This window comes from Mirounga angustirostris, unplaced genomic scaffold (genome assembly GCF_029215605.1).
Source record: "Mirounga angustirostris isolate CCGP_5_RB_7025 unplaced genomic scaffold, mMirAng1.0.hap1 SCAF_14, whole genome shotgun sequence".
Taxonomy (NCBI): Eukaryota; Metazoa; Chordata; class Mammalia; order Carnivora; family Phocidae; genus Mirounga; species Mirounga angustirostris.
The window spans coordinates 89,218,893-89,507,250 of NW_026991722.1; the positions used below are offsets into that span (position 1 = coordinate 89,218,893).

The window sequence follows — 288,358 nt, forward strand, 5'->3', positions numbered from 1 at the left end:
GCGCATCGAAGGGACGAACCTGATGGGAGCCTTACTTTATCAGACAATAGGAAAAACAGGTGGGAAAGCTGTGTTTTTGTTTGTTTGTCATTCATCTATGTACCTACTATTTCCTCTCTCAGTAAAGGATATAATCATATAGCGGAAAGGGGAAATCAGGACAGTAAAATATAAATAAAAGTGCAAAGTTGAGGTGGGAGAGAAAACCACAGTTAATATGCGGACTGGAAGGGCCAACAGTAGGCTACCTACCACTGAACTTCAGATTTAGCCTTGGGCTTTTGGGAAGCCAAGGTGAAAAGATACACAATTAGCTGCATAATACTAATTAATTATCAGAAAGGAAGCATACCTGATTCTGTGGGAGTACAGCAAAGCATTTCCTAACTTTGAACTCTAATGTGATTTTTTACTTGGGATTCTGTTTCAGGCGACAATTCATGAAGTGGGCAATACAGTCCAGTGGCTGGTAGCATAATTTCTGTTGTCAGTTGGGGTTGGGTTTGAATTTTGTTTTAGTGCATCTTATTCTGGGCTGCAGTTTCTTGATATGTAAAATGGAGGTAATAGTATCTGCCTATTAAAGCTGTGAAGATTCAATTAGATGAATTGTATGACTAAATATTGCTGTTAAGAAATTTGAGGGCGCCCAGGTGGCTCAGTCGGTTAAGCGTCTTGCCTTTGGCTCAGGTCATGATCTCAGGGTCCTGGCATCCAGCCCCGCATGGGCTCCCTGTTCAGAGGGGAGTCTGCTTCTCCCTCCCCCCCCCCCCCAAGCATGCGCTCTCTTGCGCACTCGTGCTCTCTAATAAAGAAAATCGTAAAAAAAAAAAAAAAATTTGTCCACTACTTGCCATGTAGTGGCAAGTGTTGGGGATAAAGTGATGAACAAAACAAGAATTTTATCTTAAAGTAGCTTTTACATTGGAATGGGATAGAAACACAATAAACATGAAAGATGGATAAATAATTGCAGAGTGCTGTGGGAAAAAAATAGAACAAATGCAAACACAGATTTCATTCGATTGGTTCTCTTAGCTATTTTCCAGAAAAGTCAAGGGTATATTGTTGAAATGCAACTCTGAAGAGGTTAATCTGTTAAGGGCCTAAAATAATTCCATTCTGGCTTGTAGAATTCTTATGCAGGCTATTGTGGATAGGGTACAATTTTTGTTTGTTTGAAAACTCATTTCTTCCAGCCGAAGCAGTTTGAAATTGTATTCTGAGAGCCTTGAGCACGCAGTACTTATATGCGTTATATTAAATTAGTTTTAGCCTCACTGTAACTGTATACAGGTGAAAGATACTACTACTATTCTATTTTACTGGTTAAGTAGAGTGAGGCTTTGTCTTGCTCAGGGCTATAGGGCAGGGAAAAGATGCCTCCCCCAAATCTTAGGACCACCATTAGTTTTCGTCCTTGTCTGTTGCCCACCTGTTTCTAATTCCTTCTCCACTCCACTCGAGCTTCTCTGCCAGCCTTTCCCGCAGAGGGCATTCTGCTGGTGTGGAGCCCCGCCCACCACAGGGGCGTGGCCATAGACCCGGGCCCCGCCTCTGCCCAACCCGCGAGGGCCTGCCTTCTTTTCCCCGACCGCGGACTGAGGGCCCTAGCGTGCGCGCGCGCCCCCGCTCGCGGCCCGGCTCGGCGTCGGGAGCGCGCTCTGTGTGGCCGCTGCCGCCATGTTGTTGTGGTTGTGAGAAGGCGGCGGCGGCGGCAGCGGAGGAGCAGCCGGACGAGACGCTCCAACGGCTCAGGCGCTGCCCCCCGCCGGCCCTGGCTGGGAGCCTAGTGGGGTGGCGGAGGAGGCCGTGCCGTGGCGGGCCTCGCCATGCCCTGCCGCCCGGTAAGAACGCCCCCCCCCTTCCTCCGGGGGTGAGGAGGGGCTGGAGGAGGGGCCGGTCTCGGCCCCGGCGCAGTGGCTGTCACCCTCTGAGGAGGCGGCGGCCCGCGGGGGGCAGGGGACAGCGTGCGTGGCCCGGGGAGGGGTGTCCTGGGTGGCGGCCGCGGCCGCCAGGGGGAGGCGTGGGGAGTGGGAGCGCAGCGGCCGGGCTCGGCCCGGACCCTCAGCGCGGGGGAGGCGGGGTCCCGGGCCCAGGCAGCTCTCCCGGACCTGGCAGGGACGGGCCCATGGGGCTGGGGTTGTGAAGTGCTGCCCCCGGAGCGTCCGGACACGTGCCCGCGGACCCCGGGAGGTGAGTGTGCCTCCCTCGCTCCCGACCGGGTCTGTGGGAGTCCACGGTGGCGAGAGGCCGGAGGTCGGGGGCCAGCAGCGCCCCCGGGGCGAGCGGTGAGGGCCCGGGACTTGTGGGAAGGAGGAGTGGCCGACTGTGCAGCCGGGCATCCTCCTGACCTGGTAGTACTTGGGTGGGAAGGATGGTTCGGAGGCGGTTGAGAGTTCAGGGAACACTGGTGAAACAGCTCCACTTCTCAGGTGGAAATTGTGCTGCTTAGGACCCTTGGCGATAATATTACTTGCTGTGCTTTGGGCTGGAAAACTTACCTCAAAATAATGGGGTCAGTTTTATGGCACTTTAATCAACTTCTCTGGGGTCTGATAATCTCGTTTGAGTTTTGCACTTGATCTTCGGTTGGCTATTGATGTGCAGGTGTCTTCTCCAGTTAGAGGCCTTAATTCTTGACTGGTTGAATATCTTGACATCCACTTTGTTTATCTGACAATCTAATTTTTCAAAAGGAAAAAAAATGCATACTCTTCTAGTTGAGGTTCAGCTATTCTCACAATGTGGACGGTGATGCTCTCGAAGGCTTGGGTTGAATTACATGAGATGATTTTTTTATGCAAAACGTTTGTGATTTGTACATGAAGAGGTGACAGGGACTTTTTCCTTTTTAAAGGCTGTTTCTGTAGGGCCAGAGACATGATCTGTGTTATTTTTGCTGGGAGACCCAAGTAAGGTGGGTTGGTGGCATGCAAAAAGTCTTCCCTTCTAGGGCCTATGACTTGAGTGGGTAGAAGAGCTTACAGAATGACAGTTTTTGTTTGTTTGTTTTAAAGATTTTATTTGACAGAGAGAGACACAGTGAGAGAGGGAACACAAGCAGGGGGAGTGGGAGAGAGAGAAGCAGGCTTCCCGCGGAACAGGGAACCCGAAGCAGGGCTCCATCCCAGGACCCTGGAATCATGACCTGAGCTGAAGGCAGACGCTTAATGACGGAGCCACTCAGGTGCCCCCAGAATGACACAGTTTTGAGTAAGCCCAGTACAATGTGTGATATTAAACTAAATTTGGAGGGTTCTAGACTTTTAGATTGACTGCCTATGAAGACCTCTTTCAGCTCTAATTACCTCCCTCATTTTCAGGTGACCCAGAGCAGTTCAAGTGACCAACACAGTGGTGCAGCCCCACTTGTAGTTAATAGCAAGCCACAGGAGAACGCATGTTTCTCAGCTTGTAGGCCAGGTTCTTTAGTTCAGTAGTTACCTAAATATGGTCATCAGAAATAGTATGGACTGCCTTAAATGCTGGTTCCTGAACTCCATGCAGGAGGACCTGGTGAATTAAAATCTCTGAGGGTGGGGCCTGGGAATCCATCCTTACGAAGCTCCCTGAGTGGTTCTGGTCAGCCAGGTTTGTGAACCTGTGAAAGTCAGCTTTAGGTCACCTTTGGTATTCCATAAGGTTCCCATTAATTATGACTTCTGAGAGTGCTTTTAGTTCTTTATAGAGCTTTAAGAATTTGAGAGGTAGGGAAGAAGGGGAAGCCTGAGAAATTTAAAACTGAAAATTGAGCATCTCTTAAAATATAATGGATTTAGGTAGGGGAATTAGGTTTGTTGCTAAAAGTTATTCGTGTAAGTCTTTGGGAACACACTTGATAAAATTAGATGCTGCTTGACTGGAGGTATATCTAGAGATATATAAAAGGATCTAGAGGAATGAAAAGGAGAGGGAGAGGCAGTAAGTCTACTTCTGGATCACAAAGGGGTCCATGGAAGGTGTTTCCCAACATCTCAACATGCTTGCTCCTAAACCATCTGACTCAGGTTTCTAGTAAAGTGAGGGTAGGGTGGGTGGGTTAGCAGTCATCTGAGATGAGGGTTGTGCACCAGGAAGGTTTATTGTGGATTATGAAAAGTTCTTGAAATTTGCCCCAGGCCATGAGGAGTGGTAAAGTCAGTTTTTAAATCTGTTGTAGTTCTGGTTAACACCTTCTGTGATAAAGTGGAATGGTGAATTACCCAAGAAGTATTCATGTTGCAGAGGGGGTGTGGTGAGGTTTGTTACAAGTTTGGAAGAATAGGCGGAAAATGTTAAAGTTATGTAGAGTAGTGAAGGAGTTTGGTAAATATCCTGTCAAATCATGGAGTAATAGTTTAGAGACGTGTATCCAGTTGTCCAATTTGAGAGCCAGAGGCTGTTTTGTTTTCTTGGTGTCTCCAGTGTCTAGCATAGTTCCCACAGCATATACTGTGCTCCCAGATACCTGTTGAGCAAATGAATAGTATTGAGAGGGGGGGAAAAAGTTGTGGTTGATAACGTTAGTTATTTTTTTAAAAAGATTTTATTTATTTATTTGAGAGAGAGAATGAGAGACAGAGAGCATGAGAGGGAGGAGGGTCAGAGGGAGAAGCAGACTCCCTGCCGAGCAGGGAGCCCGATGCGGGACTCGATCCTGGGACTCCAGGATCATGACCTGAGCCGAAGGCAGTTGCTTAACCAACTGAGCCACCCAGGCGCCCCGATAACGTTAGTTATTAAAAGCTACTTGAGGGGTGCCTGGGTGGCTCAGTTGGTTAAACGTCTGACTTCAGCTCAGGTCATGATCTCAGAGTCCTGGGGTCCAGCCCCACATAGGGCTCCCCACTCAGCGGGGACTCTGCTTGTCCCTCTGCCCCTCCCCCTGCGTGTACACTTTCTCGCTCTCAAATAAGTAAAATCTTAAAAAAAAAAAAAAAAAGCCACTTGATACCTTGTATTGGATCAAAGAGCCAGTTTTTAGCTTATGTGGTTTAGAACTTTGGGATTCCTTTAAGAGGTTCTATATTCTAGGGGCTTCTGGCTGGTTCAGTTGGTAGAGCATGTAATTCTTGATCTCAGGGTTGTTTGAGCCCCCATGTTGGGTGTAGATTACTTAAAAATAACATCTTTGGAAAACAAGCTTTTTTTTTTTTCTCCTAGGACTGTCATTGTAAACTATCCTGTCCCCCAGTTTTTGGGTCTTGAATGTGTCTTAATTTTTTTTAGGTGTCGTGGCCCTTTTTAGTGACTTTATTAGATGCAGAGACATTTAAAATAATGGGAGGCTGTGGATTGGCAGAGATTCTGTGTCATTAATTTACTATGTGACTGCTATTAGGAAAGTCACTTCTCTGGACCTCTGTTTTCTCATCTATACAATTAAAGGTCTATACTTGTTGGTCTCAGGTAGTTTCTTCAGCCTGATTCTGCAAATCTTTTTTTTTTTTTAAAGAAATATTTTATTTTTTTAAGTAAGCTCTATACCCAAAATGGGGCCTGAATTCCCAACCCCAAGATCAACAGTCATGTGCTCTACTGACAGAGCCAGCTAGGCGCCCCTCTGCAAATGTTCAATAATTTGTAATTCTGTTATTTGGTATTCATTTTATGTAGGTAGATGAACCTTAAAAAAAAAAAACCAACCTTGAACATTTTTGGGTTCTAAGCTTACAGATTTTAGATGTTGTCCAAAAGTGCTCTGGAAATTGAGTGAATGTTGCAAGTATTATGCAGAAACAGCACACTTATGCTGTTGTAATTCACTTAGTGTTGAAATCAAAATGGATTTCACATAAGGAACTTCATAATTTAGTGTGAAGCCGCAAGATTAAGAATGGTTTAGGGAAGTTTGTGTAATTTATGTGCCTGGTTGTTTCTTACAGACCACCCAATTCTGTAATTTTCTATGGTAAATTTATATGTAATTTTATAATCAGTGAAACGTTCACTTAAGACACAGTATGAGATCAAATCCATATTGGATTGATCTAGAATTCCTAATAATTTTAGAGGCTACCAAAATTAACATCCATTGCTGTTTTTAATCTTTATTTTGGTACCATATTGATATGCTTTCATTTTCACTTTTGTATCTAGAAATTAAAAAAATATATTTTTTATTAAATGAACTCTATACCCAGTGTGCGGCTCTGACTCACAATCCTGGGATCTAGAGTGGCATGCTATACCGACTGAGCCAGCCAAGTGCCCCTCATATCTAGAAACTTAACATACTTTTTAGGTTCATGTTTGTATCAGATATTCACAATGAAAATTGTAGCCTGAGAATGGGTAGACAGGTAAGTCCTGGGTTCAAGCTTGAGTTGTGTTCCTTGTTAGCTGTGTTGTTTCTGGCAAGCCACATAAGCACTCTGAGCTTCAATTCCCTTGTTAATAAAAGGAAGAATAACACTTTATTTTTATTTGTCTCAGTTTGTCAGGGAGGATCAAATGGAATGGTGTATATGAAAAGCAATTAAAAAATGTAAGGGTATGATACTATATTAGAATCCTATTTTATTTTCTTGGAAGAGTTGGCTTTTGGAGCAGTGGTAAACCTATTACATGTTGTCAAGTGTAGAATTTACTAATGTTGCTAATATGGCAACAGAAAGATTTCTACTGTACTCAGCCTAGAGAAACCTTTCAGCACTTGCATCCTGTATGCTAATAGGAATAGTCACTGGGGCACCTGACTGGCTCAGGTGGAAGAGCATGAAACTCTTGATCGTGGGGTCGTGAGTTTGGGCCCCACGCTGGGTGCAGAGTACTTAAATATTTAAAAAAAAAAACCCCCCAAAACAAAAAAAAAAACCCAAAAGCAAAAACCAAAGAATCATCACAGTGTGGTAGGAACTTCAGAGAGGGATCTGGGAAGTCTCACAATTTGCACTTGGAATAGATTTGCTAGATTTCACCCATTTTATTGTGTTGGAGTGGTGGTAGAAAGAGTTTAGTACATTCTGTGTGAAGTTTAGGGCTATGTTTTCTAAATGGCAGGTGGCAACATCATAGGGTAAAGATAACAGTGTGGTGATTTATTTTTTAAAAGATTTTGTTTATTTGAGAGAGCGCGAGAGAGGGGGAGAGAGCACAGAGGAAGAGGGAGAAGCAGACTACCCGCTGAGCAGAGAGCCCAATGCAGGACTCCCATCTCAGGGTCCCGGGATCAGGACCTGAGCTGATGGCAAGACGCCCATCTGACTGAGCCACCCAGGCGCCCCTGAAATTACTTCAGATTGTGAAAGCTACAAATACATATTCAGTGCCGGGGGTGGGAGTGGGGCGGGGAATCATACAAAAAACAAGAATTGAGATAACTCAGGAGAATAAAGTAGAGATAACCCATGATCCCATTTAGAGTAATGTTTGCTAATTTTCCTTTTTTCTTATGCATTATCTACTGAATACTTCAAAAAGAACAACTTTCCATGTCAAATTGATGTTCTGTTAATGGTTATTTACTGTTCTGTGATGTGGATGCATTATAATTTACAACAATTCCCTGTTAATGGACATTTCCAATTTTTCTCTTAAAACAGTTCTGTCATGAATTCCTTTGGACTTTTTTTTATACAATTGTGCTATTATTTCCATAGGCTAAATTCCTAAAAGTGGGCTTATATGGTCAAAGGGTTTGTGCATTTTAAATTTGAATATAGGTGTCCTATAGATAGGATGTCTGTTTTAAAGTCTCACAAACGGGCGCCTGGGTAGCACAGTCGGTTGAGCTTGGGACTCTTGGTTTGGGCTCAGGTCATGATCCAGGGTGATGAGATCTAGCCCTGAGTCTGGCTCTGTGCTGGGCTCTGGGTCTGCTTGAGATTCTCTCTCCCTGCCCTTTTCTTCTTGACTCTCTCTCGCTCATTCTCTCTCTCTCTCTAAGATGGATAAATAAATCTTAAAAAAAAGTCCCAGGGCACCTGGGTGGCTCAGTGGTTAAACATCTTGCCTTTGGCTCAGGTCGTGACCTTGGGGTCCTGGGATCAAGCCCCGTATAGGGCTCCCTGCTCAATGGGCAGTCTGCTTCCCCCTCTCCTTCTGCCCCCCCCCCCCCCGCCCCACTTGTGCTCTCTCTGGTGTGCGCATGCTCTCTCTCTCTCAAAGAAATAAAATCTTTTAAAAAAGTCCCACCAACAGTATGTTAGTGTCCAGTTCTGCATATTCTTGCTAGTGATTTATTATCTTTTAACCTGTTGGTGGGAGTTTAAAATAGTTTGGGAATAGTTTTCCTTTTGTTCTTTTTTCAGCATCAAGTCTTAGCCTCTACAGTTTAACTCTGTGGAAGGGGCAGGTAAAAATGAAAGTGCAGTGACAGAATACATCAGGCCAGTGGTCTCCAAAATTTTTGATCGTCTCTATGGTAAAAAAATTTTGAGCATTAATCCTCACCCTTAAGTATTTATTTAATTTACAAACAGTATGTATAGTAACTGGTTATTACGTACTATATAAAATATAATCAAAATTAACAAGGATGAGAAAAATAAAGTGGGGCACCTGGGTGGCTAAGTCGGTTAAGTGTCTGCCTTAGGCTCAGGTTATGATCCCAGGACCCTGGGATCAAGCCCTGAGTCAGGCTCCCTGTTCAGCAGGGTGTCTGCTTCTCCCTCTGCCACCCACCCCCACTCATGCTTGCTCTCTCTCTCTGAAATAAATGAAATCTAAAAAAAAAAAAAAGTTAAAAATAAAGTTCAAATATTTTTCTTCTTTACCCCAGTGGAGCATTTTTTTTTTTTTTTGAATATCATTGCTTTAGACTTGTAAGATTTAGTGTTGGGCCTTTATGATTGTTTTTGGGCATTTCCTCTTGTTCTGCAGGTGGTCCAGTCTGATTGGATTATGATAGTCTAAAGCGTGCCATGCTTTTGAGAGTCATATCTGCAATAGGGCGAACATATAAACCTTACTCAAAGTATCAGTTTGATACCGATTGTCATTGTTGAGGTGGCTGAATTTGAAAAGGGAAAATCATGGGATAGGAAACAATCTTAAGTAGTCTACTTCTTTTAGATATGAAGAACTGATACTGTGTAGAGTATATTTTTAAAAGTCTGTGATTTATGGAAAGTGGTTTGGTTATAACATATCCCTATTTTCTAAGAGCCTAGAAACTGAGGGAAGGGATGAATAATTGCTGCTTGCTTTCCTTTGCTTGCAAAGTACCACAATTAGTCTGTCACTCTAAATCCATTTGGAAGAGCCTGAACCTATAACTTTTTAAAAATGCTTTATTGGGCTGAAACTTTCCATGATGAATCTTAGATTAAAAAGTAACTTTTATTGGGGCACCTGGGTGGCTCAGTTGGTTAAGCGACTGCCTTCAGCTCAGGTCATGACCCTGGAGTCCCAGGATCGAGTCCTGCATCGGGCTCCCTGCTCGGCAGGGAGTCTGCTTCTCCCTCTGCCCGTCCCCCCTCTCATGTGCTCTCTCTCATTCTCTCTCTCTGAAATAAATAAATAAAATCTTTAAAAAAAAAAAGTAACTTTTATTAAGTTTGAATAACTTGCGCCTCCCCCCGCCCCCTACCATATGTAATGAAATCAGGAAATGGTGCTTTTTGTACTAGAAAAATGAATCTCCCTTTCTCGTCTCATCCTGGGGAACTTAATTTCAGTTATTTCATATGGTTCATTGTCAGAGAAAGATAATATTGAGGTCTTAGAGATTGTGAAAAGAGCAACTCGTGATTATTTTTTTGTCAGTTAAATGAGATAACTTATATTGAAGGTGGTTGCTCTATACAGTGCTTTCTTTTTACTTTACCTTACGTAGCATGATTTTTAAGGTGCTTTCACATATATCTTCTTAGACCCTCAAGTACTTAAGAGCATAATTTAATGAGTGTTGTGATTTCTCTTCCTTCGAGGCCACATGCCTAGTGTTTGGCATCATATTTAAAGAGGTAGACTGTGAGCCCTGCAGAAGTAGGTACTGATGGCTGTTCTCCCTCACTTCCCGCACTTAGGTACTACTTGGTACAGAGTTAAGGTATCAGTACTTATGGGCTATTTAAACTCTTACGTATTTATTTACACATGTAAATAAGTTATAGTATTGTAAAACAAATAGTTACAACTTTCTGTAGTTACATTGTTCTTTCATCTGATGTGCACAGAAAATATTTTTGTGGGAGAGATCATTAATTTTACATCAGCCTTTCAGATACTTAATTTTTAAAATTTTTTCAGCCTTTCAGATATTTTGCTTTCTCCTCAGGATAGTTTCAAGGAGATGAAAAAAAAATCAGTCTTGATTTAATTCCTTTTACTACGTGTGTTCCTCCTACTGCCAACACTGTGTGTGTGTGTGTGTGTGTGTGTGTGTGTGAGAGAGAGAGAGCGAGATTTATATAGTAGGCTGCTACTTAAGAAGGAAACATTAGTTTTTGGCTATATAATGGTTCTTGAAACATGGACTCAGTGGTTTCCATGGGGCGAATGAAAAGGAGCACATACGATTTCTCTGATTTGTCTCATTCTCTCCGATTCCATGTATACATACTTGGTTTTGGCTTAGAAAACACTGAAGATTAGTCTTCAAAACTAGTATGTTATTTCCCTTTTCTGCTGTACTTAAAATCGTGTTTAGTAAGTGAACTAATACACTTTTATAAAAGAGAGCCTGGAAAGACAGGAATAGAAATATTAATCATGATTAATTTCTGGCTGGTGGGATAGTGTAACTGTTTTCTGCTTCATATTCTTCTGTAATTTCCCAATCTTCTATGAGCATGTATTACTCTTATTAGGAAAAATGGCTATTTTAAAGTACATTTTGATGTTTTTAGTTTTCATTGGGTGTCTTTTTTTTTTTTTTTTAAGATTTATTTATTTATTTGAAAGAGAGAATGAGAGACAGAGAGCACATGAGAGGGGGGAGGGTCAGAGGGAGAAGCAGACTCCCCGCCGAGCAGGGAGCCCGATGTGGGACTCGATCCCGGGACTCCAGGATCATGACCTGAGCCGAAGGCAGTCGCCTAACCAACTGAGCCACCCAGGCGCCCTTCATTGGGTGTCTTAAGAGGGTTTAAGTTATAGTCACCAATGAGAAAGTGGGTGGTTAACTGGCTCCACTTCCTAAGCAGAGTGGCAGTTGTAGGAAGTGGTAGGGGAGGAATGGTGCAAGCAAGCATTTGAACTTTCATTGTAAACTCCACTGTGACTGAGACTGAGCTTTGATCACATTTAAACACAAGAAGACCTCCATCTAATTTTCTTCTTCCTGATGAGCTGATTGAGACTTAAGAATGTTGCCTTGAAAAGAAAAATTGGATTCTGTGAACCCTAAACACAGGACTCAATCTGAATTCCCAGTTCTCCTGCTGACTTGCCATGTGGAACTGCAAGTTCTATAGCTGTGTGTGTGTGTGTATTTTAAATATTAAGTGGGATTATAGCAACTAAGAGGTGATAGGATTTTATACATGTAATTTGAACTGGAGGATATTTAGAATAATTACTTTTATTATGACAATGTAGTCTCATTGGGATTTTGGTGTTAATATACAGCTTAGAGTTGAGTCACTTTAAGTTTATATACTAGTGATATTTTAGGAAGATCTATGTAATATATCCTTTAGAGTTTAAGTGATTAGATAGAGCCTGTCAGCTTGTGTTTTTTTTCTGCACATTAAATGTTAGATTTTTGGGGTAAGGCATTTATAATTATCTACCCTTTATTTTTTTTAAAGAATAAGATTAAAGTTGAAGAGCAATCAAGGTAATAAATGTAGGTACTACTATAAGTTTATGGGGTTTTTCAGTTAGAAGTTTTATAGTAAAGAATAACAAGCTTGTGAAAAGAAAATACCCTGTAGAAGTCTACAAAGCCCATTCTCCTCTGTTCTTAAATTCCATACCCTGCCTTTCCTTTTTTTAAAAGTAAAATTTAAATATTTCAAAAATTCAGAAAAATACAGAGAATGTCATGTACTTAAAAGATGCTGATTTAGATTTAATAGATATTGACATCTTGTTAGATTTGCCTGAAAGGTTTATGTTTGTTTTTAAAATTTAAATATCATACAATTGGAGTCCCTTTTGCTCTCCTCCTAGATCCTGTTTCTGTTACCCAGAGGTTATCTATCTTTCTTAACCCATGCTCTTATATTCTTCCTATAGATGTATGTATTTAACTTGTAGTATTGTGTGTTTCAGATATGTATGGTACCTAAGTATATATATTCTGCGATTTGAAAAGCTTGAAATTTATCTGTGTCAATATATATGTATTTACTTAATTTATTTAGTTGTGTGAATAGGGAAGTTTTAGTTCCCTGTTGATAGTTGTTTTCAATTAATATATAGATTTAAAGATTACCCTCTAATAGGATCAAACTATCATGCTGATCTACAATTTGCTTTTTTTCTCACAATAATAGTGTATTACATCTTACCCTATCATAAAATGTAGGTATACCCATTTTTAAGGACTGTATTTTTTTTTTTTAATTTTAAGTTTATTTAAGTAATTTCTATACCCAATGTAGGGCTCAAACTCATGACCCTGAGGTCGAGTTGCATTCTTCACCAACTGAGCCAGCCAGGCACCCCCTATGTAGTTTTTTGTTTTTTGTTTTTTTAAACTTGATAGACACTATTATTTATCCTGGTCCCTTACTGATTGACATCTAGGGATTTTTAAAAAAAAAAAAATTTTTTTTTTTTTTTAAGATTTTATTTATTTGAGAGAGAGAATGAGGTAAAGCGAGCATGAGAGGGGGGAGGGTCAGAGGGAGAAGCAGACTCCCTGCTGAGCAGGGAGCCCGATGCGGGACTCGATCCCAGGACTCCAGGATCATGACCTGAGCCGAAGGCCGTCGCTTAACCAACTGAGCCACCCAGGTGCCCTAGGGATTTTTTTTTTTAACCTCAAAAGTGCTGTCTGTAATGGATAGTGTACTTTATACTTTTGAACAACGGTCGGATTATTTTTACAGAAATAGTTCTGCAAAATAAATTCTTGGGGAATAGAATTGCATGTAATAAATATAGATGCTTTTATATTAAAGCTAAACCAATATGTATATTTGTAACTTTCTTATTCCTGGTCTGTTCATTTAGGTTTGTTCAAAATGGGTGCTACTTATGAGATGCTGAGAAGATGGTTTCCTAATATATAAACTAATATATTGGTAGAGGGGAGCCTGGCCAGCTCAGTGGGTAGAGTATGGGATTCTTGATCTCAGGGTCATGAGTTCAAATTCCATGTGGGGCATAGAGCCTCCTTAAAGAAAAAATTGTAGAGAGGAGGAAGAGTCCCAGCTTTATATAGGTAAGGGACATAAATCAATGTTTGGGGAATGGTTTTGATTTTTCTAGCTAAGACAGAAGATGGAGGATTCAAAGACAAGTTTGCAAAGTATGTTGGCTACAGATTGTTGAAATAAATAAGGTGTTTGAATATTCTTTTACTCTCTATACTGAGTCCTTTTGGACTTTTGAGATAAAAGGCAATTTTGGGGAAGATGTGTCTGATAGCAGTTGCATGATTAGGAGCAGGCGAAGATTGGAAAACAGTGAAGAATCTGTACTGTACACATAATTAGGTAATAAGGACCTGAATTAAGGTGGTGGCAAGGTGGTAATTGAGGTGGCTAGATTAAGATAGAAGATTGCTAGTTGACACCCTAAAGGAAATAGACAAACATTTGTGAACTAGTTGAATTGGAGGTAAGTAGCAATGATTCAGAGTTAATGGGTTTTGGGCCTTGGTGAATAGTGATAGTATAGAAATGTGGAATTGGGAGGAGGAGCTAGTTTTGGAAAAGGACTAAAATGAAATCCTTCCCACATTTAACATTGAGGCCAGGGGATAAGTAAAAATGTCCTGCAGGAGCTTGGATATAGAGAATTTGAGGTAGGAAGAAAGGTAGGTTGGCCTCATCTAGATGAGATCTTGAACCTAGAAGAGCCAAAGATTGAGTATCACATTTAGGGGGGTGGGAGAAGAAGATAAAATTAAAACTGTTAAAATTAGGTTAATGAGGCATAGTGGAAGCAGAGAAGAGAGGATTTCTAAATTAAGTGATAATCAGTTAAGTTTGAGTGAAATGAGGGAAGCTGAGGGCTAAGGAAATAATTGCATTTGGTGATCCATGCTAGTCATTGATCATCATTTTCTTAGATTAAGTTTTAGTATAGTAAAGGGCTAAAGGTGAGTGGGAGATGAGATCGCATTTATAGAACAGGTGCTGGTTCACTAGAACTTCTGATGATCCTTCCTGGTGTTCGATATCCGCACTGTTCAGTACATATTGAGCATTTGAAATTTGGCTAGTTTGACCAAGAAACTAAATTAAAAATTTTTTTTAAGTTCAGTTAAAAAAAGGACATTTAAATTAAGTATAGTTGACAGTTTAACTTAATTAGCCACATATGGTTAGTGGCTATCATGTTGGATAGCAGAGTATGGACTGAAACAGATGTAGATTAAACCATAGGAAGAGATCTCAGGATAAAATAGAGGCATTTAGTTATCTAAAACTTTTATTGCAGTGCTATCAAAACGGTGTTGGAATTAGACATTCTAGTGCAAAACAGATTTTTACATTTTTACTCTTTGTGTTCAATGTTGGCAGTAATGGATAACTCTTTTCAAGGTATGAGAGCAACATTAAAGAATGTAATTTTGAGGGGCGCCTGGGTGGCTCAGTCATTAAGCGTCTGCCTTCAGCAGCTCAGGTCAAGATCCCAGGGTCCTGGGATAGAGCCCGGCATCAGACTCCCTGCTCAGCGGGAAGCCTGGTTCTCCCTCTCGCACTCCCCCTGCTTTGTGTTCCCTCTCTTGCTGTCTCTCACTCTGTCAAATAAATAAATAAAATCTTTTAAAAATGTAATTTTAAGATAATTATGGTCTGAAATCTCTTCATGATTATTTTCCTGTCTCTTAAAAATGGTTACAATTCAAATTTTACTGATGAAAGAATAATATTTGAGACATTTTGGGTCTCTATTTTCTCCAACCAAAAGTAACTGAAAATAGCTTAGAAATTTCATTGGGACTTTAACTGTAGAGAGCAAATTGATGGTTACCAGAGGGGTGGTGGGTGGGGGCATGGGTGAAATAGGTGATGGGTTTTAAGGATTGTGCTTGAAATAAAAACTTAAAGAAAAATTCAATTTTCAAGCAAAAAAAAAAAAAACAACAAAACTCATTGGGTAGAGAAGAAATACCAGCTATACTTGACTTTAAATAAATCAATATTTAGATTGAGAAGTGGTTTGCTTTGAGAATGATTTATGGTTTAAATTTGAACATTTGATAGTGTTGAGAGAATGTTTCTTACTATCTGGCTAACCTAAATGCTTTTTGTTTGCAAGAAGAAAAATTAAAAGTATATGTGAAAGAACCCATTCATAGGACAACATACTGTGTGATTCCATTTTTATAAAGTTTAAAAAACAGACAAAACTAAGAGATGGTAATTGAACTCAGAATAATGGTTATTTATCTTGGTGATGCGTGCAAGGTAGACTTTAGGGGTGCTGGTAATGTTCTGTGTCTTGATCTGGGTGATGATTTCATGGTTGTCTTCAGACAACTGTTTATGAGAATCATTGAGTTTTATACTTAAGTGCACTTTTTTGTAGGTATATTATACCTCAGTTTTTAAAACTTTTACCCTCACAAAATTTTAGTAAACATAATCAGTTGAATTTGTCTCCCTTTAGCTTTTTTTTAACTTTTCTACTACTTCCTTTCATAAAGGAATACACTTAATGATGAAACATTTTACCTGTTTTTTAAGATTTTGTTTGACGGAGAGATAGCGAGAGCAGGAACACGAGCAGGGAGGAGTGGGAGAGGGAGAAGCAGGCTTCCCGCTGAGCAGGGAGCCCCATGCGGGGCTCGATTCCAGGACCCTGGGATCATGGCCTGAGCTGAAGGCAGACGCTTAACGACTGAGCCACCCAGGCACCCCTGTTTGTTTTTTAAAGTAAGCTCCATGCCCAGTGTGGAACCCAACATGGGGCCTAAATCCACAATCCCGAGATCAAGACCTGATCAAGACTTGATCTTGGCTAAAACCAAGAGTTGGACCCTTAACTGACTGAGGCACCCAGGCACCCCTTACCTTTTTCAATTATGATATAAAACAAACATACAGAGGAGTGCACAAAAAAGTGTATAGCTTAATGGATTTTTAAAATGCATAAATTGGTGGGTTTTTTTTTTTTTTTTTTGGTATGTCATACCTTATCAGAAGGGAAGGAGTTGATGGAGGGCTAAAATATTTGGAGAGAACAAAGTTTGAGAAATCTCAGAACAGCAGATCCTTGTCTTGGCTTCGCCTTCATCTTACTGTCCTTTTGGGCAAGTCATTTAACTTATTTAGGCCTCAGATTTTTTTTTTTTTGAAGATTTTTTTTTTTTTTTTAAATTTGACAGCGAGCGTGTGCGAGCAAGCACAAACATGGGGAGCAGCAAGCAGAGGGAGAGGAAGAAGCCAGCTCCCCACTGAGCAGGGAGCCCAATGTGGGGCTTGATCCCAGGACTCTGGGATCATGACCTGAACCAAAGGCAGACGCTTGATGGACTGAGCCATCCAGGTGCCCCTGGGCTTCAGATTTTTCTGTATAACAGGGGTATTACTTAACATTCTTTGCAAGGTGACTTGGTGCAGTTCAGGTAAAATTATAGGAACGTAGAATGGTATCACTACATAGGTGTTTGGGGCATTGAATTTAGGTCTCTTACCTTACAGGGAAGAATTGTGATATACAGAGGTAAAATGATTTGTCCAAGGACACTCAGCTGGTGATTATTAATATTCATTTATATTCACTTGAAACTTGCTGAGGCTTAAGTATATCAGGCACTGTTCTAAATGATTATATGTATATCAGTTCATTTAATTGTCTAGAATTATTCCCAGACATAGGTATAATTATTCTCTTACTGATGAGAAAATTGAGACAAATGAGGTTGAATAACTTGCCCAGGTAGTTGAGTTGTTGAGCCTGAGCTCTTAACCATTTTGCTGCACTGCCTAGTTAAGTGAAAGCCACTTAAAGATTTTAGGCAAGTGTTAAGAACTTACAGTAATCTCTTGCAGGTTTTTTGAAGTGAAATTTTGTTTTTTTGAACCAAATTTAGGAGAGGAAACTCACTTATGACATCATGAATCTAGAAAAGATTGATGTTTTTATATATATATATATAAATATATGTATATATATTTTTGATGTTAATATTTATTGCTTGGGTTTTATTCCCTCCTTGACAAAGCTTATTTTCTTCTAACACTACTAGTAATAACACTACTGTAAATAGTAGGTAGTTTTCTTAAAAAACTTAAAAAATTTTTCTTAAAAACCCCCAACGTGGGGCTGGAATTTACCACCCCAAGTTCAAGAGCCACATTCTCAGGGCACCTGGGTGGCTCGGTTGGGGCTTGAATTCACCACCCCAAGATCAAGAGTCATATTCTCGGGGTGCCTGGATAGCTCAGTTGATCGAGTGTCTGTCTTCAGCTCACATCATGATCCCAGGGTCCTGGGATAGAGCCCTGTGTCCGGCTCCCTGCTCAGCCAGGAGTTTGCTTCCTTCTCTCCCTCTGATCCCCCCACCCCCCGGCTCGTGCACATGCACTCTCATTCTCTCAGATGGATAAATAAAAAATTAAAAAAAAAAAAGTCACATTCTCTTCCGACTAAGCCAGCCAGGTGCCCTTAAATGTATATTTTTATGTATATTTCTATATTTATTATATATTATATATATTTATATTATATTTATATAATATATATTTATATAATATATATTTATATATATTATGTATATAAACCCAGTCAATCTCTCTATATATTTACTTTTTTAATCCTAAGGGAATTTATAACTACAAATATTATTTCAATTTCTAGGCAAAAATATTAATGGGAGTTTTCAAACTGGAGGCAGATCTAACAAAGTTTAGTGTACCTGCTTTGGTTGTTTAAGCAGCATCTGCTGTTTTCAGAGCAGCAATTAAGATTCTACCACCTCCATGTTTTAGAAAAATTTTACAACTAAGGTATAATTTACATACAGTAAAACTCACCCTTTTTGAGTACAGTTCTGTGAATTTTGGAAACACATGTGATCACAGTGATGGAGATAGAGTATAGTTCCATCATCTCAAGAGATTTTTCTCCTGGTCCTTTCTCGTCCACCCGTTTCCCCACTTCCCATCTCTGGCAAGTACTGATATGTTTTGTCATTATAGTTTGTCTTTTCAAGAATTCCATATAAATGGAATCGTGCAGTATGTAGCTTTTTGAGACTGGCTTCTTTAACACAATGCACTTTGACATATCCATATTTTGTGTAATAGTAATTTTTATTGCTGAGCAGCATTTCATTGTATTGGCGTACCATAGTTTATTCATTCTCCAAGCTCATTTGGGTTGTTTCCAGTTTTTGGTGACTACAAAAAACTGCTGTAAAAGTGTTTGTACACACATACATGCCCTTTTTTTTTTGTTTTTAAGATTTTATTTTTAAGTACTCTTTACACCCAGTGTGGGGCTCAAATTTACAACCCCAAGATCAAGAGTCCTAGGTTCCACCAACTCAGCCAGCAAGGTGCCCCATGCCCATGTGTTTTTTTAGGGGGGAGGGGCAGAGGGAGAGGGCAGAGGGAGTGAGAGAATGTTAAGCAGGCTCCACGCTCACTGTGAAGCATGAAGCAGGTCTCAATCTCACAACCCTGAGATCATGACCTGAGCCGAAATTGAGTTGGACTGAGTCACCCAGGCGCCCCATTCCATGTATTTTTTTTAATGTTTTTTAAAAAATATGGTGCCCAGAACTTTTGTAACTTTACCATGGAACCTGAAGAAGCTTATAATTTTCATAGAACATTGTAAATTGCTTATTAAACTTCGTCCCCAAGAAAGCCCACTCTGGAATGAGAATAGTTTGTTATATAAATAATCTTGTAAACTGTAAATCATTAGACTTTAAGGAAGTTGGCAGACATACGTAGTCAATGGATAAATTTACTTATTTACTTAAAAATTACAAAACTCCTTAGTGCATTATTTCATATTTTATGTCTTTAGTAGCTCTTGAATTGTGAATCCTTGACTTTGTTTTGTTCTGCTAAGTAGCAGAATGGTTATGTAATTGGTTACGAAAAGTTTATAAGTAAAACATATTTAGCTACAGAGTTCCTGCTTCATCTCCTCCCCTCTTCTAAGATGACTGGAGGTATTAATACTGGTAGTCATAGTTTCATGTGAACAAGACATAAAATTTATATTTTATGGCTTATGGTTGATTAGCTACTTAAATTATCCTCTTTGTTACTAGTTAATGAACTTTTTCTTGCAATATGAGCTCAAGAGCGAGAAATGGGACCTTTTTACATTAGAAAAGAGATTGCAGGCAATTTTTGCAAGTTAACGTTTTGAGCTTCAAATTCTGACCCTGTAAAGGAGTACAGAAACCACGGGTGGTTTCATACTTTCAAGAATAGTATGTGTGTGTGTTTCTTTTGTTTAGTCTAGAATCTTAGCTTTAGACTTAAATCCTATGATTGAAGTACTTGGTGTACAGAGCTATAGATCTTCTTTCAGCAGTGTATATTTCTTCTAAGTTAAAATATTCAGAAAACTGAATATTGTGTTTAGAACTAAGAGATAGTACATTTCAAATACCAATTTGTAAGTGGTGATTTGATATTTCATTTGTGAGTTATCATGTTTCTAGCCTTTTCACATGGAAATACCTACCTGGAGATGTCCAGTCTTGACAGTAATGGAGATTGCAAATTAAAAGTTGGTTTTCTGTATGTGGTTTTGCTTGATAGGGACAAGACTTAGTTATTAGGCTTTTACTTTTTCTGGTACTACAATGTTGGTGATCCAAATCTAGAATTCCAGCATAAGGTTGCCAATATTAAAAACCTTGGAATATGGAAGTAACAACTATGGGTCCAGTATTACAAATAAGATTTTAATTAGCTGTATTAGTTGCACACTTAATTTTCATTGCTATCTGTGAAGTAGGCAGGGCAGGCCGTATTGTAACTCATACTTTACAAGTGAATAAATTGTGTTTCACAGCTGTCAGGACTTGTCTGAAGTTGCACTGCTAGTGAATAGCTGAACTAGGACCCAGATCTTCTGACATCACGTTGGATGCTCTTGGCACTATTGCAGTTTAGTATGGTGAAGGGTGAATAAGAGCTCAGGCTTGGGTTTGAATTGTGGTGCCACCACTAGTATCTCCCTCTGATCTTAGGCAAATTCCTTAACATTTTTGTGCCTCAGATTTCTCAGTTTTAAAATGGGGATAATGATACTTGATGCTTTTGTGAGGATTAAGCAAGTGCTTGTAACAGTAGCTAGCCAATAGTAAGCATTCCATATATGCTAGTTGCAGTTGCTGCTACTGTTATACTACAGTGATAACAAGAACACTGCCTCTTTTACAGGGATCAGTGTTAGAGTTGAAAAAAGGTAAATGCAAGAATATTCAAAGATGATAGATTTAGATAGAGCCCAGGAAAATAAGTAGCAAGGGCAATCAATTTTGGTAGAAAGATGGGAGGTGTTGGGGTGTGTGTGTGTGTCTTTTAAGCATAGAAACAATTGGATATCTAAATACTAATAGATGAGGCAGTTAGAGCTTTAGGACAGGGCTGAGGAGGACTATCAGTGCTGAGGAGGTAAATTTTTTAATCATCACAGATGATAGATGGGAAATTTCCAAGATTTAAATAACACCCAAGTTGTTGTCCTTTATTACATATGGTTCTTAGGGCTTTGTTACATAAGCAGTAAGAAGCTTACTATATACATTTTCCATTTTCAGTGGTTACACAGAATAATACAGATACTCAACATGTATCCTAGTATAAATAACAGGGAAATACATCTCCTTAAAATAAATTAGTGAATATTTCTTGAGGTCTTTTACCATGTGCATAAAACTCTTAAGCGCTAGGGAATTCTGAAGTATACATTAGAGGATTATGCCTTTTGGTGCTTGGGTCCTTCTATGTGGGTAGGGTACTTCCTTGGTATAAGATAATGTTCTTTCAAGCATTCTAAAATGAATGCAGGTTGTTTGAATTTACTATGTTGGGAGGGGATCTCTTGCCTTTACTGTAATAATGCTATATAAATTATGTATTTTATATATTCTTAGTGTTTTTGAATTTGCAATTATTTTTTAAATTTTTTAAAAAGATTTTATTTATTCATTTGACAGAGAGCACAAGCAAGGGGAGCGGCAGACAGAGGGAGAGAGAAACAGGCTCCCTGCTGAGCAGGGAGCCCCGTGTGGGGCTTGATCCCAGGACCCTGGGATCGTGACCTGAGCTGAAAGATGCCCAACCGACTGAGCCACCCAGGCACCCCAATTATTACTGAATTTTATAAAGACTTATTTATTTTTAGAGAGAGAGAGAATGCGTGCAAGTGGGGGGAAGGGGCAGAGGGGGAGGGGAGAGAGAGAATCCCAAACAGACTCCATGCTGGGTGGAGCCTGATGCTGGGCTTGATCCCAGGGCTCTGAGATCACAATCTGAGCCGAAACCAAGAGACAGACGCTCAACTGACTACGCCACCCAGGTGCTCCTGAATTTGCAATTATTATTGTATACTTAGATCTTTTCTCCTGTGGGTATTAAAACAACTTTTATGGGTTTTATGGGTGCATGTTTTAAATTTATACACTAAAATTCTGCATAAGCACATTTTAAATTATGGTAAGTCTTGTAAACCTGTAAATCTGTATATATTAGCTTTTTTTCCAGAGTCGTCATGTATTCTTTTATTGACAAACTTGAAATGAGCTCTGAGCATCTTATGAGTAGATTCATCCTGAACATTTGCTCTCATGTCAGTTTTTAAAGTTCATGGGAAAAACTTTGGTGTTTTCTAAAGAAAACCATACATGAATATTTATCTTACTTTGTATATCCTGAAAGTGGGTGTTATTATTGTCCGGTATTTTCTTCAGAGCTAGGAGTTTTCCCATTCTTGCTCTGTGGAACTAGTTAGTTGTACTGCATATACTATTCCTCTGTTGCCAACAGTGTTTTCCCTTCTCAAAACTAAGAATTACACTTTTTTTTTTAAATTAATGGGTTCCTCTAAAAAGAATGGAATAGATTTTTTTCCCTTCAGAGATATTTGATGAGAATTTCAGAGAATTCTTGGGTATCTCAAGTTTTTATTAACTTCAAAATTCTTCAGCTCATTTACCTGATACATAAAAGATAAGATGACTTTTCCTTCCTCAAGGACATGAGAACTTTTATATGTACCCATCTGCCTAAAATCTACTTAAAAATATCAGGAGATTTTACATCTTTGGACTCTTGCATGTAAGATACTTTTTTTTTTTTAAACTATGATTCTATGAAAACTCCTTTGTATTACTCATCCCTTTTCTTACTAAAACATGTGAGTGGCTTGCTTGGATATGTATCTGTGTCCTTTCTTTGATAAACACTTTGAGGGATTCTTTTGAAATTGTGTTGTGGCCACCATATCAACTCTACAGAAATATGGTTTCATGATTAACTCAACAAAAAGCACATTGGCAGCAGTCCAGAAGCTGACTCATCAAGGAGTAATGATAGACACTTTGAAGGGAATGGCCTATCCCAGGGTCCTATTTCAGAGCTTCATGCTATGATTACATCGGTGAAAGACAGCCAAGAAATCAAGATGAGATATTACCTCCTGGGGATAATGGTAGGAAGGACTTAAGTAGTAGGATGCAAGTAAGATTTTTTCCTAACAATCTTGTAAAACGTGGGGACAGAAACCAGGTGAGGATTCAGAATGCTGGTGACCTTTGTGGTGCTGCAGTGGCATTTCCTTTTTGGGCCTGGATGAAAATAGTCTTGTAGTGACTAAGGGTTAACTCAAGGAGCTCAATGCCATATCAGTTTTCTAGAGCCCAGGGAATATACTTAGCTCACTAGTAAGCACAAGTATCATGTTCATGTCAGACACTGTAGCTACTGTTTTCTATTTGAACAGACCAGAGAAACCAAAGCAAGACCAGAATCAGTTCAGTTTTGAGGAACAGACCCCTTTTGCTTACTAGTACTGCACATTTCAGAAGTAAAAATACTATGAAAGTAGACTTGCTTCAGAACTGTGAAATACCAATTCTGATTGTTTTTGTGGATTAGAATGATTGCAGCTCCATTTCTAAATCCAGTTTCATAGCCTTAAGTTTTTCTGGGTGACAAATTAATCCTCTGTAATCACTACCAAAGATCACTTAATTGTTACTGTGGAAATAGCATTATGTCCTTTTCATGTTCTTGAAGGTTGTCTCTCAGATAAGAAAACACCTTAATAATCTGAAAATATTTTTGAGATATAGCTAAGTGAATATGCCATGATGATAGACTGACCCATTTTTGATTATTGTAGTACTTTCTATTTCTCAGTAAACATTGTTGCACATGGTGGTTCTTTCCTATGGAATATTATGAAAGATTGTGTTGAGGAATTTGCTACATTCTTTCAAGCATAGTATTTAGGAATGAAAAATTAGTATTCAAAGTGCTGTCATTTTGTATGATTTTTCTCCAGAATGTGCCTCTCAAAAGTTAAAAGTGCTTTTCTTTTCTTTCTTTTTTTAAGTTTATTTATTTTTTTAGTAATCTCTATACCCAGCGTGGAGCTGGAACTCATGACTCCGGAGATCAAGTTGCATGCTTTTCCAGCTGAGCCAGCCTGGTGCCTCTGAAAGTGTTTTTCTTTAAGAAATATGTTACTTTGTGATATTTTTGTATAGTTTGAGAATATAGATATTTTACCCCCCAGTGATCTGGGCCTGGTTTCATGGCACTGAGAGAAAAAACAAAACAACTTAGTTTCTCTTAGTCTATGCTACTGTTCTGCCTTTTTGGAATGGAATACTTTGATATTGGCCATTTTGTTTTTGAATTGGCCTTACATGTGCTAGTCCTGCTTAATTTCTTACATGGTTTAAACTTGCATGTGTAAATTATTTATTAGCCAGCTTTAGGACTTGGACAAGTTACAAGTTACCTTATCTCTTTGTGCCTTAGTTTCCCCCTTTGTAAAATGGGATGATACTTTGTAGGGTTGTTTTAAGTGGTCTGTGTTGTGTTGGCTATTACCATTATTATAAATAAGAGCATTGACTTCTCCCATACACTATTTGCAGCTCTCTTTTTTGTAAAATTTTCAGAGACAATATGACTCAGAATCTAATAGAACTTTTTTCCAAGGAATAATAAACATTTGTATTTAATTCTTTATCATAAATAGCTATAGGGGTGCCTGGGTGGCTCGGTTGTTGGGCATCTGCCTTCGGCTTGGGTCAGGATCCCAGGGTCCTGGGATTGAGCCCCGCATCGGGCTCCCTGCTCCGTGGGAAGCCTGCTTCTTCCTCTCACGCTCCCCCTGCTTGTGTTGCCTCTCTCATTGTGTCTCTTTCTGTCAAATAAATAAATCTTAAAAAAAAAATAACTATAAATTTGCTACTTGTTGAAAAATAGTGTTATTTTATTCCCTCAGGTTGAGCTTTGAAAGATAAAAAATTAGTAGAAAGTGAGCCCTCTCTGTGTCTTAGAGGTGCCTGGATACTACTAAATGTAGGTCATTGTTTGAATTGAATTCTGAGTGTACATGCAGTTATGTAGAACAAAATCAGCTTGCATGGGACTGGAAGTACTGGAAAGATAAAACTAGTTGGTAGCAAACTGTCAGTTAAACTGAGTGATGGATCAGCAAAGAATTTGGGACTGCTGGGTTTTAGTTATAACACCCAATTGTTTTGAAATGATTAACTTTGAAACAAAGTAATTTAAAACTTGATATGCCAGAAAATTTGAGATTCCTTTCACTTAAAAAATGTCTTTTAAAGAAGGAGGCATTTCTGCAGAGAGATTTAGCTTCCCAAGTGTTGTAGGAATCTCAGCCATTGCTGTGGTAATTATGATTGCCCCGAATGTGGGTTTCATGTTATCCTTTAGTTTCAATTTGTGCCATCACTGAATGAATTTTTAAAATAAGATTGCTCTGTTTCTTGATAAACTATCATATGTAAGCCCATTAAATTGAACTTTTCCTTTTTTTTCCCCATCATAGGACTTACTGTAATTTTAGGTCAGTAGTTCAGTTCCGAGTGTTAGATTTCCTTATTTTTTCCTTATTATTTTTTTTTTTGGGGGGGGTTATATTTGGAGGCTTATTACTGATTCTTAGGTTGTATCCTTAAATCAGTTTTTTGGACATTAGGGACTCCCCCAACACTTTATTATATATACTAGCAAAAGGAATAGGGTATTCATTGTGTTTTTGAAATCTTGTATTTAATTCATGGAATCAGAATAATTTATAGATAGTAGCTAGTCATTGCTTTTAATTTATTCAGCAAGATATCTCAGTCCTCATTTTCTGGTGTCTTAAGGTTGAACATGTGTAGCAGGTCTGGCCAATTTTTTGTCTGTCCCTCTTGAGTACTGATTGGCATTTGATCCAAAGGGCCAATAGGCATACTTGACTGGTATTGATAACAGATGACAGGAGCAAGCTGTCAGTGTTCTTCTGGGCTTGTGAAGTTAGGAAGCTAGCAGGAGGCAGGAGGTCTGTCTACAGTGGGAGAGAATGAGGCCAAATGAGTAAAGAGGAGTGTGAGATAGATGGATCTGGTGGCGCTGAGCCTTTGAGGCCCTACTGCCTGAAGTTCATTCTTTGTTTCAGTATCCTGTGAGCCAGTCAGTTCTGATTTTGTTAGCTTGGTTTTCTTTTACTTAATAATGGAGAGTTCTGACTAATAATATCTAGTATTAGTCTAATACTGTTTCTACAGTAACTTTCTAAGCATTTAAAGATAGTTTGGACTTCAGTCTCAGGGTAAATGTTTAAGATACATGGATAAACTCAGCCCATAGTGGGGTGAAAATAAGTATCTTTCCATTTGCAGTGGGGTCTTTACTTAGAGTGAAACGTGTTTAAAATGGATATGGAATGGATCAGTATTCTTTTCCAACCACTAATACCTATACAGTGTAGAAGTTTCCTTTATTTAAAGAGATTATCACCATAATAAATAGAAGAGCAAAGATACTGGGGCACCGGGGTGGCTCAGTCTTTAAGCGTCTGCCTTCGGCTTGGGTCGTGGTCCCAGGGTCCTGGGATCGAGCCCCGCATCGGGCTCCCTGCTCAGTGGGAAGCCTGCTTCTCCCTCTCCCACTCCCCCTGCTTGTGTTCCCTCTCTCGCTGTGTCTTTCTCTGTCAAATAAATAAATAAAATCTTTAAAAAAAAAAAAAGAGCAAAGATATGAAGTCAGATTATAATAATCATTGCACTGATTAGGCATAAATATCCTCTTTAGTGTTTTCTCACAAAGAAGGTATAGTAAGGTAGATGTGATTAATGAGGTATCAAGAGCAGCTTTCTCGTCTTCCTTTTTAATAAGCTGTTGGCATTATGTAGTGTTACAAAATTTGGTTCTTTTGTAATGTGACTGTAATTGCTTGCGTGTAACACAGGTGAAAATGAAAGGTGAGTACTCAGAACTTTCTTTCAGAATTGTTCTTTTGGAAGCCTTTGATTAATGGGATTAATGGGTAAGAGCTGCAGTGAACATGAAGAACTTTAAAATATTCCAGTCCCAAAATAAACTTGACCATTGGCAAGAGCTTGGTAAGCCAAGTGTTTGAGATGTCTGTGCTGCACTTTTAGTTTAATTTGTTTTAGCTGGCTTGCTCTGTGTAACTTGAAACTTCCTTTAAGGCTTCACTGTGGGTTAAATGCAGTACATGGAGCTCCATCAGAAGGGACTTAGTTGTACAAATCTCTTGGTCATCCCTAAAGCATACATTCTGAGTTTAGATTTCAGTGAAATGGTCTGTACCCCCAAACATGGTTCCACTAGTTACTAAGGGTACTTAACTCTAAGATTTAGAAAAATACTTGCTTTATTCAGAGCACATGTGTATATTTCTGATTTTTTTTTTTTTGCTGCCATGGGGAAAAGATTAGCTTTATTGAGGCATAATTTGCATAAAATAAAATTTACCCATCTTTAATTATGTAATTTGAGTTTTTATAAATGTAAAAAGTCATATAGCCACTCATATTTGTCACCTCAAAAAGGGCACCCCTTGCACCCTTAAAGGTCACTCCCCTTCTTCTATCCCTATCTCTGGCAGTTACTGATCACTTTCTGTAACTATAGTTTTGCCTTTTCCCCTAAAATGTCATATAAATAGAATCACACAGTATGTACTATTTTGTGAATGCCCTCTTTCACTTAGCATAAAGCTTTTGAGATTCATCCCTGTTATTAAAAGAAGTAGTAGGTTCTATTTATTTATTTATTAAGATTTTATTTATTAATTTGACAGAGACACACAGGGAGAGAGGGAACACAAGCAGGGGGAGTGGGAGAGGGAGAAGCAGGCTCCCCACCAAGCAGGGAGCCCGATGTGGGGCTTGATCCCAGGACCCCGGGATCATGACCCAAGCCGAAGTCAGACGCTTAACAACTGAGCCACCCAGGTGCCCCTCTAATTGCTAAGTAGTATTCCATTGGATATTCCACAATTTCTTTATTCTCTAGTTGATGGATATTTAGGTTTCTAGTTTTTGGCTGTTATGGTAAAGCTCTTAAGAATATGTGCATAGATGTCTTTGTATGGGCATGTGTTTTCATTTCTCTAGGTTAAATACCTAGGGAGCGGAAATTGCGGGATTGTATAGTAAATGTATGCTTATAACTTTATAAAAAACTGCCAAACTATTTTCCCAAGTGACTATACTGCTTCACATTCCCATCACCAGTGTATGAGAATTCCAGGAGCTCAGCATCCTTTTTTTTTTTTTTTTAATTTTTTTATTAACATGTGATGTATTATTTGTTTCAGGGGTACAGGTCTGTGATTCATCAGTCTTACACAATTCACTGTGCTCACCATAGTACATACCCTCTCCAATGTCCATCACCCAGCTACCGCATCCCTCCCACCTCCCTCCACTCCAGCAACCCTGTTTGTTACCTGAGATTAAGAGTCTCTTATGGTTTGTCTCCCTCTCTGGTTTTGTCTTGTTTCATTTTTCCCTCCCTTCCACTATGATCCTCTGTCTTGTTTCTCAAATTCCTCATATCAGTGAGATCATAGGATACTTACCTTTCTATGATTGACTTATTTCGCTTAGCGTAATACCCTCTAGTTCCATACACGTCATTGCAAATGGCAAGATTTCATTTTTTTGATGGCTGCATAATATTCCATTGTATTATATACCACATCTTTTTTTTTTTTTTTTTTTATTCATGAGAGACAGAGCGAGAGAGAAAGGCAGAGGGAGAAGCAGGCTCCCAAGGAGCAGGGAGCCCGATGTGGGACTTGATCCCAGGACCTTGAGATCATGATCTGAGCCAAAGGCAGACGCTTAACCATCTGAGCCACCCAGGTGCCCCTATACCACATCTTCTTTATCCATTCATCTGTTGATGGACATCTAGGCTCTTTCCATAGTTTGGCTATTGTGGACATTGCGGTGCATGTGCCCCTTTGGATCACTATTTGTATCTTTGGGATAAATACCCAGTAGTGCAGTTGCTGGGTTGGAGGGTACCTCTGTTTTCAACTTCTGAGGAACCTCCATACTGTTTTCCGGAGTGGCTGCACCAGCTTAAATCCCCACCACGAGTGTAAGAGGGTTCCCCTTTCTCCACATCCTCGCCAACATCTGTTGTTTCCTGACTTGTTAATTTTAGCCATTCTGACTGGTGTGAGGTATCTCATTGAGATTTTGATTTGTATTTCCCTGATGCCGAGTGATGTTGAGTCCTTTTTCATGTGTCTGTTGGCCATTTGGATGTCTTCTTTGCAGAAATGTCTGTTCGTGTCTTCTCCCCATTTCTTGATTGGATTATTTGTTCTCTGGGTGTTGAGTTTGGTAAGTTCTTTTTTTTTTTTTAAAGATTTTATTTATTTATTTGAGAGAGAATGAGAGAGAGAGCACATGAGGGGGGGCGGGGCAGAGGGAGAAGCAGACTCCCTGCCGAGCAGGGAGCCCGATGCGGGACTCGATCCTGGGACTCCAGGGTCATGACCCGAGCCGAAGGCAGTTGCTTAACCAACTGAACCACCCAGGTGCCCTGAGTTTGGTAAGTTCTTTATAGATTTTGGATACTAGCCCTTTATCTGATATGTCATTTGTAAATACCTTCTGCCATTCTGTCGGTTGTCTTTTGGTTTTGTTGGTCTTTTGGTTTTGTTGACTGTTTCCTTTGCTGTGCAAAAGCTTTTTATTTTGATGAAGTCCCAGTAGTTCATTTTTGTCCTTGCTTCCCTTGCCTTTGGCAATGTTTCTAGGAAGAAGTTGCTGCAGCTGAGGTCCAAGAGGTTGCTGCCTGTGTTCTCAAGGATTTTGATGGATTCCTGTCTCTCATTTAGGTCTTTCATCCATTTTGAGTCTATTTTTGTGGGTGGTGTAAGGAAATGGTCCAGTTTCATTCTTCTGCATGTGGCTGTCCAATTTTCCCAACACCATTTGTTGAAGAGACTGTCTTTTTTCCATTGGACATTCTTTCCTGCTTTGTCAAAGATTAGTTGACCATAGAGTTGAGGGTCCATTTCTGGGCTCTCTATTCTATTCCATTGATCTATGTGTCTGTTTTTGTGCCAGTACCATGCTGTCTTGAGGATGACAGCTTTGTAATAGAGCTTGAAGTCTGGAATTGTGATGCCACCAGCTTTGCTTTTCTTTTTCAACATTCCTCTGGCTATTCGGGGTCTTTTCTGGTTCTGTACAAATTTTAGGATTTGTTCCATTTCTTTGAAAAAAGTTGATGGTATTTTGATAGGGATTGTATTAAATGTGTAGATTGCTGTAGGTAGCGTAGACATTTTCACAATATTTGTTCTTCCAATCCATGAGCATGGAACGTATTTCCATTTCTTTGTGTCTTCCTCAATTTCTTTCATGAGTATTCTATAGTTTTCTGAGTACAGATTCTTTGCCTCTTTGGTTAGATTATTTCTAGATTTTTCTTATGGTTTTTGGTGCAATTGTAAATGGGATTGACTCCTTAATTTCTCTTTCTTCTGTCTTGTTGGTGTGTAGAAATGTAACTTATTTCTATGCATTGATTTTATATCCTGCCACTTTACTGAATTCCTCTATGAGTTCTAGCAGTTTTGGGGTAGAGTCTTTTGGATTTCCCACATAAAGTATCCTATCATCTGCAAAGAGTGAGAGTTGACTTCTTTGCAGATTCGGATGCCTTTTATTTCTTTTTGTTGTCTGACTGCTGAGGCTAGGATTTCTAGTACTATGTTGAATAGCAGTGGTGATAGTGGACATCCCTGCCGTGTTCCTGACCATTGAGGATGATATTTGCTGTGGGTTTTTCATAGATGGCTTTTATGATATTGAGGTATGTACCCTCTATCCCTACACTGTGAAGACTTTTAATCAAGAAAGGATGCTGTACTTTGTCAAATGCTTTTTCTGCAACTATGGAGAGGATCATATGGTTCTTGTTCTTTTATTAACGTATTGTATCACATTGATTTGCAGATGTTGAACCAACCTTGCAGCCCAGGGATAAATCCCACTTGGTCGTGGTGAATAATCCTTTTAATGTACTGTTGGATCCTATTGGCTAGTATTTTGGTGAGAACTTTTGCATCCATGTTCATCAGGGATATTGGTCTGTAGTTTTCCTTTTTGATGGGGTCTTTGGTTTTGGGATCAAGGTAATGCTGGCCTCATAAAATGAGTTTGGAAGTTTTCCTTCCATTTCTGTTTTTTGGAACAGTGTCAGAAGAATAGGTATTAATTCTTTTTTAAATTTTTGGTAGAATTCCCCTGGGGAGCCCTCTGGCCCTGGGCTCTTGTTTGTTGGGAGATTTTTGATTACTGCTTCAATTTCCTTACTGGTTATGGGTCTGTTCAGGTTTTCTATTTCTTCCTGGTTCAGTTTTGGTAGTTTATACGTCTCTAGGAATGCATCCATTTCTTCCAGATTATCTAATTTGCTGGCATAGAGTTGCTCATAATATGTTCTTATAATTGTTTGTATTTCTTTGGTGTTGGTTGTGACCACTCCTCTTTCATTCATGATTTATTTGGGTCCTTTCTCTTTTCTTTTTGATAAGTCTGGCCAGGGGTTTATCAGTCTTACTAATTCTTTCAAAGAACCAGGAGCTCAGCATCCTTAACACTTAGTATTGTCAGTCTTTTTATTAGTTTTAGCCATTCTTGGTGGGTCTGTAGTGATACCTTATTGTGGTTTTATTTTGCAATTTCCATATGATCGTCTTTTTATGTGCTTGTCATTCATTTATTTTCTTCATTGAAGTATCCCTTTCAAATCTTTTGCCCGTTAAAAAAAATTAGGTTGTTTTTTGTTTACTGTTGCAAGAATTCTTCATATACTGTGGATATGAGTCCTTGATCACAGGGTTTTGCAAATCACATGTTTTATAAATATGTTCTTGCAGTTTGTGGTTTGCCTTTTCATTTCCTTAACAGTATCTTTCAAAGATTGAGAAACTTTTATGAAGTCTAAGTTACGGTTTACTTTTTCCTTTATTATTAATGCCCTTTATAGCTATTTAAGGAGTCTTCTCTAAACCTAAGCTCACTAATATTTACTTAAATTTTCTTCAGGAATTTTTATAGTTTTATGTTCTGCATTTAGGTCTGTGAAGCACTTCAAGGTAAAATCTGTTTAATGAATGAGGTAAGGGTTGAGGTTCATCTTTTTGTATATGGTTATCTAAATTTTTCTCAAATGCCTTAGCTGCATCCCACAAATTGACATATTGTGTACTTCCATTTAGTCTGAAATATTTTCCAATTTCTTTCTGGCTATGGGTTATTTAGATATGTATTGTTCAATTAACAAGTATTTGGGGTTGTTTGAGATATTGTTACGGATTTCTAATTTAATATTTGAATAGAGAACAGACTATAAGATTTCAGTCTTTTGAATTTTGAGATTTTTTTGTGGGAAGGCATATCATAGTGAATATTCTATGTGTCCTAGGAAAGAAGGTTTATCTTGCAGGTAGATATCAATTATTGGTTGGTAGTATCATTAGAGTCTTTTTTTTTTTTTAAGATTGATTTATTTGAGAGCGATAGAGAGCAAGAGCGCTCGAGAGCCAGTGGTGGGGGCAGAGGGAGAGAGAATCTCAAGCAGATTCCCCACTGAGTGCAGAGCCTGATGCAGGGTTTGATCCCAGATCATGACCTGGGCTGAAATCGAGAGTTGGATGCTTAACTGACTGAGCCACCCAGGCACCCCTTATTAGAGTCTTTTTTTTTTTAAGATTTATTTATTTATTTGACAGAGATAGCGAGAGCAGGAGCACAAGCAGGGGGGGAGTGGGAGAGGCAGAAGCAGGCTTCCCGCGGAGCAGGCGCCCCTAGAATCTTTTATATATGTATATATTTTTTGTCGATTTGTTCTATTACTGAAAGAGGAGTGCTGAAATCTCAAGCTGCAATTGGGGATTCAGTTCTGTCAGTTTTTTTTTTTTTTTTTTGAGAGAGAGAGAATGACAGAGAGAGAGAAGGAGAAGGGTGAGGGTCAGAGGGGGAAGCAGACTCCCTGCCGAGCAGGGAGCCCGATGGCGGGACTCGATCCCGGGACTCCAGGATCATGACCTGAGCCGAAGGCAGTCGCTTAACCAACTGAGCCACCCAGGCGCCCTCAGTTCTGTCAGTTTTTACCTCATATATTGTGAAGGTCTGTTTATTTGTTTTAAGATTTTATTTATGGGGTACCTGGGCAGCTGAGTCGGTTAAGCATCTGCCTTTGGCTCAGGTCATGATCCCAGGGTCCTGGGATCGAGTCCCACGTCGGGGAGCCTGCTTCTCCCTCTCACTCTGCCATTCCCCCTGCTTTTTAAAAATCTTAAAAATGATTTTATTTACTTGAGATAAAGCAAGAGAGAGTGAGCATGATGAGCTGGTGGGGAAGGGTCAGAGGTAGAGGGAGAAGCAGACTCTCCCACTGAGTATGGAGCCTGATGCGGGGCTTGATCCCAGGACCCTGGGATCATGACCTGAGCTGAAGGCAGACACTTAACTGGCTGAGCCTCCCAGGTGCCCCTTGAAGGTCTGTTTTTAGTTGCATACATATTTTAGGATTGTTAGGTCTTCTCAGTAAATTTACCCTTTAATCATAAACGACTTGTCCCATTTTATCTTGGTAATATTTGCTATCTCCAGGACCTCTTTGTCTGATATGAATATAGTTCTTGTAGCTTTTCTATGACTAGTATTTGCATGGTGTGTCTTTTTCATTCCTTTTATATTCAGCTTATGTCTTTATATTTACAGTGTATTTCTTATAGTTAGCATATAATTAGGTCTTTTTTTTTTAAGATTTTATTTTTAAGTAATCTCTATACCCAACGTGGGACTCAAACTCATAACCACAAGATCAAGAGTTCCATGCTCCCCATCAACCGAGCCAGCCAGGTACCCTATAGGCCTTGATTTTTAAATTTGGTTTGACAATCTCTGCCTTTTAATTAGTGTCTTTACAAAGATCCATTAACATTTAATGTAAATATTGATATGGTTAGGTTTAAGTCTGCCATCTGGCATTTGTTTTGAATTGCGGGTATCCACTTGGACCTACAAGATTATTGAGGTATAGTTGATACATAGTATTACATTAATTTCAGATGGAATCTAAGATTATTTTAAACTGACAGTATTTGATATACAATAGATGTAGAAGCCCTTTTGGAGCTTCTGTTATCTGTCTAAAAGCAGAAACTTGGGAGTGAGTCTTCCGTGAATCCCCTTCCGAAGGAATTTTCATGGCCATAAAGAAAAAAAAAATGAATAAGACCACTCACCCCTGCATAAACAGACATTATCACAAATTTGCTTATCTTCTGTTTATTCCTCTAGAAACCCATTTGTTCTTCCTAAAGGAGCCTTTCAACTCCTCCCTCTCCTAATAAATTAAGTATATAAGGCCCCATCTTCAGCTGTTTAGAAAGTCACAACTTTTGTGTGTTCATATATATATGAGTAAACTTTGCCCTCCTCCCATCATTTTCAGTTTAATTTGCAGGCCTCCAGTATTGAACTAAAGAGCAGAGGAAAAGTTGTTCCTCCCTGACGCTATTCATCTATTCTTCTTTTTTTAATTACAAAAAATATTTTTTTAAAGTAATCTCTACACCCAGCATGGGCCTCAAACTCATGATCCTGAGATCAAGAGTCGCATGCTCCACTGACAGAGCCAGCCAGGCACCCCCCCCCAATCTCATCTATTCTTAATTTTTTCTTTTCTTGCCATTTTTTGGATTGTTTTGTGATATTTACTTTATCTCCTACATTAGTATATTAACTGTACTTATTTATTTCCATAGCTGCTGTAGGGTGTATAGTAAGCCCTTTTAACTTACCATGGTCTACTTTTAAATAATAATATACTACTTGATGTATAACGTAAGAGTCCTATGGTAGTATATCTCCATTTTCCCTCTTAGTCTTTGTGCTGTTTGTCATTTTACTATGAGATATGTTATAAAACCCATAATTCAGTGTTATATTTGCTTTAATTTTTTTTTTTTTAAGATCTTTATTTATTTGTCAGAGAAGACAAGCAGGGGGACCGGCAGGCAGAGGGAGAAGCAGGCTCCCCACTGAGCAAGGAGCCTGATGTGGGACTTGATCCCAGGACCCTAGGATCATGACCTGAGCCGAAAGCAAATGCTTAACTAACTGAGCCTCCCAGGCGTCCCTATATTTGCTTTAAAAAGCTATCTTTTAAAGAGGAAAAGTTATTTTATATTCAAATTCTTTGACTTGTTTTTATTTTTTTTTAGAAAAGTCTCTTTTAAGTTTTTAAATGAAAATTTCACCCTGGTGAGATGATTGATCTGGGAAGTAAATCCAAGGCAAGCTCTCCACTCTGTCCGGTGGGACACACAGTGGGAGAGGCAGGGTGGCCGAGGAGGATCAGGACCCCTGCTAGGCAGAGCCTGAGTCTCTGGCCCATGCCAGCTCTTTAGTTCTGCACAAGCCCCGCACATCTGGCTGGCAGCGGGTGACACCAGAAGAGACCTGGAGCTGCAGGGCCCCTGAGGAGCCAGCCACGGAAGTCCGGTTAGGGAGAGCTCGGATGGCAAGGGGCTTTCATACCTTCGGCCGACAGGCGCTTCAGGGAGCCCCTGCTGTGGAACTCCTTGAGTGGATCCACGGTGGTCCTCGATTCCCGAAGGCGTGACCTCCGAGAGGCAGCTAGCAGACCCCTCATGACTGCAGGATCACCCCATCTGGCTTCCAAGCACCTGTCCTGGGATGAGGGGTGGAGGGAAGGGGTGCTGGTCCAAGGGGACGCTCTGGTCCTTCTCTGCTGACCCCAAGACCTCGGTCAGCCAGCCCCATTCTCACATACATTAGTTATATTTATATTTTCATATATATTATAGTTAGAAAGAGAAAAAAACTTGTCTGATGAGAGACTCCTGAAGGACCAAGAGGCTCAGGAAGTTTACTGCCCCCCCCCCCAACCCACAAAAATTATTTTATAAAATCTTCCAGTGCCATCTTCAGGAAACTCCCACCTGCCCCGGCTCCCCCCTGTGTCCCACGACCCTGGACTGCCCCCCCCCCCCCCCCCCCCCCCCCCCCCCCCCCCCCCCCCCGCTCCAGCCCAGCGCCCGGCAGCATCCAGTCTCATCTCTGGCCATCCATGGCAGCCATGGCTTTGTGCTGGGCACCACCCTGCTGTGCTCCGGGGGGCCACGTGGGCTGTGGGTGGTGGAGGTGGTGGAAGCTGTGGGCCGTGGGGGAGGAGGGTGGGATCCAGGCGGCCTGGTGGCTGGGTGGGGACGAGGCCCAGAAGGGGCTGAAGCTTGCATGGGGGGAGCAGGCCACGGCCGTCATGGGACTATTGCTGCCCTGCAAGCCCTCGGAGGCACGAAGCTTGGAGAACATAGCCAGTGCGTCAGGGAAGTTGGGCGGTGTGGCAGGTGTGTTGCTTGGGGTGCACATCATCTGGTGGTGGTGGTGGCTGTTGGGAATGTTGGTTTCTTGGAAAAACGTGCTCAGGGCGGTCTCGAACTGCCAGTGGCCGCCTGCAGCAGCTGCTTCGCCTGGTCGGCCGCGCAGCTCGCGGCCAGCACGAACTGGTTGATCATGACCTGGTGCCGCAGCTCGTCCATGTTCACCGACATGGCTCCGGGCGCCGCGCGATCCCGGTTCGTCGGCCGCTGCAGGCCGGCCGCCCTCGGCTCGCGCTCGCCGCCGCCTGCCCGCGGCCTCCGGACCCTCGCCGCCCGCCGCCCGCTGCCCGCCGCCCTCCCGGCGAGTGTCCCGGTCCGGCTCCCGCGGCCGCCGACACCACCAAGACTTGTTTTTATTTAAAGCTTTGTTGAGGTAGGCCAAGAGAGGAGTGTCCTAGGGCTAGTTTAGCTCTGCTGATGCCTTCTCATCTGAATGCTCTTGAGTGTTCAGCAAGGTCTCTCTCTACTCCGGTTGGTCAGAATCAGAGGTCTGTAAACTCCAGTGGTAGTTATGTTTATAGTACCCCAGTAGTTGCTCATTACCCAATGGTTCTTCCTTTTTTTTTTAAAGATTTTATTTATTTATTTGACAGAAAGAGAGAGCGTACAAGTAGAGGAAGTGGCAGAAGAGAGGGAGAAGCAGGCTCTCCACTGAGCAGCGAGCCTGATGCGGGGCTTGATCCCATGACCCTGGGATCATGACCTGAGCCAAAGGCAGACGCTTAACCGCCTAAGCCACCCAGGCGTCTGCCTCCCAATGGTTCTTCTTTACCCACCTTCCTGGACTCTCACCCTATGCATGTACAGCTTAGTTTAGTAAAGACACAAGAATGCCCCATAGGGTACAGCTGCCTCAGCCTTCTGAAACTTGTATTTGAGTTTCTGTTGGATTTCTGCTCTGCTTGGATTCCCCCTTTTTGGCCAGGGTGTGGAAAGTACTTCGGGACGAAAAGTTTAGGTAGTTACAGGTTTCAGGTAGTTTGTCTCCCTTCTGTCTGGGATGGTAGTTCTGAGCTGTCTATTGTCCAACATCCAGGAATTGTTTCATATATTATGTCCAGTGTTCTAATTGGTTATGGTGAGAGGGCTAGTCCCAAACCAGTTACTCTATTGTAGCTAGACTAATCTTTTAGAAATGAAAGATTCTGCATGATAAAAGCTATTATAATGGGCACCCGGCTGGCTCAGTCAGTAGAGCAGGTGACTCTTGATCTTGGGGTCGGGAGTTCAAGTCCCAAGTTATAGATTACTTAAAAAAAAAAAACAAAAACAACCCAAAAGCTATTATAGCGTTTGACTACTTAATATATTGCCTTTTGCAGGCAACCTTTTGTAACAGTTGTCCTGGCTTAGCTAATATCCATGTCCTAATTTTTATTACAGGATTTTATGTAAATTAAGAAATGTTTATGGGCGCCTGGGTGGCTCAGTTGGTTAAGCGACTGCCTTCGGCTCAGGTCATGATCCTGGAGTCCCGGGATCGAGTCCTGCATCGGGCTCCCTGCTCGGCGGGGAGTCTGCTTCTCCCTCTGACCCTCCCCCTCTCATGCTCTCTCTCTCTCTCTCTCTCTCATTCTCTCTCTCAAATAAATAAATAAAATCTTTAAAAAAAAAAAAAAGAAATGTTTAACCTTTATAATAGGATTGTAAATAGTACCCTGGATCTACTATTTTACCAGTTGCTTCATAATGCCTACAATTGATAGCTGGCACTGTCTCACTGGCCACTGTAACCACAGTAGTTTGAGCTTAAAGATACAATGTCAGTAATTAATTATGGATTCTGTTCTTGTTCTGTGATATCCTAACACTTTCAGTAAAAGATTTTGTATTGGCTTTTACAAGCTGGTATTCATTAGAATATGGGAATAATTAAGAGGATTAGCCTCTTAAGAACCCACTTTAACATTAGAAGAGGAAAGGTGAGGGACACCTGGGTGGCTCAGATGGTTAAGCATCTGCCTTCGGCTCAGGTCATGATCCCAGGGTCCTGGGATCGAGTCCTGCATCGGGCTCCCGGCTCAGCGGGGAGCCTGCTTCTCCCTCTGACCCTCTCCCCTCTGATGCTGTTTCTCTCTCGCTCGCTCTCTAAAAAATAAATAAAATCTTTAAAAAAAAAAAAAAAGAGGAAAGGTGATTTTAAGTGACTATTTTTTCAGATGAAGGAGGCATTAAATTTTCCTATGTATTGCTTAAAGGAAAAATTGTGTGGCTATAGTCGGGTCATTGTTAGGACTACAAACTTCAGTTTCGTTTTCTTTTTAATATTTTCTTTTCCATTCCTCATCACCCAAAGAAAAAGAACCTTTATATAAGATTTAAAAATTTGTACTGTACTGGGATTTGTTTTTTGTTTTTGTTTTTAAGAGTGAGAAAGCATACAAACAGGAGAGGGAGAGAGAGAATCTTAAGCAGGTTCCATGCTCAGCTCAGAGTAGGGGCAGGGCTCTATCTCACAACCCTGAGATCATGACCTGAGCTGAAGTTAAGTGTCACTCGCTCAATTGACCCACCCACCCAGGCACCCCTGTACTGGGATTTGTATTAAAAGTTGCAACACATACGTGGTGGACTTCATAAAGTGTAATTTCCATCTAATTTTCACTGAAATTGGGGCGCCTGGCTGGCTCAGTTGGAAGAGCATGTGACTCTTGATCTCAGGGTCATGAGCTCAAGCCCCACGTTGGATATAGAGATTACTTAAAAAAATAACTTTCCCGAAATTGGGCCATCTTTGTTCACCAGAACCTTTATCTCACTGGAACAAATCTTTGTGCCACATTTGGCACCACTTAATAGTGTTAGCATTTAAATGTTGACAAAAGATGTTCAGTAATTTCCCCTCATTTTTTATTTATTCATTTATTTTTTTTTATTAATTTTTTCCAAAGATTTTATTCATTTATTTGAGAGAGAGAGAGACTGCGAGAGAGAGCACGTGGGGAGGAGAGGGAGAAGCAGGCTCCCCACTGAGCAGGGAGCCCGATGTGGGACTTGATCCCAGGACCCTGGGGTCATGACCAGAGCCGAAGGCAGTCACTTAACTGACTGAGCCACCCTGGCGCCCTCCTCTCATTTTTTTTAAAAAAGGCTTATTTATTTTAGAGAAAGCACAAACATGATCCTGCGTGCAGTGGGGGCGGGGCACAGGGAGAGAGAATCTCAAGCGGACTTTGTGCTGAGTGTGGAGCCTGACGTGGGGCTCAGTCTCACAACCATGACATCATGACCTGAACCGGAACGAAGTGTTGGAAGCTCAACAAACTACACCACCCAAGTGCCCTCCCTCATTTTATTCTCATTACTACTAGGTAAACAGAAGGTTATAAAAATATTGTGCGTTTATTTAATACCTGTTGTTTACTTTCCTTTTATGGCTTTTTTCCTTTTATAGCTTTTATGTCTTGGTAAAAAGTTAACTTATGAGTAAATTGACATACTGTGTCCATGATGTATATGGGTAAGTAAGATCTTCGTGTAGCTTGAAGATCTTATGAGTACACAGTATTTGCTAATGATTAAATGTGATTTGAATAACTCGTAAGGGATCATTTGACACATGTAAGTTGCTTATTTATCCTGGAATTGTAAAATACTTTTTCCCCATCTAAAATCATCAAATGTCTTAGGTTGCTAATGCAGAGAGTTTAAGTGTTTAATTTAGAAAAGATGAGTAATTGCTGGTGTTATCTGGTGTGAGATGAACCTGGAAGGGAAGTGTTGGGAGTATGATCTGTACTTGTGCTGTTTAGAACTTTTAGAGATGTATATAGTTCTTTTTTTTTTTTTTTTTTAAGATTTTATTTATTTATTTGAGAGAGAGAGTGAGAGAGAGAAAGAGCACAAGAGGGGGGAGCGGGAGAGGGAGGAGCAGACGCCCTGCTGAGCAGGGAGCCCGATGCGGGACTCGATCCCGGGACTCCAGGATCATGACCTGAGCCGAAGGCAGTCGCTTAACCAACTGAGCCACCCAGGCGTCCTATAGTTCTTTCTTGTACTTGTCTACCAGTGTATGCCAGAATAAGGTTTTACTTCTAGATACATTGAAAAATAAGTCCACCATGTTAAGCATCTGTAAATAGGTTGTATACTTTAACTTCCATGTATTAATTTTGAGCTTAAAAATTTTCATTTTGATACAAAAGAGCTCTCTGAGGCATTTCCTCTGCCTTGAAACCTCTTCCTCTTTCAGTTTTACCTGTTTCCTTTATAGGATTTGGCTTAGGTTTATAAATAAAATATTTACCAAATACCACCTATTTACTAGACACTCTTACTCCCTAGGCCTTGTGGATGCAGTAATGAGCAAGATTACGTGGTCTCTGACTTCAGTTTGTGGCCTGTAAAGGAAAAGGAGTAGGGAATTATTCATGTATAAGTTGCTTTCTTGAGTCAAGTGGGTAAAATATGCTGAATGGGGGTGCCTGGGTGGCTCAGTTGGTTAAGCGACTGCCTTTGGCTCAGGTCATGATCCTGGAGTCCCTGGATGGAGTCCTGCATCAGGCTCCCTGCTCAGCAGGAAGTCTGCTTCTCCCTCTGACCGTCCCCTGTTTCACGTGCGCTCTCTCTCAAATAAATAAATAAAATTTTTAAAAAAAGAAAATATGCTGAATCGTTATGATAGTCTTCTGCTTTCTTTTGGTACATTGGGGTATTACCAGAATCTGTCTGGAAATTGTCAATCAACTGTTAATTTAAAGGGATCAGATCATGTCATGTGTTAAGAGTAAAGGGAATTTAACAACGAAAAAAATGCTACTGGTTGTGGATTCTAAAAGGTAGAGATACACAATATTATTTGCTTTTAAGAATACACAGAAAAGGGGCGCGTCTGCCTTTGGTTCTGGGATCGAGCCTCACATCGGGCTACCTGCTCAGCGGGAAGCCTGCTTCTCCCTCTCCCGCTCCCCCTGCTTGTGTTCAACCCTCTCTCACTGTGTCTCTCTCTGTCAAATAAATAAAATCTTAAAAAAAAGAAAAAAAAGGAAAAGATTGTCTTTATGTTCAGTTGAATTATGTCTTTCCTCCCCACAAGAGAGATTTTATTATCAGGCTAAAATCTAAAATTATAGCTCTCAATGTCCTGTCATATGACTACATAGTTTTGCTGGTAGTCACTGGGTCATTAATTAAGTTTCCTCATTTTGTGCTTCTTGCTTTTTTTTTTTTTTCTTTTTTCCTGGGAGGAAAAAATTTTCTCTAACCCCTACCTCTTCCTAATTCTTTAGCATGTCACATTTTTATTCTTTAAACCAGAAGTGTACATATTTAAAAGTAAATGCCATTCTGGGGTGCCTGGCTGGCTTAGTTGGTAGAGCATGAGACTCTCGATCAGGGTCATGAGTTTAAGCCCCATGTTGGGTGTGGAGTCTACAAAAAAAATAAAAATAAAGTAAATGGCATTTTTTTTTCCTTCCTTTTTTTGGACTGTTAATTCCTTTTTTAAAAATTAACATAATGTATTTGTATTAATGTATTTACATGAATACATTAATGTATTAAGATATTATTTCAGCGGTACAGGTCTGTGATTCATCAGTCTTACACAATTCACAGTGCTCACCACAACACATACCCTCCCCAGTGTCCATCACCCAGCCACCCCATACCCCCACCCCTCTCCCCTCCAGCAAACCCTCGGTTTGTTTCCTAAGATTAAGAGTCTCTTATGGTTTGTCTCCCTCTCTGGTTTCATCTTGTTTCATTTTTTCCTCTCTTCCTCTATGATCCTCTGCCTTGTTTCTTAAATTCTGCATATCAGTGAGATCATATGATAATTGTTCTTCTCTGATTGACTTATTTCACTTAGCATAATACCCTCTAGTTCCATCCACGTCATTGCAAATGGCAAGATTTCATTTTTTGATGGCTGTATAATATAACATTGTATATATACACCTCATTTTCTTTATCCATTCATCTGTTGATGGATATCTAGGCTCTTTCCATAATTTAGCTATTGTGGACATTGCTGCTATAAACATTGGGGTGCATGTGCCCCTTCGGATCACTACATTTGTATTTTTTTTTTTTTTTAAAGATTTTTATTTATTAGAGAGAGACAGCGAGAGAGGGAACACAAGCAGGGGGAATGGGAGAGGGAGAAGCAGGCTTCCCGCCGAGCAGGGAGCCCGATGCGGGGCTCAATGCCTGGACCCTGGGATCCTGACCTGAGCCGAAGGCAGACGTTTAACGACTGAGCCACCCAGGTGCCCCTACATTTGTACCTTTGGGGTAAATACCCAGCAGTGCAATTGCTGGGTCGTTAAAAAAAAGAAAAAGTAAATGGCATTCTGTCTTGGCATGGATTTCTCACTGATACATTTGGCAAAATGGTTTAAACTGTCCAATTTTATATACATTGAAAGCAAAAGTTAGTTATGAAGGGAGAAAGGGAAATTTTCTCATAAAGAAGTTAATAAAATGTTGTAAAATAGTGATATATGCTCCTTTGGACATTTGCCTCTTGAAATTTAATAAGTATTTCTGGTCTATTAATTTATATTCACCTTTGGGCATGTTTATAGTCCTGGTTTTAATCTGTAGGAAGTATTTTTCTAGATTAAATTCAACCCAGTATAACTATGTTTGAATGTATTTCATGTATCTAACTTTATTAGGATTTCAGATGATGACTGTATGTGTATTTTATTTTTCCTGTGCTTTTATTGTTTTTAAGATTAAGGTAATTTGTTCAGATGACTCAGGAACTCAGTTATTCCTTATTAGCTAAAAAAAAATTAATAGATCACTCCATATTATGCTAATTTAGTGACTCATTTCTGCTAATTTAACCATCTATAATTGGCTAGAGAAAATAACATTTTGTTGGAGTCTACTTTGTAAAACTAAGCCCATCAAGAAATCCATGCAAGATTAAGACTAGGAATAGAAGACACTTAAGTTGAAGTCTGGATATGGGACTTCAGTAAGAAGTACTTTGTTAAATTTGTTTATTGTTTTGGTACCTCTTGGTATTTAGAATATTTGAATGTTATATTCATTTGGATACCTATATTTTGCATCTTTATAACAAAAAGGAAATGGTTGATATTTAAACTTTTTGAATGGTAGGAAAAGAATCTTAGAGGTGAAGGAAATCATGTCAAGAGCAGTATTGTACATCTATTATGAATAAAGCTTCTTTTTGTTTTCAACCTTATATGCAAATCTCTAGTGGGGCGCCTGGCTGGCTCAGTCTGTTGAACATGCGACTCTTGCTCTCAGGGTCGTGAATTCAAGCCCCACTTTGGGCGTGCAGCCTACTTAAAAAAATCTCTAGAACTCTATTGTTCAAACTTTAATATAAAGCATAGATATAAATTGCATTTGGTTTAAAGATTGAGGTGACCAAATGCAAAAGCTAGAACTTGTCAGTTTTGCTTCTAATTTTTTTTTGCCTTTTGTTATTCTTCTTTGAAGATATATGAGAGACTAACTTCTTCAGGTTTTACTAAATTGTATTTTAAAGATTTAAAACATAGAAACAGACCTGTGAATACAGAAAACAAACGGACGATTGCCAGAGGGGAGGAGGATGGGGGGATATGCAAAAATGGGTGAAGGGGTGTGACAGGTATACAGGCTTCCAGTTACGGAATGAATAAATCACAGGGTAGGTAGGGGTGGGGTAGGGGGTTTGGGGGTGAAAGTTACATCATAGGGAATATAGTCAAAGGTATTGGAATAGTGCTGTATGTTGACAGGTGGTAGCTACATTTGGTGGTGAGCATGGCATAAGGTATAGAGTTGTTGAACCACTATGTTGTACACCTGAAACATTGTGTGTCAACTGTACGTCAATGGAAAAAATAAAGTTTACAAACTTTAATGTGAGAGTTGTAACAAAAACTCCCGGATGGTGGTTTTTGTTTTGTTTTGTTTTTTGTCCTCTTGTACATCCTGTTAATGAACATCCTGCTTGGGGAATTTCTTTTGGGGGAGCTTAGGATTTTTGGTTTTTTTCCAAAATTCTTATTTCACTTTACTACTTTTACTTTATGCATGTATGTATGTGTATATATATATATATAGAGAGAGAGAGAGAGAGAGCATTGTGGTAAAATATAACATGAAATTTACCATTTTAACCATTAAAAAAAATATTTAGAGAGAGTACATATATGTACAAGCAAGGGATGGGGGGAGAGAATCTCCAGCAGACTCTGCGCTGAGTGTGGAGCCTGATGTGGGGCTCGATCCCACAACCCCGAGATCATGACCTGAGCTGAAATCAAGACTCCGATCCTTAACCAGCTGAGCCCCCCACTTTAACCATAACCATTTTTAAGTGTACAGTTTGTGGCATTAAGTACATTCACATTGTTGTGCATCCATCCCCACCATCCATCTCCAGAACCTTTTCATCTTCCTTAACTGAAGCTCTGTACCCATTCATCCCTCTCCCAAGCCCCTAGCAATGATCATTCTGCTTTCTTTTTCTCTGAATTTGACTACTCTAAGTACCTCATGTAAATGTAATCATACAATATTTGTTCTTTTGTGACTGGCTTATTTCATTCAGCATAATGTTGTTGGTTCATCCATGTTGTGGCATGTGTGAGGATTTCCTTCCTTTTTAAGGCTGAATAATATTCCACTGTACATATATGTCATGTTTTGTTTATCCCTTCATCCACTGATGGACACTTGTGTTGCATCCACCTTTTGGCTGCTGTAAACAGTGCTGTGAACATGGATATATAAATACCAGTTCAGGTCCCTACTTTTCAGTTCTTGTGGGTATGTATATCCAGAAGTGGATATACACGCTGGATCATACGGTAATTTTATGTTTTAATTTTGTGAGGAACCATCCTGTTTTCCACAGTGGCTGCACCATTTTACATTCCCACCAGCAGTGCACAAGAATTCCAGTTTTTCCACATGGAAGCCAACACTTTATTATTATTTTTTAATTTTAAGTAATCTCGGGTGCCTGGGTGGCTCAGTTGTTAAACGTCTGCCTTCGGCTCAGGTCATGATCTCAGGGTCCTGGGATTGAGCCCCACGTCGGATCCCCTGCTCCACGGGGAGCCTGCTTCTCCCTCTCCCTTTGCCTCTCCCCCTGCTTGTGCTCTCTCACTATCTCTGTCACTATCTGTCTCGCTCTATCAAATAAATAAATAAAATCTTTTTTTTAAAAGATTTTATTTACTTATTTGAGACAGAGAGAATGAGAGAGAGAGCGAGCACATGAGAGGGGGGAGGGTCAGAGGCAGAAGCAGGCTCCCTGCCGAGCAGGGAGCCCGATGCGGGACTCGATCCAGGGACTCCAGGATCATGACCTGAGCCGAAGGCAGTCGCTTAACCAACTGAGCCACCCAGGCACCCTAAATAAAATCTTAAAAAAATTTTTTTAAGTAATCTCTACACCCAACATGGGGCTCAAACCCACAACCCCGAGATTGAGAAGCATGCTCCACTGACTGAGCCAGCCAGGTGTCCCTAAACTTTATTATTTTCTGTTTGTTTAAAATAGGAGCCATCGTTTTTTTTTTTTTTAAAGATTTTATTTATTCATTTGAGAGAGAGAAAGAGAGATAGACAACAGGCAGAGAGAGAGGGAGAAGCAGACTCCCCACTGAACAGGGAGCCCCACTCGGGGTTTGAACACAGGACCCTGGGATCAAGACCTGAGCTGAAGGCAGACACTTAACCAACTGAACCACCCAGGCGCCCCTCTCTGCATCTTTAATATAACACTTGTTATTTACTTCTTTGATTTCTAGCCATCCTTAGTGGATTTGAAGTGTATATCATTGTGGTTTTGATTTACATTTCCATAATGACTAATGATATTGAGCATCTTTTCATGTGCTTATTGACCATTTGTACAACTTCTTTGGAGAAATGTCTGTTCAGATCCTTTGTCCATTTTTATTTTAAAAATTCTTGTTGAGTTGTAGTGTTCTTTATATATTGTATATACAAGTCTCTTATAGATATATAATTTGCAAAGATTTTCTCCCATTTCATGGATTGCCTCTTTTCTTCCTTTCTTTACTTCACTTTTATTTTGTGCTGAATTTACTCTCCTGGGCCATAAGTTTTCTTCAGTTTCTTCTGAGATATCTTTTTCTGTGCAGCCTCCTCTTCTGGCTTAGGAACAGTCTGCTCTTTTTCAGTAAGGATCATCTCAGTGTGGCAGGGAGAGCTCGTGTAGGGGTTAGTCCCAACATGAGCTCTCTAAGTTCTGGGTCGTATCTTGGGGCTTTTTTCACTTGGTTGTGTTCAATGACTAGAGAATCTAAACTCTTAATGTTCAGCATTACTCCCTGCAGTTTTACACCTATTCAGTAAAAAGTCACTCTTTTTGGACCACCGGCCCTGTGTCCAACCCCACTGTTTGGCTTGGGCACACCTACCAACTCCACCATTATAGTGACAGAATGGCACACATTTCTGTAAAGTGACATCCTTCAGATACTTGGTGGCTTTTTGGAAATGCATACTCTTGATGGCCTGGGCAGTTTCATGAGTGTTCTTAAGGTGAACACAAAGATTTGAACCTCTTGGTTGGCATAATTTTTGGGGGTTTTTTTTGGATCAAGTGAATAGCAAACCATTTCCGAGATCACCTCAGGCTGCTTACAGGAAAAGCTGTCTTTCCCCTTTCTTGATGGTGTCCTTTGAAGCACAGATATACTTAATATTGATAAAATCCCATTTATCTATTTTATCTTTGAATACTTAAGAGTTTTTTTTTTTTTTTAAGATTTTATTTATTTATTTGAGAGAATGAGAGAGCACGAGAGGGAAGAGGGCAGAGGGAGAAGCAGACCCCCTGCTGAGCAGGGAGCCCGATGGGGGACTCGATCCCGGGACTCCAGGATCATGACCTGAGCCGAAGGCAGTCGCTTAACCAGCTGAGCCACCCAGGCGCCCCTTGGTTTTTTTTTTAATCCAAGAAACCATTACATAATTCGAAGTCATGAAGTTTTACTCCTAAGTTTTCTTATAAAAGTTCATAGTATTGCCATCTTAATAAATTAAATCTTTTGAGCCATGAAAGCAGGGTGTCTTTCCATTTGTTTAGGTTGTCTTTAATTTTTTAACAATGTTTTGTAGTTTTGAAGTTTTTTGTTTTATTTTTAAATTAAAAATTTTTTAAAGATTTGTTTTAGAGGGGGGAAGGGGCAGAGAGAGGGAAAGAGAAAATCTTAAGCAGGCTCCACACCCAGTGCGGAGCCCCATGAGGGACTGATCTTGCGACCCTGAGATCATGACCTGAGCCAAAATCAAGAATTGGATGCTTAACCAGCTGAGCCACCCAGGTTCCCCTGAAGTTTTTTGTTTTAAATTCTTGATTTTTGTTTTTCATTGTCTCTTACAGGGTTTGAGGTGTATTAGAGAGTAATGTTATTTTTCCTTAGTGGTGGTAGTTTATTAGAAGAGAAAATTTGAGTATTGATGGGCTTTCCAAAGTAGCGTGCAATATGGTGCATGATGGAGACACAGCAACTTGTGTAAAATAATAGTAATATTTCTCAGTTTGAACTATTTAAGGGAGGAAAACTTAATACATCCGTTTCTTGTTTGCATCAGTGCTTTCCAAAATAAAATTTCAGTATGTGAGTTAGGTGAATACTTTCTCCATGTAAAATATTAAAACATTAAAGATAAGGCTAAAATTCCTTTAACCGTAATTTTTAGTCCTAGTCTTTTTTTATTCTCTCTGGAAATAATCACTATAATTCATTCAGTACATCCCCCAACCCCCCCACCCCCGCCCACAGGCTTTTTCCATCATGCCTCTGTGTGTGTGTGTGTGTGTGTGTGTATGTATGTATACACACACCCCTAAATAATATATGACATTCTTTCCCTTTTTTCTTTTCACTATACTGTACATCTCTCTCTACATTTTATGATTTTTCTCTGCAATATATCTTAGAGACATTTGCTTAAATACTATATAACATTCCATAATATGAACATAATTTTTTGTTCATGTAGTTATTCCTCTGTTGGCCGATATTTAGGTTGTCTTTAGTCTTTTGTTCTTACTAGCTGTTGCAGTGACGGATTTTTTTTTTTTTTTTTAAACATCTCTCTCAATGGGTGACTACTCTGAAGTATCTGAGAAATAGATTTGCTGGGTCAGAGCCCCAGGCTGGCTGAATCGGTAGAGCATGTGACTCTTGAACTCAGGGTTGTGAGTTTAAGCCTCACTTTGGGGGTAGAGATTACTTAAAAAAAAAAAAAAAGAAAAAAGAAAAAGGCAAAACAGATTTGCTGGGTCATATGGTATACGTAGCTATAGTTTTTTTGCTTTGTTTTGTTTTTCCAAACGTAAGCTCTGCACCGAACATGGATTTTGTGACTCTTGATCTTGGGATTGAGAGTTCATGCTCTACCGACTCAGCCAGTCAGGCGTCCCTACATAGCTATAGTTTTAATAATACTGCCAAAATGCTCTTCAAAGTAGCTATAATAGGGACGCCTGGCTGGCTCAGTGGGTGGAGCATTTGACTCTTGATCTCAGGGTTGTAAGTTCGAGTCCCATCGTTGAGTGTAGGGATTATTTAAAAATAAAATCTGTAAAACAAAACAAAAACAAAAAAGTTGCTATTTTACTTCTACCCAAAGTGAATGCAAGTAGTCATTTTCCATGTTCATTCCAGTATTAAGTAAATGGTATCTTAATTTTGCCAGTCTAATGGATGGAAGATAGGAAAATAGTTATCCTCACTGTTTTTATTTGTATTTTTCTGATTATGAGGTTTAGATTATTGTAAGATAGCTTTAGGAAAGTGGGCATTTATTATTTTGTTGTCCATTTACTCAGACTTGGTTCCCTCCCCTGAGACTTACTATTCTTAAAGGTATCAATAATGCTTAAAGGGTCTGTATTTTGACTGAAATGCTTATAGCATTGAGCAAGTGGTTGAGGAGTGGGAGTGGTATGTGGAGAGTAGAGCTGGTGTGAGGGTCAAGTAACTTTGGGAGTCACCTTTTTTTTCTTTTTTAAAAATATTTTATTTATTTGACAGAGCACAAGCAGAGGGAGCAGCAGGCAGAGGGAGAAGCAGGCTCCCCGCTGAGCAGAGAGCCCGATGCGGGACTAGGTCACAGTACCCTGGGATCATGACCTGAGCCGAAGGCAGCCGCTTAACCGACTGAGCCACCCAGGCGTCCCTGAGAGTCACCTTGATTGGCTTCTATACAAATACCTTTCTTTCAGTTAAATCAATTTCAGTGAGTTTTTTTTCCCTTAGCATTTGATTTCCCAATCATTTTCCAAATTCTAAATTGTGTGTATTTACTTTTTAAGTCTGCTTTATTAAGATACAATTTATATGCAACAGAATTCATCTAGTGTACTTTGACAGACGTATAGGCTTATAAAGTCACCACCCTATTCTAGACAGAGAATATTTCCATCACTACAGAAAAGGTTCCTAATGCCCTTCAGCAGTCAGTTCTCTCATCAGCCTCAGCGAACTGCTAATCTGATCTGTCACTGTAGATTAGTGTTGCTTATTATAGAAATTTGATATAAATGGTCATTTCCAGACCTTTTATGTAGACTTCGGGGTTTATGATTATATTCAGTTCATTAAGAAAGCAAACTTGAAAAAATGATTAATTTCTAGGTGTTTTTGGCTAAAAAAATTCTTGAATTTCTTTAGAGTTGAGAGTGATTTCTGAATGGTGACTTAGCAACTTTACTTCTGTTGAATTAGGAAAAAATTTTGTTTCCGTTCTGCTGTGGAAATACTGACACAGTAAGGATAACAGTACTTGAATCTCTGAAATGGGATATAGCCCAGTGGAAGGAAGGTAGCAGTAGCTGATTTACCCCTATCTATTTCCATACTTGCCTCTTAAATGTTAGTTTCATGGTACTGTTTACCATTATGTACATTGATTTGGTTTATATTGTCCTGAATGTGCAGACATTGTTTTGAATAAAGGACAACATCCACAGTGGTAGAGTGTTTAGTTTTTTGCCAAAGCTATATTTTAAAAAATAGTTTTCTATTCCCATAATTTCCTCAAAGGGCGTTTTATCTTTTTTTTTTTTTTTTTGAGATAGGGCGAGGTAGGGACTGAGGGGAGAAGGAGAGAGACCATCTTAAGCAGGCTCCACGCCCAGCGTGAGCCTGATGCAGGGCTGGATCTCACCACCCTGAGATCATGACCTGAGCTGAAATCAAGAGTTGGACGTTTAACCAACTGAGCCACCAAGGTGGCTTATCTTTTCAAGCAGACTAAAACATAAAACAGTAGAGGGGAGTGTGTCTAACCTTATTTCTAGCTCTTTTGTAAGATCATAATGTTACAGATTCAGCAAGATTTCATGCTATTTGTTGGGAACTCTTTTTTTTTTTAAAGATTTTTATTTATTTATTTGACAGAGAGCACAAGCAGGCAGAGCGGCAGGCAGAGGGAGAGGGAGAAGCAGGCTCCCTACTGAGCAGGGAGCCGGACGTGGGGCTTGATCCCAGGACCCCAGGATCATGACCTGAGGCAAAGGCAGCTGCTTAACCGACTGAGCCACCCAGGCGCCCCTGTTGGGAACTCTTGACCTTCCTTCTTCTTGCATGTGTCTTAATATCTTTGAACACCTTCTATTTAAAGTTTTGCAATGGTCATTCTATTTTTTTTTTTAAAGATTTTATTTATTTGACAAAGACAGCGAGAGAGGGAGCACAAGCAGGGGGAGTGGGAGAGGGAGAAGCAGGCTTCCTGTTGAGCAGAGAGCCCGATGTGGGGCTCGATCCCAGCACCCTGGGATCATGACCTGAGCCGAAGGCAGCCGCTTAACGACTGAGCCACCCAGGTGCCTCCTGCAATGGTTATTCTTAAAACAAAAACAAAAACAAAAACAAAAAAACAACCCACCTCAGAGGTATACTCATGTTAACCAAGATTATAGGGACTGGTTATAAATCTGAGTGCCAGTGGGACACCTGGCTGGCTCAGTTGGTTAAGCGTCTGTCTTCGGCTCAGGTCATGATCCCAGGGTCCTGGGATTGAATCCCACATTGGGCTCCCTGCTCAGCGGGGAACCTGCTTCTCCCTCTCCCTCTGCCTGCCTTTCTCTCTCTCTGACAAATAAATAAAATCTTAAAAAAAAAAAAAAAGCACTAAATCTGAGTGCCAATGTAATCTGTGTCATTCTATTGCATTGTGGGTTTTGGATTTGAACTGAGAATGTCTGTTCTTTGAAAGCACTGCTTGTTTGTTTTAATTTATTATAAAATTGAGAAATAATTGTACACGTAATAAAGTGTAGTAACCTTAAGCATGGTAATTTTTTACATATGTATAGACCTATGTAACCACACCCAGATTAAGATAGAACATTTACAGCTCTCCTCCCCTAAGACTCTCTCCTAATCTTTCCCAGTCAGTACATACCCCAAAGAGATAATCACTATTTTGACTTCTATCACTATAGTGTCTTTGTTTTTGTTTTTAGTTTCATAGTAAAAGTTCTTTTTATTTTTATTTTTTTAAAGATTTTATTTATTTGAGAGAGAGAGAACGAGAGAGAGCACATGAGAGGGGGGAGGGTCAGAGGGAGAAGCAGACTCCCCGCCGAGCAGGGAGCCCGATGCGGGACTCGATCCTGGGACTCCAGGATCATGACCTGAGCCGAAAGCAGTCGCTTAACCAACTGAGCCACCCAGGCGCCCGTAAAAGTTCTTTTTAAAACGTTTTGTTTTTTGGCTGTAAGTTTAATAGAGCACCAGGATAGCATACCTAACCTATTAGTAAAGTTATAATCAGAGATTGCTTGAAAGGCATGGAAGTGAGCAAGGCTTAATTGTATGATACAGATGATTAATAACAAAATTTTAGTGTAGTCTTATGCAGCCTTCCTCATGGCCAGAATATACTTTACCTGGGACTAGAGTACAGCCTTCTTTTTCATTTGGATTTTTTTTTAATCATAAGGAGAATCTAGAATAATAAAGTAGTATAATGAATATTCATGTACCTGCAGACTAATTGAATAGTATTAATCTGTCATATTTGTGTCAGATTTTTAAAATGTTTTGCTTTGATACAATTTCAAATTTAGTAGAAGTTATAGAGATGAGGAATTTACCAATTTTGCCCTTCACCAATTGTTTACATTTTGTGTCATATGCTTTATAATTCTTTCCCCATTTTTTTTTTTTTCTGAACCCTTTGAGAGTAAGTGGGAGGAACTGTGCCCCTCCAGTATTCCTTTGATTACTTTAGAGTTTATTTCCTAAGAATAAGGTAGGGACATTCTCTTACATAACCACGGAGTAATCCTTTATGGATTTTTAGAGTTTAATTTTGAGGATAATCTTATATCTGAGTTCTTGGATACACCTCACAATTGGCAAGATATTTCACGTACTGCCTCAGCTTCCTCTATCAACAGAAGTTTTAGTATGTTTTTAAGCTTAAGTAAATGCAAATGTAGTTTATTTTACTTTTGGTCAAGACGTTTTGAAATTTGAAAATTAAAATGCGTCTTGCTAACTTTGGCTTATATTTCATTAGGTTTGTTGTCACCAAATTTACTATATTATAGTATCTTCACATAATTTTTGAACTGAGAGTTACTAATTATAATTAGGCCTTTGTCAGTGTTCTTTGCACACTAACACTATGAAGTGTCAAGATAATACATAAACTCAACAGAGCATTTTTAGTTGTCCCTTATCACTGCCTCCCACAGAGATGATATGCTTGTCCAAGCCACATTTATTTTCCTTCCTGTTTTCCTGATAATAGTACATGTTTTTAGGGCAGTCGATGTATGGATAAAGGCATTTATATTGTGCTTTCTATGGAAGTGAGTAAATTTGCTTGTGAAAATTAAACTCAGTACACTAAAGGTCTTAGTACACATCTCACCAAATGAGCAACTGTCCATGTTGGAGTCTCTAAAGAAGGGTGGTTTTCCTTGTGCCCTGTTTAGATATTCTGGAGCCCAATTTTTCTCTTGTACATCTAACTTCAGAAGTTTTCTCTGGTTATATTTGCATTTTAGTGTAAAATTTATAATATCTCTTTTCCTTAGTATCTGAGTTTTAGTACTTTATTTGTAGAATTTGAAAAGATCTTACCATTGTTTTAGGGGAAAACTGCATTCACGTGATCATGTCACATCATGCTAAGGTGTCCATTCTAGAAATATACTAGCTCTTTGACCTTGGGCAAATTACTTAATCCTTGGGCAGATTACTTAATCCTTGGGAGATTTGCAGTCCTCACTGAAGTGGGGATAAATAGTACCTACCTCAACAGCAACCCTATGAAGATTAAATGAGATAATGTATGAAAAGTACATAGCTCAGTGATAGGCACATAGTTCAGTAAATACTAGCTTTTAAGTAGGAAGATGATACTTATTTAGACTTTGGTTTTGTTTAACAAAATAATACTTAAATAGTCCTTTAGACTAGTTTTACTAAACCTGTAATGTTCTATAGTATTCAAACAGAGCCTGTATGCAGTGTTTAACTGTAATTTTTTTTGTGAGCAGAGTAATGGATAGATCTATAATGAAGACTTTTTAGTAGCTTTTTTTTTTAAGATTTTGTTTTTTTGACAGAGAGAGCGAGAGAGGGAACACAAGCAAGGGGGAGTGGGAGAGGGAGAAGCAGGCTTCCTGCCGAGCAGGGAGCCCAGTGCAGGGCTCAATCCCAGGACCCCGGGATCATGACCTGAGCCGAAGGCAGACGCTTAACGACTGAGCCACCCAGGCGCCCCTTTTAGTAGCTTTTTTATGTGTATTGGTTTATTTTCCAGGAATCCCATGAGATTGTTTGGGCAAGACAGATAATTATATTTCTTTTGAGAGCTCAGGAAACATAACTAGAGAGTGTGTGGTGTAACTAAGTTATTGATACATAACGGTATTAGTGGGAATAGCTAACATGTATGTGATTACTAAGTGATAGGTACAGTTCTAGTTGCTTCTGTGTATTAGATCACTTACAATAACACTGTGAGATATTTTTGCTATCAGAAACATGTTAATGAAAAGAGACCTGCTCAGATGATAGAACTAATAAAAGCCTGAATTAGGTTTTGAGGCAAGGTCAGCCTGACTCTAAAGCTGTGCATGAATGCCTAAAAGCTAACACTCTTTGAATGCTAGTGTATGTTTTTAATTCTTAAACACCAGTATTCCCTTGAAGCCTTTGTTTAAAGGAGCAGAAAGTGAAGTGACAGTGCATAGTAAAAGGGGAAATCCTGTTCCTCCACTCTGCCACAAGCTGTGGGGAGTAGAATAAAGGCATAAAAGCAGGAGATGTGGTCTTAAATACGGACGTTTGCAAAAGAATTTGCCTTTCTAATTAGGTTTACTGACTGGTTGAATAATCTTTTATCTTCCCATACCCTTTTGTGGGGAAACGTTTAGAGGCTGGAGACAAAATCAGCTCTCTGTTCTGATATCCCTTAGATGGGTTTGCATACTTCCTGTTCTATAGTCTATAATTGTAATTTGGAAGGATTAGATTTAAGGAGAATAAAAGATTCCTTAACTGCTATAGTTTTATTAAAGTATTGACCCTAACCCCATAATTTTATATATACATATACGCATACATACACATATATATATTATATATAATTTAACTCTGTATTTGGTTATGCTTGGGAACTTTTAGGTAGTTATAGTTTCATTAATATACTGAACACATAGACCAATTGTCTTATCCGGTCAACTTTTTGCTTCCTTGCCCTTATATTTGTTTTATTGTGCTGGTGCCCATAACAACACAAACTTACAGCCCAGTAATGCAGGGCAAATAGACTTAGTTCCTTCCTTCCCTGGAGGCTTTTCCTGTACTAGATGCCAGTTGGGAGATTGGTGAGCCTGGGAGTTTAATGGAAAACCTGATTTCCTGACTTCCTCTCCTTTAGATTAGATTGTCTTAGTGCTGAAATAGGCTTTAAGAAGTAAGTAGAAAGCAGGGCCCAGCTTGAGGTTATTTAAAAGATACTCAGCTTTAGAGTGAATGGATTTCTTCCTTTGTTAACATCTCAGAATGTTGATGGGTTTAATGTTACTATTTAATAATAATCTGTAGTAGAACATTATTTAGTGACACCCAAGTTTTCCATTTAATAGTCATTTATTTGCCTTGGCAAATTTTTAGTTTTATTTTCTAACTTAAGATCTGGTTAAGGAGTGTCACAGTACAAATTGTTCTTGTTATAGGTTAAACACAAAACTATGGATCTTAAAGATGGGAAAGGGACTGTTTTGGATGTGATTGTTTTGTTTTATTCAGAGATTGAGGTCTTGTAGAGATAAACTTTTTTTTTAATAGCCAAAGAATTATTTTCTTTAAATTCCAGTATAGCTAACATACAGTGTTAAATTAGTTTCAGGTGTACAATATAGTGATTCAACAGTTCTATACATTACTCTGCTCATCAAGATAAGTGTACTCTTAATCCTCTTCACCTGTTTCGCCCATCCCCCCCTTCTGGTAACAGTTTGTTCTCTATAGTTAAGAGTCTTGTTTTTGATTTTCTTTTTCTTCATTTGTTTCGTTTCTTAAATTCCACATATAAGTGAAATCATGTGGTATTTGTCTTTAGTTAAGGAATTCTTTTTTTTTAAGATTTTAAACTTTTGAAATTGATCCTGAGTTGTGACTTTAAGTCACGTGCTTACCTCACTCTTGAGATAACTTTATAAACCTTTTCAGGCATGCTAATTAAGGTTAGCTGAAACTACTTTTAGCAAAAGCCTTGTGCTTGTTTTCCCAGTGAGCTAAATCAAGCATTAATTTCTGAAGATAAATTTTTTTTTTGACAGGAAGTAGGATTTATTGGGTGGGCATGAGTAGGGAGGGGCAGTGCCAAGGTTCTCATGAGCGCAGAGCCCTCCATTCGTACAAGGGGCCATGATTAGGGATGTATTTGACCCCACAATCATCTGGGATGAGCTGCTTTTCAGCCACCATGTCTTCAAATTCGTCTGCATTAAACTTAGTAAAGCCCCACTTCTTGGAGATGTGGATCGTCTGGTGGTCAGGGAACTTGAACTTGGCCCTGCCTAGGGCCTCAGTCACATGCTCCTTGTTCTGCAGCTTGTTACAGATGGACATGATGACTTGGCCGTTGTGGACCCTGGCTACTGTGCCCTGGGGCTTTCCAAAGGCACCCCGCATGCCTCTCTGCAGCCTAGCTTGGAGATAGCATGTCAGACCTCAATGTCCACTGGAAAGGGCTGTCTCCAAGGTCTCTTAGGGCAACCCATGCAGTCAGCAGGCTGCATACACCACCAAGGAGGCTACTCTTTGCAGCCATGGCACACTGGTCCCCCATGGAGAAAGAGCACAGTTGGCTTGAAGATAAAATTTTTTAATGAAAGTTTTAAAGTTTTTCAAGTTTTCCGGGTAGACATCATTCTGGGATGACTTCCTGTGTATGGAGGTATTACTTGTGTATTTTATACAAAATAACAATTGATGTAGACTATCAGCAGCTGCAACTATTAGTGAGAATATTACGGTACTTTTAACAGGTAAGAAGTTTTATGGGAGCTGAAACTAGAACTCCCCCCCCACTTTTTTTTTTTCCAAGTAGGAAATTAGAATGTTATCAAAGGTCCAACTTTTTTTTTTTTTTTTCCTCTTCCTCCTCCTCACCATCAGGTTAACCGGTGGTTAAACAACCATTTCCCTGACAGAAGGTGCTGGGTGATTGACAAAAGCTGTCCTATAGCACATTCCCTTGATCATGTCATGAAGTTGATCTCCTTAGAGGCTGACTAACTTCATGGAAATTTCTGTACCTTAGAAGAACTTTAGACTTTACCTAGAACACTGATCACCTGTAAATGCTTGTCCTTTGGTTATATGGAAGACCACAAGTTCATATGCATTCCCTCGGAAAGAGAGATTTGAAACAGTTGGTGACCTTTGTAGGGTGGTACATATGATCTGGTTGTACAACTTTTTCTAGATACTATACCTACTACTTTTGGATGAGGGTTAGAGCCCCTGCTTTAGGATATGATGTTAGGATTTTCTAAAAATTGAAATAGAATTTATATAGTGAAATGCACATAGAAGTATGCAGTTTGAATTTCAGTAAATGTTTACAGCTGTGTAGCCACTGCCTCAATCCTGATACATAACTTTATAGTAGAACGTTCTCTCATGGCCCCCTTGTGGTTATTTCCCCTTCTCTTCCCACCCAAACTACGGTTCCAACCTAAAAGTATGTTTCTGTCACTATAGATTAGTTTTATGTTTTTTCATTTAGATGGAATCATATAGTATTTACTCTTTTGTAAGTTTTTTGCTTTGAGTCAGTCTAATGCTTTTGAGATTCATCCATGTTCATTTTTATTGCTGAGTAATATTCCATTGAAGAAATGCACCCACAATTTGTTTATCTGATCACTTGATACTGGAAATTTTGAGTTCTTTCCAGGCTATTATGAATAAAGTTGCTCTGAACATTTGTTTCCAAGCCTTCTTGGGATCACATGTTTTCACTTCTCTTGGGTTAGTATCAAGGAATGGAATTGCTGGGTCATAGAATACATGGATGTTTAACTTCATAAGCAACTGCCAGACTGTCCCTCCAGAGTGGTAATGCCAGGTTTATACTTTCATGAGCCACGTATGAGTTCCAGTTACTCAACATCCTCACATTTGTTCTTGTAAGTCTCTTTAATTCAGTTATCCCATTGGGTGTGAAAGAGTATCTCATTGTAGTGTTTTCACTTGGATTTCCCTAATGACTGATGATGATCCACATCTTTTAATGCGCTTATTGGCCATTGATAATATCTTTGGTAAGGTTTCGGGGCACCTGGGTGGCTCAGTCAGTTAAGCATCTGCCTTTGGCTCAGGTCATGATTCCAGTGTCCTGGGATCAAGTCCCGCATCGGGCTTCCTGCTCAGCGGGGAGCCTGCTTCTCCCTCTCTCTGCTGTTCCCCCTGCTTGTTGTGTGTGCGTGTGCTCTCTCTCTCAAATAAATAAAATCTTAAAAAAAAAAAAAATCTTTGGTAAGGTTTCCATTAAAATATTTTGTGTATAAAAATTTTCTTCCTCGGGGTGCCTGGGTGGCTCAGTGAGTTGGGCGGCTGCCTTCGGCTCAGGTCATGATCCCCGGGTCCTGGGATCGAGCCCCGTGTTGGGCTTCCTGCTCAGCAGGGAGCCTGCTTCTCCCTCTCCCTCTGCCTGCCTCTTTGCCTACTTGGGCTATCTCTCTGTCAAATAAATAAATAACATCCTTTTTTTTAAAGATTTCATTTATTTATTTGACAGAGCGAGACAGCGAGAGAGGGAACACAAGCAGGGGGAGTGGGAGAGGGAGAAGCAGGCTTCCCGCCGAGCAGGGAGCCTGATGCGGGGCTTGATCCCAGGACCCTGGGATACTGACCTGAGCTGAAGGCAGCCGCTTAACAACTGAGCCACCCAGGTGCCCCAATAAATAACATCTTAAAAAAAAATTATAAAACAAAATTTTCTTCCTCTTATTGATTTGTTTGCTCTTTATATATTTTGGACATGAGTCCTTTATCAGATAAATGCATTTGCAAATATTTTCCCCCACTCTGTGAATTTCATTTTCTTAATGGTCTCTTTAATCAGAGATTTTAACAATTTTTAAAAATCTTTTTTATTGTGGGGAAAATATACATAACAAAATTTACCATTTTAACCATTTTATTTTTTTTCAAAGATTTATTAGAGCATGAGTGAGGAAGAGGGGCAGTGGGAGAGGGAGAGGCAGACTCCTTGCTGAGCAGGGAGCCCAGCGTGGGGCTCGATCCCAGGACCCTGAGATCAGGACCTGAGCCAAAGTTCCCCCCATTTTAACCATTTTAAAGTGTACAGCTCAGTTGCATCAAGTATATTCACAGTGTTCTGTAACTGTCACTATGTATTTCCAGAACTTTGTCATCATTCCAAACAGAATCTCTGTACCCATTAAATAGCCAGAGATTTTTTAAAAAAAGATTTATTTATTCATTTTAGGGGGGAGGGGCAGAGGTAGAGGGAGAGCCAGCCAGGTGCCCCCAAATAAGAGATTTTTTTGTATAATTTTTTTTTTTTTCTTAGAGGGATGGGGAGGGGTAGAGGGGAACAGAGAGAATCTTAAGCAGGCTCCATGCCCAGCACAGAACCCTATGCAGGGCTTGATCTCACAACCCTGAGCTGAAATCAAGAGTAGGACGCTTAACCGACGGAGCCACCCAGGCACCCCTTAGTATGATATTTGTAGCGTAAAAGTTTTTGTGTAAAAGCAATCAACAGTTTGCCTTTTGAATGCCTTTAGGTTTTTAGTTTATTGGCCCTTTCATGACAACTTGAACTACGTGATGTATCTAGTTTTCTTGTCTACCTTTGCCACTCTTACCAGTAGAGGGGATAATACATTAAGATACTATCTGTCATTGTCCATTGTTTTAGGTAAGAACTTAACGTTTACTTCTTTTTGACTTGCCTGTTTTGTGATATTTTATTCTAAACCAGGTATCCTCACTTGAAGTCATGTTTTTGATCATGATGGGGAAAAAGTCAGGCTTTGAGTTTACTGGCCTTTCTTCCTACTCAAGAGGACAGGAAGTGGATAAGGAAATACCGAGCTGAGTTAGATGAGAATGGTATTAGTGGTCTTCCAAACAGATCCTGTTATTCTCAGGACATCTGTAGCTTCTGGCATACAGAGGCAACATGACTTTTGGAAAGTAGGCACCAATCTTCATTTCTGTGATGGTCTTAAAAAAGTTTTGCAAGCTACTCTGCTCTTTTGTCTTGAGTGTTGATTTGCTTATTTCCCCACTCCCAACCAAAAAAATCTTTTTTCTAGAATTGAAGACCCTTGAATATCCTTCCCTTGTTCCAAAAATCACACCATCACTAATTTGTTATTCTCATGCATTTCTTTCTCCCAAATTCTTTTTTTTAAGATTTTATTTATTTATTTATTTGAGAGAGAGAGTGAGAAACAGCATGAGAGGGGATAGGGTCAGAGGGAGAAGCAGGCTCCCCGCCGAGCCGGGAGCCCGATGCGGGACTCGATCCCGGGACCCCGGGACCATGACCTGAGCCGAAGGCAGTTGCTTAACCAACTGAGCCACCCAGGCGCCCCCAAATTCTTTTTTTGAGTACTTCTTATAGTGAAACGTGACACACAGTTAAACTGCATGAGACGCAAATGTACAGTGTAATAAATGGTAATATAAAGTGAACGCTCATGTCACTACCACCCAGGTCAATAAATAGAACATCCCCAGCACCCTCAGAAGGCTGCCCTGGTCTCTGTTCCTTCCTACACAGCTCCCTCTCCCTTCCTCTTAGAAATAACTAACCACTGTCCTAGTCTTCATGGTTATCACTATTTGACTTTTATTGATATTATTACCTATGTGTGTATCCATAAACAATAGTTTAGTTTTGTCTGTTTTTGTTTTTTTATTTTTATTTTTTTAAAGATTTTATTTATTTGACAGAGTGAGACACAGAGAGGGAACACAAGGAGGGGGAGTGGGAGAGGGAAGAGAAGTAGGCTTCCCGTGGAGCAGGGAGCCAGATGCGGGGCTGGATCCCAGGACACTGGGATCATGACCTGAGCCGAAGGCAGATGCTTAATGGACTGAGCCACCCAGGTGCCCCCCTAATAATCTTTTTTTTTTTTTTTTTTAAAGATTTTATTTATTTATTTGACAGAGATAGCGAGAGCAGGAACACAAGCAGGGGGAATGGGAGAGGGAGAAGCAGGCTTCCCGCCAAGCAGGGAGCCCGATGTGGGACTCGATCCCAGGACCCTGGGGTCATGACCTGAGCCGAAGGCAGACGCTTAACGACTGAGCCACCCAAGCGTCCCATGTTTTTTTTTTTTTTTTTTTTAATTATTTATTTTTATTTAACAGAGCACAAGTAGGCAGAGCGGCAGGCAGAGGGAGAGGGAGGAGCAGGCTCCCCGCTGAGCAGGGAGCCTGATGCAGGGCTTGATCCGAGGACCTGGGATCATTACCTGAGCCAAAGGCAGCCGCTTAACCGACTGAGCCACCCAGGCGCCCCTAGTTGTGTCTGTTTTTGAATGGAACTATACTGTGTGTGTTTTCTATCTTTTGCACATTCCTGTGTGTTGTGTTGATCTAATTCATTTTTACTGCTGTTATATGGTACATTTTTGATTATGCTAGGGGAAAATATACTACAAATTATCCTGCTGTTGCTGGATATCTGGGATGTTTCCGGGTTTGGGCTACTATGCACAATGCTGCTATGAATATTCTTACACATTTCTTCAGGTGCAGTGTCACATTCTAGGGTGTATACCCAGGAGCACAAGTGCCAGGACACAGCATATGTAACTTCAACTTAAGTGCCATGTTGTTTTCCAAAGTGATTTATCAGTTCACATTCCCATTAGCAGTGAAGGAGAGTTTCCATTGGTCTACATCCTGATCAACACTTAATAGTGGAAGTGTTTTCAATTTTTGATGAATTTGAGGAGGTAAGTAGTAGTATCTTGTGGTTCTAATTTGGATTTCCCTGATTATTGGGTTTGAGCATCTTTGCCTATTTTATGGGCCGTTTGAATTTCTTCTGCAGCTGCCTATTCTTTTCTCTATTTTTCTATTTTTCTATTGAATTATTTATCTTTTTTAAAAAATACTAATTTATGGTTCTTTATATATTCTGGACTCTTTGTCAGTTACGTTTGGGCATATATTTTTGTCCATTCTATTTGGCTTTGTTTTCACTGTCTTTGTGGTCTTTTCATTAGTAGAAATTCTTAACTTTAATGTAGTCAGACTTTTTTTTTTTTTCCTTTATGGTTACTTTTTTGTCTTACTTGAGAAATCTTTTCTTCTCTACTCGGAGGTCATGAAAATATTTTCTTCTCAAACATTTTTTAAAGATTTCTATTTTTGGGGGGTGTCAGGCTGGCTTAGTTGGAAGAGCATATGACTCTTGATCTTGGGGTTGTGGATTCGAGCCCCACACTGGGTGTAGGGATTATTTTAAAAAATCTTTTAAAAAAAGATTTATACTTTGCCTTTCATGGTTATGTCAGTAGCCCAGTTGATGTTGTTTATAATGTATGAAATAGGGGCCAATTTCATTTTTTTCCCCATGTGAATATCAGTTGACCCAGAAACACTTTATTGAAAGGCCAGTCCTTTCCCTACTGTTCTGTATTACCTCTTTTTTCATAAATCAGGTGTTTATGTGTGGATATGTTTCTTGGCTCCCTGTTCTATTCCACTGGTCTTTCCCTGTGCCAGTATCACACCATCTTTAGCTAATGTAGTTTAATCTTGATACGTGTTTTACTAAATCTTCTCACCTTGGTTCTGCCCCCTTTTTCAAGAGCATTTTGCCTGTTCTTGGACCTTTTTTGTTTTTAGAATCCTTTCATCATGTCCTCCAAAACAAAACACACCATGCTGATATTTTGATTTGGATTGTATTGCTTTTCACTTTTTTTTTTAAGTAATATCTTTGCCCACCGTGGGGCTCAGATTCACAACCCAGAGATTAAGAGTTGCATGCCCTACTGACTGAGCCAGGTGTACCTCTCCTCTTTATTTCTAATAATGCTTTAAAGTCTGCTTTATCTTGTGTTAGTATACCCAAACCATTTTTCTGTTTGTTAGTATTTGCATGATATTTCTTCATTGTCCGTTTTTCAAATTTTCTGTTTCCTCAAATTTCAGTTGTATGTTTGTTTGTTTTTTTTAAAGATTTTATTTATTTATTTGATGGAGAGAGACACAGCGAGAGCAGGAACACAAGCGGGGGGAGTGGGAGAGGGAGAAGCAGGCTTCCCGCTGAGCAGGGAGCCCGATGCGGGGCTCGATCCCAGGACCCTGGGATCATGACCTGAGCTGAAGGCAGACGCTTAACGACTGAGCCTCCCAGGCGCCCCCAGTTGTATGTTTCTAACAGTATGTGGTTGGACTGTTTAAAAATTTGGAGGCTGGGCGCCTGGGTGGCTCAGTCAGTTAAACATCCTACTCTTGATTTTGACTCGGGTCATGATCTCAGGGTTGTGAGATGGAGCCCCGCGTCCTGCCTTTATTTTATTTTTAAAATTTATTTTGGGGGCGCCTGGGTGGCTCAGTCATTAAGCGTCTGCCTTCGGCTCAGGTCGTGATCTCAGGGTCCTGGGATCGAGCCCCACATCGGGCTCCCTGCTCAGCAGGAAGCCTGCTTCTCCCTCTCCCTCACTTGTATTCTCTCTCTCTCTCTGTGTCTCTCTCTGTCAAATAAATAAATAAAATCTTTAAAAAAAAAAATTTTATTTTATTAGTTTGTGGTGCCAAAACCCAGGAATGAAGCACTTTTAAGATAATTTTAAATATTTTATCCAGCTTTTTGAGTTGTCTTTAGCCCGTTGGTAATTTGAATTACTCATTGTTGCTGGAAGTGTTTCTATTTGGGTTTCTGTTTAGGATTCTGTACTAAGATTTTGTGTGTTTGGATTCCTTCTTAAAATTTGGACTTTGATTGCATAAATAGACTTGGAGGGAATTACTTGGGTTATACAATAGACTGGGGTCAGGGTTGCAACGTGAATTGATGTGTTAAAGGTTTAAGATATGACCTTAAGATGATACTGTGAAATTTGTTAGTTAAGTGCTTTTTTGTGACTTGACTTCATCCTGGGATGAAAGTTGCTTTAACTTATCTAATATTACCCCCATTTGTTTTGTAGTGGACTGACGGGAGGCTTGATCCTTCTGTTGCTAGGTTGAGAAGCATTGGATAAAGAAGCAGGGGAAACATGCAACAGTGCTGGAATGGAGACAGGGAATGAAGGATCCTGGACAAACTTTGAATCCACTTGAAACTGCCATTTCACCCCAGTGATAATCTGAAATATTGTCTAATATATTTTAAAAATCTTAGCTCTTTTCAGAGTTGGATGTAGGTGCAAGATGGAATTAGAATTCTAAAGAAACTTGGAGGGGCTCATGGATCTGCCCATTGGGTGGTGAAAGGAATAATCTCAAAAATAGGTTGTCAGAACATGAGGGTAAAAAATTTAGAAAGTAGTTCTGTAGTAAGTGTTTTGAATGCATGGGAAAGGGACGCCTGGGTGCCTCAGTCGGTTAAGCGGCTGCCTTCGGCTCAGGTCATGATCCCAGGGTCCTGGGATTAAGCCCTGCGTCGGCCTCTCTGCTCAGCAGGGAGCCTGCTTCTCCCTCTCCCTCTGCCTGCTGCTCTGCCTACTTGTGCTCTCTCTGTCTCTCTGTCAAATAAATAAATAAAATCTTAAAAAAAAAAATGCATGGGAAAGATTAAAACCAGAGATTTACTAGATAAGCTAGGAGCTAACATATTTTGCATTGGGAGGGAGACATGATTAACCCAAATTTGTGCGTATGCACCATGATATAAAGATCACTTCATTCTTCATTTAATACACATTATCCCTGGGAGCTCTCTTTTCTCCTCTTCATCTCCTGCTTTCATTCCTCTCTTTTCTTATTTGACTGATACAGACACCAACGAACTGTTGAAAACCTCAATTGCTTTACATTAATATATATCCAGATTATTGAGTTCTATCTCTACCTTTCTATTTTTGTTTATTTTTTTAGTAATTTCTACACCCACTGTGGGGCTTGACCTCTCAGCCCTGAGATCAAGAGTTGCATGCTCTTCTTGACTGAGGCAGCCAGGTGCTCCTCTTTTTTTTTTTTAAGTAAACATTTAATCTCTGTATTTCTTTCCTCTTCATCTTTAGGCCTCCAGGAATTTATATAACTCAGTAGACTGCATAGTCCAGATTCTCTTTTGGGGAGGTTTAATTGAACATGTGAATTACAGTCTTCACAGATTTACATTTAACCTTTTAAAAAACTTTAGACTCTTATGTTTTACCCTAGAAATTTTAGGCAGTCTCTATCAGATCAGAGTTGCATTGGGGTAAGAGGCACTTTAAATATTAAACATTTAAATAATACTGAATAGATAATTATTAATAAACAGCACTACATGAAAATAGACATTTGGGGAAAATATACTCAGGGTCAAAAGGGAAGTACTTTGGGAAAAATTTGCATTTTCTTTTACAGACTGGGGCTAAATATGTGTGTATGCACATACGTATATATTATATAAGATTAATAAATTCAGGGGCACCTGGCTGGCTCATTCAGTGGGGCATGTGACTCTTGATCTTGGGGTCGTGAGTTTGAGCCCCACGTTGGGCGTAGAGATTACTTAAATACTAAAAAAAAAAAAAATCCAGGGACGCCTGGGTGGCTTAGTCTGTTAAGCATCTGCCTTCAGCTCAGGTCATGATCCCAGGGTCCTGGGATCGAGTCCTGTATCGGGCTCCTTGCTCTGCCTGCTTCTCCCTCTGCCTGCCACTTCCCCTGCTTGTGTGTGCGCGTACTCTCTCTTTCTGGCAAATAAATAAATACAATCTTTAAAAAAAAAAAAAAATCAACCTTTTTTTTTTTTTTTTAAGTAATTTCCATACTCAACGTGGGCTTTGAACTCATGTCCCTGAGATCAGGAGTTGCATGCTCTACCGACTGAGCCAGCCAGGCACCTCCAAATCCTCCTTCTTTTTTTTTTTAAAGATTTTATTTATTTTTATTTGCGAGAGAGAGAGAGCGTGTGCGAGAGAGAGCACGAGAGTTACAAGCAGGGGGAGCGGCAGGCAGAGGGAGAAGCAGGCTCCCCGCTGAGCAAGGAGCCCAATGCAGGACTTGATCCCAGGACCCTGGGGTCATGACCTGAGCTGAAGGCAGACGCTTAATTACTGAGCCACCCAGGGGCCCCTGTGCCATGAAAGTTTAATGGGTATTTTTGTCAAGAAGGAATCTATAGGGGTGCCTGTGTAATCTCAGTCAGTTAAGTAGCTGCCTTTGGCTCATGATCCCAGGATCCTGGGGCTGATTGAGCCCCACTTGGGCTCCCTGTTCAGTGGGGAGTCTGCTTCTCCCTCTCCCTCTGCCCCTCCCCTCCGCTCATGCTCTCTCTCAAATAAATAAAGTAAAATGAATCTATAAAACTTTAAAAACTAAATTTTGTCTAAGTATGCAGTATCTGGGGCGCCTGGGTGGCTCAGTTGGTTAAGCGACTGCCTTTGGCTCAGGTCATGATCCTGGAGTCCCGGGATCGAGTCCCGCATCGGGCTCCCTGCTCGGCGGGGAGCCTGCTTCTCCCTCTGACCCTCCCCCCTCTCATGTACTCGCTCTCTCTCATTCTCTCTCTCAAATAAATAAATAAAATCTTAAAAAAAAAAAGTATGCAGTATCTAATAGGAGTTATCTTGTATTCAGTTAATATAGGACATAGTAAATGGGATGATTTGTATTTGAGTTACAGTAATGCCCTAATTCTGCCTCTTTGTTTAAAAAAAAAAACCTGGTATACATTATTTAATTATGATTTTTATTAAGGAAATCAGGCTGAATGTGTGAATCATCTGATTTTGTTATTCAGGACTCTTGGTTGCTGGTGACAAACTGAACTAGAGCTTAAATAAAAGAAGGTGTGGCTTTACTGGCAGGATCCTGGAGCAGTTCATAGAGTTGAAAACCTGTGACAGCCACATAGAAGACTTGGAATTGGGGTTACAGTGTCTTAATTATTCTAGTTTTGCATTTCTTTGGGCTTTGGTGTGATTTCTTTCAGGCTTCTCCTGGCTCATAGCTGTACAGTCCAGAGTCTCTTCTTCCTCTTGGTGGCTCAGTAATATTTTCCACTGTGCCCCTTCACCAAAAGAAATAGTAATATTTCCATTTATTAAGGTTTTTTAAGTGTTTATTTCCTAACAATTTAGCTACTTGAAAAGTTGATATGTATAATTTGAAAGAAAACATTTTAATTTTAGTAGGTGTGACTGTTGGGTACTGTACAAATTCTCAGACCTTGGAATCAGATATTCCAGCCTTTTTTCCTTTTTGACACTGATTTTTATATGATACTTGCTTTTTATCATAGCAACTTGCTTAAGACCCTTGTTCCTTAAATTTTTTTTTTTTTAATTTTTTAAAAAGATTTTATTTGACAGAGACACAGCAAGAGAGGGAACACAAGCAGGGGGAGTGGGAGAGGGAGAACAGGTTTCTTGCTGTTCCTTAAATATTGAAAGGAAGGTTTCTGAGCTAGTTTTGAAATTATGAATGACCTCAGATAGTTGTTTGTGTGGTCCACATATGTCAATTATTGCTGTTTCCCTCAAAAAACTTCAGAGTCCCTAGAGTGCCCCTGTGATTTTACTGTGGTACCCTCAAGGTACCTCAGCACACAGCTTGGAAACCATAATTTTAGAAGAAGAGAGGTTTTTTTTTTGTTTTTTGTTTTGTTTTTTAAAGTAATCTCTATGCCTAATGTGGGGATTGGACTCAGGACCCTGAGATTAAGAGCTGCATGTCTACCAACTGAGCCAGTCAAGCACAAAAGGAGGATTCCGTTTGTTTTTCTCCTTGGATCATGTGGTTGAGGGGGAATAGTCTATAATTTGGTCAACCTGGGATTTTCACCCACTCCTGTGCTTAGAAGGGCACAGTATTCCATTGTATCGCTATATCAATTTACCTATTTACAAATGTTTTAAAATTACAGGGCATAAATTAACATCTCGTGTATCTATGACTGTTTCCATAGCACAGATTTATTAAGTCTCACCTAATACTTAAACTATAAAAAAATTGATGGATTTGAAAGATCTTTGTGATTTCATAATTATCTGGGTAATCGAGAATCAAAGACCTAAACTTAAGAGCTAAAACTATAAAACTCTTGGAAGAAAACATACGGGAAAAGTTTCATGGCATTGCATTTGGCAATGATTTTTTGGATCTAACATCAAAAGCCCAGACAGCAAAAGAAAAAAATAGATAAATTGAACTATATTAAAAACTTAATATGCATCAGAGTATACTATCAGGAATGAAAAGGCACCCAGAGAATGGGAGAAAATGTTTGCAAACCATATATCTGATGAAGGATTCCTATCTAGAATATATAAAGAAACACAGCTCATCACCAAAAAACAACCCAACTAAAAAATGGGCAAAGACTTGAATGGACATTTCTTCAAAGAGGTTATAGAAATAGCTGGTGAGCACATGAAAAGATGCTCACCATCACTCACTAGTCATTAGGGAAATGCAAATCAAAACCATGAGATATTCACACCCATTAGGATGGCTCTTATCAAAAAGGTGGAAGTGAGTTGACGAGGATATGGAGAAATTAGAACCCTCGTGCATTGCTGGTGGGAATGTAAAATGGTGCAGCTGCTGAGGGAAAACGGTGCGGTGGTTCCTCAGAAAATTAAACATGGAATTACCATATGATCCAGCAATTACGCTCTTAAATATCTATCCAAAAGAAGTGAAATCAGGGACTAACATATTTATACACCAGTGTATATACAGCACTATTCACAGTAGCCAAAAGGTAGAAACAATTTAAATGTCCATCAGTGGATGAATGTATAAACAAAATGTGATATATACATACAGTGGAGTATTATTCAGCATTAAAAAGGAAGTTTGGGATAATGAAAAAGTCCTGGAAATGGATAGTGGTGGTGATTGCACAACAATGTGAATGTACTTAAGGTTATTCAGTTGTACACTTAAGATGGTTAAAATTGTAGATATTATGTATATTTTACCACAGGAAAAAAAAAAGCACTTTAAATGTGCAGTTTGTTTTACTTCGGTTATACCTTAATGAAGTTAAAAATCTTGGGGTATTTGACCCAAAAAATACTCTGTGATTTTATTTAAAGATGATGAAATAACAAACTGCATAGCTTTGAAAGTCAGTCCTACAGAGTAATATCTTATGATGGGGACAGGTCTGTGGAACATCCACAAGCAGTGGATATATTTTAACTTTACAAAAGCTGCTAATTATCTCTGGTGGCATCTTCATCTGTAGGGGATGAAAATGTCTTATTGCTAAATGGTGCAAAGTGGATTAGAGGTTTATATTCATTGTTACTGGTGGGTTGCTATCAGATAAGAGACAACAGATGATTTTATAAAGAGGCTAGGATTGTGTTCTCTACTATATAATGTTCTTAAGAGTGATACAGATGATGAAATGAGATGACTTGTCAGTCCCTTGGAGGATGGAATTAAGAGTTCAGAATTATCTGGACAAGGGAGAAGAGGTTGTAAGAATAAAGATACTTAGGAACAAGTGTCCAGTAGCATTCTCGAGATGGTGGATCATAAAACATTGATGAAAATCTTTAGTTTTGTGGGAGAATGAAACCTAAAGCAATGCTGTTCTTTGAAAAATATAGTAGCACATGTCATATATAAGAAACATTCTCAATATATAAGGGCTCTCCTTAGATTTGCTTTATGAGAAGTATAGTTAGCATCAAATTTTACTGTATTAACAAACTTATTTTACTGAATGGAGAAGGCAGTATGGCATGGATGTTTATAATGTAAACTGTGGAGCCAGAATGTAAACTGTGGAGCCAGAATGCTTGGGTTTGAATTCTGGCTTTTTAACTGTATAATCTTGGGAAAATTACTTGTCTGTAGTGTGTGTGTGTGTGTGTGTGTGTGTGTGTGTGTGTGCGCGCGCGCGCGCTCAGAGGTACTAGGAGAGAGAGAATCTTAAGCAGGCTCTGTGCCTAGCATGAGCCCTAAGTGGGGCTTGATCTCATGATGCTGAGATCATGACCTGAGCCCAAATCAAGAGTCGGATGCTTAACTGACTGAGCTACCCAGGCGCCCCTCAACTGTTTTTCAGACTATCATGGTCACTACCTTATAGAATTATTGTGGGGTTAATTGAGTTAATACATATAATACTTTTAAACCAGTGGCTGGCATATAGAGAAGTGCTCAATAAAATTAGCTGCTTAAAACATCCTTTTTTTTTTTTTTAAAGATTTTATTTACTTATTTATTTGAGGCGGGGCAGACTCCCTGCTGAGCAGGAATCCTGTTGTGGGGCTTGATTCCAGAACCCAGAAATCATGACTTGAGCCAAAGGCAGATGCTTAACCAACCGAACCACCCAGGCGCCCCTGTTTAAAACATCCTTAACAATTGGTCTCAGTTGGCCCATTAATAATGAGGTCATACTTGTATTGATAGTGTTTTCTCTCCCTGTTCTGTCACTGTAAAAAAACAAAAACAAAACCCAACATTATTTAAAAAAAAAAAAAATTGGCCTTGTTTTTTCTAAGTACCATGCCTGATATTATTACCGTTGCTTTCTGGTGCTATAGAATTAGCTATTCCTGTGAATGCAGTACCCTTCAGGTTCTTTGCAGTTATCAGAAATTGTTAAACATATACAACTGAAAAATTATCTTGGCTTCAAGTTGGAAGAAACTATGTAGTCTCACCAATTTGTGAACCTGTCTGCTCTTCCTTTGTTAATTCAGAAAAAGTTGAGAAAAGGACAGAGAAGCAATCCAGTTTTCAGGGGAGAAACAAAATTACTACACAAAGAATGGAATGTAAAAAGGATTTTCTAGGAATGGCTTGATCATAAGAACTGCTTTTATATGATGGCCTCAAAGAAGTCAAAGAGGATTAAAACCACTTCCCTCTTGGGGCACCCAGGGGGTGGCTCAGTCGTTAAGGCATCTGCCTTCGGCTCAGGTCATGATCCCAGAGTCCTGGGATCGAGCCCCGCATCAGGCTCCCTGCTCAGCGGGGAGTCTGCTTCTCTCTCTCCCACTCCCTCTGCTTGTGTTCCCTTTCTCACTGTCTCTCTCTGTGTCAAATAAGTAAAATCTTTAAAAAATAAATAAAATCACTCTTAAAAAAAAAAAAACACTTCCCTCTTGCTGTCACTTTTATATTCCATATCCTTGTCTTGAAGCAGTGTTTTTTTATCTTTGCAAAAACCACCATCATTTTATACAAATGCGGCATTTTTTTTTTTAAAGTGGCATTTTTATTAATACCAGCTCAGGACTGATATTGCAGCCATTGTCAAGTTCCTAGTCACTTCAAGAAGTCTTTATGTGTTAGTCAAATGACATTATATCATTAATTATGATCACGTATTACCTATTTTTAGCTTAATGTTGGAACATGAAAGGAGAAAGCATTTCAGTTTTCCCATAATTGTAATGAGAATTATCACCTATAGCTATTTTTAATTGCTTATGATAAAATTTTTTTATGATTTATCCCAAAACCCTTAAGGAGAAAGAAATACTATTTCATTAACTAATCAAAACATTTTGAGTAGCTCTTGAGAGAACTTGCAGACTATGTGTGTTTGAGAGAGAGAGGAGGGAGGGAGGGAGAGGGATTTGGAGGAGGGGGAGAAGTGGAATTTGATAAAAGAGAATAAATGCTAAATCATGTCTATTTGCAAAAATGAGGGCAGTAAAAGTTTAGTGGCCTAAAATACTAGAAGAGCTCTGATGATCTGGTTGGTAGAAAAAAAAGCCAGTCTGTGTATAGGAAACAACATAAACAATGGCAAGGAATTTGGAATGAACATAGAATGTCCTAGAGGGGAAGAGTAAGATCCTCATTTGAGGCAGACCTGGTTGTTTGAGAGGGAAGGGCCTCATTTTGGGGAGACGTTGTTGAGATGGATGCACTAGATCTTGAAAACACAGTAATGGGACCCTGAGAGTTCATTGATAATGTGTAGAGGATAGTGGTTAAGGTTGCTTGGCTCACTCAGTTCAGTGATTTCTTCTTAAGTCTCAAGTGGCTACTAGAATTTTTGCTTCAGCAAAATCACATACTACTTTTTTATTTTGGACTTTGAAGGTTTATAATGCCAGTTTATAATTGGAAACTTATATGTCCGTTGTAGGGCTTATTCTGTATGAAGACAGGCAGGTAGAACTGCTGCATTTATGGTAAGAACTAGAATATAGAGGTTTTAAATGGACACGGGTGTGCTTCAAACATTTATTTAATGGGTGGTAAATAGAAGGCATGGTTAATTTCTTGTATTTACCTAAATTTTGTTTTTTAATTCAAAAAGTAGTTATTGGGCATGTTTCTTGTCCTTGTCAGATTAGTGTTCATTTGATTTGAAGATACTACTAGCGCAGTAACTCTTCTAATGTTATCTCCGTTTTACAGATGAGGAAACTTCGTGAACTCCCCAAACTGATACAAGTAAGTTTAGAGTCAAAATTCATATCCAAAACAGTCTGATTCCAGAACCTGTGATCTTACCTAATAAGCTATATCGTAGTGTCTCTCATTGATGCATAGTGTAAGGCCCTTGGCTTCCATTGTTGAGTAGGAAAATGACCTTACGTAAGAAATCATAATCTGTCTAGTAGAACAGATGGAAGTGTAAATAATCATAATGACATTTAGTATTATAAAATAGAGCTATGTTGAAAGTGCACGTGAACTCTGCAGGGGAGCTTTCACAGTGAAAGCTTTGTTTTCAAGAAAGAATTGAAGGATACATAGTATCAATAGATAAAGCAGTGTGAGTAAATCAGGCAGAGGTAACAGCAGTGGCAAAAGCTCATACATGGAAAATTTAAAAGCAGCTTCAAGTTGTTCATTGTGGGTATAAATGTCATAGGGCATATTTTTTGAGCAGGGATGTTTTAGTGAAACTTCTGTTGATCGGATTGAATATGTCAGGTGGTGTTAAAAGAGGAACTGACCAGAACCAGTTCTTTTGTAACTTCTGTTGTAACTACAGGTTATTTTGTTTCTTAGGTAACTAAGGTCTACATAAATTTAATTCAACAAATGTTTGAGAATCAGCTAGACCAAAGGGTGGTGATAACTGGTGTCATGGAATGGAAAGATGGAAATTGAGCATTTCAGGAAAAGCAGTAGGAGTTGGCATCAGATTTTGTTACTGGAAATAGTCAAATGGTTGCCAGCCTTGAAGTCGTAGGCCTACCAAGATTTCCAGTGGAGTATTAAGAAAGAAGGAATTGGGGGGGGGGGGAGAGGAGATGGAGGCTGATGATGGATTTTATTAAGTATGTAGAGTTAGGATATGTGCTACAGTGACAGTCCAGGAGACCCTGTACCCTGTGGTATTGTGCTAGTAATAGCAGCTGGGGTTGGAGAAGGTGCCAGAACTCCAGTGGTAGCAGAAACCTTAGAGAGGTTTGTCTTTTGTGTGGGGAAGGACTAGATACTGTTGCATGTGGCCCTGGTCAGGTCTGCTTATGAATGGTTTCAGACTTTTAATGGATTGAAAAGATAAGTCTTATGAAGAAAAATGAGAGAATAAAGCAGCTCGAAGAAAGATAGTTACGTGTTAATTTCTATATATGAAGGATTTATAATAGCATATAGTGCAGTATCACCTAGACCTCTCATTAATATATTACCTACATGATTTTTTTCAGTATCTGTATACTACATGGGGATGCATCTTAAAATCAGTGGCATGTTATAGTTGAATTGGAGTTTTTTTTTCTTTCTTAGTGGTGCGTAAATTTAATAGTGTGCTTTGAATTTGATGGCATCTGAGTCAATGAAATGCAGAATGTTTTTTTCCAGTGCTCATTAGCATAAATAGTTTTTTTTTTTTTTAAGGTATGCGTGTTCCATTTAAGTTATCTCAAATATCGCTAATGGTCTGTAATGTGCCATGGAAACACTGGTAATTGAAAATTAACTATACGCTGTAGAATGTAGGGTTTGGGTTAAATATTGAGGATGTAAATCCATAGAAAAGAAAAACAGTAAGCCCTTTCTAAGGTCTTCTGTTTCTTTGCATTTTAGCATTTGTAAGTGTCCTCATTGAGGGGCGCCTGGGTCCCTCAGTCTTGAAGCATCTGCCTTCGGCTCAGGTCATGATCCCAGGGTCCTGGGGTCGAGCCCTGCATCGGGCTCCTTCTCGGCGGGAAGCCTGTTTCTCCCTCTCCCATTCCCCCTGCTTGTGTTCCCTCTCTTGCTGTGTCTCTCTCTGTCAAATAAATAAATAAAATCTAAAAAAAAAAGGTGTCCTGTTTGAAAACAGTAGTACACAATGTGTTGTTCAGTCATAGACCTGCTGTTGTTAACCAGGGAGCTGTATAAACGCATTATTCTTTCTGCCTCTTTGAGAGATTAGTTCCTCTTACTATTTTCAGGTTGAAAAATGCAAGAAACTTATGAGTGGTGCTGATTGACCTTGGAGGTGTGATGTTATTCTTCATAGTTATGTCCACGTACTTACTGGAAACTTGAGAATTTGAATTGTTTGTGTGGATTGTTTTTTCCATGTTGAATTGAATAGTACTTAAGTTTGTGATGTATAAACAATATACTTGGAATACTTCATAATTTGTGCAGAATAGGTTTAGATTAGGTTGTATGTTTGAGAAGTTTTTCATCTTGTTTTAGAGACTATTTTACCAATATTTTACTATGTTTAGTTTGAATAGAAGTAATTTAAGCCAGTATGCTTTTTTATTACCCCTGCTCCCCATTAATGGGTTAAGCAAAATGATAGCTTAAGAATTTTTTTCAGTTCAAAATTTGGTTTTTGTCTTCAGTATGAACCCATGACTTGAGTTTTTGGAGTGGTTATTTTAAGTGTAGTTACTTAAAAACAAAAAGGGAGAAATCTCTTTTGCTTCAGAGCTTATTTCTTATTAGCCCTGATTTAACGTAGTACTTCTGCCCTCCTTTTCTTTAAAGCATGTTGCTGAGTTCTACTTCTTGACTTTAACTGAAAGTTTTTTTTCTTTCTGTATATATTTGGATGGCAGTCACATGTTGCTCTGTTTACATGAGATAAATGTTACTAGTTTAAAAAGGTGGGCCCTTTTCTGGGGTTCTGTTGAATTGTCTTAAAAGGATGGTCTTAAGATGGTGTTCTCGTCAAGACAATTTCTGGTCTTTTGGCTATTTAGTAATTAAGAACTGCTTTGGAAGAGTAGGTATTTGAGCTACCTACTCTTAAAACAGAGCCTGCGTTGTAGTGTGTGGTTACTGGAGGTTATTTGGGTTTTTATTGGCTTGCTTTCAAAAATATGAGTAGCCCCCTACCTAATTGCCAGAATATTAATTTTAACTAGGCCAGTAGAAGAGTGGATTCTTTTCATTGCACATAGCCTTTATAACTTGAATTTTGTCCCTCTTCTCTTGGGTGTACCTATTGGCTAGCTGGAGTTGGACAGTTTTTAATTGTGAATACAGCAGTTAAAGTTTAAATGTTTCTTCATTAAGTTGTATGCCTAAAAGATGGATTTGCATTTTCATTCAGCTTTCTGTTCCTTGTCCATTTTTTTTTTTTTTAAAGATTTTCTTTATTAGAGAGCGAGCAAGCATGTAAAGCATGTAAGATAGCGAGTGCATGAGCAGGGGGGAAGGGCAGAGGGAGAGAGAGAAGCAGACTCCCCACCGAGCAGGGAGCCCGACAGCAGGGGGCGCGGTCCCAGGACCCTGAGATCATCATAACCTGAGCCCAAGGCAGTCGTTTAACTGAGCCATCCAGGCGCCCCTTGCTCCTTGTCCATTTTGATGCCCGTTACTCTGCATAAAACTGAGTGAAGGGAACCAGAACTTTGGACAGTCTGTTTACAGACTGGGAGAAGAATATTAACATTTCTAAATATAATATTAATATACTAGTAAGCAATACGCAGATTAGCTGGGTTTGAAATACTGATAGGTATTTTTTTTGAAGAGTGTAGTTACATTTTTCCTAGAATTGGCATTAAAACATCTCAAGTACTTACACAAAACAGGAAAATTATACTCATTTATACATGGGCACACTGTTGAGTTCCCATGGTAAACTGACCTTCAAATTAAGTTGTTTGTCTTTCTAGAAAAGAAACCTCTTAGGCAGCTGTGAGTGGGGAGGCTTGGTATAAAAAGGGTGGGGTTTGGCGATTGTATTTTTGTTCCTTTAGGGCAGGGTCCTGAAGGAAAGCATATTAGAATAAGCCATGTAAATCTGCAGGTTTCAAAATGACATTGGTGTGTTGAATTTTGCCTAGTTTTTTAGTTGCCCTTTTTTTTTTTATTGCATTTTTGGTTTTTGCTACCTATCTCATTTGATTAGTTTTCTTTTTCTGTTGAGTATATAAGAAATAGGAATTCATAATTTAAGTTTTTAGAAACTTTTTGAGACCCTGTTGTAAAACTGCTTGTCTTCATAGGGATTGGTCATTTAGATGTTTTGTCCCAAAAAATGCGGTTAAAATTTTATTCTTAGGACAGTGGGAAGCAGGGACAGAGTTTGCAATCTCCTGTTACTATATATCAGAAATCAGGAATGTTTTTCTTTCTTTCTTTTAAATAGAACATTGACCTATGCAATGCCAGTGAGAGCTCTGGGGGTATGGGAGAAGAAAGGAGAGGTGCAGGGGGAAACAAAGTTAACTTCCTTCCTCTTTATCAGAGGTTAACTGGGAGCAAGTAGCAGGACATTAATATGAGTGTGCAGGAATTTGCCTTATGTTAAATTCTCAAAGGTAGACCTCAGAGCTAGTCAAAGAAACAAAAGTCAGGAAACATTTTTCCGACATGGCAGCTAGTCTTTCAGATCTTTCCATGTGATTATAAATATTGAACTACCTCTGGCACTTAGATAAAATGATCTGCCTGGCTTTAACAATACAGTTCATTTCAAAAAAATAAAAAAATAAAAATACAGTTAATTTCTAGTGATTTGAATACATGGATTTTCTATTCTCTTAACATCCAAGACTTAAGTATTTCTTCTGTTTTCTGTTAAATTATAAGGGTTTTTTCTTTCTTAGGAGATAGGGAATGTTTCATTTAAGATGATGAACTTAAATGCTGCCTAATTTTAAAATTAAATTCTTAATTTCAGTAATAAAATAATGCCTACCATGTGATTTCTCATGGAGCACATGGAGTCAGAAAATTACATTACAGGGGCACCTGGGTGGCTCAGTTGGTTAAGTAAGTGGCTGCCTTCAGCTCAGGTCATGATCCCAGGGTCCTGGGATTGAGCCCCTCATTGGGCTCCCTGCTTGGAGGGAAGCCTTTTTCTCCCTCTCCCACTCCCCCTGCTTGTGTTCTTTCTCTAGCTGTCTCTCTCTCTCTCTCTCTGCCAGTTAAATAAATAAATGAAATCTTAAAAAAAAAAAAAATTACATTACAAATTACACATAGAAATTCCTTACAATCTTATTAATAAGGTATCTGAGTAGTATGAAGTGAACGTGTTGTTATAGAAGTGATTATAGGGGTGCCTGGGTGGCTCAGTCGTTAAGCGCCTGCCTTCGGCTCAGGTCATGATCCCAGCGTCCTGGGATCGAGCCCCGCATCGGGCTCCCTGCTCGGCGGGAAGCCTGCTTCTCCCTCTTTCACTCCCCCTGCTTGTGTTCCTCTCTCGCTGTGTCTCTCTCTGTCAAATAAATAAATAAAATCTTAAAAAAAAAAAATGATTATAAAGAGCAAGTCAGAACACTAAAAAATCTTTGCGTTCTTAAAATTATTTTTTACCCTTTTTAGAAGATGGTATGTGATCAGTGTTGTTGTTTTTTTTTAAGATTATTTATTTTAGAGATAGAGTGCCATGCACGAGAGTTGGGGACAGGGCAGAGGGGGCAACCTTCAAGCCGACTCCCACTGAGCAGTGAGCCAAAGTGGGGCTCGATCTCCAACCCATGAAATCATGACCTGAGCTGAAACCTAGATTCGGTCACTCAGCTGACTGAGCCACCCAGGCGCCGCTGTGATTGTGGTTTTAATCTTTTCTGGTCACCATCAGAAAATATCTTCACCAAGACATCATGTAGGGTTTATGCTCCCCCCTTCCTTTCCTACCCTGTTGTATAAGGATTAAGTTTAAAAGGAAAATACTTGTACATTAAATGATTTTCAAAGGTACAAATCAGGGGCTACCAGGTGGCTCAGTCGGTTGGGCATCTGCCTTTGGCTCAGGTCATGATCCCAGGGTCTTGGGATCGAGCCCTGCATGGGGCTTCCTGCTCAGCGGGGAGTCTGCTTCTCCCTCTCCCTGTTCTCCACCCCGCTCGTGCTCTCCCTCTCCCTCCCCCCGCAAATAAATAAAATGTTCTTTAAAAAAAGGTACAAATCAGATTTGTTAAAATTGGTTTGATCACAGTTAATCTTTTCTGAGAACATGATTGGGGCTTCCTTTTACCTACTTGAGATGGGAAAAGCAATAACATTCATCTGAAATGCAACTGAATTTTGATGTCTAAAAATGCTAGAGCATAATTACTTTGCTTTTAATTTTTGACATTTGGGGTCCACTTTTAGAAAAGCAGTTTCAGTGTTTCAGCCACTTAAATGACAGCAAGTGATTTTCAGTATTGATCACTAAACCCAACTGTTGGAAATTCTGTGTATTGCAGAGCCTCCTTTGTGGAATATATTCAGAACTTACCCCATATTTAACCCACCCCATCCCCATGTATATACATACATACACATACATATGTATATAGAATATAGAATGAACCACACTCTGTACCACTAGTGTAGTCACAGATGATACAAGCTTGATCTTTGGTGGTTATCTATTGAAGCAGAATTTTTTTTGTTATTTTGAACATTATCTTAAGTGTTGCTGGTTCATGAGACTTATTACCAGTTAAAGGCTCTTTGATACGGAAATGTGATTATAACATGGAGTTTAAGTGACAGTTTCTGGCAACTTACTGGGTTTTTGTTTTTCAAGGAGAAGATGGTTGTTTTTTGGTTAGGAAATTATAATATGTTAGCTGCTTATCTGTGCTCTACAGCTGGCAGAGGAATGTACACGGATCATGAATTTGCATTTGGATCCCTCAAAACTCACAGACATTACTTAGTGTTAGTGTTTCCAAAAGAGGTAGAAAAGACATGTAGAGTCAGTCCCTCTCTCTTTCTCTCTCATCATCTTGTTTAGAGATTTCACTGAACAAGGTCACTGACTCAATTTTATATTTACCTTTCCTTTTATCTTTTTCAAAGCATGGACCTAATAGGGGAGAAAAGTCATACTGAGGGCATTCAGCCATGTGAGAATATTACAGTTGACATAAGAATTACAGCTCCCTTAAGGATAGGAACTTTGTTTTGTTCATTGCTGCATCATCCCCAGTGCCTGGAATTGTGCCTCCCACTCCCAAATATTTGTCAAATAAATGAACCTCTACAGTGAACTTGTCATGGTAGGTGAGTGAAGTCATGCTTTTTGAACTCTTTGTTTCTGTTTTTATTTATAGTTGACTTCAGCAGCAAAGGTTTTAGAAAACCTGAGGTTTGGGCTTCTGTTCAAGGAATGAGACCAAGCCATAGTAGTTTTACTCAGCTGATAAGTGCTGGTGATTAAATCATCTCCCCACCATGGAATAATCCCACCCAGCATGCCACAGAGTCCTAGTGTGGGAAGGTCATATCATCCATCAGATACCTGGAAAAGTTATTAGGCATAAATAAGGAAACATGAAGAAACTATAAAAACTTGCCTAAAGTAGTGGCAGTTGGAAAGCCACTTAAAATTTAACATCTCTGAATTATTTTATATTGCTTCCACACTCAAATTTTCCTCTGTATCTGTTTCTTTCTTTTTTTAAAGATTTTATTTATTTATTTGACAGAGAGAGACACAGTGAGAAAGGGAACGCAAGCAGGGGGAGTGGAGAGGGAGAAGCAGGCCTCCCGCGGAGCAGGAAGCCCGATGTGGGGCTCGACCCCGGGACCATGACCTGAGCCAAAGGCAGACGCTTAACGACTGAGCCACCCAGGCACCCCTGTATCTGTTTCTTAATACGCAGTGCATGTGTAAGAAAAAGCATTTCTTGGGGCGCCTGGGTGGCTCAGTCGGTTAAGCATCTGCCTTCAGCTCAGGTCATTATCCCAGGGTCCTGGGATCAAGCCCCGCATCGGGCTCCCTGCTCAGCGGGAAGCCTGCTTCTCCCTCTCCCACCCCTCCTGCTTGTGTTCCCTCTTTCGCTGTGTCTCTCTGTCAAATAAATAAATAAAAATCTTTAAAAAAACCCAGAAAACATTTCTTTTACATACAGTGAAAATAAAGGATTCCTTTAAAATTATTCAGTGTTGCATTCTTAAAGTTTTCAATTCTTAATTATCCTGCATTTGAAAGTGAAACAGGACTATATAAAACAGACCATTGTTTTTTTAAAGTTAAAATGTACACTAGCCAAAAAAGTGCTGCTTTAGCTCCCTGTGCTTACCCTCCCCCATCCAACATTTTAAGATGCCTGGCCTGAGTCTCTTAGTTTTCCTCATTAAATGATTCAATCTGATTAGTTTTTGTAGTTTGAATTCTTTTATTATATAAATGACCCGAATTGGTATGCCTCTTTGCCCTTTTGAAGCTGATAGGGTCGGTCCTTCCTTCCTTTCTGTTTTAAAAAAAAAAAAAAAAAAAAATTATTTGAGAGAGAGGGAGCAGGGGAGGGACAGAGGGAGAGAGAGAGAGAGAGAGAGAGAGGGAGGGAGGGATAAGCAGACTCCCACCTGAGCAGGGAGCCTGATGCGGGGCTTGATCCCTGGACCCTGCGATCATGACCTGAGCCAAAGGCAGACGCTTAACCAACTGAGCCACCCAGGTGCCCTGATGTGGTACTTCTTTAAATATATTCAGTATATATTCAGAGTCACCCAAACCTAACTGCTGTTACTCTGTGAGATATGTGTATACATGACTGTATCATGGAATACCTGCTGCTATCATTGGCAGGTAGCTTATGGCACCAGAGAGCTGCTTTCAGACCCACCTCTGCGTGGCCTTTACTGGCAAATAGTCCTAAGAGGCATGGGCAATTTTTTGTTGTTGTTGGTGGTGGTGTTTCACAAAATGACATCCTTGTTTCCAACCAAGTAGTTGTTTGATTGTGGTTATTGGGAAGAAGAGTCATGGCCAGCATTGAAGCAGACCTGCCTGAACCTTTTTGTTGAAACTGCCTGTTGTTTGGTGTGTCTGTTGGAACTTTACACCCTGTGGAAACTTTACACAAACATTTCTGTATTGACGGACTTCTCATATGTTTGACAGAGTAAATTATCAAGTAATTTAAAACATGTCAAATGATTTTTATAGTAGATACAGTGATTTCCTTGAATTAAATTTAGCACCTTGAATTAAATAAATTCGTTATTACCCCTAGACTTGAACTGTCTCTTGAATTTAATCCTTCCATCCTCCACCTGCTGGATATACATCTACTTAACATTGCTTCCTTGGAACTACCTTTCATTTCTTTTGCTTTTCTTTTTTTTTTTTAAGCTTATTTATTTTTAAGTAATCTCTATACCCATTGTGGGGCTCAAACTCATGACCCTGAGATCAAGAGTTGCATGCTTTTCTGACTGAGCCAGCTAGGCATCCCACCTTTCATTTCTTAATGATACTGTCCTTTTTCCACTCACTGCAGGCCTTAACATTTTGGAGTTATCTTTGACAACTTGCTCTGCCTCTTTTTTTCCTCCATTTCTAATCAATTACTAAGCTCAGGAAATTAATGCTTTTATTCACTTTGATGTCTTCCTCTGCATTTTCTTTTTTTTTCTTTTCTTTTTATTTATTTATTTTTTTAAAGATTTTATTTATTTATTTTGACAGAGAGATAGACAGAAGAGCACAAGCAGAGGGAGTGGCAGAGAGGGAGAGGGAGAAGCAGGCTCTGCACTGAGCAGGGAACCCGATGCGGGACTCGATCCCAGGACCCTGAGATCATGACCTGAGCCGAAGGCAGACGCTTAACCATCTGAGCCACCCAGGCGCCCTTCCTCTGCATTTTCACTACAGTTGAGATATTAGGCTGTTAGCAGTTCATATCTGAACTACTAGTCGAGGAACATCCTAAGTCAGTTTTCCCCTCCAGACCAATATACTTGCTGCTTGTTGCTGTTTAACACCACCACTTTTGTGTTATTATTTTCCTGCGTATAAAGCTCTTGATTTCATGCCATTGAATTAAATCTGACTCCTTAGCCTGGCATTGAAGGCCCACAGTTGTGTCCTGCCTTTCTAGTCTTCTCTGCTTGAACTCTCTCTTGATATTCTGACTTCTACTTCTCAAAAATGTCATGCTTTCTTCCTACTGTGGTATTAATAGCCATTCTCTCTTGAATTATCCCTGTCCTTTTTTTTTCTTTATTTAGATCCCACCCATTCTATAAAACCCAGTTGAAATTCTTCATCTGTTGTGAAGCTTCCCTGCACTGTCCCTCATCTGAACTCTGAGCACATGCAGGTCATTGAACATTGTAGTACTCTGACACTTGAACTATGTTTCATCATTTCTTGTTTGTAATACTTTTTAAGTGAAATGTGTCTTCACATACATTATTTCATCTGTTTTTGGTTTTTTGTTTTTTTTTAAATCAAAGAGACTGAGCATCTCTTCTTTTTAACAAATGATTCTTTATTATCCTAAAGTAAAAATCATAGGTAGTGGGTACCTGGGTGGCTCAGTCGGTTGAGCGTCTGCCTTTGGCTCAGGTCATGATCCCAGAGTCCTGGGATCGAGGTCTGCATCGGGCTCCCTGCTCAGTGGGGAACCTGCTTCTCCATCTCCCTCTGCCTCTTCCCTCTGCTCATGCTCGCTCTCAAATAAATAAATAAAATCTTAAAAAAAAACGTAGATAGTGGGGTGCCTGGGTGGCTCAGTCGTTAAGCGTCTGCCTTAGGCTCAGGTCATGATCCCGGGATCCTGGGATCGAGCCCCGCATCGGGCTCCCTGCTCAGCGGGAAGCCTGCTTCTCCCTCCTCCACTCCCCCTGCTTGTGTTCCCTCTCTCGCTGTGTCTCTCTCTGTCAAATAAATAAATAAAATCTTAAAAAAAAAAAAAATCGTAGATAGTATAATGTATCTACTGACATAACTAAAAAGGAAAAAATTGTAATATGTATTTCAGTATTCAAGTGCTTAGCCAAAATTACACTCTAGCAAGAAAAGGTCCTGCAGATTTATAGACCTCCCAACTTTTCTTCTGTATTGTGTTGTACCTTTTAAAACAATAAGACTAAACTCGATACTTAATATGGTTTGTATCTCAAGTTGTAAATTATGAATAGCTTTATTTCCCATATAGTATGTGGTTAATATGGCCTCTAAGTTACAAAATTTAAATTAAAAGTTATGGGAGACAAAAATCCTACTTATAAAATGGTTTAAAACACTTTATCGGGGCTGCCTGGGTAGCTCAGTCATTAAGCATCTGCCTTCGGCTCAGGTCATGATCCCAGGGTCCTGGGATCAAGCCCCACATCGGTCTCCATGCTAAGCGGGAAGCCTGCTTCTCCCTCTCCCACTCCCCCTGCTTGTGTTCCACCTGTCACTGTGTCTCTCTCTCTATCAAATAAATAAAATCTTAAAACAAAACAAAACAACACTACATCATTGCATATTTAGCCTCCTTTTTATGGTTCTTAGTTAAAATTTTTTTTTTCTGGAAGTTATGGATGTAATGTGCTATGTTGACTGATTCCTTAATTTTAGGATTTTAATGTTTTATTGTTTTGGGGTTTTTTTTGGATTTTTTTTGGATTTTAATGTTTTATACAGTTTTGTTTATTTATGTGATTTCATGTCATGTAACAGACCAAAAGAATGAGTTGTCTGCAAATACTGAGAGAAATCATTACAAAGGAATCAGGTTATGGGGCACCTGGGTGGCTTAGTTGGTGCTCAGTGGGGAGTTTGCTTGAGATTCTCCCTTTCTGTCTCCCTCTGTGCCCCCCCTGCCACTTGCTCACACATGCGTGTGTGCACGCTCTCTCAAATCTTAAAAAAAAAAAAAAAAAAAGTCGAGTATGTATTTTATCTCTCTAAAGGTCAGATTGTTGCTGAGTTGTGACAAGAATTATTTGTGTTTAGACCATACTCCTTCCGCCCTTATCTTTTTCTTACACCTAAAAGATCGCTTGGTAGGGATGCCTGGGTGGCTCAGTCGGTTAAGCATCTGTCTTCGGCTCAGGTCCTGATCCCAGGGTCCTGGAATCGAGTCCTGCATCGGGCTCCTTACTCAGCAGGGAGGCTGCTTCTCCCTCTGCCTGCTGCTCCCCCTGCTTGTGCTCTCTCTCCTTTCTGTGTCTCTCTGACAAATAAGTGAATAAAATCTTTTTAAAAAAAGCCCCAAGAGTAAGTCTAGATCTCTGATCTTCGTTTTTTAAACTACTGGTGCCTGTAGTGGCAAAGGTTTAGCTTAGAAACCATCAGAAATGATGATTGATTGAAGAAAAACCCTTAGATAGAGTATGTGTAGCTTCTTGGAAAGTTCCGTCTGTATAGTTCTGTAGTTTCTAAAAGCATGATGACGCCTGATTGGGCTCATTTTGGGCAATTAAACATTCTAAAATCCGTTGACTAGTCAACATTATAACAATTTAAAAATAATATATTGTCACGGCATTCTAACTTACAGAAGTGTTGTGGGGAGATTTAAGTGGTTTAACTTTATTCTTAGGATATTTGTAAAACTGCTGGTTTTTCTTTTGCAGATTGACTTGTGAAACCTTCTAATAGAGAAACTTCTTGGGACAAACTTCACTTGGTAAGTTTGTCATACCCCTCCCCCCACTTTGTGCTGTTTTGAGCAGCAGAAACTAATTTACAGATTAATTGTGGGGGGTCTGTTTGTCCATGTACACAATTATTTAGATGAGCTTTTGTATGTTCATTTTAATGTCAGATCTCTAAATATTTTTTTTTTTCACTAGGGTCAAGGCAGATTATTTTTTCCATATATAATTTGCTATACTTGGAAACTTGTATTTAAGTTGAAATTAAATGAGTTGTAGCCCTAATATTTTGTTTAGAATAGACAGTTCTTAACAACATGGAATTCTTTTAAATTGAAACTTGATTCTTTTTTTTTAAATTTTATTTTATTATGTAATGTTAATCACCTTCTTTTGAGTTTTCTTAACTTGTTACATTATCTATATAAAAAGGCCTCATTACTAGACTTAGTGGTACTAATGTGACATTTAAGTAGAAAAAAAGAACTAAAAAATTTAACCCTGTCCCCAATGTGGTTATTAATCCCAGTTCTTCTTTTAACAGACTTATGTGTATCCATGACTATTTCAGTCGTCATTACTGCCTCTTGTCTGCCATTGGTTTAATTTAGGAAACTATAATTTTATTGAAAAGAGAAGTTGTTGCTTTAGTTTTAACTTTTTAGATCCACATCAATACCTTGTTCTGCAACCTTAGCTTGACATTGCCTCCAGAATAAGGATCAAGCTCATTACCATGGCATTTTAGGCTCTTTACAAGTGGGCTTTAAACATTTCCCCCATACACCTAGGGCACCTTTTGCTGTAGTCACATTGACCTATTTTCCTATTTCTCAACTGTTAAACTCAGTTGTTCCAAAAAGCCTTCCCTGAGTGCCCAGACCAGAATCCATTTCTGTCTTTTGCATCCTCATAGAGTTCTGTTTCTGCATCTCTTTTCACATTCTGCCTTATTAGTTACCTGTTTGTTGACCCCACAAGATTATGAACACCTTGAAGGCAAAAACTATGTTCATATTTGAATTTTCAATTCACAGAGACATTTCCAGAATCCTGGGATATAGGACTTCTCACTATAATTTGATTTTAAGTAGGATTTTTGTTTTTGGTGGGTGTGGGTGTTTGGTAAGAATAAGGAAGAATAGATTTTGTGCCATCTGTTTAATTTAGAAAATTATCATCTAACTTTTAATCGAATTTAGTATGGATTAGTTATAATCTTGATTCAGGGTACTGTTTTTTTCCTTCTTTCTGTATAATGAAGGAATTATATATACTATGACCTTATAGTCTGAGTTGCTCAGTATCTTACTTGGTTGAGTTATTGTTTGTGAGTGTAAGTTTTAGTTATTGAGAAAGAAATTGGGTAATTTCTGCTTTATAGGTGCCTGAAAGATGAGGTAGATATTTTACTTTTGTAAAGATTTCTCAGAAGTTGCATCTATGGGGTGGTACTGATGATGGAGCCCAGAGAAGCTTGCAGATCCTAGCTGTCAAATTCTCATGCATATATTAAGAAAAGAGCAGTCATTTGTCTTTGATGCTTAGAATAAGAATCTTATCCTTTATTTGGCCCAGTGGGTCCACATTAGACCTTTAAAGAAGGAAATGTAATCCTAATGTATTACTTGGCTCTGCAGGTTTAATTTTTACATTGGCATAATAATGTAAGTGTTCACTGATTTTTAATTTTAGAATCATTATTGACTTGAGATGAGTCATCTAAGACCTATATTTGCAAAACAATGAATTAAAGTGTTACTTTTTTTTTTTTAAGATTTTTAAAATTTATTTATTTAGGGGTGCCTGGGTGGCTCAGTTGTTGGGCGTCTGCCTTCGGCTCGGGTCATGGTCCTGGGGTCCTGGGATCAAGCCCCACATCGGGCTCTCTGCTCAGCAGGAGGCCTGCTTCTCCCACTCCCCCTCCCCCCTGCTTGTGTTCCCTCTCTCGCTGTCTCTCTCTCTGTCAAATAAATAAAATCTTAAAAAAATAAAATAAAATTTGTTTATTCATGAGCAACACAGAGAGAGGCAGAGGAAGGAGCAGGTTTTCTGTGATTATTTAAGAGATTATTTTGTTCTTAGGAAGTATATACTAAAGTAATAAGGTGTACAGAGAGGCATGGTTATTTATTTCTTAAAAGGATTTCATTTCTTAAAAAGATTTATTTATTTTAGAGCAAGAGAGAGAGAGAGAGAGAGAGAGAGAGAGAGAAGGGTGAGAGGGGCAGAGGGAGAGGGAAAGAGTCTTAAGTAGACTCCATGCTGAGCGTGGAGCCCAAGGCAGAGCTCAGTCTCACTACTCTGAGATCACGACCTGAGCTGAAACCAAGAGTCACATGCTTAACTGACTGTGCCACCAAGCACCACCACAACTCTCTATTAAATGGTTTTGAAATAGGGGTCCCTGGGTGGCTCAGTTGGTTAAACATCTGTCTTCAGCTCAGGTCATGACCTCAGGGTCCTGGGATCAAGCCCCTCGTCGGGCTCCCTGCTCAGCGGGGAGTCTCCTTCTCCCTCTCCCTCTCTCCACTTATGCTTTCTGTCTTTCTCTCTCTCTCAAATAAATATATAAAAGTTTCAGAAATAAGTAACTGTGTATGGACACACGTACTTTGTGTGTGTGTGTGTGTGTGTGTGTTAAAAAATAGGACCTTGGTGGGAGCTATCCTATCCAAGTTCTATGTATGTAATGGACTATCTTAGTTAATGATTTAAAAGGTGCTTATTTCTCTATGTCAGTAACTATATTAAGCACACCATATGCATTATCCTTTAGCCCTCACAAGTTTTTCATGTAGTTGTTAATTTTTATTTATAGATGAAGAAACAGGCTTGGAGAGGTTAGTATGACTTCCTCTCAAGGTCATAGAGTTAGTAATATGGCAGACTCAGAACTCGCGTCTCATCTCCCTTTAGAGCCATTGCTCTATACCTCTTGTTTTTTTTTTTTTTTTTTTTATTAATTTACTTTAGAGAGAGAGAGTGTGGGAGTGGGGCGAGGAGCAGAGGGAGAGGGAGAGAATCCTCAAGCAGTCTTCCTGTTCAGTGCAGAGCCCAGCGCAGGGCTTGATCCCAGGACCCTGAGGTCAACTTGAGGAGAAATCAAGAGTCCAACCCTAACCGACTGAGCCACCCAGGTGCCCCTTCATTTCTTTTCTTTTTTTTTTTTTTTAAGATTTTATTTATTTATTTGACAGAGACACAGCGAGAGAGGGAATACAAGTGGGGGAGAGGGAGAAGCAGGCTTCCCTCTGAGCAGGGAGCCCAATGTGGGGCTCGATCCCAGTTCCTCGGAATCATGACCTGAGCCAAAGGCAGACGCTTAACGACTGAGCCACCCAGGTGCCCCTTACTAAGTTTTTTTTTTTTTTTCCCCTTACTGTTTTTTTGATTGAGGTCAATATCTTCACACTGTGCCTTAGATTAAGTGAAAACCTTTTATGTAGTATTATTCTGAGTTTCTTCTTTAAAACACTTCTTTGTAAAAGTTTATTTTCCTAATTACAAATGTAAAGTAATTCTAAAAGTATAAAATCTAAATGTCCCCAGGGCGCCTGGGTGGCTCAGTTGGTTAAGCGTCTGCCTTCGGCTCAGGTCATGATCCCAGGGTCCTGAAATTGAGCCCTGCATCGGGCTCCCTGCTCAGCGGGAAGCCTGCTTCTCCCTCTCCCACTCCCCCTGCTTGTGTTCCCTCTCTCCTGTCCCTCTCTCTGTCAAATAAATAAATAAAATTCTTAAAAACAAACAAACACTAAAAGTCCCCACTTCCACTTCTCTTTCTTAGAGGGGTAACTATTGATAAAAATTCCTGTATCATTTTTCTGTGTGTGTACAAACATGCTTCAGAATTAATACAAGTAATGCGTATGTGTATTTTTAATTTAACCTTTTAAATTACAGGACATTGACACTTCTACCAAGTTGCAGTGGGAATTAGTCTTTAGAAACCATACTATAGATGCTTAGAATGCAATTTATTGCTGCTGGATTAGTCCCATAACTTTCTTGCTGTAAGATTATTTTTAGTGTTTTATGAAGAGTTTGATTATGTGCGCACTCTTTACATTTTTAAAAATTCTTTTTATTTTTTTTAAAGATTTTGTTTTTAAGTAATCTTTACACCCAGCGTGGGGCTCAAACCCACAACCCTGAGATAGAGTTGCACGCTCCATTGACTGAGCCAGCCAGACACCCCAGCTGCATTTTTTTAAATTGAGCTATAATTCACATCATATGAAACTTATAGTTTATAAGTTTATAGCTCAGGGATTTTTACAATGTATATAATGTTGTGCTAAACACCACTATTATCTAATCCTGGAACATTTTTATCACCCCGCAAAGATACCCTGTATCCATGAGCAGTTACTTCCTATTCCTTCTTCAACCTAATCCCTGGCAACCACTAATCTGCTTTCTGTCTTTATGGGTTTACCTGTTCTGGACATTTCATATAAATGGTATCATGTAATAATGGGGTTTTTTTGCCTGACTTTTTCACTTAGTATAATGTTCTCATAGTTCGTTCAGTATTTCAGTCCTTTTTATTATGTGACTTTTCAGATGAGCATAGAATATTGGGGCAATAAGGCAGTTTTTCCAAATTTTGCTTACTAAGCCAGTTTGGTTCTCACAGATAGGGAGATCCATTTTGAATATATAGATCAGCACAGAAACATCCTATAATATTATAAGAATATTGTTTTTGCATTTGCAGATTGGTTTTAATCTTTATTATTTCATCCATAGTTTATAACATTTTTCATATTACTGTCAGCCTTAGAAACATGAGTCTTTGCTATGTTTTTGCTCAAATAGGACCATGAGGATTTTCACAAAGGCATTATGGAGTTTGGATTTAACTAGTGGGAATTGGCTGGGTGATATTTAACTTGTTCTTGGGTGACTCTGGTCAGGTCTGCAGGTCCAAGTATGTGTAGTTCTTTAATTAGAATATGGCCAAGTAGGGAGAAAATTGCCAATTTTGTCCTTTTTTTTTTTTTTTTTTTCTTTTTAAAGATCCAGGTGTAAAGGAAAGAAAAGCCTTGCCAGACACTGAAGAAGGGAAGGGGATTTCTCCTCCTAATCTGGGTCTCCTGTCATGGTAAGTAAAAAGAAATAACAAGAAAATTGGAATTGAACTCTATCCTGAAATTAAGTGAACACTAATAGGTCCATACATTTTTGTTTTTGTAAATCATTTTACTTTTCTTTTCCTGAACTCTCTTCTTGTTACCTTTCTTTTTTTTTTTTTTTTTTTTTTTAAAGATTTTATTTATTTATTTGACAGAGAGACACAGCGAGAGAGGGAACACAAGCAAGGGGAGTGGGAGAGGGAGAAGCAGGCTCCCAAGGAGCAGGGAGCCCGATGTGGGACTTGATCCCAGGACCCTGAGATCATGACCCGAGCCGAAGGCAGTCGCTTAACCAACTGAGCCACCCAGGCGCCCGTTACCTTTCTTTTATTGTTTATTTAGTAATAATGGAGCATTTTAGTGTTTTAAATGGTTTATTTAATCCTATGAATTAGATATTGTCTGTTACTTTTCAGTCAGGTAATAAATGGACTCAAGGCTAAAATTCGTGGTTCTTGGATTCTAGGTTTCTTAATCCTTTTCTAGGAAGCAAGATGTAGTGAAAACCGTGTGTGTGTGTGTGTGTTTAGAAGAATTATGATATGGTCATATACATATTCTTTATGAATTCACCTTTCTGGATAGAAGTAAATCCCTACCTTCCCCTTTCTGTGTATTTAAGACAGTATTTTTATCCCAAAGAAGGTGAAGCAGCTTTGCACACCTCCTGCCTACATCTTTGACTGGAAAGAGCATATAATGGATATTTCAGTGACTTGTAGGCCATTTAGGGCTCAGTCCAAGCAGAGAAGATGAGCAATGAGCCAACCACATTTCTGTCAGTCCTGAGCATATGTAAACAGTGCTTCAAGGCTTTTAAGAAATGGTGCTCTGTAATATTGTTCTGCTTCTGCCTTGTTATGTTTCCTAGATCCAAACTCTGTTTCATGCTGGCGCACAAAGAAGGAATTGAAAAGGCCATGTTAATTTCAAGCTTCATTAGGGACATGGGTTGAAAATGCTTTTTAAAATTAAAACCAACTAAAACACAACAGAAAAACTAGTTGTGCAGAAATGTCATACTAAAAGGAGGAGAAAGGTAACTACTTTCATTTTGAAGCTGGGTCAGTTTTTTCTTAGTTTGTGGGTATAACAACTTTTTGATAGATTGTATATCCAAACACTGATGAACTTTTAATATTATTTCTCTAGACTACAGTTTATTTTACTGGTTTTCCCATAGAGTTTTTAATGAATTGAAAAAGTGTTTGCCTAATATTTATATGGTATGTTTGCCAATGCTAATGAATAACAAATGACAGCCTTATAAAAGCAGCTCTGTTCTGTACTGAGGGGTTGTCCTTTATTGTAGACCATGTAGCTAGCAACAGTGCAGTCCTCGTCCTGGTGCAGCTGGGGTCTCTGTTAGTGCCCTGTGGATAGTCTTCTGGTGCACTCGGAGAAGATTTTGTGTGCTGTAGTTGGGGAGCAGTATGGCCGTGTGTCTTTTTTTTTTTTTTAATTTCTCATAAAGTAACATTATAACAGGTTTTTACAAATACTCATTGATAATTCTACTACCAGAACCCATGGTTGTATTCCTTTCTACCTACCTGTATTCCTTTCTACTGAATATTTTTTATGTATTTGGAATTAAAGCATAATTAAATTTCTATTTTGCTTATTTCACTAGAGGAATTAAACATTTTCCCGTGTTGATTCATTGGATTTCTAATGTTCATTTTACTAGCTGTATAACATTTTGCAAGTTGTTGAACCGTTGATTTAATTAATATCAATTAATTGGTATATTCTGTTTCAGCATTTAGGTCATATATACTTAATCATTATTTGTGTAGTGCATTCAGGAGTACTGAAATTTTTTTTGTTTTTTTTTTTTTAAGATTTTATTTATTTGAAAGAGAACACAAGCAGGGGGAGCGGCAGGCAGAGGGAGAGGGAGAAGCAGGCTCCCTGCTGAGCAAGGAGCCCGATGAGGGACTTGATCCCAGGACCTGGGATCATTACCTAAGCCAAAAAAGGCGGACACCTAACCGACTGAGCCACCCAGGCACCCCAAATTTTCTTTTTAAAAATGTATACCTCTGTACTAATTTGAGTAACATCCTCTCTTATGCTTGTAAAGATTCTTAAATGAGATGGAAGTCTTTTTTGGGAGGTTAAGCATTAATAGAATATGTTTTCATGTTTTATGGAAAATCTCAAGCTTGTACAAAGAGAATAGTGCAGTGAACCATCATGTGCATCAATCCACTGCAGTAATCATTAATTCGTGGCCATACTTGTTTCTTCTGACTCCCTCACCATCAACTCTTGGATTATTTTGAAATAAATCCCAAGCGTTGTATCAAGAGAAATTTGTATTTTTGATGGCCTTCAATACCAGTCTTGAGAATAATGACTGGGGGAAAAAAAAAAGAATAATGACTGGAACTGACAATGAGACTGATAATTATTTTCATTTTTACATTTTGTCCAGTATTCCTACACATATTTTACTCTCAGTAGTAGTTTTTTTTTTAAATTCTGGAACGTTGTATATGAATTTAGTTAATAGGCATTTTGACTTGTTGGCAGTCTCTGCTTCCTGTGTTCTTTAAATATTTATTTGTAATGTTGATTTCCCCTCTAAAGCATGGATTACCTTTCTTACCTACATAAGCCAATAGCAGAAACTAGCCTGGAACTGTGGTGACTAATCCCTTTTCAAGATTTTTGTAGGTAGCTCCACTGACCTTATGGAACTGGTAGAGGCTAAGAAGTGCCAGATTCCACAATGCCTGGTGTCCATCAGCAATACCAGGAAATCGACCATGTGGAATACATGCTCCCTAGTACTAATAAATTACTACTTGTAGCCTGGGAGAAATTTTGCAAGCCTCTTATGAGGCCAAGACTTTCTAGTCTGTTTCTTCCTACCCTTTTGTCTCCTTCCAGCTCCTTACTCTATCAACCATCTCAAGTTTGACCTTTTTTTACCCATGAAACTTAAAAACTATAATAAATTAGGCAGTTAATTCGACTTATGTGTTAGCCAAGTAATGTTTTTTGAAATACCATTCTTCTAGGATGTCAGTAACTTGTCCTAATGTTAATTAAGTCTTTGGTGATTAAATGCATATTTATGTACAAGGGGGAAATCAGCTCTAAAGCTTTATAGGTAACTTGAATTGAGATAGTCTTTTAAAAAGAGCCCTTATTTGACTATGAAAAAATATTACTTCATGATCTTGCCTTGCTGACTTAATTTTCTGTTCTCTTATGTTCGAAATGATTCATTCAATTTTCAGTTTTCACTGGCTACTTTGGTTATATACATTGGCATGGATTAGCACCCAAGTGAATGTGCCAGCAAGAATAGATTTGTAATGGCTTCTCATTTTTGGTTTTGTTTTTAGCTTGCCTACGTTATTTTAATTCTGTGCTATTTAAAGGTCAGTAAAAAACTAGGTCCGATAATCACTTGAAGAAATGAGTGCCTTTGTAAAATGATCTTGAAGAGAATAAAAGTTTAGGCCTATATATTTGTGTGAGTTAAAAAGTTAATGTGGTGCTGAGGAGGCATGTTTACAGTGTACTTTTATTACTTTTATGTAATAATTTTTTAAAGATTTTATTAGAGCTGGGGGAGGGGGAGACGGAAAGGGAGGAGAATCTCAAGCAGACTCCCCGCTGAGCACAGAGCCCCATGCAGGGCTTGATCTCATGACCCCCCAGATCACAACCTGAGCCAAAATCAGGAATCAAATGCTTAACCGACTGAGACATCCAGGCACCCCTTTTACATAATAATTTTTAAAGCATTCCCCTTCATAGTGTTTCCTACCTCTCCCCTATTGCTTTATGAGAAAAATCTTCCTAAATTCAAGATTCCTCTTATCTTTTCTTAGTTTTAAGTGTAAACACTCAATGTTCTTTGAGTCAATAGCTAAAAAAAAAAAGGTAACACTTAGAGAAAAATGAGTTCCTTTCAAATATGACTGTATCCCTTGTTATTCCTTCACCCAGTCATTGACCTTGGAGGAAATGACTGAAGAGGAATAAAATGGAACATATTGACACAGATTTCTTCATCTAACAAGTTATTTTGGTGTTTATGGGAGTGGAGCCTTTGTACAAACCTTTGTATACCCCCAAGTAATTATATTTTTAGAGGCTCTAAGCTACATGATATCAACCTTACTAAAATATACTGCCTTAATTAAACTTTTTTTTTTGGTATAAGAAACTGAGTAAGTTTTTATACTTTTGCTTTTATAATTATTAGCCATAATTTCTTTTTTTTTTAAGATTTTTTTTTTTAAAGATTTTTTTAAGATTTTTATTTATTTATTTGACAGAGAGAGACACAGTGAGAGAGGGAACACAAGCAAGGGGGAGTGGGAGAGGGAGAAGCAGGCTTCCCACGGAGCAGAGAGCCCGATGTGGGACTCAATCCCAGGACCCTGGGACCATGACCTGAGCCGAAGGCAGTTGCTTAACGACTGAGCCACCCAGGCGCCCCATTTTTTAAAGATTTTTAAAATTTATTTGACAGAGAGACAGCAAGAGAAGGAACACAAGCAGGGGGAGTGGGAGAGGGAGAAGCAGGCTTCCTGCCAAGCAGGGAGCCTGATGCGGGGCTCCATCCCAGGACCCTGGGATCATAACCTGAGCCGAAGGCAGATGCTTAATGACTGAGCCAGCTAGGCGCCCCTATCAGCCAAAATTTCTTAATTCATCATGGTGAATGCCTCACAGCCCTAGGGATGTGACTATTAACACATGATTGTTTTCAAATATAAAAAACTTTATTTAATGATGACTGAAGTTTCATAAATTTTTTCTGGATTTCATGAACCATTTATAAAGTTGTTACAGTTTTATTTTTAGAACTTGAAGTCAATAATTTCTTTCTGTATTTTAAATATCAAACCTTTAAAAGGCTCGTAAAATTCTTGTGCCTCAAAATAAAGTGGCTCCTTAGAGGGGATGGAATGGGCCCAGTCAGCTAGTAGCCAAGAGACTGATTTTATGGTGGTAGATGGGTGAGGGATTGTTATTCAATCCCTGTATGGCTCTTGTCACAGATTAGCTCTGGAAAAATGGTTTGAGAGAAAGTGACTTCAGAGGAGACCACTTGAATTAGTGTTGCAGTGTAGTAGATAGAGCAACAGTTCTCCAACTCTTTGGTTTGAAGATCCCATCTTACATTCCTAACTTATTGAGGACCCCAGAGGGGGTATGTATGTCTATACTTTATTAGAAATTAAATCTGGGAAGTCTTTAAAATGTTATGTTCGTTTAAAGATAACTAACTGGGGTGCCTGGCTGGCTCATTTGACAGAGTGCGCAATTCTTGATCTTGGGGTTGTGGGTTTGAGCCCCATGTTGGGTGTAGAGATCACTTAAAATCTTAAAAATAAAATAACAAAGACCAACTAAATGTTAACATAACGTTTTTGGGTGCCTGGGTGGCTCAGTTGGTTAAGCGTCTGCGTTCCGCTCAGGTCATGATCCCAGGATCCTGGGATCAAGCCCCACATCGGGCTTCCTGCTCCGCGGGAAGCCTGCTTCTCCCTCTCTCACTCCCCCTGCTTGTGTTCTCTCTTTCTCTCTCAAATAAATAAATAAAATCTTAAAAAAAAAATAACGTTTTTGATGAAAATAACTCTTTCCTCATCCAGAAATAGTGTAACCAGTGGCATTATTAATATTTTTACAAATCTCTTTAATGTTTTGCTTGATAGATAATAGCTAGATCCTTATATCTACTTCTGCATTTAATTTGTTAAAATATGTTGTTGAAAAAAATGTTGAAAATATGAAGTAAATCCAGCCTCACACAGATATGTAGTTAGAAGAATATTTTAATAGTTTTTCTATCTGGAGAATATTGTATATATTCTTCTGTTACACCAAAACAAGGAATATTCTTTTTTTTTTTTTTTTTGGACAAGTAATATTTCTTTAAAGGTTAGTTGCAATGTGGAATCTGAAACCATATCTGTGAACTTACTATATTTACTGTTACATTTTTTTAAAGATTTATTTATTTTAGATGGGGGAGGGGCCATGGGAGAGGGAGAGAGTGTCCTAAGGGGACTCTGCGCTGAGTGCAGAATTGGACATGGGGTTCGATCTCATGACTCTGAGATCACAACCTGAGCTGAAATCAAGAGTCAGACACTTAACTGACTGCACCACCTGGGTGCCCCAATATATTCTATTACGTTTAAAGCCATTGGTCTATCTTGCACTTTAAATGGATCTTTTATTCATGCATGATTTTGTAACATTACACATTTGTCATTTTGAAAATAATTGTTCATTGAATAATGCCGAAATTCCAAATATAGACATATTTCTCTATATCATTTCTTTTATTATTTTATTATTTTTTATTTTCTTAAGTAGGCTCCACACCCAGGGATGGAGCCCAACACAGGACTTTGAACTCACCATTCCGAGATCAAGACCTGAGCTGAGATCAAGAGTTGGATGCTTAACTGACTGACCCACCCAGGAGCCCCTATAATTTCTTTCAAAAATCACATTTGGGGGACACCTAGGTGGCTCAGTTGGTTAAGTGTCTGCCTTCAGCTTGGGTCATGATCCCAGGGTCCTGGGATTGAATCCCGCATTGGGCTCCTTGCTCAGTGGGAGCCTGCTTCTCCCTCTGCTGCCATTCCCCTTGCTTGTGCTCAGGTGCACTCTTTCTCTCTCTCTGTCAAATAAATAAATGAAATCTTTAAAAAAAGATTTCATTTATTTATTTGACAGAGACAGAGATAGCGAGAGCAGGAACACAAGCAGCGGGAGTGGGAGAGGGAGAGCAGGCTTCCTGCCGAGGAGGGAACCCGATGTGGGACTCGATCCCAGGACCCTGGGATCATGACCTGAGCCGAAGGCAGACGCTTAACGACTGAGCCACCCAGGCGCCCTAAATAAATGAAATCTTAAAAATATATATATATATATAAAAATTACATTTGGTAGTATCGCCTCTGATTTCGTCAGAAAAGTCTGCTTAAGTATTGGGAATCTGTGAAGTTCTTCATTTTAGCAGTTGATGGGTTTTCCAAGATTCAAATGTTCACATGAGAGCTTTATCATTAGTAATTAATGAAGTCATTTGGAGGAAAAAAATCTGCCAGCTTAAGTCTGAATTAGTCTGTCAGTTCTTTCAATTAAAATGGTATTTAATGAAAAAAACTGGTTAGTTCAGCTGGTAACTAAAACAGTTGCACAGACGGTGTACCTTGAGACAACCATAATATTGTCAGTATGTGGCAGAAGTGTTTCATGTTATTTCCTTTATAAAAAAAGACTTACTGAAGGGTCAAGATTTAATAAAATTTTATTTTTATTATCAAGGACATCCTAAGTGAAATTGGTGTCATTGCTTATACTAAGGTGCCAATAGTTTTATCTACTAATTCTTTTTGTACTGTTAGTACAAATGTCAATACAGTGAAAAAAGGCAGATAGGGCGCCTGGGTGGCTCAGTTGGTTAAGCGACTGCCTTCGGCTCAGGTCATGATCCTGGAGTCCTGGGATCGAGTCCCACATCGGGCTCCCTGCTCGGCAGGGAGTCTGCTTCTCCCGCTGACCCTCCCCCCTCTCATGCTCTCTCTATCTCATTCTCTCTCAAATAAATGAATAAAATCTTTTTTTAAAAAAAAAAAAAGGCAGATAATGTCTTTGTACTAATGTGGAGGTGTTTCTGACCACATAGAGCTCCTGAAAGGTCTCAGAATCTGTAGACCTCACTTTGAGAGCCACATTAGTAGTGTTACTGTTTTATGATTAAGATTGCTATTAGGTAAAACCGTAAGTGGGTTTTATAATTAGGATTTATAGGTAGGATGTTATTTATAGGTAGGATTTATTTTTTCCTTTGAGGAGATTTAAAGAATTGCTGGAATTGTGTTAAGCAGAACATATAGGTAGAACTGTCCACTAACTAGTGGTTAAAATTCTTAGTGCTGTCAGGGGAACATGATATGGCTTTTGCTCTTATAAAATGCGCTGTATAAAACAGATTCTGTAATAATTTACGGTTAGGCTTTCCAACAGATTGCTTTTTTCCTGTCTTCCTAAACCATAAAAGTTCATAATATAAAAGACTGCTTTTTTATACACATTATAATTAGTTCAATTCAAGTGCCATTTAGATTAGAATTTAGTGCTTTTTTTGAAATTGTCTTAATAGAAATCTGTTTTGTAATTTAAGGCAGATTAAACTAGGGACAGTGGTTCATACATTTTCACTTTTTGAGGGATTCAGTTTCTAAACTTAAATTTTTAAAGAAACCTTTCTGTTATGGAAATCTCACTTCTAACCAACGTAGACACAATGGTTTAGTGAACCACTGCTTTTCCCAGTTTTCCCAGTTATCCCTCATGGATAATCCTGTTTCATTTGTTTCCCACTCACTTCCTTCCTACCTTCCCCCTTCTAATTATTTTGAAGCAAATTGTAGACCTCACATCATTTCATTCTTAAGTAATTCAGGATATAGCTTTCAAAAATAAGAATTTAAGGTCATAACTTACAGAGAAGAAACTCTTGGTTTGTCTTACAAGTAATGTACTAACAACTTATTTGTGCTTAGTAAAAATGTTCTTAACCTCTCAAGACTTTTTTTTTTTTTTTTTGCACCCATGTATTCTCTGACTAGAGACACCTAATATATTGGCTGGAACACTTTGGGGATGAATATTTTTTCCTTGAGCTTTCTGCCTGTTCACCTTGGTAACTGGACTCTCAGTTGTGATCACACTACTAGACATGGCAGAAAAATAAAATATGGATGACTGAGAGCTTTGAAATTATTTAAAGGTTTTGGGTTTTTCCAGGATGAAGAGACTCGGCACAGCCTTGAGTGCATCCAGGCCAATCAGATCTTTCCCAGGAAGCAGCTGATCCGGGAGGATGAGAATCTTCAGGTAATTACAGGCCACTTTGAAAATTATAAAATAAGTATTTAGCATCATAGTAACAATGTAGCAGAACTAATGGATTGAAGTAATGCACTGTATAATTTTGTTTTTCCCTACCATACACATAGTAGAAATGCAAGCTGGAAAACATCTCTCTTTTTAGAAAGACTTATTTTCTGAGAATTCATTATTTGAGATGATCATATCTCTGTCATTCCTTCAGTAGTCTAGAATTTGAATAACCAGGTATATTTGAATTATGTGGATATAAATCATCCTCTTTAGGTCCCTTATTTATTTATTTTGAGTGACAGGTTTTTTCATCCATTCGTCCAGCCTGTGCTTGAAGACTTTGCTTTTACTGCTTTAGAACTCTGAAAGGTTTCTTCTTCCATTTTGAAGGTTCCTTTTCTTGAACTTCATGGAGAAAGCACAGAGTATGTGGGCCGTGCTGAGGATGCCATCATTGCCCTTTCTAATTATAGACTTCACATCAAGTTCAAGGAGTCTCTTGTTAATGTAAGTGATTACCAACTGTTTTCCCACTAAAGTAGATAGAGAAAGGAAGTTAAAAAAAATTGTTAATGTTCTTAAAGAGAGGAGTGTTATACACAGTTGGATATGAAAACATTGTGTGCTCCGCTTTTCTCTCAATTTAGCACTCAGGGGACACTAGGTTAACAAGCAACTCTTATGCTTGATTTAAAATGATACATGTAGTTGTCAGCTGAATTGTCCATTGTTTAGTAACACCGAACGATTTGTACTAGGTAATGGTGTATCATTAAGCTTTATAAGGGTACAAAGGCTGTATAGGCTTTTATTCTTCAATCTTTAGTACTTACCAGCTGCCTCAGTTGAGTTAATTTTTGGGACCCTAATGTCAAATGATGAGATGTACTTTGAGCTCCATGCAGACTCTCATTATAGGGTGAAGTTGATGCTAATGGCTTCTTAGTGGAATAAGCGTGGATGTTAAATACAATGTTTATTTGCATAATGGACTGTATTACTGAAGAAAAGGGAGGCTCTCAGTTCTTAAGAGTGCATTTGCCCTTTCCAGTTATGAGGGTATTCTCAGGGAACTGGTTCTTCAGTGCACTGCCATCGTGAATGTGCCTTTCACCACAAAGATACGCAAGTGCATGTACTTCCACCAAATGAATGCCTTCTTCCTTTATCCTTTGCTAGTATTGTGGCTTTCTTCAGTTTGATTCTAGCACTGAGAAATGTATTAAGATATTTTATAAAAGTTCAGGACCGTCCTTTCATTCAGACTTCACATTGTGTGTCTTGGGGTTCATTTTGGGATTCTTTGAAATCTGTCACTTAAGTTCATTTTACTTAGTGGTCCAGAAGTTACCTCTTTTGTCATATCTTTTCATTTGTCAAAATGCTGCCATTTTGTTTGTAATTGGCATTTATTATTTATGTAGTATTTATTATTATTCTTTGTAGTTAAATATTTATATCCAGGAGCCGTTGTGGTCTGAATTCCTCCTAGCATCTAGTTTTGGGCTATGATCATAGCTATTACTGTCCATCAGCTAAAAATACACATTGGATTCATCAAGGAAAGAGTCATGCTGTGCATTCATACCATATAGCACATATACTGTTCAGAAGGGTCCATTTGATATTGGATAGTCACGATAGGAAGGAACGGGATGAAAACTCCTATAAAATCCTGGCAACCAGAAATTGCCTCCCAGCCACTGTGGAAGTAAGGACAGTAATAATTAGAATTGCCCAGTTTAATCTTGTGTTTAAATTCTGTTTATATGATTGGAATTAATGAAATTATAATTAAATTGCATGGGGGATGATACAGTTTCATGTTATCGTATTTTCCCATATTGTCCCCTATTTCTCAACTTATTGCCTTAGAGCCAGGTATTTCAGAGGCTATTTTTAGATCTATTTGGGAATAGGGTCTGTTGGAGAGAAAGCATGGATTTGATCATGTCATTTTCCAGCCTAAGGCCCTTCAGTGTTTCTTTACTACTTCTAAGATGAAATTACTTAGCATGGTATCAGGCTTAGTGGTGTGATCCTTGGTCTCTGCCAGCTTTTCTGTCAGTTTCTCTCTTTTCCCCTTTCTCCCCTTTGTATTATTAGTAAAACCACCCTCTTTGAAGTATTCAGCCACACCTCACACCTTTGAATTCTCTCTCTTCTCTCCTGCCTGGGGAATTTCTCTCCCATCTGTCAAAACCCAGGTTAGGTGGTAACTTCTGTAAAGCCTTTCTCCGTTCCCTGACAGTTTGTTACCCCTGCCTCTGACTCTTCAGTGTCTCAAACATGCCTTTACAACATTTGTGAGATGTGTTATAATTTTTTGGTTATTCATCTTTGTATCTTCGGAATTAGCATGTTTTCCTGGTGCCATGGTATTCAGTAAATATTAAGTGAATTGAAGTTAATATGAGTTTGAAATGGATATTAGACCATTTTAAAACCCCTTTTGGGTTTAAAGCTCATTTAAAAACAAATTTCTGTGTGACTAGGACCGTGTCCTCATTGTCTCTAACAGTAGCTGTGTGAGTAGGCTGTTTACTGGAATTGTTGATCCCCCATTGTGATTGAGGTACAGTGCTTAAGAAAACTTACCACTGTTCTTACTTTTGACCCATTTCCTCACCTAAAAGTGTTTTCTCAGCATAATAACCCTCAAAGGCATAGAGCTTGCATGTCATGTAAAAGTCCCAAGATAATGGCTTTGTACTCAGAAATGATTGTGCAAAAGTATTTTGGCATTGTAGCAACTTTAAACATTTCAAATCAAGAGAGACTAGGATTTCTCCATACAAATAATCACATCACAGTTAGTGCTAAGGTTCCTCAACCTGTGGTTACTCCACAAAACAGCGGCTCTTCCTGCGCTAGGTCCTGGGTGGAGACCAGAGAATTGATGGTGTCGCCCCTCTTTCTTTTTCTTTCTTTCTTCCTCCTTTCCTCCCTCCCCTTCCCTCCCCTTCCCTCCTCTTCCCTCCCCTTCCCTCCCCTTCCCTCCCCTTCCCTCCCCTTCCCTCCCCTTCCCTCCCCTTCCCTCCCCTTCCCTCCCCTTCCCTCCCCTTCCCTCCCCTTCCCTCCCCTTCCCTCTTCCCCCTTCCCCCTTCCCCCTTCCCTCCTCTCAGCAGATAAGTATTTCAGTAAAATACATGAGATCAAGGGACTCCCTTTTAAAGGTTATAATATCTAAATCAAATACATTTCAACCATCAAAAGTCCAGATGTGCCAAGTATATACTGTGGCATGCCTTGGTTTTGCATCATTTTGTATGCTTTTAAATCAACACATTTAGCACTTTAGAAAATGGCTTACCATCAGGTTTTAAATAGCTACCTGATACATATATTCTCTTTTAATTTTACAGCACATTGAATAAAACATGCCTGTAGATTTAGATACCATAACATCATTACTTTAAACATTCACTGGGTATCAGGTTTCCAAGTCCTAGAATAAAGAATGTCTGTAGGAGAGTTCATTTGTAGCATTTAAGGTATGAATTGCTCCCATTCTGTGCTTTTCCCAAACTGTATTTTAACATATGTACAGGTATATTTCTTTGCTGAGCTCATTTATAAACAAGTAAGTGTTCAAGTGGAATTCATGAAAATTTAAAACAATTTTTGTTGTGTAATTCAATAGACTGCCTCTCAGTCTGCTGCTTCTGAAATCCCAGTAAGTAGCATGAGAATCTTAGGTGGTTTTTGCACCTGTGCTTTGGAACAAGTTGGTTTTGACTGTCAGATGCTCACCTTGCAAAGCAGCAGAATTTGTCCTTTCTGCATGAGTCCTTTCCCTTTTACTAGACAAAGTGCTAGTGGTACACTATGATGAGAACAATTTGTGGAGTGAGAAAAAGCCCCACAGTTTATACATAAACAGATGAAATTATGATCTTCAAAAAATGTAAAGTGAATTTCAACTAGGAATAATTTGTAAAATCAACATTAGTATCTAAAAGGACATTAGAGCTTCTATTTCCAGGCTGGTCTATTAATGCTTTTTAGGAAAAATGTGCAAGTGTAGCAGCTGCAAACATTTTCTTTAGCATCTTTTCACATTTTTTTCATTGTCTAACTGTAGTACAGCAAAAGTCTTTATTCCCCAAGCATCAGAAGGAGGTTATTGTTCCTTCATGCACCTTGGCCACAGTATTCATATGCCAGCAGAGGTCTCTGAATCAGTGCTGGAAGAGCAGTTTGTAAACATAAAAGGTGAGCAGTAAAGAGTTTGGATCTTTAACCTGTGACACAGTCTTCTTCTGACTGGTTTTTATGTAAGATTTGGGGTCCAGATATTCCACAGCTTATTACAGATTTTAGGTTTAGACTCATTATTCTCAGTGTTACTGCCATTTTTAATTCAAATGTATGTACAGAATTAGTACTTTCCGTTCAGGCTATAAAAAGGGCATTGTTTTTAAAAGGTAGAAACATCCCACTTTTAAATTCTGGTGCTTAAAAATACTGCCCATGTGCGTGTGCACACACACACCGAGAAAGAATTAAAGTAAACATACTAGGGTATGATGACATAAAATTCCCTCTGGAGTGAGACAGTACTATGGATCTTTGATACTGTGCATGTCTGTTATAATTTTTAACTGCTGCTGTTCTGCTTTTTTGGGTTGATGCTCTTACGAATTTTGGTGTCCGTGATGTAACTGTTGGCCTTTTGAGGAATTAACAGCACTGAGTGTGTTTGATGCATTGTTTTGAGCATGAGTTTGGTGGAGATTATAAGAGGAAAATCACTGTAAAGGAAGATAGAATTATCTGGCAGGAAGAAGGTAGAGGAGAAAGGAGCAAAAAGAAAATGAGTTGCTACAAAACACTGAATCCGTGGGCTAGGGAGGATTTGAATGTGACTTTAGATTTCTTCCTACTCTTCCATGGATAGAACTGTCCGTAAGGAATCTGGTTTAAATTCTGTTTTCCTCTTAAAGTCCCTGGTGGAGAGGCCACTTAGTTCTGAGAGAAACATTAAAGTACAGTTCATACAGAAAGGAGGGGCAGTCTTAGAGGAAGAAAGAAAGGTGCACCATTTTAATGGAAGGAGCCTGGGCTAGAAGACAGACATGGATTCTGGTCCTGTCTTTGCCACTAGCTTTTAGCGTAGAAGCTTAACCTCCCTGGGCTATAAAATGGCCTGGATTCAATGGTATAGATTGGAGACAATCTATAATTGTTTGCTAATGGGCTTGAATATGGGGTTTGCCTGGTTACAGAAATGGTAAGAGATCCTCTTGATGTGTGAGGAAAATTTAGAAACCTAAAGCAGTGGAGCAGGCCTTAAAAAAAAATAGAGACACTTAGTGTGCTTTGGTTGGGTGTTTAAGAGGAAAAGAAGGCCTGTTCTGCCTTTTTGGAAGAGGAAGGAGGCAGTCTGTGGAGGGAACATTGAAGGGGACATTGGGGTAGAAAGGAGAAGAAAAAAGGGAGTTGTTCATTTGATAAATAAAATCAGATATTTCTCTCTTATATGTCTCTCTTTTTTTATTGCTGCATATTACATTTCCCTGCATGTGACAATCTGCATGAGCATTAAAACCTGTTCTCCGTATCTATGACTTGAGTACACATGGTTGTTTCTGGCAACTTGCTAGTAGTATCTGCATACTAGCATCTGGTATTTTTATCCTTCTTCCTTAAATTTGTGATGCTAAAATGTGTGAAAATTTGCATATCGAATGCATTTTAGGTAGCAAATATTTTGCATGCTCTGAGGTGTTCCGTTATTCTGGAAGTCTGGACACAGGCGCTTGGGGTCTGATCCAACAGTAGGGGATGTAAAGCTTATCTGTTCTTTGTAGCACAGCACTGGCTCGTTCACTCCCTCCGGCAGCTGCTAATAGCGTTAGTTTTCAGATTTCGTAGTTACAAGGAAGGTGACTGAAGGGGACCTGGAATGCAGGTGACTTCTGAGAGAGCAGCCTCTCCATGTGGATTTGTAAAGCTACTCTCACTCCACTCCAGACTCTTCCTATTCCCTCTGCCTGGGACTTCCTATGTTGTGATCATTTGATATTCAGAAAACATACAGGAAGGTTGGAAACTGGTCCAAGGAAGTCAGGAACTCGGCAGACTTTTAGTTGGTAAAATTTTAGAAAATTGAAATTAGAATTCAGGCCTCTTGACTGCCATTCTTGCAGCCACTTTTGGGAAGGAAGGGAGAAGGGAAGGGGAGGTACATTAAAACAAAACAAATACAATATAAGAGTCTGTTATAGGGCACCCAAAGGACTGGCCTGCAGACAAATCAGTGTCCTCCTCCAATCGCCATCTTTTTTTTAAAAAAGATTTTGTTTACTTATTTGAGAGAGAGAAAGTGACAGCATGCATGTGTGCACACAAACTTGGGGAAAGGCAGAGGGAGAAGCAGACTCCCCCCCAGAGCAGGGAACCTGACCTGGGGCACCATCCCAGGACCCCGGGATCATGACCTGAGCCAAAGGCAGACGCTTAACAGACTGAGCCACCCAGGTGCCACCTATCTCCATCTTTTAAATCTACTGTTCTTCCTTTACAAATTATCCCTACCCATTGGTACATATTGTTGTTTTTTTCCTTCTGAGATGTATACAGGTCTTGAAAGAATTTTTAGCTGCATCAGCTCTAGTTTCTCACAGCACCTTGTGGTTAAGGGCTTAAAAACAGAGGGCCAAAGTTCCTTTTTTCTCAGAACACAAGATTTCTTCACTTACTCCCAGTCCTATTATAAGTATAAGGGAATTTTGTAGATTATAGATTTAGAACTAAGCAAGAAGGCTCTGGTCCTGAGATAGAAACTCCCATTTTCTATATATTATTATTTTGCTTGCTTCTCTTGTTTAATCCCTGCCCCAGTTTCTGTTTCTTGTCCCAGACATCCAGCACTGGGCTTCTTTTTGATTCTCACATAATTGTTCTGAGAGTTCTCTGCTGACTCTGGCAACTTCATGGTGGGGCAGGGTTTGCAGGAAGCCTGTTTCTGAAACTGGCTCAGCTAATATGATGGCCACCCTCTGCAGGCAGCACTCGTTTCTCTGTTGGAGACTGCCTGTCTCTTCTCATGCTAAACGTGAATTGTTGGAATGCTACTTGGAATTCCCAGAGCTACATTTTGCCTGGGCATGATACAGTATAATAGACAGTGGTCTACTCCTTCTCTAAGGAGTGAGTGTATCCACAATTATTTTACCAGGCTCTCTTGAGAAGTCTTGGAAATTACTTTTTGAAACCAAGGGTTGAGTCAAGGTGAATTGAGCCAAGAGGGGGAGGATTCTCATGTCAACTTGAAGATTTGTCACCTGTTCAGATGCTTTCCCTATCTGTCTCCCTTCCCTTCTCCCAGCCCCCTCCACTATTGTCCTTACTTATGTGTTCAGTAGAGTCTGCTCACCAGATTGGCAGGGAGAGAACCATTCCAGCTTGCGCATACCTCAAGCCCCACTTGGCAAACAGGGATTTTCCTGGTCTTTTGAAGCAAATTAGACCTAGCTAGTTTTAGGACCTTTGACCACTGTGTGGCCTCCTCCCTCCTTTTTGATGTTTATGGGTCTATTCTGCTGAGCACAAAGCCTACAAGCAGCCACGTCTTTTCTATGCAGCTTGCGGGCAGTTTGGATCTCCAGTCTTTTTCAGGATGTTCCTTTGCTTGACACAAAGCCACAAGCCCACTTTGTCATTTGGGGCAAATAAGTGTAGTCCTACCGTCACCTTGATCAGCACTTCTCTGTAAACAAGACAAGATTACCATTCTGGTTCCCTTTAGCTTCTTTGTCATTGCAAATCACAGCTAGCTGTAGTGTGTAAAGTAGTACTTGGAGAGATTATGAGTTTGATACTTGAGAGATGACATATTTCCCTGTTCTTTCAGAGGTGGTGCCTCCTCTTCATTCCTTGTCTTCATGCGCAGACATGACTTGAGGCTGTTGATTTAGAAGGAAAGGAAGGGAAACCCTAATTCACTCAGTAGTAAATCACTTGAATACTACTGATTCAGATAAATTTGCAGTTCTGTTCGCTGCTTTCCCTTGTAGAGCTTTTGAATCTTTCTTGTTGGACCCATTGAGGGAACTGCAGGATCAATGCCTTCTTGACTAAGGGGACTTCATCTGTTTTAATTGCAGGTTCCATTACAGCTTATAGAAAGTGTTGAATGCCGAGATATATTTCAGCTTCATTTGACTTGCAAAGACTGCAAAGTTATCAGGTATGTGATGTGTTTATGCTGCTTTTTAGTGTGGAAAATACGTATTTTTAAAAGAATGGATTCATGGTTTGTAACAGAAAAACAGCTTTTGAGGGTCAGCCTTGTTAGGAATATTTTCTGAGTAGTTAGTGCCTGAAATATTTCATCTTTAGCCTACTTTCCTATTCAAAAGTGATTTTTAAATTTTTTACTTGGAAATAATTTCAAATTTACCAACAGAAGTGCAACAATTAAAATATTACAGAGAACACCAATATGAACATTTTACCCCATTTGCTGTATTGTTTGCAGGGGCTCTGTGTGTGTGTGTGTGTGTGTGTGTGTGTGTGTGTGTGAGTGAGATTCTTTTTCTGAACACTTTGAAAGTAAGTTATGTAATCCTGGCTTTTCACCCTGAAATACTTTGGTGTGCTTTTCTAAGAATAGGGATATTTTCTTACATACCATGGTATCATTATCAGCTTCACAACTTCACACTCCTAATACTTTTATCCAGTCTTCTATCCATGTTCCAATTTTGTCGCTTGACCTTATAATGTCCTTTATAGCATTCCTCTTACCCCACCTTGTTCAGGACTGGATCCATGCAAGGTCAGGTATTGCATTTAGTTGCTATGATTCTGTGGCCCTCTTTATTTTTTTAAAGATTTTATTCATCCATTTGTCAGAGAGAGAGAGCGTGCGTGCACAAGCAGGGGGGAGCGGCAGGCAGAGGGAGAAGCAGACTCCCCGCTGAGCGTGGAGCCCAATGCAGGACTTGATCCCAGGACCCTGGGATCATGACCTGAGCCGAAGGCAGACACCTAACTGACGGAGCACCCAGGTGCCTCTGTAGCCCTCTTTAATCTAAAACATTTTTCGCTACCTTTCTTTGTCTTTTATGACATTCACATTTTAAAGAATATAATCTTTTATTTTAATTGAATTTTTCTCATTTTGTGTCTGTACAGTGTTTCCTCATGATTAAATTGGGGTTGTGTATTCTCGGCTACAGTACTGTACGTGTGAGGTTGTGTCCTTCTCAGGGTGCTCTGTTACATATGGAGGCAAGCAATGTCCGTCTGTCCCTTATTGGTGATACTAATTTTGATCACTCTTGTTGAGGTGTCACTTGCTTTCTGTATAATTTCTACATTTTCTCCCTTGCAACTAATAAACAGTCTGTGAGAGGCACTTTAAGACAATGAAAAAATATCCTGCTTTTCATCAAGTTTCTCCATTGCTTTAACATCCATTATGGTTTTTATCTGATAGAATCTTTACTATAATGATTGCAAAATGATGCCTGAAGTGTGTTTTTAAATTTAGTAGCTCTAGAAGTTCTAAATTCCCTTATCTCTTTGACTAATTTTGGAGTGCCGGTAAACACTCTGTGGCATACTGATGAGCCACACTGATTGGAATGCGGGAGAAGTGGCCTCCTTGGTTTTAAGATATATAATAAGTTGCCTTTTAGCCATTGAGATTTGGTTTGCTTTGATAGATACTAACTACAACTCATATTTAAAAAGCTTGTTTATTAATTACTCAGTTTTAAATACTGTCTGCATTTGAAAAGGTGAAGTATTTTTTGCCCTAATTGAATCTAAAGATACGTACCCAAAATTACAATTCATAATATAATTGTTTGGTTCTCTACATGGTCATAGCTGAAAGTTTCAGTGTAATATATCTTATTTTGGATCTGCAGTTGCTGATTTTATTCTAATTGCTGAGTAGAGAGATTTTGAAATTATCAAACTGGCCAAAAGTTGTGCTGTGATTTATTTTTGAGTTTGGCCTGATAGGTTATAACAAAACAAAAAGAACTTCTCTTAAACCTATTTCTTGACAACCTTTATAAAGCTTTGGTGGAAGATGTAGACGGAAATCTTACTCATGAAAGAGAAAACTGCCATTTTACTTTAATAATTACCATTAATCAATCTCTGAAGCAATTTCACCAGCCTAAAAATAAGTTTTCCACATGTCCATTTTTTTTTTCTTTTTGACATTTTGCACCATTGGCTAAAATTTGTTGGACCTCTTTTTATTATAAATGATGAACATGCGAATGGCCACCTCTGATGCTTTCTTGAATATAGTCACTGCACCAGGAGGTAGGCACTCTTGAAATGGTGGCTTCCCTTAGGTTTCATTGTCAGCTGTCTGCTAATTATATCCATACTTGTTTGGCTTTACAAAGGTGTCAGTTCTCAACCTTTGAGCAGTGTCAAGAGTGGCTCAAGAGACTGAACAATGCAATCCGACCACCTGTGAAAATAGAAGATCTCTTCTCATTTGCATACCACGCTTGGTGCATGGAGGTCTACGCCAGTGAAAAAGAACAACATGGAGACCTGTGCAGACCAGGTAGACCTTTCTAAAATGTGCAAATGGTGGCTTTTTTGAACTACTGTTGGAGGTACCCTTAACATAAAATGGGACTCCTAAGCATACATGTATTCATTCAGTGTATATTTTATGGAGCACCTAGCATGTGCCCATCACTTTAAGCTTACTAGAACATGTTTCCTGCCTTTTGGGGGAAGGGAAGAACACTAGATTTGGCATCACCATCTACTGGGCCTAAAAACAACTATAGTAAGGTTTAATGGGTGTTGTAAAGAAGCCTAATGAAGGGGGGCCATGAGTGTTGTTTACACATCTGGGAAGACTTCACTTTCAAAGTAGCTTTTGAGTAGGCTTTGAAGGTGGAATAAGGAAGGGTTCATTGATTAGAGAAAGGGGGAAAATGTTAACGCAGGTTTCATGAACAAAGGTCCAGAGGTATGTGAGGGTAGGGTGCAGAATAGTGGCATATTTTCTTATTTTCAAGTCAGAGATTTCCTGTCATCACCCCTTTCATCTCATAGGTGATGAAACTGAGGTCTAGAGAGGCCAGGTGACTTCCCTCAGGACAAACAGTGCTGGAGCCCAGGCCTCCTACCTTCCCAGGAGATCTTTGTTCCACTCTGTCTTTCTCCCTTAGAAATGGCTTGGATCAAGTTCATGTTATTTCTCCACATGTATTTGTAAACTTTATGCTGCCATAAATAGAACCTTGCTGGTCCAGCACTCAGTCTTCAGTATGTCCAGCCTGGAAGCAAAGTCTTGAATTTATAAGCAGTGAGAAGTTGTGAGCCTCCTTCCAATTCAGCTTACCCTTAGGACTTTTTTCTTTAAACTTCAGTTTTTAATCCTTAATTGTCAATCTTAACCGTTCTGCCCTGGGTCATTTTAAACATTTGAGGCTAATCCAGCTTTGCTTGCATCACTTTGGTTTCCTGGCTCTTTCACTGGTTGAAGTTTTTGGTTCATAATTAAAATATAAGCGTAATCTTATTTTTAAAGATGCTGTGATATATACTTTTGTTTGACCCTCATGACCTCATCAAGCAGGCAGGATAGCCTGTGTCTCTGTTTTGTTTTGTTTTTTTTATTAAAGATTTTTATTTATTTATTTGACAGAGAGAGAGAGAGCGAGAGCAGGAACACAGTAGGGAGAGTAGGAGAGGGAGAAGCAGGCTTTCTGCCGAGCAGGGAGCCCGATGTGGGACTCGATCCCAGGACCCTGGGATCATGATCTGAGCCGAAGGCAGACACTTAATGACTGAGCCACCCAGGCGCCCCTGTGTCTCTGTTTTGGGAGCCAAAGAAATGGAACTTAGAGGTAAAGCCTGCTGCCAGGTCCCACTGCCAGTCAGTGACAGAGCTAGGACTTAACCCCAGCTTTCAGCTATTGAGAGTTGCCTGTGTGGGGTGCTGTGGATGCAGAGATGAAAAACAGGCGCTGCCCTTGTGGAGCCACAAAGAAAGCCTCAGGAATCCAAGCTACCCATGAGCCTGGTCAGGCCAGTGAAACCCAGAGTCAGCCACAGGAGTCCACACCATCCTTGAAAAGGGTATGAGAATGTGCTTAAACTGTGTCTGACTTCACTCCTTCATCCGTTGCATCTTTTTCTTTTTCCTTCTTTATTGACATGCCATTGTATTTTGTTATTGTTGTTGTTTATGGCTCTTTTTGGTTCCCCCCCCCAAGGTAAAATTTATGTACAGTAAAATGCACAAATCTTAACGTATTTTTGCTGAATTTTTAGTCTCTGCCATTTCCTAGGATAATGAAATTAGTGAGTTATATCTTGCTCTATGATGTTGGTTAGTCAGCAAGGCTTGCTTTTTCTCCTAACCTCCTTTTGTCACAACTACAGACTGACAATTCCTCATCTGTTTAGATGACTCCTTATTCCCTTGATAAAATTAGTTTCTTTTGGATTTGAGCCATCTCTTAGGATATTGCTAAGGTGTGCCAGGTCAGAACTTCACTTTTTTAATTATGGATGGCCATGTCTTGAGCTGGGATGACTTCTGTCCCCAGATCCTTCCCTTCCTGATGATATCTGGTATTCTTTGGCCACCAGAACATACAGATGTCCACAGTGTTCTCTATCTTTTCATTAGTTTGTGATGGATGGAGGTATTTGGGGGGTAACATACTAATTTAAGAACTAGGGAGCCTGAATTCAAACCCATACTTTATCATTTAATTAAAAAAATAATACTGGGCAAGCCATATCTTCTTTGTACTTTAGTTTCCTTTGTTCTTCAGACTGGGACATTCCTTTTCTCCCTGCTCAAGCTGATCTGGGTATCCTGAAGATCAAATCTGTTATTGCTGGAGAGTTCAGTTCAGTAAATATCTGAGTGCTTCCTATGTGCCATGCTTGTCAGAACATTTTGGAAATTATGACTATACAAGGTGATGCCATTGTAACTGATGGGTTGGAACTTACTCTGTGAGTAAAGGTTGTATTTTGTTTCTTCCTAATACGTCACAAATCCACACTGAAGTTCACCTACTGTCACTTACATGGAATCTTATTGTACTTCAGTGACTTGGTTTGAGTTTGTTTACATGTATGGCTTTTTCCTTTTTATATATTTTCACTGTGGAGTACAGAGGGGAAAACCTGCTCTTAAAAAATACCGTGGTGGCGTTTTTAAAGCCAGTCAACCTGGTTCTTCTGTCTCCACCCAATATTGTTGAGTGTTGGTGGTGGCTACAACATTACTCACCAAGTAGGAGCATACCAGACAACCACATTCTTATAAGTCATCTTTAGGGTGAGACAACACTTGAAATATTTCAAAGTGATGCCTTTGTATAATCTGCTGCAACATATGAGATCATAAGCATAGACTCTGAATGGCTGAAGTTAGTTTAGTCTTTTAGCAGTTAATAAAGCCTTTTATGGATTCTTCTCTGCCTTGTCTGCTAAGAGTAGAATGTGTCAGAAAGGAGGGAAGTGGGAAAATTGCATCATTACCTTGTATTCATATAAATCTTAAGTTTTGACTGTTGAAGCTGTCATAGTTAAGCCAGCCATATGGTGGCCAAAGCTCTGAGTCTTAATCTGCTTTGGAAGAAGTCTCAATGCTATTGGAATTTACCTGTGAAACTTGCAAAAGTTTTGGCGAAACTCTTGACTTGACTCTTAAACCCATTTCAAACTCTACAAAAGGAATGGACTGAAAGCTTAAAGCTTCTCTCCCATGTACTCCGTTTTCTTCTCTTCATTGTAACTGCCTTCTTGGTGATCATCCTGTACTTGAGCATTAAGCAGGGGTCCTGACAAATGACTGGGCAATTCAGTTATTAGTTTCGTAGCATCAGGCCCATCTCTCTGACCTCTCTTCTGTGAAATGCCCATTAAGTGCATCTTGTTTAACGATGAACAGCATAGGACTCTGGGTCTTAACAGCTGTTGTGCAGCTGCCTGTTTAGTATAAAGTCAAAGCCCTTGTCATCAGTCTTACGAGTTTGAACAAAGTCCAGTAAGTGTACATTTAGATGACTGTACTGGGACCTTTGTTCATAGAAAAGAATGATTCCTCCTTCCATATTTGAAAATCTGGGAGGGCTGGTTCTTACCTTCTCTGACTCTGGTACAGTTCTTCTTCCTCACATCCTGGGTAGAAGACTGGCTTTTCTATCCCAGACCTTTAGGCTGTGTATAATTGTGGGCTTGAATGCTGAGAATCACCCAGGGAGCTAGACTTTTGGGGGGAAAATTTTTTTAGACTGCCTATTGACACTGGTTATGATAGAGGGTCTCATTTCTTTAAAAAGGTTTTTATTCCGGGCGCCTGGGTGGCTCAGTTGGTTAAGCGACTGCCTTCGGCTCAGGTCATGATCCTGGAGTCCCGGGATCGAGTCCCGCATCGGGCTCCCTGCTCGGCGGGGAGTCTGCTTCTCCCTCTGACCCTCCCCACTCTCATGTGCTCTCTCTCTCTCTCTCATTCTCTCTCTTTCAAATAAATAAATAAATAAATAAATAAATAAATAAATAAATAAATAAAAAGGTTTTTATTCCCACTGAAATAAGAATTGCTGGACTGTTTGCATTTGTTGTACAAGAAATACTAAACATTAAAAAAGGACACATCTTCATTTGGGGGTGGGAGGAGGGCAGACAGCAGGGTTGAAATGGAAATTCAAAGCCAAAGAAACTTACAACCATAATATTTTTTTTTTTTTAAGATTTTATTTATTTATTCATGAGAGAGAGAGACAGAGAGAGAGAGACAGAGGGAGAAGCAGGCTCCCAAGGAGCAGGAAGCCCGATGCGGGACTCGATCCCAGGACCCTGAGATCATGACCTGAGCTGAAGGCAGACGCTTAACCATCTGAGCCACCCAGGCGCCCACAACCATAATATTTAAGATGGGATATTATAGTATTTTTAGTATTGAATCAGTGGAAACCTAAGAATTCTTAGAGGGAAATTCTTAAGGGAAATCAGCAAATAGATATGCTTGGCATTCACTTTTCTAGCTGAATAAACATAAGGGAACTTCTAACACAATTTGGCAAAAGCCAATTGAATTACTCATGTATTTCAGGTCTGTTGCTAGATTTTTTTTTTTTTTTAAGTATTGCTTTTCAAAATAAGTTGTGATCCACTTGTGGGTCGTGAAATCAAAAATTTTAAGGAATGAAATATAAAATGAAACATGTAGGATAGAAAATATCAAAATGTATCACACGTAGTAAGGGTGGGTAGTTTGTGAAACTCTTTTTTTTTTTAAAGATTTTATTTATTTATTTGACACAGAGAGAGATAGCGAGAGCAGGAACACAAGCAGGGGGAGTGGGAGAGGAAGAAGCAGGCCTCCCGCCGAGCAGGGAGCCCGATGTGGGACTTGATCCCAGGACCCTGGGACCATGACCTGAGCCGAAGGCAGACGCTTAACGACTGAGCCACCCAGGCGCCCTGTGAAATTCTTTTAAAAATAAACATGTATTATGATTATGATGTAAAACCTAATTCTTATTTGGGTTGTGATGGTCAGTTTCAAAGTTAGGAACTCACTGTTTTAGAGGATACAAAGGTAATTAAAACTCCTTTTTCTCAAGGAACTTGAATAACAGCTCAGAATTTCATGCTCCTGATGGTGGTAAGCTTTTCTTTGGGCAAATTGCCAGTGATGGAGGTGGTGATTTGCCAGTGATTATTTTAAAATTAGAGGGTCCTTTTAGGGCATCTGTGTGGTTATGCTAAGATTGGAGGTACTAATATTAAGAGTCATTAATTAAAGTACTTTTACCTTTTGCAAAGACTTTGGAGCTGTATCACAGGTGGGAAAAATCTCATTAATTACTGAACTTGGAAATTGTCATGGTTTTACAGTTTTTAGATTGGGATTAAAAGTGAAGGACTCTCTAATATTCTTGATGGTCACTATTCCTTACAATTTGTAGACAGATGGCACCCCATTTCAGATAGCTTTCTTCCTATTTGAAAGCCTACTTCACATCTAAAACTTTTCCAAAATGGGGTTCATTCATTTCTTCTTGATTATTTCTTCCTGAATCTCTGTACCTCATCTTTTTATAGCTCTCCTTCAGGAAACATATAATACCTAGTTGAAGCTCAAGAAAAGCAGTTTAAATGGGAAGTAGTTTTATAGAATTGTCATTCATTCAAGTAATTGCTGTTTCCTATTCTGAAGCTCCTTTCCCAGGGAGAGCAAAGCTTTATACTTTGATCACCAAAGCAGTCTAGTCTGCTTTGTGCTTTTGTTATTGTAGTTTCTTCCAGCCCCCACCAGCATTTATTTTACAACCTGTAACACTACATATTAGAGATACTGCTTAATGGTTTTTTGTTTGTTTTACTGCCCTAGGACTCTGTGTGTTTTCAAGGAAGAAAGTTATTTCAGATTTAATGACTTTTATGTTAGGTTCACTTCTGCATTTGTTGCTTGCTGTCTTTAGGAAGAGAAAGCCAATTTCATTAGGGCAAATGTAGGCTGATTATACTTGTTTGGATGGATATTCTTACAAAAGCTTAGCACTTTACTTAGTAGTATGGTGTTTCCTGAGATTCCTGGGTACTGGCAGTTACAGTTTCATGATCTCTTATCTTCAGTTCTATAATCTATAAGGCTCTGAAAATCAAAATATTTCTCTTATTTGGTGGCTTGACCTGATCTGAGCTGACATGAAGCTATTTGCTGCTTTACTTATTCCAGTTAGTGTGAATTTTCCATGTATTTCACTGTAGAAATATTGTTTGATTAGTAGACCCTGTTGAGAGTGTTAATCTAATACTATATTATATACACCATCTTAAACTCCAGAAAACTCAAGTTTTGAAATCTGGCCCATAGAGTTTCTTATGAGGAGTTGTAGATTTGTATTACTATTCTTGGTGAACTTGTTGATTTTATTTTTTATGTATACTGTGAGTGTGGAAATAGGAGAGTAGCCAGTATAGTGACAGGGACTGGGTTTTGGGACCAGATAGATTTGCCATAATAACCTCTTTCAGTTTCATTTTTATCCTCTGTAAAATGAACTCGGTGATAACCTCTCTGAGTTGGTCGTAGTGATTAAATAACAATTCTTTTTTTTTTTTAAAGATTTTATTTATCTATCTGACAAAGAGAGACACAGCAAGAGAGGGAACACAAGCAGGGGGAGTGGGAGAGGGAGAAGCAGGCTTCCCGCGGAGCAGGGAGCCCGATGTGGGGCTGGATCCCAGGACCCTGGGATCATGACCTGAGCCGAAGGCAGACGCTTAACGACTGAGCCACCCAGGCGCCCTTAAATAACAATTCTTGATCAAAATTCTAAGATGTGGGAACAACCTAAGTGTTCATCAATAGATGAATGGATAAAGATGTGGCATATGTGCATGTGGCCACGCACGCACACACACAGGAATATTACTGAGTAATAAAAAAAAATTCGCCGTTTGTGACAGTACGGAGGGACCTAAAGGTTGTTATGCCAAGTGAAATAAGACAGACAAAGCACCATATGATTTCACTTATATGTGGAATCTAAAAACGAAGAAACAAAAAAAAATAGACACAGATTCGTAAATACAGAGAACACACTGGTCTTTGGTTGCTAAAAGGGAGGGGCGAGCAAAATGGGTGAAGGGGATTAAGAGGTACAAACTTCCAGTAATAAATATGTCACAAGGCTATAAGGTACAGCATAGGGAATATAGTCATTAATATTGTAATAACTTTGTATGGTGACAGATGGTACCTGCACTTACAGTGAGCATTTCATAATGTATATAATTGTTAAATCACTATGTCATACACCTGAAACTAATGTAAATTGTATTAGCTATATTTCTATTAAAAATTAATTTCCTCATTCCTTTGTGTAGTCTTATCCTGACAGGGACTTTTTAAACTAAAACTAAATATATGTTATTTATATAACTGAGCGGGGTAGCTATGCTTTTATCCTACCTGTTTTGCAAAATGGTAATCATTGCTTTCTTTCTGCTGTCCTTGGCCCCGTAGGGGAGCATGTAACGTCAAGGTTTAAAAACGAAGTGGAGCGGATGGGTTTTGATATGAACAATGCTTGGAGGATTTCCAACATCAATGAGAAGTACAAGTAAGTTGTATGGGTGCCTGTGGACTGTGTTTCACAGCCAGTACCTTTGCAAAAACCCCAGTTCTCATGTGGTAGGACATTTGAACTTAGACATATTTTTTTTAATGGAATTTTACTTATTAAATCTAACTGCATGGTCTTCAGGGTACTTCGTGAGTCTTCTGTTACCATTGCTGTCACTGGAGTGGTAAAATGATATGTTGTAGGATTCTGGAATCTTCCTTTCCATCCCCTCCAGACCTCTGTTCTTCCTGGTTCGTGCATTTCCTAGACAATATTGTGTTCTCGTGTAGGCAGGCAGTTTCCATTGGTCTCTTCACCACTTGATGTCACATTGGAGATAGAATCCGTGATCTCACAAGCAGTGATAAAACACATAGAAGCTAGTTTTTATGACTTCGTTTACTCCAGATTCTATGAAATAGGCGTACTATTCTGTTCTTTCTAACTTCATAGCTATGACCATTTAATCATTAAATATTAATGTAATCACTATTAAATATTTTCCATTTCTTGTTTCCTTAAAAGGTGTAAGTACTTTGGTGTGTGTGTGGGGGGCAGTTAACTACTATGATTTTGGTGGTCCAAATTTCTATAAAACAAAAGAAAATTGTTCAGGAGATTTAGATTAATATTTTTCTCCTCTTAAGATCCCCTCTAGCAGTTGGAGGCATTAATCATTCTGGTTTTTTTTTGAACTGCCTCAAATTACGATAGCCATTTTCCTGGTCTATTTGTGGGGTAGCCATCAGAGCATTTCATTTTTCATTGGAAAAACTATAGCTAATTACTGTATGCAGCTCTTAACATGGACATTGGCCGAGGAATTAAGAACCTGGGGTGTTGTGAAGAAATAGGAGCTACAGACCTCTCATACCTTGTCTTTTCTCAGTCACAAGCCAAAGCAGAGAAGGGAGTTGGAGGCTGGAGGCGAGGCATCAGAGAGCCTGAGACTGCCAGAGGCCCTGCTCATATATAGCCCTCCTTTCCTATGCTAGAAACTGCTTATCTACATGTAAGCAGCTAGTATTTGCTAAAAAGGTGACTACTAGATAGTGTAATACTTACAGGACAAGGAATATTGGGTGAAGTCAGAAAACCGAATTAAGCTAAACTTGTTGAAAAAAAAAAGTTCAAAAGCCATTTGGTTTTCAAAATCGCTATTCAATATGGGTTTTAAAAATTAATTTTTGTCTTTGAGTCCACTATTTCTACCTCAAAACCAGTCTTCAGGACATTGAAAAGTTCTTCCTACTACAAAGAAGAAGAGCTAAATTTACTATTAAGTTTTAAACAAGATAAAAGAAGACAAAAGAACAGGACTTGTGGTTAGCATATTAACTATGCTCACAGTGTCCCAGGTCATTTTTAGGAGTTTGTGGGTGTTAAGTTTATAGAGCTACTCTTGGTCGTAGATATTCTCTTGGTCCAGTGGCTTTTAAGTTCCTGATACTTAATCTTCTAGAAATTGAGAACACGATGGAGATATTTAGTGCAGAATGATCAAAACCCCTAATTCCTAAGCTACTTGGTGTTTTCTGCCTCTTCCCCCAATGCATGAGGTAGGCTAGGGCCAGGCGGTGGTGGTGCAGGAGAGGGAGGAATTTGTGTATTTTAAGATTTGGATTAAAGGTCTTCTTGCCTTCACTGTTTTTTTTTTTTTTTTTTTGTCTTCACTGTTGAAAAGGAATATTGGGATACCCATAGAGAGACTGTCCTATAAGTGAAAAACCTGTCAGAAAGAACTGCTTTTTAGGGCACCAGCTTGACTAGCATGCAGTTACTGGCTGCCTCCCTAATGAAAACAGCTTTTTTCCTCCTTGAATATAATTCTGAAGTGTGTTTTATAGAAATTATGATTAATAGCTTATTCACATTACTATCTTGGGTCAGTGGGCCTGTGATTATATATGCAAATGTCCTGACTTATGGTACTGCTTCTGCATACCCATGCCTGCGCCTGTTACCTATAATTAGGCCACATCAAAGAATATGTTAGTAATTCTATAAGGTCTTTGGAAACTTGAAATTGTGGGCTTTTGTCCTCCTTCACATGTTTCCCTTTGACAGAAGCCTGAAAGAGTGAGGGAGTCTGATTGAGGTGACAAGACTTTCACTTCTGTAGTTGGACTGTGCACTTTGTGTAGTTAAGAAATTACTTGTATGTTAGTTGCTTCACGGTAACTTCCTATTGTAACAAAGTAACTGCCTGTGGACTCCCCTTATATCACAGATGTTAAGATCAACAAATTTCCAAAGGCAGCCTAAAGTGGAACAGTCCAAGATAGTGTCACGTGACATATGCATAAGTAAACACCTAAGGCAACTAGTTCTGCTGAGTAGGCCAAGACTCAGCTAAAGCTCCTTATTGCCTTTTAACTGGTTCTGGGGTAGCTTGATCAACATCCTTATGCTGGCTCACCTAGTGTCTCTCCCTCTTCTCCCTCCGTGTCTCCCTGTCTTCTTCCCCCACTCCCCCTTTCTCACCTTCCCTGTTAGGCTGTGTGGTAGCTATCCACAGGAGCTCATAGTGCCTGCTTGGATCACCGACAAAGAACTAGAGAGTGTGGCAAGCTTCAGATCCTGGAAGCGCATCCCTGCTGTCGTCTACAGGTGAGTAAGCCTGGCCAGCCCGAGCCCGGTCTGGTGCTGCTATCCACTGCATGGGGTCTGCTGCTCTGCTGCCGCTAACCTGGGGAGGAAGGGAAGGGTTCAGAGACCTTCCCAGGCAACTGTGTGCTTCCTTTTATAGTTAAATTCACTCTTCCGGTGACATACCAGTACTTACCGCATCCAGAACACTTGGTGATGGTTCAAGTGATAAGAAAAATTTAATAGGAAAGTGGCTCATCTTGTATTTTAAGATCCTTCTGACATTCTATGGGAAGATCATGTGTTACTGCATTTAGCTTCCGATGTTGGCCTTTGGATTGAGAGAGAGGAGTTCCAGAAAGTGAGAGTTGAGTCATCTGTGATTGTTTTTGTAGTTGAAACTTTGAGACATGAGAGAGTTCTGTTTTGAGAGGAAGCATTTAAAGAAGAAGGCTAGGGCTTGGCTAGATAGATCTTAAAGATCAAAGGCATGAGAGCCAAGGGAGTCAAGTTCTAGAACGGGATGGTGGCGTGATGTTGAGCACAGGTTTGGGAGTTCAGGTCTTTTCACTGATACTCTTGCTAAGGCACCTTGAGTAAATTCCCTAACTGACCTCAGCCTGTTCCTAATTAGTAAAATGGGAATGATGGTCTTACTTTACAGGTATGCTGTGCCACTGAATGAATCTGTAAATATTGGGCTTCCCTAAGCAGTACATGGAGTAGGTTGTATTCCTGGGGGCTGCTTTTATATATAATTCATTGAATAGCTCAGTTCTCAAGGACTCATGTTAAGACTTGAAGAAGTCATTCCCTCTTATTTTAAAACTGTTTCAGATGTCATCTCTTTATGATATTTACATTGTCCATTTCACTTTTCCAGTTTGCAGACTTTTTGGGCTTTCCTTGAATTTGGGCCCAACCAGTGGGGCTTAGAGACTTTAATGCCAGGAAGCATTCCATTGAAATATTGAGGTCATAGGAAGGGATTTATCTCCTTGTGGAATTTCCACTGAGGTAACCAGCTTGTTCATTTAGTCCACTGATGGCAAATTCTGATGGCCGTCCTGAATAGAGAGAGATGAAAAAGTATTTGTTTCTGGCCCAGTGGAATCCATTAAGTTTTCAATCTCAATTTTCATCACTGTTGTTTTCAGACACCCCTAGAAAAGTAGGTCACCAAATTTACCTATCACTCAAGTGACAAGGATGACACAGGAATTACAGAGCAGGGAAAGCTGAAAGGATTTGCGTCTTATCAGTGATCGGCCCAGCTCAAATAGGGGCAGCAGCCAGGGCTGCTCTGTGGCCAACAGCTGTGTTAGATCAGCAGCCCTGGCATTTGAAGGGTTTGCTGACTTTGAGCATCAGGGGGAAGGACTGTCGTTTTCAAAGTACAGGGCTTTAGGTGAATTCTCCTTGTTGGTAGAGAACTCTGTAAATGCAAGTTAAAGAAAAACTTCTTAGAATAAACAGGTGAAACCTTTTTTCCCTTCTAAAATTTATTCTAGAGAGCATGAGCCATGGGTTTTTTTTTCCCAGCCCTTTCTAGAGACCATAGTATATATATATAAATGAAATTTATTTCCAATTTCTCTGAGTAAATCTGCTCTCAAGTTCTTGGTATTAAAAAAAAAAAAAAAAAGTTCTTGGTATAGTCCACACAAAATCAGATAGACTTCTAGGAACTAGCCTCTGTTTTGGAACATGTGTCTTGTATCTCTGAGCCCCAGACTGGGTTGTTAAATTGTTGGGGAGCTTTGTAAGCCGTGTATAGAAGAATGTTTTGGGGATACTCTGCCACTCTCTGCTTTGGTGGCAAGATGATTCTGAATCCAGCATGAATTTAGTTGTCTGTAGACTGCAGTGTTGATTCCTGAAGTTGCTAGCAGCAGTTACTTGACAGCACCACGCTGAACCAGTGCCCGATTAGTGTTTTTTTCCCCACTGTGATGAGAGAATGTTTAATTGGGTTTATCACTGAAGACAGAGATTGCTCTAACACAGTAAGATGGTGCAAAGGGCATCCATCTGTAGTGCAATTCACAGCTCCCCTCTTTGTGTATTGAGTGGTTATTAGAAATTTCTAGTCCTTTAGTGAGCTTGCTTAATACTAACTTAGGGATAATTTAAATACTTATGTATTTCTATATGAAATTGAAGCATTCGGTGTTAAGTAGGGCATCTTAATTTTTATACTTTTTCCTGGTTCTGTTTGTTAATATGGTAGAAATGCTCTTTGGTGATTTATTGTATTGTTTTAGTTCTTGATCATGCAGTCGAAAGCATTTTGGAAGACTGCAGAAAACTGCTTATTCCAACAGCTCAGTTTGCAGTCTGGCTGTTAAAATGCATGACCCTTTAAACCCAAGATCCAAGCTGAAGAGTGCCATCTTCTGCTCCTCTTGGGCACTGCTGGGAGCATTGCAGAGAAAGAGGATGCTCAGGAAAGGCCCTGCCAGCCTCTTTTATGAAGGTTTGGCATTGGTCAGCTCTGTTGTTTCCCAGTGCCTATTATATATGCTAGTAGGCATTTTAGGAAATAGGTTTTATTTCCGTTGGGCTCCATTCAGCAGGTGAGCCAATTGAGCATATTGGCAAGTGCTTTCTGTTACTTGTCTCTCTGTTCTGAAGGATTTAAAAACTACAAGGAAACTGATGGTTCCAGTGGAATATGGTTCTTGCTGAATTTCATTGATTGCTGGTGAGCTTTAGGATTAGAAACAAAAATTGTTCTCACGTTGTTCCTTGAAGATGACAAATAGATTCAATAGTATGTTTTATTTGAATCTATCTTCTACATATGTGTTATATGTGTGTATGAATGTATCTATTTAGATTTTTAAAAAGATTTTATTAATTTGAGAGAGAACATGTGAGATGGTGGAAGAGCAGAGGGAGAGGGACAAGCAGACTCCGTGTTGAGCTCGGAGCCTGATGTAGGGCTCCATCTTAGGACCCCGAGATCATGACCTGAGCCAAAACCAAGAGTTGAACGCTTAACCGACTGAGTCACTCACCTGCCCCTGTACTTAGATTTTAATGGGAGGTAAGACATGGACACTTCCCCTCTGGGAGATAGAATTGGGGGGATATAAATTTTTTGCTTACTACTTACTCTGTTTCATAATGAACTGATTACTTTTAGAACTTTTTAAAAACTACTTCATGATTGTCACAGTTCACCCCTTTAAAGTGTACAGTTTGGTGATTTTTTTTTTTTTTAAAGATTTTATTTATTTGAGAGAGAGAGAATGAGAGAGAGCAAGCACATGAGAGGGGGGAGGGTCAGAGGGAGAAGCAGACTCCCTGCTGAGCAGGGAGCCCGATGCGGGACTCAATCCAGGGACTCCAGGATCATGACCTGAGCCGAAGGCAGTCGCTTAACCAACTGAGCCACCCAGGCGCCCCCCAGTTTGGTGATTTTTTAAAAATACATTTACAGAGTTGTACAACCATCACTACAATCAATTTTAGTACATTTTCACCATCTCGGAAAGAAACCCCAGACCCATTAGTAGTCAGTCCCTATCCCCTTCCCAATCCCCGTAGCCCCAGGTCACTAGTAATCTACTTTGTTTCTACAGATTTGCCTATTCTGGACACTTCTAATAAATGGAATCATACAATATGTGGCCTTTTGTGACTGGCTTCTTTCCCTTAGCATAACATACTCCAGGTTCACCCGTGTTGTAGCATTTATTGGAACTTTATACCTTTTGATTGCCAACTACTAGTTTTATAGCTTTTTAATTGCTAAAATTGCCTAATAAATTCCTAAGTAGGAAAAGACTGGATTTTATTTATTTATTTATTTATTTATTTATTTTAAAAGATTTTATTTATTTGACACAGAGAGCACAAGAGAGCACAAGCAGGGGGAGCTGCAGAGGGAGAGGGAGAAGCAGACTCCCTGCTGAGCAGGGAGCCTGATGTGGGGCTCGATCCCAGACCTGAGCCAAAGACAGATGCTTAACCAACTGAGCCACCCAGGCGCCCCAAGAGACTGGGTTTTAGTATCATTGTTATTATTTTTTTAAGATTTTATTCATTTATTTGACAGAGCGAGCGAGGGAACACAAGCAGGGGGAGTGGGAGAAGCAGGCTTCCCGCTGAGCAGGTAGCCCAATGCGGGGCTCAGTCCCAGGACCCCGGGATCACGACCCGAGCTGAAGGCAGACGCTTAACGACTGAGCCACCCAAGCGCCCCGGTTTTAGTATCATCTTAAAGTAGACTTTTGAGTAAGATTTCTGGTCTTAATTTAAAAAAAAAAAAAAAGGATCTATCAAAAAAAAATTAAAGGGGGCGCCTGGGTGGCTCAGATGGTTAAGCGTCTGCCTTTGGCTCAGGTCATGATCCCAGGGTCCTGGGATCGAGTCCCACATCGGGCTCCCTGCTCCTTGGGAGCCTGCTTCTCCCTCTGCTTCTCTCTCTCTCTGTCTCTCATGAATAAATAAATTTAAAAAAAATCTTTAAAAAAAAAGAATTAAAGGATCAGAGTATGGCTTATTGAGGTTTATGCTGTTCCTTCTAAGAGCTTAAGGAAAGGTAGCTGGTGCATTGAGCTATCTGCCTATAATAAGAGCAATTTGTGAGTCATGAAATCTCAGGAGATTTTGTAGAGTAGTCCACTGTGGGCCAGGTAAGTGTTTGAGTCCCAAAGGTGGGACCTTGTTTTGAAAAGAATCCCAAAGCCAACCATAAGTGTACAGTTGCTGCAGTAGGCCCTCAGAAGTTGTTGTGGAAACAAATTTTTCTGTGTCAGCATCTATTATGCCAGGGTATTCAGATGCAGTATTAAAAAGGAGAGATTAATGTTTCATTATTGAATAGCAGATTTAGTGTAGTATTTGTAGATTATTTTTTTACCCGATTTTTCAAAAGTAAATTTTAAAGATTCTCAAACATATACTTTATGAATATAAATTTTTTCTTTTCTTTTTTTTTTTAAGTATTTATTTATTTGAGAGAGAGAGAGAGTGAGATAGAGCCCAAGACGGGGTAGGGTCAGAGGGAGAAGCAGACTCCCTGCTGAGCAGGGAGCCCGATGTGGGACTCGATCCCGGGACTCCGGGATCATGACCTGAGCCAAAGGCAGTCGCTTAACCAACTGAGCCACCCAGGTGCCCTAAATTTGTTTTTTCTAAGAGCACACATTTATCATTTTGTTGGTAACTTTACAAAGATCTCTAAAATGATAAGATTTTTGAGAAAGATCCAGATAGGTTTTGTTGTTTATTCTTGTTGCTCTAGATGATTTCTGCCCTGAGAGGACTTGAAGCTAATCCATACTTACCTGTATTCAGGCTCTTCGTTAAGGCATTTAATATCCACTACCTTACTTTTGTGTGAGCACAGAGCATTGGAATGGGGCCACTGAGATGGAGACGATTGTTGTGTCTTGTTCCTTGCACAGGCACCAGAGTAATGGAGCCGTCATTGCCCGCTGTGGACAGCCGGAGGTCAGCTGGTGGGGCTGGCGAAATGCTGATGATGAGCACCTGGTGCAGTCAGTAGCCAAAGCTTGTGCCTCTGACTCCCGATCAAGTGGCAGCAAGCTGTCGACTAGGAACAGTTCTCGAGACTTTCCCAATGCGGGGGACCTTTCTGATGTGGAGTTTGGTAAGATGCTCCCTGGATCCAGTGGCAGCAATTTTTAGAGTATCTGTGAGAACTTTTTCTTGAATGGCCTTTTCCTTGTAAGACCTATGATTTGTTCCATAAGAGAGAGAGGGTGAAGCTTTAGTTGATGGGATTATTTGAGGAGTCATAGGTCTTGACAAAGAACCAGAAGACTGTTTCAGACTTGGCTTAAGAGGGCTAGTGTTGTTGGTTGTCTTTCTAGTCATTGTGACAAGAATGGGGTATATATATGATAGGGGACCTGGAATTTCTCTGGACCATGGCAGGAGACACCAGACTTCATTAAGAGACTATACATGTAGACATGAGATAAAGGAGATTGTAGGCAAAACAGAAGATAAAGAGAGAAGTCCTATGTATCAAGGGTTCTGTTAGGTGGGTTTCACTTAACTGAGGTTTTTGTTTGTTTGTTTCTTGGTATTGCAATAGGTGTTTTGGGTTCTTATTTTGCACAATTCTGGGAGAGATGGGTTCATTTAATTTTTCATCCCCACTCCTGATGTTCCTAGATTCTTCTCTGTCAAATGCTTCAGGAGCAGACAGTTTAGCCATCCAACCGCAGAAGCTTTTGATCTTGGATGCACGTTCCTATGCAGCAGCTGTGGCAAACCGAGCCAAAGGAGGAGGCTGTGAATGCCCAGGTGAGGTATAAGGTGCTTTGTCCACTAACATTGTTCTTGTGAGTCCAGCCATGTCCAACTGGGTCTTAGTTCTCAATTTGAAATGAATGGCAAACCATGTTCCTCAGCCTATCTTGAGAGAGCCAGAGCTGTTTGGATTCTTAACACTAGTTTTTTTCAGGGAAGAAATGGAGGAGGAGGTGCGGTGAAACCAAATAATCTTCCTTCCTAACCTTTAGGTGATAAAGAAAGTAAATCCTCTCCGTAATAAGGCCTGTTCATGTTTGGAAGTTGCTTCTTTAGTGGCTCAATTTGTCAGCCTTCTAAAAGATTTTGTTGCCTTTGACAGTGGGTTTACTCATCACTGACCTCACAGAAAACTTCCCACATGGCTTCTACTTAGAAAACCTGGGGTGGAAATTGAAGCAGTAAATACAGAACTCTAGCAAGGCACCTCTGTCCTGACCTGTAGCACCCCCACTATTTGATTGCTGACTTTCTCCAAGGAGGGACCCCTTCGGTGCCAGTTGTGTGCTGATAGAGCAGGTAGAGGCTCCAAGCTCTTTATTCGGATGTGATCTCAACTGGAAGTTAAAAGCAGTTGTATGAAGGTGAAATGTGAATGCATAAAATGCATTGTTCTGCCAGGTTCTTTTCAAAGAGATTCCAGAGCTGGAAGTTAGATGTGGCCCAAGAAGTCAACCTGGGTGAGATGGAAGGCTTTAGATCTTTTTCTTAAAAAAGAAGAGCTTCTGTTTTAGGTCCATATCTTCACAAATCTAACTTTCCTTTTCGCAAAAACAGCTAAAATTCAAGCACTGTTTTTCCTTTCATAAAAGGACTAGACTAATAGGCATCCAAACATTGCAATTTCGTTAGTCAGCAATTATAATGAATTTGCTTTATAGCCTGTTTGCTGCTTTTAAATTTGGCCATGTGGGCTTTAAATTCAACATATTTTTGTTCTCTTTATTGTTATTCTCTGCAGAGTATTACCCAAACTGTGAAGTCGTGTTTATGGGGATGGCAAATATTCATTCAATTCGGAGGAGTTTTCAGTCTCTGCGGTTGCTGTGCACACAGATGCCAGATCCGGGAAAGTAAGACCTTGGCCTTGGCTTTCATTTTTGCATTGCCCCCCCCCAGTCCCCCCCTCCCGCTTTTTAAATGAGTTTGGAGGTGTCTTTTCTTCTGTTTCTTGGTACACTTCAGTTTTACTTTTAGTCCCTGTGGGCCTTCTCCTTTCTGTGTTAGGAGCACAGTAGCACAAAGGAGATGCTGGGAGAAAAATCTAGCCCTTTGAAAGGTTTAAAGATGGGGAGCACAAAACAGATCTCAGTCCTCAGAAGCCCTACCTTCTTGTTTTTCCTGGGACCTCTTCTCTTCTACATTGTTTTTGGCTCATTTTTAATCCTTTGGTTTTTGATGTCCTGTAGGTGACACTTACCTGCTGTGAACTGGGTGGGACGTTTTACTTGAAAGTCAAAATTTATTCATCATGTTGTAAAAAAGGGTTAAACTTTCTTTAAACTTGCCATTCAGTGAATTCCTTTTACATTGGCTTCTGATTCCTAAACTACCCCCTCTTATTTATTAAGAACATTACCACATTTTTATTGCTTACTAAAAAATGAATGGCTGGCATTTGTAGTGAGATAGGTGAAGTAACACTCCTTCCCCCTAAGGGAACTGGTTGTATACAAGGTAAATTAGCAGGAATGGTCTGTGAAACAAATATGGACAGATAAATATTTAAGAGCCCCTGTTTTACTCTTTCAGGAAGCCAGAAATGGTGCCAGAGAAGACAGAATTTTCTCTTTTCTGGTGTTTGTACTGGAGCCCATAGCTTTTTCCCTGGGTTCTATTCAGTAGCTCTGATCACATCAAGTTTTGAAGAATTCCCTGATTGATTCAATCAGATGGCTGCCTGAATCACTTGTACTAACTCCTGGTAGTAAGTGATTAGATTCATCACAGTTGGAATCAGCCCAGAGAGTGAAGCAGTTGTCTTTGGGGAAAAGGCCTGACCAAAGAATGAGCTTGCTGCTCTGCTTTGGGGATTAGCAAATTGTATCTGCTACGCATTTACAGAAACCAGCCAGTAGTGTGCTCTCTTCCACAAAGGTGGGGTGTAGAAGGAGCCTGGCTAAGGTCTCAGAAGATCTGCTACTAATTGTGTGACTTTGGCCAAGGGGCTTAATTACTCTGGATATCAGTTTTCCTATTTATAAAATGATGAAAGGGATAGAATCAGTACTACCTGATCACAAATATCTTCCATATATTAAAATTTTTTCTTAAAAAAGCTCTTTTTTTTTTTTTAAAGATTTTATTTGACAGAGACACAGCGAGAGAGGGAACACAAGCAGGCGGAGTGGGAAAGGGAGAAGCAGGCTTCCTGCCAAGCAGGGAGCCCAATGTGGGGCTCAATCCCAGGACCCTGGGATCATGACCTGAGCCGAAGGCAGACGCTTAACGACTGAGCCACCCAGGCGCCCCAAAAAGCTCTTTTTTAAATCCAGAGTCAGAAAGATGTAATTGACCCTCACCTGGTCCACATGAATGTCTGGGATTTTATTAAGGAAAAAGGTAATGCTTTGCCTCTATTTGGCAGCAAATCATAAGGCAGTACTGAAGCCTTCCTTGTGAGTCAAAGGAAGCCCTGGTAGTGATGATATCAGCTATAATCAAGCCTCTCAACACTTGCTTGAGGCTGTGGAACCACAAATCCGATCACATTTTGGAGAAATCAGAGCTTTTGGGGGTGGGCATGTAGGGAGTGGAATCCATGACAGGGCACAAGAAACAAAATAACACAGTAAAAAAACAAGCATGATTAGGGCGCCTGGGTGGCTCAGTCGTTAAGTGTCTGCCTTCGGCTCAGGTCATGATCCCCGGGTCCTGGGATCGAGTCCCCCATTGGGCTCCCTGCTCAGTGGGAAGCCTGCTTCTCCCTCTCCCACTCCCCCTGCTTGTGTTCCCTCTCTCACTCTCTCTGTCAAATAAATAAAAATCTTCAAAAAAAACCCAGCAAAGGGCGCCTGGGTGGCTCAGTCGTTAAGCATCTGCCTTCAGCTCAGGTCATGATCCCCGGGATCGAGTCCCACATCGGGCTCCCTGCTCAGCAGGAAGCCTGCTTCTCCCTCTCCCACTCCCCCTGCTTGTGTTCCTGCTCTCGCTGTCTCTCTCTGTCAAATAAATAAAATCTTTAAAAAATTAAAAAAAATTAAAAAAAAAAAAAACCCCAGCATGATCAGCTTGTGATTACTTCAAGGGGTAATTCTTGGGATCTGATACTTCCTAAAGGTCTTTTCGAAAAAAGGTTCTTCTGGATCCCTGCTGAATCCAGTCTATGTTAAGTCCAATAACACCATGTAGCGACTGGTATACTAATTTATATGAGTCTTCAGGCATTAGCTTGGGCTCAGTTTTAGTCCATAGAAATTTAAGACTTTAGTGGTAGGTGTTAGGGTGTGTGGAGCAGGTGCTGTTGTCTGCACTATTCTTGATTGTGGCATCTGGCTTACATCTCCTTATAGGCATGTTTGTGTGAGTTTTCTATACTTTTTTTTTTTTTTAGAACTTGTAGGGCGTCGTTGCTGATCATTAAATATAAGTACCTTCTGTTTTACAATGTCGTAAGTGGCTTCATTTCCTTCAGAAGACTCCAGAAAGAACTGCTTATACTGGATATATAACTACCATGGACTGAAAAATACTAGATATTGTCAGAAACTAGCCATAAGATTTTTGGAACAAAAATTCTATTAATTACTGTCCTATTTCTAAAGCTGTCTTCTATTGCATAATAGGGCTGAAAGCCTCATCTTTGTACATGCTTTATAAAGACAGAGATTTGTTTGTTTTGGCAGTGTTTTATTTGGAGGGAAAGATCTTTGGGACTTGCTTTTTAATTTCACGGGTATTTGGCATGATGCAGTAAATCATAAAAATCAGCATTTCCTTATCCCCTTCTGTTTTTGTAGTTGGCTGTCAGCTCTTGAAAGCACAAAATGGCTCCATCACCTGTCTGTGCTTCTGAAGTCGGCACTTCTGGTAGTGCACGCTGTGGATCGTGACCAGCGGCCGGTATTAGCACACTGCTCAGATGGCTGGGATCGCACTCCCCAGATTGTGGCATTGGCTAAGCTCTTGCTGGATCCGTATTACCGAACCATAGAGGTGGGTGGATCGAAAGAGTAGGATTTGGTACATCAGTATGAGTGGGAGAAACCCTGGAGGGTTTTATGATCAGTTTTGGTCTTGGTGGTTAGGCCTAAGGAAAGTGAAATTTGTTTTAAAACCCTTGCTCCTTTACCTTGAGCTAAATTGTGGTGTTGCCTCCCATAGTTCCTGTGCCTTTTAAAATGGAGCAGAGTGTGTATAACAAGGTATTGAGAAATACAGACATGTTTTCCTTTGCAGTTTATCTACTTGGAAAAGTTTTGGCTACCCCAGGAAAATGGGGCTACTATAGAAGGATCTTGGCATGCTCATTATGATAATGGGTCGGGATATCACTTACAGTGTTCTGTGGAGACAGAGCTCTACTCTGAAAGAACCACATGTTGGGTTAAAGATGTAAGAAAAGCCATAAAGGTGCCCTAAAATATGTAAATCTGGGGGTAGGGAAAGCTATTAGAAATAAGACTTTGTAAGTATAACACGAAATACAGAAATAAAATAAAAATAAAATAATTAAAAATAAAGAAATTTAGAAAAAATGTGGCTTTTATACTGTATAGTGAATGAAAGTATGGATTCAGGAAAGGCTTAGATAAATGCTTAGTACCCTTTTGATGATTATGGAATGGAGTTGAGGGAAGTGGGAAATTGCCCTGAGCTCCATTCCATGGAGCCCTTGGCTGTGGGGCCGGGTCAGGGCCTCCTGTTGGGCTTACTGGGAGTTTGCTAAAAGGGATTATTGCTGTTAGTCCTGACAGGCTCAGAGCTGTCATAGTCTCCAAGTACGAATGGTCTCTCCTGGGTGTTTCCCTGCAGGGTTTCCAGGTCCTCGTGGAGATGGAGTGGCTGGATTTTGGCCACAAGTTTGCCGACCGGTGTGGTCATGGGGAGAACTCCGATGATCTGAACGAGCGCTGCCCAGTGTTTCTGCAGTGGCTTGACTGTGTTCATCAGCTTCAGAGGCAATTTCCTTGCTCTTTTGAGTTCAATGAAGCATTCCTTGTGAGTTTGGGCTTGTAATTCTTCATTTTGGGGACCTTCTAAAATTGTGGGGGTATTAATGCAAATGTTAGTGGGCTAGTTTTCATGTGAAACTATGGATTCTTTTTAGAATTTAATAAGGAGCCATTCTTTGTCCCAGTTTTAATTAAAAACACTAAGAAGTGTGTTTATTCAGTGAATGTAGGTGTGTTAGGTTTGCATAAAGTCTTTGAGTTGTTTTAAACTTAGTTTTTTATTTTATTTATTTTTTTAAGATTTTATTTATTTATTTGACAGAGAGACACAGCGAGAGAGGGAACACAAACGGGGAGCGGGAGAGGGAGAAGCAGGCTTCCCACTGAGCAGGGAGCCCGATGCGGGGCCCGATCCCAGGATCCTGGGATCATGACCTGAGCCGAAGGCAGACGCTTAATGACTGAGCCACCCAGGCACCCCAAAAAGTTTTTTTTTTTTTAATTGAGGTATAATTGACAATATAACATTAGTTTCAGGTATACAACATAATAATTATACTGTTTGTGTATATTGTGAAATAATCACAATAAGTAATTAACATCCATTGCCACACAAATTTTTTTTTTCTTGTGAGAACTTTTAAGAGCTACTCTTTTAGCAACTTTCAGATATGCAATAGAGTATTATTTTTTTCTCAAGATTTTATTTATTTATTTGAGAGAGAGAGAATGAGAGACAGAGAGCACGAGAGGGAAGAGGGCAGGGGGGGGAAGCAGACCCCCCGCTGAGCAGGGAGCCCGATGCGGGACTCGATCCCGGGACTCCAGGATCATGACCTGAGCCGAAGGCAGTCGCTTAACCGACTGAGCCACCCAGGCGCCCTGCAATAGAGTATTATTAACTATATTCACCATCCTGTACATTACATCCCCAGGACTGACTTATTTTATAGCTGGAGGTTTGTATCTTTGACTGTCTTCATTTTACTCTCTGGCACTGTTTCATCACACCTTTCTTGAAACCCTTTCTTCATTTGGCCCCCAGCACAAATTCTGCCTTCCTTCTCTGCCTCACTAGCTGGTCTTTTTTGTCTCCTGGGCTGCTGCTTGATACCTTCCCAGTGCTGAATGTTGGAATGCTCCAGGACTCAGCCTCCAGTGTGCTTCTGTAGCTTACTGCCTCTCTGGGGATTTCATCTAGTCCGATGGCTCTGCTTGCTGTCCGTGATCCTCACATTTGTAATTCCGTCTTCAGCTCAGATCTCTCCACTTAACTCCAGACTCACATACCCAACTGTGACTGCTCAGTATCTCCACGTGGATGTCCTCATGGTATTTCACACTTGTTCAAAACTTGGTTCTTGATTTCTACATCTCCCCACCCCAAAATATGATCTTCCAGAAGTTGTCAGCCTCACCAGGTGGCAACTCAATCCTTCCATTTATTTAGGGCAGAAACTTATATGGCCTGCCCAACTCTCATCCTCCCCCTTTCACACTCCACGTTCAGTCTGTCAGCAGATTCTGCAGCTTTGCTTCCAAAATCTATCTAAAACCTGATTACTTCCTGCTGTCGCCACTGTTCCCACACTGGTCCAAGGTAGCACCATCTCCTGCCCCAAGAGTCAACCCAGCAACTAGAGGGATCATTTTTTTAAAAAGATTTATCCATTCATTTATTTTAGAGAGAGCACACAAGCAGGGGGTAGGGGGAGAGAGAGGGAGAGAATCACAAGCAGACTCCCTGCTGAGCACAGAGCCTAATGTGGGGCTTGATCTCACCACCTGAGACCATGACCTGAGCCAAAATCAAGAGCCAGCCGCTTAACCCACTGAGCCACCCAGGCGCCCCTAGAGGGATCCTTCTAAAACATGAATGAGACCGTATCATTCCCCTGCTTAAGAACCTCCAATGACTTTCCATTTCAGACAGAGTAAAAGTCAGTCCTTAAAATGGCCTGCAGAGCTGTCCTAGAGGTTACCTGTCTAGATTCATTTTCTACCATTGCTCTCTTTGTGCAATGTCCTTCAGTTACACTGGCCTCCTTCTGTTTCTTGGAAATCGCAAGCACACGCTCACCTCAAGACCACTGTGCTGGCTGGTGCCTCTGCCTGGAGCATTTCCCCCTCAGATATCTTCTTAACTTGCTCTCTCACTTCTTTCTCCTGCTGTCCTGCTCGTGCCCTGTCCCGCTCACCCTGCCTTATTGTGGTCCACAGCAGTGGCCAGCCCTCCCCCACAGCTAGAGCCAGCTCCATCAGGGCAGGAGAGTTGTCTGAGAGTTGTTGCCTATTCAGGACCCATAGAAATGTCTGGGGTATGTCAGATGCTCAGGAATGATTTGTTGAGTGAAAAGTTATTAGAGGAGTGTGCTCTCAGTTCAGACTTGCATTGTACACTGACCTGCTCTTGTACCCGGGTGATAATGATCTGTCACTCTGGAGTGTGGCTGTTAACTTAGGACTTGCCAGACTGGTTGCCAAGGAGGCCAAGAGAAATGGGGTGCCAGTGATCTGTCTTTGCTCTTTTGACTCAGGAATGCTAGTGGTTGGGGTTGGCGTTGTGAGGAGGCAGCTCTTCCGTGGCTTACTTGGTTCCCTCATCCTTATGGAGTGTGAATCCTGAGGTGCTCTCAGGGATGTTGGGGAAGTGGGGCTCAGCGGGGCTACCCTTCCCCTGGAGAACATACACGCTATGGCTGGCTTTTGGACTCCCACAGGTGAAACTGGTGCAACATACCTATTCCTGCCTGTTTGGAACATTCCTGTGCAACAACGCTAAGGAGAGAGGGGACAAGCACACTCAGGAACGGACGTGTTCTGTGTGGTCGCTGCTTCGGGCAGGCAACAAGGCGTTCAAAAACCTCCTGTACTCATCTCAGTCAGAAGCCGTATGTATCCTTCAGCCTCTCCTCTCCGACCAGCAGAAGGAATTTGGGGCTGGAGACCTATGGGCGCCGTTTTCGGTAGTGACTGTTTTCTCAAAGGCATCTCTGTTGTCTCTGGGTGGGTGGGTTCCCTTTTTTTCCATCTGTCCCAAGGAAGGCTTGTTTCCTAGTGCTGCTCTGATCTGCTTCTAACCACTTCTTGCTCAGGGTGGTTTGATTTAATACACATCTCTATTTTGCACTCCAGACACAACTCTTTGCTGGCACCTCTGTCAGAGCATAACTCACTCCTGGCATGTTCTAACAAGTGGAAGGGGAGCCTAAGTCGTCCCCTGGGTGCCCCTGCAAGCCCCCGGCACCCTTCCAGTGTCCTCAGGTGATGATATGCACTGCAGCTCCTGTCTCCAAGAGCAGAAGAGTGTGTGTGGTGTTAGCTTGTGTGTCGGGGTGATTTTCTGCCCCTGTGGAGAACTGGCAGGCCCTTTAAGACTTTTTTCTTCAAAGGGACACCTGCTGTTAAGCAGAGGAAAGGAGGCACGCACATCTGTGTTGATACATGGTGACGTCCCTTTTGTCAGAATGCATGTCAAATTCTAAAGAAGTCAAAAGGAAGTTGATCAGAGGTTATATTGCTTCACTGGACTATTAATATGCTTCTCACTACATTTAAGTAGTCAGAGGAAAGATCTACACTAACTGCTTCTCTCTTTGCTTCACTGCTGGGGAAGTCATAATACAGGAAGAAAATTCCCTTCTTTTCACATGATTAATTTAAATGATCCTATAAAGCAGGTTTGACAGTGTCTTCTGAAGCCACGTTTTTGTACCAGGAAACACAATCACCATCTAGTGGAATGACTCACCTTCGTATGAAGTAAAGGCAACAAATTAAGCGGATACGAAAGTCAGTCATTCAATAAAGGGGACCTAAGAAGTAATTAATGAGAAATAGATTAAAAAAAAAATCCTTTAGATTTTCATGCCCACAAGAGTGCAGACCTGTTGGGTGTTCCAGCTTGGTGACTGTTCTTGACCCTCATTTCCTGTTGGGACTTGTTTAAACCTGTATCCCCACTGCTCTCTCAGGTGCTGTACCCTGTGTGTCACGTGCGTAACCTGATGCTGTGGAGTGCAGTGTACCTGCCCTGCCCATCCCCATCCACCCCCGTGGACGACGGCTGTGCACCATATCCAGCCCCTGGCACCAGCCCTGATGAGCCGCCCCTGAGCCGGTGAGCCTAGGCCTCAAGTCCTGTATGGGTGTACTTCTGTGCTGGGGCACATCCAGGCATGGTTAGAGATCATGACGTTGTCCGGCTCCACAAGTCTCGCTTAGATCTCTGAGGTTTTCTCAGAGACGGTATAAGGGTTTCAGGCTTCGAGGCCGTAAGAGCCTCATTTCCTGAAGGGCGTTGGGCCCTACACTATATTGTTCTGCTGCATGCGCCGAGCGGTTTCTCAGTGATGGAGCAAACCTCTGGGTTCCTTGTGACCCTCTGGCTTGAGTTCCAGCCACTGCTCTGCTCCCGCCTTTCTGCTATCATTTGTCTTTTTGGGGTTGAAAGGCAAATGCTGTCAGATGATATAGAAAGTTCGGCTTTACCACTGGAGAATTAACTTTATTAAATTCAGACTGCTAAATACATTAATTTAAAATATTGTAATAGCAGAAAATCAGCAGTGCTACTTGCCTTTGCCACTAGTGGAGAAACAGAGCAGTGTCACGAACGTTTTTTAAACATAGCATTTACTATTTGTTTCTTTGTATATATGGACACAGGGTGGGGCAGGGCGAGTTGGGTAGGTTGAGAGGAACTTTGCCGACTAGAAGGGCCCATCCTGGAGCTTTTTGCCTTTCTGTCCGTCTGAGCCTCACTTTAAAAGATGCCAAGGCTCTTTGAGTAGCTACAGTGGACCCAATTATGAAACAACTGCCTGTTAAAACTGATTGTCTCCTGCTTTCCTCTGAACAGCCTCAGATTCTCATTTCCCTCGAACTCCTTTTGTTTAGGCTACCAAAGACTAGATCATTTGACAATCTGACTACAGCTTGCGACAACACAGTGCCTCTAGCCAGTCGGCGCAGCAGTGACCCAAGTCTGAATGAGAAGTGGCAGGAGCACAGGCGCTCACTGGAACTGAGCAGCCTGGCTGGTCCTGGGGAGGAGCCTCTTGATCCTGACAGCCTGGGGAAGCCAACCAAAGTGCTGGGCGGCGCTGAGCTGTCTGTTGCAGCTGGAGTGGCCGAGGGGCAGATGGAGAACATTTTGCAAGAGGCCACCAAAGAGGAGAGTGGGATAGAGGAGCCTGCCCATAGGGGGAGCATTGAGATGCAGGAGGTCAAAGAGGAGGCTCTTTCAGAAAAGGAGATCAGGGTGAAGACCCCTGAGGGCTCGGCCATGCTCTTTCCTCAAGAACTAGAACTGGGTGATGCTGCTCTGGCGAACCATCCAGGCACTAGCCTCTCCGTGTTCTCACGGGGTATTCCTGAGCAGCAGGGTGGGCACAGTGTTCTCCCCCATTTTCTCCAGGAGTCCCCCAGGGGAGAGGATGCCCAGGAGGTCCCTGTGGAACAGCCCCAAATAGGAGCTATTACAGAAGATAGGGAGGAAGCGTTTCTTCCAATCCCAGTAGATGCAAAAGTTGGCTATGGTACCTCACAGTCGAGTTCTCTGCTGCCCTCCCAAGTCCCATTTGAGGCCAGAGGACCAGAGACGGACAGGTCAATGGACATGTTAATAGAAGATCAAGTCAAGTCAGAAAGTGGGCCCGAAGGCCATCATAGACCTTGCCTGGTGAGTAGTGGCTGGTTCAGTGGCAAGGACATGCTTCCTCAAACCATGGAGCCGCGGCCTTCAGAGAAGAGCCCAGCTGAGAGGCCCCAGGTGGGATCTGTGGTCCATAGGACTTCCCCTGGCAGCACCCACAGCCCAGCGCATTCTCCTTGTGCCTTGCCTTTAGCCGAATGTAAAGAGGGGCTGGTGTGCAATGGCGCCCCAGAGACCGAAAATAAGGCTTTAGAGCAGCCCCCAGGGCTTAGCACCCTCCAGAAGCACCCCACCCCCAACGGGCACTGCACCAATGGGGAGGTTGGCAGGAGCAAGGACTCACTGAGCCGCCAGCTGTCCGCGACGAGCTGCGGCTCTGCCCACTTACACTCGCGGAACTTGCACCACAAGTGGCTGCACAGCCACTCGGGGAGGCCGTCTACAGCGGCCAGCCCCGAGCAGCCTTCCCGCAGCCACCTGGACGACGATGGCATGCCTGTGTACGCGGACACTATCCAGCAGCGCCTGCGTCAGATTGAGTCAGGCCACCAGCAGGAAGTGGAGACCCTGAAGAAACAGGTTCAGGAGCTGAGGAGTCGCCTGGAGAGCCAGTACCTGACCAGCTCCCTCCGTTTCAATGGGGACTTCGGGGATGAAGTGGTGAGTAGCCCGCAGCTGCCCAAGGAGAGGGCACACTGAGGCGGGCGCTCTTTGTGCCAGTGCACGGTGATTGGTACAGATTTCTAGAAGAATTGGAAAGGTCCAGAGTAGTCCTGTTGAGAGGCTGGAGCTCAGCCTCCGCCATGTGGATGGCAGTCTGCCTGGTGGTCTTTCCCGCCTTGCTTACGTGCCACAGGTGTCCTGTTGAGGCAGTTAGAATAAGGAAGAGAGCACTCAGTATGTGGTCGGTCAGATCTCTTTGGAGAGAGGATCATGTTTTAAGAAAGGGCATGAGCTCCTGGGCAGAATGACATTAGAGCAATGTCAAATATTCCTGTCAAATTGTAATGCCTGTCCTACCCCAGTAGCTAGTAAACTGTGAGCCTGCCCCCATGCCCCAAACACAGGCTGTAGCTGTGAAAGTTTAGTTTAACAAATGTTTGTACCTGCCCTATGGCGGCTGATGGCAGAAGAAACGGGGAGAAGGGATTGGTTTCTGGCACTGTGGAGGAGTTAGCACTCATGGGGCCCGGTGACTGGAAGTGAGGCTACGTGAGGGGGAGGTTCTCAGGGAGATGCTCTCCTCGCTCACTGGGTCTGACTTGATGTGTTCCGAGTACAAGCGGGAGCCTGGCTCTGAAGCAGTCAGTGTACCTGAAAGGCGGGTTCATCCAACGACTTTCAATTCAAACTGACTTCTCGGTATTTCCTTCATACTAATGGTGGTTTCTCATTTTCCCAAAGAGTCCTTCAGGGAAAGGAGGACGTGCCCAAAGCACTCAGTTCGCACACGCAGATGTAAGTGGCAGGGCTGGAGCAACAGACTCACTGGAACAGCTGACATTCAGTTCACACGCCTTCCTGGTCATTTCTGCCCCACTCACTTCCTGGAACCCAAGGCCCATCTTTTCCCTGCAGTCACTGCACACAGCCTTAGACCTGTGCATCTCTCTTCCACCTGAGTTCAACCCTGTCTCTGCACCTGCTCAACCCGTTTCTTGATGGCTCAGGCACCAACAGATCTGGCAGCCCTAATACTCAGGCCCGCCTGAAGTCCCCAGTGCTCTCTTCTTTACCAAGCCCTTTCTTCTCCTGGGAGGAGCCAGGTTCATTCTGTTCAGCTCTGTTTGTTTGCCAACAGACTTCAATCCCCGACTCGGAAAGCAATCTGGATCAGAACTGTTTGTCTCGCTGCAGCACAGAGATTTTCTCTGAAGCCAGCTGGGAGCAGGTGGATAAACAGGACACGGAGGTACAGGCTCAGCCCCTGTTCTGAGTGCCGTCCATGCAACTGTTCTATGGTTCTTCTCCACCCCGATCCCTGTCCCATGCACCTGGCCAAGGAATAACCTCATAGCACACTTAGCCTTGAGCCTCTGTGAATCCCCATCAAGCCTAGAATTTCTGAGCCAGGGAGACTCAGCAAGCTGGTCCTCTCTCCTCCTTGCCTCTGTGAACTGGAGCCTTGCCGGCTCTCATAGCGACCCACGGTGCTGCTGCCTGATACTTTATCTCAGGGGAGTTTGGAGTCCCCTCTAGGGGAACGATTTGGACGCCTTTCTTGTATTGCTGACATCAACCTGCTGGGCTGCTGCCACCGGAGCCAGTATGGTCCTTGTGACTCTTGCTGCCCCCAGCACGGCTCTGCTGGCTCCAGCTGCATGGCCCATCTCCCGTTACTGACCTGGCCCCTTCTGTTTTACAGATGACTCGCTGGCTCCCGGACCACCTGGCCGCCCACTGCTATGCGTGCGACAGCGCCTTCTGGCTCGCCAGCAGGAAGCACCACTGCAGGTGCCGCTCGAGGGTGTGGTGGGGTGGGGTGGGCCAGGGTTTGGAGGCTGAGATTTGGCCCACAGGGCCTGCAGCTTGGAGAGATGCAGGCGTCTGGCTGGCGGTGTCCCATCTGAGGCAGATCCGGGGCTCTGTAGGCCCCCAACTCATCTTTTGTGCCTCTGAAATTGGTGTTTGCATTTCGTGGGGTTTTTTTCCCCCCAATTCGGAGTGATCATGACTAAATTTTAAAATGTGCAAATGATGTCCCCTTTTGTTCTGTTTTGCTTCCTGGATTAGCAGAGCAACAGCCACCACCCAGACTACCATTTCTTATTCCTAGAATACCATTTCTTCCCGTTCAACATGGCTGCTATGAGCAAAAAAAGTTTTCCTGCTATGGGCAGGGAACTTCATTTTCCTACTCCTTACCCGGCTCCCTGACCCCAAACTCGTTTTCCTTGTGCCAGTAGTGAGGAGGCCTAGCTATGGGGACTAGTAGGGACAGCTGAGGACATAGTCTTCAATCCTTAAGGCTCCTGACTTCTTTCTTCTTGGTTGGGGTAGTTAGTTGCTAGAGATGCTTTGCCCCAGCTGGGGTGATGACTGACTGGAGGATGTTCAGTGTTCTTGGGATAGGAAGTTCATCTGAATCCTGACTTTGCTCACCCACGTGAGTGAACCCAGGTAGAAAATGGAACCACCTCTTTGTCTAGCAATGATGCTTCAGGACTGTGTATCTCCCTACCCTGCCCCCCCAAGCCCAAATGTCTTTGGTTGGCTTCTCCTCTGAGCTCTCTCTCCCCTCCTTGCAGGGACACTGACCGTGTTGATCAAACGTGGTGAGCATTTGCAACAACCTGTCTGTGATGTCTGCACATCTATAATAACTTCTCCACACTAACGCTGCCATTTCCCCCTCTCTGCACTCATTGGGACGAAGCCTGGGGCTGGGAGCGTAGGCAGGCAGGTGGGCTTAGGGGGAAACCAAAGCAGCTGACTGAGGAGATGATTAGGGCTGAGTCAGGCTGCAGCCATGCACTCCCCTCCTGATGACGCAGGTCATCTGAACCATCTTGCTTGTGACTGAGAAGCCGTGCTTCAGCTGGGGCTGGTCTTGTGGCAGAGCCAGTTGGGTTTTCAGAGCTATTTCCTTTGGGGTAGTCATTCAGTGGGATGCTAGAAGGATGCTTCCTGATCTCCAAGTCAGACAGCATTGCTGCTCCAGTTTTTTTTTTTTTTTTTTTTTAAACAAAGAGACCAGGACTGAACAGAGGTGGTCTTTCCAGAGACCTGTTTTAGCATGGAAGACTTTAGTGGAGGGTTCCACTTAGGGTCTGTCAGGATCCCCCGAAAGAAGCCAGATAGAAAAGCTTAACTGATCAAATTCATATCAGGATGAACTCTAGCAGATATGTTAAATAAATGCAGACATTCAGAAGTAGATTTAGGTAATTTTTCTGTGTAACCACAGGTTCTTGCTGATTCATGCTTTTCAGAAACGTGAGGTGCTTACTGCGTTCTAGAAGATGAAACTATGTGTGTGTGTTTTAGTTCTCTGTCCTTCCATTGCCCCATGTCTAGCCTTTTCCTTTTGTGGTGTGTGTATATATATATATATATATATATATATCTCCCCAAAGGGTACTTAGTATTCTCTCCTCTGTGCCCAGGTGGTCCTTAATTCAGCAGCGGGTTTGGATTCTGAGGAGCATAAATGAAAAGGTAGTGAGTGATGCTGGCTAAGGAGGAGGATTTCCCTTCAGCTGCTTTCCCCAAGTCTTTGGTGGGCTATGTCAGGCTCCTTGAAGTCTCCCATTCTTGGGTTTATTGAGATTGATTTGTACTTGAGGGCCTAGCAAAGTGGGGTTGTAAGGTGGGCAGAAACTTACCCTCTGCCAGTTCCTTTTCCTCTTAGCTGTGAAGGGCAGCTGTTTGGTTGTGTACACCTGTGCTGCTGGGCTTTCAAGTGGAGGAGGAGAGGGAGGCCTGGGGCCCTGAGTACAGTCAGGCCTTCAGGTGGAGCTCTGATATTCCCTGGTAGATGCATGGGGCCAGGGGAGTGAGCCATAAATGACTGACACCTATCTAATAAGGGGGGGGGGGGGGTTGTGCACGTGTATTCATCTGTGCTCTTGTCCCTTCACCCTGAGCATGTGTCACTGGTTGCTTGTCTTCTGGCTTTGCATGCTGGCAGCAGGGCAGCCCTAGATGGCAATGGTCTTTTCTCCATTTTGCTGCCTCCGAGCCTCTGGGGATGTAGCCCGTTGGACATGGCTCCTCACTCCCCAGCTAGGCTAGGTGGTTTGTCTTATCTGAAGCGCTTGGAGGTAGTTCCATTGGACTCTGGCCTCTCTGTGACCACAAACTACACAGAGGCCATTGCCCAAGTGGGTATGGCCAACTGGGTTTTTCTGCCAGTGTTCTAGTAGCCGCTCCTGCCCTGGGCCCTTTTGTTCTCCTGGATTTCTCTTGAGCAGCATCCTCCTGTACACTTTGAGCCATAATGGTGAGACAGCCAAGTGTCCTTGGCCCTAAAGTCACAGTGGTGTGCAATTACACTAGGCAGGAATTTCTACCCCCTCCCCCCCCCAGCTTGGCTTGTTCCTGGGTTAGACCAATGAAAGTTCAGTTTTGGAGGAGTCTCTAGCACATTCCGAATTACAACAAAGTTCTGTCTTCTGAAGTTGGTTTCCTCACACCATACCTACTACCGAAACTAACAGTGTTTTGTTTTCTTCTTCTCATCTCAAGGAATTGTGGGAATGTGTTCTGCTCCAGTTGTTGTAATCAGAAGGTTCCAGTTCCCAGCCAGCAGCTCTTTGAACCCAGTCGAGTGTGCAAGTCTTGCTATAGCAGCCTACATCCCACAAGCTCCAGCATTGACCTTGAACTGGATAAGCCCATTGCTGCCACTTCAAACTGAAGCTCAGTGACCTGGGGCGGGCAGAGGCCAAGCTGCTGTTCCTCTGACAGGCCCACACAGCCTGGGCAGACCGAGAGGCCCGTGCACTTTCGAATGGGGGCGTGGAACCACCTGTGCAGAGTGACAGAAATTTGGGATGTACCACTGGATTGTAGATTGATTTTTCCTTCCTGTTTTTTTTTTTTCTCTCTCCCTTTTCCATCTTCCCTCTGCCTCCAAAAAGGAAAGAAGTCCCCTGGTTGTCTTAATTTTTTTTTTTTTTTTTTTTTAACGGAAGACCGGAGGTTGCCAGGCCCCCTGTAAACTGTTGAGCCACCTGCTGTCCTGTAGTGCTGAAGGTTGGCTTGGTTCCTCAGGATGGGAGGAGGCTGTCAGAGTCAGGAGTGGAGGCCTGAGATCTAGTGAGTGGGGAAGCAAGCCAGGGTTGATGTTTGTGACTATTTCTCGTGCCATCGCCACATCAGAGCTGATGGGAAAAACCTTTGCTGCTGAGGAGGCTGAAGCATCTTCCCTCGGAGCACTGCCCCGAGTGCCGCCTCCCTCCTGGGAGGAGCCAGGCCAGTCCGACCTCACAGATAAATGGGATTGGCATTTGGGGGGAGGGACACATAATAAATAGAATCCTTCCAGGCCCCGCTTTGGGGAAGGAGGGTGTTTGTTCCTCTGAGGCGCGTGAGAGGGCCTAGGAATGGGGGTGGCCCGCATGTTCCCTCTTGCATGGATTCTGTTTTTAACTTGACCCTGGATGGTCTAGGGCTCCCTTCACTGTCATGAGTAGGCCTCCCTGGGCCAGGCTGTGTAGTGCTTCCCACCCTCAGGCATGAAAGTGCAGACTGGCCGGGATGCAGTGTCCTGCTGCTGCGGCCAAGGCCAAAGCCTGCCCTGAGCTCGGGCACACCTGGAAGCCCCTTCTGGGGCTGGTCCCCCAAACAGTCTCTCTTCCTTGACCAGCACAGGGAAATCCAGACTCAGGGTTCCAAAAGTCCCCCATTCCCAAACCAAACCAATCATGGATCGCCCCCTTAAGGGGTAGAATCAGCCTTTTAGAGTGCAAGCCTCTGGAAAAGGGAGCATGCCCCATACAATCAGCCTTCCTCCTCCTTCCCTTCTTGGGGCAGTGGGAGGGCCCGCGGGCCCCCTGGCCTGCTCCTGTGCTGCCGCCAGCAGTGAGGGGCCACTCGGTGACTCTGCAGGGTGCTTTCGAGAATCGGGACACAGCCTGTAGGAGATTTGGGGCACCTTTCCTCAGTAAGCTTTGATGTGGTCCAAAAAGAGCCTTAAATCAAGAATATTTGTGGTCGAGTGAGCGTGGGGAAAGGTGGAGAGGAGTTTCGGTTTGCGCTTTGTAGTCTTGGCATCCATGTTTTGTGCCTGCCTTCCCTCTCGGGGAAGGGCCGTACTTGGCTCTGCTAAAAGCTGCTAACTGGTAATGGCGGACTGTGGTGAGCAGATGGGGGTGAGGCCAGGGAACTCTCTGACCCTTTGGAAGCAATTCCCTGGCCAAGGGAAGTTGTGTCTCAGGAAGGTGGCTCCTGTGTGTGCCTGGGTGTGGTTACGATGTGGCCCAGAGTCTCCCCTGGAGCTGTTAGTCCAGGCAAAGCCAAGAGCATCTGAGTGAGTCTCTGGCTTCCCAGTGGCAGCAGGTAGCTCAGAGTCTGAATTTAGTGAAACAGGGCGTAGTTCTTCTCCGCACTCTGTGTGGTCTGGCCGTGGAGGTAGGGAGAAGTCAGTCTAATTAAAGATTGTGCAGTTCCTAGTGACAGGTGCCAAGAGGTTATGATACGGGTTTCTTGGGTCTGATGTACAGTGTGAATAAATGCTTGCAGCTCTTAGCCCTTTTCGATCAATGAAGCACTTTTTTATTAATATTTTTCTTTGTATGTAAAGGAGGAACCGTAACTCTCCGTAGCTGTACATATAACCCTTTTCTCCTAAAGAGGAGTCAGTCAGTGCTCCTATATTTTTCATTTTTTGTCAAAGCAAGAAGTAAATACTTTAGAACTGTTAAATATATAAATAAAGTGAATAAAGTTTAGTGTTCCGCATGGTAGCATTTGCTAACACGTTCTAATTCTTTGCCCTGTGGTTTATTCCCTCTTCATCCATTTTCCCTCTTACAGAGCAACAGTTTGAGGTGCTGCCAGGAAACTGAACTTTGGCAAAGGAAAACTACAGGTGTCGGTTCTACTCTGGACCTTGGCAAGGAGGCGCACCACAGTGCCCAAGCACTGAAACACATGTCCTTGATGGTTTTGCCCCTGACATCTCTAAAGCTACAAAGGCAAAGCAATCAGGCATCCTAACAGTCAGGGGATTTTCCTCATGCAAAAAACAGCATCAGTAATAAATATAGTAAATAAAAGTACCTCTGGCCTCTAGCCCCCATCCCCCCCCCCCCCCCCCCGCCCCAGCTCTGGTCCCTTAACCCCACAGCAGCATCAGCTGCATCTGCAGCTGTGGTTAAGCACAGAGCCCTGCAGGGGGAGCTGGAAAGATGTTGGCACAGGGAGAGGTGGCCGGAAAGTGCTTCTGCCTGTTCTTGGATGAGAGCGAGTGGGTGGCCAGAGACCCTGGGGGTAGCAGCTGAAATGGGTGTGACCGGGTTATGTGCCTAACTGGAGGTCTTCCTCCACACAGAGCGCCAAACCTCTGCTCTGTAGATCTGCAAACCAGCCAAGCAAGACCATAGTTCCTAGTCACTTCTTGACTAGTTTCTTGCTCTTCGCGGAGGTCGATTTTCTTTGCCCGCATCGCTATTGGGCATCCTTCCCATCCCATCCCACAGGTCTGTGGGAGAGCTACATTATGCAGTTCCTCCCTAGAGAAGGTTGGTACTGAGTAGTGCCCAGCTCTGGGGTCTCCAGACCAGCGTCTCTGGTGAGTTGGCTGGGCTCTAAAGAGTGACCTGCTCAGAGCCTCCCTCAGCGCCTCAACCCCGAGGCAGGCTTTCCAGGGTCACTTTCTGGATGTACTCGCTGCCTAACGTATATGAAGTACCTGAAGAGCTCAGGTGATTCTAATCTGAAGGCTGCACGTACCATCCAGCAGGTAGGTGTTTGAGAAACAGCCTGTTCTTTGGGAGAAGGTGCCCTTCACCTGCTCTCAGGGAAGCCAGACTGTATTCAGACCAATTTGTAAAAATGAGTGTGTTCTAGCCAACATGTATCCACATCGAGCTCCTTACTGTTCCTAAGGTCTAACGGTTTAGCCCTTGGCCAGTTGAAACACTAGCAGGACCTGGCACGGCTGGTTGGGGCCCATAGGTGGGAAGCTGCTGGGGGAAGGTGAAGATGAAAAGCCAGAGTGCTGGTGAGACCTGCCCGGTGTGGGTCTGAGCAAGGAACTGCTACTGGAGATGTCTGTGGTTGTCCAAGGGCAAGGCCGGCTTTCTTCAGGCCCCCACAAGGAGGCATTTGGTATGAAGCAGTGAGGTACTAACAGTGAGCTGCCAGGATGTCCTCATCTCTGAACTTTATCCTGGCGCTTTCTCAGTATTTCCCTTCTTTACTTTGGCCTTAATCCCAGTCTAAAAAATGATAGGGCTGCCTTAATCCATTGGATTTTTCTAGTGAGGATGGACAGAAAATTTTTTCTTCAGTTATTTTGCTAATAACGCTCACTGTTGATTTCTATGTTAGCAAAGCATATTCTAAGACTTAAAAAAGGTACTGTGGCAAATTTGAAGGAAGATGAAAAACATGGTGCCAGAAGATCTGTTAAACAATATCCAGCTATCGAATATATCGAAATGGGAATCAAGGGTATACCCTAGAATAAGATTACAGGCTCTTGAGACGGCTGATACACTTTGGCTGCTGGGCATGAAGCCAGGAGATGAGATTCCATGTTTGCTGAAGTTAACTCTAGCCCTGACCTCTATGGATCTTTTGGAGAGAGGGCTGATGTGAGGGTGCTGTTGCAGATGATACCATTTAGCTAGTGCCTGTTGAAGTGGCCTGTCCGCAGGGCTGCAGCTGCACCTACCCAAGTGAATTCACTGGGAAAGGCTAGCAACACAGCTGAAAATGGACCCTAGGTTGTGGAGCAGTGACCGACTCTCCATCTGGAGTTTTGAATGACATGGCAAGAATCCCAGGTATTAAATCTAGTCGTGTTTTCTAAGAACATTTAAGTCGAGGTTACTGACACGGTATCTCGAGGGCCGGCCTAGAATGTGTGAGAGGCTTCTAGCAGTAAGAGGTGACTCTCCTAAGCCTCTGCCTCTTAAAACACAAGGCCTGCTGTCCCCAGCACGAAACCACGCTGATACTTTCTCTCCTCTGTATGCAGAGTTCACCTGCTGCACATTTTGCACAGGTACCAGCTGCCTCCCCTGTGGAACAGGCCTCTTGAGCGAGGCCCATGTTCAGAGGCTTCAAGGGAAGGGCCCCCCCCCCCCGCCCCCATGGTAATCTCAAGGTTTTTAAATGTTGCTATTGTATTTACCACTTTGCCCGCCCGCCCCGTCTTTTCTATCTACTTGAGTTGGGTCATCTTTTCTTACAGTGCTCCTAGCAGTTGCATTTCAATTGTATTTTCAAGTGAAATTTGTTTTACATTGGCATTTAAAATTGGCCTTTAACTGCTTCCTCGATTGGTTTATAAGATTTCTTTTTAATGCAAACATAACCTGTGAGACTTGGATGCTGTTTAAGAAACATGCTTTGTGTTGCTGCAGACAGTAGTGCTTGCCTATTGTAACAGCGTTGATTCTGCTGTAGCCTCAGTGACCATGTAAATGAAATAAATGTGTCCTCCAGCCACAAACAGTTGTTCGGCCCCTGGATTCTGGTTGCCACCGTGGTTCTCTAGTCAGTGCTGTGACCAGCATACTAGGTGCTAGGGATGATCAGCTCAGCTCCTTAGCTGGTCTGGGAGAGGGAGGGGCCCGGCCAGGAGGGGGCTCAGCGTTTGTGTTTCAGAGGCAGGGGACTTGAAATCCTGACGTTTAGAAGTGGAAGGGATCTTAGATCATCTGGTTTCATGGTTTTCGTGCTATTTTGTGGGGTCATTGTGGGGAGGAAGCCCACCACGTCCATTCAGTATTAGACTTCCAAGTAGGGTATGATTTGAAGAAAGGTTTTGATGCTTAAAAGTCTGAAAGTGATTTGATTTAATCCAAACTCCTGTTTTTTTGTTGAGGGAAACTGAGCCTCAGGGAGCCACAAAGACTTAACCCAAGATTGTCAATGAATTAACAGCAAAATCTGAATAAGAAACATTCTCTCCCGACTCTACCTCCACCACCTCCCAGTGCTCCTGGGCTTCCAGAAGACAACCTTAGATAAACGGCTGTTAACCTGCTCCTCTTCAGTTAGCCAAGCCAGAATCTTAGAGAAGAGCTTAGTAATGCTACCAAAAGGCTTGAGACTATGAGCCCTCCTCTCCCTCCTAACCCAAATCAAAAGGTTTTGATATTATAATCATTGTTTTTCACCTTTCAGATATATAAATGTTATTAGCATGAATTGTTTCAAGTAATAATTGTCTTAAATCAGTGGGATTGGGCGGAGCATCTTTACTACTGCAAATGGGTTAGTTGTGAATGATCTCAGCCTCCAATTTCTGAATTTGATACAGAGGAAAAAATCCTTATGATAGGTAAGTGGTTGCAACTGGTAATAGTTGCAGCTTGCCTGCAATCTTGTTATTGACAAAAGTGGATGCTTAAAAAAGGATTAATAGAAGAATATTCAACACCTGCTTTCAATCCTTACCCTCCATAGATCAGTAAGAAACCCCTAAAGGCTATAAGGAAGCACTCAAATTATTCTACAGTGAGAGCCGCTAGCACGGAGTTGCAGCTGGGCGTGGCGATCCAGCATCAGGCCAGCACCCTCCGTCACGGGCAGCCCACCCGAGCCCGGCTGCGGAGGCCCTACGGCGATGTCTCAGTCTAAGCTAATGCGTATTTTACACTTGAGTGGGCACGTTAGAGACGATTTTTACCACTTAAGATATCTGCAGTGTTTGCAGAGAACCCCGGAAGCACTGCCACAAAAGCCAGTTTCACAACCACTAGTTGGGCGGGCAGAACCTGAGCTTCTGAGGCCCCAGCGGAGTTGCCTGTGGGAGGGTGAAGGGCTGAGCATTTCCTCCTCTAGAGCAGAGCACTTTGCCAGAAGAGGGGGTTGAAGGTGGTTGCTTAGTAGATGCTCCCCTCCGCACTGTTCACGGGATGAGATGGCACTTCTATCTCTGGCTGCTGGCAGATACTCTGAATGTCTGGCACACCTTCTATTTCACCACGTATTAAGACTAGAAGACAACTGGCCCCACCCCGGGTCTTCCACCTTACAGAGGTAAAATTCTGACCTTGAAGCATTCTGATCTGAGTTTTGCAATAAACTGCAAATGTATCACTACTCAAAGACTTTAAAGTTCACATAAGTATTTTATTAAAGGATTAAAATGTTCTAATGGATGCAGGTGCACTGATGCTTTAAAATTGTGTAAAAGCAATGGAAGCCCCCCGGCCGCCCCCGCCCCCCCCCGAGAGAGAAACTGCTTCTTGGGGTTGAGGCGGCACCTAAGAATTCCTGAGCCCTTGGGGAGACTGGCACGGCCTCCCTTGCTGTGAGGTTCCTGACTAAAGAATGACAGCTGTCCAGGCTGAGGAGCAGGGGAGGCAGAACCAGGTGGCCCTTACCTCCGTAGCACAGATGTCCGAGGCAGAGGCCTGGCCCCAGGTTGTGTGTCCTGTCTAGCAAGAAAGCCTCCATGAGGACCCTAGAGGCCAAGGTTGGAAAATGAAGCAAAGACCTTGCATTCGTAGGATTCCCGCCACCCCGCCATCTCCAATGCCAAAGGAGCCCAAGGTCGCGGCACATATTTAAGGTTTTGTCACCCAAGTTAAACCAGCTTAGTGTTCGTTGTAAATGGTTCCCCTAATGTACTTTGCCATTTGGAAGGTCAATTCCTAGACTGGCAGTTCTTTCAAGTCCCCCAGAAGGTGCCGCGCCCAGCCAGCATACATTCTTCACTGGGGTGAAGAACTCCCACTCTTGGGAGTCCCTGTCAGCCTTGGGACGTGACCTCTGTGCTCTGGCACCTCAGGCGTATGATTCATCTGACTTGATAAACCAGCTGCTGCCACACAGGCTCCTCTTGCCCCCCTGACACTGTGCTCATACGTCCCCAAGGACTCACCAGCCACGGCCCCAGACGGTTCTTCTCAAAGCGTTCAACCGCAGGGCAACCTCCGGCTGGCGCTCCCACCTCTGCAAACAGCCTACAGCACCTGGCCTTGCTTTTTGTCCTCTGCTCAGTCTGGTGGTCCTAACCAACCAGTCAGTGCCTGGAGCTGGGGCGAACACAGGTGCCAGCTGGCCCTTCCCTCCTCTACTCCCAGGTAAGAAGTTAACCTCTTTGCAGACACCTTCCCTGGGACTGGGAGACGCTCCACCATGCAGTCTGGTTACGAAGCTCAGCCTTAAGTTCCTAACCATACCAGGCAGGAACAAACGAGAGCACCCAACGCCACCTTACACAGCTTCTGTATGCTACTTGAGGGGAGGCCAGCGGAGTGGCGGCAGGGGCCTCTGCCTTTAACGGGCATCCCTGATCACCCTTGCCACTCGCACCACCTCCACCCAGCCCTGCCCTGCAGAGCACTCCAGACTTTTGGAGATCACTGCCAATGCCGGAAAAGCCTAGACAGAGCTGAGGACAACAGCCTGGGTATCTGAGGTCATCTAGTCGCCCCTCCTTGCCGGGGACCCTCACTTCAGGTCTTTGCTTCCCACAGCTCTGGATAGACCGGGACTCCTTCCTTCAACGAGTAACTGAGGGCTGTGGGTCTGCCCAGGCTTCACTGGTGAGTCACGCACGCGTATCCGCCCCCACCATCCCATGAGATGATGACATGGCATTTCTGTCTGTCCCGCCACTGTTTGCCCCAGGAGTGTGCCGTCTGTTAGGTAAGATGGGGCAGATAAAAATAAGTTAAAAGGTGCTCATTATCCAAAAAGAACTGAGACTTAAAAAAGCCTCTTGGAGTCAACCTACTTAAAATGGAGACCAGTCACATATAATAAACAGAGGAAAAGGTTTGATTGGAACTTCTTGGAAAATGAAACTACTAAAACTAGTAGCTCTTAACAAAGTGCAATTGCAACTACGGGCGAATTCTTAGAACAGAATTATTTTATGTATATTTCCCTCCTAAAATTATGTTGCCCAACAGGACACCATTTCCGCAGGGCAGTCATTTTTGCAAAAGTTAGCGGCTTCCTCAGTTTTCCTGAAAGCCTCTCTTAATCCTTTAGTTCTCGGATCCTCAAATCGCCCCCTGCAGCACCTCCCTGGTTCCATGAAGCTCTTCATTTGTTAACAGACCTAACCCTCCGCTCCTCCTTTGCCAGTGACTGCAATCATTTGAGCAGTTTCCCACCAATACTTGCACGACTTTATGGCCTTCTACATTTTAAAACTTAAATTGTACTCTGGCACCATTTCATTGTACTGTCAACGTCAGAAGTTTATGACGTCTCGCAATCGCAAGTATGAGATGGGAGAGAGGGGCTATGGTGGGAGGAGGGTGTTAATCAGGGAGATGCTTAAAAAGAGACAACAGGCCCCAAATGAAGTCACCTGTACTAAGCCCCATGTCAGCAAATCCTGGCTTGCTAACTAAACTGCACCCCAGTTCCCCAGGCAGAACCTTTAACCAGTCGTCATGGAATTACCTAGTCAGCACTGGTGAGAGAATCCACTTGATGGACCCCTTCCGATCCTGTTAGAAAGGCCACCTTACTGAAACAATGCATTCTTTACTCATCATTCTCCTTTACCACCCCATTTTTGCTCCTAAAAACCCTGCATTTTGTACAGCCCTTCAGAGCTCCTTTTATTGCTGAATGGGATGCTGCCCAACTCATGAGTCATTGAATCAAAGCCAATTTGATCTTTGAAGTGAACTCAGCTGAAATTCTGTTTAACAATGTCTAAGTGGAAAGTAATTTTTTATATGCTCGGTTGGAGAATACTTTTCATGTCTGATGAGTTTAGCTTTCCTCCACAACTTTGGAAGACTACTTAGATATGGCTTAAAGGAAGAAGAAAGCCCATCGGCATGTCTGACCAGAGAGCCTGCCCTGGAGGGGCAGCAGTGACGTCAACTGATGGCAATACTGGGTCAGCACGAGCCAAGGCAGGAGGGCAGATTTGAGGAACTGAGTTGGAGTGTGTGGTTTAGCAAATGAGGAAATACTTGTTAAAAGAGGCCAAGGAAGTCTATTTCAGGTTAAACACTCATCTCAATTCTATAACTATTTGGGGTTTCTGAACAGAGAACTGAACAAGATAATAGTTAAGACTTATTATGGGTCAGACACTGTTTAAGTACTTGAATTAACACATTTAATTCTCCTATCAACCTGGTGAGGTCAGCACTATCATATCCTCATTCGAAAATAAGGCAACAAGAGGGGCGCCTGGGTGGCTCAGTCGGTTAAGCGTCTGCCTTCGGCTCAGGTCATGATCTCAGGGTCCTGGGATCGAGCCCCGCGTCAGGCCCCCTGCTCAGGGGGAGTCTGCTTCTCCCTCTCCCTCTGCCTCTCCCCCCAGCTTGTGCTCTCCCTCTCTCTCAAATTAAAAAAGAAAAAAAAAAAAAAATTAGGCAATGGAGCCAGCATTGCTGTTAAGGCCCTGGCCCAAGGTTACGCAGCAAATAAGCAGCAGAACCATGGTTTGAGTCCCGGCCCTCTGTCTCCACAGCCCATACTCCAAACCACTGCCTACCCAATCTCTCCTTAGTCAGGGCCAGCTGGTAGTGGGTGCTAGGAGGATGAAGTAGTGGTAAGAACAGTAAGAGGCCATGTGGATAAAAGGCCTAAATCAGAGAAGTGAATTGCTCAGGAGCAATTCCAAAGGGACCCTTGGGCTATTCATTTCCAAAATCCAGAACCGTATTACGTTACACACAAAGCAGTCCATGTTGCAAGAAGGAATTAGCAACTCATTAAAATGTACTAACTTTCTTAGGTGGAGCTCCCTCCCTCAACTGTAAGACTTCCACCTCTAGCACAGGGACAAATCTGTTGGCAGCAGACACCAACTCTATCAGGGGTCGAGACAACTCTTAGCCTGAAGAAGCTACAGCGTGGTGTCTGTCTACGTGTGTGGAGCCCTAGGTGGCCCAGACCTAGAGACTGTGGGACCTGTGTTCTAGCCCCCTTAATTGCTTATTTAGGGTAGGGCCTTGACCACTCTACTCTGCTTTAATTTCTCATCTGTGGGGATGTTTGTCCAATCACCCACAAGGCTGTTGTTTTTCCATGAGGAAACGTCATGTTTTACAAAGTCTAGTTGCTCCGCAGGTCACACTGAATGCCTACTCTGACTTTCCACACCTTACCAGCTTTCCAGTGTATCCAAAGTTGGAGGAGGCAGGAAGCCTTCTTGTTCTCCATGCAGCCTGCCCTGCTCCAAGGCAATGGCACGTCTCCTCTGCCAAACCAGAGAGGAGAGAAATAGGTCAGGTCTTTCCAGGGGTGATAGAGACTCCTGGCCATCTACAGCCAGGAGGTCCCCAACATGAAATATTTCATATTCAGCAACTATGGTTTGGAGTGTTGCCAGGGACAGGTTTTCGGGCTAGGGTAGATCTCTCCTGGGCTTCTGGGAGTCTCTAAGAGATGGGCTCCATGGGGCACCCTCGCTCCCAGGACAGGTAAAGGGCTGGGTGAGCAGTCACTAGGGGTGGCTGGCCCCTTTCCTTCAGGACTCTGGCTGCCTTACCTCCATTCAGGCCAGCGTCTGGATGTACAGTGGGTGATCCCTGAATTTCCCAAAGACAAACCTCTGGATGTGTGCCCATCCTGGAAGAGGAGAGGTACCAGAGGTGACTCCTTGGCCAGTTTGTGGTGTTTCCTCTGCCCCAAGGCAGTCTTTTGTGATATGTTGCCTTTCCTGGCCTTTTCCCTGGGCATGCAGAGCTGGCCCTGCACCCCATGGAGAGCAAAGAAGTAGGGTCAGACAGCAGGTCTGAAAGTTGGAGGAGTGGAGCCCATGCCTGTAAAATTCCTGACCGTGGCCTTGGGCAGGCAGAACACCTGTCCTCAGAGGGAAAGTACACTCCTCTGAGTAGTCCTCTGGTACCCTTTCCTCCATGGTACCCTCAGCCGTGTTCTGCACATCTGTAGATCTGCCTGACCTGAGAGTCCCTCCCACCTACTCCATCCCCTATGACTTTCTAGGCCTTATTTTCTGTCCCGATGATCTATCTATTGATGTAAGTGAGCTGTTAAAGTCCCCTGTTACTGTATTACTCTCAATTTCTCCCTTTATGTCTGTTAATATTTGCTTTATAGATTTAGGTGCTTCTATGTTGGGTGCATATTTACAATTGTTATATCTTGCTGGATTGATCCCTTCATCATTACGTAAAGCCCTTGTCTCTTTACAGTCTTTGATTTTAAGCCGATTTTGTCTGATACAGGCATTGCTACCCTAGCTTTCTTTTTGTTTCCATTTGCATGGAATGTATTTTTCCATCCCTTCATTTTCAGTCTATGTGTCTTTAGGTCTGAAGTGAGTTCTGGTAGGCAGCATATAGACAGGCTTTCAGTTTTCTGGGATTTTTCGTTTTGTTTTTTTTAATCATTTTATTTATTTAATTATGTTAATCACCATACATTACATCATTAGTTTTTGATGTAGTGTTCCATGATTCATTGTTGTTTGTTTTTTATCCATTCCATCACCGTATGTCTTTTGAGGAGAGCATTTAGTCCATTTATATTACAAAAAATTACAAAAGTAATTTTTTTATAGGTATGTACTTATTAGCATTTTGTTCATTGTTTTCTGGTTGTTTTTGTAGTTCTTCTGTTTCTTTCTTCTCTTGCTCTCTTTCCCTTGTGATTTGATAAGTTTTTAGTGTCATGTGTGGATTCCTTTCTTGTTAGTTTTTTGTATATCTATTAAAAGTTTTTGGTTTGTGGTTACCATGAGGTTCATATATAACATCCTATGTATGAGGCACTCTGTTTAAAGTTGATGGTCACTTAAGGTCAAATATATTCTAAAAGCACATTTTTACTTCTCCCTCCACACTTTGTTTTTGATGTCGTAGTTTACATTTTTTATTTTGTGTATCCTTTATTATAAATATAGTTGATTTTAAGATTTTATTAATTGAGGGAGAGGGAGAGGGAGAGGGAGAAAAGCAGACTCCTCACTGAGTACAAGAGCCCAAAGTGGGGCTCGATCTCACAACTCTGAGATTATGACCTGAGCTGAAATTAAGAGTTGAACCCTTAACTGACTGAGCCACCCAGATGCCCCTAAATATAGTTGATTTTACTACTTTTGTCTGTTAGTCTCATACTAGCTTTATAAATGGTTGGCTCATACTACCTTTGTATGTTTGCTTTTGCCAGTGAAGTTTTTTTTTTTTCTTTCATAATTTTCTTCTAGTTATGGCCTTTTCCACTTAAAGAAGTCCCTTTCACATTTCCTGTAAGGTCAGTTTACTAGTGATGAACTCCTGTAACTTTTGTCTGAGAAACTCATTATCTTTCCTTGAATTCTGAATAATAACCTTGCTGGGTAGAGTGTTCTTGGTTATAGTTTTTTCCCATTCAGAACTTTGAATACATCTTGCCACTTTCTGACCCGCAGAATTTCTGCTGAAAAATCAGCTAGCTAGTCTTTTGGGAAATCCTTTGTAGGTAACTAGTTGCTTTCCTCTTGCTGCCATTAAGATTCCCTCTGTATCTTTAATTTTGGACATTTTAATCATTATTTGTCTTGGTGTGAACCTCTTTGGGTTCATCTTCTTTGGGGCACTCTGTGCTTCCTGGACCTGGATGTATGTTTCCTTCCTCAGGTTAGGGAAGTTCTCTGCCCCTTTCCTTTTTCTCTTTTCTGTGAATGTTGTTATATTTGATGTTATTGAGTTAACTTAAATTATCCTCATTTTTAAAATTTCTTTTTTCTGGGGCGCCTGGGTGGCTCAGTCAGTTGAGCACCTGACTTGATTTTGGCTCAGGTCATTATCTCAGGATCCTGAGATCAAGCCCCACGTTGGGCTCCGTGCTCAGTGCAGAGTCTGCTGGAGATTCTTTCTCTCCCTCTGCGCCTGCCCCCCCAACTCTCTCTTCCTCTCTCTAAATAAAATCTTAAAATAAATATTCTTTTTTCTTTTGGCTGTTCACAGCTTGGATGACATCTACTACCATCTTCCAGATTGCTGATCCATTCTTCTACACAATCTAATCTGCTGTGGATTCCCCTCTAGTAGATTTTTCACTTCAGTTGTTGTATTCTTCAGCTCCAATTTTTTAAAAAAATATTTTCTACCTCTTTGTTAAGTTCTGTGTTCATTCATTCTTCTCCCAAGTTCAGTGAGCATCTTTATCACCATTGCTTTGAACTCTATCAGGTAAATTGCTTATCTTTCATTTAGTTCTTCTTCTGAGGTTTTGTCTTGTTCTTTCATTTGGAACATATCCCTCTGTTTTTTGCCTGACTCTCTGTTTCTTTTCTTCTTATTTTTGTTCTTTTAAGATTTTATTTATTTGAGAGAGAGAGAGCGGGCCCAAGCAAGGGGCAGGGAGAGAGACAAAGCAGACTCCATGCTGAGCGTGCAGCCCAATGCTGGGCTCGATCCCACAATCCCTAGATCATGACCTGAGCCGAAATCAAGAGTTGGATGCTCAACTGACTAAGCCACCCAGGCGCCCCACTCTCTGTGTTTGTTTCTATGTATTAGGTAAATCAGCTGCATCTCCTGGTCTTAAAGGAGTACCTGTAGAAGCCGTTCTGTGGGGCCTAGAAGTGCAATCCCCCTGGTTACTAGAACCACACATTCCAGAGTTGCCCTTTGTGGGCTGTGTGTGCCCCCTCTAGTGCTTGGGCTGCGACTATTGTAAGCATGCTAGTGGGCAGGGCTGGCCCCTGGCCTGGTGGGCTGCAAGGCCCAGCTGTGGCTGATGCAGGTGGGCTGATATTTGGGAGTAGCCCCCAGTGAGGCTGGCTGCAAGGCCCAGCTGCGACTGTTGTAAGTGCCCTGGTGCTGCACCCACCCTCCAGCAGGAGCTGCTCTGGAGGGGTGCTGGTCTAGCTGAGGCTACCCACTGGGTGGGGCGGGGTTGTAGCCACTTTGGGGGTGGGGGGTGGGAGCACCAGTCCTGGTCAGGACTGCCTGCCAGGTACGGCAGGGCAGGAGCCATTAAGGCAGTGGGGCACTGGTCCTGGCTGAGGCTGCCCACTTGGTATGGCAGGGCAGGAGCTGCTTTGGAGGGGTGCCTACCGGGCAGGTCTGCATGGGAATGCCAGGGCAAGGTGAGCAGTGCTAGCAAGGTAGACGAAGAGTGTCAGAACTGGCACCCACTAGCATCAGGCCAGCTAGACAGAGGGAGGGGAAGAAAAGTGGTGCCTGCCAGTGTTTCTGTTCTCAGAGAAAGTCCCTACAGATCCTTGCCCCTCTAGCACACACTCTAAAATTACTTGGTCAGGGGTGCCCGGCTGGCCCAGTTGGTAGAGCATAAGACTCTTGATCTGAGGGTTGTTTGAGCCCCATGTGTGGTGTAGAGTTTACTTAAAATAAAAAATTTATTTTTTTAAAGATTTTATTTGAGAGACAGAGAGAATGAGCATGAGCAGGGGGGAGAGGCAGAGGGAGAGGAAGAAGCTCAGCAGGGAGCCTGACTTGGGGCTTGATCCCAGGATCCCAGGATCATGATCTGAGCCTAAGGCAGATGCTTAACCAACTGAGCCACCCAGGTGCCTCTAAAATAAACAATTAAAAAAAAAATTTAATTAGTCCGCAAATCTCCTTCCCATATGACACAGGCACTTTTCAAACTGCTGCCTCTGTGCTGAGTCTCAGAGCAAGTGAGTCTGTACATGGGCCCTTTAAAAGTGGAGTCTCGGGGCGCCTGGGTGGCTCAGTCATTAAGCGTCTGCCTTCGGCTCAGGTCATGATCCCAGGGTCCTGGGATCGAGCCCCGCACTGGGCTCCCTGCTCCGCGGGAAGCCTGCTTCTCCCTCTCCCACTCCCCCTGCTTGCGTTCCCTCTCTCGCTGTGTCTCTCTCTGTCAAATAGATAAATAAAACCTTTAACTGTGGAGTCTCAGTTTCCTACAGCCCTCCAGGTCTCCTGGAGTTAAGCGCTGCTGATTTTCAAAGCTCCTGAAGTGAAGCACCACTGGTTTTTTAAAGCCAGATGTTACGAGGACTCCTCTTCCCAGTGCAGATCTCCACAGCTAGCAGGGCTTGAACCCCTCACTTCTGAGGGAAGATCTCTGTGCCTGTGATATCCTTCCCACTGGTGAGTCACTGTACCAGGGGTCTGGGTCCCCACCAGAACGTATCTTTGCCCCTCCTACCCCTCTCCATGTGGCTTTTTCTCTATATCTTTAGCTGTTCTATATACTTAGCTGTTCTGCTATTCTTCAGATCATTCTCAATGGAGTTGCTAGGTATATAGGTGCAGCCTTGGGAGCAGGTAAGCTCAGGATCCTCCTACTCCGCCATCTCAAACCACTCCCTAGGTTTATTTCTTATGGAAGGGATCTGCTATGATGAATTACCCCCAGTGCCCTAGGTTTAACTTAAATGTGGTGGGATACTCTTGTTCTCATTTGTTTACATCATCTACCCTCTTACTTAACAGTTAGTCAAGAACATTACAGGGACCCCAAGTCTGGGAACCTTTGATTATGTATGAGGATACCAGTCAAATAACAAAATAGGAGTTTTTACTCCATGTCAGGTACCTCATTAGGCAGAAAAAAACAGAATCCTTGTCCTGATGGAAAGGACAGTTGAGAGAAGATAGGTAAGTGTGATGAACGTTGCAGAGCAGTCTGCACTGCTGGGAACCTGCACTGAGTCTTTGGCAAGTCAGGAGAGCGGGACCTAAGGAACTAATGTTTAAACTAAGGCCTGAAAAAGGGCGCCTGGATGGCTCAGTCGGTTAAGCGTCTGCCTTCAGCCCAGGTCATGATCCCAGGGTCCTAGGATTGAGTCCCACTTCGGGCTCCTTACTCAGCGGGGAGCCTGCTTCTCCCTCTCCCTCTGCCTGCCTGCCTGTCTACCTACTTGTGATCGCTCTCTCTGTCAAATAAATAAAATCTTAAAAAAAAAAAAACCAAAAAAACCAAAACCAAAAAACTAAGGCCTGAAGGATGAGGAGGGAAAGAGAAGGAAGATGCTGATTCATCGAGTACATACTGTATGCTAAGCCACTTGCATCATTTCATTTTGTCCTGATAACAACCCTTTAAGATAGGTATATTGTCCCCATTTTTCAGATGAGGAAACTGAGGCTCAAAAAGCTGAAGAGCCCTATTCAAGGTCACCCAGTTAACATGTGGCAGAATGAGGACTTAAACTCCAGTCAGCATGATTTAAAAGCCAATCTAATTAAAAGGCTGTTGTGATAGTCATGGCCAGAAAAGATGACAGCATCAGTGGATATGGAGAGAAGCGGATGTGAGGGCTCAAGAGGGACAACTGCAAATAGAATTGATCGGACTTAGTAAGTGGTATTGAGATAAAGAAGGAGGAATCAATCAAAGATGACTCCCGGTTTCTGTCTTGATCAACTAGGTGAATAGTGACCCACCCAGGTGGATCATTTACCAAGATGGAGAAAAGGGAGAAGCAAGTTTAGAGGGAAAGAATCATTCATCTAAATTTGATACATTCTACTTCAGTTAAAAAAATTGGTTGATTAAATGAAAACAAAACAGGGAGAGTTCCATGCCTAGAAACTCCCCCTCTTCATGCCTCCTCAATCCCAGTGTTCTCTATACCCATTCATCACCCCTTCCTTCTGATGTCCTAAGGCACGGCACCCTGATTCTTTTCTGATCCTTGGTCCCTCTGATATCCAAACTCCAAGCAGATCATGACCAAGGACTGCCAAAAGAATGCTGTTTTTGGCCACACCACTCACTCTCACAGAAGTGGCCCTATGACTGCCATGTGCTTTCACCTGATCTTTCTGACACTTCCTTCTCTACTGAGGTTTTGCCAGGGAGGAGCTGCTCATGTGGCTGAGCTCCTTCAGGCAAAGCCCCTTCATCATCCTAGCACTCAAACCATTCTGTGTGAGCAGCCTCTGCCTCCCCATGCTCAGAAGGGCCCTGCCCCTGCTTTAATGGTCTTCTGTTGCAAGCTTGAAATTCCTATTGTATTTAGTGAGGGGCCCACATCTTCATTTTGTACTGGGTCCCACAGATTATGCAGCTGCTTCTATCTGTACATTTGCATCATAATGATGGGAGACAGGGAGTGGCATCCTTTCCCATCTGTGGGAATGAGCCTCATTTCCAACTAGGAAGACCCACTGCTTTAAGTCAGAGGGAGATAAAGCAAAAAAAAAGAGAGAGAGAGAGACCTCACTTCCTTTGTTTCTATGAAATGCAGTTTTATGTTTCTTCCTGGGTAATAACTTAGGAGGGAACCCTGGGACTAGAATGCAGAAATAACAAATTATGGGCTATTAAGTGTGGTTAATTAGTTCTTTATAGCTTAGGTAGAGAGGCATGGCTGAATTCCTCTGGCATACTCAGTTATAGGTAGGGACATGGGTCTGCTTAAATACAACTTAGGGTCCTTCAGGAGGTAGAGGGAAGAGTAACTGAGTAATCCCAGCATGGCTTTTGAAGCTGAAACCTCCAGCAAGGCCTCCCAACCAGTCAGTGTATGTTCTCTCACAAGCCTAATCACTCAGTGATTAGGGACCCTTTACCTGAGATCTCCTCAGCTCTCCGAGTATGGAGGTGGCCTATGTGCTATCTGTGCCCCCTACAGCCTCTGGGTTGTAACTCATACTTGTGCCCCGGAAGTCTCCAAGTTGGTTTCATCTGCCACTCAGGCTCCAAACAGCTGCAAATCCTTTCTCACTTCAGTAAACACCTATTAAGAAAAAAAAAAAATTGAACCAAAAAAATGTTGCTTAGATTCCTTGCTAAATAGGATGCAGAAATGCTCTGCTGCCTATTATCAGAGCTCTTTGCATCGTGATGAGCTAATGCATGAAGCACTATGACCACTGAGTGCAGGTCTTCCAGTGTCACTTAGAGTAGTAATATCAAAGACTCAATAGGCACAGCACACAGAAAATATAATCTGCCCCCAAATTCCTTGTTCCATAGCCAACATCAATTCAAATGGTTGTCAAAGGCTTTTAGAATGTACTAGGTCATCCCATTTATTCTCCATTGAACTGATCATATAACTGCTGTCCTGCTCAGGAAGCTTTGACATCCTTGATTGACAAAAAGCTTGAATTCCTTAGTCTGGTATCTGCATGCTTCCCATTCTGACATCAGCTGGGCTTTCCAGCTCTATCTCCCCAGAGCCCGCATCCCAGCCACACCAAATTATTCTTTACTCCACATACTTTCTCCCTTTTATTCTTCTTATCTACCTCTTCTCCCTCAACTTTTACATTCCTATTTATTGAGTGCCTATCCTTGCTAGGTCTGGGGAATACAAGAGGAGGAAAGCAGACCCAGTCCCTAGGCTCGGGGCCTTATAGTCTAGCGAATCCATGAGTTATGCAAACCTTCATGGCAAAGTGTAAGAAGGGCTATGGAGGAAAGGAAAGGAGGCTCTAAGTGCCCACATCAGGGGTTTGGTCTAGTCTGGGCATCAGGAAAGCTTCCCTGAGGAGTGTGATTTTTTATTTTTTTAAAGATTTTATTTATTTATTAGAGAGCACGTGCATGCGAGTGCCTGTGCACACTCGAACAGGAGGAGGGGCAGAGGGGGAGAGAATCCCAAGCAGACTCTGCACTGAGTGCAGAGCCCAAAACGGGGCTTGATCTCTCAACCCTGAGATCATGACCTGAGCTAAGATCAAGAGTCAGAGGCTTAACCAACTGAGCCACCCAGGCACCCCTTGAGGAGTGTGATTTCTGTGACAAGAAACAGAGGTGGTAACTGGGCACCAACTAGCAGCCAGGGAAGGCTGTTGGGAGGCCAGGCTAGCAAGGGCAGGGGCCCTGGAAGCAAGGCCATTTTGGGGGAGGCACGGAAAGACCAGAGAGGCTGGAGTGCAGAGGGCAAGAGGAGACGTAAGTTCAGGTCAGGATAAGCTGAGTCTGAACCTAACGTGGAGTTGATCCCTAGAGCCATGGGAAGTCTTTGAAGGATTTTCAGTAGTAATATCAGAGTTTGTGTTTTTTTAAGTAGGCTCTATGCCCAACATGGGGCTTGAACTTTCAACCCTGAGGATCAAGAGTTGCATGCTCTACCAACTGAGCCAGCCAGGTGCCCCATCAGAGTTGTTTTTAAGAGGCTTCTGGAAGGGGTGCAGGGAACTTGTTGGGGAATCAGATGAGAAGGGAGGAACAGTGCAATAAAGTATTTGGGGGGCTGCCTGGGTGGCTCAGTCGGTTAAGCATCTGCCTTTGGCTCAGGGAACGATCCCAGGATCCTGGGATGAATGAAGCCCCATGTCGGGCTGTGTGCTCAGCAGGAGCCTGCTTCTCCCTCTCCCCGCCGCTCCCTGCCGCTCCCCCTGCTCTGTGTCAAATAAATAAATAAAATCTTAAAAAAAACAAAAAACAAAGTGTTTGGGTCGTAGAGAGGGGATAAGCCAGATCTCTGTCCTGCAAAGTGGGAAGGACAGCGGTCATCTAGTGAGGGTCTGTGTGTCCTGGGGAAGTCTGGGGGCTCGTTTTTTGAAGGCTCTCCAAATGTGCTTAGAGGGCTGTCTGGGGTGGAAGTGAATGTGTGACAGTCGAGGCAGAGTGATGGAACTGGAACAGAGGATGGGAAGGAGCTTGCCCAGACAGGAAGAATAGGAGGCCAAGGACTAACCTAAAGACAAGGGAGAAAAAATGGAATTGGCAAAGAGGGTCAAAAAAGAAAGAATGAGGATATGGTGCCAAAAGAACACGGAAGAGAGTATGTCAGAAAGCACAGCCACAAAGAGCAAGTGAGCCCCTCAAAGAAAAGGGGAAAGGAATGGCATAAAGAAAGAAAAGTAAATTCGAAGTCCAGAAGGCAGAGCACAGGCAGTCCCTGGAGCTGGAGCTTCAGGGGCAGGTGGGACGGGAAGGAGGCTGGGGGAGAGGTGGCAGAGGCCTGGAGGCCAGGGGAGCTGGATCAAGAGGGGCCTCAGTAAGGAGTTTGGACTCGATTCTGAGGGTCAGTAGAGGGTTGTTAAAGGTTTGATTTGGTTTGTCTTTTTAGTTAGAAACAAAATGCATGCTCCTTGTAAATAAAATAAGAACCACCCTCCACCAAAACAAACTCTGTAGCACCATAGAAATGTATATGTTAACAACTGAAAGTTCCTTCTGTTAAATCCCACTCCTCAGCTAGCACTTTGGTGTTATCATTCCAGACTTTCTGCCATTTACAAACTTCTTTAATTTTATAAAACAGGATCATGCTCCATATAATTTTTGCAACTTCCCTTATGCAATCGGCAGTAATCATGAGCTTCCTTCTGGGTAGATATATGCAGATGTGCCCCACTGGTCTGACTGGCTACATAGTATAGCGTGGATATACCTTGGTTACTATTGCTGTGTAACAAATCGCCACAAAATTAGCAGGTTAAATGATAGAAGGTTGTTATCTCACAGTTCTTGTGGGTCAGGAGTCTGGCACAGAGTGACTGGTCCTCTGCTCAGGGTCTCCCAGGGCTGCTCTCTCATCTGAGACTCGGGGTCCTCTTCCAACCTCTTTCACATTGTTGGCAGAATTAACTTCCTTGCGGTTTCAGGACTAAAGTTCGTTTCCTTGCTGGCTGTCAACTGGGGCCACTCAGCTACTAGAGCTTTCTTTCATTCTTTACCATGTGATCCCCTCCATCTTCAAAGCCAGTAACAAATACACCTCAAGCTTCACGCTTCTTTTAGGAAGAGCTGAGTCCTTTTGAGGAGTCACCTGATTAGGTCAGGGCCACTCAGGATAATCTCTTTCTGAAGGTCAGCTGTGCCATCTGACAACCTAATCATGGGAATAGAATCCATCCCATCCCAAGTTTCACCCACACTCAAGGGTAGGGTCACTGAGGCTTCATCTTGAAATTCTGCCAACCACAATACCATACAATCGCCTTCCAATATATGGACAGGTAAATTGTGTCCCATGTTTTGCTTTCTACAAACAACTATGATTAATTTTTACATATATTTTGTGTGCTTTGTAAATATTTTTGCTGGGTTTTAAAAAGTGACATTTCTGGGTTGAGCAAATAATCACACTATAATTTTTTTAAATATGCATAGATTTATGTAAAAGAAATAAGCCTTTGGGGCTTAATATGTAGCAGTCCTTTTTAAAATAAACTTTACTTGGGGGCGCCTGGGTGGCTCAGTCGTTAAGCGTCTGCCTTCAGCTCAGGTCATGATCCCAGGGTCCTGGGATCCAGCCCCGCACCAGGCTCCCTGCTCCACGGAAGCCTGCTTCTCCCTCTCCCACTCCCCCTGCTTGTGTTCCTGCTCTTGCTATCTCTGTCAAATAAATAAATAAAATCTTAAAAAACAAACAAACAAAAAACTTTACTTGGACTAATTTTTTTTTTAGGTATGATTTCTCATGATTTTTAAAAGTAACTTTTTATTTTAAAAAGTTTTAGATTTACAGAAAAAGTGAGCAGAAAGCACAGAGTTCCCATGTACCCCACACCTAGTTTCCCCTATTATTAACATCTTACATTACAAGGCAACATACTTAACTAACTACAGTCCTAACTTTATTCAGATTTCTTAGTTTTTCCCTAATGTTCTTTTTCTGTCCTAGGATCCCATGGAGAATAGCACCTAACATTTAGCCATCACATCTCTTTGGGCTCTTCTTGTTTCTTAGACTTTCCTTATTTTTGATGACCCTGACAGGTTTGAGGTACTAGCCAGGTATTTTGTAAAATGCCCCACAATTAGGATTTTTCTGATGTTTTTCTCATGTTTAGACTAGGGTTTTTAGGAGAAAGAGTACAGAAACAAAGTGCCATTCTCATCACAGCCACTCAAGGGTACATACTATCAACATTTCACTACTGATGTTGGCCTGGATCACCAGGCTGAGATGGTGTTTGTCAAATTTCCCCACTGCAAAGTGACTCTTTTTTCCCCCTTTCCATACTCTCAATGTTGGAAGGAAGTCACTATGTGAAGCCCACACTACAGAGCAGAAAGTCATGGTCTACCCCACTGAGAGCAAAGTATCTACATAAATTATGTAGAGTTCTGCACAGGGGAGTTGTCTGTTCTCTTTTTATTTATTTACATGATCATTGATTAATATCAGTATGGACTGGGCGCCTGGGTGGCTCAGTTGGTTAAGCGACTGCCTTCGGCTCAGGTCATGATCCTGGAGTCCCTGGATTGAGTCCCGCATCAGGCTCCCTGCTCTGCAGGGAGTCTGCTTCTCCCTCTGACCCTCCCCCCTCTCATGTGCTCTCTCATTCTCTAATAAATAAAATCTTAAAAAAAAAAATCAGTATGGACTCATGCATATTTACTTTACACTTTGGATTATACTCCTTTAGGGTTGACACAAGGTTTATTTGCCTGCTTGGGTACTGTTAGGCTTTTGACCTAATGGATAATAATATTTCTACATGTGACAATCTCTAGTCTCTTTGACATTCTATGGTGTAGTATAAATTTTTGTTTTTTAAAAGACTTTTTATTTATTTATTTGGGAGAGACAGTATGAGCATGAGCTAGGGGAGGGTCAGCAGGAGAAGGAGAAGCAGACTCCCTGCTGAGCAGGGAGCCTGACCTGGGGCTTGATCTCAGGACCCTGGGATCATGACCTGAGTCGAAGGCAGATGCTTAACCAACTGAGCCACCCCAGTGCCCCAGTATAAATTTTTCTAATCCTGATGGCAAATTTAATTCCCTACTTTATTTTTATTGTTTAAATTGTTCCAGTTTTGGCCACTGGGAACTCTTCCAGTTGACTCCTATGCCCTTTGGCATATGCCATCTTTGTGTTGTTTTTGTTTGTTTCATGAGCACAATGTGGGGCTTGAACTCACAACCCTGACATCAAGACCCGAGCTAAGATCCAGAGTCAGAGGTTTAACGGACTGAGCCACTGAGTCACTCCTCCTTACTTTCTTCCTTACACAAGGCTCATCTTATGTATTTCCTGTGTCAGTCCTAGAATCAGCTGTTTCTCCAAGGAGCCCTGGTTCCTTTTATTAGAGAATAGAATTAGAAACCAAGATCTAGGGGCCTCTGGCTGGCTCAGTCAGTAGAGCATGTGACTCTTGGTCTCAGGGTTGGGCATAGAGTTTGCATAATAAAAAAATACATATTTTTTTTTTAAAGATTTTATTTATTTATTATTTGAGAGAGAGAGAGAGAAAGAAACAGCATGAGAGGGGAGAGGGTCAGAGGGAGAAGCAGCCTCCCCACTGAGCCGGGAGCCCGATGTGGGACTCGATCCCAGGACTCCGGGACCATGACCTGAGCCGAAGGCAGTTGCTTAACCAACTGAGCCACCCAGGTGCCCAAAAATACATACTTTTAAAAAAAAAAGAAAAAGAAACCAAGATCTGGGCATTAGATGTACTCATCTCTGGGCTGGGGTGGGTGTCATTGCTGTTTGGCCCTCTCAGCAGAGCTAGTAAATATGTATGTGTATACTAACCCATATATATATATATTTATATTTCTACATCCAACCATCTCTACTGTCTCTAATATTCCCTTGGTGTAGTATAAAATGTTATAATTCTGTAAGCAAATTTAGTTCCCTGATTACAGTTTTTTTTTCTGAGACAAAGTGTACATTATCACCAAACACTGTGAAAGCCTAGCAGCATCCAAACATACAATTAACTCTTATGTTGGCCCTAAAGGTCTAGTATGTGGCTTGACTTTGTGGAAGTGAAGTCTTCCCTGTTTCACAGGACCCCTGTATTTCTTCCTTTTTCTACTCCGAAAGAGAGCCACTTAGCATAAGTCATAGAAATATGTGCTGGGAGCTATCAGAAACATTAAGAGAAAGGTTTTTTGGTCCAGCATATGCTCCACTCGAAAGAAATGAGGACCCGGGACTGTTCCTACAGTCCACAGTGGAACCCGAAACCCAGGTTGGGATGGGGCAGACATGGGCAGAGAAAGGGAAGGGCAACCTGAAGGGAAATGCATATCCAGGAATCTTCTGAAGTTGACTCTAGAGAGAGACCAAAAAGTAACCAAATGGGGAAGTGAAGAAACAGTTTTACCACTAACTGGGATCCATGAGTGCTGGAGAAGGTGCTTTTCTTTCTGGCAATGAACAGTTCCTTCCAGATGTGACAGGGCAACATGACAGGGTTACAATTCCAATCTGCAATATCTTGGATAATGAACCTCCAACTGTATCTAAAGTAGGATTTTGACATAAAAGAACAATTTAAGTTTTCAGAGTTTTTATCTGGGTTTCTTTCAGAGATTTTTAGTGCTTATATCTATACTCTAGAAAAGACAAACCCAACCCATTAAATGACAGTATAAAGATTTCAATAAGGGTGAATGAAGACCAATTGTACCAGTTTAGGAATAAAACAAAATAAGTAAAACCCTTCTTTCCATGACTATATGCTAACCTGGCAGTACCTCTAACTACTTAAGTAATTTTCTTCCTTTTAATGACCTTTGTTTATTTATTTAAAAAAAATTTTTTTTTTTGCTACAGAAACAATCTATCATAATTTTAAAGTTCAGGTAACACCAACAAGCAAAATGAAGAAAATAAAAATCATATATAATTCCAAGATCCAGAAACAATCACTATTTATATTTTTGAACAGTCTTTTTTTTCCCTCCTATGGACATACACATAAATATAATTCATAAAAATTGAATCACGTTTTATATAGTGTTTAGTATAAAACCTGCTCTTTTACATCTAACACTGTATTATGAACATCTATGCTCACTTGGGCTCGCCCTTCTCCAATATTAAGAAGCTGGATCTAAACATGGAAGGTACATGGACTGAATCCTCACTTTTAAAGGTTTTTATTTATTCGACAGAGAGAGCGAGAGAGCACAAGCAGGGGGAACAGCAGAGGGAGAGGGAGAAGCAGGCTCCCTGCCGAGCAGGGAGCCCAATGCAGGGCTCGATCCCAGGACCCTGGGATCATGACCTGAGCCAAAGGCAGATGCCCAACCATCTGAGCCACTGAGGCACCCCTGAATCCTTTTTTTTAAAAAAAGATTTTATTCATTCATTTAAGAGAGAGAGACAGAGAGAGCACAAGCAGGGGGAGAAACAGAGGGAGAGGGAGAAGCAGACTCCCCGCTGAGCTGGGAGCCTGATGTGGGGCTCGATCCCAGGACCTGGAAATCATGACCTGAGCCGAAGGCAGATGCTTAACCACCTGAGCCACCCAGGTGCCCCATGAATCCTCACTTTTTTTTTTTTAAGATTTTAAAAATTTATTTGACAGAGAGACAGCGAGAGAGGGAATACAAGCAGGGGGAGTGGGAGAGGGAGAGGCAGACTTCCTGAGGAGCAGAGAGCCCGATATGGGGCTCGATCCCAGGACCCCAGGATCATGACCTGAGCCGAAGGCAGACGCTTAACAACTGAGCCACTCAGGCGCCCCATGAATCCTCACTTTTAATAGGCATTGCCAAACCATCCTCCAAGAAGTTTTGCTGTATATATAACATTCCCACCAATAATGTGTGCACAAATCCCCTCACTAATATCAGCTGATAGATTTAAATCTCTTTCATTTGGAGAGATGGAAAAAAGGTAATCTCACTGGTGTTTTAATCTAGATTTGTTTTTATTACTTGTACCTTACTACCTTCTGAGCCCACTATCCCTTCTTTGCTTAGTTTTAGTTTCTTCCATATACTGAACTGACTCTGTCTCCAGAAAAATTTCTACTTACTTTTTTATTCAACCTTTGACAGATCTAACTATAAGTATTCTGCATCTATACTCATAAGGGATATTGGTCTATAAGTGTCTTTTTCTGTAATGTCTTTGTCAAGTCTTTATAGCAGGTAATACTGGCCTCATAAAATGAATTCAGAAGTGTTACCTTCTCCATTCTCTGATAAGATTTGTGTTAAGATTAGTGTAACTTCTTCCTCAAGATTTTGCTAGAAATTATCAGTAATAACTGCTTTTTATTTCTGGTATTTTCATTCTGTAACTGATGTTTCCTTTTTCGGTCCATCAGGCTAGAGCTTAACAATTTGGTTGCTCTTTTTACAAAGAACCAACTTGTAGCTTTGGTAATTTTCTCTCTGGTTTGTTTTCTCTATATTAATTTCTGTTATTTTCTTCTTTCTGCTTATCTTGGGTTTACTTCCATTTTTAGTTTCTTAGGTCATTGATATTAAACCTTTCTTCTTTTTCAATATAAGTATTTATTTCCCAGCTTTACTGAGATATAATTGACATATAACATTGTTTAGATTTGAGGTATACAGGGTATCGACTGATATACTCACATGCTGTGGAATGATTATCACTATAATGTCAGCCAACATCTTCATCACCTCACCTAATCATCATTTTTCTCGTGGCGAGAAAATTTATTATCTACTCTCTTAGCAACTTTTAAGTTTATAATAGATTATTACTTATAATTACCATCCTGTACATTAGATCCCCAAACTTAACTCATCTTATAACTAGAAGTTTGTATCTTTTTTTTATTTTATTTTATTTATTTATTTATTTGACAGAGAGAGACACAGCGAAAGAGGGAACACAAGCAGGGGGAGAGGGAGAGGGAGAAGCAGACTCCCAGCTGAGCAGGGAGCCCGATGCGGGGCTCGATCCCAGGACCCTGGGATCATGACCTGAGCCGAAGGCAGATGCTTAACAACTGAGCCACCCAGGCGCCCCTAGAAGTTTGTATCTTTTGACCAACATCTCCCCATTTCCCCCACCCCTCACCCCCTGACAACCACCATTATACTCTTGTTTTTATGAGTTTGGCTTTTTTAGATTCCACATATAACTGACATCCTATTTATCTTTCCCTGTCTGACTTATTTCACTTTGCATAATGTCCTTTAAAAGCCCATCCATGGGGCTCCTGGGTGGCTCAGTCGGTTAAGCATCTAACTCTTGGTTTCAGCTCAGGTCATGATCTCAGGGGCATTGAGATTGAGCCCTGCGTTGGGCTCTGTGCTCGGTGCAGAGTCTGCTTAGAGATTCTCTCCCTCTGCTCCTCCCCCAACTTGCTCTGTCTCTCTAAAGTAAGTAAATAAATCTTAAAAAAAAAGTCCATCCATGTTGTCATAAAGGAATTTCCTTCTTTCTTATGGTTGAAAAATGTTATATATATATATGTGTGTGTATTATATATATATACACACACACACATATACATACACACACACACACACACACACCCCCCACATGTTCTTTATCTGTTTATCCATCAATGGACACTTGGGTTGTTTCCATTATCTTGGCTATTGTGAGTCATGCTACAATGAACATGGAAGTGCAGCTATCTATTCAAGATCCTTATTTCATTTCCTTTGGATACTTACCTTTGAAGTAGGATTGCTGGATCATATCATACTTCCAATTTTTTGAGGAAACTCCATACTGTTTTCCACAGTGGTCAAATCAATTTACATTCCCACCAACAATGCACAAGGGTTCCCTTTTTTCCACATTCTTGCCAACACTTGATATCTCATCTTTTTGATGATAGCCATTTTAACAAGTGTGTGGTGATATCTTATTTTAGTTTTGATTTGCATTTTTCTGATGATTAGGGATGTTGAGCATCTTTTCATGTTCATGTTGGCCATTTAGATGTCTTCATTTTTTCTTAAGTTTTATTTTTTTGAGAGGGAGAGAGAGAATGAGCAGTGGGGAGGGGCAGTGTGGTGGAGGGAGAGAGAGAGAGAAGCAGAATCCTTGCTAAGCAGGAAGCCCAATGTGGGGCTCGATCCCAAGACCCAGAGATCATGACCTAAGCCAAAGGCAGACACTTAACTGACTGAGACACCCAGGCTCCCCTAGATGTCTTCTTTAGAGATATGTCTATTCAGATTCCTAACAATTTTTTAAGTTGGATTTTTCAGTTTTTTGCTATTGAATTGTTTATATATTTTGGATGCTAACCCTTATCAGATATATGGTTTGCAAGTATTTTCTCCCATTTTATAAGTTGCCTTTTCATTTTGTTGATTGTTTCTTTTGCTGTGCAGAGGTTTTTAGTTTGATGTAGTCCCACTTACTAATTCTTACCCATTGTTTGCATTTTTGGTGTCCTATCAAAAAAAAAAAAAAACCATTGCCAAGACCAAGTCATGGAACTTTCCCCCTATATTTTCTTCTGGAAGTTTCATGGTTTCAGGCCTTACGTTTAAGTCTTTAATCCATTTTGATTTAATTTTTATGGGACGCGTGGGTGGCTCCATTGCTTAGGCGTCTGCCTTCGGCTCAGGTCATGATCCCAGGATCCTGGGGATCAAGTCCCACATCAGGCTCCTTGCTCAGCAGGCAGCCTGTTTCTCCCTCTGCCTGTAGTTCCCTCTACTTGTGCTCTCTCTCAAAATCTTTAAAAAAAAATTTTTATGAGTGGTGTAAGAGAAGGTTCCAATTTCATTCTCCAGTTTTCTGAAAACCATTTAGTAAAGAGGCTATCCTTTCCCCAGTGAGTATTCTTGGCTCCCTTGTCAAATATTAGTTGACTATACATGTAAGAGTTATTTCTGGGCTCTCAATTCTGATCCATGGGTCTATGTTTCTATTTTTATGCCACTACCATGGGTTTTTTTTTTTTTAAGATTTTTTATTTATTTGACACAGAGAGAACGAGAGAGAGACAGAGAGCAAGCACAAGCAGGGGGGAACGGCAGGCAGGGGAGAAGCAGGCTCCCCGCTGAGCAAGGAGCCCAATGTGGGGCTCGATCCCAGGACCCTGGGATCATGACCTGAGCCGAAGGCAGCCGCTTAACCGACTGAGCCACCCAGGCGCCCCTACCATGGAGTTTTGATTACTATAGCTTTGTAGTATAGCTTGAAATCAGGAACTGTGATTTTTAGCATTGCTCCTTCTATTTCTATGAAAACTACCATCGGAATTTTGATAGGGATTTTTTCGAATCTATGGCTTTACGTAGTATGAACATTTTAACCACATTAAATCTTCCAATCTATAACCATGGGATAATTTCCATTTATTTGTGTCTACTTAAATTTCTTTCATCAAAGCCTTATAATATTCAGTGTATATATCTTTCATCTCTTTGGTTAAATCTATTCCTAAGTATTTTATTGTTTTTGATGCTATTGTGAATAGGACTGTCTTCTTTTTCAGACATTTCACTGTTAGTGTATAGAAATGCAACTGATTTCTGCATGCTGATTTTCTATACTTCAACTTTACTGAATTCGTTGATTATTTCTAACAGTTTTTTGGTGGAATCTTTGGGATTTTCTATATAAGATTATATCACCTGCAAACAAAGACAATTTTACTTCTTCCTTTCAAATTTGTATTTAATTTTTATTTCTTTATCTTGCCTGATTACTCTGGCTAGGACTTCTAGTATTTTGTTGGATACGAATGGGAAGTATGGGCACCACTGTCTTGTTCCTGGAAAAAAAAAAGCTTTCAACCTTTGACCATTGAGTATGATGTTAGCTGAAGGCTTGTCATATATGGCCTTTATTATATTAAGGCATGTTTCTTCTATACCCAGTTTGTTCAGGGTTTTTATAATGAAAAATGCTGTGTTTTGTTACATGCTTTTTCTGCATCTATGGAGATGATCAATTGTCTAAGAGTATTCTCCAGGAGCTCTCAGACTGCAGCCAGGTGGGGCTAGAGCTAGTTCACAGGCCATTGCAGGGTCCACAGCCAGGACTGAGGTTTATATGCCTATTACTTAATGCATGGATGGGCAGAACTCCTCCCAGGTCCCTTGGTGTATGGTGCTGGATCCCACAGCTCCCACAAAGGCATTTTTTCCATGGATGGATGCTGAATTAGCGTTGGGGGGGGGATGTATGAAAATGAAGGACATCTTATTCCACCATGATGCCAATGTCACTGCCCTATATTTAGTAATATATTTTACTTCATTTGACATTGATAGATATAATCATCATTGCCTAGAGACTCTCTAATTGGTTTCTCCTGGCTCTACACCCTTCCCAGGATGTTCAGGCACATCACTGCCCTGTACTCTGGGCTTACTCCTTCTTACAACTTCTTATATCTGGCTTATGGCATATCAGATTGATCTGGGGTTCCTAGGAGTGGGCCAAGCTACGTCTCTAGTAGCTCTCTAAAGTGGCTGCTATTTCCAAACCAAGTGCTCTACAAAAGCAGATATTACATGTAATGTTATTCTATTGATTAAATTCCTTAGGAGCACCTGGCTAGCTCAGTCAATAGAACATGCAACTCTTGATCTCAGAGTTTTGAGTTCAAGCCCCACATTAGGTGTAGCGATTACTTAAAAAAAATTAAAAATTAAACAATAAATTTTTATATCTGCACATGCCCATGAAGGCCCCCCTCTTTTTAAAGATTTATTTATTTATTTCAGAGAGAGAGCAAGCAAGTGCGAGTTGGGGGAAGGACAGAAGGAGAGAATCTCCAAGCAGACTCCCTGAGGAGCAGGGAGCCCGATGCAGGGCTCAATCCCACGACCCATGAGATTATAACCTGAGCTGAAACCAAGAGTTGGATGCTTAACTGACTGAGCCACCCAGGCACCCCAAGGCCCTTCCTTTAGCATCACTTGTATACTAATGTTATATATAGTCTTCCTGTTTTGTACCTGGAGAAACACTACTCACTGATCTACTAATTCTTGGTGTGCCAACTTGTGTTTTAGCTGTATTGAAATAAAGGATCAAGAGGTTTCTTCCAAACAAAAGGAATTAGCTCCCTCTGTTGGGTCTAGGCCCTAAGGCATTCCCCTGCTCACTAATGAAGTTAAGGATATTTTTGTATGTTTATTGGTCATTGATTTTTTATTCCTATCTTTGCCCATTTTTATTGGGTTGTCTTAGTTTTACTGGCTTATTAAAAATAATATATCGGAGTTACTCTTTATTAAATATAATGTAATCCTAGGCTGTCACTTGTTTAAACATTTTTAATGGTATCTTCATCAGTTACTAAGCTATTGTTTCTAGGCTTAAACCTATCCTTCTACATTTTGCTCTGCAATGCTGGGACTGAAATTCTGCAAAACTACAGTTCTCCTTAGCCAGCTGGCTTCCTGACAAATCAGGAATTCTTGTCTCTCTCTAGTCACTAGAGAGAGCTTGCTGCTCCTGTCACTGTTGCTCTAGGATTGGTTCTTTACCATGAAGGCAGCACTCAGTTCCAGTTTCTAGACTCTTGTGGCACTTCCAGAATGAGACTTATGACACCTCCTGGAGGTACCAGCCAGGTAGTACTCTGTGACAAGACAGTATAATATCAAAGATATCCATCTCTTTCTTCCCTGGAAGCTGCTGAATATGGTATCTTACAGTGCAAAAGGGAATTTGCAGATATGAGTAAGTTAAGAACCCTGAGATGGGAGATTATCCTGAATAATCTGGGTGGGTGGGCCCAATGTAATCACAAGGGTCCTTAAAAGTAGAAGGAGGAGGCAGACAGGTCAGTGTCAGAGTGGTGTAATACATGAAGGACAGAGCCGGCCTTTGCTGGCTTTGGAGGATGAAGGAAGGAGTCATAAGCCAATGTGGGCATCCTCTAGAAGCTGGAAAAAGCAAGGAAATGGATTCTTCCCAAGAGCCTCCAGAAAGGAACATGGCCCTGCTGGTACCTTGATTTTTTTGCTTAGTGAGATCGATGTCAATCTGTGTCAAACTTCTAACCTATACAACAGTAAGACAATAAATCTGTTTTAAGCCATTAAATTTGTGGTGATTTGTTACAATAGCAATAGAAAACTAATAAATACTCTAACATCAGAGGTCTAGGTTCCAGCTCTTGTTGGGACCCTCTTCCAAGCTTCTAGGTACTCATAACTCTAAACTCTTCCTTTGTTTTCCCAGCCCCAGGGGTGGGTAGCTGTTTCCTGTGGGTACTATTTCCATGAGACCTCAGGGTTTCCCCTCTGCTTTTTCAAACTTCCATACCTTTTTTTTTTTTGAAAGATTTATTTTATTTATTTGAGAGAGCGAGAATGAGAGAGAGTACATGAGAGGGGGGAGGGTCAGAGGGAGAAGCAGGCTCCTCGCTGAGCAGGGAGCCCAATGTGGGACTTGATCCCAGGACTCCAGGATCATGACCCGAGCCGAAGGCAGTCACTTAACCAACTGAGCCACCCAGGCGCCCACTTCCATACCTTTTCAAGGAACCACCTAGAATAAGATCTTCCTGTTAAAATAATCAGTATGGTTGCTGTTTTCCTGACTGATCCAGTATCTTCTACAAAGTTTTGCTACTTTTTTTTTTTTAAGATTTTATTTATTTATTTGACAAAGAGAGATACAGCGAGAGAGGGAACACAAGCAGGGGGAGTGGGAGAGGGAGAAGCAGGCTTTCCGTTGAGCAGGAAGCCCGATGCGGGGCTCAATACCAGGACCCCAGGATCATGACCTGAGCCAAAGGCAGACACTTAACGACTGAGCCACCCAGGCGCCCCAAAGCTTTGCTACTTTTACTATAGTCACATCTCTTAGCATTTTCTGCTTTTAGGTTTTATGATTTACATAAGAATTTCTCTATTCCAAAATTTTTTATTTCAATTTTTTCCAATTATATGTATAGGTATAGCTTTATATTTTATAGTTTTATATTTTAAATTTAGTTGTTTTTTTAAAAAGATTTTATTTATTTGATAGGGAGAGAGAGAGAATGAGAGTGAGAGCCCACGAGCAGGGGGAGGGAGGAGACTCCCCGCTGAGCAGGGAATCTGATGCAGGGCTCAATCCCAGGATGCTGGAATCATGACCTGAGCCAAACGCAGTCGTTTAACCAACTGAGCCACCCAGGCACCCCTAAATTTAGTTTTTAATCCATCTAGAATTTATCTTTGTACTTAAGTAGAAAAATTAGCATTTAATGTGATTTTTTTTTTAAAGATTTTATTTATTTATTTGAGAGAGAGAGACTGAGAGAGAGAGAGAGCACATGAGAGGGGGGAGGGTCAGAGGGAGAAGCAGACTCCCTGCTGAGCAGGGAGCCCGATGCAGGACTCGATCCAGGGACTCCAGGATCATGACCTGAGCCGAAGGCAGTTGCTTAACCAACTGAGCCACCCAGGTGCCCCAGCATTTAATGTGATCATTTACCCCAAATGACTAGCTGATCTTCCAACATCATCTAGTCCACACTTTGCCCACTGATGTGAAAGCTATCCTAGTCATACACTGAATTACTATATATATAGCTGTTTTTGGACTCTCTTTTCTGTTCCATTGTTTATTCTTGACCTATAATATGCTGTTTTAATTTCTATAGCTGTATACAATGTCTTAATGTCTTAATCTCTAAAAGGGTAGGTCTTCCCACATCTCCATTATCCTTTCTCAGAATTTCCTTCTTCTCATGTGTTTATTCTTCCAGATGAAATTTTTTTTTTTTTAAAGATTTTATTTATTTATTTTAGAGACAGAGCACAAGAGGGGGGAGGGTCAGAGGGAGAAGCAGACTCCCTGCTGAGCAGGGATGAACTTTATTTTTTAAATTTAATTTTATTTTTTAAATAGGCTCCCTGCCCAGCGTGGAGCCCAACATAGGACTTGAACTCATGACCCTGAGATCAAGACCTGAGCTGAGATCAAGAATCAGATGCTTAACCAACAGAGCCACCCAGGTATCCCTCTTCCAGATGAACTTTAGAACTTACTTGTCATGTTTAAAATAAAATGGACTTCTGGTTAGAACAGCCTTCAGTTTATAATTTAAGGAAGAACAAACAGCTTTACAATATAAAGTTTTACTATCCAGGAGCACCTGGCTGGCTCAGTTGGTAGAGCATGGGCCTCTTGATCTCAGGGGTTGTGAGTTCGAGACCCATGTTGGGTATAGAGATTACTTAAAAAAAAAAAAAAAAAAATGTGGTCTGTTTGGGGTGCCTGGCTGGCTCAGTTGGTGGAGCATGCGACTCTTGATCTCAGGGTTGTAAATTCGTGTCCCGCACTGAATGCAGAGATTACTTAAAAACACAATCTTTAAAAAAAATAGGGGTGCCTGGGTAGCTCAGTTGGTTAAGCACCTGCCTTCAGCTCAGGTCATGATCCCAGGGTCCTGGGATCCAGCCCTGCATCAGGTTCCCTGCTCAGTGGGGAGCCTGCTTTTCCCTCTCCCTCTGCAGCATCCCCTGCTTACGTGCTCTCTCGCTCTCTGTTAAATAAATAAATAAATCTTTTAAAAAAAATAAAGTTTTATTACAGGAATATATTTCAGGAAGCATTAAAAACTTGATTATTCTTTTATTTTAAAATGTATTCCTAGGAGTGCCTCGGTGGCTCAGTAGGTTAAGCCTTCAGCTCAGGTCCTGGGATCGAGCCCATCATCATCATCATCATTGGGCTCCCTGCTCAGCGGGGAGCCTGCTTCTCCCTCAGCCCCTCCCCTGGTCATGCTATCTCGCTGGCTCGCGCGCTCTCTCTCAAATAAAAAATAAAATCTTAAATAAACAAAATCTTTAAAATAAATAAAATAAAATGTATTCCAAATATTTTAGTTTTTAGGGCTATTGTGAATGGTACTTTCCTACTGTTAATTTGTAACTGGTTGCTGCTAATACATGGGAAATCTATATTTATCTTATTTCTACCTCTTTGCTAACTCTTACTAGTTCTAAAGGTTGTTTTTACTGTTTACTTGGACTCCTATTTAGATAATTGTCAGCTGCAAATAATATGGCCTTTTCCAATTATTTAGACCTCATATCTTTTTCTCACCCCTAGATCCTAGAATCTAAAACGATGTTAGGGGTGCCTGGGTGGCTCAGTCGGTTAAGCAGCTGGCTTTTTTTTAAAGATTTTATTTGAGAGAGGAGAGAGAGAGAGCACACTCACACGAGTGGGTGGGGAGGGGCAGAGGGACAGGGAGAAGCAGACTCCCTGCTGAGCAGGAAGCCCCAGGCAGGTCAATCTCATGACCCTGAGATCATGACCTGAGCTAAAACCAAGAGTCAGATGCTTAACTGACTGTACCACCCAGGTGCTCTGTGGCCCATTCTTGATTTCGGCTCAGGTCATGGTCTTGGGGTCCTGGGATGGAGCCCCACATTGGCTCCACACTCAACGGGGAGTGTGTTTCAGGATTCTCTCTCTCCCTCTGCTCTACCCTGTGCTCACTCACGCTCTCTAAAATGAATAAATAAAATTTTTTAAAAAGTCCCTCTGTTGTTTTTTTAAGATTTGTTAATGATCTGTGAAAAATATTTTTTACCAACTTAATGAAGTTTCTTTCTATTCCCTAGGGGCACTGAGTCTAGTCTGGTTGTACCATTAATCACTGGCTTTGAGGATGACATGGTCCCTACTGGGCCTCAGTTTCCTCATCCACTACACGTGTGCTGGGTACCATTATCTCACAAAACAGAGTGTGTGTTAATATTTGTCATCACTGAAGGACTTTAGAAAGAGGAATGCAATGATTAGATCTGTGCTTCAGAAAAGTCATTCAGGCTACAGTATGAAAAAGGGTTGGCTCTTCTCATCCATATTTGTCAAAATTTCACCGATCTTTTAAGGTCTAGTTCAAATTTTCCTTCTTCCACAAGTCCCCTTTCCATCATACCCAACCTCTTAGTCAGAATGCTCCCATTTCTCCCCATAAAACCCAGAACTACTTTGTGTAGGCATTAAAGAGCAGGTTGCCCCTAAATGGACCACTTGGCATGGGCGTTATTTTGAGTTAAAAAGTAATTAAAACCAGCAGATTCAGGAAAAGCTTTTTTTTTTTTTGAAGATTTTATTTATTTATTTGAGAGAGAGACAGCATGAGCAGGTGGAGGGGCAGAGGGAGAAGCAAACTCACTGCTAAGCAGGGAGCAGATCATGACCTGAGTTGAAGTCAGATGTTTAACTGACTGAACCAACCAGGCACCCCTCAGGAAAAGCTCTTTACCGCCCCCCCTCAACTGCCTGAAAAGAATTTAGATCAAGGACTTGCTCCAGGAAGAGAGCTAGGCTATCATCATAGATAACTACATTATGAAATGAACTAGGGGGTTGCCTGGGTGGCTTAGTCAGTTAAGTGTGTGCCTCCGGCTTAGGTCATGATCCCAGGGTCCTGGAATCGAGCCCCATGTCAGGTTCCTTAGCAGGGAGCCTGCTTCTCCCTCTCCCTCTGCCATTCCCCCTGCTTGTGCTCTCTCGCTGTCAAATAAATAAATAAAACCTAAAAAAAAAAAGAGATGAGCTAGGTATGGCAAACGGAGAGGAACCCAGCAAGGCCTATTTGATCAGAGTCCTCTACGTCCCATTGTTTCCCAGTGGCCCAGCAAACATTTGTTTACAAAACATTTACTTTTTCATCTTCCTGTGAATTACATTCCTTCCTTTTGAAGTCCCAGACCCCTATCCCTTCACCCTTAGTTCAGAATGACATATATACCTCATTTTGCCTGATTGTCTTGGAATTTTATATCTATGTGGATTCCTGGTATATATGAAATTAAATTTGATTCTCTCCTGTTAATGTTTCATATCAATTTGATTTTTAGTCCAGCTAGAAGGACACTGAAGGGCAGAGGAAATTCCTCCTCTCAAACAACTGCAAACCCCTTGAAATTTGGAATCATGTTTTCATCCTCACATGTTCCACAGGGATAGGTCTATAGGAGGACTTAATAAATAAACATTTGTGCAATTATCCATGCACTACAACACAATTTTAGTGGGACAAAAGAAGTAATAAGCAAGCCACTCAATACTTGTTTGGGATTCAAGCCTTCTTTTGATAAGAAGTTTATCCTCAAGCCTCAAGATGTGTATGATTAAGCACTGCAGGAAGTATTTTCCCCTAGCTCTGAAAGATTCCAACCTGCCTGGAGTGCTGATGTTGAATGTGATCATGTGGGAAACAGGTCCTGAGGCCAGTCTGGTTTACTGTCACAGGGCTTCATAATAACCTGCAACTCTGAAGCCTGAAAGCTTCCTTTTCACCTTGCAGAATACACTGAGAGCTTTGCCTTCAATGGACTATTGATATATGGGAATGAGTGATAGTGACCTGTTTTTCTCTTTTCTTTTGGAAGTTTTACCCATTAAAATTATTTTTCCAAGATCTATGTAATTCAGTATTTTTTAAAAGCTTTTATTTATTTGAGAGAGAGCAAGGGAGAGCACGAGAGAGTGCACAGTGGGGGCGGTGGGGCAGAGAGAGAGGAAGAAGCAGACTCCCCGCTGAGCAGGGAGGGGGACAACAGGCTTGATTCCCAGGACCTCAGAATCATGACCTGAGCCAACGGAAGACCCTTAACCGACTGGGCCACCCAGGCGTCCCCTATGTAATTCAGTATTATGGAAATAAAATGCTTATATTGAACATGCTTTGCTGCTTGAAGATCAGTTTTCCTGTTTCATAATTTAAAATGACTTATAGGAAATAAAGTCATATATACAAAATATCTATTATCATCTAAGGAAAGACTAGAAATTTTCTATGACTTCTATAGAATCTGTAATGAACAATGGGTCTAAGTAATCCAGAGATTTCCCAAATAATTTAAAATAAGAATTTTGCTAGGTTAAAAAATTATTCTGAAAACAGGCTGCTGCCTCTGGGAGTGTGGTGAGTGGTGAGTGTGGTGAGCTGTTTCTCTAGTGTAGTACTCAGACTGACTAAGGAGGGCCATGAAATAACTCTCTGGCTGGGATAGTGATATTTTATAATTCAATGTAGGATCCCTGTGTGAATGCGTTTGTCAGAATTCACCAAATAGTGTAATCACAATTTATCCACTTCACTGGACGTGATTTTTTTTTAATTAACAGCAGTCACAGTCTTTTACAGACAGAGCTCATTCTCCTGACTTGACTAATTTTTTTTAAAAGACTTAATTTTTTTTTTTTTAGAGTAGTTTTAGGTTCACAGCAAAACTGAGAGGAAGGTACAGAGATTTCCCATACATCCTTTGCCCCTGCACATGCACAGCCTCCCCTGTTATCAATATCATCACCAGAGTGGTACATTTGTTATAACTAATGAACCTACATTGACACATCATAAATACCCAAAATCTATGGTTTACATTTGGGTTCACTCTTGGTTTTGTACATTCTATGAGTTTGGATAAATGTATAGTGACATGTATTCAGCATTACAGTATCATACAAAATATTTTCACTGCTCTAAAAATCCTGTGTTCCACCTATTCACCATCTCGCTCCCACCCCCATCCCCCACTCGCCCCTCTGGCAAACGTTTTATTGTCCTCATAGTTTTGCCTTTTTCAGAATGCCATATGGTTGAAATCATACAATATGAAGGTTTTTTTTTTTTTTAGATTCGCTTCTTTCACTTAATAATATGCATTTAAGTTTCTTCCATGTCTTTTCATGGCTTGAAAACTCATTTCCTTTCAGTGCTGAATAATATTCCATTGTTTGGATATACTACAGTTCACTTAACCATTCACCTACTAAGGGCATCTTGGTTGCTTCCAAGATTTGGCAGTTATGAACAAAGCTGCTGTAAACATCTGTGTGCAGGTTTTGTGTGGACATAAGTTTTCAAGACTTTGGGTAAACTGTATGTGAATTTTACCTTTAAAAAAACCACCCCTGTAGGGCGCCTGGGTGGCTCAGTTGGTTAAGCGGCTGCCTTCGGCTCAGGTCATGATCCTGGAGCCCCTGGATCGAGTCCTGCATCGGGCTCCCTGCTCGGCGAGGAGCCTGCTTCTCCCTCTGACCCTCCCCCCTCTCATGTGCTCTCTCTCATTCTCTCTCTCTCTCTCAAATAAATACTTTAAAAAAAAAAAAAAAAAAACACCCCTGTAAACAAATATTAAGCTCTAGTTAAATATATGCATGAAATGTTAAGGGGTGAAGTGTATTTATGTCTACAACTTACTTTGAAATGCATAAAAAATAAGATGATTTATGAAATGGATAAAGAGATTGATAAGTAGATACATATATGTAATAAAGCAACTATAGTAACATGCAAATTGTAAAACCTAGGCAGTAAGTATATGGATATTTGCTATAAAATTCTTTCAACTTTCTTGTATGTTTGAAATTTTTCACAATAAAATGTTAGAAAAAATTCTGAAGTATATGTCCCACTCCCTCACATTAGATGCATTTTAGAAAGTCAGCGAGTATCTTGCTAACAGTCATCTGGCTGTACCCAGCAGCTTTAAACTAACTAAAAACACACTAAGAAAGAAAGGGAGTGCCAAGTCAAGGTCCTTAATGCAGCACTGACTCTGAAAAGGACTGTGATGTGAACTGATATGAGACAGCTGAGGTTACTCAGTCACTGCTCAAAGTGATTCCCATGTGGTCCCAGGGGTGACCTGTTAGTTGAAAGATGAAACAAAGTCTCATTCTAGAAGCAAAATTATGACGATAATTATGCTAAGAGGGTGGAGTGATCAAGATAACCTTGAAATGGAGCTCAGCTCCTGCCATGCTCTTGTGTTCTAATGCTTTCATCTACCTGCTGTTGGAATATGGTCTCCACTACAGAGGAGCAGTGTAGAGAGGAAAAAATATCCTCATCTCCATAGCTATCGAACTTTGAAAATGTAAGGGACACAGGGGACAGAACTGTGAAAAATGAGAAAGATGCTAATGAAGCTGTATAATAAACAGTAGCTAACATAAACCCCATTCTAAACTTGGATATTTCACTTTTCTTCTAGCAACATGTTAAAGAGGCAGCACAGGTGGGCAGGTGGGAGCAGCGGCTCCCAATGTGTAGTGAGCGGGGCACTCTAGGGACTCTGAGACTCTTTCAGAGGATCATGAGGTCAAAACTACTATTATAAGCCACTTTTTGTCTTTTTACTCATTTTCTCCTGTACGCATACAGTAGAGTTTCCAAAAGGCTGCATGACATGATATCTTAACAAATTATTTGCAGAAGCAGGTTTGAGAATCCATCCAGCTGTCTTCTTTAAGCCAGACATTAAACAAATTTGCAAAGATGTAAAACAAGTCACCCCTATAATTTGTTTTGTTTTAGAAAATATAGTCATTTTTCATAAAGGTACTTTTAATATGTAATAAGTTATAATTTTAAAATGAGTTAATTATCTAAAATTTCTCCATTTCAATTTCTAATATGGTAAGATATCATAGATATAATTCACATAAACAAAGATTCTTTGGGGGTCCTCAGTAAATTTTTTTTATTTAAAATTATTTGGAGGCACTTGGCTGGCTCAGTCAGTAGAGTGTGCAACTCTTGATCTCAGGGTTGTGAGGTCAAGCGCCATGTTGGGTGTAGAGATTACTTAAAAATAAAATCTTTTAAAAAATTAAAAATAGGGGCAATCAGTTAAGTGGCTCAATCAGTTAAGTGTCTGACTTCAGCTCAGGTCATAATCTCAGGGTCCTGGGATTGAGCCCACAAGGGGCTCCACACTCAGCAGGGAGTCTGCTTGCTCCTCTCCCTTTGCCCCTCCCCCCAGTTTGTGCACATGTGTGCTCTCTAATAAATAAAATCTTTTAAAAAATTAAAAATAAAACTTTTTTACTGAGGTATAATTTACATGCAAAACGCACACAAATCTTAAACATGCAGCTTTTTACATATGTATATACAATGTAACTTCCACCTGGTTCAAGATATAGGCCATTTCCAACACCCTGGAAGGACACCTTGTGCCTCATTTAATCAATACCTAATACACCAGAGGTAACCATTATTCTGATTTCTATCATCATATGAATGGAATCTTATAGTATGTATTCTTTTGTGACTGGCTTTTTTTCTGTCAGCATAGTGTTTTTGACATATTCTGTGTATTAACAGTCTGTTCATTTTTACTATTGCTGGTAGTATTCCAGCAATATTCCAGCAGTATTCCAGTGGACATATGAACTACTTTTTCTTGAGCATATGCCTGCATGTGGAATTGTTGGATCCCACAATAGGTTTATGTTTGGATTTATAAGGAACTGCCAAATAATAACGTATGAGAGTTCCAGTTACTCTATAACCTCAGCAACATTTGATAATGACAGCTTAACTTGTTTTTATCCATTCTGCTGTATGTGTTACTGTGGTTTTAATTTGCATTTCTTTGATAGGATTCTGATTACCTTTAAATATGTTAATCAGCCACTTGAATATCCTTTCATGAAATGTTTGTTCAAATCTTTTGCTCATTTTAAAACTGAATGTCTTTTGCTTGATTTGTAGTTCTTCATATATTTTGTATATGAGTTCTTCTTCAGTCTATAGCTTATTTATTTACTTTGTTAATGATATCTTTTGATGATCAGATATTCTTAATTTTAATTAAGTCCAATGTATCAATTTTCCTTTTTTAGTTTTAAAGCTTCATTTTGTGACTGGATTAAAAAATCTTTTACCTATCCCAGTATCAGGCTTCTTCTATGCTTTTATTTGGAAGTTGGATTGTTTTAGCTTTTGAATTTAATTTATGATACATTTAAATAAGAAATTTTGTGTACAGTTTTGAGAGTCAGGCTTCATGTTTCTCCATATACATCCATCGTTACAACATCATTCCCCTATAATTACAGTGGCACCTCTGATGTAAATCAAGAAAGCATTCGGGTGCCTGGGTGGCTCAGTTGGTTAAGCGACTGCCTTCGGCTCAGGTCATGATCCCAGAGTCCCGGGATCGAGTCCCACATCGGGCTCCCTGCTCGGCGGGGAGTCTGCTTCTCCCTCTAACCCTACCCCCTCTTGCGCTCTCTCTCTCACTCTCTCTCTCTCTGAAATAAATAAATAAAATCTTTAAAAAAAAAAAATCAAGAAAGCATTCATCTGTGGGTCTATTTATATACTATTCTGTTCCAGTAGTGTACTTGACTCTCCCTCTTCCAAAACTGTAGCTTTATAGTACATCTTGAAATATGCTGGTTAAGTTCTCCAACTTTTGAAAATCAGTAACTTTTTTACTTTATCCAAAATTTCTTGGATATTCTAGATCCTTTGTATGTCCAGATACATTTTGGCTCATTTTTCAGAATAAAGAGGTCCTAACCAAAAAGTTTGAGAGCTATTAAAGCATGGGCTCAAAACTATAAAACATTTAGAAGAAAATAAGAAAAAGACCTGACTCTGTGCTAGGCAAAGTCTTCTTAGGAGATAAAAACACAAACCATTAACAACATTGATAAATTGTCTGTAAAAGCTAGAGAGCATTCATCAAAAGACACTTTCAGGAAAATAATAATAGCAAAACACATTTGGGATAAAGGACTTGTATCCAGAACATTATAAAGAATATTTATAATTCCATAAAAAGAAGACAAACTGCCCAATTAAAAAATTTGAACTACACCAAGGAAAATACGAAAATGGCAAATAAGCATAAGGTGCTCAGCATTGTCAGTCATTAGGGAAATATGAACTAAAAGCACAATGAGTTACCACTACACACCTAGTAAATGGCTAAAGTTTTAAAAGACTGACAATATTAAGTGGTAGTGAGGATAAATAACAACTGAAAATCTCATACTTTAGTGGAAATGCAAAACGGCAAAGCCATTTGGAAAATCATTAGGCAATTTCCTATAAACATATTTATTCCATGTGACACAGCAATCCTGCTTTTAGGTATTTACTCAAGAGAAACAAAAACATACATCCACACAAACACCTGAATGCATATGTTAATAGCAGATTAATTCATCTAACAGCCCCAAACTGGAAACAATCCAAATGTCCAACAATTGGTGAATAGAAAAACAAACTGTGGTACCTCCATACAATGGAATATTACTAGGTAATAAAAAGGAACAAATTACTGATACATGCGACACTATGGATCAATCACAAAAGCACTGTGGTAGGTAAAAAAGAAAAGGCATACACAAGAGAATACATATCATATAATTCCATTTATATGACATCTTGGAAAAGGCAAAATCATAGGGACAGAAAACAGATCAGTGGTTGCCAGGAACACAGGACGAGGAAGGTGAAGAGGCTTTCCTGAAAAGGAGCATGAGGAAACGTTTCAGGGTGAAGAAAATGTTTTGTATCTTGATGTGGTAAACATTTGTCAAAACTCAGAGAACTGCATGCTATAGAGAATGAATTTTATTGTATATTTACAATAAATATTTATTATTATCACAACAAATCTAACTTTTAAAAATAAATTAATTTCAACAATTAAAACAAAACACAAAAAAGTATTCCCTTTAAGTATAACCTGATATAGAATGCAAAAGATAAGATACAGAATGATATGCTAGGTAAGATAAATTGGAAGCAATAAGAAAGAAAAAAATATCTCTTATGTGAATGATTTCTACCACAGATTTAGAAGGCTGGAGAGGGCTATGCTAAGGTTTAAGCCCAAGGCATGATCTTACTTATCTATGAGTTATTGTACTTCCTTGCCCTTAGCAATGATAGGCATCCATTAAATATTTGTTGAAATGAACTTGCTTGGTGCTGAGAGACATGTGGCCTTACTGCAGCAATGAGTATGATAGATTGGCTAGCTCAACATAAATTTTCCCCAAGACCACTCTCAGTTTTAATAATGCACGAGAAGGACATGTTGAACTCAGAAAAAGCTGTTACATTCATGGTTATGGTTTATTACAGTGAAAGGATACAGATTAGAATCAACAAAGGGAAAAGGCACATAGGGCCAAGTTCAGGAGAAACGAGGGGCAAGCTTCCAGCTGTACTTTGCCAGTCTCATAGACAGCACTTAATTCTCCCAACAATGATGTGTGACAACACATGCAAAGTGTTGCCAGTCAGGGTAGCTCACCTTAGCCTTGGTGTCTAGAATTTTTATTGGGAGTCAGTCACACAGGCATGTCTTACTTAACCTTACCTAACAGTCTCCAGCCCCACATAGATCAAACTGATATAGTGTGACCTAGGGTCTCAGGTGTACAGAAACAAGTGTTCACCATAAGTCACGTTACCATGATCTATCTGGTCAAACTGACACAACGTGACCAAGGCTTCAGGTATACAAAAATACTCTTATTAGGCAGGATATTCCAAAAGCTCAGATTATATTCCAGGAGCTGGTCAAGGGCCAGTCCTTTCTTTGGAATGTGTAGGACTGAAGTAATGCATACCCACTGTATTAACACTCAGGGTATGGGATATATCAAGATGTTAAAATCAGAGTTCATGAGTATACATACAACTGTACCAAAATTTGTATTTTGTATTTTATGTATATGTACTGTTTTTCCTAGAGGGAAGTTTCAGTTTTCATCAGATTACCAAAGATCCCACAACTCAGAAAGTTTAAGAATCTGGAGTGATGTCAGCAAGATGGTGGAATAGGAAGCTCCAAATCTTATTTCCCCAGAGACACTGACTTAATAATAATCTACGGTCCAGAAAGCCTTTCTGAGAATTCCAGAGACTAGTTAAAAAGTGACAGTACCCCAGGCAAGCACGAAGCTAAGAACAGTTGCTCTGAAGTAGGCAAGAAAAAGCCATTACATTTAACTGACAGCCCTTACTCCAAGCCAGCACAGCTTGGTGTGATCAGGAGAAAACACCCAACTTGCAGCTTCTTCTTTGGGAGGGAAAGGGATGAGTGGCACATATGTTCAACATTCTGGCTTTTGAGGGTTTGCCTGTGGGACTGGTTTCTGTCTTGCCTTAGAATGCTGACAGGGATCTGGCATACTCTGGATGCCTGGGAACTACTGAAGACAAAGGAGAACTGAGTGGCTTGTTGCACAACAGAGAACGTGCAGTACCACAGAGAGACACCAGAGAAAGCAAGGAATTATAAGCTGCTGAAAAAGAAAACAGCAAATCTCTCTAATTGGGAAATTACATGTACAAGCCCAAAGAAGATGCATCTCCAGAAAAGGTTTGTAAAGCCTTTAGAGTCTCTACCTGGGCTGATTGGTGAAGTTCTTCTCCTGTGTAAAACCAGTCCATAAAGACTAGAAGAGGGCACCTGGGTGGCTCAGATGGTTAAGCGTCTGCCTTCGGCTCAGGTCATGATCCCAGGGTCCTGGGATCGAGTCCCACATCAGGCTCCCTGCTCCTTGGGAGCCTGCTTCTCCCTCTGCCTCTCTCTCTCTCTCTGTCTCTCATGAATAAATAAATAAAATCTTAAAAAAGACTAGAAGAGGTGGCTGTTCTCCTCAAATGCTCAAATCCTAGCAAAAAACTTTACAAGACATACAAAGAAACAGGAAAGTATGGCTTAATCAGAGGAACAAACCAAGTCTCCAGAAGCCAACCCTAAAGAAATGGAGGTCTATTAATTACCTGACAAAGAATTTGAAATAAAAGCCTTATAAGGAACTCAATGAGTTACAAGAAGACACAGATAACTAAATGAAATCCAGAAAAATAATAAACAAAATGAGATTAACAAAGAAATACAAACTATAAAAAAGAACCAAACAGTAATTCTGGAGCAAAAGAATAACTGAAATAAAAAATTCACTATAGAAGTTTAACAGCAGACATGATCATGTAGAAGAAAGAAATCAGTGAATTTGAAGATAGATCACTTGAAATTGAGTCAGAGGAACTTTTTTTTTTAATTGAAGGGGGAAAAGAAAGTAAAAAAACAAAACAAAAACCTAAGGGACCTATGGAACACCGACAAGCACGGTAATATATGCATTATGGGAGTCCCAAAAGGAGAAAAGGAAGGGTGGGTGGGGGCAGAGTTTATTTGAAGAAATAATGGCTGGAAAGTTCTCAAATCTGAAGAAGAAAATGTACATCCATATTTATGAGCTCAAAGGACTCCAGCAAAGATGAACCAAAAGAGGTCCACACATAGAAACATAATCAAACCGTCCAAAGTCAAAGACCAGGAAAATATCTTGAATGCAGCAAGACAAAAATCATGAACAAGGAAGCACCCATAGGAGTATCAGCAGATTTCTCAACAGAAGCCTTGCAGGCCAGAAAGGTGTGGAAAGATATATTCAAAGTACTGAAAGAAAACAACTGTCAACTAAGAATACTATATCTGACAAAACTCTCCTTCAAAAGCGTAGGAATAAGAAAAACCTTCCCAGATAAATAAAAGCTAAGGAAATTCATCACCACTAGATCTGCCCTATAAAAAATTCTACGGGAGGGGTGCCCAAGTGGCTGTTAAGGGTCTGACTCTTGGTTTTGGCTCAGGTCATGATCTCAAGGTTGTGAGATCAAGCTCCACGTTGGGCTCCATGCTCAGTGCAGAGTCTGCTTGGGATTCTCTCTCCTTCTCCTTCTGCCCCTCCCCGCCTTGTGCTCACTCTAATAAATTTTTTTTTTTTTAAAGGAAATACTACTGGGAGGGATGCCTGGGTGGCTCAGTCAGTTAAGCATCTGCCTTCAGCTCAGGTCATTTTCCCCGGGTCCTGGGTTTAAGCCCTGCATCAGGCTCCTTGCTCAGCAGGGAGCCACCTTCTCCCTCTGCCCGTTGCTCACCCTGCTTGTGCTCTCTCACTCTTTCTCTGACAAATAAATAAAATTAAAAAAAAAAAAAAAGAAATACAATTTGAAACAAAAAGATGTGAGACAGCAAAATAAAAACACAAAAATATAAAACTTTCTGGTAAAGGTAAATACATAGACGAATACAGAATCCTGTAATACTGTAATGGTGGTGTGTAACTCACTTTTAATTTTGGTACATAATTTAAAAAGATGAAAGTATAAAATATCACTAACTACAAAACTATGTTAATGGGCAAAGAAAAAGATGTAACTGATGATATCAAAAACATAGAATGGGGAGGGATGTGTAAAGGAAGAGAGCTTTTGTAAATGACTGTAGTTAATTGTTTTTACTTTAAAATAGACTGTTATAAGATTATTTATGTAATCCTCAGGGTTACCACAAGGAAAATACCTATGGAAGATACACAAAAGAAAATGAGAAAGTAATCAAAGCATATCACTATGAAAAAAATTAATGAAATACAATGGAAGGCAGCAAGAGAAGAAAAGAGAAACAATTACAAGGCATACAGAAGACAATTAAATAGGGGCTCCTGAGTGGTTCAGTTGGTTAAGCATCTGACTCTTGATTTTGGCTCAGGTCATGGTCTCAGGGTCGTGAGACTGAGCCCTGTGTTGGGCTCTGCACTCAGCGCGGAGTCTACTTTATTTTTTTAATTTTTTTTAAAGATTTTATTTATTTATTTGAGAGAGCGAGAATGAGAGAGAGTACATGAGAGGGGGGAGGGTCAGAGGGAGAAGCAGGCTCCTCGCCGAGCAGGGAGCCCGATGCGGGACTCGATCCCGGGACTCCAGGATCATGACCTGAGCCTAAGGCAGTTGCCTAACCAACTGAGCCACCCAGGCGCCCGCGGAGTCTACTTTAGATTCTCTTCCTCTCCGTCTGCCCCTCTCCTGGCTTGCGTGTGCACACATGCGTGCTCTCAATAAATAAATAAAATCTTGGGGCACCTGGATGGCTTAGTCAGTTAGCATCTGCCTTCGGCTCAGGTCATGATCCCAGGGTCCTGGGATAAAGCCCCACGTCAGGTTCCCTGCTCAGCAGGTAGCCTCCTTCCTCTCCCCCCTGCTCATGCTCTCTCTTGCACTCTGTCTCTCTCTCAAATAAATAAAATCTTTTTTTCTTAAAGATTTTCTTTATTTATTTGACAGAGAGAGACAAAGCGAGAGAGGGAACACAAACAGGGGGAGAGGGAGAAACAGGCTTCCTGCCGAGCAGGGAGCCCGATGCAGGGCTCGATCCCAGGACCCTGGGATCATGACCTGAGCCAAAGGCAGACGCTAACGACTGAGCCACCCAGGCGCCCCTAAATAAAATCTTTAAAAATAAATAAATAAATTAAATAAATAAAATCTTAAAAAGACAACTAAATGACCATAAATCCTTCCTCATTAGTAATTACTTTAAATATAAATGGCTCAAATTTCCCAATCAAAAGATAAACTGTGGGCACCTGGGCGGCTCAGTTGGTTAAGCATCTACCTTCAGCTCAGGTCATGCTCCTTGCCCAATGGGGAGTCTGTTTCTCCCTTTCCCTCTCCCCTTCCCCGCCTCATGCTTTCTCTCAAATAAATAAAATCTAAAAAAAAAAAAAGATGAAGTGTAACTGACTGGATAAATTAAAACAAAAATAAGATCCAACAAGAGATTCACTTGAGATATAAGGACACACATAGACTGAAAGTGAAAGAATGGAAAAATATATTTCAGCAAATTGTAACCAAAAGAGAGCAGGGGTGGCTATATTTATATCAAACAAAATAGACTTTAAGTCAAAAACTGTCGTAAGAGACAAAGACATTATATAGTGATATAGGAGCAATTCATCAGGAAGATATGACAGTTACAAATATATGCACCTAACACCAAAGCACTCAAACATATGAGGAAAACACTGATGAAATTGATGGGAAATTGACTGGGCTCCCTGCTCAGCAGAGAGCCTGCTTCTTCCTCTTCCTCTGCTGCTTCCCCTGCTTGTGCTCTCTTGCTTGCTCTCTCTCAAATAAATAAAATCTTTAAAGAAAAAAAAAAAGAAATTTAGGAAGACTGAAATCATACCAAGTATTATTTCTGACCACAATGGAATGAAACTAGAAATCAACAGCAAAAGGAAAACTGGAAAATTCACAAATATGTGAAAATTAAACAATACATTTGAAAAACCAATGGGTCAAGGAAAAAATCACAAGGGAAATTAGAACATATATTGAGACAAATGAAAACAAAAAGGGTTAAGAATTTGGTAAATGATTCCAAGAATGATCAAGTTTAATAGAAAGAATATGAGATTTGTAATATGTTGACATAGGTTTGAATCTCCAACTTTAACCCTTACCAGCTATGTGGCCTTAAACATTTTAAGCTCTCAGCAATTCCATTTCCTAAACTGTTTAAAATGGGATAATAATGGGGTGCCTGACTGGCTCAGTTGGTGGAGTGTGCAACTTTTGGTCTTGGAGTTCTGAGTTTGAGCCCCATGTTGGTTGTAGAGATTACTTAAAATATTTTAAAAATAATAATAAATAAAATGGGATAATCATAATTTCTTCATAAAATTGTTGGAGGATCAAATAAAATATTAAGTAGGACCTTATAAATTGGAATGCTGGATATGGCACTACTCTTTGCCCTCTTTGTTGCCTTCATTGGCACTCACTGTTACCCTAGTTATTGCACTGCTCAGGTGCTCCATGTTATATGTTTCAGCTTGAAAACAGCACTTCTGACTCACAGGCCTGTTTTAATACTATTAATGTTCATATTATAAAAAGCAGAACTTAGAGCTTAAGCCTAAATTATAAAATGTGATTAACTCCTGGTTTTATATTCACTATGTATGTATGTAGTCCGGTTAGGTCCATAAACTTTTAGTTAGGTCTTTCGTCATTAATGAAATGGCAGAATCAATTTGTGCTTTGTGTATCTCTGTGGGTTGCTGTGCTGTCTGAGAACACATATGGGAAAGCATGCTTAAAACATGATTATTACTGGGGCACCTGGGTGGCTCATTCGGTTGAGCATCTGACTCTTTGCTTTGGTTCAGGTCGTGATCTCAGGGTTGTGAGATCGAACCCCACATAAGGCTCAGAGCTCAGCGTGGAGTATGCTTGTACCTCTCCCTTTGTTCCCCACCCCCCGCTCATGTGCGCTCTCTCTCAAATAAATAAAATCTTTAAAAACATTTTAAAAAATAAAATAAATAGGTATCTCCTGACGGTCTCGAGGTTTGAAGTGGGGAGCTGTGATTCTGCACACAGATATCAGAAGATAAGCAGAAGGGAGAGGGAGCCGCACTAAGTTGGCGCCGGGAAGGTGAAATAACACCAGAGTGCAAAAGCCTCTGGTGCTGGGGACCAGGCACATACTCGCAGACCGGCAGCAGCGGGGAAAGGACTTTAGTGCAGCCCCCAGACAGGATCCAGGAGCTGCGGGTACACGCACCCCTGAACTGGGTTGGCTTGTGGTTTTAGAAGCACAAAGGGCAGAGACGTGCTGGCCCGGGGTTCCACCGCTAGGAGTGTTGCTGTGGGGTGCACAACCGGGGAGGCTGCGATTTTTAGCACTGCAGACAGAAATGGGGACAGTGTGGCCTGGAGAGCTCACTGAAGAGCAGACTGCGATTTCTCTGTTCTGAGACAGAGGTTTGGATGGGGTCACTTCTGTTCTGACTCTTGGAAGAGACAGTGAAAGCCACCAGGGAAAGCTACCAGAGAATTGCCAGAGAATGAAAGCCCCTGGAAACCGGTTTTCACTGAGCCAACCCCCCAAGAGGGGGCAGGGCAACTCTGTCCAAGCAGGGTTGCCTGAGTAACAGCGCAGCAGGCCCCTCCCCCAGAAGACAGGCTGAAAGAACAAGAGGATGACAACCTTAGGTCCTTATAAAACAGGTACATCTTGCTTGGGTTGTGGTTAATACTTTGGACTCTGTACATTCCCTCAACCACCCCTCAACAGAATGACTAAGAGGAGAAACCCCCAACAAAGAAAAGAATCAGAGACTGTGGCCTCTGCCACAGACCTAATGGATATGGATATAAGCAAGATGTTAGAAATAGACTTCAGAGTAACAATTATGAAGTCGGTATCTAGGCCTGAGAAAAATATTAGCAACAATATAGAATCCCTAAGGGTAGAAATGAAATCTAACCAGGCCGAGCTTAAAAATGCTATGAATGAAATGCAGCCTAAACTGGATACTCTGTCAGGGTAAACAAGGCAGAAGAACAATTAGTGAGCTAGAAGATAAGATGATAAAAAAAGAGGAAACCAAGGAGGACTAGAAAAACAGATTAAAGCCCAAGGGTTCAGATTGAGAGAGATTAATGACAAAATGAAACGTTCCAATGTCAGAATTATTGGGATCCCTGAGAGGGTGGAGACAGAGAGATCTAGAAGATATATTTGATCAAATCATAGCTGAGAACCTCCCTAGTCTGGGGAAGGAAACATTCATGTTCAAGAGGCAGAGAGGACCCCCTCCCAAGATCTATGAGAACAGACTGATGCCAAGACATATAATAGTACAATTTGCAAATCTTAGATCCAAGGAAACAATCTTGAAAGCGGCTAGGGGGAAGATATTTCTTATGTACAGAGGGAGGAATATCAGAACAGTGTCAGACCTGTCCACAGAGACCTGGCAAGCCAGAAAGGGCTGGAAAGACATATTCAGAGTACTAAATGAGAAGAACATGCAGCCAAGGATACTTTATCCAGCAAGGCTGTCATTCAGAATGGATGGAGAAACAAGGAGGTTCCAAGACCAGCAGAAACTGAAAGAGTATGTGACCACCAAGCCAGCCCTGCAAGAAATATTAAGGGGGAAGGGGGGGTTCTAGAAAAGACGAAAGACCCCAAGAGCAATTTAGACCAGAAATTTACAGACAATCTATAGAAACAAGGACTTCAGCAATTCAGTAATGTGGCAGGATACAAAATCAATGCACAGAAATCAGTTGCTTTCCTATAAACTAACAATGTAACTGTAGAAAGAGAAATTAGAAAATCTATTCAATTTACAATAGCACCAAAAACCATACGATACCTTGGAATAAACCTCACCAAAGAGGTAAAGGATCTATACTCAAGAAACTACAGAACACTTATGAAAGAAACTGAAAAAGACACAAAAAGATGGAAAAACATTCCATGCTCATGGATTGGAAGAATAAACATTGTTAAAATGTCTATGCTGCCCAGAGCAATCTATACTTTCAACGCCATCCCAATCAAAATACCAATGGCATTTTTCAAAGAGCTGGAACAAACAATCATAAAATTTGTATGGAACCAGAAAAGACCCCGAATAGCCAAGAAACGTTGAAAAAGAAAAACAAAGCTGGGGGCATCATGTTGCCTGATTTCAAGCTATATTACAAAGCGGTGATCACCAAGACAGCATGGTACTGGCACAAAAACAGACACATAGATCAATGGAACAGAATAGAGAGCCCAGATATGGACCCTCAAGTCTATGGTCAACTAATCTTTGAAAAACCAGGAAAGAATATCCAATGGAAAAAAGACAGTCTCTTCAATAAATGGTGCTGGGAAAACTGGACAGCTATATACAGAAGAATGAAACCTGACCATTCTCTTACACCATACACAAAGATTAACTCAAAATGGATGAAAGACCTCAACGTGAGACAGGAATCCATCAAAATCCTAGAGGAGAACATAGGCAGTAACCTCTTCGACATCGGCCACAGCAACTTCTTTCAAGACACGTTTCCAAAGGCAAGGGAAACAAAAGCAAAAATGAACTTCTGGGACTTCATCAAGATAAAAAGCTTCTGCACAGCAAAGGAAACAATCAACAAAACCAAGAGGCAACCCACAGAATGGGAGAAGATATCTGCAAATGACATATCAGATAAAGGGCTAGTATCAAAAATCTATAAAGAATTTATCAAACTCAACACCCAAAGAATAATCCAGTCAAGAAATGGGCAGAAGACATGAACAGACACTTCTGCAAAGAAGACATATGAATGGCTAACAGACACATGAAAAAATGGTCAACAGGGGCGCCTGGGTGGCTCAGTCGTTAAGCGTCTGCCTTTGGCTCAGGTCATGATCCCAGGGTCCTGAGATTGAGCCCCGCATCGGGCACCCTGCTCGGTGGCAAGCCTGCTTCTCCCTCTCCCACTCCCCCTGCTTGTGTTCCCTCTCTTGCTATGTCTCTCTCTGTCAAATAAATAAAGAAAATCTTTAAAAAAAAGAAAAAATGTTCAACATCATTAGCCATCAGGGAAATTCAAATCAAAACCACACTGAGATACCACCTTACACCAGTTAGAATGGCAAAAATTAACAAGGCAAGAAACAACAAATGTTGGAGAGGATGTGGAGAAAGGGGAACCCTCTTGCACTGTTGGTGGGAATGCAAATTGGTATAGCCACTTTGGAAAACAGTATGGAGGCTTCTCAAAAAGTTAAAAATAGAGCTACCCTATGACCCACCAATTACACTACTGGGTATTTACCCCAAAGACACAGATGTAGTGAAAAGAAGGGGCACATGCACCCCAATGTTCATAGCAGCAACGTCCACGATAGCCAAACTGCAGAAAGAGCTAAGATGCCTTTCCACAGATGAATGGATAAAGAAGATGTGGTCCATATATATGGAATATTACTCAGCCATCAGAAAGGATGAATACCAACCATTTGCACTGACATGGATGGAACTGGAGGGGATTATGCTAAGTGAAATAAGTCAAGCAGAGAAAGACAATTATCATATGGTTTCACTTATATGTGGAACATAGGAATAGCATGGAGGATATTAGGAAAAGGAAGGGAAAAATGAAGGGGGGGAATAAGAGGGAGAGATGAACCATGAGAGACTGTGGACTCCAGGAAACAAACTGAGGGTTTCAGAGGGGATGGGAGTGGGGGGATGGGTTAGCCCAGTGATGGGTATTAAGGAGGGCACGTATTGCAAGGAGCACTGGGTGTTACATGCAAACAATGAATCATGGAACACTACATCAAAAACTAATGAAGTACTATATGGTGACTAACATAACATAATAAAAATTTAAAAAATTAAAGAGAAGGAAATAAATGCTTGCTACTAAGCTGGTTAACATGTAAAAAAAATAAATAAATAAATCTTAAAAAAATACAATTATTATTAGCCCACCTGTCTGGCATGTGATAGAAAAGTTTGTAAAAAAATGTATCAGAAATACACCTAGTGCACAATGATAATAAACCTTTTTTTTCTTTTCTTAAAGAGAGAGAGAGAGGGGTAGGAGAGGAGGGGAAGAGGGAGAGACAGAATCCCAAGGAGGCTCCACACCCAGGACGGAGCCCAATGCAGGGTTGATCTCGAAACCCTGAGATCACAACCTGAGCTGAAATCAAGTCAGATGCTTAACTGACTGAGCCACCCAGGTAACCCCCCCCCCCAAGGATTAACCTTAAGTAGGTATCTTCAAAGAGGATACAAGTTGGTTTCTTCATTAAAGACCAGTGTCACTAAGAACTCCAAAGACACAGTTAACAGTGTTACTCAGAATGTTTCATAAGACTAGGTTCTTAACAATAACTTTACATTTCTTTTTTTTTTTTAGATTTTATTTATTTATTTGAGAGAGACGGAGAGACAGAGTACAAGTGGGAGGGGCAGGGAAAGGAAGAGAGAATCTCAAGCAGACTCCACACTGAGTGCAGAGCCCGGCATGGGGCTCGATCTCACAACCCTGAGATCAGGACCTGAGCTGAAACCAAGAGTCAGATGCCAAACCAACTGCAGCACCCAGGTGCCCCTAATTTTACATTTCTTAACTGAGAAATCTTTTAAATTTCTTACCCATTACCATTCTAATACTTTACTTTCTCTCAGACTCCTGGATCACACTTAACCCTCTCACTCTGAACAGATGGAACTCTGAAAAAGAGACTTCATGCACTCTCTCACCTGCCTTCTATCATCTGCACTCTATCCATCCCTAGCACCTTCAATAATGTCTCAGAGGATAAACTCACCCCATGTCAGATATTCCTGGACTAATTCTCTCCCTCTAGGACTTCATGCTGTAAGTCACTCCCCATACTATCCTGTCTGCAGTCACTCTTTTGCCACAAGATTCTTCACAGTTTACAAACGTGCATGTGTCTTCTCCAACCTAAATCCTTGAAACTTTTTGGAAAAATTTTACTTGGTTAGGGAAAAGACAATGATTAAACCATATTTAGAAATAAAATCAGTAGTGGGATAGTTTAAATCAGAAAGATGGTGAGCTAGAAATGAGTTGTTCAGTTTCTACAGTAATCAAGGTAAGAAATAACTGGGACCTGAGCTAGAGTGGTGCCATGAGAATGAAAGGAGTGAGTAATTAAAAAATTATGCAATTAAAACTGATAGACTCTGGCAAGTGATTGAATGTGGGACAGAGGGACAGAAAAATAAAATAGTTTTAGAGCAGAGACTTCTTATAGCCACACATAACAAAGAATACAGATTGTATAGAATTAGTTTAGGAAAGTCACAAATAAATAAATAGTAATAACAAACTCTAGTGGGGCGGGGGCTGGTTTTCAGAGTTGCCACATTATATTACTTAAAATGTCCACTTTTCACCAAAAATTGCAAGACATGCAAAGAAACAAGAATTATAACCCATATACACACACACAAAAAGCAGTCATGAAAAACTGTCCTGAGGAAGCCCAGACATTGTACTACACAAAGACTTTAAATCAGTTCATAAAAATGTTCAAAGAACTAAAGAAAACCATGGACTTAAAGAACTAAAGGGAAGTATGAGAATGATGTCTTACCAAATGGAGAATATTAATGAAGGGATAGAAATTTTATACACACACACACACAAAATCTCTCTCTCTCTCACACACACACACACACCCCCCAAATAGAAACCTGGAGTTAAAAAGTAAATAGCTGACATGAAAAATTCACTAGAGGGCTCAAAAGCATTTGAGCTGAGAGAAGAATCAATGAACATAAAAACAGATCACTTGAGGTGCTCTGGTCTGCCACCAAAAAAATAAATCAATAAGCAGAACCTCAGAGTACTGTGGCACATTTTAAGTATACCAATATATGCATAAGGAGAGTCCCAGAAGGGGAAGAAAAAGAGAAGAAAAAGTATTCAAAGAAATAATAGCTGAAAACTTCTCAAATTTAATGAAAAACATGCACCTATACATCCCAGAAGCTTAACAAACTCCAAAAGGATAATATCAAAGAGATCTACACTTAAACACCTCATAATCAAACTACTGGTAGTTAAAGACAAAGAGAGAATCCTGAAAGCAACAAAAGAGAAGCAAATCATCACATACAATATATCCTCAGTAAGAGTAACAAATGATGGGGATGACATATTCAAGATAATGAAAGAAAGACTTTCAAACTAGAATTTATATCCAGAGAAACTAACCTTCAGAAACAAAGGCAAAATTAAGACATTATCATGTAAACACCTGGAGAGAGAACCAGTCACTCTCAAATCTGCTCTACAATAAATATTAAAAGGAATCTTCAGGCTGAAATGAGAGGACACCAGATAGTAACTTAGATTCACTTAAAGAAATAACACTTTGACAAAGGTAACACACATATAATTATAAAGACAACACAAATGTGTTTTCTGTTTGTAAGTTATTTCTCCTATCTGATTTAAAAGACAACTGCAATAATCATAAATCTGTGTTGCAGGTTTATAATGCTTATGTATAATGTATATGTGTAATAATAATAGTATAAAGGGAGGGGGAGGAAAGGGAGCTACATAAGAGCCAAGTTTCTGTAAACTACTGAAATGAAGTTGCATTAATCTGAGCTAGATTGCTATAAAGATATTAATTGTAATCCCCAGGAGGCCACTAAGAAAATTTTAAAAAATAGTCAAAAAAATGACAGGAGAATTAAAATGGTACATTAGAAAATAACTACCACAAGAAGACAGTAATGGAGAGGAATAGAGGAATAAAAAGATATAAGACAGGTAGATGGCGTGCCTGGGTGCCTCAAGTCGGTTTAGTGTCTGCCCTTGGCTCAGGTCATGATCTCAAGGTCCTGGAATCAAGCCCCGCATTGGGCTCCCTGCTCAGCGGGGAGTCTGCTTCTCCCTCTCCCTCTGCCTGACACTCTGTCACTTGTGTTCCCTCTCTTAAAATCTTCAAAAAAAAAAAAAAAAGATATAAGACATGTAGAAAATAGCAAAATGATAAACATAAATTCTACCTGTCAGTAATTACATTAATTATAAAAGTAAATGGATTAAATACTCCAATCAAAAGGCAGAGGTTGATCTTTTGAATGGATAAAAATAACATGACCAAACTATATTCTATCTAAAAAAGACACTTCAGAATCAAAGACACACAGAGATTGAACATAGAAGGATGGAAAAAAATAAACCATACAAACAATAATCAAAAGAGAGCTGGAGTGGCTATACTTATATCAGACAAAATAGACTCTGACACAAAAAGTTGTCACTAGTTAAAGAATGACATTTAATAATAATAGTCAATTCATCAAGAATATATATATAAAATTATAAACATATACCTACCTAACAACAAAGACTCAAAATACATGAAGTAAAGAAGTATAGAAATAAAGGGAGAAGTAAGTCAACAGTAATAGTACCTCACTTTCAATAATAAATAGAACTAGACAGAAGATCAACAAGGAAACAGAAGACTTAACACTAGAAACTAACTAGACTTAAGAGACATCTGAAGAACACTCTGCTCAAAACACCAGAACATACATACATTCTTCTCAAGTGCACATGGAACACTCTAAAGAATAGACAGTATATTAGGTCATAACACAATTATCAATAAACTTAAAAGGATTGAAATCACATAAAGTATGTCTTCTGATTATAAAAGAATAAGAAATAACCAAAAGGAAATGTGAGAAATTCACAAATATGTGGCAATCACACAACACACTCCAGAATAACCAACAGGTCAAAGAAGAAATCATTAGATAAATTAGAAAATACTTCGAAGTTAATGAAAACAAGAACACAATGTGCCAAAGTTTATGGGATGCAGCTAAAAGCTTAGAGGAATATTTACAGCTGTAAGTGCTATATTAAAAAGAAAAACCTCAATTACATAACCTTACACCTTAAGAAAATAGGAAAAGAAGTGCAAACTAAACCTAAAGCAAACAGAAGGAAAAAATAATACATTTTAGAGCAGAAATAAATGAATTAACAGAAAACAATAGAAAAAAATCAGTGAGGGGCGCCTGGGTAGCTCAGTCGTTAGGCATCTGCCTTCGGCTCAGGTCATGATCCCAGGATCCTGGGATCGAGCCCCACATCGGGCTCCCTGCTCGGCAGGAAGCCTGCTTCTCCCTCTCCCACTTCCCCTGCTTGTGTTCCCTCTCTCGCTGTGTCTCTCTCTGTCCTATAAATAAATAAATAAAATCTTTAAAAAAAAAAGAAAAAAATCATTGAAATAAAAAGTCAGTTCTTTGAAGAGATCAACAAAACTGACAAACCATTAGTTAGAAAGACCAAGGGGAAAAAGAAAACTCAAATTACTAAAATCAAAATGAAAGAGGGACATTATTAGTAACCTTACAGAAACAGGAAGGTTTATAAAATAATTTTATGAACAAATGTATGCCAAAAAATAGGATAACCTAAATGAAACACATAAATTCCTATAAAGACCCAAACTACTAACACTGACCCAAGAAGAAAAAGAAAATCTGAATAGGCCTATAACAAGCAAAAAACTGAATCAGAAAACTTCCCAAAAGAAAACCTCAGAACCAGGTGACTTCACTGGAAGTGTACTGAACACATAAAGAGGAGTTCACAAACTCTTGCAAAAGTATAAAAGAGAAAAGAGCATTTCCTAGCATGTTTAAAAATCACACAAAAAGAACATTACAGACTGGTATTTCTTTTAAGATGAAAAAGTCCTTAAAATGTACTAGCAATCTAAATCCAGCAACATATAAAGAGTATGCACCATGATCAAATGGAATTTATCCCAGGATTGCAAGGCTGTTTCAATATATGAAAATAAGTCAATTTAATACATCATATTAAAAGCCAAAAGAACAAAAACCACATGATCATCTCAATATATGTATAGAAAGCATTTGACAAAGCCCAACAACCTTTCACAAAGAAAACATTCAACTAAGAATACAGGGAAATTTCATCAACCTGATAAAGGGCATCTGTGATAAACCCCAGTGAATATGATACTTGATGGTGAAAGACTGGATGCTTTCCTCTAAGATCAAGACAAGACAAAGATGTCCACTCTTGACAGTTCTATTCAACATAGTACCAGAGGTGGGGTGCCTGTGTGGCTCAGTCAGTTAAGTGTCTGACTTCAGCTCAAGTCATCATCTCAGGGACCCGGGATAGAGCCCTGCATGGGGCTCCCCACTCAGCAGGGAGTCTGCTTCTCCCTTTGTTCCCCCCCGCCCCCCGCTCATGCTCTCTCTCTCTCAAATAAATAAATAAAATCTTTAAAAAAATCAACCAACCAAAAAACAACAACAAAAACCATAGTACTGGAGGTTACAGCCAGGCATTAGGCAAGAAAACAAAATAAAAGGCACCCAGATTAAAAATAAGTAAAATTATCTCTATTTGCAGATTACATAATCTTTATGTAGAAAATCCACAAAAAACCTATATGAATTAATAAGCCAGTTCATCATGTTTGCAGGATACAAGGTCAATATATAAAAGCTAATTATATTTCTATACATTAGCAGTGAACAACATGCAAATAAAACGCAGAAAACAATTCCACTTATATTAGCATTGTTATAGACTGAATTGTGCCCCAAATCATATATTGAAGTCCTAACCCCCAATCTGACTGTATTTGGAGATGGGGCCTTTAAGAAGGTATTTGGAGATGGGGGCCTTTAAGAAAGTAATTAAGGTTAAACGAGGTCAAGGGTTAGGATCTAATATGATAGGACTAGTGTACTTACAAGAAAAAGAAGAGACATCAGAGATTGATCTCCCTCTCTACAGATGCACAGAGGAAAAGCCACATGAGGACACAGGGAGAAGGTGGCCATCTGCAAATCAGAAAGAGAGGTCTCACCAGAAACCAAATCTGCTGGCACCTTGACCTTGGTCTTGTAGTCTTCAGAACTGTGAAAAAATACATTTCTGTTGTTTAAGCCACCCAGTCTGTGGTTCTTCTGTTAGGGCAGTCCAAGAAGGCGAAAAGAAACATCAAAAAGAATAAAAAATTCAGGAATAAATTTAAGGAAAGACGCTCAAGACCTGTACACCAAAAACTACTAACATCATTGAAAGAAACTGAAGATCTAAATAAATGAAAAGATGCCCCTGTTCATGGATTAAAATGGCAATACTCCCCAGTCTACAGATTCAATGCAACCCCATCAAAATCCCAGTTGCCTTTTTTGCAGGAATTAATTGATCATAAAATTATTGCAAGGGACGCAGAATAGCCAAAACAATCTTGAAAAAGAATCAAGTTGGAAGACTCACACTTCCCTGATCTCAAAACTTATCACAAAGCTACTGTAGCTAGGACAGTGTGGAAGTGGCAAAAGAGCAGACATATATATCAGTGGAATAAAAATACGAGCACAGAAATAAACCCTCACAATTATGGTCAATCAATTTTTGACAAAGATGACAAGACAATTCAATGGGGAAAGAACAGTCTTTTCAACAAATTACACTTGGGTAATTGGATATTCACATACAAAAAAAAAATGAAGTTGGATCTCTACCTCCGTTTATATATGAAAATTAACTCAAAATAGTCTTGAAGATCTAAATGTAAGTATAAAATTCTTAGTAAAAAGCACTGGCATAAATCTTTGTAACCTTGGATTGGCAATAGTTTCTCATATATGACAGCAAAAGCACAGACAACAAAAAAACAAATAAGTCAAAACATTTTGTGTATTGACATCATCAAGAAATTGAAGATAACCCACTGAATAGAAGAAAATATTTCAAAATGATATATCTGATGAAGGACTTGTATCCAGAATATATAAAGAACATTTACAACTCTACAATAAAACCACAAATAACCCAATTTTAAAGTGGGCATAGGATTAGAATAGACATTTCTCCAAAGAAGAAATACAAATGGCCAGCAAGCACAGGAAAAGATGCTCACCACCATTAGTCATTAAGGAAATGAAAATAAAAACCAAAATGGCCTATCGTTTCATACCCACTAAGATATAGCTATTTAAAAAAGTGGCAGGAGGGATGGAAATGACAAGGCAAGGGTGTGTAGAAATCAGAACCCTCATACACTGCTGATGGGAATGTAAAATGGTATAGCTGCTTCTGCTTTGCAAACAGTTGGGCAGTTTCTCGAAAAGTTAAACATAGAGTTACCATATGATCCAGCAATTTCACTCCTACATGTATACCCAAGAGACATGAAAACATATACCCACTCAAAAACTTGTACACAAATGTTCATAGCAGGATTATTCTTATTTAGTTAGTTAAAATTAAAGTACAGTTAACATATAACATTATATTAGTTTCAGATGTATAATATAGTGATTCAACATTTATATAATTACAAAATGCTCACCATGGTAAGTGTAATTACCATCTGTCACCATACAAAATTATTATAATATTATTGACTATATTCTCTATGCTGCACTTTACATCGTGACATACTTTTATTATTGGAAGTTTTTTTCTTTTTATTAACATATAACGTATTATTTGTTTCAGGGGTACAGATCTATGATTCATCAGTCTTAGACAATTCACAGCGCTCACCATAGCACATACCCTCCCCAGTGTCCATCACCCAGCCACCCCATCCTTCCCACCCCCCCTCCCCTCCAGCAATCCTCAGTTTGTTTCCTGAGATTGAGTCTCTTATGGTTTGTCTCCCTCTCTGGTTTTGTCTTATTACCTTTTCCCCTTCCTTCCCCTATGATCCTCTGTCTTGTTTCTCAAATTCCTCATATCAGTGAGATATGATAATTGTCTTTCTCTGACTGACTTACTTCATTTAGCATAATACCCTCTGGTTCCATCCATGTTGTTGCAAATGGCAAGATTTCATTTTTTTGATGGCTGCATAATATTCTATTGCATATATATACATTTTCTTTATCCATTCATCTGTTGATGGACATCTAGGCTCTTTCCATAGTTTGGCTATCATGGACATTGCTGCTATATACATTGGGGTGCATGTGCCCCTTTGGGTCCCTACATTTGTATCTTTGGGGTAAATACCCAGTAGTGCAATTGCTGGGTTGGAGGGTACCTCTATTTTCAACTTTTTGAGGAACCTCCATACTGTTTTCCAGAGTGGCTGCACCAGCTTGCATCCCCACCAACAGTGTAGGAGGGTTCCCCTTTCTCCACATCTTCGCCAACATCTGCTGTTTCCTGACTTGTTAATTTTAGCCATTCTGACTGATGTGAGGTGGTATCTCATTGAGGTTTTGATTTGTATTTCCCAGATGCCGAGTGATGTTGAGCACTTTTTCATGTGTCTGCTGGCCATTTGGATGTCTTCTTTGCAGAAGTGTCTGTTCATGTCTTCTGCCCATTTCTTGACTGGATTATTTGTTCTTTGGGTGTTGAGTTGGATAAGTTCTTTATAGATTTTGGATACTAGCCCTTTATCTGATATGTCATTTGCAAATATCTTCTCCCATTCTGTTGGTTGTCTTTTATTTTATTTTTTTAAAGATTTTATTTATTTGACAGAGCACAAGCAGAGGGACAGGGAGAAGCAGGCGCTCCGTTGAGCAAGGAGCCTGATGTGGGACCCGATCCCAGGACCCTGGGCATGACCTGAGCCAAAGGCAGCGGCCCAACCAAGCCTCCCAGGCGTCCCATGTCTTTTGGTTTTGTTGACTGTTTCCTTTGCTGTGCAAAAGCTTTTTATCTTGATGAAGTCCCAATAATTCATTTTTGCCCTTGCTTCCCTTGCCTTTGGCGATGTTTCTAGGAAGAAGTTGCTGCAGCTGAGGTCCAAGAGGTTGTTGCCTGTGTTTCCTTCAAGGATTTTGATGAATTCCTGTCTCACATTTAGGTCTTTCATCCATTTTGAGTCTATTTTTGTGTGTGGTGTAAGAAAATGGTCCAGTTTCATTCTTCTGCATGTGGCTGTCCAATTTTCCCAACACCATTTGTTGAAGAAACTCTTTTTCCCGTTGGATATTCTTTCCGGCTTTGTCGAAGATTAGTTGACCATAGAGTTGAGGGTCCATTTCTGGGCTCTCTAATTTATTCCATTGATCTATGTGTCTGTTTTTGTGCCAGTACCATACTGTCTTGATGATTACAGCTTTATAATAGAGCTTGAAGTCGGGAATTGTGATGCCACCAGCTTTGCTTTTCTTTTTCAACATTCCTCTGGCTATTCAGGGTCTTTTCCGGTTACAACTTTTAGGATTATTTGTTCCATTTTTTTGAAAAAAGTTGATGGTATTTTGATAGGGATTGCATTAAATGTGTAGATTGCTCTAGGTAGCATAGACATTTTCACAATATTTGTTCTTCCAATCCATGAGCATCGAACATTTTTCCATTTCTTTGTGTCTTCCTCAATTTCTTTAATGAGGGTTCTATAGTTTTCTGAGTACAGATTCTTTGCTCCTTTGGTTAGATTTATTCCTAAGCATCATGATTTTGGGTGCAATGTAAATGGGATCAACTCCTTAATTTCTCTTTCTTCTGTCTTGTTGTTGGTGTATAGAAATGCAACTGATTTCTGTGCATTGATTTTTATCACTTTACTGTATTCCTGTATGAGTTCTAGCAGTTTTGGGGTAGAGTCTTTTGGATTTCCCACATAAAGTATCCTATCATCTGCAAAGAGAGTTGACTTCTTCTTTGCAGATTCGGATGCCTTTTATTTCTTTTTGTTGTCTGACTGCTGAGGCTAGGACTTCTAGTACTATGTTGAATAGCAGTGGTGATAGTGGACATCCCTGCCGTGTTCCTGACCTTAGGGGAAAAGCTCTCAGTTTTTCCCCATTGAGGATGATATTTGCTGTGGGTTTTTCATAGATGGCTTTTATGATATTGAGGTATGTACCCTCTATCCCTACACTGTGAAGAATTTTAATCCAGAAAGGATGCTGTACTTTGTCAAATGCTTTTTCTGCATCTATGGAGAGGATCATATGGTTCTTGTTCTATCTTTTATTAACATATTGTATCACATTGATTTGCGGATGTTGAACCAACCTTGCAGCCCAGGGATAAATCCCGCATGGTCGTGGTGAATAATCCTTTTAATGTACTGTTGGATCCTATTGGCTAGTATTTTGGTGAGAATTTTTGCATCCATGTTCATCAGGGATATTGGTCTGTAGTTTTCCTTTTTGATGGGGTCTTTGGTTTTGGGATCAAGGTAATGCTGGCCTCATAAAATGAGTTTGGAAATTTTCCTTCCATTTCTATTTTTTGGAACAGTTTCAGAAGAATGGATATTAATTCTTCTTTAAATTTTTGGTAGAATTCCCCTGGGGAGCCCTCTGGCCCTGGGCTCTTGTTTGTTGGGAGATTTTTGATTACTGCTTCAATTTCCTTACTGGTTATGGGTCTGTTCAGGTTTTCTATTTCTTCCTGGTTCAGTTTTGGTAGTTTATACGTCTCTAGGAATGCATCCATTTCTTCCAGATTATCTAATTTGCTGGCATAGAGTTGCTCATAATATGTTCTTATAATTGTTTGTATTTCTTTGGTGTTGATTGTGATCTCTCCTCTTTCATTCATGATTTTATTTATTTGGGCCCTTTCTCTTTTCTTCTGGGTAAGTCTGGCCGGGGGTTTATCAATCTTATTCTTTCAAAGAACCAGCTCCTAGTTTCATTGACCTGTTTTACTATTCTTTTGGTTTCTATTGCATTGATTTCTGCGCTGATCTTTATTATTTCTCTTCTCCTGCTGGGTTTAGGCTTTATTTGCTGTTCTTTCTTCAGCTCCTTTAGGTGTAGGGATGGGTTGTGTATTTGAGACCTTTCTTGTTTCTTGAGAAAGGCTTGTATTGCTATATACTTTCCTCTTAGGACACGTTTGCTGCATCCCAAAGATTTTGAACAGTTGTGTTTTCATGAATTTTTTTTAATTCTTCTTTAATTTCCTGGTTGACCCATTCATTCTTTAGTAGGATGCTCTTTAACTTCCATGTATTTGAGTTCTTTCAACTTTCCTCCTGTGATTGAGTTCTAGTTTCAAAGCATTGTGGTCCAAAAATATGCAGGGAATGATCCCAATCTTTTGGTACCAGTTGAGACCTGATTTGTGACCCAGGATGTGATCTATTCTGGAGAATGTTCCATGGGCACTAGAGAAGAATGGGTATTTTGTTGCTTTGGGATGGAATGTTCTGAATATACTTGTGAAGTCCATCTGGTCCAGTGTGTCATTTAAAGCCTTTATTTCCTTGTTGGTCTTTTGCTTAGAAGATCTGTCCATTTCAGGGAGGGGGGTGTTAAAGTCCCCTACTATTTTTGTATTATTGTCGATGTGTTTCTTTTATTTTGTTATTAATTGGCTTTATATAATCGGTTGCTCCCATGTTAGAGGCATAGATATTTAAAACTGGTAAATCTTGTTGGATAGACCCTTTAAGTACGATATAGTGTCCTTCCTCATCTCTTATTATAGTCTTCAGTTTAAAATCTAATCTGTCGGGTGCCTGGGTGGCTCAGTCAGTTAAGCGGCTGCATTCGGCTCAGATCATGATCCTGGGGTCCTGGGATCAAGCCCCATGTCCCGCTCCCTGCTCAGCAGAGAGCCTGCTTCTCCCTCTCCCTCTGCCTGCCACTCTACCTACGTGTGCTCTCTGTCAAATAAATAAATAAAATCTTTAAAAAAAATTAAACAATAAAATAAAATAAAATCTAATTTGTCTGATATAAGGATTGCCACCCCAGTTTTCTTTTGATGTTCATTAGCATGGTAAATGGTTTTCCACCCCCTCACTTTAAATCTGGAGGTGTTTTGGGGTCTAAAATGAGTTTCTTGTAGACAGCATATTGATGGGTCTTGTTTTTTTATCCAATCTGATACCTTGTGTCTTTTGACTGGGGCATTTAGCCCATTTACATTCAGGTTATTGGAAGTTTCTACCTCTTAATCTCCTTTACCTATTTCACTTCACCTATTCCCCAACCCCATTCCCCTCTGACAACCACCAATTTATTCTCTGTATTTATGAGTGTGTTTCCATTTTGCTTTATTTGTTCATTTATTTATTTATTTAGATTCCACATATAAGTAAAATCACACAGTATTTGTCTTTCTTGGATTTATTTCACTTGTCATAATATTCTCTAGATCTATCCATGTTGTTGCAAATGGCAAGATTTTCTTATTTTGATAGACAAGAGGGGAAGATGGCAGCAGAGTAGGAGGACCCTAGGCTCATCTCGTCCCATAAATACAATTAGGTAACTATGAAATCATCTGAAATAGTCCAGACATTGATCTGAAGACTGGCAGAACAAACTCCACCACTAAAGGTAGAGAAGAGGCCACATCGAAGAAAACAGAAACCACAGAGATGTGGCTTGGGAGAGAAATGGATTGTGGCCACTGCAGTGGTGAGGGAGCTGTGGTCAATGAGAAGGGTGAGAGACAGACTAGCATAGGAGTGCACAGGGATAACAAATCCCCATAGCAACTGGCTTGGAAAGCAAGAGGGCCCGAATTTCGTTGAGTTCTTGCAACCAGCGGGGCTTAAGCCTGGAGTTTTAAAGGTCAGTTTGCTTGGCTTTGGGAAAGGTCAGAGGACACTGGGGCTGCTCTTGGAGAACAGGCAAGGCAAACAGCCCACAGACGTACAGCATGGAAACAATGATCTGAAGAGCGCCTGGGGTACAGAGTAGGGAGGTTAGTTGCTCACCTTGGAGCATGTCCCAGAGAGGGAGCATTCACTGAGAGGCCCCTCCAGAAACAAAGGAACTGCTGGTGACATTTCCCTTCCCCTACCCTTGGCATCAGCACAGGGCCACCTACGGGAACCAGCACAGCACAGACACACCCCACCTAACTTGCTTACAAGCCCCGCACCCTCCATGCTCCAGAAGAACCACCCTTCCTAGTCACATTTGCAGTCCCAGTGCAGCAGGCCCCTCCTCAAGAAGACCAGCCTAACCCCCTGCCAACACCTTGTCTCCCGACCCTGGAGTTTTGTGATGCCCCAGTTACAGTGGCAATGGCAACAATCTCATTTCACAAGCAGACCAGAGCACCAAAACGTACCACTCAGACCAGGGACCAAACACTGCCTACAACAGGCAAAGAGAGCCTCTGTAGACAACTGGCCTGAAGGATAAAGTGGCCAGGACACAACAGCAGAGTGCATGCAGCACATATTGGAGACACTCCCAGGAGTGCCAAGTACTGGGGAACAGGAAACACTACACTGCAGGACCTCTTTCTTCATAAAGCCATTACTCTCAAGAACAGGAGACATAGCTGACTTTCCTAACACACAGAAACAGGCATAAAGATTTAGACAAAATGAGAAGACAGAGGAATTTGTCCCAAATGAAATAGAACAAGGCCATGGCTAGAGATCTAAGTAAAACAGATATAAGTAACATGTCTGATGGAAAATTTAAAGTATGATCACAAGGATATTTACTGGACTTGAGAAAAGAGAGAAGAATGGAGGCTATCAGTGAGATCATTAACACAGAGATAAGGAACAACACAGCGGAGACAAAAAGCTCAACAAATGAAATGAGAAACACACTTGTTGGAATGGAAGCTTGGAAGAAGCAGAGGAACAAATTAATGACCAAGAAGACAGAGTAATGGAAAGTAATCAAGCTGAACAAAAGAGAGAAAAAAAGAATTATGCAAAACAAGAACAGACTTAGGGAACTCAGTGACTCCATCAAACATAGTAACATTCAAATTATAAGAGACCTAGAAGAAGAGAAAAAAAAGGGGCTAGAAAATTTATTTGAAGAAATAATAACTGAAAACTTCCCTAATTTGGGTAAGAAAGAAATATCCAGATTCAGGAGGCACACAAACCCTCAGCAAAATCAACAAAAGTAGATCCAAACCAAGATATATTGTAATTAAAATGGCAAAATACAATGATAAAGAAAAAATGTTACAAGCAGCAAGACAAAAGAAGACAGTTACATACAAAAGAAACCCCATAAGACTATCAGTAGATTTTTCAGCAGAAACTTTCCAAGTCAGAAAGGCATGGCATAATAAATTCAAAGTGCTGAAAGGGAAAAACATGCCGCCAAGAATACTCTATCCAACAAGGCTATCATTCAGAATAGGAGAGATAGTTTCCCAGACAAACAGAAACTAAAGGAGTTCATGACCATTAAACCAGCTCTATAAGAAATATTAAAGGGGATGCTATGAGTGGAAAGACCAAAAATGACAGTATGAAGGTAAGAAACACAAAAGCACTAAAAAGAAATATTTATTTTTTTTCTTAAAGATTTTTTTTTTAATTTATTTGAGAGCGAGAAGGAGAGAGAGCATGCACACAAGCAGGGGGAGGGGCAGAGGGAGAGACAAGCAGACTCCTTGCTGAGCAGGGAGCCTGACTCAGGGCTCAATCCCAGGACCCTGGGATCATGACCTGAGCCAAAGGCAGACACTTAACCAATTGAGCCACCTAGGCACCCCTAAAAAAAAAATTTCTGTAAAAAAAAATTATTCAAGGAACTCACAAAATAAAAAGATGTAAAATGGGACACTATATATCTAAAATGTGAGGACAGGAGTGAAGAATAGGTTCAAACTTAAACAACCATCAACTTAATATAGACTGCTAGATGCAGAAGATATGTACAAAACCTAATGGTAACCACAAATCAAAAACCACTAAAAAATATGAAAGAATAAAGAGAAAGAAATCCAAATATATCACTAAAGAAAACCAGCAAATCATGAAAAGAAAAAACACATGAGGGAATCAGAGAAAATCTTTAGAAACAACCAGAAAACAAGTAATAAAATGGCAATAATACATATCTACCAATAATTACTTTGAATGTAAATGGACTAAATGCTCTAATCAAAAGACAAGAGTGACAGATTAAAAAAAGGAAGAAAAAGAAAAACAAGACCCATCTATATGCTGCCTACAAGAGACTCACTGTAGACCTAAAGACACCTGCAGATTGAAAGTGAGGGGAATGGAGAAACATGTGTCATACAAATATATGTCAAAAGAAAGCTGGGGTAACAACACTTATATCGGACAAAATAGACTTTAGAATAAAGACAAAAAGATGAAGAACGGCACTATATCATAAGAAAGGGGTCAATCCGGGGAGCCTGGATGGCTCAGTCGTTGGGCATCTGCCTTTGGCTTAGGTCATGATCCCAGGGTCCTGGGATCAGCCCCACGTCAGGCTCCCTGCTCAATGGGGAGACTGCTTCTCCCTCTCCCACTCCCCCTCTGTGTTCCCTCTCTGCCTGTCTCTTTCTCTGTCAAATAAATAAAATCTTAAAAAAAAAAAAAGGCAAAGAAAGGGGTCAATCCAACAAAAAGACATAACTGTAAATATTATGTACCCAACATGGGAGCACCCAAATACATAAAACCGTTAATAACAGAAAGGAACTAATTGATAATAATACAACAACAGTAGAGAACTTTAACACTCCCCACACATCAATAGACAGATCATCTAAACAGAAAATCAGGGGCTCAGTTGGTTAAGCGTCTGCCTTTGGCTCAGGTCATGATCCTGGGGTCCTGGGATTGAGTCCCGCATCAGGCTCCCCCTGCTCTGCAGAGAGCCTGCTTCTCCCTCTCCCTCTGCTGCTCACCCTGCTTGTGCTCTCTTGCTGTCAAATGAATAAATAAAATCTTAAAAAAAACAACAACAACAAAACAATGGCTTTGAATGACACACTAGACCAGATAGATTTAACAGATAAATTCAGAACGTTCCCTCCTAAAACAGCAGAATACACATTCTTTTCAAGTGCACACAAAGCATTCTTCAGAACAGATCACATATTAGGCCACAAAACAGGCCCCAACAAATTCAAAAACATGCAAGTCATACCATGCATCTTTTCTGACCAAACACTATGAAACTAGAAGTCAACCACAAGAAAAAAATCTAGAAGAGATTATAGCATGCTACTAAACAACTAATGAGTCATCCAGGAAATAAAAAAAGAAATAAAAAGTACATGGAAACAAATGAAAATGAAAACACAACGGTTCAAAACCTTTGGAACCCAGCAAAATAGGTTCTAAGAGGGAAGTTTATTGCAATACAGGCCTACCTCAAGTAAGAAAAATCTCAAACAAACAAGAAGAACAACAAATAAAACCAACAGAAGGAAGGAAATAATAAAGATCAGATCAGAAATAAATGATAAAGAGACTAAAAAACAATAGAACAGATCAATGAAACCAGGAGCTGGCTCTTTGGGGGAAAAAAAATCTATAAAAATGATAAAACTCTACCCAGACTTACCAAGAAAAAAAAGAGAAAGGACCCAAATAAATAAAATCACAAATGAGAGAGGAGAAATAACAGCATACACCAGAGAAATACAAACAATTATAAGATAGTATTATGAAAAGCTATATGCCAACAAATTGGACAACCTAGAAGAAATAAATTCCTAGAAACATATAACCTACCAAAACTGAAACAGGAACAAACAAAATTTGAACAGCCCGATTACCAGCAAAGAAACTGAATGAGTAATAAAAAAACTCCCAAGAAACAAAAGTCCAGGACCACACGGTTTAGCAGGTAAATTCTACCAAACATTTAAATAAGAGTTAATACATATTCTTCTCAAATTATTCCAAAAAAGTAAAAAAAGGAAGGAAAACTTCCAAATTCCTTCTATGAGGCCAGCATTACCCTGATACCAAAGCAGATAAAGAGACCACAAAAAAAGAACTACAGCCCAATATCTCTGATGGACATAGATACAAAAATCCTCAACAAAATACTAGCAAACCAAATCCAACAATACATTTTAAAAAATCATTAAAAAAAAAAAATTTCACCACAATCAAGCAGGATTTATTCCTGGATTGCAAGGGTGGTTCAATATTTGGAAACCAATCAATGTGATACATTACATCAATAAAAGGATAAGAACCATATGATATTTCAATAGATGCAGAAAAAGCATTTGACCAAGTACAAGATTCATTCATGATAAAAATCCTCACCAAAGTACATTTAGAAGGAACATACCTCGACATAATAAAGGCCATATATTAAAAGTACACAACTAACGTGATCTTTGACAGGGAAAAACTGAGAGCCTTTCCCTTAAGGAGAGGAACAGGCAAGGATGTCCACTCTCAACACTTTTACTCATCACAGTACTGGAAATCCAAACCACAGCAATCAGACAACAAAAAGAAATAAAAGGCATTCAAATCAGTAAGAAAGAAGTAAAATTTTCACTATTTGTAGATGACATGATACTACACATAGAAAACCCCAATGACTCCACCAAAAAGCTGCTAGAACTGATATACAAATCCAGTAAAGTCACAGAATATAAAATCAATATACAGAAATCTGTTGCATTTCTATACCCCAATAATGAAGCAGCAGCAAGAGAATTAAGGAATCAATCCCATTTACAACTGCACCAAAAACAGTAAGATACCCAGGAATAAATCTAACCAAAGAGGTGAAAGACCTGTACTCTGAAAACTATAAAGCACTGATGAAAGAAATTGAAGATGACATAAAGAAATGGAGAGACATTCCATGCTCATGGTTTGGAAGAACAAATATTGTTAAAGTGTCTATACTACCCAAAGCAATCTACAGATTTAATGAAATCCCTATCAAAATACTAGGAGCATTTTTCACAGAACTAAAACAAATAATCCTAAAGTTTGTATGGAACCAAAAGACCCCAAATAGCCAAAGCAATCTAAAAATAAAAGCAAAGCTGGAGGCATCACAATTCCAGACTTAAAGTTATATCACAAAGCTGAAATAATCAAAACAGTATGGTACTTGCACAAAAACAGACACACAGCTCAATGGAACAGAACAGAAAATCCAGAAATAAACCCACAGGTCTCGACTAGTTGTCTTGACAGTTGTCGAATCATCGACAAAGCAGGAAAGAATATCCAACGGAAAAAAGACGATCTCTTCAACAAATGGTGGTGGGAAAACTGGACAGCTACATGCAAAAGAATGAAACTGGACCACTTTCTTACACCATACATGAAAGTGAATTCAAAATGGATTAAAGACCTAAATGTGAGACCTGAAACCATAAAAATCCTAGAAAAGAGCACAGGCAGTAATTTCTGTGACATCTGCCATAGCAACTTTTTTCTAGATAGGCCCCACAAGGGAAGGGAAACAAAAGCACAAATAAACTACTGGGATTACATCAAAATATAAAGCTGCTGCACAGTGAAGGAAACAATCAACAAAACTAAAAGGCAACCTACAGGGATGCCGGGGTGGTTGTCGGTTGTGCAGCCAGATCTTGATTTTGGCTCAGGTCGTGATCTCAGGGTGGTGAGATCAAGCTTCGAGTGGGCTCCGCACTCAGCAGGGAGTCTGCTTGAGATTCTCTTCCTCTCCCTCTGCCCCTCCCCCTGCTTGTGTGCTCTCTCTCTAAAATAAATAATCTTAAAAAAAAAAAAAGGCAACCTACAGAATGGGAGAAGATATTTGCAAATGACATTATCTGATAAAGGGCTAGAATTCAAAATATATAAAGAACTAAAACTCAACACCTAAAAAACAAATAATCCAATTTAAAAATGGGCAGAAGACATGAACAAACATTTCACCAAAGAAAACATCCAGATGGCCAACAGATACATGAAAAGATATTCATCATAATTTACCATGGGGAGGGGTGCCTGGGTGGCTCAGTCAGTTAAGCATCTGCCTTTGGCTCAGGTCATGATCTCAGGGTCCTGGGATCAAGCCCCATGTTGGGCTCCCTGCTCAGCAAGGAGTCTGCTTTTTCCTCTCCCTCTGGCCCTCTCCCCTGCTCATGTGCATGCTCTCTCTCTCTCAAATAAATAAAATCTTTAAAAATAGTAATAATAACTTACCATCAGGGAAATGCAAATAAAAACTACAATAACATACCACCTCACACCTGTCAGAATGGATAAAATCAACAACACGAGAAACAACAGGTGTTGGCAAGGATGTAGAGAAAAAGAAACCCTCTTGTACTCTTGGTAGGAATGCAAACTGGTGCAGCCACTGTGGAAAACATTACGGAGGTTCCTCAAAAAGTTAAAAATAGAACTACCCTATGATCCAGCAATACTGAGTATTTACCCAAAGAATATAAAAACACTAATTCAAGGGCATACATGCACTCCTATGTTTTTTGCAGCATTATTTACAAACTATGGAAACAGCTCAAGTATCCACTGATAGATGAACAGATAAGGAAGACTTGGTAATATATATACAATGGAATATTATTCAGCCATAAAAAAAGAATGAAATATTGCCATTTGCAACAACATGGATGAAGCTAGACAGTATAATGCTAAGTGAAGTTAAGCCGGTCAGAGAAAGACAAATACCACATGATTTCACTCATATTTGGAATTTAAGAAACAAAGCAAATGAACAAAGTCAGGGGAGAGAGAGACAAACCAAGAAACAGACTCTTAACTATAGAGAACAAACTGATGCTTACCAGAGGGGAGGTGGATGGGGGGCATGGGTGAAATAGGTGATGAGAATTAAGGAGTGCACTTATTGTGATGAGCACCAGGCAATTAAAATAAAAACTTTATTTTTTAAAAAAGATTTTATTTGAGAGAGAGCACGTGCATGGGTGGGGAAGGGCAGAGGGAGAGGGACAAGCAGACTCCCAGAGCTTGATCCCAGGCCCTGTGATCATGACCTGAGCCGAAGGCAGACCCTTAACTGAGCCACATAGGTGCCCCTAAAATAAAAACTTAAAAAAAATTTTTTTATTCTTTTCTCCACATACTCACCAACACCTGTTGTCTTTTTGATAATAGCCATTCTGATCCATGTGAGGTGATATCTCATTATGATTTTGATTTGCATTTCCTTGATGACTGGAGATGTTGAGTATCTCTTTTCATGTGTCTCATGGCCACCTGTATATTTTCTTTGAAAAATGCGTATTCAGGAGGTTTCTTAATAGCCAAAAAGTGGAAACAAACCAAATGTCCATAAACTAATGAGAGGATAAACAAAATGTGGAATATCCATACAACAGAATATTATTCAGCCATAAAAAGAAATGAATTGATACATGCTATAACATGAATATCATACTTTAATTTTTATACTAAGCGAAAGAAGCCAGACACAAAAGGCTATACATTGTGTGATTCCATTTATGTGAAATATCCAGGATAGTCAAATCCATAGAGGCAAAAAGTAGATTAATTGTTGACAGGGGTTAGGGGAGGAAGAAATGGCAATAGACTGCTGAGCATGGGGTTTCTTTTTGGGGTGATAAAAATGTTCTGGAATTAGTGGTGATGATTACACCATTTTAAAACTATACTAAAAGCCACTGATTTGTGCACTTTAAAGTGGTGAATTTGGGACGCCTGGGTGGCTCAGTCGGTTAAGCGGCTGCCTTCAGCCCGGGTCATGATCCCAGGGTCCTGGGATCGAGTCCCACATCAGGCTCCTTGCTCAGCAGGGAGCCTGCTTCTCCCTCTCTCTCCTTCTGCTTGTGCCCTCTCTGTCAAATAAATAAAATCTTAAAAAAATAAAAAAAAAAAAAATAATAAAGTGGTGAATTTTATGTATATGTAAATAAAAGGTACATTTAAAAAAGAGGACGTTTTTCTATATATATGTATACTCTACTTGAATAAAAAGTTAACAAAAAAAAGATAGTGATTTCAAATTAGGATAAATGGAAAAATAATACTAACAGAAATAGAAATTTGCAATGCATCTTTTCAAAGATCAACCCCATTATGCATAATTTGAACACATATAGTACATCACTGGGATATCTGGGATTCTTCTAACAACATATGTGCAGTCATTCAATGTGAGTTTATTGAGCATGTCCTATGTCTAGGCACTCTTCAACAAATAAAGGGGAAGAGATGTCCACAGATTATTGATAAGGTCATATTTTGAATTCCCCCAATGCATCTTACTATGGTAAATCTTTGTGTTGTGTACTAATGTGACCAAGGTTAATGTAGCCCCTGTCACATTTGAGAATCTGGCTTTCTGGGATAGTTTTCTTAGGTGTAAGTCATAGTAAACCTCTAAATGATGTCTTCTTGAAATTCTTTCTCCCTTCCATTTTTAAAAGCTATGTAGGTAATTTTCCTGTAATATCTTACTCACTTTCCAGTTGTTAAACTTTTTTCTTGGCAGAAAGGAATTGCTTTTTGTTTGTTTAATGAGGAGAGATATTAGAAAAGCCTGCCCTGGGGGCACCTGGCTGGCTCAGTCAGTAGAGCATGTGACTCTTGATCTCTGAGTCAGGAGTTTGAGCCCCACCTTGGGTATACTGATTACTTAAAAAATAAATAAATAAAAAATAAGTAAATAAAGGGGCAATTATTAAAAAAAGCCTGCCTCAGATGTCTTATATTTGCATTCAATTTGCACTAAGATCGTTTAAGTATTCTAAATCTTAAGTTATGGACCTTCTCAACCAGAGGTCATGAATACTTACACATTTATTATTGGGTTAGTATAAACTAAAAGAAGAAAAAAGGCTCTATTAGGGCTGAGGCTACACTATGGTCTCATAGGAGTTCTAAACAATGTTTTTGGTAACTGTCATTTTCCAAACATCAAAATGTGTAGAAAGTAAAGGTCTTCAAAATAGAGGCTGTCAGTAACTGTGGTAAATTTTGAAAGTCATCTCATCTCAGATCTCTGTGCAGATGTACCAAGTAACAATCATGGAAAGCCAGTTTATTTATTTATTTTTTAAAATTATTTATTTGTCAGAGAGAGAGAGAGAGAGAGAGAGAGCACAAGCAGGGGAAATGGCAGTCAGAGGGATATGGAGAAGCAGACTCCCCACCGAGCAAGGAACCCGATGCGGGACTCGATCCCAGGACCCCAGGATCATGACCTGAGCCGAAGGCAGATGCCTAACCGACTGAGCCACCCAGGCATCCCGGAAAGCCAGTTTAAAATCTATTTCATTTGAAACCTTTTCTATTAAATGAAAAACATTAGGAGGCATAACATCATTTTACATGTCACCAGAACTTCATAGTCAGCAGAAAAGAGAACCAAGTAGCCAAATGAGCATTTCTATAATGTTTCATAATTATTACCTTCCTTGACATCGTGTCTTAGGGCACTCAAGCAGGCAGCACTAATAGCCCCTGTCATTTCCTGTCATTAAACCCTAGGTTTTCCCCAGAAATATACAACCCACAAGGAGATTCTTCTGCCAGTTAGAAAAGATCAATTCAAAAGATGCAGAAATCAATGTTAACTCTGAATGGGCATGAAGGCCATAATAAATTGCCACCTACACATGGAATTATATTTTGTAGATTGACAGTGTGTGGGCAGAAGCAGCAGAAGCTTATGTTAAGACCTTATAGTTGGGCTTATTTTATACTGACCGGCTTATTTCATACTGACTGGCTTTTCTTTGGCTGCCAAAGAATGGATCACATTCAAAAGCTAAAGCCAAGTTGGCAATCCTTTCTTTTTGCCTTTCTCTCTAAAAATTACCCTAAATAGGAGCGCCTGAGTGGCTCAGTCTCTTGAGCACCTGACTCTTGGTTTCAGCTAGGGTCATGATCTCAGGGTCTTGATATCAAGCCCTGAGTGGGGCTCTACGCTCAGTGGGGAGTCTGCTAGAGATTCTCTCTCTCCCTCTCCCCCTTCTGCCCCTCCCTCCACCCCCCCCAGCCCCCGCATGCATACGCACACACTCTCTCAAATAAATAAATCTTTTTTAAAAAATTAAAAAATAAAATAATTACCCTAAATAAGTTAGGCAATATAGCCAGTTTACACACAGAGGCCTGATTCAAAACTTCAGTTCTCTAAATCATTTCGCCTCTCTTCTCATTGATACTTAAAATTCTAGGACTCCAGAGTCACATTCATAAGCACATTTATAAATACCACTGACCCCCCCCCAACATACCATATGACTAGTATATGCCTCAATGGAGACCAGAATAAAATAACACCCTACTGTGGAAATGAGGGCTTGAAATAATGCAGCTGGCACTCTCCTCTTATCCATGAATGAGGCATTTGGGATTGCTAAGAAAACATTTAGCTTTCAGAAGCATGCTGCTACCAGGAATGGAAAGGATCTCACACCTCCTTTTCTTTCCTAATTCTAAAGTGGTGGGCAAAATGTCTACTTTTATTGGTTTGAAGTTGTCTAACCATTGCCAAAGAATAAGCAAAGCAAATTATATACACATGCTCTCCTCCTAAAACGCTACCTCCTTTGCGAAGCTGTCTTGATTTATTTAGAATGCATAGCTTTCTTCTCCACATTCTATCTTATAATTTATACCTCCAGTGATATTTGCATTAATATTTTCTATATGAGTAATGTGTTTACACGTATCCTCTTACTAAACTGTAAACTTCCACAGCTCAGAGACCAAATTATTATCTCTCTGGTCCCCAAAATGCCAAGCAGAGTACTTTATAAATGGCAGGTCCAAAATAAATGCTTGATGAATGAATAAATACGGTGGTGTTAGCTTTATGATGACTGGAAGTTACAATTTAAGAGTTCTAATAAAAGTTGAAAGTAAATAGGGTAAAGAAAGCACCCTTCTTTTCTCTGTATTTGGTCTCATGATTGTGTACACTGAAGAGGGAAATGGATCTACAGACGTCCTCTTGAAAATACATTTTATATTCAATATGTCTATTTTTGACAACCTTCAAGTAAACTATCTTTTAGAGAAGACTTCCAAGCTTATACTGAACTTGATGAGGAAAGTTCCAATCAGTCAGACAAATGGTATCTACTTCCTGTGACGAAAGAGTGCCGTTAGATGCCTCAGGAAAAAACTGCAAAATCCTAACAGCTGAGAGCATGACGCTGCAAGAGTCAACTAAACAGGTGCTGCCTATATAAAGCGATCAAGGAGAGAAGAAGAAACCCTGAATTTAACTGAGAAGGAAAAATGGTCATTAGTTCTCAAAAAACAAGGGTTTATGAGAGACTATGACTCTGAAAAACAAACTGAGGGTTCTAGAGGGGAGAGGGGTGGGGGGATGGGTTAGCCTGGTGATGGGTATTAAGGGGGGCACGTTCTACATGGAGCACTGGGTGTTATACACAAACAATGAATTATGGAACACTATATCAAAAACTAATGATGTAATGTATGGTGATTAACATAACATAATAAAAAAACAAAAAAAAACGAGTTTAACTAGGGACTGATTTATGAGGATTGACAACTGTTTCAGGTATACAGAGTAAGAGGAAGCATATGTGTCTAAAGAGAGAAAGGCAATGAAAGTCATCTCAAATAAAATTCCCCTCACCCACTCTATTTTAATTTGTTTTGCATGTTATTTTACTATTGGATACAGGGTTTGGCCAAACCTTAACAACTAGTTATTTGGAAATTTCTACACAATGATCAATTTCTCCCACAATGTACATTTTTTCCTTCCAAAACAAACAAGATACTTTGCTCTGACAGGGACAATTTCCAGTCTCTTATTGAAAGGTACAAGAGAAGATGGGTAATTGAATATCATACAGCACTTTTGAGTTCTTTGGCCATTATCCCCTAGGGTAGATTTAATCAAAGGATGAAGAGTACAAGCTCAAAAGCTTTTAGTTGACAAGAAGCAAGTCTTTGGCTTGGGATTTTTGTGTTTGAGTTGTAAGTCAGCTTCACAGAAAAGTAATCAGAAACTAGACCGGCCAGAGATTAGAAAAGAGCCTTGAAATGAAAGGTGTGAGACCATGGGTTCTACTTGTGACTTGGTCTCTTAACAAGCGTAAGGACCGTGCACGAATTACTTAAAATTCTCATCTGCAAAGTAAGGGACTAGACTAATAATTTCTAAAGCCCCCTGTGGCACTATCAATTTTTCATTGTCTAATATTATTCCTTAAGTCATAGACTGGTTCATTCAACTACACGAATACCTTCAATGAACATAATAAAGGACAGTTTCTGCCCTCAAGGAGTGGATAAATCAGTGGGAAAAGTGAAGACTTTACCCATAGCTTCTAGGTGCTCATTCATCTAGTTCTGAAGTTCTAAACAAAGGTCACAAGGAGTAGGAGAAACTCCACAGAAGCTCTTAGGAGGAAGAGAGGAATTTATTGTTTCAGTCCACCAATGTTTACTGAGTGATCCCTGTGTACCAGGCACTGTGCTGGGCACTGAGGATCCTGGAGTGACCCAGACAGATCAGGCCTCTAATAAAGCTTACTTGCATTCTCGGTGGTGAAGAAAAACAGATTAACAAATAAATGAAATCCAGATTGTTATAAGTTTTAGGAAGGAAAACAATAGTAATGAGAGACAATAACTGTAACAATAGTAATGAGAGACAGTAACTGTGTTTGTGTGCAGGGTGGGGTGGGATGAACTTTCATTAGCATAGAGTTGAGGAGACAGCGAAGCTGAGACTTGAGGACAGATGAGAATGAGGCCAGCCAGCATGGAGGGACCCTCCAGAGGGAAGTGGGTAAATACTGATGCCGAAAGGGCTGGAGCAGAGAGACCATCTGCCAGGCTGGACCTTAAAGAGCAATTACTTCGGAAAGTTTAGGATTAAAGCAGTCATTCTCAACCAAGGACGATTTTGCCCCTCAGGGGACACCTGACTACATGTGGAGACATTTTGGGTTGTCACAATTTGGCAAGGAGAGTACCACTACGGAGACTGAGAAAACCTGCACTAAAGAACTATCACAGCCGAAATTATGGTTTTCGTCATTATGTTATTAACTCATATTTTTACCAACTTGGATCTTTCTTCCTTTACAGCAGAAACAAAAACAGGTTTCAAGTGGCCCCATGCTTCATCCACTCTCTAAGAAATCCTATCGCAGAGGTTCAAGGGACTCCGCGAACCTCAAAAGCTCCACGAGGTAGTGAATTTGTCCCTGAACGCGCGGGAAAGGATCGGAGGAAACCCACCACCCAACTGCTCACGGGGGTCACCCCTACGGAAGGGACTGCGACTAGGGGCAGTGGAAGAGGAGAACAAACTCAGGTTTCAACTGCGTAATTACAAACCGATGTTCAAAATAATGCAAAGTGGGGTCCATGCTAGGGAAGAAGGGGAGATGCCTCAAGGATTAAAACCTGTCTCTGGATCTCTAGCTCCCGCTGCAGGCTTCCGCACTGACACCCGTCCCCCAAAGCTCTAGATGCTTCTCCCCATGCCGCCCTGCGCTGGACTCAGACCTCTCTGCCCCACCCCTTCGCCCCGGTCCCGGTCCCAGGCTCTCCCCTGGCCCCGCCCGCGTTGACCCCAGGCCCCTCCAGGCCCGCGAGGACCTCCCGCCGCCGCCTCACCTGGGCCTTCAGGCGTCTCCTCAGCAAGCCCCGCGGCAGGCTGTCCTCGACGTACGGGTTGCCCGGGCGGAGCGGAAGGCCCCGTCGGGGTCTGTGGGCGGCGCCGCGAGCCCGGCGCGCGTCCCGCAGGCCGGGGAGCGCGGGGCCAACCCTTGGGAGGGCGAGAAAGGCGGCAGTAGAAACGCTGCGCGGGCGACCCGAAGGCATGTGGCCTGGGAACCAGGGCGAAAGAGGCGGGGCGCAGAGGACGCCGACGCTGAGGGGGCCGGGCCCCTCAGGGGTCCGTTAGCGGCCGCTCGCCCCTTTTTGCATATTCATGAAGCCGAACGGGGCGGACCGCCCAGGCAGGCCGTGGAGAGGTCGTGAATTATTCATGAGGAGGCGTCTCGTCCCGCCCAAAAAGGCCTGTTGACTATTCATGAGCCTGAGAGGGTTTGAGCTGGAAAAGGCCGTTGGGTACCCACCCTTCCGGGAGAGGCGTCGACGAGCTGAGGTGAGGGCTGTCCAGACGCAAGGTCTCCGGAGAAGGAGGGCGCTTGAGCATCGTCAATTTCCTAAGCTTAGGTTAATTTTTTTTCTTTCCTTTTCCTTGAGGCTTTAAGTTTGATCTGAAAGTATTTCACTGAGGTACTCTGAGGAGAAAGGGGAAGGCGGGGGCTGAGGAAAAAGACAAAGGGAAGCTTCTAGATTGCACCCCACCCCCTCCCTCTACTCCCGCCTTCAGCGTTCGATTTTGAAAATTTTCACATATAACAGGAAAAAAAGAAAAAAAAGAAAAAAGGTGGAGAGAATTGTAGTGGGAACACCCGCATTCCCGCTATCAAAGGTAGCTCTTGAATTCAGATTTCTGTGGGAAAGAAGGAATGAGTCTTGGTGAGGAAGCAACAGCGGTAATTAGCGGCCAAGCAGAGGGTCAGGCCAACGACTTCTGTGTATTGCTGGGGGTCGGAAGTGGAGCTTTGGGGGTGATCTTGGCTAGGTCAGGTTTTCTCCAGTCATGGAGGTGTTTTGCCAGAATCAATGCCTGGCGCAGACCAAGCGGTGACAAGAGCTGGGGATGGGTCCCCACGGAATGACCTCAGCTCCTTTGCTACCTTTTCCAGGACGTGCCGTTTAATCTCCATGGACTTTAGTTCCCCAAACAGTACAGGGGGAGAAAGTGCCTTGGAAATGCAAGATTAGCCAATCACCGACATGTGTTCAGGTGTGCAGAGCATGGGACGGGGGTGTGCAGTACACCGTGCACTTGGTTGGCGAAAACGAAGATAACGCACGGTTCTTGCCCCTAAAGGAGTTTTTGATTTAATTAGGCTGAGTCCAATTTCTCCCCCATTGGATTGTCAGTCTGTTGAGATGTGAGCAGTATTTTACATCTTTGCAATCCTACATGATGCCTGGCACATTGTGGTCACCTAGTCAATGTTGAATGAATAAATAATTGAAGTAGCCCGAAGAAGATATTAAAAAAACCAAAAGAGCATGAACAAATATCCAGTTAATATAGTGGAAACCATTTACTCTGAGTGAGCGTGGAGAAAGGGAATTATCAGAGCCAAATGGGATTTGTTAAAATGGTGAATAATAACTTAAGGAAGCAAACTCTGTGAAGCCTCTGAGTAACGGGGTGACCTTTGACAAACCAAGTTCTTTTGTTGGACTTCACTTTCCTCTTCTTTATAGTTTTATATTTTACATTTAAATCCATGACTCATTTTGAATTAATATTTGTGTACAGTGTGAGATTTAGGTTGAGAGTTTTTGTTTTTTGTTTTTGGGTGTTTTGTTTTGTTTTGGCCTACGGATGTCCTATCGTTCCAGTACCATTTGTTAAAAAGACAATCCTTCCTCCACTAAATTGACTTTCCTTTTCTTTACAATGAAGGGATTGGATTATCTGTTTCTCCTTTCCCTTCCAATTCTATGATGCTAAGCCCATTTATGTCAAAATGTACTTTCTTTGTGTAAAGCCATCGTTTATATCAGGCAAGAAAGGTCATCTAGTTGCATTTTAGAATACAGCTATTAGATATTGCTCATTTGATAGAAAGGGGATTTTCTTGTTAAAAAAAAAATGGTTTTGGAAGATTGGGAAAGATGGGTGGGGAGCATTAGGAAATCAACTATTATTGTCTTTGTGCAAACATAATAAAACTGGTTTTTGCTTCACTCAGAATGGCCAAAGGCAGGAGCGGGGAGTGGCTTAGGCTTTAATATGCTGAACAATAGCTGGTTAATCTTTATCTGAATCTTGGATTCACACATACAAGGGTAAAATAGTAAGCAATTGTGTCACCATTTTAAATAGGGCAGTTAGATGTAGGTCAAGAGGTAAGCCTAGCATGAGTCTTTATCTGAGAAAGCACAGATATCTTTTTTTTTTAATTGTTATTTATTTGACAGAGACATAGTGAGAGAGGGAACACAAGAAGGGGGAGTGGGAGAGGGAGAAGCAGGCTTCCTGCAGAGCAGGGAGCCTGATGTGGGGCTCGATACCAGGACCCTGGGACCATGACCTGAGCTGAAGGCAGACGCTTAACGACTGAGCCACCCAGGTGCCCCGAAGCACAGATATCTTACCTCCTTCTCAAGATCATAATTCTTGTCACAGAGTGGAGATATCAAGTATAAAAGTGAATGATATTGATGCCCTGTGAAGTTTCAGATGTTTGTGGGTCAAATATGCAAGCAAATGTATAAGTGAAAGACATTTGAAAGTTAGAGTTCTGTTCTTAAAATCCGTAATTATGAAATCTCTCCTAGGCTTTTAGATAACGAGTTAGAAAAAAGTGATAAAAAAACATCAGAGTTATTCTCTGATAATCTGTAGTGTCATACCTCCTGGGGCTGTCAGTTTGTGAGCTTTCAAAATTAAGCAGAGTTTGTACTTGAATAGGAGACTTCCACAAAACACCTGCTCAAAGAGAAAACAACAGTAGCAACAGAATAATTAAAGGTTGAAAAGAGTCTGGCTACTTAAAAAATATATATATTTAGATATGTTTTGTTTTTCTAAAGCAAGCTCATTCTAGAACAACAGAAAAAGACACTACTGTGTTTAGAAATACGCAAGCAAGCTCCACAACTAGGAAGGCACTGGTAGTGCCTCATTTTAAATGGAATGTAAGCAAAAAGGAATTTCATTTTAGGGAGTCATTATAGAAAAACCCCTAAATCATGAGTCAAAATTTCTTGAGTTTTAGTATCAATTCTGCCACTAAGTGTTTGACCCTGAGTAAGTCAGTTGACTTCTCTGGACCTTGATTTCCTCATCTAGAAAATTAGATGTTTGGACTAGATGACATTTAAAGCTCCTTCTATCTCTAATATTCGGTAATTCTTTTCTAGACACTTAATACTTCCTTGTTCTTGTATTACTTCTCTATTGATTCAGCAAATGTTTATTGAGCATCTATTTTGTTCCAATAATGTAATGGTGCTGAGGATTCAAGAATGAGCTGAATGAGACATTAAAGGTCAGATATTACATGATTCCATTTATATGAAATGTCCAGAATAGTCAAATCCATAGAGATGAAATGTAGATTAGTGGTTGCAAGGAGCAGGGGGAGGGGAGACTGGGGAGTGATTGGTAATGGCCATGGAGTTTCTTTTTGGGGTAACAAAAATCTTCTGGAATTAGTAGTGATGGTTGCAAAACTGTGAATATACTAAAACCCACTAAATTGTACCTTTTTTTTTTTTAGATTATTTATTTATTTATTTGACAGAGAGAGACGCAGCGAGAGAGGGAACACAAGCAGAGGGAGTGGGAGAGGGAGAAGCAGGCTTCCCACTGAGCAGGGAGCCCGATGCAGGGCTCAATCCCAGGACCCTGGGATCATGACCTGAGCCGAAGGCAGACGCTTAACAACTGAGCCACCCAGGTGCCCCTAAATTGTACCTTTAAAAAAAAAAAACTTTATGCTAAGTGAAATAAGCCAGACACAAAAGCTTATGTGTCTTTCTGTTCCTTAGCTTAAACTAAGGAACAGAAATAGGTTTTGGGGGAAAAGAAGTGACATTTAGATGTGTTAGGAACATCAAAGTGGAACTGTCTCATAGAGGTACAGATCTCTAACTCCCCAGAGAGACCTGGGCTTCTGACATGTAAGAATCATTAGAATAGATATAGTAATTGAAACAATGGAAATGTATTTGTTCATCCAGAGAGTGTGTTTAGAAGTAAGAAAAAAAAAAAAAAAAGGAGCTCCTAGTACAAAACCCTGAACACCAAACACTAAGAAATAGGCAGGGAAAAAAGTGTGAAGTAGACAATGAGAAGGAACAACTGGAAGGCTAGAAGAAAACTAGGAGTTCAAATACTAACATAAGATTTTTATTTTTATTTTTATTTTTGAAGATTTTATTTATTATTTGACAGAGAGAGACACAGCGAGAGAGGGAACACAAGCAGGGGGAGTGGGAGAAGGAGAAGCAGGCCTCCTGTGGAGCAGGGAGCCCGATGAGGGCCTCGATGCCAGGACCCTGGGATCATGACCTGAGCAGAAGGCAGATGCTTAACTGACTTTGCCACCCAGGCACCGCAGGGCTTGATTCTCTAGAAATGCCATCAGAATGTCTTATGATCATAGAAAAAAAAATTTTTTTTAATCACCTTCTGCTGATTCTTTTTTTAAATTATTTTTTATTTTTATTTTTTTATTTATTTGAGAGAGAGAGTGAGAGAGAGAGCACAAGAGGGGGTAGGGTCAGAGGGAGGAGCTGAGTCCCTGCCGAGTAGGAAGCCCGATGCAGGACTCGATCCCGAGGCTCTGCGATCATGACCTGAGCTGAAGGCAGTTGCTTAACCAACTGAGCCACCCAAGTGCCCGAAAATTTTTTTTAAGTTTATTTATTTAAGTAATCTCTATACCCAGTGTGGGACTTGAACTCACAATCCCAAGATCAAGAGCTGCGTGCTCCACTGACTGAGCCAGCCAGGCACCCCCATAGAGGAAAAAAAAAATGTAGTGGGGTCCCTAAATGGCTTAGTTGGTTAAGGGTCTGACTTTTTATCTCAGCTCAGGTCTTGATCTCAGGGTCTTGATCTCAGGGTTGTGAGTTCAAGCCCTGCATTGGGCTCCACAGTGGGCGTGGAGCCTACTTAAGAAAAAAAAAATCAATGTAGAAATCTATTTAAAAATTCTTCTTTTTTATTATTTATTATCTCTAAGGCTAATAACTACTCCAGTAGGGGGTTGTTTACGTGGTTTAATGGGCCGGAACTAGAGCTTAAACTCTTGTAGTTACTTATTTTGCTCATTTTATTTCTTGAAGTTTTAAGGGAGGCAATTGATGTGTTGAGTCAGATTTGAAGGTTATACACAGAAATGAAGGTTATATTCTGAAGTCAACAAAAGATACTTTGGAATCTTTAAGGACTGAAGGACTGTTAGGTGGTTTTCAGTGTCCTATAAGATATTGTAAAAGAGTGTCCCCTAGTGTTGCTCTGAAGAAGTAATTTGAGAGAAATTAAATAGTACTTGTTTATAATCTCTATCACCATCTTGTGGCAGTGTCCTCAAATAATTCTGCCTTCTTTTATTTGCAAAATCATCCAGAATCTTGCATTAATCTATACACCAAAAAAAATCACATGCTATCCTGGGTGATCCAGAATGGAATTACTTTAGATGGGTTATTTTACAAATGCTTTGGTCAGAACTCCATAAAACATTGAAAAGAAGCCCCAGTATAAATTAAATTAAGGTCTTTGAAAAGAAAAAGGGAAATTTGCTTCTATTGTTTTATGCTAGTGAAGCAATGGAAGTGAAAACTGGATGTATTTTTTTATGACTTTAAGTCCCTCTGTTTTATTTATTTGTTTTTTTAGTAAATTCTACCCCTAACGTGGGGTTTGAACCCATGACCCCAAGATCAAGAGTCACATGCTCTACCGACTGAGCCAGCCAGGTTCCCCAAAACTAGATGTATTTTTAACATTAATATTTTTACTGTGTTAAAATATGCATAAAATTCACCACCTCACCCATTCTGAAGTGTACAGTTCAGTGGTACTAAGTGCATTCATGGTGTTGTGCAACCATTACTATTATCCATTCCTAGAAAAATTTTGTGATCCTGAACAGAAACTCTGTGCTTTTTAAGCACCCAATTCCTTCCACCCTCCAGCTCTTTGTAACCTCTATTCTTTCTGTTTCTATGAAGTTGACTACTTTAGGTACCTCTACCTCATATAAGTGAAATCGTGCAATATTTGTCCTTTTGTGTCTGGCTTATTTCACTTAGCATAATGTTTTCAAGTTTCATCCATGTTGTAGCATGTATCAGAATCTCATTCCTTTTTAAGGCTTGTATATATCATTGTATATACCACATTTAAAAAACCCATTCAACTGTTGATGGACATTTGGGTTATTTCCACCTTTTAGATATTTTAAATAATACTGCTGTGAACATTGGTGTACAAGTACCTGTTTGAATCCCTGCTTTCACTTCTTTTGGGTCTATACCTAGACGTGGAATTGCTGATTAATATGGTAATTCTGTTTAACTTTTTGAGGAACTGCCATACTATTTTTTACGGCAGCTATACGATTCCCACCAGCAATGCACAAGGGTTCCAATTTCTCCATATCCTCACCAACATTATCATTTTCCATTTTTGGGGAATAGCCATCCTAATGGGTGTGAAGTGTAAATTTTAACTTTTGAGTTACCTTTAAAAACCAGTAACCTGGGGTGCCTGGGTGGCTCAGTGGTTAAGCGTCTGCCTCCGGCTCAGGTCATGATCCCAGGGTTCTGGGATTGAGCCCCCACATCGGGCTCCCTGCTCCGCGGGAAGCCTGCTTCTCCCTCTCCCACTCCCTCTGCTTGTGTTCCCTCTCTCGCTGTGTCTCTCTCTGTCAAATAAATAAATAAAATCTTTAAAAAAACCCAAAAAACAATAACCTGTAAAGTTAATTCAAGAAATGTTTTTGAGCCCCTGCTATATACAGAGCACAGTTGCACTGTAAGGGAATAACAAGGATGAATAAAATACATTGTTAAATTTTTAGGTGATTTACAATTTATTTTTCTCCTCCAGATGTATTTGGGAACAAGCAAATTAACTTAAATTCTCACTGGGTGGTTGAAAAAACTAATCCAGAGAATTTATGCCAAATTCATAGAAAATGGGTAGTGGAGATAAAAATGTTAATTAAACTAATTTTCCAAAGAATACAATCAAATGCTAATTATGTAGTTCTTCTTTGGAAAATTCACAAAAAGGATTATGTCAGGCAAAGCCTCTAATTTTTTTTTCACCCCCACAGGTTTGACCTGTGAAAAGAATTCTGATACATTACTACAATGGCCACTGCTCAGCTCTCTCACTCTATCAAAATTCACAAAGCATCTAAGGTAATTACTAAGAATTAAAAGAAAATCAATGGCTATTTAGTGAGTTACTTCAGAATCATGACTTTAATCTTTGGTGTTTTTTTAAAACAGCAGTTTTATCAGTTAATTGGCACATAATATTTTGTCAGAGTATATCTACATTTTAACTGCCTAATGGGCCAGGGATGTTCAAGAAATTAGAATATATTCCTACAGAGTAACTTACTGGGTGCTTATTTTATGTTTATATATTTAGATTTTCTAGAGTGAAAGAAATCAGAAACAAAAAAGATGTTTAAAGTGAATGGGTTTTTTTTGTTAGACATTTACTATGAAGCAATTAGGAAATTTCTGATAGGCACCGTGATGTAATTATAAGAACTGAGGAGAGAACACAGAGAGGAACTTGGAGGCTGGGCCCCTAGGGGAGCATGCCGGAGCCAAGTAATCTTTCTGGGTTCGCAAGGGCAGGTTTATCTTGCCCCAAGACATTCATTAATGAATCATATTAATTGAGAGCTTAATATTATATAATATATATTTACATATATGTGTGTGTCTGTATATATGATATGGCGTTATTCTCTGAGGAAAAAAAAATCTTCTAGAAGTTTAGAATCTGATAAGGGAAATACAATTTAGAGGAGTTAAGCCAATATACAAAGCAGTATATGTATTACATATATGTGAAAAAGAGTAAAGCAATACAAATTATAGGAATTTAGAGATTTTGTATTGACTGGAATGGTTTGTGTATTACTCATGAAGGAAATGTGACTTAAGGTGGACTTTGAATAATACAAAGGATTTGAGTAGAAGAAAGAGAAGAGAATTCTATGAGGAAAACCTACCAATGTGCCTTGGCTCAAAATGAGAAATGAACGTGGCATATTTTAGAAAATAATGAAGAACCTATCCTTTTTGGAGTTGAGAGACATCATGTTGGACAGAAGTAGGAAATAAAGTTGAATGGGAGCTTTGGGAACAAATTAATATGGATCTTAAAAGCCAAGCTAAGGAATTTATGCTTTATTCTTTAATCAGTAGACAGCAGGCTTGATCAGGAGAGTGAATAAAATGATTGTTTTAGGAATATTAAGCTGTAGCAAAAACAGGGGCAAGATTCAGGTTGAAGGAGAATTAGGGCAGAGAGAAAGCAGTCATCTTTCTGGCTCAAATTCAGTATACTCACTGGATTCCTGTTCTCATTTGGTTTCCTAAGCAGGCTTCCTTCTTTGTGGGAGGGCGGGGGTGCAGAATGCTGAGCTGGGTATATGAATTGCAATCAGTTTGGTAGTTATTTTTCTCACTGCAAATTAACAAATTGATTTTTTGATGTAAACAGATCTTTGTAGTTTGGATTATATGAACTACTTTTCCCAGGAAATTTTAAGTGACTGTATGATTTTGCTATTTAATACTTAAAACAACAATAATAACAATTATAGAAGCTAACATTTATTCAGCACTTACCATGTACTGGGCACTGTGCCAAGGGCTTTATATTATTATTTCAATTAAACCTCACATTAAGGAGGAAACTGAAGTGCAGCGAAGTAAAGTAACTTGTCTTGGGTCATGTAACTTGACAGCCAAGCTGTCAAACATCACTTATGTCATTAGGACCTATCTTGTTAAAATAATTTATAATAGTGTTTTCTATTATCAAGTCATAGTATTTTCATTTATTAGACATTAATAAAAACATCAATGATGACCCTTAAAGTATTAGATCAGTTGAGCTAAGAAAAAAAAAATCCCTGGAGTATAGGGAAATAACAGAACTCTAGAGGGCTTTTCCAACTATTGATCTTCATTACTACAAATGGCCTTTTAGATCCTGTATTAAAAATAAACGTCTTTATACTTTAGGTTATTTAATTTTACAAATGGTTATTATTCAAGTATTGCCTCTAAGTTTCAGCAAGTTTTCAGTAAGTTACTATATATGCATGCCATGCCAGCTATTACCCAATTACTCAAAAGAACCTTAATTTCTCAGGATCTGTGGGTACAAAAAACAATTTTCTGTAAGATTTTAAATGCATGTGATACACAACATGCACACCACATACACACCTAATGCTCCTTCAGCTTCAGTTTTTCCTACTTCTACTATAGCTTAATATTCCTAAAACAATTATTTTATTCACTCTCTTGATCAAATCCACTGACTTTCCATTGATTGCAGAATAAAGCATAAATTCCTTAACCTGGCTTTTCAGATCCATACTGATTTGTCTCCAAAGTTCCTTTCATACATGCAAGAGTAATAATTTTATTATATATTTTTAACAACTGAATATAATATAGTTTGATCATTCATTGCCACTATATGGTATACCAAAGAAGAACAAAGCTTATATAGCAAAATCTAGCAAAGATCTAGAATGTCTTTGGGGTATAGATATAGAAAGCTCTTTTGAGGGGTGCCTGGGTGGTTCACTTGGTTAAGCATATGACTCAGTTTCAGCTCAGGTCATGATCTCAGGGTTGTGAGATTGAGCCCTGTGTCGGGTCTGCTTGGGATTCTCTCTCTCCCTCTTCCTCTGCCCCTCCCCCCCATAAATAAATAAATAAATCTTAAAAAAAAAAAAGAAAAGCTTTTGGGGGGTTACATGACTGGCTCAGTTAGAAGAGCATGTGACTCTTGGTCTTGGGGTCATGAGTTCGAGCCCCACATTGGGTGTAAAGATTACTTAAATACATTAAAAAAAAGAAAGAAAGAAAAACTTTTGGGGAGTTCTTCTTCATCAAAAGCATATTTGTGGGTAGTACCTGCCTCTAAGTAACAGAATTATTAAAACTTCAATGGCTGAAACTGTGTAGTATAGTAAAAAGACCTCTGAATTTGATTAAGATAATCAGAGACTTAACCATCCTGACTTCTGACAGCATAGAAGTAGTAGTTTCACCTACTTTTGTATTTTCTATAAGTGAAGTCAGTAGTAGTCATTTGTATCTGGTCTCTTTAATGTATAAGAATCATCAGTACTGTTAAGATTTATGTATGAGAATCATCAGTATTGTTAAGTATAGTTATAGATCATTCATTCTCGTTTCTATATAGTGTTCCATTGTGGGAATATATTACAATTTTTTTTTTAAAGATTTTATTTATTTATTTGAGACAGAGAATGAGAGACAGAGAGCATGAGAGGGAGGAGGGTCAGAGGGAGCAGCAGACTCCCTGCCGAGCAGGGAGCCCGATGCGGGACTCGATCCCGGGACTCCAGGATCATGACCTGAGCCGAAGGCAGTCCCTTAACCAACTGAGCCACCCAGGCGCCCCTATATTACAATTTTTTATCCATTTTTTTGTTGATGGGCATTTGAGTAGTTTCCATTTTGGGTCCATTACAAATAATGCTGTTATGAATGTTCTTTTGGTGAGCATATGTATGCGTATCTGTCAGGTGTATACCTATGAGTGAAATATGGGTCATAGAATATGTATATATTTAGCTTTAGTAGATACCACTGAGGAAATTTTCCAAAGAGGTTGTACCCCCTTATTATGCTCCTATAACCAGTGTTTAAAAGTTTTGACTGATTAACATCTTTATCAACATTTGGTATTTTCTCATTTTTAAAAATTTTAGCCATTTTGTTAGGTGTGTAGTATTATTTCATTGTGTTTTTTTTTTTTTTAAACATTTTATTTATTTGTTTGACAGATACAGAAAGAGAGCACAGATAGGCAGAGCGGCAGGCAGAGGGAGAGGGAGAAGCAGGCTCTCTGCTGAGCAGCGAGCCTGACGTGGAGCTTGATCCCAGGACTCTGGGATCATGACCTGAGCCGAAGGCAGACGCCTAACCGACTGAGCCACCCAGGCACCCCTCATTGTGGTTTTAATGGGCATGTCCCTGATGAAGTTTGAGCACTATTTTTTTTAGGGTTGGGGAGGGGTAGAGAGAGGGAGAGAAAGAATCCCAAGTAGGCTCTATACCCAGCACAGAGACCGATTTGGGGCTTGATCTCACAACCCTGAGATCAGGACCTGAGCTGAAATCAAGAGTCAGACGCTTAATCAAGAGCTACACTGGTGCCCCATTTGAGTACTATTTATTGGACATTTGGATATCCTGTTTTGTGAAGTGTCTATTCAAGTCTTTTGTCTCTGTTTTTCTTTTTGGTTGTCTGTCTTTTTCTTAGTGAATTTTAGGAGTTCTTCATATATCCTGAATATGAGTCCTTTGCAGATATATGTATTGAGACTATCTTCTCCCATGCAAGTTGCCTGATTTGAACAGAAGTTCTTAAGTTTAATACAATCTAATTCATCAATATTTGGAAAATACTTTAAAATTAAAATGTATTGACACAATACCAGCTGGAGTTCATGAGACATATTTTGTGCTTGGATTAAATAAGAGAGCAAAAAGCAGTCTCAGACTAATTGTGACAAAAATTATCAAATTTTTATTTTTATTTTTATACATGTACACAGTAAATACTGAATATGACAAACATATGTTGAAATGATAACTCAAGTTGCAAAATAAACTATCAGCAAATATTCTATATTTTATTTGGTAGACAATTCTTTTTTTTAAGATTTATTTATTCATTTTATTATTATTATTTTTTAAGATTTTATTTATTTATTTCACAGAGAGAGACACAGCGAGAGAGGGAACACAAGCAGGGGGAGTGGGAGAGGGAGAAGCAGGCCTCCCGCGGAGCAGGGAGCCCGACGTGGGGCCAGAGCCCGACGCGGGCCCCGATCCCAGGACCCTGGGATCATGACCCGAGCCGAAGGCAGACGCTTAACGACTGAGCCACCCAGGCACCCCTTATTTATTCATTTTAGAGAGAGAGCAGGGTGAGGAGGGGCAGAGGGAGAAGAAGAGAGAATCCCAAGAGGATTCATGTGGAGCCCAATGTGGGGCTCAATCCCACAACCCCAAAACCACAACCCAAGCCAAAACCAAGAGTTGGACGCTCACCCGACCGTGCCACCCAGGTGCCCCTAGACAATTTTTATACACTGAAGTAAAATTCATGCATCCGTCACTGTCTTCAACATTCCTAATATGGCACACCATTTCTTAGGGCAGACTATCCAGTCATTTAAGAATAATTGTATACATTTTCAATATATCATACATACACATGTATAAAATTTAGAAGGAAACTATTGTTAACGTTGATACATTTTGTGGAAGGCTATCTGACGTTTTATAGAACCTTAATATTCTGCAGAACTCTAGCTTAAGCAAAGCACAAAAGTATGGAGATACATGGTAGAAGAATAGTAAATGAATAGTAGCTCCACATAACTAGAGTAAGGTACATAGGAGCTGATAGGGAATAGGGGCGGTGGGGGGATGTTTGTGGCAGATGAGGCAGTGGAGTTAGGCAAGGATAAGACTTTGATAGTTTTCAAATGCCACACTAAGGTACTTGAAGTCTATCCTACATGAACAATAGTCATGTCATAATAAGATTTGTATTCTTTAAAGTTAATAGTGATGGTAATATGAAGGACAGAGTGAATGAAAGGAACTGTTGGCAAGAAGATCAGGGGCTACAGCAGTAATAAAGGGGAGAAGTGAGTATGGCAGTGACAGTGAGAAGGGAAAGGAGAAAATACATTTGAGAACTCCTTTAGAGAGAATTATAGGGTTTAGTGATTGGAAATGGGAGATGAAATAAAAAGGGAAGCCAAAGACAACTCTACTTCTAACCTGAATGATTGGAGTGGAGGCTGATTCATTTGTCTGACAATGAAATTTAGGATCAGGTTTCAATTAAAGGTGATAGAGATAAGCTGTGTTTGAGGGGTCTACAAAGTGGTCTAGGTGCAGAGGTTCACAGAACAGAAACATAGAAGTGGGGCTCAGAACACCCTGTATAGACTATAGCTGAAGCAGTGAGACTAGATGAGATTACCCAAGAAAAGGACTGAAGATAGAATTTAAATGTTTAGGGGCGCCTGGGTGGCTCAGTTGGTTAAGGGACTGCCTTCGGCTCAGGTCATGATCCTGGAGTCCCGGGATCGAGTCCCGCATCGGGCTCCCTGCTCGGCAGGGAGTCTGCTGCTCCCTCTGACCCTCCTCCCTCTCATGCTCTCTGTCTCTCATTCTCTCTCTCTCAAATAAATAAATAAAATCTTAAAAAAAAAAAAAAGAATTTAAATGTTTAAAGGGCAGAAAAACTGGAAAAAATAAAAGAGATTGAGATAGATACGGGGGATGGGTGAAAAATCAAAAGAAAACAGTGTTATGGCAGCTGAAAGAGAAAAGGGAAAGTGGGCAAAAGTGTCAAACACTGGGCACCTGAGTGGCTCAGTTGGTTAAGCGACTGCCTTCAGCTCAGGTCATGATCCCGGAGTTCCAGGATCAAATCCCGCATCGGGCTCCCAACTCAGCAGGGAGTCTGCTTCTCCCTCTGACCCTCTCCCCTCTCATGCTCTCTCTCTCTCTCTCAAAGAAATAAATAAAATCTTTAAAAAAAAGTGTCAAACACTGCAGAGAAGTTACATAGTACAAAGGACAGAAGAGGTCAACGATAGGATATACCTGATGACTTTGGAGAGAATAGTATAGAATGGAGGTAATAAAAGACAGACTGCATTGCATTCTGAGGAGTGTGTGAAAGGGAAGGAGATTATGTAATCATAGTAAAACTCCAATTTTGCCTCAAACCCATGGATCATTGTGAAATAAATTATACTAGTCTTGAATTACTTGGGTAACTCTGCCTTGCCTATGGAGATCAAATTTAATGCAATTTTCAAAGCCCTGTTTCCTTTTGATTACCTATAAAGGTATCAGAGTTGAAGTCCTGAAAAATCTTCCCATCATATTTGTGGTAATGGCACGATGGCTGAATATATTAAAGAATACTAATCTTTTTCATCTTTTTCACCCAGGAAACCGTTTTTCCATCCCAAATCACTAATGAGCATGAGTCATTGATAATGGTGAAGAAACTTTTTGCTACTTCTATCTCATGTATAACATATCTAAGAGGCCTGTTTCCAGAGAGCTCTTATGGAGAACGCCATTTGGATGGTAAAGTTTAACTAAGTAGTTACCTTGGTTGTTGTAGCTCTTTCCTGTACTTGGCAGGGGTAAATCTTTCAATTCTCACAGTGTGCTAATTCCAAGTCATGGGATTGTTCTTCAAGATCAATTTGCTAATTCATTTCCCATTTTAATTTCAGTATGTTTAGTGGTTTTACTTATAGGAATCATTAGTTCCTGGCTAGATACCAAATGACAGACTGAGAAGAAAAGAAATCTCTATAGATAAGCCCAGTAATTCTAAACCATACCTATAAAAGCAACAGCCGATCAAAATCTATTTGGGTGTTGTAGATTTGCACTATTTTTTGCCTCAGTTGAGTTTGTTCTTTGAGGTATACTTTGGCATTGAGGCAATTTAATGGAGCCAGGTGAAAAACTCTTCTTCCTGTTAACACATATAAATATACTGGAAGAAAAGCATATTCATGCCAAACCCATTTGTTGATTAGCATGGATAGACAATTACTATTCTAATCAGCACTTTTCTTTTCTCAATTGCCAGGTCTCCTACTTTACTCCCTTTTATTTCTTGTGTCTTAAACTGATGATCTCATTTCCTTATATTACAAGCTGTTTCTGGCTCCTTTCCTTGTCTTGTATTGAAAGAAAATAAATGTACCTAGGACTCTTCAATTTTTTAAAATCTTATTATTAGCTTAAAAAGCTGGATTGTGATAACAATTCAGAAAATCTTGCTGATTTGTCACTAAAATGGGAACTATCATTTGGGAAAATAAATGTGGAGAGCTGTAAGTTTCCTTGTATGATCTTATTTTTCAAGATCTAACTTTACTTTAAATTCTTTGCATCTGTATTTAACGATATACCTTGGCCTCATTCCAATTGAATTTTCTTAACATTTCATCCTCTATACTAGCTAGCATCATTGAAATGCATGTGTGCTGTAAGTACAAAAGCATGACACTTGCAATCATGACAACTTCATTTGTATCATGTCTTCTTTTGGTCTATAGAATATAAATCTGTAATTGTGAATATGTTTATATGTAGCACATGGTGGCATTTCTCCTTGTTTGGAACAGAATTGGAAAAAACTGGAAAAAGGCATGTTTGGGGTGATTAATTAAGGGCTTATTGTGTGCCAATCACTGCCCTAGGCATGGGGGGCGGATGTTAAAAAACAAAATTCAACTGAGTACATTTGAGGATCTAATTGGTTTTATTCAATGATTGATGAATAGTGCAGCATCCAATCTAGCAAATAGGAGCTCTGAGGAGCAATACAAATTGTTAGACTGTTATAGGCAGAAACAGGGCAGGACAAGGAAGTCATTAGTGAAAGAAAAGAAAGGTTTATTTCAGGCAAGGTCACCTTCCTCGGGAGGAGGGGGGGTCCGCCATGCAGATTACCTCACAAGTGTTGATCAGGAAATTCCAGATTGACTGGTTAAAGGTTACATTCTTGCAATTAAGTCTTGGTTTGCTCCTCATGGGGGGCAAGTGACTCCATTTTAGGCTCACTTTTTCTCCCTTCTCTCCTTCTTTCCTTCCTTCCTTCCTTCCTCCCTCCCTCCCTCCTTCCCTCCCTCCCTCCCTCCCTTCCTTCCTTCCTTCCTTCCTTCCTTCCTTCCTTCCTTCCTTCCTTCCTTCCTTCCTTCCTTCCTTCTTACAGAGGTAATACTATTACTTATAGCTTTATTTTTTGTGGTAGTTTTAGTAGAAGTTGTATGTCTCCCTCTCAGTGTTCGTTCTTAAAGTAACATACATCATAAAAATGCTCAGTACCCCTATGTCACTCTCTTTTTGGTAATCTCTAAATATTATGCCAACATGGAATAATTTTCATGTACCTCAGTAGAGGTAGAGGGAACATCAGTTTTAGGATAGGAAAACAATATGAAAAGGTGAAGTGACATGCAAAGTCATACATGAATCAGTGATTGATTTTGGACTAATCTAAGCCAAAACTTTTTTTTTTTTTAAGATTTTATCCATTTATTTATTTGACAGAGAGATAGAATACAAGCAGGCAGAGTGACAGGCAGAGGGAGAGGGAGAAGCAGTCTCCCCGCCAAGCAGGGAACCCGACGCAGGGCTCCATCCCAGGACCCTGGGATCATGACCTGAGCTGAAGGCAGACACTTAACTGACTGAGCCACCCAGGCGCCCCTAAGCCAAAACTCTTTTAATATGATTTTCCTCTTCTCTAACTGTAGTAAGGTAGTTGAATTTCAGATGGAAATTAATATTTGAGAATAATCCATGGGAAAATTTTTCATCTTTATTTTCATTTAGGGGGAGACAAATATGAGAGAACTGACTTGAGATTGAGGTACATGTTTTAAATTGGTTAATGGATATGGTCTCAATAGTCCCTTATGATTACTCGGAATTCAACAGAAGCAAAGAAGTGACACAAATTGAATGTGCAATCAACTCAGTTGTGCTGCATTGTAGAAGGGAAGACTGCTAAACTATAATCAAAATTGGAACTAAACTAGTTTTCAACATAGGATTTATTTTTAGAGTAGATATTTAGAGATTCAAAATGTTTTTATAAGCTATAAAACTAAGTTATATAAATAAAATAGTTAAAGGAAATACCCTTATTTAGCATGGACAAATTTAGTACAGTAATCATTTAGTAAAGGAAAATACACTGTGTTTCTGTTTTTGTAGACCTCAGTTTAAAAATCCTTCGAGAAGATAAAAAATGTCCTGGGTCACTGCATATTATCAAATGGTAAGTAATTGAAATTCCACAAAAGTTGAACATTATTTTTATCATGGCTGAAATTACCCATAAGACTTTATTTGGTAAGATCATTTCCTTAAAACCTTTTCTTCCTTTCTTTTTTTCCTTCCTTCCTTCTTTCCTTTTTTTTCACAATTTCCTGGAAATTTACAGCAATATTCAATATAATTTTAATATCCTGATTTAATTTTGTTTTTGAAAAAAATGGACTTGTATAAAGAAAGAAAAATATTGTACGCCTGAAACAAATATAACACTGTATGTCAACTTCAATAACAAAAATTTTAAAAAGAGAAAAATATCAATCAAAATTTGATTACTCATCATATGCGTGTTAGTATTCTAAACATTATGGAAGGCAAAAAGAAAAATAAGATGTGGTTCTCTACCTTTAATTTGCTTACCTATTATAAAGATCTATCAACATATTAAATGACACTGTTTTAAAAAAGAGTTCAAATGGGAAAGGTAAAATGATTACCAATTTAATGTACTTAAAAGCAAAATATATAAATCAGTTCTGTATCTTGGAATTTTTTTGGCTTTCGCATCTGGTCCAAATTGACATCAAATATTTATTTCTTGACAGGATCCAAGGTTGTTTTGATGCTTTGGAAAAGAGATACGTAAGAATGTTTTTAAATTTATACCAGGATTAAAGACTTATCTTTTATACCTTAAAAAAAGTTTAGCTTTTATTTTGTTGTTGTGTATTAACAGTGCACTAGTGCCTACATTTGCATTTATGAAAGTTTCTTTTTATGTCTTTGTTGTCCTGTTGATGTCTTGTTTTCATCAATTAGAAAGGAAACCTTCATTTTTCTCTTTTACATACGCATATCTTTTTGACCACAGAATTTCCTCTGAAGTCACTGGAAGAGATCCAGAGGATGTGGGACAGGGGAGACAAGAATCTGGCATTTAGCACATTAAACATGTTCAAAATAGTTGTGATTCAATTCACAGATATGAAAGGAAAAAACGGACTTGAATAATTAGTTTTTATTCTATGATAGTTATTTTGTTAACTATGTTTGGTGCATGTATATAACCTGTTTCCTCAAATAGCTAGTATTGTACCTTGGATTTTTAAAAATGCAGCTTGAATTTTAAGTATATCAGATCTTTCTTGCTGCCCAAGACTGCTATGAAGGTATAAAAATTAGAGGCTCTAGTCCTAGTTGAAGAGACAAGATGTATATAAATGAACCTTCTACCACTGCTTCCCCTCCTTTTCCCCATCTATATCTTCTTCTAACTCCTTCTCAATTCCTATTCCTTTATAAAGAATTTTGAGGTGAATAGCCTTATAATAGATTATTTAGTTGCACTCATACATTTCCTTTTTCAGTGAACAGTTATTTTTTATGATTTATTCAACACTGACCTGGGGGACTGAGGGATACAAAATTAAAACAGATACGGGCTTGTGCACACAAAGATCTTCTAGAGCATGGCAGAAGAGAAATGATACTCATATGCGTGGCTGATGATTAGCTATTATACATTGGCCCAGCTGTGCCTATTGTTAAAATATTGAAATACTCTGTAATGGGTGGTAAATAGCTGTTTTGCTGAGACCCTGAGTGACCCCCACCATTATCTCCCCCTCACTTCACCATTGTCTCTTTTGGGATCTCTCCAGACCTATCCATAATCTAGCAACTAAAGGGTTAACATCTGGCCCACGGGGAGCTTCCAGGAACCCAGCTAAGACTAAATTGGCATCCTTTCTGATTCTGGGCTAAGTTGGCATCCATTCTGATTGGCCAGTACCTGTGTCCTATTAGGCTATTAAATATTGATTTTTTTTCACATCAGCTTGATATTTTTGTGTAAAAATATCAGATATAAGTACCCATAATACTCATTAGAAATTAATGCATGCTAAAGGAAAGATACTGCTTGTGTACAATAGGAATATGGAAAAAGAGGGGTTGTATATAGTAAGGAGCATGAAGGAAATCTTTTGGAGAAAATGGCTTTTGAACTTTGAAGGCCCTTAGTATTTGGACAGGTTTAAATGGAAAGGGTCATCACCAGCATACTGAACACTATTCATTCATTCTCCACCATCCGTTCATTTAGCAACATTTCTTGAGCATCCATCATTGAGAGGCAGTGCAATATAGTTAAGAACACAAGTTTTGTAATCAGTCTAAAGGGAATCCCAGTTCTGCACTTAACACCTATGTGATCTTGGGCAAGTACCTACCTTTTGGTACCTTAGTTTCTTTATATACAAAATGGGGGATAATAACAGAACCTCTTAGGGTTGTTTGAGATAATGAACTAATCTAAAGCACTGGTTTTCAAATGTTAGCTTGCATTGGAATCACCTGGAGGACTTGTTAAAGCATTGCCAGGCTCCATCCCAAAATTTCTGATGTGAGAATTTGCATTTCAGATAAATTTCAGGTTATGTTGACACTGCTGGTCTAGGGACCATACTTTTAGAACCACTGATCTAAAATGTTTAGAACAATGCCTGGCACATAATAAGCACTATGTGTTAACTCTTTTTCTCTTTCCTCCCTCATTCCCTCCCTCTTCTCCTTTCCTTTATCTCTCCTTCCTTCCTCCCTCTCTCTCTACCTTCTCTTTTTCTTTCCCTCCTTTCTTCTCTCCTTCCTTCATTTCCTCCCCTCCTCCCTTCCTTTCTTATCTATTTAATCTGTGCCAGACATTGTATCTAAATACTGGATGAGACAAAAATGAGAGAAAGATGTGATTCCTCCATTCAAGGAGGTCACACTCTAATAGCGTCACTTGTTAAATAATTACAATGTTACATGTACTAAAAGAGCAGTGTGATGTAAAAAGATTATCTACCTCATTTGATGGATTTATTTTACTTAAATGACTACCTGTATGACTGAATCGATTAAATTTACTGTTTTGGGAGATTAAAAGACAATACCTTAGATGGATGACTTAGACTCGTTGTTAGTATCTTAATTTCCTACTAGGAAATAATTAATGTGTTAAAAATAGTTTAAGTCAAGTTTGAGTATCTAGAGATCTTGAAAGATGTTCTTCTGTTGAAGATGATGATTATTTCTAGTTGTGAAATTTTGGGTGATTTTACCATTTTTTTGTAGTTCATATTCTCAAATTCTTTAAAGTAAGTATGTAGGTATTTTTAGATAATTATTATAAAGAAGAGACTATATTGTACATAGCCTCCTAATCTGTCTCCTTATTCCCATTTCAGTCCCCTACCATTCCAACTCACTATCCACACTACATTCTTTCAGAAATCTAAGTCTTTTTTTTTTAATATTTTATTTATTTATTTGAGAGAGAGAGAATGAGAGAGAGCATGAGAGGGGAGAGGGTCAGAGGGAGAAGCAGACTCCCTGCTGAGCAGGGAGCCCGATGCAGAACTCGATCCCAGGACCCTGGGATCATGACCTGAGCCAAAGGCAGTTGCTTAACCAACTGAGCCACCCAGGCGTCTCTCAGAAATCTAAGTCTTATCATATCAATCTCTTGCCTGAAAATCTTCCATGGCTTTTAAAATAAAATTTAGAGTCCTTCACAGAGAACCTGTATGATCTAGTCTCACCTGCCTTTCCAGAAGTCATCACTCTCACCATTGCTAACCATGTTCAAGCCACACAAGGATTCTAGAACATGCCAAGTGCCTTTTCCCTTTGTATGTATTGTTGCTTTTGCCTGCAAAATTCTCTTCCCTACCCATACCTTTTACCTGGCTAAATCCAATTTATCCTTTAGGTCTCACGCTAAATATTTACTTTCTTAGAGGGGTCTTCCTGGCACATACCCCCCCACCCCAGCCTAGACTGTCCTTTTGTTTAATGTTCTCAAGCACCCTGTGCTACATTGTCATAGCAGTTAACACAATTGTAATGATGTACCTGTTTGCTTTTTTGTTTAATGTTTTCTCTCCTGTTGGTCTGCATGTTCCCTGAGATCAGGGGCCATGTCTCTTTTTGAATGAATGAACTATTAATCAAATAATTAATAGAGAGTTTCACTATGTAGTCTCAAAATCAGTTGTATGCAGTAACCAAAATAGCCACACAGTGTCACTAAAGTTTTAGTCCTTTGGGTGCAATAGGTGAATAGTTTGATATGAAATTATGGTTGGGAAATTTTCTTTAAAAAAAAATTTTTTTTTTTTCAATTTTAACTAGGTTCTGTGACCATCGTGGGGCTTAAACTCACAACCCTGAGATTAAGAGTCACATGCTCTAACAACTGAGCCAGCCCTGGTCCAGAAATTTTCTAATTTGTATTCTAGTTTTTAAATTTTTATCAGAGACTAGATTATATCTCTATATATTGGCTTACTCTTTCAAGCAGAGAGAATCTGTGTATAGTAATATATATGTAGGTAGGGCAAGGGTTTTATAGACCTATCAGACTTTAAAATTTTTACTTTAGTAGATTAGTTTCAAAAGACAATTTTTTGGAGATACTGGTGGCATATTTAATATTTAGTAAAAATGAATTATTTTGTATATCTTTTGCCTCCCAAACTAAAATATAACTTTTAGATAGTATAGATAGTTATCATTTTTTTTTTTGCATCCCTCCTCTCCAGCAGAACCCTATATATGTAAATTTATACTCACTTGAATGAATGAGTGAATTAGTATCTCTTTTTCAGATCTTCTACCCAAATCTTTGGAATCTCTCTGAAATAATTTTAATTAGCCTTTATTGAAAATAACAATAATATCAGCACAAGTATATAATAACAATAGTTTTCTTTTCTCTTGAAGCTACACATGGCAGTACTTACAGTAAGTACACACTTAAAGACCAAACCCATGTTTCTACTATGTTGTTTTTTTGGCAAGTAAAACATTAAAACAGTACTATCTCCACTTCTTCCTGAGTTTCTTTATCTGTCCTATGACATTTTGGAATTAAAAAAATAGAATCTACCAGAAGTTTTAATGAAAGATCACAAATTATGTATTTCTTAGGTATATTACAATACATGGGAAAGTATATAGGACATACTATCTGCTTCACATATTGGCTATCAGGATTTCATTTTTTTAAATTACTTTATAGACTTGGAGTGTTTGTTTTTATGGTTGTGTAGACTTTTTTGAAGTTTTGTGCCCTTCTGAGTATAACATGCTATGTATGGTTAAGAATAGAAAGCAAATGAGAAGATAATATAGAAAGTCTTAGATATTTGATTTATATTTTTAAACCATAACAAATTATCTTGAGATATGTATATCTCAGTCCTTAATTAATAGAGCACAATTTGAACTCTTCACATAGAAAATGTATTCTGTGAGGAGTAACCTAATAAGTTTCAGAAATTAAATGTTATTTATTTCTCCTTAAACAGCTTTATACAAATCCCAAGGAACCAGAGGTAAGGACACACATTGAGAAGGGATTATATTTAAATATGTTTACCTGAGTTGAGGCTATTGATTATGTTACTAGATTACTATATGAGCAAAGTAACTCACCATAAGCTCTTCCAGTGTGTTTTATTATAAACTTCACCAATTCTTTATTATGAGATTTTAAAAACTACTTAGGGGTGTTAAAAAAAAAAGCGTAGAGGAGCCTATTCCCTAACATGTTAAAATTAAAAATCTCTGCATGTATAAAACCACGTTTTATTATTTATTTTAACCAATTCTGAATCCTTTCTGTTTGTGGCCTTTTGGAAAATACAGCATAATTCTAAACTTTTCCTTTTTTTGCCAACTAAATTCTCCCCTATTTGACCTGTTCATAGATTTTTCAGATCTTTACTTCTTCTTTCTCTCATAATTTCTTCCCTATTGAATCCTACTCATCTTCAAGGCCAACTTAATGTTCAAATCTCCCATGAAAGCCTGTTGGCCTATGCTGTTCACACTAATTTCCTCCTTCTCCAAATTCCTTTTCTAATGGGACCCCACAATTTAACACTCTCAGTTGATTCATGTAGATTACTTTATCTCTTCAACCAGATTCTGAATTCTTGAGGACAAGTGTCTTGTCTTGTTTTCTGTCTCCCAGAGTGAATATCATAGTCCTGGACATGTAATAGTTACTTGTACTACTCTCTGGCAATGGCATAGAGATGGAGGGAGAAGCCTTCTGTTCTTTCTTCTCCTTCTATTCTCTATTTTCCTCCTAATTTTCTTTCCTTCTTCTCTTTCCTTTTGCCTTGCTTTCAATTTTCCTTCTTAAGCCTATGGATTTAGCGTAACTGGTAGCATTCAAGACTAAATTAAGCATTTTTAGCCTTTAATATCCTTTCTTGGGAAGATTATAAATAACTGTTTGAACAAGGTGGAGGAAAACTGGTACATACAGGTAGGTAACAATTCCTCAATGCCTGAACTACCCCTTTTTATCTTTGTCTCTTGTTTAGTTTCAAAATGCTTTTTTTCCCCCTGTAGGTTTGAGGGGAAGCTTCCCAAACAAAAACCTTCTGATAAATTGTTAACAAAGTGGTCATTTTCTTAATGCAATGAATTATTTTGTTTTCTTGTGCATATAAAACTCTTAATCTGAAACCAGTGCTTTTGCTCAGTGAAATGCTGAGCAAATTTAACTACAGAAAACTCTTAGGGTGGAGGGTGTGTGTGTGGGGGGCGTGCTATTAAAATGAGCTTGATGCAGGCAAATAATGAAGTTAGAAAACAAAAGCTTATAATACGAAGTGCTGAGCTACCATTTATAACCTAGAAAAAAATATTTTGAATGCTTACAGATCGTTCCATATAACAGTGATCCCTAACCCCTGTGTGTGCATGGTACCCTTTTGATTGATAAAAGTTTTAGTGTCATGTTTGAGGGTATTAAAAGACTCAAAAGAACACCAAACAAGTCAGCAATAAGTACAGTATAACTATGGAATAGTAATGTTCATAATGCCTAAAAGTATCCATGGGATTGCACTATTTTATAGTTTATATTTAGCATCAAGTTACTGATACAACCACTTACCTCCCTAATCTCATTCTTTTTTTGTTGTTGAAGATTTTATTTATTTATTTTGAGAGAGAGAGAGCGAGTGAGCGAGAAGAGAGCACAAGCAGGGGAGAGTGGCAGGGGGAGAGGGAGAAGCAGACTGCACCGAGCAGGGAGCCCAATGTGGGGCTTGATCCCAGCACCCTGGGATCATGACCTGAGCCGAAGGCAGATGCTTAACTGACTGACCCACCCAGGCACCCTTCTCATTCTTTTATATACTCACAAAACAACATTCTCATGTAGACATAGTCTTTTGGTGTTTATCTAATATTGTGCCATGTTTCTTGACTCTTACCTGTAGAAGTATTTCCTTCTCTAAACAAAACTGAAGAAACAATAGCAATATTAACATATACCTGAAACAAAAATATATTTTACACATGGATTAAAATTTGTAGCAATCTTGTGCAGAGTCTGTCATAGTACAATAGTTGCAAACCTCTGTCTTAAGTGTGCTTACCCAGTCCGGGGGCCAGTGGAGTTTTGGACATTGCACAAAGTTGCAGTATTTCTGTAGTAGAAGTTTTGTTCTGGTTGCTCCATTTCATGACAGGTGAATTGACAAAAGTAAAGTAGTGAAGAGGGATAGTGTAGCTTTCCTACAGTTAAACACTATAAAATGTGTGGAGGGTATTAATAAGTTGTGTAAACCAAAATGTAAATATGTTAAGGAAAGTTTTACACAACGTAATGCATGATAGAACTATAAAGAATGGCTGTGGGGGCGCCTGGGTGCTCAGTCGGTTAAGCATCTGAGTCTTGATTTCAACTTAGATCTTGATATCAGGGTGGTGAGTTCAGTCCTGGTGTTGGGCTCCACCCTGGACATGGAGCCTACTTTAAAAAAAAAAGAATAGCTATGTATCAATACTGTGAGGACAAAAATCTTATTGTTTCACCATCTATTCCTTTGTGCCTATTGGAGGTGGTCAGCATCCATTTTTAATAGATTATTTCAAGAACTGAACTATACATGGTCTCTGTTTCTAGCCACAGTTTGGTTTTAGAAACTTTGTTTTAAAAAAAATCCTTGTAGGATAAAATCCTAATTGAGGGTGAACTCTATCCTGGCTGAATGTTTATTCCACAAATATTAATTGGGTTCCCTTTATGTTCCTAGCACTGTTCAAGGTATAAAAACACAGGAGTTAATGGGATAGACAAGGTCCCTGCTCTCTGGAAGCTTACATTCTTATATCCTTGAGGGAGAATAAACAATAAACAAACAAAAATGAGCAAAACAGTTTCAGATAGTCCTAATGCTATGAAGAAAATAAAAGAAAGGTAGTGTGCTGGAGAGTGCTGAGGCAGGGAATGGAGAAGGAGGGATTGGAGTATAGTCTGTGGAAGGCCTGTGGAGCTAAGCCTGAAGGGCCAGAGATGTCAGCCTATGCAGGTCTGTGAGAGGCAATGGCACGTGATTGGCAGAATAGCACAGTGGTTAACATTGTAGGTGCTGGAGTCAAATCCCAGCTCTAACATTTACTAGCTTCATGTATAATGAGGATAATAATACCTACCTCAGAGTACTGACTGCATAAGAATGAATACATGTAGAGCATTTAGGGCAGTGCCCAAATATTATCATCATCTACTGGAGACAGCATGTTCCAGAGTATCGCTGGGCAAAGGCCCTAAGCTACAAGGCATCTTGTGAGTTCATGCCCTGAGCCTGGAGCTTAGTGGGTAGGAGAGAAAGAAGCAGAAGATAAGGTCAGAGAGGTAGACAAGGGACAGATGTGTAAGATCTTGTGGGATAAAGTAGTTTTTGGATTTTATTCTAAGGGCAACGGGAAACCATTGGGGTGTTTTAAGCAAAGGAGTAACATGGTCTGATTTATATTTTCAAAAACCCTTTTTGGCTATAGAACAGAGAATGAATTACTGGAGGAATACTTTGCAAGCAAGGAGATCAGATGAAGAGAGATAGTGGTGGTTTGGACAGGGTGATAATAAATGGATGGACTTGGGATATGCTTTGGAGATAGTCTTGAAAGTCTTGCCAATGGATTGGAATGTGAAGGGAGGAAAAAAGGCTATATATGTTGCTATTGCTTTGGTATCTGAATATATTCAGTATGATTAACAGAAACCATCGTTGAGTGCTTTAAAGGCCCATCTTTATTAGGCGACACATTAATCTGAAAAGTAGGAAAATGTTTTATGCAATGTTAAGAAGAGACCAATGCTTGCTGTCAATATATCTTCTGTCATAATCAGAGTCAGATTGAAGTTATAAGGGATTAGCATCTTGTATAAAACCATTGTAAACATAACTCTTATGAATTGCTTCAGGGACCAAATAACATGTTAATAAAATTATCAGCTGCTAAAGGATCTACTCTTGTTATAATTAAAAAAATAAAAGATAGCTCAGAGCATTGAAAAGCTAGAGTTTGTTGTGAAACATGGGCAGGCAGGAAGAATAGACACGGTTTGCTTGGCAGGGCAATTACACTCAGCATGAACAAAGAGAGGATGCTGTGTATCTTGCCTGTCTGGGGTGAACCTGTTGTGGTAGGCAACACTAGTGTCACATACCTCGCCTACTCTACTCACAAAGCAGCCTTCAAAGTTTTGTTTGATTTCCCAAGTAGACTGTCTTGCTAGAAAAATATTTTATCTTTTAAATTAAGTCCACTACAAATCAGTTGTCTTAGAGTTTAAGCAGCATGAGCCAATTTCTCCAGGACCTGATAACCTGTGATTAAGTTGTTTGCTAAGGTTTTAAGATCAGTAGAGCTGGGGGAACAAGTCTTAGAGTAAAGTAACAGAAACATTGAGACTTTCTGATCAATCCAACATCCTCATTCCCACAATATCAAGACCAAAAATTGAAACAGATGAATGAAGGGCATTTTTTTGTGTTCTACTTACACTTACACACTTTACCTCTCTTTCGGACTTTCTCCAGATCTGTGGACAAGCTGTACAATGTATCTGGGCCAAACGTTTGCTTCAACTACCAGACAATCATGTTATTTTACATGTTATATTTACATTATAACAATCATGTTATATTTACAATGTCTCTTATGAGGATATGTTTCCCTCTTTGTTTCTAGCTTTCTTAACAGTGAGGAGAGCAAATAGCAGTGGTATCTGAGTTTTTAGTGCAGGATCAAAAAAACAAGACCTGATGTCATAGATCCTGGTTCCTTTTTGAATTTTTCTAGTTTTCTTGTTGCCATTCTGGTCTTCCCTGAATTACTGTAGTAGCCTCTTAATTGCTCTCATGATTTCCACTTCTTCCTTCTGCACTATTAAAATAGCCAGGGTGATCTTAAAAACATGCAAATTACTCCCATGCTTAAAACACTTCAGTGTATTTCTGGTTTACCTAGAATAAAATCCAAACCCCTTATCATGGCCAATAAAGCTCCATATCCTCATCTCCTACACTCTCTTACTTGCTTACTCATTGCCAGCCACTTGGCTTCCTCTTTGGCCCTGAAAGAGGCTTACTTTCCTGCTTTAGAACTTTGCACTGCTGTTCCCTCTGCCCAGGATACTCCGCCCTCCCCCAGATCTGCACGTGATCCCCTTTTGTCACTGAGGCTCAGCTCAAGGATCATCCCTTAAAGGCGGCCATCCTTGGCCTTCCAAACCAAATTAGCACCTCTCCCTTCTATTCTCTATCACAGCTTGTGCTTCATATTGTTCACAGTACTTATTACTATCTGAAATTATTTTGTTTACTTATTTATTGACTGTCTCACCAGTCTGTCTATTCCAGAAAAACAGGGACCTTTTTTGTCATGTTCACCACTTTGACTCCAGCGTCTAACACAACGTAGACATTTGATAAATATCTGTTACATGAATGAATGATTTCTCAACTGGTTTCACTGTCATTTACCTATGCCAGGTCAGATATTTAACTCTGCCTCTTAGTTTCTCCAGCTTTGAAACAGTAACAATAGAATTTGCCATCTAACTCATTTTTAGCATGGAAGAGAAAAATTAAGTTATCTTTATATTTGGAAATACTGCTCCTGAATAATGTTATGCTGTGAAACAAAGAGGTATGTAAGTAGTATAATAGGTATACAATAAAAATATTCCTCACCTATTACCAGATAAGGTTCTGGATTTCTTTTTTGTAAGTAATTTCTTTCTCTATTCCCTTTGATATTTCTAGAAAGTGACTGAGATATACCAGTTCAAATTCAAATACACAAAAGAAGGAGCCACTATGGATTTTGACAGGTAGAATCTAATTGTTTAATGAACATGAGAAATAGGACTGAGGTAAACATAAGCTTCTTGAAGCCATAGATAAGCCTTATATTTCCTTTGTAACTTCCCCACTAATCCTATAAAAACCCTCCATTAATAATAGTAATAATTGTTCAAATTTCTGAAATCCATGGATGAAGTTGGTGGGAGTAGAGTCTTCCTTTGCTTCTTTTCCTCTTCTCCTCATAGGTGATGTTAGTGGGGTTTAAAGGAAGTTAAGTTTGGTGGTTAAGAGTTCCAATTCCTAGAGACCTAGCTTGGAACACTCCATTATTGGTCTAACTTTGGACAGATTACTTAACCTCCCTAAATACTAGTATTCTCATCTGCACAGTGGAATTAATAATATTTACATCATATGGTTGCTGTGACTATTAACTTATAATACATATACAAAGCTTTGCCCATGCCTGGCATATGTTAAAAGGCCAGTAAATGGTACCTGGTGGTAGTGGTAGTGATGGTAGTGGTCCTTGGAGGCAGTGGTGGTTGGTGGGTGGCATCGCAGTAGAAATTATATTAATGAGGCTGTCTACATGGTGTTGATTGAAGAACTCCATAAGATTCTATTTAGACACTAACCTGAAGTTTCTCAGTTGCTATGCCAAGATATTAATCTTTTTTGCCCTCAGTATAGCCAGACTGGATCTGGAGTGAATGAAACCCCTGAACTATAGATACAAACATTCTCATCTACTTCTCCCAATCTGTCATACAAATGTAATTTTTTATGTTTGTCCCAGTATGGAAAAGACTGGAAAGCACTACTTTTTCCTATCAAGTTTAAAATGCCAAGTTTTAGACATACTAGTGGGTTAAAGAGCAAAGACATGGGTATTTGCTTAAAAAGATCCCTGGTGTAGGTGGAGATGTTTTATTGAAGAGCGATATTTATTCCCATCCCAGTAGCTTTTGGATTCAGAAAGATCTCAGTTTTGCTGATGAGATGGAATAGAAGTGGAGGGGGTGGGTGGTGGTGAAAAGGCCTGGGTGGTAGAGGGCTCCAAGTCAGGGGAATGAGTGCCCATGAAAGGAGCAACTCTGAAGAGAAACGTGGCCTAATACTCAATTTTCTGCTGTTAGCTCTGTCTTGTCATTTACTGCAGTTTGAGGATTTCTCTCTGAGATTCACTTCCTTAATTATCCTCTCATTTGTAAAACTTGCAGACAGCAGTAGGATGTGCAGAGGAAGTAAGTTTTAGGAATGAGAATTAAAATATTAATCATCATAAGCTAGCATTTATATAGCATTGTACAGATTGTACAGCACTTTCCGTACATATTCTCCCACATTAAACAGTTGCCTTTTACTCTACAAAATTTAAATATAAGTACTACTGGCAACCAGATTAATCTCTTTTGTTATGAAGGCACATATGCCAAGTGGTGAGCAGTAAAACAGAAATGGCCAAATCTTTTGGCTATTAAGGAGGAGAGAAGGTAATGCATATTACTAATCTCCTAGAAACCAAAGGTAGACATTTATTTAAATGATCAGTCATACAAAATTACTTTATCACCTCTTCCATAGTAAAGATAATTTCCCTTTTAAAAGAGTACAAGGGAGTCTTGAGTATGATTTTACATGGATATGATTTTATGAATATGATGTATACTGAAAGATCCCATGAGCTAAATGCTATAGCCCTTCACTTGAGTTACCTATTTCAAATTGGTTAAATCTTAGGAGACAAAACTTTGTTGTTCAAAATCAAAAAAGGAGCAGATGTATTCACTTAATAATGTCTGTTTTATGAATCCACACTTCCTCCAGTAGCTCAATTACTTAGGATTATTATTCACTATTGAGTGCTTACTATGTGAAAGACATTGTGCAAATATATTGCAGTTGATAGTCCTTCCTAGAAGCTATTCAAATATGAAACCAATTTGGGAAGAAAATTTTGGAGAGAAATAAAAAAATATTTAGAGTTAGAAGGTAATTTGGTTCCACTTGTACATTCATTCATTCATTCCACAAATGTTTACTGAGTATTTACTCTAGCTGGCACCAAACAGTGGACATGAAAGATAGAGCCACGCATAATCTAGAGGGGGGCATACAAACAATTATACATAGGAGTAATGTATAAGAATTATCAGGGAAAACTTCCTTGAAGAGGTGACACATGAGCTAGCTATTAAAGGATGAATTGAGGAGAGTCAGGAAAAGAAGTGGGAAAAACACAATACAAGCAAAGTAAACGGCATATGCAAATGCACATGGGTGAGAAGAAACTGGGTAGTAAATGCAGATGAGGTTGTAGGTGAGGGCGTGGCTGCTCATGAAAGTCATTGTACACATACCATTCTTGAATTTGATTGAAAGGTGATGAGTGTAATAGAAGAATTTTAAGCAAGAGAGTGACATGAGGAGATTTTCCTATTAGGTATATTATTGCAGCAGTAGCATAGAGAATGTTATTGTAGTGTAGACAAGAAGAAAAGCGAGAAGAATAGATAGCCATTGTTGGAATCCATGTAAGAGGAAGGGACATCTCTGACAGATAACCAGACGGAGGAAGGGCCCAGAACTGATGACCAATTTTCAAATAGAAAATCTGGAAAGGTGTAGAAATGTGTATAAGCTTATCCTGCAAAGTGAGCTAACTGATCTAGAGTGTCTAAATGACTTGACACAGCTCATTCAGTTAGTTAGCAGCAGACCCAATATTAGATGTCAAGTCTCCTAATTCCAAATCCATTGTTCTCACTATTATGGCATGTGGTTATTTGTAACTCAAATTTTTAAAAAATCAGGTCATATTTAAGGGAACTTGCTACTTAAGAAATCCATTGTATATACATTGCAGAAAGTACAATCACTGCTCTAATTTACATTCTAAAAATGGTCTCAAGTGTCCTGATATTTATATTTATTTGATCATATGGTTAAGAGTTTTGTTCTTTTTAAAATAGAGTTTCAGTATTACATATGATTGAAAAGTATGCTGTTTTTCTATATGGTTATAGCAGTAGTACAAGCTTCGAAAGTGGGACAAACAGTGAAGATATTAAGAAAGCCAGTGTTCTACTGATCCGTAAATTATATATACTGATGCAGAACCTTGGACCCCTTCCTAATGATGTTATACTTACTATGAAACTCCACTACTATAATGCGGGTAGGTGGAGACCTCTAGTTAAATTCCTTCTTAAGTGTCAAAGTAATATTTTACATAGAGAGATTTTGCAAGCATCTGAAAGATACCTGTTGCTACACATGAAAGATTAATTTGACTTTTATTGAAACTCACAGTTTTCTTGGTTTTCTGCCCTTTTCATTTTGCAGTGACTCCACATGATTACCAACCCCCTGGTTTTAAAGAAGGGGTAAACTCACACTTCCTGCTGTTCGAGGGGGAGCCTGTAAACCTGCAAGTGGGATTGGTCTCCACTGGCTTTCATAGTATGAAAGTAAAAGTCACAACTGAGGCCACCAGAGTATCTGATTTGGAGAACAATCTCTTTCAGGAGAACAGCACTACTGAGATTGTTCATCAGGGTCTAGACTTCGATGAAGAAGAAGAGGAATGCAACAATCATGTAAGGCAAAACTTTATCGAGCCTCCATTGCTTCAGTTAAACACAGCTAACATTTTTAATTCCCTCATAGGTTATATCACAGTAATAGTCCAATGGAGTATGTCAGGTATAAAAACTAAAACAAAATTAGCCTCTGACCTCAGGGAGTCTTTATTGTAAAAAAAGTACTGTACTGTAAAAAAAGGGAATATACTTTGAAATTGTCCATGATTACAAGAAAAAAAAAAGACCTTCCAATATACTTCTTTTAGAAAAGGTACCCATAAACTTAGAAAATTTGGGATTTTCTTTTTTTCATTTATAGGTAACATTTTTAGGATTTAAAAAATATTCTAGGTATTCATTCTCACTGGAAATATAAAGTTCTTGATTACTGGGATAATTGAGTGGAAGGAGGTTGGGGGAGAAAAAAGTTATAGATAAACTCAAGTCAGAGTAAAAACAAAATGATAGTCAACTATTGGTTATGTAGAGAGAGACAAGCTTTGGGGCTAGGTCTCTGGGGAAAGCCAGGGGTCTGGGGCGTTTGGAACCACTGGAGCCAAATGGGTAGGGCTCTGAGCCCTTTACTTTCCTACTTCCTCCAGTAGAGACTTGGGAGTTGAGTACTTGCTAGGGCCCCACTGTCCTAGGTAAATCCACATCCTGTCATCTGGGTAACAAAGTTTACTGTATGTCAATATTGTATTAAAAGGGTTCTGAGTTAGACATAAAAATTTTCAGACTGCTTAATAGGAGGTGATGCTATAAAATCTTTTCAGGAGCTATTTTCAAATTAGGATGCTAATTTATTTGCTTGAGATAATTTGAGTCCTACTTAAAGAGATGACTGTAGTAAATAACTTTTGAAGGTTCTTTCTGATTCTTTAAATCTGTGTTATATTTAATATATTGAAAGGAGGTCTTAATTAATATAAATAATATAACCAAACAAACAGGATTTTTTTTCATCTTTAGTATTTTCACAATGTCACACATGCTAATGGCTTTAGAGTTTGATGCAATTTTCTTCTGATCCTGTTCCAGAAAGATATAGTTAACATAGGCTGGTTTTAAAAAAAAATAAAGGTTAAGAAAAGAATGGGCATGTTTCAACTGGATTTTTATCTTTTAAAATTAAGAATTTATCTTTTACCAAAGGAAATGAAAGTGGACAACTTGAGAATGAATAATTCAATTGATAGATTAAATAAGACACGTGGTAACACTTTCCAAGCATATGTTTAGTAGGAACTATATATACAAAAATCAGGACTTTGTGGTAAACTCATTCAATTCAACTTGCCAATTATATGAAATAATTTAGTAAGTCTAGTGAACAGCTTTCTGACACTTTGTCACTGAAAATTCTGTTGTTTTCCTTTATGGAACACACACCCACACACACATACACATTCATACACAGGTATACATATATAGAACATTTTATACTTTTAAAAATCATTTTATTTTGAAAATATCACACATACAGCAGAGTATATAAAATAGTATGTACAGTTTAAAGAATAATGAGAACATCCGTATAGCCTCCATTCAGGTTAAGAAGTAGAACATTGTCACTACCTTGGAAGCCACCATGTGCCCCTTCCCCATTGCACCCCTTCCTTCTCCTCCAAATGTAACCAGACTCCTAACTTCTATGATAATCCTTCTATTACTCTTCTTTATAATTTTACCATCCATGAGTATATCCACTTGTTTAAAACTTTTATATAAATGTAATCATACCCTTGTTATTCTTCTATGATTTGCTTCTTTTGCTTGACCATCAAAAATGAGATTTATCCATTTGTGTGTGGTTGTTCATTCATTTTCACTACTGTAGAATATTCTACTCTTGATAGAGTTTCTTTCTTTTTAATTGTTATAAGCATTCGTGTACAAATCTCCTGATATATATTTACAAGAGTATCTCTAGAGAATATACCAAAGAATCCTAGGGCTTATACATTTTCAACTTTATTAGTAATGTAGAACTGTTTTCCAAAGTGGTTGTACCAATTTGTACTCCACCAACAGTGGAGGAGAGTGCTCTACATTCTTGCCAACACTTAATATTATTTGAGTTTATGTTTTCTGTCTATCTACTGGATGTGAAATGGTAATACTTCATGATTTTTATTTGCATTTCCCTAGTTATTTGTAAGTTTGAGCATCTTTTCATGCGTATTGGCCATTCTGGTTTTCTTATATATAAAGTAACTGTTCAAGTCTTTCATTTCTTTTTCTATTGGATTATTTATCTTTTCCTCATTGATTTAAAAAATATGTTCTGATTAATAGTTCTCCTTCACTTATTTATGTTGTAATATTTTTTCCAGGTTTGTGGCATATCGTTTCACTTTTTAAAAGATGTCTTTGGTAAAGAGAAGTTCTTTTTTTTTTTTTCCTGGTAAAGAGAAGTTCTTAGTTTTAATGTAATCAAATATTTTCCTCTAACATGTGCTTTTGAATATTCTTAAGAAGTTTTTCTTTACCTGAGGTTGTTTATAATACAGTAGTACTGCCTTATCTGTGGTTTGGCTTTCTGCAGTTCAGTTATCCTCAGTCAGCTGCAGTCTGGTAGTAGATAAGCCTCCTTCTGACATATTGTCAGAAGGTCAGTAGTAGCCTAACACTATGTCACAATGCCTACATCACTCGCCTCACTTTATTTTACCACATAGGCATTTTTTTTTAAGATTTTATTTATTTATTTGACAGAGACAGAGATAGTGAGAGCAGGAACACAAGCAGCGGGAGTGGGAGAGGGAGAAGCAGGCTTCCCACTGAGCAGGGAGCCTGATGTGGGACTCGATCCCAGGACCCTGGGATCATGACCTGAGCCGAAGGCAGCCGCTTAACGACTGAGTCACCCAGGCGCCCACCACATAAGCATTTTATCACCTCACATCATCACAAGAAGAATTGTGAGTATAAAGTAAGATATTTTGAAAGGGAGAGCGACCATACTCACATTACTTTTATTACATTACATTGCTGTAATTGTTCTATTTTATTAATAGTTATTGCTAATCTCTTACTGTGCCTAACTTATAAATTAAACTTCATTATAGGCATGTATATATAGGAAAAAACATAGTATATATAGGGTTTGGTACTATTTATGGTTTCTGGCACCCACTGGAGGTCTTGGAATATATCCCCTGCAGATAAGGGGACTACTGTATTCTCCAATATTTTATTCTAAGAATGTTAAGGCTTTTCTTTTTACATTTAGGTTTTTATTCCATTTCAAGTTTATTTTTATTTGTGGTATGAGGTAAACCAGACCCCTTTAAAATTTTTAAACTCAAGTATAACTTACAAACAGAAAAACACATCATAATGATACAGCTCAGTAAATATTCACAAACTTGAACATCAGGGCTGGGATGAGGGTGAGGCAAGCAAGGTGAGAGTAAGTAGGTTCTTAAATTTTGCTTTTTAGCTAACTTGTTTGTCTCACCTTTGTCCCAGCCTACTGAATAAACACATGAAGTCAACACCCAGATGAAGAAACAAAATACTACCAGTTCCTCAGAAAACTAAGTCTTACTTTGAAGTCAGTCAGTAAGAATATTTCTATCCTGACTTCTGTTAGCATAGATTAGTTTCTCTTGTTTTTTATTTTATAGATATAGAGTCATAGAGTGTGAGCCATTTGTTCACTCAACATTATGTTGTGAGATTTATCCATATTCTTGCTTGTTGTTGTAGACCATTCTCACTATTCATTCCATTAGCGTTGGTGGGCATTTGGATAACTTTCCAGTTTTGACTATTATGATAGTACTGCTCTGAACATCCTGAACATGTTTTTCAATGAAATATATACACATTTCTGGTGGGAATAGAACTGTTAGAGGTAGATTTGCTAGGTCAAGGATATGTGTACATTTAGTTTTAATAGATACTACAAAACAATTTCCAAAGTGGTTGTGCCAATTTATACTCCCATCAGCAATGTATGAGAGTTGTGGTTGCTCCACATCCTCACCAACCCTTGGCATTTTCTATCTTTTTAATTTTAGCCATCATGGTGGGTGTGTAATGTTAGGTCACTGTGGTTTTAATTTGCAGTTGCCTGATGACTAATGAAGATGAGCATCTTTTCATATGTTTATTGGCCTTGTTGGATATACTTTTTTGTGAAGTGTCTTTTCAAGTTGTCATTTTTTTCTCTATTGGGCTCTATTGGATTGTCTTTCATTCTTATTGATTTGTGGAGTTCTGCATATATATCCTACATAAAAGTCCTTTGTCAGATATATGTATTGTGAGTATCTCTTTGACTTTATGAGTTGCCTTTTTAGTCTCGTAATAGTATTTTGTGAACACTAATAGTATTTGTGAACAGAATACTAATTATGTTAATTTTAATGTAGTCTAATTTATCAATCTTTTCAGCTATATTTGGCAGTTTTTATTTAAAAATTTTTGTCTGTTGGGGTGCCTGGGTGGCTCAGTCAATTGAGTGTCTGATTTATGGTTTTGGCTCAGGTCATGGGATCAAGCCCCACTTTGGGCTTCACACTTGGTGGGGAGTCTGCTTGAGATTCTTTCTTTCCCTCTCCCCTTTACCCTCCCCTGATTCCCCTCTCTCTCTCTCAAATAAATAAATCTTAAAAAAATTTTTTTTGTCTCTTCTAAGGGTGCCTGTGTGGCTCAGTCAGTTAAGTGTCTGACTCTTGATTTTGGCTCAGGTCATGATCTTGGGGTCATGAGATCCAGCCACATATAGGGCTCCACACCCCGAGCCTGGAGTCTGCTTAAAACTCTCTCTCCCTCTCCCTCTGCCCCCAGCCCCTGCTTATGCTTTCTCTCTTTCAAAAAAAATTTTTTTTTGTCTAATCTGAAGTTCACAGAGATATGCTCTGTGTTTTTCTCTAAAAAGGGGAAATAATGACAGAAACAGAAGAAATTTTTTAAATTATAAAAGACCTCCATGAATAACTTTATACCAAAAAATATAAATACCTTACTTTTCTCTCCCAATTCAAATGTTCATAAATTGTGATATGAAGTTATTCATGGAGGTCTCTTATAATTTAAAAAAATTTCTTTGTTCTATAGCTATTTCCCTGTTTTTGTATCTGTTTGCTGTTTATTTGTGCCCCATTAGTTTTTCTTGGTTATATTTGCTAAAAATCAATATTTTTTATTATCCTTTCAAAGTCATCTTTTGGTTGTCCTGATCACTTCTTTTTTTTTTTTTTTTTTTTTAAGATTTCATTTACTTTATTTATTTGAGAGAGAGCGCACATGCAAGTGCAAGCACACATGGGGAGAGGAGCCCAGGGGGAGGGAGAGGGAACCTGAAGCAGACTCTGTACTTTGTGCAGAGCCCCATGTGGGGCTTGATCTCATGACCACGAGAGCATGACCTGAGCCAAAACCAAGAGTCAGACACTTAACTAACTGAGCCACCCAGATGTCCCTGTCCTGATCACTTCTATGGCTTTTGTTTGTTTTCTATTTCATTCATGTTTTGCTTTTATCTTTGTCTCCTATTTCTCTGGTTTGGTTTTGTCTCCCTGACTTCAACTTGATCTTTCCATCAGTATATAGACATATATATCCTACAGGTACCTCAAATTCAACATCTCTAAATAGAATTTCAACTTCTGACCAGATATGCTCTTCCTTCTCTCAGGTTCATCATGTTGGTGGTGTAACCATGATTTTATCAAACAGCCTGACGAGGAATGTGTTCAACTTCTGTGTTCTCACCTCTCACATCCCTTTGGTTACCTTTTCCATCTGTTTTACCTTTGAAATATTTCTCAAGTTTGGCCCTACTGCCATTGTGCTGGTTCAGTCTGTCATCATTGCTTTCTTTGTGAATGACAGCTAAGTCTCCTTACTGAGTCTCCCTGATATTAGCATTGCCTCTCTAATCTGTCTTCTGGAGTACCAGAGAATGAAGGTACTAAAACTATGATAACCATTTTCACATATTTCAAGTTCATTTATTTTGTATAATTTTCAAGGACAGAAGGAGAGAGGAAATGAAACTCACAGGGAGTGAGAAGAGGTTGATTTTGGCTCAATAGAAGGAAGAACTTTCTCTTAAAAAATTTGAAAGCAATATTATAATGACATTAAAGTAATTTAAAAAGCAATGCAAATCTTCCAACTTTCCTACCATCCTATTGATACTGTTTTCATTTTTGTATGTTCCATTACCTCCTGTCTTTTTCCACAGATATGCATATTTGTATATGGCTTTAATCAAAGTTTATATATCCATTTGTTTTGCTTTTATACTTAACATTAACTTTATAAATATGTCCCACCTTAATGTTCACATTTCTAATTTTAGTGACCTTTTGTTTCATTTAGGCACTTACTCTGCCTTTGTGTACTTTTAAACATTTTACATGCTCTCTCTCTCTAAAATAAATAAATAAATAAATAAAAATCTTAAAAAAACATTTAGGCTAATTCCTGATTTTGCTATTATAGACAGTGTTATAATAAATACTTTTCTATGTATGGCAGAATTTTCTTTGTTTTCTAAAGGATATAGTATCAGAAGTGAAATGTACAGAACCTGGAAATTTGTATACCTCTTGAATGAGTATTACCAAATCATTTTCCAGAAGTTTGCAGCTTCTCTACCTCTTTAGGATAGATTTTCTGACAATGACAACTGTTAAAAAATCTGGCTGTCTTGAGAAAAGTGAACTACTTGTCACCAGCTGTGTTCAAGTATAGGTATATATTGTGTTCAAGATAGGGTATAGATGATTATCTTCAGGGTGTTGCAAGAGAAAATCATGATTTAGGAGAAAAGTTAAACTAGTTTGACCTCCGAGATCCCTTCCATGCTAAGGTTCTCTGGGATATTTTCAAAATTCCTATTGAGAGTAATGCCTTGCTAAGCACTGTGAGGAAAACAAAGATGTACAAAATATAGTTTCTTCATTTGGAAACTCTGGCTGAAGAGCAAATACTTACATAATGTAATGAGAAATAATAGTGGAGAGTGTATGAATGATAGAAATAATATAAACTAACAGCAGAGCATTGTTCTCAGGGTTTTACACGTATTATCACTTTTAATCTTCCCAGCTATTTTATGAAGTAGATTCTATTATTATCCTGATTTTATAAATGAGGAACACAGACTTAGAGAAATTAGCCAAAGGCTACCTACACAGTGAATAAGTAGCAGGGCCAGGATTCGGATTGAGGTGGTTGGACTTCAAAGCCTGTGTTATTACGATACAGAAATAGGATAAGTTGGCACTGATTTTATGGGTGAATTATATTTTGATTGGCAGAAATCAAGGCAGAGGATGTTCCAAGCAAGTTAGAAAGTATAGTATAGAATAGAACTTCTGTCTCTATGACTTGTAATTCCAATACTGAACTTTCCATACCATTCCCTGTATTCTATGGCTTTGCTGCAGTCTCTACGTTTGGTAACCTCTAACTCAAAGATTTCTTAAAACTTTTTTAAATCATAAAATTTTCTATTAAAATAGAAAGTCTAGGGGCACCTGGGTGGCTCAGTCGTTAAGCGTCTGCCTTTCGCTCAGGTCATGATCCCAGGGTCCTGGAATCGAGCCCCACATCGGGCTCCCTGCTTGGTGGGGAGCCTGCTTCTCCCTCTCCCACTCCCCCTGCTTGTGTTCCCTCTCTTGCTGTCTCTCTGTCAAATAAAAAAAAAAAAAAAAGAAAGTCTACAAAATCTTGACCAAACAACTTATACTGCTTTTTCACTAGTGATCCGTAGTGAAGAAGAAATTTAACATATCATATTGTTGTGAGACTATTGTAAAATTGAAAAAAAAAAAAGATTTTAATCCAATTTTCTTTTTCAGGTTATTCCTTATCTCAGTCACAGAAAGAGAAATATAAAAAATTTCACCCATAGTTGAAATTATTCAGTATTTGTACTGTTTTCTGGTATGATCCTTAAGATCCAAGGAATTGGGGCACCTGGGTGGTTCAGTCGTTAAGCGTCTGCCTTCGGCTCGGGTCATGATCCCAGGGTCTTGGGATCGAGCCCCGCATTGGACTCCTTGATCAGTGGGAGGCCTGCTTCTCCCTCTCCCACTCCCCCTGCTTGTGTTCCCTCTCTCGCTGTCTCTTTCTCTGTCAAATAAATAAAATCTTTAAAATTAAAAAAAAAATGATCCAAGGAATGATGTAAAAGTGAGATCATAATTTGACAATAAGTTCAGAAACTATAAAAGCACACAGATTTGAAATTTAAAAATTCTTAAGTTATGAGAACTCTTAAAATCTAATTCCACTTGGACACAGAACCCAAGTAGGAGACCAAGGACTCCTAGGACAAAACAGAGTTACATAGAACTGTCTGGAAAACCCTAACCTAAATGTGTCCTTATCATTTTATCTACCTCTGCAACACCTTCAGGACAGGTCTTCATTCCTAATAGGGATGGTTTGGGCTTAAGATCTAGCTCGTAAGGCCACACAAACACAATGGCACCAGTATTCTGGGATGTTGGGCCTGTTTTCTCTGTTGTGGTCAACTGGATGGATAGCAATAGACATATATACTAGAGAGACTCCTGGACAGGCTTCTTTAAAGAACTCACTATATGGTGACAGTCAACACATATTCTGGAATTGGATGTGGAATCTTTTTTTTTTTTTTTAAGATTTTATTTATTTATTTGACAGAGACACAGCTAGAGGGGACACAAGCAGGGGGAGCGGGAGAGGGAGAAGCAGGCTTCCCACGGAGCAGGGAGCCGGACTTGGGGCTGGATCCCAGGACCCTGGGACCATGACCTGAGCCGAAGGCAGACGCTTAACGACTGAGCCACCCAGGTGCCCCAGATGTGGAATCTTATTTAAATTTTATGCTAAGTTTAAAGGCTGAGGGAAAAGTACTTCTTTCTAATAGAGATAATTAACTCCGGCTCCTTAAAAGACTAGTAATTACTGACATATACAGATAGCTATAAAAAATGGAGAGCTAATGTTGCCCACATCTACTTTAGAGACTGATGGTCCTAGTTTATTAAACCATTATAGCTGTTTTGGAATTCAAATTTTTATCAGCTTTTTTGATAGGGGTTCATATGCCATAATTTTCCAATTTTCTGAGCTCCTTATGAGTCTGTACCTCCATGTTAGAAAGAGTTCCTAGATACTCTGTACACATCTCTTCTAGTCCTTCCTTTGTACCTAGTAATCTTGATCCAGCATGGTATATTTTCTCATCTGCAACACATTAATTTAACTGATGCATAAATAATTCATACAAATGATGTTTTTTGAGAATGAGCTAAAGGCAGAAAACTTTTTTAATATAACAGCCATAAGTATTTCTTTTTTTTTTCTTTTAAAGGTTTATTCATTCATTTGAGAGAGAGAGAGATTATGCACGTGAGCGGGGGGAGGGGCAGAGGCAGAGAGAGAGGGAGAGAATCCTCAGGCAAACTGCTGAGTGTGGAGCCTGACTTGGGGCTCCATCCCAGGACCTTGAGACTATGACCTGAGCCAAAACCAAGTGTTGGATGCTTAACCGATCAAGCAGCCCAGGTGCCCCCAGCCACCAGTTTTTCTTAAAAACCAGTTCAATAGTTTAATATTTTGTCTAGGTACAATGAACATTTTTGGATGCATTTTTTTTTTCCTGTGTGAAGCCCATTTTTCACCCTTTTGTGCTGACACATTTGATTAGTGCAAATGATTTGTTTTTGAGAAATTAGAATATAAAGTACAATTAGTGCCAAAGTAAATGTGGCACTAATTGTACTTTATATTCTAATTTACCATTTAAGTGTGGGCTAGAAAGATACTTTCTGAATTCCTTAGAATTCCTTTGTATTCCAGCCAATGGATTGAAACTAGAGACTTTTCATTCAGAACCTATATTCTCCTTCTAAACTCTGAACTGAAGTTTTGCATTTTGAAGTATAGTCTGATGATTTTCATAGCATCACATCTCATGAAGCATATATGCTTTGTTTGATACAATGTAGTGTTGGCAAGGATATCTTAGATTCTTGGAAGTGGAGTTGATTATTGAAAACATTGGAGAAGGCACATTATCTACAGAAAATATTCAGACTTAAAAACCACACATCATTCTCTATCATGGGGTTAGTCCTTTCCACAAAGTTTCTCTTTGTCAAATAGGAAAATTTTTTCAATTAATTTTTGTTTTGCATTATAGAATGTAATTCTTATCCTCTGCTAACCATGCAAAGAGGAATGAAAGTTGGTTGAATTTCCCACAGTCCTTTAAGTCATTTCTTTTTTTTTAATATGGATCATTCTATAACACATCAGAGAGTTATTTCTAGTGGGAAGAAACACACTGATGATCTGTGTATGTTTCATTTATATAAAGAAATAAAGAGTATATTGGTATTTATTATAGCAGAAGAAAAGTTGAGCATAGTGAGTAGCCTTAGGTAGGAATATTTTGGATGTACTATTATTAAATCCTAGCATTAAAAGAAATGTTTTGTTAAAAAAAGAAAAAAAAAAAAAAACCAGAGTAAGACTGAGAATGTTCTGTTTGTTTAAAAAAAAGATACTCCTAATAGTCTGAAATAATACAATGTTATCATTATACTAAAACCATTAAACTAAAACTAATATTAGGTTCTATTTAAATTAGGATTTTTTTTTCTCTTCCCGTAAGTGGCCTCAGGTGATCTCTAAAATAGTTCATTATTCACTTGACCCAGAAAACCCTACAAAATCATGCAAATCAAGAGGTTCAAATCTTTGTGTTCACTTTAAGAACACAAGTGAAACTGCCCAGGCCATCAAGGGTATGCATATCCAAAAAGCCACTAAGTATCTGAAAGATGTCTCTTTACAGAAGCAATGTGTGCCATTCCTTCACTACAATGGTAGAGTTGGTACGTGTGCCCAGGTCAAACAGTGGAGCTGGACACAGGGTTGGTAACCCAAAAAGTGCTAAATTTTTGCTGCACATGCTTAAAAATGCAAAGAGTAATTCTGAACTTAAAAGGTTTAGATGTAGATTCCCTGGTCATTGAGCACATCCAGGAGAACAAAGACCCCAAGATGTGGCATAGAATTTACAGGGCTCCTGGTCAGATTAACACATACATGAGCTCTCCCTGCCACATTGAAATGATCCTTACTGAAAAAGAGCAGATTGTTTCTAAACCAGAGAGGAGGTTGCAAAGAAGAAAAAGATATCCCAGAAGAAACTGAAGAAACAATATAGCTCAGGAGTAAATTCTACATAAAATAAATGCAAGTAAAAGTAAAAAAAAAAAAAAAAATTTTTTTTTCAAAGTGAAGACTTTGTTGAGATTTAGTCAATTGTACATTGAAAAATATAATGATAATGTTACTTAATTATCTAGAATGATATTCAGTTGGCCGATTTTTCTAATACTTGTTATACGTGCTTCTAGTTTTCCATTTGAGGCTAAATTGTCTATTGATAAACAGATGAGATTATGGTTTGTAACACATCCAGGCATTGTAGGGTGAGTAATTTTTAGCATTTATATTAGGGTCTCAAAACTGAGATCTTAAGACTTCAGAAGCCTGGTACTTCAGACAGTGGTAAAGAAGAACTAGAAATAGGGGCACCTGGGTGGTGCAGTCGGTTGAGCGCCCAACTCTTGGTTTCGGCTCAGGTCGTGATCTCAGGGTTGTTGAGATTGAGCCCGGCATCCCCTGCTTGGTGCAGAGTCTTCTTCAGATTCTCTCTCCCTCTCCCTCTCCCTCTCCCTCTACCCCTCCCACTCAATGCTCTCTCTCTCTCAAATGAATAAATCTTTAAAAGAAAAAAAAGAACTAGAAACGAAGTTATATGTATATATTTTGTGAAGCCATGACCTCAAATTTGCTTCTTCCTGCATGATGGAGGGATCCTCCTTTGATAATCAAATTTAGAACAAGAAGAAACTTTATAGCTAATGGCACTATTTTGATATTTAAACAAGTCTACATGAAGCTCATTGTGAAGAAAGCTTAAAATAATACTCTAAAATATTCTAATTGTAAGTTATCAACATTTAATTCAGTCAACAAATTTATATGGAAGCTTATCATGCATGAGTCATTGTACATAGGTAGTGTACACAAATAGGCCAAATCCCTGATTCAAAACTGCTTGGGAAAAATAACACGTAAACAAATAGCTGTTATATACATAATAATATCATCATTTATTAAGTGCCTACAGAGGGCTAAATATACATAGTTTCAACTAATCCCAACAATAACTTAGCATAACATTTTATAGCTGAAGAAATGGAAGTGCATAGACATTAATTAGGATGTCCAAAGTTGCCTAACTACAAGTACATCAGAATCAGTATTTGAATCTGGGTTTCTCTGGCTTCAAAGCTCATATTCAATCCATTAAATCTTTTTTTTTTTTTTTAAGATTATTTTAGAGAGAAAGAGAGCAGGGGGAGAGACAGAGGGAGAGGGGGAGAATCTCAAGCAGAGTCCCTGCTGAGGGTGGAGCCCGATGTGGGGCTCAATCTCACAACCCTGAGCCAAAACCAAGAGTCAGCGCTCAATTGACTGTCATCCAGGTGCCCCTCAATCCATTAAATCTTACATTCATTCATAAAAGAGAGAATGTGAAAAATCCCACAGGACAGCAAAAATCCAGTAGAATGATCAAATTCCACTTTTAGTCATGAAGGAATAAAGTTAATAGACTTATCCTAGTGTAAACAACTAGGAAACTGGGAAAATATTATGAAGCAACTGTTTTCAGACAATAGAAAGTGTAGAACTGTGATCCCTGAGAGAAAAACAGGATGAGCCTTGAAATTGGCCTGGCTTTCTGTCAGGAGGTACTTTTAGGACCACCTCCACAGAGAGGGAAGAACCCAAGCAGAAAGGGCAGTCTTGCTGAGTTGAAACAGAGATTGGAGTTTGAGGAAGCTGAAGCAGTTGGGAACAGACTCTCAGAAGGATGGGACCTATAAAGAGAAAGAGCTCTAGAAATTGGCATAAGGATCCCCTGAGTCTTTGGTTGAATATTCAGCTTCTCAAGTGTGGTTAGAAATTCTATAAGGTTGGACAAAGAAAACTGTTGGGGAGTTTTCTCCCCAGGTGTAAACTAGACAATTCCTAGAGCTGTCAGAGGGCTGGGAAATGTTCGTAAAATTACCAGTTACATGGAAAGACCTTGTTGAACACCTGGAGCATTCAGTAGGGACTCGAGAAGGGTATGCCTTAGCAGTAGAACTAAACCAACCCTTTAATGAAGGCCTCCAAAATTAATTTTAAAGCTTAAAAATAAGCCTTGAAAGGATCAAACTTATTTGCCTGCCAAAATGAAATCCAACACTTTTTAAAAAAGATTTATTTATATATTAGAGAGGTGCGAGTGGGGGGAGGGGCAGAGGGAGAGAATCTTCAAGTAGACTCCCCACTGAGTTCGGACCCCAATCTCATGACCCCTGAGACCACGACCTGAGCTGAAACCAAGAGTTGGATGCTTAACTGACTGTGCCACCCAGGCGCCCCCAAAATTCAACACTTTTTAGAGGAAGACAACTAAATCCAAACACTCAACTATGTAAAATTCTTACTGTCCAGAATCCAGTAAAACTTTATTGACATGTAAAGCAGAAAGAAACATTCTTTTTAAAAGTAACATCTATGCCCAATATGGGACTTGAACTCATGATGCCAAGGTTAAGCATTGCAAGCTTTTCTGACTGAGCCAGCCAGGTGCCCCAGAAAATTGACCTATAACCAAAGAAAATCAGTCAGTTAGAAGAAGACCCAGAAATGTCAGCAGTGATAAAATTAGTAGATAAGGACTTTAGGGGCACCTGGGTGGCTCAGTCATTAAGCATCTGCCTTTAGCTCAGGTCATGGTCCAAGGGTCCTGGGATCAAGCCCCACATCGGGCTCCCTGCTCTGCAGGAAGCCTGCTTCTCCCTCTCCCACTACCCCTGCTTGCGTTCCCTCTCTCGCTGTGTCTCTCTCTCTCAAATAAATAAATAAAGTATTTTTTTAAAAAATTAGTAGATACAGGCACCTGGGTGGCTCAGTCGTTAAGCATCTGCCTTCGGCTCAGGTCATGATTCCGGGGTCCTGGGATCGAGCCCCGCTTTGGGCTCCCTGCTCAGCGGGAAGCCTGCTTCTCCCTCTCCCACTCCCCCTGCTTGTGTTCCCTCTCTCGCTGTGTCTCTCTCTGTCAAATAAATAAATAATCTTTAAAAAAAAATTAGTAGATAAGGACTTTAAAACAGCTATTATACCAAATGCTTTATTTGTAATTTCCAAAAACTGGACATTGCATGTTCTTTAATGGAGGAATGGATAAACTTACAAAGAAACAAGCTGTTAATACATGCAGTGACGTGGGTCAATTGCAAATACATTATGCTAAGTGAAAGAAGCCAGAATCAAAAGACTACAAACTGTATGATTCTATTTATACATTTTTCTTTCTTTAACAGCTTTATTGAGATATAATTTTTTTTTAAAGATTTTGTTTATTTATTTGACAGAGAAAGACACAGTGAGAGCAGGAACACAAGCAGGGGGAGTGGGAGAAGGAGAAGCAGGCTTCCCGCGGAGCAAGGAGCCCGATGCGGGGCTCGATCCCAGGACCCCGGGATCATGACCTGAGCCGAAGGCAGACATTTAATGACTGAGCCACCTAGGCGCCCCGAGATATAATTAATGTATTATGCAATTTGTCCATTTAAAGTGTACAATTGAGTGGTTGTTAGTATATACACAGACTTGTGCAACCATTGCCACAGTCTTAGAACATTTTCATCATCTCAAAAAGAAACCCCAAACCCTTTAGTTATCACTTCCATATTTCCCCATTTCTCCTCTCCCCCAAGTCCTAAGCAATCATTAATCTATTTTCTGACTCTGTAGATTAGCCTATTCTGGATATTTCATATAAATGGAGTCATACAATGTGTAGTTTTTTTTGTGACTGGCTTCTTTCACTTAGGATTATGTCTTCAAAGTTCATCCATGTTGTGGCCTATATAAGTACTTCATTACTTTTTTGCAGTGAATAATATTCCATTGTATGGAAATACCACATATTGTGCCCATTCATCAGTAATGGACATTTGAGTTGTTTCTACCTTTTGACTGTTATGAATAATGCTGCTATAACATTCATATACAAGTTATTTTTGAACACCTATTTTCAATTCTCTTGGGTATATACCTAAGAATGCCATTGTTAGGTCATATGGTAACTCTATATTTAAATATTTGGAAAACTCCAGAACTGTTTTCTAAAGTGGCTGTATCATTTTACATTCCCACCAGCAGTGTATAAGAGTTCCAGTTTCCCTGTATTTTTACCAACACTTATCATCTTACTTTTTGATTCTAGCCATTCTAATGGGTATGAAGTAAGTAGTATATTATGGTGGTTTTGATTTGCATTTTTCTAATGACAGATGTCAAGCATATTTCGTGTGCTTATTGTCCATTTATATATCTTCCATGGAGAAATGTTTATTCGGATCTTTTGCCCACCTTAAAGTTAGATTGTTTTTTTATTGTTGAGGTTAAGAATTCCTTATTTTTTCTGGGTCTAATTATCAGGTATATGATTTGCAAATATTTTCTCCCATTCTAAGGGTTGTATTTTCACTTTCTTGATAGTGTCCTTTGAAGCATAAATGGCTTTTAATTTTGATCTACTTAATGGATCCATTTAGTTTGGATCCATTATCCATTTTTTCTTTTGTTGCCTATGCTTTGTGTGTGTGAGTGTGTGTCATATCTAAGAATTATTTGCCAAATCCGAGGTCATGAAGATTTATATCCCTCTATTTTCTTGTTAGAGTTTTATGGTTTTAGTTCTTATATTTAGATCTTTGATTCATTTCAAGTGAATTTTTACATATGGTATGAAGTAATGATCTGACATTTTTTTGTATGTGGATATCCAGTTGTCCCAACACCATTTATTCAAAAGACGATTCTTTCCTTCTAAAATGGCCCTAGTGCTCTTGTCAAAAATCAGTTTGACCATAGATGCATGGCTTTATTTCTGGACTCCCAATTATATTCCATTAGTCTATATGGCTGTCTTTGTGCCATTACCACACTGTCTCAATTACCATTGGTTTTTTTTGTTTTTCTTTTTAAAGATTTTATTTATTTGACAGAGAGAGACACAGCGAGAGAGGGAACACAAGCAGGGGGAGTGGGAGAGGGAGAAGCAGGCTTCCCGCGGAGCAGGGAGCCCAGTGTGGGACTCGATCCCAGGACCCTGGGACCATGACCCGAGCCGAAGGCAGACACTTAACGACTGAGCCACCCAGGCGCCCACATTGGTTTCTTTTTTTTTTTAAAGATTTTATTTATTTATTTGACAGAGAGAGAGGGAAAGAACCAGAGAGCACAAGCAGGGGAAATGGCAGAGGGAGAGGGAGAAGCAGGCTCCCTGCTGAGCAGGGAGCTGGATGTGGGGCTCCACCCTAGGACCCTGGGATCATGCCCTGAGCTGAAGGCAGACACTTAAATGACTGAGCCACCCAAGTGCCCCAATTACCATTGTTTTGTAATAAGTTTTCAATCAGGTATGAGTCCTCCTACTTCATTCTTTTTCAAGATTGTTTTGGCTGTTGAGTCCTTTGCAATTTCATATGAATTTTAGAATTGTTTAAATTTTCAAATCAGAAATTTGTCATTTTCTACAAAGAAGTCAACTGGAATTCATAGAATGCATTGAATCTCTAGATGAGTTTAGGGATTATTGACGTCTTAACAATACTAAGCAATTCTTGTTCCATGAACATGGGATATTTTCCCATTTATTTAGATTTTCCTCAATTTTTCAGCAATGTTTTATAGTTTTCAGAGTATAAGTTGTACATTTGTTTTGTTAAATTTTTTCCTAAGTCTTTTATTCTTTTGATGCTATAGTGCATGTAATTGGTTTTTCTTCATTTCATTTTTGGATTGTGCATTGCAAGTGTATAGAAATGCAATTGAATTTTGTATGTTGATTTTGTATCCTGTAACCTTGCTATGATGGTTAATTTTATATGTCAAGGATATTTGGAGGATGTTTTTTGATGAGATTAACATTTAAATAGGTGAACTTTGAGTAAAGCAGATTGGCCTTTATAATGTGAGTTTGCCTCAACCAATCAATTGAAGGCCTGAATAGAACAAAAAGACCACACACCCAAGCAAGAGGTAATTCTCTGCAGACTGCCTTCAGACTTCATCTATACCATAGGCTCTCCTGAGTCTCCAGGTTGCTAGCCTTCTGACTAGACTTGCTTCATTGGTTCTTCTGGGTCTCAAGACTGCCAGCCCATAGGGCAGATTCTAGATTTGCCAGACTCCATAATCGTCTGAGTCAACTCCTTATAATAAATCTCTCTATATACATACACACATCCTATTCTGTTTCTCTGGAGAACTCCCAACTCACTGAACTTATTAGTTCTAATAGTAATGGATTCCTTAGGATTTTCTATATATAAGACCGTGTCATAGAAATAGATACACTTTTACTTCTTCCTTTTTTTTTTTTAAGATTTTATTTATTTTATTAGAGAGAGAGAGAGCTCGGGGGGGAGGGGCAAAGGGAGAGAGAGAGAGAGAGAATCTCAGGCAGACTCTGTGCTGAGCACAGAGCCTGATGTGGGGCTTGATCCCACGACCCAAAGATCATGACCTGAGCTGAAATCAAGAGTCAGATGCTTAACTCACCCAGCCACCCAGGCACCCCTACTTCTTCCTTTCTAATCTGGATGCCTTTTATATCTTTTAGTTATCTAATTGCCCCGGCTAGAATTTCCATTACAATCTTGAACAGAAATGGTCAGAGTGGACATGCTTGTTTTGTTCCTTATCTTAAGGGTGAAGCATCAAGTCTTTCACCAATAGGTATGTTATTGAGTATGATTTTTTTGTAGATGCCCTATGTTGCATTAGTTCCTTTCTATTCTTAGTTTCTTGAGTGTTTTTTTTAATCATGAAAAGCTGTTGGATTTTGTTAAGTGCTTTTTCTGCATCTATTGACATCATGTGATTTTTGTTTTTTATTCTTTTGATATGATGTATTGCTTTAATTGATTTTCAGATATTAAACTAAGCTTACATTTCTGGGAAAAATTCTACTTGGTCACAGGATATATATATATATATATATAAGATATATATAAATAAATATAGGTATATAAATTTATATATATAATATATATAAATAAATATATGTATATATATATATATTTTTTTTATGTTCCTGAATTTGGTGTGCTAATATTTTGTTGAGGACTTTTATGTTCATATGATAAGGGATATTAATCTATAGCTTTCTTTTCTTGTGATGTCTTTTTCTGTTTTGGTATCAGGGTAACACTGGCCTCATAAAATGAGTTTGGAAGTGTTCACTCCTTGTCTACTTTTTGGAGGAGTTTGTGAAGAGCTGGTATTAATTTTTTAAATGTTTGGTAGAATTCAGTGGCTATCTGGGGCTGGGCTTTTCTTTGTGAGTAGGTTTCTTTTCTTTCTTTTTTTCATTCTTTCCTTCTTGCCTTTTTTTTTTTTTTTTTTTGCTATTAATTCAATCTCTTCACTTGTTATAGACTTACTCAGATTTTCTATTTCTTCTTGAGTCGATTTTGGTGGTTTGTGTCTTTCTAGGAATTTTCCATTTAATCTATGTTATCTAATTTATTGATGTATAACTGTTCCTAGTATTCCTTTATGCTTTTTATATTTTGATAAAGTCTGTAGTAATGTTTCCTCTTTTGTTTCAGACTCTAGTAATTTGTGTCTTCTGTTTTGTTTTCTTGGTCAATCTGGATAATGGTTTGTCAAATCTGCTGATCTTTCAAAGAACCAGCTTATGGCTTCATCAATTTTCTCTATTGTTTTTGTATTCTCCATTTCATAAGTTTCCAATATAATCTTTATTATTTCCTTTCTTCTGCCTGTTTTAGATTTAGTTTACACTTTTTCTAGTGTCTTAAGGTGGAAATGTAGATTATTTGAGATCTTTCTTCTTTCTTAATGTAGGCATTTACACTTATAAAATTCCTTCTAAGCACTGCTCTAGCAGTGTTTTTTTTATGTTGTGTTTTCATTTTTATTCATCTTGAAGTATTTTCTGATTTCTCTTTTGATTTCTTCTTTGACCCATTGGTTATTTAGGAGCATGTTGTTTAATTTCTACATATTTATGAGTTTTGTCAGTTCTGTTCTATTCTTGATTTCTGATTTTATTCCATTATGGACAGAGAACATACTTTCTATTATTCTTTTAAATATATTGAGATCAGATGCTTTAAATATATTGAGGCAGATGCTTAACAACTGAGCCACCCAGGCACCCCTTTTCATGGCAACTTAAATTACCATCTGGAGTCATTTGCTTTCAACCTGAAGCATTTTCTATAGTATTTCTTGTAAGATGAGTCTGCTGACAACAAATTCCCTCGGTTTTTGTTAATCTGGGAATGTTTTTATTTATATTTATATATACATATAAATATATATTTTAAAAGATGGCTTTGCTTGATATAGGATTCTTGGTTGGCAGTTTTTCTTTGAACACTTTGATTATGTTATCCTATTGTCTAACTGGCCTCCATTGTTTCTGCTGAGAAGTCAGCTGTTAACCTTATTGGGGTTCCCTTGTAAGTGATGAGTTGTTTTTTGTTGTTGTTGTTAATATTTTTGCCGCGTCTTTGGCTTTTAGCATTTTTATTTTGATTTTTCTGTTTGTGGTTCTCTCTGCACTTTTCTTACTTGTAGTTTGTTGAACTTTCTGAATGTATACATTAGTGTTTTTCAATAAATTTGGACAAGTTTTCAGACATTATTTCTTTAAATATTTATTTCTCTTCTCTCCTTCTGGTACTTTCATTATGTGTATGTTGGTGCACTTAAAGGTCTCCCACATTTCTTTGAGGCCCTTGTCATTTTCTTTTTTTCTTTCTTATTTTTTTATAGGGGTAGATTCCCAGAGGGGATTTTCCTGTTTTTTTTTTTTTTTATTAAGACTTTATTTGAGAGAGAAAGAGAGAGAGAGCAAGCACAAGTGGGCAGAGGGGAAGAGGGAGAGGGAGTGGGGAAGCAGACTCCTTGCTGCACAGAGGCAGACGCAGGTCTCAATCCCAGAACCCTGAGATCATGACCTCAGCCAAAGGCAGATGCTTAACCAACTGAGCCCCCCAGGAGCCCCTCTTGTCATTTTTCTTTATTCTTTTTTCTCTCTGGCTTTTGGATTGCATAATTTTTATCTATCTATCTTTAAGTTTGATAAATCTTTCTTCTGTCAACTCAGATCTATTGTTGAACCTCTCTAGTGAATTTTCCATTTCAGTTCTTTTCAAATCCAGAATTTTCATTCAGTACTTTCTGTAATTTCTATCTCTTTATTGATATTCTCTATTGGATGTGACATTGTCATCACACCTTTCTTTATTTCTTTAATGATGGTTTCCTGTAATTCTTTGATTATATATATAATGGATATTTTGAAGTCCTTGTCTGTTAAATTTGATATATGATTGCTTTCACAGGCATTATCTGTTACTTGCTTTTTTCCCCCAGTGTATGGGTCATACCTTCCTGTTTCTCTGAATGTCCCATAATTTTTTTTTTTTTAACTGACATTTTAGATAATGTAGCAACTCTGCTTTTGGACCTTCCCTTGCCTCCTGGCTCTTGTTACTGCTATTTCTTTGTTTAGTAACTGGCTGATTTATTTTAGTGAAATCTACTTCTTCCTTGTAGTATTAAGCCTCTGATGTTGCTATTCAGATAGTGTAGCCTTGTGGATACCCACAATTACCTTGATGGTTTTGTCAGGGCTTTCTTGCTCTCTTTCCCTGACCTCACCAGCTATTAAACTCAACTAATTGCTGGTGATTATTTTCAACAGTGTTCCAGGCATAAACTGCTCTAGAGACTAGTCCAATCAAATTTAGGCTCCTTTGAAAGGAGTTCCTGAGCTCAGTGTTTGAGATTTGTTCTTATTTCAGGAGGGCTCCTCCCACCTCTTATTTTGATTTTCTCTTGCAAACTAATTGGCATACAGTTTAGCCTGTATCTCCAATGAATCTACCAATACCCTTTCAATTTCCTTTCAACACAACCTCTATTGTATTTAAGAGTGCCCTTTGCCTTGCATTTCTCCACATTCTGTTGCAAATAGTCACTTTCCTTGGGAAAAGTTAGGACATATCTGTTTTATTTCCTGCTTCTACCCCCTAGTAAAATCTCTAAGCCACAGCTCTGGAGCTGGGAGTGGGGACAATGGCTTATATCTCTCTGAGTGACAGTCCTGCTTTAGGAGCTGAGTGCTAGGTGGAGGTGAGGCATTAGACTCAGGTCTTCTCAATTTGTCTCTCCCAGTGTGGGACCACTGTCTTATGAGCCAGGGCAAAAGTGATTGGGTCCTTGGCAATCTCAGCAGTACTGTACCCAAATTAGAACCTCTGACCCCCCAGTGGGGGCTGAGTAGAAGAAAGGAGCTCTCAACTTTTGGTCATACTGACATAGAATTTAGTCTCAGCAATTTATAAGTAGGGCCAGGATGAGAAATGTGGATGTTTAGACCCTCTCATTGAAGATATAAGGGAGAGGGAACCATGTGGACTTGGCTATACCAATCTGGAGTGGAGTGGAGTGGAGTGTCACTGAACTGGGAGGGTGGAGGGAGTGGTTTTGGTTCAAATACCACAGACTTGTTGTTCTTACCAAATTTTAGTAAATTTTCTTTTTTTTTTTTTTTTAAAGATTTTATTTATTTATTTGAGAGAGAGAGAATGAGAGACAGAGAGCACGAGCGGGAAGAGGGTCAGAGGGAGAAGCAGACCCCCCGCTGAGCAGGGAGCCCGATGCGGGACTCGATCCTGGGACTCCAGGATCATGACCTGAGCCGAAGGCAGTCGCTCAACCAACTGAGCCACCCAGGCGCCCAGTAAATTTTCTTGAATAGAGGTTTCTTCATTTGCTGTACGTCTTTGGGACCATTCTGAGACTTTAATTTTTTTTAAATATTTATTTATTTATTTATTTATTTTCGAGAGAAAGAGAGCGAGCACAGGTGGGAGGGGCAGAGGGAGAGGGAGAGAGAATCTCAGGCAGACTCCATGCTGAGCATGGAACCCAATGCAGGGCTCAACCCCAGGACCCTGAGATCGTGACCTGAGCTGAAACCAAGAGTTGGATGCTCAACTGACTGAGCTACCCAGGTACCCCCAGAGGCTTTAATTTCTTTTTAGTTTTATCAGTTTTTCTCAGAAGCAGGTCTGTGGAGCTCCTCATACTGATGTGGTAGAAGTTGATCTCTCTTAAAACATTCTTACAAAGGCAAAAAAATTAATTTTAAAATATATGTATAATTATATATAATATATATAATTGTTTGCTCTGGCCAAAGAAAATAGATTAGTAAGTTCCAGAGCTGGGTGTGAAGTTTGGCTACAAAGGGGCATAGTGGAGTTTGGGGGTAATGGGGCTATTTTATAATTTTACTGTGCTTACGTTTGTTAAAATTCAGAGAACTATATACTAAAAGGGATAGTTTTTACTGTATGTAAGCTATACCTCAATAAACCAAATCAGGAAAAGCTATGAAAAATATGCTCAGTGATTTAAAGAAAAACATGAATATAATGAGAAAAATGAAAAAGTGTTTTAAAAGTGGGGACAGGGGCACCTGGTGGCTTGGTTAAGCATCTGCCTTCAGCTCAAGTCATGATCCCAGGGTCCTAGAATCTAGCCCCATGTTGGGCTCCCTGCTCAGCGGGAAGCCTGCTTCTCCCTTTCCCTCTGCCTGCTGCTCCCCCTGCTTGTGCTCTCTCTCTCTCTGTCAATTAAATAAATAAAATCTAAAAAATAAATAATAAAAGTGGGGGAAAATAGACTGTAGAGTTTAAGAATACTATATCTGAAATTTAAAAATATCATTAGTGGGTTTAACAGCAGATTAGAATCTACAAAAGAATAGATCAGTGAACTTGAAGATAGAGGCAATAGAAAATATCTAAACTGAAGCATAAGGACACCTGGGTGGCTCAGTCATTAAGCGTCTGCCTTCAGCTCAGGGCATGATCCCAGAGTCCTGGGATCGAGCCCTGCGTCGGGCTCTCTGCTCCCTGGGAAGCCTGCTTCTCCCTCTCCTGTTCCCCCTGCTTGTTTTCCCTCTCTTGCTGTGTCTCACTCTGTCAAATAAATAAAATCTTTAAAAAAACAAAACAAAACAAAACTGAAGCATAGAGGGAAAAAAACCCCAAACAAAATAGTGCCTCAGTGACTTGTGGAACAATATTAATCAGTCTAATCTATATGTGTCATTGGAATCCCCAAAAGTTAAGTGGAGGTTTGAAAATATAGTGACCCTAAATTTTACAAATTTGATGAAAATTATAAACACATTTTTAGCAGAAAGAATACAAGCCATAAGACAATGGAATAACATCTTTTAACTTCATGAAAGGCAAAAACTTTCCACCTTGAATCTATACCCAACAAAAATATCCTTTAAAAATCAAAGTGAAAAAAAAGACATTTTTAGGCAAAAAAAAAAAAAGGACAGAATTTGTTGTCAATAGACCAGTAATATAAGAAATATGAAAGAACTTCAAGGGGCACCTGGGTGCTGCAGTCAGTTAAGCATCTGACTCTTGCTTTTGGCTCAGGTTGTGATCTCTGGATCTTGAGATCAAGCCCCTCATTGGGCTCCATGCTGAGCACAGAATCTGCTTAGAGATTCTCTCTCCTTCTTCCTCTGCCTCTCCCTACCCTTCTCTCAAATAAATAAATAAATCTTTAATTTTTAAAAAAATTCATTTGAGAGAGAGAGAGCAAGCAAAAGCACAGGCAGAGGGGAGGGTTAGAGGGAGAGGGAGAAGCAGACTCCCCGCTGAGCAGAGTGCCTGACACAGGGCTCAATCCCAGGACCATGGGATCATGACCTGAGCCGAAGGCAGACGCTTAACCACCTGAGCCACCCAGGTGTCTCAATAAATAAATCTTAAAAAAAAAAAAAGAACTTCAAATTGGAGGAAAATTATATGAGATGGATACTTGGACCTATGTTAATATGTGGTTAAATTAAGAGCTTGTATCTTTGTTTTGAATTTCTTTAAAGACAGCTTAAAGCAAAAATAAAAACAATATATTATTGGATTTATAATATGTAGAAGAAAAATATATGACAATAAGAGGACAAGAGGCTGAAATGGGAGTACATTGTAAGTTTTTTGCTTGATGTGGCATAATGTTATTTGAAGGTTAATTCTGTAAATCAGATATGCATTTTATAAACTCTTAAAGAAATTAATAAGTAGTATAATTAATAAGTCAGTGGATGAGATAAAATGAAAACTTTTTTAAATGAAATATTCTTTTAAATGCTGAATCCAACAAAATGGCAAGAGAAAAGGAATTAAGAAGAGATGAGACAAACAGAAACAAATAGAGAAGTGGTAGACTTAAACCCAGTCACATAGATAGTTTAATTAAAAGTAAGATATCTGAGCACTTCAATTAAAAGGCAGAGGCTGTCAAATGAATAGACATATGCTATTTATAAGAAACACACTTTGTATATAAAGAACCAGATAACTTAAAAGTGATGGAAAAGGATATACCATACAAAGACTACTGTTTTTGTGGGGTTTTTTTTTAAGATTTTACCTATTTAGGGGCGCCTGGGTGGCTCAGTTGGTTAAGCGACTGCCTTCGGCTCAGGTCATGATCCTGGAGTCCCGGGATCAAGTCCCGCATCGGGCTCCCTGCTCAGCAGGGGGTCTGCTTCTCCCTCTGACCCTCCCCCATCTCGTGCTCTCTCTGTCTCATTCTCTCTCTCAAATTAATAAATAAAATCTTTTAAAAAAAAGATTTTACCTATTTATTTGAGAGAGAGAGAGCACAAGCAGGGGGAGCAGCAGGCAGAGGGAAAGGGAGAAGCAGGCTCCCCACTGAGCAGGGAGCCTGATGTGGGGCTTAATCCCAGGACCCTGGGATCATGACCAGAGCTACAGAATACATACAAAACTACAGAATACATATTCTTTTCAAGTTTTTATAGAACCAAATTAGACCATAGTCTGGGTCATAAAACATGTTTCAGCAAATTTGAAAGGATTATAGTAATAAAGTATTTCTCTGACCACAGTGGAGTTATATTAAAAATCAATAACACAAAATCTAGAAAATATTCTAAAATTTGGAAAATATTGAAAATATCAATACATTTGATAAACCTCTAACTAGACTGACTAAGAAATAAAGAGAGAAGACACAAATTACCAGTATCAGGCATGAGGGCTAGATATTGTTACCAATCCCACAGACATTAAAAACATAATAAAGAAATATTATGAAAACTGTATTTTGATAAATTTTTCAACTTAGATAAAATAAACACATTTGTTGAAAGACACAGATTACCAAGCTGACGCATGGAGAAATAGATAAACTTAATAAACTTGTATTGCTTAAAGAAATTGAAGTCATTACTAAAACCGTTCATAAAAGGAAACTCTAGGCTAGCGGGTTTCATTGGTGAATTCTGTTAAACAATTAAGGAAGAAATAATGCTAATCTTAAACTCAATAAGAGCATAAAGGAGAAGTCTTCAAACTCCTCTTATGAGTCCAGCATTATCCTAATACTAAAACCAGACAAATACATTATAAGAATAGAAAACTGTGGACTAACTATTATCCCTCATGACTGTTGATGCAAATGTCCTTAGCAAAATATTAGCAAGTCAAATCAAGCAATATGTGGAAAAGATAATGTATCATAACTAAATGGGGTTTATCCCGGGAATACAAGGTTGGTTTAAGATTTAAGAATCAATGTAATTCACCATATTAACATAATAGAGGAGAAAAACTATGTGATAACCTCTATAGATGCAGAAAAAGTATTTAACAAAATTGAGTAGTCATTTCTAGTTTTTAAAAAAAGAAACTTCTAGGGGCTCCTGGGTGGCTCAGTTGTTAGGCATCTGCCTTCGGCTCAGGTCATGATCCCAGGGTCCTGGGATCAAGTCCCACATCAGGCTCCCTGCTCCGCGGGAAGCCTGCTTCTCCCTCTCCCACTCCCCCTGCTTGTGTTCCCTCTCTCGCTGTCTATCAAATAAATAAATAAAATCTTAAAAAAAAAAAAAAAGAAACTTCTAGAAAATAAGGAATAGAAGGGAACTTCCTCAACCTTATAAAAGACATTTACGAAGAACCTAAATGTAACATCATACTTAATAGTGAAAGATTAAACACTTTGCACCTAAGATAGACCATAAAACAGGATATCAACTCTTACTACTTCTGTTGTACATTATAGTAGAGGTCCTAGTCAGTGAATTAAGGTAAGAATAAGATATAAAAGGCATAGAGATTGGAAAGGAAGATATAAAACTGAATTTCTTTGAAAATGACATGATTGCATACATAGAAAATCCTAAGAAATAGACAAGAAACACACTACCAGGATTAAAAACATGAATTTAGCAAGGTCACAGGATATAGGGTCAATACATAAAAATCTATTTTATTTCTCTATACTATCAATGATAAATTGGAAAGTGAAATTTTAAAATACCATTTACAGTAGCATAAAAATTCACAATACTTAGAGCTAAATTAACAAGACAAATGCCAAGACCTGTATAATAAAAGCTATAAAACATTGCTGAGATAAATTAAAGAAGGGCTAAATAAATGCAGAAATTTATCATGTTGGTGGACTGGAAGACTTGATTAAGAGGTCACTTTTCCCCAAATTGATCTATATAGTCAATGAAATCCCAGTCAAAATTCCACAGGCCACTTTTGTAGAAATTGACAAGCTACTTCTAAAATTTAAATGGAAATGCAAAGGACCGAGAAACTCTATAAAACTTATGAAAAAGAACAAAGTTGGAGAACTTACTCTATCAGATACCAAGACTGTAAAAGTACATTAAACAAGATAGGGTGACATTGTGGTGAAGATAAACATATGGACCAGAATGCAGAGTTCAGAAGTATACCCACATATATTTTATCAGTTGATATGTTTATGAAAGCACTAAGGTAAAAGATAGTCTTTTAACAAATGACACTAGAACACTAGATATCCATGTAGGAAAAATGAACCTTAATCCTTACCTCTTACCACACACAAGAGTAATTCAAAATAGACCTAAATGTAAGTAAGAGCTATAACTATAAAAATTAGAGAAGGAAAAAAATTTTCGGCAAAAAATTTCTTAGTTCCCTAAAATCACTAATCATAAAAGAAAAAAAAATGTTGATAAATTGGACTTTATCAAAATTAAAAACTTTTCTTCCAAAGACATGGTTAACAAATAATAATGCAAGCCAATACTGAGAGAAAATAGTCTGAATACATACCTCTTACAAAGAACTTGTATTCAGAATATATAACTTTTATACATACAGATTATTTTCAACTCAGTAATAAGAAGACAACCCTATTTAAAAAAATGTCCCAAGATTTTGAACAGACACCTTACAAGAAGTATGTACCAATGGCCAAATAAATGCATGAAAAGATGCAAATTAAAACCAGAATGAGATACTAGCACACATTCATTAAAATGATTAAAAATTGACAATACTAAGTGTTGTCAAGGATGTAAAGCTTTTGGAATTTTCATATATTGCTGTTGGATGTAAAATGGTACAAACACTTTGGAGAATATTTTGTCACTTTCCTATAAAGTTAAGCCAATACTTAACTATATGGAGCAGCAGTTTCATTCCTAGCTATTTACTCAAGAGAAATGAAAACATGTAATCACAAAAAGACTTATACACAAATGTTCATAGCAGCTTTATTCATGATTGCTCCAAACTGGAAACAACCCAAATGCTCATCTTCAGATCAAGGGATCAGCAAATTGTGGTACCTTTGTACAATGAGATCTTTTTTTTTTTTTATTTGACAGAGAGAGACACAGCAAGAGAGGGAACACAAGTAGAGGGAGTGGGAGAGGGAGAAGCAGGCTTCCCGCCGAGCAGGGAGCCCGATGCGGGGCTCGATCCCAGGACCCTGGGATCATGACCTGAGCCGAAGGCAGGCGCTTAACGACTGAGCCACCCAGGCGCCCCTGTACAATGAATTATTATTAGCAACAAAAAGGAACAAACAATGGGTACTTGTAAAACTGTGAATGAATTTTTAAAAATCAGAAAAGTCAGGTAAGAGTATATACTGTATAATTTCATTTACATGAAATTTTAGAAGCAAAACTAATCTAAAATGATAGGAAACAAATTGGTGTTTGCCTAGGGGTCAGTTGGGTGGGGATTTAATGCAAAGAGGCATAAGGAGGGCGCCTGGTTGGCTCAGTCGTTAAGCGTCTGCCTTCGGCTCAGGTCATGATCCCGGGGTCCTGGGATCGAGCCTGGCATTGGTCTCCCTGCTCCGCAGGAAGCCTGCTTCTCCCTACCCCCTGCTTGTGTTCCCTCTCTTGCTGTGTCTCTCTGTGTCAAATAAATAAAATCTTAAAAAAAAAAATATATAGGGCGCCTGGGTGGCTCAGTTGGTTAAGCAACTGCCTTTGGCTCAGGTCATGATCCTGGAGTCCCGGGATCAAGTCCCACATTGGGCTCCCTGCTCAGCGGGGAGTCTGCTTCTCCCTCTGACCCTTCCCCCTCTCCTGTGCGCTCTCTCTCTCTCTCTCAAATAAATAAATAAAATCTTTAAAAAAAAAGAGGCATAAGGAAACTTTAAGATAATGAAACATTCTCCATCTTGATCGTGGTGGTGGTTGCAAAGATATATACATTTATCAAAGCTCATAAAAATGTACACTTGATATAGATGCAATAATGTGTATAATAGTATGTAAATTTTGCTTCATTACAGTTGAATTTCAAAAAGCAGTGATCACAGTGTTAATCATTAAAGTTCTATTGGTAATTGTCCCAAGTTGGAAATAACCTAAATGTCCCTTCATGAAGGAGTCAATAAATTTTCGTAAACCAATAAAATGAAGCACTATGTAGCCATTAAGAACATATTAGAGAAATAAAATTATTGATCTGGAGAAAATATCCGTACTTTTTTGGTAAATGAAGGTAAAATAAAACAAGACACCTTTGGGAGGTATATAATTTGGGTAATGTCAGTAATTTGTGTTTATGTTATTATAACTATGTAATTCTATACAGAGCTGAGTTATGTAGTAAGCCATTGTTGCTTTTCCTTTCTTGCATAAGTTTTTGTTTTCCTTGCAGTTAATAATTATTTTTCATTTACTTAGTTTTCTCTATACTTATTTCTAATTGAACTCCAAACTTTCTGCTGATTATCTAAACTGCACTGTCCAATATGGTAGTCACTAACCACATGTGGCTATTAAAATTTACATTAATTTAGGGCGCCTGGGTGGCTCATTCGGTTAAGCGACTGCCTTCGGCTCAGGTCATGATCCCAGGGTCCTGGGATCAAGTCCCACATCAGGCTCCCTGCTCTGCGGGGAGCCTGCTTCTCCCTCTCCCACTCTCCCTGCTTGTGTTCCCTCTCTTGCTGTGTCTCTCTCTGTCAAATAAATAAATAAAATCTTAAAAAAAAATAAAAATAAAAAAATAAAATTTACATTAATTTAAATTAAATAAAACAATAAATTTGTTTCCTCAAAAACACTAGCCACATTTCAAGTTCTCTGATTAGTATATTAGTACAGATATAAATATTTCCATCACCACAGAAAGAGCTAATGTGCAGTGCTGGTCTAAATCTCCGCTCAGATATTCAGAAGAAATAATTTTATCCTCACTGAGAAATTTCTTCTGGAGTTCTTCATCTTTGACCAAATTTGGATGATTGTTCTCTGGCTGGTAACTTGCTCTCATCCTGGAATCTCCCTTCACCAATTTCTGGAGAATTCTTTGCCTTTCCTGTGTTAGATCTGTTTGTTTGTTTTTAAGTAATCTGTATGCCCAATGTGGGTCTTAAACTCACTACCCTGAGATCAAGAGTTGCATGCTGTACCTACTGAGGCAGCCAGGTGTCCCAGGACTCCTGTTTCTTTCTTGGTGTGCTCCCTCATTTTTGTGGAGTGTATCCTCTGGTAACTTTCTCAGAGAGGGTGATGGGAAGTAAGTTTTTGAGATCATACATGCCCTAAAAATATCATTATTCTACCCTTATATTTGATTGAGGGCTTGGCTGGCAATAAAAATCTAGGAAGACATTTATTTTTAATAAGAATTTTGAGACATTGTTCCTTTGTCTTCTAGTTCTGGTGTTGCTGTTAAGAATTTCCAAGCCATTCTGATTCTGACTTTTTGTATAGCATCTGTTTTCTCCTATCTGGAAGATTTTTCCTCAGGTTTCTGGTATTTTATAATGTACCCTGATGTAGGTCTATTTTCATTCATTATTTGTTCTTATCACTCAGTGGCCCATTTGGATCTGGTAACTTGGGTACACCTTCAGTTTGGGGAAATTTTCTTGAATTATTTCCTTGATGAAAATTATGTCTCCTCGGGGCGCCTGAGTGGCTCAGTTGTTAAGCGTCTGCCTTCGGCTCAGGTCATGATCCCAGGGTCCTGGGATCGAGTCCCGCATCGGGCTCCCTGCTCTGCAGGAAGCCTGCTTCTCCCTCTCCCACTCCCTCTGCTTGTGTTCCCTCTTTCGCTGTGTCTCTCTCTGTCAAATAAATAAATAAAATCTTAAAAAAAAAAAAAAAAGAAAATTATGTCTCCTCAAATTTCTCTGTTCTTTATGGATCTCTTAATATTTAGGTAGTGGACCTCCTATACAACTACTCTATTTAAAAAAGTGTTTTCTCTCTAATTTTTTGTATTTTTTTGCTTTTGTTTTACTCTTATGGATAACTCCTCAATATAATCCTACTCTTCTATTGAATTTTCATTTATATTACTGTTTGTTTCCAAGAGCCTTTTGTTGTCATTTTCTGAATATTCCTTTTTATACTATCCTATTCTTGTTTGTGCTCAAAGAATTGTGTCTTGTCTCAGAGGATACTGATTATCTCTAAATAGATTTCTTCTCTCTGTATGTCCGTTTGTTTCCTCTGTTTGTTTGCCATTTCCTCCTCTACTCCAGTCCATCTCCTCTATCTCTCTTTCCTCAGAAGTCTGAAGATGGCTGGTAGTCCTAGTTCCTTGGTTGTCTGCTCAAATTTAAGAGTGGAGGGACTAGAAAGCCCTGAGCTTATTAGAGATGATTGCGATTGTGGCCTTCACTGTAGAATGATCTGGTCAGGCCTTCAGGGGAATTCTCAATATCTGTATTTAAAATTTTTTCCTCTTTGGGCACTTGGTTGTCTTAGTCAGTTAAGTGCCTTTGGGTGGGGTCATGGTCCCAGGGTCCTGGGATGGAGCCCTGTGTCTGCTTCTTCCTCTCCCTCTGCTCCTCTTGCTCATGCTCTCCCTCACTTATGCTCTCTGTTGCTCATGCTCTCTCTTGCTCATGCACTCTCTCTCTCAAATAAATAAATAAACAAATAAAATCATTTAAAAAATAAGAATAAAAATTTTTCCTCTTGGTCAGTTTCCTCAGGATCTTTGTTTGGCCACCAGTATTTTGGGAGCCAAATAGAGATGGAGGCCTGAGGGTCTCTGCATTCAGTATGCATACTTTTACTTAATTCCTCATAACCTTTCCTCAGCGGTGCTTTGTATCCCACTATCCAAAGACTATCACCATCTCCAGAGAATAAACTTACGATTTTGTACCCTGGTGGGCAAGGAGCAACTGTTTGGTTCTACAAAGTTGAAGAAGGGATCTGAAGGCTTCAGCTGCTTCATAAATGTCTTTAAGTTGATCTTATTTTAGCTCCTCTACCCATCCTCTTAATCCCTACTTCCAAAAGTATATGATGCTGGAAATTCCTTAGACTAATGTTCATTTGGGTGGTCCTTGGTTTGCTCCACTGCTGGTTTAAGTTACCAGCTCTTAGCTACCTCTCATGTATCTGCTTTCCAGCTTCCAAAATTTCAATGCTTTTTTTCTTCCCTCTTGTTCTTCCTGTCATTTGGGGTTTCCGCTCATTTGGAGTTTAGGAAACTAAATAAATGTGTATGTCAATCTACCATCTCTACCCAGAAGTCAGTAAATATGTTTCTAAAAAATAGATGTCAAGAATTAATTTAAAGGACATGCAATGCATTTTTTCTTTAAGTATTTTTGTCTGAAGAATAAATATAATATTACTTGCTTTATATAGGAATTCTAAGAATTGGTAAAGCATTGCTTAACAATTTAAACATGAAAAACACTTTATAATACTATAAAAATACTAAAAAATTATATTTAAAGAATTTAAGTCTAAACTGTCTCAGGAAGAGAACATAAACTCCTAGTCTTCCACTTGGAAATAAATACCTCAGCTAGGTAGTATATGTGCTGCCGAAGCGAGCACTACCTCAGCTGGGTAGAAGGCCACTGGATATAATAATGATATCTGAAAATATTTTCATGTTTTAAAACTTCTCACTCTTACTGTATCTTTTCAGAGCTTGTCAGAACACTGTAGTCTCAATATAGGGATAAAGTATTGGTAGAAGATAGTCTGAAAGTCCAGAAAGATATTTCCTATTAATTTATAAGAATGCACAGAGAGATCAAATTCCTCCACTTGGTTTTGGATGCTTTGTGTCATAATCCCTGAATTTGTTCAAAAGGAAGACTTTGAAGTTCTGAGTCAGGACAGGAAGAAAATTTAAGTGAAGTTGTTCTAGACATTACATAAAAAAAGCCTTTACATGATCCTGATTACCCCCCTAGTTAATATGCTGTTTCCTTCCTTTCCTTGCCAAATTTCTCACAAGAAGCTTTCTTTCTTTCTTTTTTTAAGATTTTACTTATTTAGAGAGAGTGAGTGAGCACAGGGGAGGGGCAGAGGGAGACGAAGAGAGAGAGTCTCAAGCAGATTCTATGCTGAGCATGGAGCCCAATCTCACAACCCTGAGATCATGACCTCAGCTGAAATCAAGAGTTGGATGCTTAACCAACTGAGCCAGCCAGGTGTACCTCACAAGATGCTTTCCATTTACTGCACTTTCCTCACTTGTTCTTTGGCTCAGAAAGCTGGTCCCTTCACTCATCTTCACTTTCCTAGCTATTCTCTTCAGAATAAACAATGACTTTTTAATGAATAGATCTCACAATCTTTACTACTTTTTTCATTTTTCTTGACCTATTTTATGATGTTAACTATATACTATTTTTTAAATGTTCCTTCTTATTTCTTTTTTTTTTTTAAGATTTTTATTTATTTATTTGAGGGAGAGAGACACGGTGAAAGAGGGAACACAAGCAGGGGGAGTGGGAGAGAGAGAAGCAGGCTTCCTACAGAGCAGGGAGCCTGACGTAGGGCTCGATCCCAGGACCCTGGGATCATGACCTGAGCCGAAGGCAGATGCTTAATGACTGAGCCACCCAGCCACCCCTGTTCCTTCTTATTTCTATGATACTATTCTGTTCTCATTCTTTTTCCATCTATCTGACCTGTCACCCACTTCTCTGTCACTTTTGTTCCTCCCCCCACCTCCAATTGCAGGCAAAATCCAACATCTCCACTGTCTTTGACCATATACACTTCAAGCTCTACATACTTTCCTTTGGAGGAAAGCCCACAGATCATCCCATCTATGGGCTTCCCGCATCACATCCACTCCCAAATGGCTTATCTTGAGGACTCTTGCCTCAGAGCTCCAGTTCTATATCTATCACTTTCTAATGGGAATTTCCGCTTTGATGTCCCAATTTGTCAAGTACGATGTGCTCATCTTTTTATTCACCACTGCCTTCCCCTTTTCACACCCAGAATGAGTTTTCCTACCCAGTTTCCCTGCCTTCCAGCATCAACTTTATTCTCTCAATGTCTTAAGTTCAGAATCTTGAAATCATTCTCCTTATTTAGTCAGGTATCAAAAGTTCCCCAAGCTTTCCCTTTCAGTCTGATTTTACTGCCAAAACTCGAGTCCAGGCCTTCTTTCTCTGGCGTTTGAATTGCTGCCACAGCCTCCAGGCTCTCCCACAGCCTCCTGCACTATCCCTCATACCACTACCAATCTGATCTTCTTTATAACCTTCATCATTAAAATATCTCATGACTTCTATTCCTACTACATCAAGTTTAAGCCAGCAACCTGGCTTTCAGGTTACTCATGATCTGGCTCCATGTTACCTGTCCTATTTTTCACTATTACCCAATATGTTCCCCTTCCTTGAGTTAGGTCAGTTTTCTCACTGTCAGGAACAAGCCAAGTTCATTTCTGCCTCCATATCTTAACAAATATACTTTTCTCTTGCCTGGAATGCCTTTCTTCTTTCCATTGACACAAATCATACCCATCTCACAAGAGAACTGTCCATGTTTGCTCTGTCCACTTCCCTGTTATCTGTTCTCTTTAACATGCTTTAACCAGTCATTCTTCCCCACTATTCCTCAATTCATATTATTTTCCTGTTACTAGTCACGTCCTCGGTCTTTCCCATCTCAGTAAATGAAACCATCATTACCCAGTTGCTCTAAGATCCTAGCAGCCATCCTTGGCTCTTCTCCCTTATAATCACATCTAGTCCATCAGCAAGTCCAGTGAGCTCTCCTTTCAAAATATATTTCAAATCTGACCACTTCTCACTCATTGCTACCATTCTAGCTCAAGTAAATAGTACCCATGCAGTGTCTCCCTGTTTTCATTTTTGCCCTTGCATAGTTTGACAAAAAGCCTCCAGAATCTTCTTTTAAAGATATGAATCTGTTTATGTCACTTCACTTTCCATAGTCTTCAAGGTGATTCCTGATCTGCTCTAGCCTAAGGCACCAGCTTCAGCTCCTGCCAGTTTCCCCTCACTCCTTTGTCTCCAGCTTCTCTAGATTTCTTTCTGTTTTGAGAACAAGCCAAGCTTACTGACACCTCACTTACATATGGACACATTTAAAAATAATTACTAGATAAGTTGAACAGAATAAATGTCTTCAGTTTCCACAATATTTGTCTCTATATAATTTATATAAATAATTATATTTTTATATGGAAAACATATATCAACAGGAAAAACAAGAAAATATACAGTCTTTTCTCTAAAATAGTCTTTCGTATAATTTATTTTATGTTGAAACAACCTGTAACTCACAGAAAAACTGTTAAGTACAACACAAATGATTTCCTAACCAGTTGCTTTATCACTTCTGAAATACTGTAGTATGCAATTCCTAGAAACATGGACAGTCTCCTACATAATCACAATACAACCATG

The 288,358-nt window shown here is 39.9% G+C and overlaps 3 protein-coding genes, 2 long non-coding RNA genes and 1 pseudogene across 25 annotated transcripts; 3 read left to right on the forward strand and 3 right to left on the reverse strand.

The window, feature by feature from the left end:
* Positions 1-1,601: 1,601 nt before the first annotated feature.
* On the forward strand, positions 1,602-143,480 carry MTMR3 (myotubularin related protein 3). Of its 20 annotated transcripts, none has more exons than XM_064578656.1 (24): positions 1,602-1,847; positions 84,264-84,316; positions 89,307-89,391; positions 98,225-98,314; positions 98,711-98,827; positions 101,964-101,996; positions 106,432-106,514; positions 108,700-108,866; positions 116,322-116,418; positions 118,918-119,031; positions 124,428-124,633; positions 125,164-125,295; positions 126,263-126,374; positions 129,261-129,456; positions 130,276-130,461; positions 133,136-133,306; positions 134,390-134,535; positions 135,315-136,731; positions 137,476-137,529; positions 137,873-137,983; positions 138,437-138,525; positions 139,320-139,346; positions 140,178-140,229; positions 141,259-143,480. In XM_064578656.1, exons 3-24 carry the CDS (start codon positions 89,389-89,391, stop codon positions 141,292-141,294), a joined length of 3,639 nt encoding a protein of 1,212 aa, XP_064434726.1. In that variant the 5' UTR covers positions 1,602-1,847; positions 84,264-84,316; positions 89,307-89,388; the 3' UTR covers positions 141,295-143,480. The 20 variants fall into 20 exon arrangements, with proteins under 20 accessions (XP_064434726.1, XP_064434719.1, XP_064434717.1 ...); XM_064578649.1 differs by lacking the exon at positions 140,178-140,229 and adding an exon at positions 48,972-49,176 and having other exon boundaries at positions 1,603-1,847; XM_064578648.1 differs by lacking the exons at positions 1,602-1,847; positions 140,178-140,229 and adding exons at positions 21,524-21,549; positions 71,976-72,011.
* On the reverse strand, positions 35,573-36,274 carry LOC123852403 (UBA-like domain-containing protein 2). Its single transcript, XM_045886432.3, is given in 2 exon segments — positions 35,573-36,045; positions 36,048-36,274. Coding segments are annotated over 2 exon segments (498 nt in total). The 5' UTR covers positions 36,148-36,274; the 3' UTR covers positions 35,573-35,647.
* On the reverse strand, positions 56,160-56,285 carry LOC123853332 (small nucleolar RNA SNORA70; annotated as a pseudogene).
* On the reverse strand, positions 119,026-221,659 carry LOC129046200 (uncharacterized). Of its 2 annotated transcripts, XR_010407451.1 has the most exons (6): positions 221,359-221,659; positions 165,591-165,729; positions 159,138-159,304; positions 152,171-152,250; positions 151,788-151,879; positions 119,026-120,077 (listed from the first exon to the last, which is right to left on the reverse strand). It is a non-coding gene; the product is annotated as an uncharacterized LOC129046200 (long non-coding RNA). The 2 variants fall into 2 exon arrangements; XR_008507075.2 differs by lacking the exon at positions 119,026-120,077 and having other exon boundaries at positions 151,124-151,879; positions 221,359-221,622.
* Positions 221,660-221,775: 116 nt separating this feature from the next.
* On the forward strand, positions 221,776-238,442 carry LOC135362581 (uncharacterized). Its single transcript, XR_010407452.1, has 4 exons — positions 221,776-221,922; positions 228,636-228,723; positions 235,581-235,722; positions 238,378-238,442. It is a non-coding gene; the product is annotated as an uncharacterized LOC135362581 (long non-coding RNA).
* Positions 238,443-249,575: 11,133 nt separating this feature from the next.
* HORMAD2 (HORMA domain containing 2) lies at positions 249,576-254,306 on the forward strand. Its single transcript, XM_045887336.3, has 3 exons — positions 249,576-249,631; positions 252,635-252,786; positions 252,954-254,306. Exons 1-3 carry the CDS (start codon positions 249,618-249,620, stop codon positions 253,364-253,366), a joined length of 579 nt encoding a protein of 192 aa, XP_045743292.3. The 5' UTR covers positions 249,576-249,617; the 3' UTR covers positions 253,367-254,306.
* Positions 254,307-288,358: the final 34,052 nt, after the last annotated feature.

Bases quoted from the DNA above. Each gene is read 5' to 3' on its own strand.
- HORMAD2 (XM_045887336.3), top strand. The intron at 252,787-252,953 runs GTAGGTGGAGAC...TTCATTTTGCAG, and splicing joins ACTCCACTACTATAATGCGG to TGACTCCACATGATTACCAA.
- MTMR3 (XM_064578649.1), top strand. The intron at 108,867-116,321 runs GTAGACCTTTCT...TTGGCCCCGTAG, and splicing joins TGGAGACCTGTGCAGACCAG to GGGAGCATGTAACGTCAAGG. The intron at 126,375-129,260 runs GTAAGACCTTGG...CTGTTTTTGTAG, and splicing joins CAGATGCCAGATCCGGGAAA to TTGGCTGTCAGCTCTTGAAA.